Source organism: Tachyglossus aculeatus, chromosome X2, assembly GCF_015852505.1.
Source record: "Tachyglossus aculeatus isolate mTacAcu1 chromosome X2, mTacAcu1.pri, whole genome shotgun sequence".
In the NCBI taxonomy this organism is placed as follows: domain Eukaryota; kingdom Metazoa; phylum Chordata; class Mammalia; order Monotremata; family Tachyglossidae; genus Tachyglossus; species Tachyglossus aculeatus.
Window position 1 is genome coordinate 30,841,855 of NC_052100.1, and position 286,516 is coordinate 31,128,370.

Genomic DNA, 286,516 nt, shown 5'->3' on the forward strand with positions numbered 1-286,516 from the left:
GACACAGAATGGGGAGATGGGGACCCTCCAGAAGCAAAGCTGAGGTGCTGCCTCATAGCCGAAATGGATCCCTGCAGAACAGCCACATCCAGGGGTCCTTCCATGCCCCTGAGCCAGGCCTGAGCCACCCCCTTTCTCCCTCCCTATTTTTCTCCATGCCCTACGGCCCAGACAGGCTTCACACCGGCCTGGTGGTCTGTGCTTGAGGACGCGGCTCCTCAGCGGAGCGAGGGGGTTTATTATTCGGAGCAGCTCTCAATCAAACGTGCCCCAGAGCCCGGGAGCGATGTTGGCGACGCTTCCCGGGGGCTTGTTTCTGTGTGTGTGAGTGGTGTCCGTCTGTCAGCTGTCACCGCCGCGCAGAGATGAACAGAGCTGTCACCGCATGCCCGCCAGACAGGGGAGGAGGCACAGCTGCTGCACACCGCACCACGCCACATCACACCGCACCACATCACACCACACCACACTGCACCGCACCACATGGTACTACACCACAACCCACCACACTGCACAGTACCAAACCGCATTACACCACCCACTACTGTAACATACCCCCTCCGCAATGCACCACACCACTACACAATGCAATAATAATAATAATAATGACAATAATAATAATGATCGTATTTGTTAAGTGCTTACCATGTGCCAAGGACTGTTCTAAGCAGTGGGTAGATGCAAGCTAATGAAGTTGGAGACAGTCTCTATCCCATATGGGGCTCACAGTCTTAATCCCCATTTTGCAGATGAGGTAACTGAGGAGCAGAGAAGATAAGTGCCTTGCCCAGGGTCACATAGCAAACTAGTGGAGGAGCCAGGACTGGAACCCCTGACTTCCTGAAACCGCATTTGCCCCTCCCTTACCCCTGCCATGAGGGCTGTGTTTGATCGCTTCATTCCCCAGAGGAGGGCAGGAGTCGTGGCAAAGCTACCTCCATGGAAAAGCGGACGGGACTGAAGACAGACCAGGGACTCTGCACGCTGCGGCAAATGCAACCTCCTGGCAGTGGGCAGAGTCTGCGGGTCTGCATGTGCAGCAGGGACAGAGAGAGAGAGAGTGTGTGTGTATGTGTGTATGTGTGTGTGTGTGTGTGTGCCCGGACTCTGGGTCTGCCATCGACCTGCCTGGCATCCCCATACCCCTGTCACCCCAAATGGCACTCAGACACCTGGTCTCATCCTCGGGAGTTGGCGAGGTCTGATGGCCCGTCCCTTCCGAGGGCAGGCTCAGGAAGTCGGGGTGCCGGTCACCCAGCAGACAAGTGGTAGAGCCAGGATTAGGACCAAGGTCCTCTGACTCTCAGGCTTGTGCTCTTTCCACTAGGCTCTACTGCTTCTCTTGGCTTGGAAATACACTAAAGGAAAAAAACCCCGATTGTGGCCTTTCCCTAAGGATTGCTGTGAAGATCCCAAGTCGGGCTGGGAGAGCGGCTGGTGATGGGGCCATCTCCACCTCGGAAGCCTGACAAGAAAATGGCATCCACAAACTGGCACATCTGTCAGGGCGGAGGATACTGGCACCTGCCAAGCAATCGTTGTCATCCCCTGGAACAAAGCTGTTCTCCCCTAGGTGGGATGGGCACTCGGCAGAAACGTCAGCTGCCAGATCGCCTAGCTTCCCTGCCCGACTATCTGCTGTATTTGAAGATTCCAGTGAACCCCCTAACCTGGAATAATGGGGTCGGTACCTCCTCTCCCACCCTCCCTCTCTAACTTGCAGGACAAGAGATGTTGCGTGGAGGGATTTTTCCCTTTGGAAAATGTCTCCCCTCCTAGGCAGATGCCAGATTTTTCTGCTTCTCCTTTTACCTCACTCCTTCTTTCCCCGGCCCCCTCCCCCAGCCCACCGTCCTCCACTCCCCTCTCTTTTCAGCTGGGTTGTTGTTTGAGCGATTTTAGCCTGGGGACGTGTGTGTATCATAAAAACCGGGTTGGGGTTTGTTGGCTGTCAGTCAATAAATCAGTCAGAGTTTAATTACCAGGCATGTGATGGGCCGTGGTGACAGTCTCCAGGTCTGTGGGATAGCGTGTGCATGCGTGCGTGTTGGGGGGTTGGGGGGAGGCGGGTAAGCGTGCTCACGGGGAGGGGGGCAGAAGCAGAACAGCCAAATTGGCAACATCCGTGGCTGGAAGCCCTAAGATGAGGTGGCATGTTCCTGTGCCCCAGTCCAGGAGCGAAGGCCCATCGGTGGCATAAAGGATTTTCTTCCTTTCTCTGCCAGGCCACCCACCGGCTCTGAGTGCTTTGGGGCCCGGGCTGCCCTCCCCAGCCCAACGGGTCAGTGAATATCAAGGAGAAAGAAGCATTTTCTGTCCCAGCAGCTCCAGTGGAGACGGGGGCGGTGGTGGAGGTGGGGGGGAGATCGGGAAGGTGGAGCCAGAAGGACACAGGGGACTCTCGTATTGCAACTCAGTGACATCATGCCTTCACGGACTTCCCCAAAGTGGAAGCAAAGTTTTTAAATAAAATATGATGGTTATATAACGTTCCCAATGAGGAAATCAATAATCTCTTCCCCTGTCTTTGTGGCAGGACTCCAAGAGGGGTGAGAGAGAGAGAGTGTGTGTGTATGTGTGTGTACTTCCAAAGGTGGTTACTGTTTCTGCTTGCTGATGATAATAATGATGCTAAATGCCACCTCCCTTGCCCTGTGCCAGGAAGCATCCTGAGGAGACAGCGCGCGATGCCAACGACACAAGGTGCTCTGTTTTCTTATGACTCTCCTTGGGCAGTGTCACTGAGACTGCTTCCAGGAAGGGATCACGGGAAAAAAGAGGGAAGTCTAGCCTGAGGTAAGTGCTCAGTACAGTACCGGCAGACAGAGGGCACTCAGTAAATATGAGGAACAGTGTGGCCTAATGGAAAGAGCAAGGGCCTCGGAGTCAGAGGACCTGGGTTCTAATCCTGCCTCTACCGCTTGTCTGCTGTGTGACCTTGGGCAAATCACTTAACTTTTCTGTGCCGCAGTTTCCTCATCTGTAAAATGAGGATTAAGACTGTAAGCCCCATGTGGGACAGGGATTGTGTCCAACCCAATTAGCCTATATCTTCCCCAACACTTAGTACAGTGCCTGGTACATAATAAGCACTTAACAAATATCATTGTTATTATTATTATTGTTAATATTAACATCTCCTCACCTCAGTTTACTCATCTTTAAAATGGGGATTCAATGAGTTTTTTCTCTTTCCTACTTAGATTTTGGGCTCTTCGCGGGACAGGGACCGTGTCCAACGTGATTAACTTGAATCTACCCCAGTTCTTAGTACAGTACTTGACACATAATAAGCATTTAAAAAATAATAATAGCACAGATGACAAGTGGAGGAGCCTAGATTAGAACCCATGACCTCTGACTCCCAAGCGCGAGTGCTCTTTCCACTGAGCCAGGCTGCTTCTCTGTGCTGCTTCTCCCTAAGCAGCACAATCAATTGATTGATGAACTAATGCTATTTATTGAGTGCTTACTGTGCACCAAGCACCACATTAGAACTTGGAAAATTACAATACAAGAGAGTTGGTAGACAAGATCCCTGCTCACAGGGGGCTTACACTTCCTAATAATGTAAGATTAGGCAGAGTAGAAATGCAAATCAGATGGCCAGAGTCACCTCTGGGAGACAGACAGAGCATGGCTTCAAGACGCAGTCCAAGCGGACAGGCTTCGAACCTGTCATGATACTGAGCAGCTTTGCAGAGGCCTGTGGCAGCAATCACTTGTGCACACAGCACTCTCCTTCAGATGCTGGTCCAGGAAGTTACTTGCCAGTAATGAAAAGTGGTGAGATCCATGCTCTTTCTCTCTTCTTTCTTCTCTCTCTCTCTCTCTCCTTCCTAAAAGGGGTGATTCTAGCGGCACCTTTAAGATCCTGTGGCCTTTCCGCAGAGCTGCATTTCCTGAGGAGGAGCCTGGGCAGGAAGTCCAGTCCATCTGTGCTGGAAGACCTTGGCTGGAAGACCACTACATCAAGGGGCTTTGCGATTTTTATGCCTCTAGCTGTGGAGGTGAATGGGTGAATTGTCTAGGGAAAATTAATTCTTCTCCTGGTGGTCTCATCATCACCACCACCACTACCACCATCCACCACTACCATCATCATCACCACCGTCATCACTATCACCATCACTGTCATCACAGCATCACCCCTATCACCCCCAATGGCATCATTATCACCATCGTTATCACCATCACCACTACCACCATCATTACATCGCCATCATTATCTGCTGAAATGCTAATTGTTCCTCAGGCAGAGTAGGGGATCATCTTGCCCTTGCCCATCTCCTCCCCCTGTAAATGGGACCCCTACACACCCTAAAGGATAGGGGAGAGACAGAAGCATCATCTGGCCCGGCCTCCAGCCAATCCCGTTTGCCAAAGCAGCAAGAGTCCCAGGCAACAGGGATCATGCCTGGGAAGTCCCTTTCTCTCTTCCCATCCCACCGCAGTTTCCAGGTGACAATGAGCCATGTGAAGGTTGGATCTTGCCACCCCGGGCCCACGTGTGCCAATTCCCCAAGACACGGTGGCGATTTAGGAAGTTCAAACAAAGAGATGCCTGTCTCTTTAAATCCGTCCCCTACCAAGTGGAATCTGTGGCCCTGATGAATGGCAGAGAGGAGTCATCCATAAAAGGGCAGGGAAAATCACACTCATTTGCATACAGTAATTATTCTCTGAATCAGGCCACCTTTATTGCTGGCAGAAAACCTACAGTCAGCATCCCTCTCTAGATCACGGAGGAAAACCTACCAGCTGAGGAGCCAAATTGCTTGGAATCCATGTGCCCCTCTCACCGCCCCTCTGCCCCAGCTGCCGGTAAGTCCTCCACCCTATTCAGGACTTTCTTGCAGTCCCTCTTCCTCAGGAAGGGAAGGAAAAAGTCCAGGATAGACTGTGGGGGTTGAGGACAGTGAGGGTTTCACCTCTGAGCCTAGTGATGAACTTTGCTTCCTTCTCCATGTTCCCATGCAACCCAGTACAGTAGCAAAACATCACCAAGCACTAGTGCCCAGTTCAGTGCTTTGCTCACAGTGGGTGCCCAGTACAGCTCTCTAACTGCGATAACGGCCCAGCACAGCACTCTGCCCATGGTAGGCAACCAGTACGGTGTTCTGCATGCAATAAGTGACCAGTACAGCACTGTGTTTAGTAGGCACTGTGATCATCTGGGAGATAGGTCAGCCTGAGTCAACTGACCTGGAACAAGAGGTTTGGGGAAGATGGGGCTCCAAAAGGGAGAAGTGAAAACAGCGTCAGGTATCAGAGGTAACAAATACAGCACAGTAAAAGGGACTGTCAGGCACACATCCATCTGATCAGCCACACACACAGATAGAATCTCACTGTCTAGAGGCAGTGCTCTGCTCGTGCAACATAGTGGAGGCACGTAGTCTGAGTTGTGCCCAACTGCAATACTCCTGACTCCTCCTGGAGAAACAGACTCAGGGATTGGCTCTTCTTTCAGGAGGAATCCAAGCCATTGCACTTGCTCCTTATCTTCCTTCTGTAACATCACAAGGAGGTTCACGCCTCCAGCTGGGATGAAATGCTAGCCAAAGTCCCGTGCCTGCTGTTCTCTGTGTCAGCCACCCCTGAGGTGGAGTCAGTCGGGAAAGGGCTCCTGGAGGAGGCGGCTGAGGGGGTGACATGACCATGGAGGTGGGGGTCAGTCAGGGAAGGCTTCCTGGAGGAGGTGGCCAATGGTTTGACAAGCCCAGGGAGGTCATATTGCTCGAGTCTGTTAACCATTTTCTCAGCCCTTAGTTTATGATGATGGCATTTATTAAGCGCTTACTATGTGCAAAGCGCTGTTCTAAGCACAGGGGAGGTTACAAGGTGATCAGATTGTCCCCTGGGGGGCTCACAGTCTTAATCCCCATTTTACAGATGAGGGAACTGAGGCACAGAGAAATCAAGTGACTTGCCCAAAGTCACACAGCTGACAATAATAATAATAATAATAATGATGGCATTTATTAAGCGCTTACTAAGTGCAGAGCACTGTTCTAAGCTCTGAGAGGGGATACAAGGTGATCAAGTTGTCCCACATGGGGCTCACAGTCTTCATCCTCATTTTACAGATGAGGTCACTGAGGCTCAGAGAAGTGAAGTGACTTGCCCAAGGCCACACAGCAGACATGTGGCAGAGCCGGGATTTGAACCCATGACCTCTGACTCCAAAGCCCGGGCTCTTTCCACAGAGCCACGCTGCTTCTCTTAGTTCTGCCTCCCGTTTGTTGGGTCCCTTCTCATAGCTCTGGGGGAGACTGGGAGCCGGAGCAAAGGTGCAAGGAGCAGCGGCGGGTGGCCTGGGAGGGGATGATTTAAAGGAGAGCAGCCACTGAAGACCGCTCAGAGCAGCAAGCTGTCCCGCCCCCGCCTCCACATCCAGCACTTTCATCCATGGCCCTGGATCCTACTGTTTCTCATCCGTGGCACACACTTCCAGTGCTCCCTGCCACAGCCCCCTCACAGAGCAAGCATGGACAATGGCCAGTTGGGCTAGTTCTGGAACTTGGAGCCTGGCTCTCGTCCTCGCCGGCCCAGTGAAGTCAGGGCAGGGAAGGTGGGCAGGAGTCATCGGGCCACAGACTATCGTGAGGCAGAGGGCCCAGCAGGGCACATGAATAGAGAAGCAATTCAGCCCTATAGGGAGCTGCTGCTCAACCCCGGGCACCATCTGTTCAGAGAAGCAACTTTTAGACTGTGAGCCCACTGTTGGGTAGGGACTGTCTCTATGTGTTGCCAATTTGTACTTCCCAAGCGCTTAGTACAGTGCTCTGCACATAGTAAGCGCTCAATAAATACGATTGATTGATTGATTGATTGATAGAACGTGGGCTTGGGAGTCAGAAGGACCTGGGTTCTAATCCTACTCTGCCACTTGTCTACTGGGTGAACTTGGGTAAGTCACTTAACTTCGTTGTGCCTCACTTTCCTCAACTGTAAAATGAGGAGTCATATTGTAAGCCCCATGTAGGACAGGGACTATATCCAACCTGAATTGCTTATATCCACCCCAGAGCTTAGTACAGGGCCCTGGCACATAGTAAGCACTTAACAAATAACACTATTATTATTAGATGAGGATGAGGAGAGTTCGGTTTAAAATGTGCTATTCTACTAACACAGAATCAATCAATCAACCGTATTTATTGAGCGCTTACTGTGTGCAGAGCACTGTACTAAGCACAGAAGGTAATACTGATGCATTGTCCGCTTCTCCCTTTTCTGTAGAGAAAAAAAGTCCTTGTCTTTGACGAACTATTTCAGGGACAAAAGTAATCTCTTTAAGAACATTTCGTTATTATTAATAAATTGTTACATTGTGGTAATAAATTATATTTTAAATATTTTACTTAAATGCAGTTCCCATGTACTTAAAATAAATTGCAACGCTGGCTGTTTTCGTGCTCTTTAATATATATGGTATGACACCGTGTGCTTTTAATATATTTAATGTTATATATTTTAGAACGTAAGTGGGCTGAACGTTTATGAAACTTGCTTTAGAGTCCTTTCTGTCTGGAAAATGTATCACTCCTGATGGGCTGGTGGTCTCAGCCATTAGGGAGGTGAGGTGGCCCTGAGAGGGGACTCTCAGACGGAAGCCCATTAAGCCGGGGGGGTCGGGGGGGTCCGGGAGGCCGGGTTGGGGAGGGAAAGCGGAAGGGGGAGCGGGGTCTGGGGCCTGCGTTCTCCCTCCATCAATTGCCTGATTGGAGAGGACAGAAGCCATGGGAGCTCTCCTGAAGGCCCAGGGGCTCCGGCATTTGGTGGGGAGGGTCTGTCTGCTCCCCAGCTCCCCCACTTCAAGCCCCCCCATCTTCTCTAGGCTCTTCTGGATGAGTTGTTACCAACAAAGGAGGGGATGGGCCTCAATCAATCAATCAATCAGTCATATTGACTGAGCGCTTACTGCTTACGGTGCTTGCTGGGCACCGTACTAAGCACCTAGGAAAGTACAATATAACAGAGTTGGTAGACACATTCCCTGCCCACAGTGAGCTTACAGTCTAAAGGGGGAGACGGGCATTAATATAAAGAAAAATATTATGGTTATGTATGTAAGTGCTGCGAGACTGAGGGAGGGGAGAATAAGAGGCACACATCCAAGTGCAAGGTTAACACGGAAGGCTTAGTGAATGAAGGCTGTCAGGGAAGGCCTCTCGAAGGAGATGTGCTTCTAATAAGACTTTGAAAATGCGGAGAGTGGTCTTCTGAAGGATATGAAGCGGGGAGACTTACAGACCAGAGGCAGAATGTAGGTGAGGGGTCCCAGTGAGCCTCCTCTTTAACCTCTGCTCATTGATGTTTCTCCCAGTCAACCAGTTGATCAGTGAAACCATGGTACACACTGAGTGCCACCTAGGATCAAAGCACTGGACTGAGTGTCCATTAGAAGCGATGCACTCTATTGGGCATCAACTCTCCCCCTTTTAGACTGTGAGCCCACTGTTGGGTAGGGACTGTCTCTATATGTTGCCAATTTGTACTTCCCAAGCGCTTAGTACAGTGCTCTGCACATAGTAAGCGCTCAATAAATATGATTGATGATGATGATGATCAACTAGGATCAAAGCACTGTGCTGGAGAACAACCCAGAAGTAAAACAGGTGGCCTAAAGTCAGAGACAGGTAGACACAAATTACTTAGAAGAATTACTGAGAAGCAGCGTGGCTCAGTGGCCAGAGCCCGGGCTTGGGAGTCAGAGGTGGTGGGTTCTAATCCCAGCTCCGCCACTTGTCAGCTGTGTGACTTTGGGCAAGTCACTTCACTTCTCTGGGCCTCAGTTACCTCATCTGTAAAATGGGGATTAAGACTGTGAACCCCATGTGGGACAACCTGATTACCTTGTATACCCCCCAGTACTTGGAACAGTGCTTGGCGCGTAGTAAGCACTTAAATACCATCATAATTATTATTATTAGCTAGGTTTTTATACCCATCTGTGGGTATAAAACCCAGGGCGATACAGGATATGGGGACCAAATGGAGCAAAGGAGCCTGGGATATGACTTGCCATCCCAATAAGCAGTTCCATCTCTGAATGGACAGGGATTTGGGGATATGGTGGAGAGCTGCCAACAGTAGCTTTCTCTCATCAGCGGATTCCCGTATCTAGAATAAAATTGCTTTTCTGCTTTTTTATTTTTACAAAGTTTAAAAGATAATTACAGTGATTTTCATTAATAAGTTCAAACACATCTTATTGCGGTGAACTTATCGTACTTTGATCCCTCATCGAAGGAACAGGAAAGTATCACAATTTACTGCAATAAGGTAATTATTGCAATAAGATAAATGTTAACTTTTTAATGAAAAGCACTGTTATGTGAGTAATTACTCTTCCGAGGAGAGCTCCCCATATGATTTCTTTGCAATTATTAAGATTAATTCACTTTTTTAGCTGGAACAGACCAAAACTCCAAGCCAAATGATCATGCTTTTAAGTCCATTTCTGAGCATCCTAGAACTAAGCACAAGGGCCGGCGGACCTGGGCCATATTTCAGATTCCGGGCTGGATGCCCCACTATGACAAGCGCCTCCGTTCAGCCCAGCACAAACAAAAGTAAACAACCCAGGAGAAAGGCCGGGTCCTACAGGAACACCACCACCCATGGAACATCAACTCCAGAAATCAGGAGGAAAGATTTCATTACAGCTCCCTTTGTTCTCTCATCCACACAACTGCTCTAGAACAGCTGTCCACTCTGTGGCAAAAATGCGTAAATGAACTGTGTGGCGGTCTACCTACAGCTGCGGGCTGTGTGCTGGACGCCTGCCTGCCTCGGTGTCTGGCTACTGAAGAAATAGCTAAGGAGCATTTCCGGCAGCAGGCAGGAAACCTTCAGCAAAAAGAGGAGAGCTTGGAAAGTATCTCCTGCAGGAGAAACTGGGGCAGTATTTTCCCCCAGGAGAGAGCCTGGGATGACACACTAGTGCTGAACTTTTTTTTTGAATGGTATTTGTTCAGCGCTTACTAAGGCTTCAGGCACCGTTCTAAGCACTGGGGTAGAAACAAAGTAATCAGTCTGGACAAAGTTGATGTCCAAGGTGGGGCTCACAGTCTTAATCCACATTTTACAGATGAGGTAACCGAGGCACAGAGAAGTTAAGACTGTGAGCCCCCTGTGGGACAACCTGATCACCTTGTATCCTCCCCAGCGCTTAGAACAGTGCTTTACACATAGTAAGCACTTTATAAATGCCATCATCATTCTTATTATTATTATTATTATTAAGTGACGTGCCCAAGGTGTGACTTCCCCAAGGTCACCCAGCAGACAAGTGGTAGAGCCGGGATTAGATCCCAAGTCTTTCCGACTCCCAGGGCCATGCTCTAATCACTAGGCCGCACTGCTTTTTTTCTCGTGGTAGATTTCCGAAGGAGGTTCTTGCTGCATTGGCTGCCAAGCTGTTCACCATCCAGCACCAAGGTGTGATGAGATGTGAGTGTTGTGTAGACTGTGAAAACCTGATCATAGACAGCCAAGATGTGAGCTGAAAGAGAGGAAGTGAAGGCAGCAGGTGTGTACAATTTTATTATCGTTATTATTATATGGCCTATGAGAGCATCACCTAGAAGCATTTCACTGGGTGTCAAGCAGTGGGCACCAAGTGGGACTCTGGTGTGGGGTCTGGAGTACTGCCACTTCCCCTGGGGAGGCCTCCGAGGTAGGGAGCCTGAGACTGGCCCAGCAGCTCATTGACCCGGGGGTCATGAGAAACAGCCATGACCTAGTGGATAGAGCATGGGCCTGAGAGACAGAAGGACCTTGGTTCTAGTCCCAGCTCCACCACTTGTCTGCTGTATGACTTTGGACAAGTCACTTCATTTAACTGGGCCTCATTTCTCACATCTGTAAAATGGGGATTAAGACTGTGAGCCCTGTGTGGGACAGTGACTGTGTCGAACCCCAGCGCTTAGAACAGTGCCTGGCAACAAATACCATAATTATCATTATCTCCCCAGCCCTGATCCTGGCCAGGCAGCTGGAGGTGGTGTCTTTGGGCATGTGGGACCCACCAAGGGTTTTGTCGTGGTGATGGATCTGGCCAGAGGCTCTGGGATCCCGAAGACGCTGGGAGGAGCAGGCGAGGGTTCTGGGAGGAGCAGGCCTGGCTGCACGGGTCTGGACTTTCTAGATCTGCCTGAAGAATAACCTCTTGGTTCGGGGCCCCCAGGACACTACAGGCTCCCTGACCCTCACCGTTTCACTATCGATTCTGGGAAAGAGAAATCAAGCACTAATGTTTCCATTATCTTGGCCAAAAGTTCACTTTCATTTATTATGGTGGGAAAGGGGAAGCCCTCCTCAAGGTGGGCGTTGATTTATGTGTCCTCTGGGGAACACAGCAAGCACCGTAGGCAAGGGGATGACTGGAAAAGAACTCTCTCCTTTCCTCTAGGATCCTCTTACAGACAGCGTGGCCTAGTGGAGAGAGCATGGGGTAGGGAGTAGGAAGACTTGGGTTTCAGTCCCATTACGGCCCCTGGCACGGGATATCACCTTGGGCCAGTCACTTAACCTCTTTGAACCTCAGTTTCTTCATATGAGATATGGGGATAAAATTCCTGCTCTCCCCTGCTCTTAGACTGTGATCTCTGGATAGAACAGGGACTCTGTCCTTGCTGATCATCCTGTATTTATTCCAGTGCTTAGCCCAGGGCTTGGCACACAGTAAGTGTTTAGTAAACATCATCATCCTTATTAGAAGGCCTGGGCATTCTTCTGGACTGTGCCACAGACAGAACTGCAGCGGAGCGATTATCTCCAGCCCCTGGATCAGGGTCCGGAGTGGGAAAAGCAGCAACCTTGGGATGAGTCTGAAAATGGAACCCCAGTTTCCACACCCCCAGGCTACAAACCCTCTTCAATCCTCCCTTACCCCCCAACCCAGACTTCTAACATCTCCAGTCCCCTGTCCCAGCCCGCTCTCCCTTCCCCCACTACCCTCTCTCCTGGCCCCAGTCTTCCCATTTCAGTCCCAATCAATCAATCAATCAATCAGTCAATCAGTGGTATTTATTGAGCACTTACTGTATGCAGAAAACTGTACTAAGTGCTTGTAGAATACAGTATAGTAGAATTGGTAGACACATTCCCTGCCCACAGTGATCCTCCAGCCCCACCTCACCTCCTCAGTCCCCAGCCCATTTTAGTTTGCAGGAATCCTGGGTGGAATCTGAGACGAAAGTTAAGAAAAGATTCTCAGGCCTTTTGTGCTCTGGGCGACTCCATCCATGGTGAGGTGCACGGAGGGCTCCTGGTCCATGAAAGCTCCTTCTTAGAGCAAGAACCAGCCAGTAGCCCAAGGCAGGAAGCCCAAAGTCCGACCGTCACTGACCTCAAGGCCCCAGCTTCCTCTCCTAATCCAGTCCACTCTTGTGTCTTGTACTCCGCCTCTGACCTTCCGGCAACCTTCCCAATATCTATTTCGGGAATTGTGGCTGGGGGAGGGTAATGAAGGGTCTCCGAGGCCCCGGGGGTCAGTGGGAGGGGGTGACTGGCTATTAGCTTAATGCCGTACAATTAATTTCTTCTCGGTAGCCCTCCGCTGGGCCACCCGCAGTCTTGGCAAGGCCAAGCTTCCTGCAAGGTAACCTCTCCCGTTCTCCTGCTCCCCCGGGAAAGAAATCGCTGGGAATCTATGATTTCTCGGAACAGGACATTTCCATTTGCATAAAATATTCTGCTTCTCCCTGGGCGCCGAGTGTCTGCCCCTCCCCCGCCCCCATCCATTCTTCTTCCAGCTTAGGCGTCAGAGGAGGCCGGGGTGCCCAGGGGCAGAGGAGGGGATCTGCCCTCGGCCGACTCTGATTTACCGCCTGAAGCAGCTGTGAGCTCGGAGCCCCACAACCAAGGGTGGCCCAGGTAAGGGCGATGGTGGGTTGTGGTCAAGAGATGCCAGGCTTCTCGCCCTCAGGCAGTGCTCGCTCCCAGATGGATCCCCAAGGCTCAGAGGGGGGTGGGGAGCAGCAGTGGACTGAGGAGGCACCTGAGGGGTACAGGGGAGGCCTAGCAGGAGCTCAGTGAGGGCCTGATGGAGGGCTAGCATAGGTTGTCCTGCAGGTCCACTGCCCGACTGACTGAACGATGGCCATAGACTTGGGACCTCCTGAGACAAGCCAGGCTGCAAAATGGCCAAGTCCATTTTCTGACCTCCTTTCACCCCAGTTTCGGGCATGGTGGTGCCTGAAGGACCCAGAACCAGAAGCCCAGAAACGACATTCTCTTCAGGACAGATCCAGCTGGAGGGGTGTAAGGCCCACCTCTCTCTGCCTCCCTTTGCCAACTTTTCCTCAGCCTCTAGGCCCACTGGTAGCCTGGCCCTGGTGAAGTCCCACAGTGGCAGCCGAACATCCTACCATCCTCACACCAACCCGGCCAGATGGACCAAGGAGCAATGCTATTATCATTTGACAGGTAAGGAAACTGAGGCCCAGAGAAGTTATGTGACTTGCCCTGGGGCATCCACCGGGCCAGAAGCTTGACGTGGGATTCCATGGTCTCAGCCCCACACTCATCACTGCACCACACTTCCACTTTCTAGGGTGCAGCTTGTTTGGGGTGGGAGAAGGGGTGTCCTGAGATGGTGGAATGGTCAGTACGCCAAGTCCTTCTCACCTCTACTTTGACCTCTTTCTTCCCCTTCTTCACCCTCAGCTCCTGCCCCCGTCCACCGCCCCACTCTCCACACTCCAACAGCAGCAGCAGCAGCAGCCACTGGAAGGCTGACTTGTTGTGGACAGAGGGGACTCACACCCAGCTGCCTTCCAGGAACAGCTCAGCAAGGAAGAGGAAAGCCTTAGGCAACTCAGACCCCACCTCAGGTCAGCCTGCATCCACTTTATTGCATTTTGAATTCTCCAAGCACACATCCTCTTCCATCCTACCCCTCTCCACCTTGAACCTCCGTTCCACCCCATTTATCACACCCAGCCCCGAGAGACTTCTTCAACCTCTGTATAACACCCCCACCCACGGGAGTCAAAGGGCCACCCCTTTCAGTATATGAGACAGACACCCAGGTACATTGAGCTCACCCAGCGCTAATCTCACAACTCTGGGACCCACATAAAACCTCCTAACTTACCCAGTGAACCTCAAGGAGTCCCTCATGGTGGGGACCAGTAGGATTCCAACAGGTTGGCAAGGCCATCCAAGATCTGGGGGCTGGGGGTCCTTACTGATGCTCAGGCTTTTCCTGAGCCTGGTGGGTCTCTCCAATGCCCAGTGATGGGAACGGCATTTGGCCAAAGTCAGCTGAGCTTTCCTTTCTCACTTGGGTGGGCATTGCTAAGTGTTTCCACACCCGGGATGTAGTTTACCACTCCTTTTTTCCTTTCCAATAAGATGAAAATCAATAAATGCTGCCTGAGTTTTATGAACTTTCATAAAGGCAAGGCTGAACATGTGCACGCTCTTAGAAATTCAGTGTGGATGGATTCTGCGTTGTGAAAGCCTCTGTGTTTGCAGTTGAAATATTGGGTAGTTCCGGAGTTTCTCTGTCTGTGAGGACGGCTGCTTTGCCTGGCACTGCCTCACCCTAACTGGTCCCGTCTCCAGGTCGGAGTTTTCCACTGGGGTTTCCTCATCCCATCTTCCAGTCGGAGAAGTAGAGGTGGAGAAAACTGGGCAAGGCCAAAGGACAGCACATGGCCAAGCTGAGATGCAGCCCTATGACACTAATGACAGGGGAGGTCTGGAAGAGAGGAGATGCTGCCTGAAGGCCCAAAGAGAAGCAACATGGCCTAGCAGATAGAACCTGGGCCTGGGAATCAGAAGGACCTGGGTTCTAATCCCAGCTCTGCCCCTTGTCTGCTGTGTGACCTTGGGCAAGTCACTTCACTTCTCTGTGCCTCAGTTACCTCATCTATAAAATGGGGATTAAGACTGTGAGCCCCATGTGGGACATGGATTGTGTCCCAATCCAACCTGATTAGCTTGTATCTACCCCAGAATTTAGTACAGTGCCTAGCACATAGTGAGCACTTAACAAATACCATTAAAAAACAAAACAACAGTGAACATGACAGGCGATGAGCCTCTTCCAGGTATGAGTGTGGGGCCCAATGGGTTCCCAGCTGAGATGTGGATGCATTTTATGCCCTCAGGATGCCCCACCCCCTCCCCCCCTTGGCCTGTCTACTGCCTGGACCCCAGGGAAGTGGAGGCCAAGGATTTTCCCCCTCTGGCTCGGGTCTCGCCAATGGGGAGACAGGGAAGGCCGTGACCTTCGAGCCTTTCCAGCATAGGAGCCTTACACAAATTTAATTGATTGTATGTCCCTTCAGGGTAGGGATAGTGACTTCTAACTCTGTTGCGCCCTCCCAAGTGCTCAGAGCATTACTGTGCCCGCAGGAGACGGTCAGCTCATTGAGGGTAGAGATCATGTCTACTTTATTGTGCTCTCCCAAATACTGAGGACAATGCACTCTGTACACAGTAGACTGGAAGCTTCTTTAGGGGCGAGATTGTGTCTACTAACTCCACTGTACTCCCCCAAATGGGCTCAGTACATACTTTGATTTAAATTATATATTATAAATCATTTATTTATATTAATGTCTGTCTCCCCCTTTAGGCTATAAGCTCAAGCACTTAATACAATGCTTTGCATATAGTAAGCACTCAATAAGTACCATTGGTTCACTGATTGATTGAGTGATTTGATAGATAAAAGGATGAGCTAGGGCTGATGAATGACGCAGAGTTTGACCATCAGACAGACAGACAGACAGTGAGGCAGACAGACACAGCAAATCCTGCTGATCTCTACACTCAACCTGTGGCCAGAGAGCTAACCTTCATGCCAGACCTCACCGATCTTCCCAGTTTCGTTTTAACCTGAGATGTGCAGCTGACCCCAGGACAGTGGGTGTCAATAGTTGGTAGTCCACCAAGGGCACATCAGGTCCTAGAAGATCATGGCATGGAGGCGGACTTCCTGGGTGCTAGGCTAAACCTCTGCAAACTTGCTTTTCCTAAGGGTTAGCCCTGGGGCTTAGTGTTATTTCATTTTTAATCCTTGTTGAAGCCCTGAGGAACACGGGGCTTTTGCCGGAAAAGTAATCAACCGGATATCTTCAAAATCTTAATAGGCAAAGTGAATTGACCTCAGTTCATCTTCACAGAGCTTAGAACAAATTGATCAATTTGCTTTCTAAGTAATTACCAATGGAATGTTGATTTCCCCTCCTAAAGATTAGCCAGAAAAGCTTGAATTCAGGTACATGAATGCAAAGTCTTTTAACATGCATGCACACTCCTAGGAACACACATACAGACTCACATACGTGCCCACACACACACACAGTCTGGAATAAATCAATGGTACTTATTGAGTACTTACTGTGTGCATAATTCTGTTCAACATTTGGGATAGTACAGTACAATAGAATTTCCCTCAAGGAGCTTACGTTGTACAGGGGGAGACAGACTAAATAAATTACGGTTAAGGGAAATAATAGAGTATAAGGACTGATGCATAAATGTTGTGGGATTGGGGTGAGTATCAAAGTGATTAAGGGGTAAACAGCCAAATGCATAGGTGACAAAGAGGGGAGGGTGGAGAGGGGAAATGAGGGCTTAGATGGGGAAGGACTCTTAGAGGAGATGTTATTTTAGGATGGCTTTGAAGGTGAAAAGAGTGGTGATCTGGCGGATATGGAGGGGAAGGGTGGTCTAGGCCAGAGGGAGGACAAAGGCAAGGGGCTGGCAGTGGGATAGACGAAATCAAGATAGAGAGTAGGTTGGCTTTAGAGGAGTGAGATATGCTGGCTGGGCTGTAGTAGACAATTAGCAAGGGAGGGTACCAGGGAGGGAGCTGATCGAGGGCCTTAAAGCCGATAGTGAGGAGTTGCTGTTTGATGAGGAGGTGGATGGGCAACCACTGGAGGTTTTTGAGGAATGGGGAGATGTGAACTGAACCTTTTTTAGAAAAATGATCTGGGGAGCAGGGTGAAGTATGGACTGTAAAGGGGAGAGACAGAAGCAGGGAGGTCAGAAAGGAGGTTGATGCAGTAGTGGAGGTGGGATTTAGTGAGTGCTTCATGCTGCAGAGAAAGAAACTCGTGCTCAGAAGACAGCTTCTTCATGCTGCAGCCAGACCTGGTACACAAGCTCAGGCGTACACAGCCTGAACTGTGTACCTGCTCCCAAGATGCAGCCGGGCCTCCACAGTTAGAGGGAGGGAGGAAGGTGAGGAGCCGGTGAAAGAGACTGAGAAGGAGCTATCAGAGTAATAATCATAGTAGTAATCATATTTATTAGGCGCTTACTGTGTGCAGATCACTGCTCTAAGAGCTGGGAAAGTATACAGAGGTGGGAAATTATAATAATGGTACTTGTTAAGCACTCACATTGTGTCAAACACTGTTCTAAGCCCTGGCGTAGATACAAGTTAATTAGGTTGGACACAGTCCCTATCCCACGTGGGGCTCACAGTCTAAGTAGTAGGGAGAACAGGAGAACTGAGGCACAGAGAAGTTAAGTGACTTGCCCAAGATCATACCGCAAGCAACTGGCAGAGCTGGGATTAAAACCCAGGTCCTCTGACTCCCAAGACCATGCCCTTTTCACTAGACCATGCTGCTTCCTTCCTTCCTACATTCCAGCGGGATGTGGCCCCAAATCCTCTTTTCCACCCTAGTCCCCTGTGGATGCATCTGGGGATGCTTCCAGACTTGGGTGGTAGGGCTGGTGGGGAGGGGACAGGGAGGGCTTCTTTGGTGGGTGGATGGGGATCCACAAAGTGTGGGGACCCTTAAAATATTTGCTTATTCTCGGCAGAGTGCTGTACTGGATGTCTACTTTACTTCTACACTGTATTGGACACCTACTATGTACAGAGTGCTGTACTGGGTGCCTACTGTGTGCACAGCACTGAGTTGGACACTGAGCATCAGGGAGAAAACAGTAAAAGGAAGATGTATGTTCCCGGCCCTCGAGGAGTTTAGGAGAAACACAGACATAAATCATTGACAAAGAGTGAGAGCTCAGGAGGAAGACATACTTAGAGCAGTCCGGAGGGACTACTGAATAAGCCACCAGGCTTCAATTGATGATCCTTACAACCATGAGCGCTGAGGGGGAGTGGGAACCCAGATGTGCCAAGGGAGGCTGTTGAGCTGGGAAACATTGGGGAGTTGGGAATTAAAGTCGGGAGGAAAAGCCTCCTGGAGGAGGTGAAATTCCAGGAGGCTTCCAAGTGGGGAAGGTCTGGCTGACCCAGGGAGGGGAGCTGAGGAGGAGCAGGAGCAAAGGGTCAGAGGAGGGAGAGTTGAGGGTGAGCGACATTCAGAGAGTGAGCAGGGGAGCAGTGTGATGGGGAGATGGAGAACAACGGAAGAAATCAAACCCTCATTTCCAGTGTCCCTTAAATGGAGATGGCCTTGGTCCCATACTTAACCTCTGGGCCTCCAGGAGAGTGGTAGGGGCAGCCCCCTCCCCCAGGGACTCTCTGGAGAGGCTCATTAATAATGAGCGAGCATTTTGCCAGGGCAGAGGGCTAGGCAAACACTAAGCATTATTATTATTATTATTATTCTCATCATTAATGCTTCACTTGGGATTAGAGTGGCAGGGGCAATCAGTCCCTGGTGCAAGGATTCCGTGAGTGTGCGGGAAGAGATTGCTCATGTGGGAACCAGCCCCTTCAGTCTCTGGGCTGACCATTCTGGGCCCTGTCCTGGACACTGGGAGGATTGGGGAGCCTCGTGTCCTGGGGGGCACTCCTCTGGGCATCTCTTGGCCTGAAGTCAACCCCCATGGTAGGTTTCAGTGTGGGAGCTGAGAGTTATCACTCATAGGCTTCTTGTGTCCACACTCTTTCTGGCCCACTCCAGAACACTGGCTCAGAATAATAAATAATAAATAATAAATAATAATAATGGCATTTGTTAAGCGCTTACTAAGTGCAGAGCACTGTTCTAAGCGCTGGGGTGGATACAAGGTGCCCCACGTGGGGCTCACAATCTCAATCCCCATTTTACAGATGAGGTAACTGGAGCTCAGAGAAGTTAAGTGACTTCCAAGGTCACACAGCAGTCATGTGGCGGAGCCGGGATTCAAACCCACGACCTCTGATTCCAAAGCCCGGGCTCTTTCTACTGAGCCACGCTGCTTCTCAGAAGACCAGATCAGAATAACAGGGAGAAATCAAAGACTAAACAGGATTCCAGATCTTATTTCCATTGGCCAATCTGATACTTTTTTAAGATAGGTTGGTCACAGTCCCTGTCCCACATGGGGCTCACAGTCTTACTCCCCATCTTACATATGAGGTAATTGAGATACAGAGAAGTGAAATGATTTGCCCAAGGTCACACAGCAGACAAGTGGAGGAGCTGAGATTAGAACTCAGGTCTTTGTGACTTCCAAACCCGTGCTGTATCCACTAGGCCATGCTGCTTTACACAAAGAGGGTCCGAAACGAGGTCCAAAATGAGACAGTGGCATTTACTGCAGTGATTTGTGAGCCTCAGGCAGGGCTAGGTGTTGCACATAGCAAATATAACAGCACAAAGTGTGTGTGTGTGTGTGTGTGTGTGCTTGCTTACAGTGTGGACAGCTTGCATGTGTACATGCAGTGTGGAAAATCTGTGTAGGCTTGCAGTGGGCACAGCCTGAGTGTGTGCATGCCGAGTGGACAGTCCGTGTGGGCATGCGGTGTATACAATCTGGATATGTGCCTGGTGTGGACAGTATGTATGTGTACATGCTCTGTGTTCAGCCCCCTCAAGAGCAATTGTGTGAGCGTATGTGAGAGTCAGAGGATCCAGGTCTGCCTGAACAGCAAACAATAGAGAAATCACCATTGTTTCCATTCAAGCATGGTTTAATGAGAAAAGCTTGACAATAGCAGCAGTTGCAAGACAATCTAAAACTTTTCCGTTAGAGGAAGAGCACCAGTGCTCCCACAAATGGGTAATTATATCCTGATTCCAAGTCTTTCCAGCAGAATGAAACAATGTCGTTTTTCCCCTGGATCCTAGAGGACTAGGTATGAAAAAAGTAACCGATTGTGATGGTAATAGCGGGTGACATCATGCATTACCATGGCAACCAAACTTATAAAATAACAATTATGTTAGCAGAAGTTATTTGAAATTGGTTCCTTGATCGCCAAGCCCAGTGAAAAGATGAGGCCGATAAAGAGAAAGATTTGTTCCTGCTAGTGAGGTTTGATTCACTGTTTGTTTTTGATTACCCCGCATTATTCCCGGAACTCCTTCAGCAGAGAGAATTCTCCCTTTGTCTCTGTGTCAGGGTTAAAGTCAGGCAAGATCCTTTTTCTCTGCCTTTTTTCTGCTGGAGGAAGACCCCCACTGTTTACTCCTCTCAAAGGGAAGTCTACACCCCGGTCAGGGGGCACAACACACACTCACAAAAAAATGGTGTTATTTGTTAAGTATTTACTGTGTGTTGAGCATTGTACTAAGTGCTGGGGTTGATACAGGGTAATCACATTGGACTAACTTCCTGTCCCTCATGGGGATCCCATTCTAAGGGGTAGGGGGAACGTACAATGGGAATCAGAGGTCATGGGTTCAAATCCCGGCTTCGCCGCTTGTCAGCTGTGTGACTTTGGGCAAGTCACTTCACCTCTCTGTGCCTCGGTTATCCCATCTGGAAAATGGGGATGAAGACTGTGAGCCCCACATGGGACCACCTGATCACCTTGTATCCTCCCCCATGGACTGTCCACTCTGCATGCACACACTCAGGCTGTGCCCACTGCAAGCCCGCACAGATTGTCCACACTGCATGTACACATGCAAGCTGTCCACACTGTAATCAAGCGCGCACGCACACACACACACACACACACACACACACACACACACTTTGTGCTGTTATATTTGCTATGCGTAACACCTAGCCCTGCCTGAGGCTCACAATCCCTACAGTAAATGCCACTGTCTCGTGGCATTGAAGCAGCGTGTCTCAATGGAAAGAGCATGGGCATTGGAGTCATAGGTCATGGGTTCAAATCCCAACTCCACCAATTGCCAGCTGTGTGACTTTGGGCAAGTCACTTCACTTCTCTGGGCCTCAGTTACCTCATCTGTAAAATGGGGATTAAGACTGTGAGCCCCCCATGGGACAACCTGATCACCTTGTAACCTCCCCAGCATTTAGAACAGTGCTTTGCACATAGTAAGCACTTAATAAATGCTATTATTATTATTATAATGAATTCTCACTTTACAGATGAGAAAACTGAGGTATAGGGAAGTCAAGCAACTGCCCTTGGTCACACAGCAGACAAATGGCAGGGCCGGGATTAGAACCCAGGCCTCCTGACCCCCAGTCCTGTGCTCTATGCACTGGGCCCTGCTACCTCTCCAAACTCCAACTCCAACTCCCGCCAAATCCCCCAACAGGAAAGGGAACCCTGGAAGAACCAAACAACAAGGGTGCAGGCCAGTGTTTCCTCACTGACCCTCCTGCTGCCGGGGTCGAAAGACAGCTGAGTGTTCTACAGGCCCATTTTCCAGGAATCCCAAAGGCCGATGCAGGCCCCTGCCTGTCAGCCTCTCATCCCTCCCAAACCCATCAAGAAGCCCCTCGAAACAGAGCCCCTTTAAAGTTTCCAAACAACACGGAGTGAACTGCAGAACTGAAAGCTTTCCAGCCGTGCTCTGCTCCACTGGAACTTTACAGCCCACATTTTTTTTTTTGTAACAAGAAATGGGGAAAACATTAGCTAAAATTGTGTTGGTCTGTACAGTCTTATTCTGCTAAAGACAGGTTTTATGATACATTTAGCCTTTTAAATGACACTAATAGTCCCGGGAGACCCTAGGTCTTTCCTCTAGTCCAACAATTAAGTCCTTCTCCATGCTATTTGGATATGTTGAAACAATTCAGTAACTGTGTGTCTGTTCAGCGCCAGGGACCGGTGAGCCCAATGGAAAAAAAAAAAAACCCCAAAAATCTTTTGAATGCTACAGCCAATTTTAGACTGGCTCAAAACTAGTTTTTCAATATTTTCACCCTTAATTTTTCTTTCATTTTCAACTGGGCGAACCCCCTGAGATCTGTGTAGATCACGGGTCTGATTTGGTAATGAGCAAATTAGTCACAGTTGGGGCTCTGTGCCCTTCCACTACCCCTCTGAGTCGTCAGAGCAAGCTCCCCAGGTAGAGTCGAGCCAGATTTATTTCTTCTCTGAAATAAAGTGGGTGCGAACTTGTGGGTGTGTGGGTGTGTGTGTGTGTGCATGTGCACGCGCATGTCCGGATCCACAGCTATCTGGTGTTTAGTCACAGGGTTGGGCCAGGATACTGAGGGGGCCGTCTGTGTTTATGTTATGTTTATGTTTATCCAACCTCCTCCGCCTCCACCCTTCCCCCTTCCTCCCCATCCCCCCGCCTTACCTCCTTCCCCTCCCCACAGCAACTGTATATATGTATATATGTTTGTACGTATTTATTACTCTATTTTATTTGTACGTATTTCTTCTATTTATTTTATTTTGTTAATATGTTTGGTTTTGTTCTCTGTCTCCCCCTTCTAGACTGTGAGCCCACTGTTGGGTAGGGACCGTCTCTATATGCTGCCAACTTGTACTTCCCAAGTGCTTAGTACAGTGCTCTGCACACAGTAAGCGCTCAATAAATACGATTGAATGAATGAATGAATATGTGCTGGCCAGGTCACGGGGGCCCCATTGTAGCCACACTGTCCCTGCCTGAGCTGGGAGATGACTGTAGTGACCTCCAGTTCTCCAGTTTGTCTGGGTTCCTGCTTCCCAGCCAAAGTGCAGCTCTAAGGGGGAAGGGAAGGAGCACTGGAACCCCCACAGCATGACCCTCAGGGGAACTGCAGAGAGAAGGAGGACAGGAACCTTCCCTGCAGAACCCCCAGGGGAATTGTAGAAGGGAAGGAGCACCTCCTTTTGTGGTTTGCCCCATAGAAACAGCACCATGTCCACTCTCTCCCCCTCCTTTTCTGCCTATTCCCCGGGAATCTGGGCTGGACACTCCCAGGAACTGGTGGTCAATCAATGGTATTGAGCACTTACTCTGTGCAGAACACTATACTAAGTGCTTGAGAGAATATAATTAACAGAGTTGGTAAACACCTTCCCTGCCCACAATGAGCTTACAGTCTAGAATGGTCAGCAAGAAGCCTCTCACTGGCATGGAGGGCAAAAAGATAGATCCCTGACCCCTAGGTTCTTCCATGCACTTCATCTCCAGGGCTCAGTTTTTCTGCCTGGAAAATGGAGATGTTGGGAGCCACTACCCCTAGGGAGGCAAGTGCTCCAGCTGAACAGCCGGCATTCAGGGTCATTCCAGCCCACTCTGGCAACTATCCACAAGGACTGGAGAGGAGAAAGCCTTCAGTTTTAACTGTAAGCTTGCCTTCCTCTAGACTGTTGAGTTCCTTGTGGACAGGGAATGTGTCCACCAACTCTGTTATAGTGTACTCTCCCAAGCACTTAATACAGTGCTCTGCACGCAGCACTCAAAAAGTTCCATTGATTGGCTGATTGATTGAAAGTAGAGTCAGACCAAGGTGTATTTCAGGAGAGGATGATGAAAGTGAAAACACTCTTGCTCTGGTGCTAATAACAGGCAGAGTAGTTGGAGTCAGCTGGGACAGTGAGCCTGCTGTTGGGTAGGGACCCTCTCTATATGTTGTCAACTTGTCCTTCCCAAGCACTTAGTACAGTGCTCTGCACACAGTAAGTACTCAATAAATACGATTGAATGAATGAATGAATTTAGGTTGTCTTTTAGATTCTGTTTTGGGTTTGGGGAGTAATTGAGTCTTTCTTGGTGTTTTACAGGAAGAAACCAGAAGCTGGCTATGAAACATGGGGATTTGGGGAAAATTAGAAAGATAGACATTCAGCCCTGAACCAACAGTGTGATTAAAGAAGAAGAAAGCATTTTCAGGGTTTTCCCATTTTGTAAATTAACCTGTTTCATAATTCAATGATATAAAAAAACATGAGGATAAACACAAGGAATCGTGGTTAACACATTCATGTTTATAAATCACTTTCCAGTTCTCAGCAAAAGAGATGTGCTGACTGTTAAGTAGAAGGTCTGAACCTCTCAGCCTGGAGGTGAGAGCCCAGCACATGTTCTCTCTGCCCCATCCCTTCTTTCTCCCCCACCTTCTCTCTCCATCCCTTGCCCTCCTTTTGCCCTTCGTCTCTGTCTCTCCTGACCCTCTAACTAGACAGAGAGAAGCTCAAGACCCCAGTGTGTCTCCCCTTCTAGACTGTAAGCTCATTGTGTGCAGGGGATGTGTCTGCTATATTGTTATAGTGTACTCTCCCAAGTGCTTAGAACAGTAAGCACTCAATAAATACAATTGACTGACTGACTGACAAGTGTTTAATTCTTCACTGTGTATTCTTAGTACAGTGCTCTGGAAACAGTAAGCACTTAATAAATTCAGTTACCACTGTGACTACTAATACCACTAACTACTACAATCTGAGAGGTCTTTCCCTCATCTTGACTGTAAGCTCATCTCTATACTGTAAGCTTGTCATGGGCAGGGAACTTGTCTGCTGACTCTGTTGTACTGTACTCTCCCAAGTGCTTAGTACAATGCTCTTGGCATAGTAAGCTCTCAATAAATACCCCTGATTGATCATCACTGGACTCACATGGTTTTGGAGGTTCTTGACTGCACTTTGTCTAAATGGAAGCCGGGCTGCTCCCCTTCCCAAAAGGCATTAGGGTGGTCATTACTAAAGCCTCCCCACTCCAGAACCCCAGGTTCTGTCCTCTATTTTGTCCCAGACTGTCAATCAATCAATCAATGATATTTACTGGGTGCAGAGCACTGTACTAAGTAGTTGGGGAAGTACAATATAACATACTGTCCTATGTCTAGCCCACTCTGCTCACCCTTCCCCATGTTTGGAACCTTCTTCATCCTAATTCACAGTGGGCAGACCTCAGCTCTCTTCACCTTCCAGGACTCCTGACCTCTCCTCCTGAAGAATCCCTTCTTCTGTAAATTTCTGCTACCCTGATCAAGTCATCCAGCAGCCCCCTGAGTGCTCATGGGTAGGTGGATTTGTATACTATCTTATCTGATCATTTATTCACTTATTTCATTTGGCAATATTTGTGTTGTTATGAGTTGAATCTGCATTTTTCCTTTTCTCTGTCTCCCCAACTAGATATTAAGCTCCTCAAAGACAGGGACAACTTCTAACTTTGTTATATGTTCCCAAGTGCTTTGCACAGTGCTCAGTACACAAATGGAGCCCAGTACAATGCTCTGCACACAGCAGGGGCCCAGTATAATGCTCAACACACAGTAGGCACACAGGTTAGAGCTCTGCATACAATAGATGCCAAATACAATGTTCTCTAAGCAGGAGACACCCATTACCACACTGTACATAATCCTCATTCATCATAATAACTGGTATTTATTGAGTGCTCACTATGTGCACACAACAGGCACCTAGTACAGTGCCCTGCACACAGCTGATGCCCAGTTAATACTACTGAATGATTGAGTGTCTGTAGCAAAACCCAGACACATTAGGATGTGAACAATGACTGGGTTAGAGGGGTAAGATAGACTCCTACCTTTTTGCTCCCCAAAGAAAAAAACTTATCCCAGTTGGAAGGATGTGGAAATCGCAGTCTGAAGGTGGAATGAAAAAGGTTTCTATTCAGATTTCCCTTTTCTCCTCTGCTTCCTACCCCAGCCCTTCGGTTCTTGGAGCTCCAGGACAGTGGAGGGGGCTGTGTGGAAGCTGTCTGTGATTATATATCAACCTCCCCTACAGGGTCCAAGTGCACACAGAGGGCCTGATGGATGGGCATGTGGAGGAGGAGAAACCCTGCAATTCCAGAATCTTTGTAATTCAAACTCCCCACAAGCCCAGGGTATGGTGGGGGCGCAGGGGGAATGGGAGTACTGGGGGGAATAGACAGGAATGACAGGAGTGGGACAGGACATGGGGGGGGGGGAATAGGGATGGAAGGAAGAGTAGGAATAAGTAGAAAACGAGAAAGGAAAAGGCACCATTTTGCATAGAATCGAGAGAGTCCCATTCCATTGTTAGCAGGACCCATAGAAGGAGGAGGAGGGGGAAGACTAGGAGAAGGATTAGGAGAAGGAGGAGGAGGAGGAAAAGGAGAGACCAGACAGACCTGCACTCCAGGCAGAAAAGCAGCATGACCTAGTGGATAGAGCATAGAGTCAGAAGGACCTGGGTTCTAATCCTGCCTCCACCTGTGACCTTAGGCAAGTCACTTAACTACTCTGTGCCTCAGTTACCTCATCTGTAAAATGGGGATTAAGACTGTGAGACCTAGCTAACCTGATTAACTTATATCTACGTCAGTGTTTAGTACAATACCTGGCACATTGTAAGTGCTTAACAAACAATTTTTTTAAAAAAGTAGGAGGAGGGGTTGAGGGCTGGGTGTGCAGCCCCCAAACTGTTTCTCTATTCGATTCCATGCTGTTTGGAAAACATTTTACAGGGTGAACTTTAGTGAGAGAGTCCTGAGATTTGGGTGGCTGGCAATGGGGAGAATTTAGGAGGAAAGAACACCCTGAAAACATCTGGATCCTCCAGCTTGAGGGGAGAGGAGTAGAGGCAAATGGGAGCCGTGAATTTTTCCTCACTCCAGTTAACAGACTAGAAGAATTAAAATTCCACTAACATAGGAAAGACCAGACCCAGCTGTCCCTTCCAGCACAGAGGAGCTCAGGGGTGGGGGCTCAAGGGTGGGGGATGGCTGGGGTTGGAGGGAGGTCTTGGGGAAGTAATTGTGGGGGTCGGCAGGTCTGAGCCAGGAACAAACCCTGATATTCCTGAAGGGAGAGTCATGATGATCAAAGAGCTTCCCAAAAGCCCAGCGCAGCTTCCTCAATAGTTTTGCTGCTGTCATGGACAATGTTCTTTTTATACCGACAGGAGGGAGCCCGCTAAGTACTTACATGCTTTCTGCTGAAAAAAAAAAAAAAAGTGAGATTTCTAAATCTCACCACAGTCAAGGGAGGGAAAGAGGGGCCTCCATAACTCAGAGACAACCACAGGGCTAAAATCCAGCAGCAGTAGCATTGACTGGCCTCCTACTGTGTGCAGAGTACTGTATTGAATGCCTACTGTTTTTTGAGAGCCTGCTGAGTGCCTACTGTGTGCAGAGCACTGTATTGAGGGCTTGTGGCATGCAGAGCACTGTACTGAGGGCCTGCTGTGAGCAGAGTACCATACTGGGTTCTTACTGTGGGCAGAGCATTGTCCTAGGTGCTTGGGAAGTAACAACCAAAATAAAAGATAGAGTTCCCAATCTTTCAGGAGATCACAACCTAACAGGGGGATAGATGGACAGACAGACAGGCATACATTTCTGTCCCACAACAGATAATGATTCGTTCTTTCATTTTCATCAGTGAAAATCAATTTTCTTCCCTAAATCCGCTATATATTAATTTATTGTTATTAGTGTTTCCTGAAAGGCTCAGCTGGTAGAGAAGCAGCATGGCTCAGTGGAAAGAGCATGGGCTTGGGAGTCAGAGGTCGTGGGTTCTAATCCCGACTCCGCCACTTGTCAGCTGTGTGATTCTGGGCAAGTCACTTAACTTCTCTGGGCCTCAGTTACCTCATCTATAAAATGGGGATTAAGACTATGAGCCCCATGTGGGACAGCCCGATTACCTTTTGTCCCCCCCCCCGCCCCCCCCACCAGTGCTTAGAACAGTGCTCGGCACATAGTAAGCGCTTAACAAAAACCATTATTATTATTATTGTTACACCACAGTTGGGACAATCTGTTGCTTGGTATTTGCCCCACCTTCAGTGCCATATCAGTTATTTATTTTAATATCTGTCTCCTCTTCTAGACTGTAAATTCTTGGCAGGCAGTGAATGTGTCTGCCAGCTCTGTTGAACTGTACTCACCCACGCGTTTGGTACACACAGTAAGCACTCAGTAAAAACCACAGATTGATCGTGGCTCAGTGGAAAGACCATGGGCTTGGGAGTCAGAGGATGTGGGTTCTAATCCTGCCTCTGCCACTTGACTGCTGTGTGATTTTGGACAGGTCACGACTTCTCTGTGCCTCAGTTACCTCATCTGTAAAATGGGGAATAAAAGTTTGAGCCTCACATGGGACAACCTGATAATCCTGTATCTACCCAGGTGCTTAGAACAGCGCATGGCACATAGTGAGCGCTTAACAAATGCCATAATTATTATTAGTATTATTATTGATTGACTAGGTGGTCTTGCTGTTGCTGGACCATGCTGCCCATTTCTAGGTGTTGGGCGGTCCATGCTGGGTCACTGGGGGAGAGTCAGGGATAGAGAGGGGAGTGTCAGCGATGCAGAGTCACTGGGGAAGAGTTAGGGACAGAGGGGGTTACATAAGCTGAATATTGATAAGTAACGGGAACAACATTCCGTCTCACTGAAATGGAATTAGATCAGTTCGATCAATATAATTAGTGGTGCTCCATTCCACTCCTTCAACTCAGGCTTGCAGAAAACACCACTTGGAAATGGTTTACAGGCCAGAACATTAGAATGCTCCGACCCCCCTCGAAGCTCTCAGAGCACACGGCTGTCCCCGTCGTGGCGGCACCATTCAGAGTGAGGACTCAGAGAATGCTCAAGAGACCAATCTAGCCCACTCCTGCGTAGACGTTTGCGATCACGCAGATGGCAAAATTATTGTGACTGTCGAAAAGACCTTCCTGAAATTCATTCCAAACTCAAGTGTGGTTGAAATCACTGGCTGAATTGAAGAAACAGGTTCTGGAGCTCTATAATGACCAAAGCAGAGACACTGGGGCAACTTGCTGGACACCGGGCCAGGTTGCACCCAGTAAATCTGGAGAGGCAGTCAGCTGTTTGGCAGTTCCCACTTACCCACACCAGACTGAAGCCCCCAAGAGATTATTGGCAAATTAAGCTTTCCCTGGGTCACTGGAAGGGGATCTGACATTCTTGCAACTTCTCAGCCAGGTCCAGGCCCAGGACTCTGGTCCCTTCAACAGGGATGGCTCTTTCTCTGACTTTTTCCAGATGACGCCTCCCTGCTGAACCATGGCTTTGGGAAAACTTGGTTGTGGCCACCATCACCTCCAGTGCCACTGCCATTATACATCCTGAGTACTGCACTGAACATCTACTGTGTGCAGAGCACTGTACTGGGTAGTATTGTTCTTTTTTTTTTTTTAATGGTATGTGTTAAGTGCTTACGATGTGCCAGGCACTTTACTAAGCACTGGGGTAGATAAAAGCTAATCAGGTTGGACACAGTCCCCATCCCACATAGAGAAGCAGCATGGCTCAGTGGAAAGATCACGGGCTTGGGAGCCAGAGGTCATGGGTTCTAATCCCGACTTCACCACTTGTCAGCTGTGTGACTTTGGGCTAGTCACTTAACTTTTCTGGGCCTCAGTTACCTCATCTGTAAAATGGGGATTAAGACTGTGAGCCCCATGTGGGCCAACCTGATCACCCTGTATCCCCCCAGAGCTTAGAACAGTGATTTGCACATAGTAAGCGCTTAACAAATGCCATCATTATTATTATTATTATTATTAATCCCCATTTCACAGATGAGGTAACCGAGGCAAAGAGAAGTTAACTGACTTGCCCAGGGTCACATAGCAGACAAGTGGCGGAGCTGCCCATGGAAAGTCAGTCAGCCCTTTCTGGCCCACGATCACCCAGGTGAGCGATACTCTGACATCGGGGGTAGAGGGGTGATGCTGTGTCCTCTGCAATGGAAGTAGAAGACACCGTGACCCTATCCTCAAGGAGCTCACAATCTAATGGGGCAGAAATCAATGCAGGAAGAATGACAGAATGCAAACAAAGTGAATAAACCCAAACAAGTAAATAAGTGGAAGAGAGTAAAACCAAATCCTCACTAAGGATACAGTATAGTGAGTGCTCAATAAATATGAAAGCAGTGTGGCTCAGTGGCAAGAGCCCAGGCTTGGGAGTCAGAGGTCGTGTGTTCTAATCCTGGCTCCGCCACTTGTCTGCTGTGTGACCTCGGGCAAGTCACTTCACTTCTCTGTGTCTCAGTTCCCCCATCTATAAAATGGGGATTAAAAGTGTGAGCCCCACGTGGGAAAATCTGATGATCCTGTATCCACTCCAGCACTTAAAACAGTGCTTGACACCTAATAAGAGCTTAACAAATACCACAATTATTATTATTATTATGAAAATGACAAGACAAAACATCATTATCAGACAATCCATCTCCCAGAAGACCCCCTTATGGATTCTTCCAAATCTTCACCTGAAGAGCAGTGGAAGATGAGGTGTCCAGAGGGAACTGAGAGCCCATGGTTTGGTGGGGGGAGGGTTTCTTGGAATCTCTCTTCATTACAATAACAAAGATATTCTTTGACGCATTAACTTCTGTAGTTTTAATTATACTGAATATCCTGAAGCTGATCACGTTTATGTACTATAGCTACTTAACGTCTTATATGTTCAGGAACGATGGCTTAATTCTGATGGCAGGGCTTGCAGTTGTAGCACTCCAAAATAGATTTGAATAATTTTCTAGGGTTGCCACAGTCATGGACGATTTTTATAATTGGAATTAAGATATTTATTTCATTGTACCGTTAGCTAACCTAGACAGATTTGAGTCTTCTCACCTGCAGGCAGGCATTACCAGATGAATGGTTAAGGTGCCTTGGAGGAAATTTGGCTTTGTATTTCGTGCCTGGAACCTACTAGCAATAGCTCACAGACTAAGGTTCCCAGGGGCAGGACCTGTGTCTTATACTTTTATTGTTCTCTCTCAAGGGCTCTGCACAATGCATTGCACAAAGAAGGCATCCAGCACAGTTCTCTGCACCCAGTAGGTACCCAGCAAAGCACTCTGCACACAGTAGGCACCCAGCATGGTGCTCTGCAGATAGAAGACACCCAGCACTGAGTTCTACACCCAGTAGGCACCCAGCACAGCACTCTGCACACAGTAGACACAAAGAATCATGCTCTACACCCGACACTCCACCCCACCCTCACTTGCAGAGGACTTGGAAAACCTCCCAGAACAACTCCACTGGCTAAAGCAGAAACGTGCTTCTCACACAGCTCCATTTTCCAGAAAACATTAAACTCCATCAAAGCCAGATTCTGGCCTTTGTGTGCCTTTTGACAATCTCTCGAAGGATATAGATCAAAGGTTTTACTCCTGGCACTGTGCAAGGGCAGCTTTTAGCTGGTCCTTTCAGACAAGATGAGAAAAAATGTTTAAAAATCAGCACTCCCGAGTGGAAGAAATGGCAGCCCACACTATTGGAGAGGAGGCAGGCTTGGGCTAGGAGGTTCAAAACCACTAACTCAATCGGTTTTGGAAATATACATTCTTCATTCCCATTCCTAGCACAAATCTGAGGTGTTTTCTGTTTTTTCTATTTTGCAGTTAGTCACTTCAGGTTGCTCGGCCAGACCCAAACTGGATGGCTTTTGGGAAATATTCTTCTGAAGAAATTCTGGAGGTTGCAATGTTCTATAATATTCCACATTTAGAATTCTTCCTCACTGAAAAATGGAAACAGAGATGAAGCAGAGTCTCGTGGAGTCCAAGCTTGGATGAGGCTAAGTGACATCCGGTAGGCGAGCTCGATTCTGTTTGAACCACACCCTCCCATTAAATCCTGGGAACGCAGAGTCTCTGTCTTCTGTCAGCTCGAAATCTCCAGGTTGAGGCAGCGTCTCTCCTCTCAGTCCTCCAGGTTTCGGGCCAGAGCTGTTGGGGGCGGCTCTGGGAGGGCTCCAAGGCAGAGACCAGGACCTAACCGCTTCTGACAGACAAGGAGGCCGGGCAGGTCCCGGAGTCAAGAACTGTCCATCACCTAGACCCCATCCAATATGGGACCTGCCAGTCCTGGTGTCCAGATGCAATTCAGGGCCCCAAGACAATCCAGGCTGTCCTGGCTGATGTTCTCAGGGAGCTCAGCCCGCTGACTGCCCTGAGACAGCAGCCTCTGCACCCTCCATGTCCCCTGGCACCCTCTGAGCCCCTGGAGGCTGCAGCACCCGGCCCTGAACTTGCAGGCTCTGCCGCCTTAACCCCATAGTGAACTGGGTTAATGCCAGGTCTGACACGGAGCCCACACCTCTCACCCCAACACTGCAGGCCAAGCCAGGCTACAGTCCACTCCGGGACCCTGACAGCTGGAGCCACCCACTCTGGGCTGGTGTCCAGTCCAGCCCGGCTCCAGTCCAGCTTCAGGCTGGTGCTCAGATCCTGTTCAGCTCTGGTCTAGTTCCAGTTCATTTCCCAACCAGCTTTGGCAAATGTAATCAAAAACAGCCACCCTGGTAACCATCATCATCATCAGTGGTATTTATTGAGTACTTACTATGTGCAGAACATTGTACTAAGCATTTGGGAAAGTACAATATAACAATAAGCAGACACATTCCCCGCCCATAATGAGCTTATGGTCTAGAGGACTCTCCCAAGTGTTTAGTACAGTGCTCTGCACATAGTAAGCACTCAATAAATAACATTGATGATGATGGTGATGGCTACCGGATGCCTGCTTTTGATTACATTTGCCCCGTGATTTCTTTCCCTGCATGGGCCCTCCCCAACACCTCTTAGACCAGAGTCCCTGGGAGTCAGAAATTGTGTCTGATCAGTGCCTGGGTGCCTTTTCCCAGAGGTGGGCAAATGCAACAGTGGCTAGAAGACGGGGTATTCTGTACTGTGACTAGCCCATGCCCACCAAGAGAAGCCAGACCAGGTCGGAGTTCAGCTCCACACGGGGGGGAGAGATTGACCCCCATTCTGCATCAACCACTCAGTCACCAGACATCCATTTGCACAGGCAAACACTGCAGCCTTTTTCCCCCCTCTCCCGTCTTCCCTCTTCCAGCTTCTCGGCGCTTTTAATTAAAAGGAAACCTTAAGATGTAACTCAATGCGTCAGGAAAAAAAAAACAAAGGATTTGAGAGGAGGCAAGGAAAGTCACATATTTGCAGATCTTTAATGGAGAGATTTAAAAAATATTTTCTTACCAGCCTGGAGTTAAGGCTCCTGTAGGTGAGCTGTGAAAGCTCCTTCCCGTTCCATAATTAGAAGTGAATGTTCTTTAATGTGCAATAATAATGCTCAAGCTGGGCTATTTTGCAGCTAATAATTATACACAACAGCGTGGGGCTTGAGGGCTAACAAAGTTTCCTGCTTAATGTGTTTCCCATTTTCCTGCTCTCTCTCCTCCCTGCCTGTCTGTCTGTCTGTGTGACCACCTGTGGGCCTACTTGTCTACCTGCCTCCCTGTATCCCTGATGTTCTGCCTGTCTGTCTGCCTGTCTGTCTGTTTGCCTGTCGGCTTGTCTAACTGTCTGTTTGCCGGCCTGCTGGCCTGTCTCCCTGCCTGGCTCCCTGTGTCTCTGTTTAAATGCCCGCCTGCCTATCTGAGAGAAGCAGCATGGCATAGTGAGAAGCAACAAGGGGTGGCTAGAAGCAGCATCACATAGTGGGTAGAACAAGGGCCTGGGAGCCAGGAGGTCATGGGTTCTAGTCCTGACTCTGCCACTCCGTGCAACCTTGGGCAAGCCACTTCATTTCTCTGTGTTTCAGTTTCCTCATCTGTAAAATGAGGATTGAGACCAGGAGCCCTATGTGGGGCAGGGACTGTGTCCAACCCGATTTGCTTGTATCCACCCCAGGGCATAGTACAGTGCCTGGCACATAGTAAGTGCTTAGCAAATACCATAATTATTATTATTATCTATCTTTCTACCTGTCTCCCTGCCTACCTTCCTGCCTGTCTGCTTGTCAGCCAGTCAATTGTATTTACTGAGTGCTTACTGTGTGCAGAGCATTGTATCAAGTGCTTGAGAGAGTACAATACAACCATAAACAGTTACAATCCCTGCCCACAATGAGCTTGTCTGCCTATCTACCTGCCTGTCTGCTTGTCAGACAGTCAATCCTACTTACTGAGTGCTTACTGTGTGCAGAGTATTGTATCAAGTGCTAGAGAGAGTACAATACAACCATAAACAGATACAATCCCTGCCCACAATGAGCTTGTCTACCTGCCTGTCTGTCTGTCTGCTTGTTTGCCTGCCTATCTGCTTGCTCCCAGCTCTGAGCTGCCTCTCAATTCTTCCCTTCAGGCTGGAAAGGGAAGGAGCCCAGCCCAATTACAGTTGCCTGTGAAACTGTGTAGACAGTACCACCGACTTGCCCAGATCAGCCCAGACAGAGACAGCCAAAGCAGACACCTTTCCAAAGGAAACTGAGCAGACAGTACCACAAGCTTGCCCAAGAAATGCAGCAGGCAGACTGCACCATAGGAGGTCAAAGACGATAGGACTCTTCAGCTCCAGAGCCATGGCGTAGTGAGTAGAGAACGACCCTGGGAGTCAAATATTTATGGGTTCCAATCCTGGCTCTGTCACTTCTCTGCTGTGTAACCTTGGGCAAGTCTCTTCACTTCTCTGTGCCTCAGTTACCTCATCTGTAAAATGGGGATTGAGACTCTGAGCCCCACCTGGGACAGGGGCTGTGTCCAACCTGATTTTCTTGTATCCACCCCAGTGCTTATTACAGTGACAGGCACATAGTAAGCACTAACAAATTATATTATTATTAGTAGTAGTATTATTGTATGATTTGTGTCAGTCTGCCACTCCTTTCGGGCTTTAAATTCCCTTTGAGCAGGTACTCATTTTCATTTTCATTATCCTCTCCCAAGCACTGGAAGCAAGGGGAACAGTAGGAGCAAAGGAAGCTGGGGGCACACTGAGAGCAGCAGGAGCACAGGGATCAAAAGGAATAGGGGGAGTAAGCAGAGTCTTGGGGGGCAGCAGGAGTTCCAGAAGCCACAGGAGCAGTGGAGTCACTTGGAAGGGAAACATCCCACTAGGCCCCCCCCAGCCCCCGGAGTAGGTGGAGTGGGTTTAGAGTAGCAGTGTGGCTTAGTGGAAACAGCATGAGCTTGGGAGTCAGAGGATGTTGGCTCTAATCCCGGCACCGCCACATGTCTGTTGTGTGACCTTGGGCAAGTCACTTCAATTCTCTGGGCCTTGGTTACCTCATCTGTAAAATGGGGATTAAAAGTGTGAGTCCCACATGGGCCAACCTGATTACCTTGTATCTACCCCAGCGCTTAGAACAGTGCTTGGCACATAGTAAGTGCTTTGCAAATTATTATTATTATTATGGATGGGAGCCAGGGGAGAGTGTGTTGGCCAGGGTCATCCGCCTTCCATTCTGGTCACTCCCAAAGCAGAAGTCTCTCCTGGCAATCCTGTCGTCTCCATTCCCTAAAGTCTCTATTCTCCTGGGAATATGGCTACTCTCTGCTGACAGTCACTGCTGCGTCAAAAGGGAACCACCAGCGCAACCCAGCACAGGAAGGACAAATGCTTTTTAATATAAAAATTAGGGCTCCTCCTGGGGCTAGACAAGGAGGGGCATCTAAAAATGAGATTAGGAAATGATAACTAAAGCAGTTTGCTTTATTACTCCAGGTGAAGCCAGTGTATGAATTGCCTCGTCAGGGGTGCTAGCGGCAAGGATGGTGGAGATTGGAATGTGCGCTGGGCAGTTCACTCCATGACTGCGCACTCACAGACCACGTCTGGATCCACTCTGAGGTGAGTTCAGAGCCCAAGGTGCCTCTGGATGATGTGGGGGGGGTGGGGGTGATGCTCTTCCAGCCACAGCCCCCAGGTTGAGGGAAATGATTGAATTTATCTCTGGGACCACAAGGGCCTTCTTGCTCAGCAGAGCTCTTTATCTGTCAGCCCATCTAGCTGGGCAGACTCAGAGCTGGGGGCCAGGCCAAGGGGAGAGTCCCATACCAGGGTGGTGCATGCAGACTTCTGGGGCAGCTGGATAGGGGGCAGGGAGGGCACATCCCTGCCCACAACAGGCTCACAGTCTACAGTCTAGAAGGATGGGTTCGCTTGCCCCAGGAATTTCCACCTCCTGGTCTTACTTTCTCCTGCAACCAGGATCAGGTCCAGCTGCTGCCTCTGGCCTCTTAGTGGGGTCCAGAAACCAGATAAATAACCCCCGGGCTGTTCCTTACCATACCAGTATGTCCCACCTCAGATTTTAAATGACAGTTGCATTGCCCCCCCTTCCCTTCACAAGCAACTCCTGAGGAAGCTCCAGCTTGCTTCCTCTTCCTCCTTCTTCCACTCCCCTTCCTCCTCTTATTCCTCCTGTTCCTTCTCCTCCTTCTGCTTCCCCTCTTCTTCATCCTCCTCCTCTTATTTATCTTCCCCCTCCCCACCAACCTCTCGCTTCCCTCCCCCTAAATGAAGAAACCCCAAAGTTTATAAAGCCACGGGAACATTGTCAGAGCAGAAGCGCAGGCTCCCCAAGTTTCCCGATGCCGACATGTAACCTCATTGGCCGCCCTATAAGACTCAGTGCTGCTGGCTCACTGACACTTAGGCGAGATGGGGACTTTCGACTTTAAAATTCCCCACCTACCCTCCACATAGTTAGTCTTAATTAAAAAATGACTTGAACCATACATTATATGTCATCCAAATCCACCCAGACACAAATTATGTAGACTACATTGCCTGCGTAATTTATTTATTAAGCAAAAGTTGAATTTTCCCTGGATGGGCTTGGAAGCCAGTTTGTCACCACAGCTAAGTGATGGGTTCCTATTGGTCCCCTCAATTTTGGAGGTTTCCCTCTGCACCCTACCTATTTGTTCTACAATCCTGCACTTGGATTTACATCCTTTATTCACCCTTCCCTCAGCTCTACAGTATCTAGGTCCATATTCATAATTTATTTATGTCTACACGTGTCTTTCTCCCCTTCTAGAATGTAAGCTCCTTGAGGGTAGGAAACATGTCTGCCAGCTCCGTTATAATATATTCTCGTACGTGCTTAATGCAGTGCTTGGGAGTGAGTGCTCACTCAGTAAATATAATTGATTGATTGATGGATAGTTAGGGATGATGCCATCCTCTGTCACAGCCCCAATACACATAATCCTGGTGATTCATAACCACTCGCCAAGATGATGAGCATTTATGAATTGAGCACCGTGGAGTGAATGCCACCATCACTATGACCTGTGGTCACTATGACCTGTGAGCTCCTGACACAGGAAGAAACTAAAGGAACAGTGTTGCTCCGATAATTTAAATATGTAGGAAAACCCAGTCCCCCCTAGATCAATCCATCAGTTATGGTGCTTTCTCTTCCCAGCTTCCCTGTGTGGCTGATAATTATTATTATTGTTGTTGTTGTTGCTATTATTATTGTATTTGTTATTCTGTGCCAAGCACTGCACCAGCACTGGGGTAGATACAAAGTAATCAAGTTAGGCATAGTCCCTGTCCCACATGGGACTCCAAGTCTAAGTGGGAGCCTTATACATTTAGTCTCCTTTTTACTGATGAGGAAACTGAGGCCCAGAAAAGTTAAGTGGATGGGAAAATTGGGGCCCAAAGAGCCTCGATGACTGGCTCCCAACTCCAAGCCCCATGCCTCTCTCTTCTAGGCCACCCAACCTCCCCTCAGAGACATATTAAGGTGAGGAGAGGATTAAATGAGTTCAGACCAAGGGTCAGGGAAGAGACTCAGCCCTTCAGGACAGAAATGAGAAATGGGTGGGGGGAATCTGGGAAAGCAACAGTACAGAAATGCAGGAGGCCCCTGGTCCAAGCAGCATTTCCTTCCCTGCTGTCCGCAGCCAATTGGATGAATGCACAGATACCGGGATGAGCTCGGTACTCTCCTGCCAAACCTGGAGCAGACACAATGAGAGAGGATTTTGGTGGGGCAGGAGTTTAAGGAGGGGGCCAGTGATGCTGCAGGAGCTGAGGGGCTAGAGATGCAAGGAGGATGGAGCTAACATTTAGGCATCCAGGGAACACATCTTCCTCCACCTCCACTTCAGACAAAGAGCCTCCACGTTGGTGCTGGAAAATGGGAGAAGCAAAGAAAATCTCATTTCAAACGAAGATTAATTATCCATATGCCGTCAGCTCATTTTTCACCCCCTGTGATTAATTCTATACCATGGCTTTGTTGCCAATCCAGAGAGCAACATGGCATGACAGCGTGGCTCAGGGGAAAGAGCACGGGTTTTGGAGTCAGAGGTCATGGGTTCAAATCCCAGCTCTGCCAATGGTCAGCTGTGTGACTTTGGGCAAGTCACTTAACTTCTCTGTGCCTCAGTTGCCTCATCTGTAAAATGGGGATTAAGACTGTGAGCCCCCCGTGGGACAATATGATCACCTTGTAACCTCCCCAGCTCTTAGAACAGTGCTTTGCACATAGTAAGTGCTTAATAAATGCCATTATTATTATTATTATTATGGGACCAAGCTCAGAGACGCTTGTGCCAACCTATGGGCTTCTGAGTTAGCTCGTTGGTGCTGAGATTTACTACATGCTTACTAGGTGCCAAGTGTTGTGCTACACGCTGGGGGCCAGCACAGGAAAATCAGATCAGAGACAGTCTGTCCCACCAAGGGCCCCTTGTCTTAGTGGGGAAATACAGATATAGAAAGACAATCCTGATAGAATATGTTTTTTCATCACTTGATGTTGATACAACCTTGAAGAGTTTGGGAATATTTTTCCCAAAATGAGCCCATTCTGATAGGACACAACAGTGTGGGAAGCACTGTTGCCTAGTGGATAGAGCACCGGCTTGGGAGTCAGAAGGACCTGGGCTCTAATCCTGCCTCTTCCACTTGTCTGCTGTGCAACCTTGGGCAAATCACTTCACCTCTCTGTGCCACAGTTACCTCATCTGTCAAATGGGGATTAAGACTGTAAGCCCCATGTGGGGCATGGACTGTGTCTAATCCAACCTGATAAGCTTGTATCTACCCCCAGAGCTTAGTACAGGTACTGACACAAAAGAAGTGCATAACAAGTACTATAAAACACACACACACAATCCAAACGACAACACCTGTGGATGTGGGGAGAGAGGAAAAGATTGTGTGCCTAAGAGGGGTGTTGATCAGGGAGTGATGCTGCTCTGTTTCCGGGCCCCAGCTTCAGCCAGACTGTGCTGAGCTGTTCAGGGCTGTGTGTTTGTGTTTTGTGTGTGTGTGTGTTGGGCCGGGGGGTGGGGGGTGTTTGTGCGTAGGCATGTGCACGTGCAACTCGACCACATTTAGCACAGTAAAACTTCACTGAATGGCCAGAAGTGCAGCATTCCCCCAGCGGTGGGCAGGACAGTTGTACAGAAATGCGTATTGGAAAATGTCAGTCCCAGTGGTATCTTCAGACCACGTCCCCTTTGACCCATTCATTTCCATCATATCGCAGTTACTAGAACGTGGGTTTTCACACCCTGAGGTTCTTCTGCAACCCATGTCCTCTCAGAAATGACTGCTCACGGAATAAGAAGAGGGAATCATGAAGGACAGTAAATTAGGAATTCAACAATCCAGAATAGTAGTGTGACAATTGGCAGCTAAAATCGTGCTTCACTCTTGGGGAGAAGAGGAGACTCTCCCCACCCCCAGCCCAGTCTGGACTAATAAAACACCTCTATGGCACCCAGACCTCAATGCTGGGCAGTGTGCTGATTTTGGGGGGCTCTAGAATCTGATGGCACAGGGACTGGAGCCACGAAGCACAAGCAACTGGCCCCCTGAACACCCCCCCACCACTCCGGACAAGAGGGGAATCTCCATGTGATGGCTAGCTGAAGCTGAAAGAACACAAAGGAAAGAAAGCCAGGATCCGAGAGTATTTCCAAGCCCCTCCTGGAAGGCTGGGTTTGCAGCAATGACTGTCTAGATGGGTGTTTACTGCTCTGCCTCTACTGGAAACCCATGTCCTCAAAAGATCCAGTATGCCCAAGCCTGCTGGAGGCGTATAGGATCCGGGCCAGGGCTGGGGATGTGGCTGGTATGAGGGCCAGCCCCAGGGCCAGGACCAGAATTGGGAAGGTGGGGAAGCATGGGCAGGGATTTCATCTATCAACGTTGTATTTCATTTTCCCAAGCACTTAGTACAGTGCTCTGCATGCAGTAAGCACTCAAAAAGTACCACTGACAGTAGTAGTAGTAGCAGCAATCATCATCATCATCATCAATCGTATTGAGAGCTTACTGTGTGCAGAGCACTGTACTAAGTGCTTGGGAAGTACAAGTTGGCAACATATAGAGACAGTCCCTACCCAACAGTGGGCTCACAGTCTAAAAGGGGGAGACGGAGAACAAAACCAAACATACTAACAAAATGAAATAAATAGAATAGATATGGATGAGTAAGATAAGTAAATAATTAGAGTAATAAGTATGTACAAACATATATACATATGTACAGGTGCTGTGGGGAAGGGAAGGAGGTAAGATGGGGGGATCATCATCATCAATCGTATTTATTGAGCGCTTACTGTGTGCAGAGCACTGTACTAAGCGCTTGGGAAGTACAAGTTGGCAACATATAGAGACAGTCCCTACCCAACAGTGGGCTCACAGTCTAAAAGGGGGAGACGGAGAACAAAACCAAACATACTAACAAAATGAAATAAATAGAATAGATATGTACAAGTAAAATAGAGTAATAAATATGTACAAACATCATCATCATCATCAACATCAATCGTATTTATTGAGCGCTTACTGTGTGCAGAGCACTGTACTAAACGCTTGGGAAGTACAAGTTGGCAACATATGGAGACAGTCCCTACCCAACAGTGGGCTCACAGTCTAGAAGGGCACCTTCTGGTGCAACGCCCTGTACCGAGTACTTGGGGAATGAAAAACAAAATCTTTTACATCGACTGTACTATCCCAGGACTTAGTACAGTTCTCTGCACACTGTGGGTGCTCAATAATGACCATTGACTAATTGACTGATTAGGTGAACTGAGCCCCGGAGAGGTTAGGTGGTCACAGAGCAGCCCAGTTACTGGGGTCCCAGACTTGTCTCAGGGGACCCTCAACATCTCTGTCTCTCTCACACAGTCAAGGCCTCTGAGACCAGATCCTCGCCAGGTCGATATAGCCCTGGATCTGAGTCACCGAAGGCGGCAGCCAGTCTGCATCACTCCCGGCCCCAGGGAGGACCTCACGGCCCACTGTCCGAGTGGCTCTTACTGTCAGGGTAGGAGAGGGGGGAGTCAAGGTTGTGGGGTGGTCTGTACTGGGTCCCTGAGGACAGTCAGGGGTGTGGGACGGTCCAGGCTGGTCGGGGTGTTGGATGAGCTGTCCTCGGTCACTGGAGGGAGAGTCAGGGATGGAGAAGGGGAGAATCAGAGGTGTTGAATGATGGGGTCTCCAGGTCCTCCCACTATCCCGGCGCCACTGTCAGAATTAGAGTCCCAGGCTGGGCAGGCCAAGGGGCAGGATTGGGGCAATGCCGCTCCGGCTCTGAAGTCTGAGCATCCAGTGTCTCTTGGCATCCCTGATAGTAAACAGTCACAGCTTCCGCTCCCCTCCTCCCACCATTTCTTCCTTTGCCTGCTCCGAGGAGGCTGAAGAAAAAAAAAAAAAAGGAGAGAAGCGCAGGGCGATTTCTCCAGGAGGCTCGGGCCACGGCGCGGGCTGGCCCCTGTCCTCCCATCGTCCTTCCCGGGCCCCAAGTCACACATCACTCATCTTGTCACATTGAACTCCAGATGCTCCTACCCTGGAGAACACTCCGACTCCGGCAATTTTTCTTCATTCTCACTAACAATTTGGTAATGAAATATTGATTTTTAGTTAGATTCATATTGATGCTATTAGGTTTGCATTGATAAATCATGCCGGGCCCGTCTCAGAGGCTAGAAAGTGCTACACCGGGCTCTGGAGATTACAATCAACTCATTGATGTGTTAATTTGATGGATTTTTTCGCTCTCTTGGAGGAGTGGGAGGGCAGAGGAAGATTTTTCAGTGCGTCTGTCCGCTGTAAAGTTTCCTCAGTGAAATCAGGGACAGTAATTGTCGGCTTCCCCAGCCCCTTCACTTAGAGAGAAATCTGTTTATTTGGCCAGGAGGTTGTGGAGGGGAGGCGGGGGTTGGGGTTGGGGTTGGGGGGAGAGGAGTTGGGAGGAGAGTAGCTGGGGGCGGGGGCACTAAGAAAGGATATGACACATGTTGTAAACAGAGCCCCAGACTCCTACATGAGGTGAATTCAGCATCACGGTTAAACCCCAGTCAAGCTGCTTGGAGTCCCAGATGTTGGAGTCGCTTCTCTTGGTATGGCCAAGCTGGGATGCTCCAAAAAGTGGGGTTCCCAGGGAGGGGTGGCAGAAGAGGCATCCCACAGCTGTGCTCACAGCGGGGGGAGGAGGGGGCAGGGGGAGATGGATGTCCTCCAGCTTCAGCCTCCAGCGGGGACCACTGGGAGGCTTGGCTGACCGAATGCATGTGGCTGAGAGACAATGCGGAGTGGAAGTGCAGGATTCTATTGTGGTTTCTGTCGGAGATGCAGAGCTCTATGGGAAGGCCAGAGAAGAAAGAAAAGACTTAAAGGCTACACCAGTTGGAATCCATTTTGGCTTTGTAAAAGCAAAAAAATCTCATGACATCTGAGCATCCATAAGAGCCCTGAGAGCAGGCCCACGCCACCCTGTTCCCAGCTCCAGCCCCCGGTTCCTAGCCCGCCTAATCTCATCAGCACAGCACAGCACTAGGTCTTGAGGGGCTGGAGAGGCAGACACCTTTCTCCGCAGCCCAGACAACTAGAAGAAGTCTGACCCTGCTCCCAGTTTAGTGGGGACAGTCCCAATTGTTCTGGGCAGTTTTAGAAAACTAGCCGGGTGTCCTGGAATTGGGACATCCTGCTAAACTGGTCAGCCAGCTTGCTCTGACTGCCCCAGCTGCTCTTGCAACCTGTTCTTGCTTGGTCATCCAGACCCGGACTGGAGCATGCTCGGTCTGTGCTCGGTATAGGTCCCATGCCATTCTGGAGCTTGTAGTCTCTATGTGCCTGGATGCTGGAAGTCTTGAATCAGTGCCCTCGGCTGTAGCCCCTATATCTCCTGAGTTAATTTGGGACACTCTATAAGCCCCAGGTCTCGGAAGATACAGGCCTCTTTGGCAAATCCAGCCTCTTGAAAGAGTCAGGTATCTTCAAAACTGTCCTGATCTCTGTTTTCCCTACACGTCAAAGGTAAGGAGTGAGGTTACGATCTCCTTCAGATGGCTCAGGGAGCAAGTTCATCCCCCTCCTGCCCTTCTCCTGTCCCCTTCTGCCACCTTCCATATCTCTACCCTCCCTCCTGCCCTCTTCCTGCCCCCTTCAGACAGACCTACTCTCTCTCCTGACCCCCTTCTGCCTGGCTAAAGGTGCATGATGAGAACCTGCCACCTCGGGGGCAGCCGAGACAGGATCTGTGCCCAAATGGGTTTAGGGTCAGAGTCAGAACTCTGCTCTTTCCCCTCCTGAGGTTCCCTCACACCCACCCTCCCTGATGTTCAGCCCTTCTGAGCATGGGTCTAGCACCAGGACTTGCAGAGACACCAGGGTGCCACCAAACAGCCTCTGGCCCCCATCTCTCTGCCCTCCTCTCTACCCCTGCTCTCCCTCTCTGGTTTGCCCACATTCTTGCATGCAAGGCAGACCCGGCTAGCCTTGGGTGGGTTCCACTCATCTAGACATTTCCCAGAAACAAATGATCAATCAGTAAACCCATCTCTGATATCCACTGAGGGCTTCTAGGGTGTAGAGTTCTGTAATGAGCACTGGAGAAAGCGCAAGTCAATAGAGTTTGTAAACACGATCCCTGCCCTGGAGGAGTGGAGAGTCCAGCGGGTTCACTCGGAGTCACTCAGGGTGCTCGGGCCTCAGTTTGGGCTTATCGCCTTCCCGGAATTGAGGCAGCTTCCCAATCCACTCCTGCCACCCCCCAAGGTGGCCTCCGGGCTGAAGCTCCACCATTGCTCACCTCCAGCCCAAGGCACTCAGGCCCCAGCAGAGAACCGGGCCTGGCTCTCTGGTCTGGATGAGCAGAAGGCAGATAGCGTTCTTCTCCACCAAGGAACATCAAGGTGAATGATGGCATTGTTTGGAGGACAGGCTCCTCTAAAGCCTCTTAAATGGCTCCAGATCTGCTCCCTGTCTTGACCAACAACTATACTGATATGGAAAACAATACTACCCAAATGTCAAGGCAACTTACAAATATATATTTTTAGCTAATAAATCACCTTCTGATTAATTTGAGCTGAATGGAGAATCAGATCAGGCTCAGCTTAAATGTTACAAGGTGGCACAGATGATTTAAATTCAATCCAGGGGGGGCAGAGATTTCCCCTTCCCTCAAAGCCTGCTCGAGCTTGTGTGCTAAATGAAACAGAATGGAATTCCTCTCATTGGTGCAATAGTTGATGGTCTCGAGTCCATCTGAGGGTCAGATCCATGCCTCTAGTTTTCAGGTCTGGAAAAGCAAATCCCCGATATTTCTCTTCTTCACCCAATGAAAAAAATTCTGGTAGAAAACCCCCTTTGTACACCCCAAATACTCACGTTTCTGATGGCACCTGTTTCCATGCTGCATCTGACCTGACACGCGGTCAGAGAGGCTTTGTCTCTTGTGGTCAGCTTTGGCCTTTGGACTACATCTCAGGTCTTCCATTGAAACTTTTCCAGTTATTCCTCAAACTGGAGAACAGGACAGACAGACAGATGGGCAGATAGGCAGGCAGGTAGGTGGGCAGACAGACAGGCAAGCAGAGAGGCAAGTAGCAAGGAGGAAAGAAATGGAACAATGGCAGATGGAGAGAGACAGTGTTGCCTAGTGAAAAGAGCATGGGACTGGGAGTTGGGAGTTCTGGATCTAATCCCCATTTTGTCCCGGCCTGTTTTGGGCCTCGGTCTCCTCATCGGTAAAATGGGGGTGATATTCCTGTTCTCCTTCCCACTTATGCTGTGAGCCTCATATGGAGGGCAGTAACTGGGTCTGGTCTAATTACCTTGAGCCAACCCCAGAGCTTAGCATAGAGTAAGCAGTTAATTAAGACCATCACTATTATTTCCTGATAGCCCTCTTGGCCTGGTCTTTTGTGGCAGATTCTGGGAGTAACAATTTTCCAGAGGGAAAAAAACCCTAAAAACGCTTCTATGAACAACCCGAGGTTTGGGGGTGTGGGTGTGTTCATGTGCGTGTATGTGCATGTGTGTGTGTATCCATTGCAGGGTACACCCTCCACATGCACTGCAAGCACTTGCACTACTGCCAACTCTGCAGAAGGTGGTCCCTATGGTCCCTGGGCAAGATGGAGCCCCGAAGCTTTTCTGAAGCAACGGGGCAGCCAGAAGCTTAGTGCTGGTGGATGCCCCAGCCCCCCACCATTACAGGGCCTTGAACCCCTTCCTCATCTAGGGGAGTACCTCCAAATTCCATTCTGGTTGCCCCGTGGGAATAAGAATCTCTAGACAGCCATTCCACCCTATGAGAGGCTTGGAGAGAAGGGGGAGCCTGGGCAATGGGACCCCAGATAATCAGGAAAGATTAGGGTTACTCTGCTGGACCTCAATGGGAAGCTGGGTGAACCCAGGCTTAGGGCTGAGAGAGAGAGAGAGAGAGAGAGAGAGAGAGAGAATAAAATAGCCTTGCAGTAGAAAAGGCATTTATTGGGCACCACATTGTTGTACTGCACTACTTGCTCTATAATGTACCTACACTGCCTACATTATACTGTGCTCTACTGCCCCTTCGGAAATAGCAAATCCTTATAATGGACTGTCTGAGTGCATGGTGACCACAATCCTCTCCCTTTGACTATAGAGAAGCCCATCCCTGTTCCTCCTGCCCCTACCCCAGCTAAATCAGGTGCCCAGCAAGGATGAGATCTTGGGGCCCCTGGATCTGGGGCCAAGCCACCCACCTGCAGCAGCTGATCTAGCCACCCCCTGCCCTCAGCTCAGAGCCCACCCCATGGCCCTCCTGCCACAGGAACCCGGGCATCACGGTTGGGATTAATGTTGAGCAGTTACATAAAACCCAATCCTAACAGACTTAAGATCAATGATACTGGTATTTGTTAAGCACTTACTATGTGCAGAGCACTGTAGGTGCAAGTTTATCAGGTCGCATGTAGGACTCAGTCAAAGTAGGAGGGAGAAGAGGTATTTTAGCCCCATTTTACAGATGAGGAAACTGAGGCACAGAAAAGTGAGGTGACTTGCCCAAGAACTCAGGGCAGGCAAGTGGCAAAGCTGGGATTAGAACCCAAATCCCCTGATGCCTAGGCCCTTCCCACTAGACCACGCCACTTCTCCTGGTCCCATAGGCCAGGGCTGGCCCTTGGTTCCCTTCAATCTCCCTTTTCGGGAAGAAAAGAGCTCTGGCCACCCCCTCTCAGGAATTAAGTTACTGGCTCATAAAACTGAGCAGAACTCTTATTATCAACTGACTCCCTCACTGAAGTTTAATTACAAAGCGGTGCCATGAAAACAAGTTTATTAAAAACTCGTTTAAAGAAACAAAACTGATAATAGTCAGACTTTACATTTTTCAGTCGACATCAAACTCTGCCTGGCCTCTGACTCCCCACTGTTGAGTGAGATTTCTGGACCCCAACTCCCCCCGAACAGCCATCAGGAGGGACTATCGAGAGACAGCCGGTCGAGTTAATCTTCCACGCGACGTCGGAGAGGCTGTAGCCGAGATTCCAAAATCAGGAGATGAGGCCCAGCAGAGGCAGGAGGTCCCAGTGGGTGGAGCCTACCCCACTTGCCCTCTCGCCCACCTCCAACCTGCCCCCAACCCTTCCCCATAGCCTCCCCCCATTCCCACCCCCATACTGTGACCAGGTTGTGCAGTGTAAATCCCTGCTCCTACAATTGTCCCCCTCCAGGTGTTCCGAGATGACCCCGTGTCTTTCCACTCTGGATGGGGGCCTCTGATGGACATGTGGACACTATTTGGGCTTCCAGTCACATTCAAAAAGTACTGACCCCAAGCCCTCGGTGTGGGGCAGAATGGAGGGGCTAGGAGGCAGCAGGGGAAGGATGGTTCTGGTCTTGGGAAGTAGCTAGGGGCCTTTCTGCGGGGATTTCTCTCCTTGCTGTTCGCTTTCAGTTAGCCAGAGGTAGGGACACAGACAAGCACACGCACATACATGCACACACATGCACATGCCCACATGCACACGCGCACACACATACACTCCTTCTCCTTAATTGTCCGGCCTTTTACAAACCGACGCTGGCAAGAGAAATACTGGTCTATTGCTCTGTCAAACGTGCCTCACTGGGAAAGCTGTTGAGTTTATAGAGGAGACAAACATTTCAGGCATGCCATTCTGGGGTAATGAAGCATGGCCACAAAATATACCTGTGCAACATTTGATAAAGATGAGCTGACACGCCAGTCCAAATAGGTTCTTTTGTGAGTCTGCACGTGTCTGCCATCCCCGCTTTCATCTTCCACCCGGCCTGGAGCGGGAGCGGCTGCTGCCGTTGGCAGGGACTTGCACAGGAAGAGCGGCTCACAATTAAACGGCGCTTTCCTCTGGCCTTTACTCCACTTCCCTCCCCCTAATTTATTGGGTGTTTCCTCTTTCTCTATGCAAAAAAATTGCACGGCTGCCATGTTCCTTGCTTTCTCCGGCTATCAAATTCTTCCTCCAGGACCCTGAGCAGACAATAGGCAGAGTCCCAGGACCTTGGCATTGGATCTTAAGTTAAAGTGCTTCTTGGGGGGTTTATGGCCCGAATTGTTGTTTGATTGATGCAGAGCGGAACCAAAGGCTGCGGTTAGACTTCGGAACAACCGCCAGTGAGGAAGCAGACTGCGCTTCCTGCATGAGTTACAGAAAGCCTCTCTGGGGCCCCATCCTCCCAGATCCCAAAGAAGCCCGGAGAGAGGAGAGCAGGCGTCGGGACAGGGTTGAGGCAGCTGCAGCTCTGCCCCCCAGAGATCCCAATCCCCAGGATCTTGTGCCGAGCAGTCGGATCACACTCTCCGGCCTCCGGGGACTGGGCGGCCTTCCCACCATGCCCGTGGGAAGCTGTGCCCTAGCTGTCCTGAGGCCAGCCCCGGTCGAGGCTCTGGAACTCCACCAAGAGGGATCGGGGGTGAAATCAAGGTATATGGGAGCTCAGGGGGAGGAGAAATTTAAAAGAGTGACAGACAAGAGGGACAGGGAAGTAGAATGGAAGAGTGCGACAGAGGAATGGGACAGAGGAGTTGGGACAGAGGAGCAGGGCAGAGAAGAGGAGCACAGGAACAGGAGAGAGGAGCAGGAAAATGGAGCAGGACAGGGGAGTGAGACAGAGGAGGGGGACAGAGAAGCAGGACCGAAGGAAGCTTCAGATGCACACGTTCTCCATGAAAGGACAACAGGGGCAAGGTCAAGGCAAAATATTCTCAGAATAGCCCTTAAGCAGGCAGAAGAATTAGGCCTGATTTATGAATGTATTTCCACAATTTACTCGAAAATTTGTAATGTCTGTGCAGCCTGGCAAGAAGAAAGGTAAGGCTAATGTGAAGGAATGCCTCCATTCCACTTTATTGTAAAATTATCCCATGTTACCTGCTCTAATCCCCTGAAAACAAATTAAATCCTCACTAAGCTGACTTTAAATCAATAGTTTCATTTAAGAATAGTGTGACTTAATAAAAATAAAAAACTAACTGGTCCAGGCAATTTAAGAGGGAAATAAATCATTGCCCGGGGAAAAAGCAGATTTGACTTGTATATGGGCCATGGTTTTGTGGAGGGGAAGAGGCTGCTGTCTGAATGACTTGAGGAGAGGGCAGAATTCATCGACCACGACTCAAGCCAGCTTGGCCATGTGGCGGCGAGAAGCGAAATGACCCATATCGGAGGCGAGGGTGGAAATCCTCTCCTGGGACTCTCGCTGCCGCTCCCACCTCCCTGGGCAGACCACCCCAACACTCACTGCTGCTACATCCCCCACTAGTCGCACAGGAGAGCATAGAGAGACGGAGGTGGGCAAAAGGAGAAAGGAGAGTTTGGGAAGGCCCTGAAACAGAGCCTGGCTGAGCCGCCAGCTTCCACTGTTGTATATATCCTTGCCTTGGTCTTTTATGTCATTTTCTGGACCGCTATTGTTTTTTCCTTCTTATATATCTTTGGTCCATCCAGCCTTTGTAGATCGTGGACCCTTGGAGGGCCAGGGACTGTGTCTAACTCTCACCTGAGTATTTGTAGTCTCTCTCCCAGCACTCAGTACACTGCTCTGTACAAAGTAAGTGCTTAATAAATACCATTCCTATTATCAAATAGAATTACCACTATTAAGATTTCCAGGGAGGGCCTCAAACCAAGATTGGGATATACACTTGGTGCACCTATATTGGTTTTGGAGCTAATTTGTGGGGCCATGTTCAGTCCAAGGGGTAGAGTCACTCACAGAGTGCGGTGGCTGAACATACAAACACAATTCAGAAGGAAAAACTGTTTCAGGAAACACACTAAGAAATGCAACCAGAGAGAGCAGAAGGAGGAGAAAGAATAGGAAAATAAGGAGGGAGAAGAAATAAAAAGAAGAGGAGGAGGAGGAGGGGGAAGAGGTCACTTGGAAGCCATCCTGCTATCCCATAAAGACCTAACTGCCCCGACCTGATTCAGTGCCTGTGAACCTGCTAAGTCTGTTGGGGGAGAATCTTGAGACACGAGATTTTTCCTCCACTGTTCATTTTCACTGCCACAAGCACCCTGGGAAACTAAGATGTGACCTAACTTCTTCAGCCCCACACCTAACTAAAAGTCCTCCTTCCACCCTTCCCTCTGCCTCGTGCCCTTCACTAGAGCCAAAATGGTCTGATTCGGGGATGGAGAGGGATGATTAGGGGTGTTGGATGGCCCTTCCTTAGCCAGGTGGGTGGGCATCCAGGAGGGAAATCAACCCAAGGGTCACCGCTATTGGAGTCAGAGTCCTGGGTAGATAAGCCATGGGGCTGACCCAGGGTGACCCTGTTCAGGCCCGATGCTCTTCTGAACATGAACCCCAACTCACGTGCACAGAGAGCATGATCTGGATATGTCTTCCCCGTGCCAACTGCCAATCAGATCCCTTGCTTTCTCTCTTCTACTCCTTAGTCTTCTCTGAAACCCTCACAGCTAAAGCTTTAGGTTTTGTTCCCCTGTAAAAGCACATATCAAATGTTTCCTCATTCCTTTTGATAACGCTACAGGAGAGGGTGTTTTACTTTTCTTTTTGTAGTTTAACCTAAGTAGGAATTGTCAGTCTGCAATTGACAGGTATTTGTTACAGTCAACAATGAATTGTTCAAACTTTGGCTCATCCACCAACCCAGGAGTGCTTGGCAGATGTCATAACAATGGGAAAACTGATTAAATGGGAATGAGAAATACAACAATCTGACGCATTGTGCGTAAGACTTGAGAGACACCTGCCAGAACTAACCAAGTTAGTTCTCAGCCGGCAGCTGCACGAAGGAGCTTCCGGCAGGGCCTTAGAAGGAGAGAAGCTGGGTTGGTGATCACCAACCTTGTTCGAAAGGGAGTGGGCATCTTTGGGTCACCTAGTACCCCAGCTGGGGTGGGCAGGGAACAATAATAATAGTAATAATTGTGATATTTGTTAAGTGCTTACTATGTGCCAGGCACTGTACTAAACTCTGGGGCAGATACAAGCAAATCAGGTTGGACACAGTCTCTGTTCCACATGAGACTCACAGTCTTAATCCCTATTTTAAAGATGAGGTAATGAAGGAAAACAGAAGTGAAATAATTTGCCCAAGGTCCCACAGCAGACAAGTGGTGGAGCTGGTCCATACTCTATTCACTAGGCTGAGGGAACTTCCCAGTTAGGCCTACGAGAGGCAGGAGCTTTGCTGGGCACCGGGTCATAGTCCCGAGCCTGTGTGCCTTCCCGTTTCCACTTAATGGTGCTTGGAGAGTGTGAGGAAGGGGAAAAAATGTGGGGATTAAGTCCCCCAGCTTTCAGAGACATCCAAACTACAAATCCCAGAATGCCAAGGGACTTCACTGACTGTAGACTGGGCATACTCCAATCCTGATGTGGCTTCCCCAGTGTTTAATGTGAGCAGCAGCAACTGGATTGTATGCCGGGAAAGATGACCATTTAACCAGGATAGTCCCGCTCACAGGATAGTTGCCCATTTTTCACTCAGTGCCCAGGGTGGCCTACCAAATCCTGGAACAGTCCCAACTGAACCAAGGCAAAGGGTCACTCTAGCTGGGATGGCTGGATTTGTGGAGGTGAGCAGCAACTCGGTAGACCAGGGTTACCAGGTCCACCCCGGACAGGGAGGGTCCTGAGGGTGAGGTGGTTATTCACCTGGTTTAGAACTTGTCCTCCATGATCCCAGTCCCCAGAAGATCATGTGATCTCCCTATGGTGGGCTAGCAGGAAGGAAGTGTGGTGTGCCCCATTGCGTGTGTATATAATAATAATGATGGTATTTGTTAAGCGCTTACTAAGTGCAAAGCACTGTTCTAAGCGCCAGGGGAGATACAAAGTGATCAGGTTGTCCCACGTGGGGCTCACAGTCTTAATCCCCATTTTACCGATGAGGGAACTGAGGCACAGCGAATTGAAGTGACTTGCCCAAGTCATACAGCTGACAAGTGGTGGAGTCGGTGTGTATGGACTCTAGCAGTGACCAGCTCCATTCAGCGTGCCTACTGTCTGCAGAGCACTGTACTTTGTGCTGACTGCATACAGCGCACAGTATGGATCCCTACTGAGTGCAGAGCGCTGTACTTGACACCCACTCTGTGCAGAAAGCGGTACTGGGTTCCATTTCTATGAAACACAGTGAACAAAGGAACAACCAGCAGATGTAAAAACCACAGTTATGGGCCTGTCTAAAAGGAGACACCAGCAGATACAGACTCCCCAATACCCAACGGGTAAGAGAGGAAGACTGGGGATACAATGACAAAAACGAAAGTAGGTGATGAAACAAACAAAGAAACCAGCTCTGTCCATTTATCACCCCCCAGCCCCTGCCCCTCCACTACCAGCCTGGTGCTGAGAGATGATTGTGGTGTCCTGGAGGCAGGTCTGGGGACCTTCCCAGCCCCCCTCGCGACTCACGAGGGCCATATGAGCCAATCTCCCCGGGGCTGCCCATCCCAAACACATCTGTCTTGTAGTCCCACATTCACTGGTCTCCCAGTCCCTCATACATCTGTCTCATGGTTCCACACACATCTGTGTCATGGTCCCACACTCATTTGTCTCGTGGTGCCACACACATCTAACTCATAATTTCCAACACGTGTCTGTTTCCTTCAGATAAAATGGAGAAACTGGACCTCATTAGCAGGATCAAAGAGAGGCACGAAGTGGTTCTGGTTCAGAAAAGTTGGCCTTTAAAATAGAAAGAGAATGACTAGGGCAGCTCGAAAATTTTAACCATTTCCTCGAACATGTAGAAAGTGGATCTGGTGAATCTCATAGGAAATCCTTCAGTTCTTTTCCTAATGGCACATTTCCTTAATGGCTTTACTGTTCCCGAGTTTGCTTCAATTTGCTATTTACTGTTTTTGGTAGGTTTTTTTCATGGAAGACATGGGTTTATATTCTAGTTAAGCAGCTTAGCCTAATGGAAAGAGACCAAGCTTGGGAGTCAAGAGGACCTGGTTTTTAATCCCAGCTCTGCCACTTTGCCTGTGGGGTTACCTTGGGTAAGTCACTTAAATTATCTCTGCCTCAGTTACCTCCTCTGTAAAATGGGTATTAAGACTGTTATCCCCATGTGGGACATGGACTGTGTCCAACCTGATTAATTTGTGCCTACTCCAACTCTTAGTACAGTGTCTGGCACATAGTAAGTGCAAATTCCATAAAAAAGTCACTTAACTGCTCTGTGTCTCAGTTTCCTCATCTGCAAAATGAGGATTAAATTCTACTCCCCCCTACTTAGACTGTGAGTTCCACATGGGATGGGAACTGTGCCCAACCTGATTATTTTGTATCTACCCCAGTACAGTGCTTGGCACATAGTAAGCACTTAGCAAATACCATTAAATAAAATTAAGTAAAAAAAATCTGGAAAAGTATGTTGCAGGAAAAATGTTGTCTGCAGACATGTCCACCTCCTTTTTCATGGTTTCCTTTGAAATCTGCCATTGTCTGATTCCAATAAATGTTTTATTAAAAGCCTGGAAGTTATCACTTGAGTGTTAGAAGTAAAAACAACATTCGCAAAATGCCTTCTATTTTTACTAACAGAGGACAAAGTGTCAGGGAGAGAAGGTGTAAAGGAGATTCTGTGGTTGGTTTTGTCCTGTCCTACACTGTCGATCTCATGAAGTGAAAATTCGGAAGAACAGAGCAAGGAGGTTAAGATTCAATTCATGCCAGTTGCCTGGAGAATTCCACTTAAAGGCAAGTGGGGAGAAAGCAGTACCGTTCACAGTTCAAGAAAATTGGAACTATAGAAGAGTCAGGAATGGAGAGAGGAGAGTCAGGGGTATTGGATGGTCTGTGCTGGGTCTCTGGGGGAAAGTCAGGGTTGGAGAGAGGAGAGTCAGGGGTGTTGACTAGTCCATCCCTAACCATGAGGGCAGATGTCCAAGAGGGCAACTGGCACACGGTTCCTCCAATCATCCTGGAGCCAACCAACCATGATTGGCATCAACCGACTTTTCACATAGCAGCGAGTTGTGATGGCATTTATTAAACACTTACTATGTGCAAAGCACTGTTCTAAACGCTGAGGAGGCTACAAGTGATCAGGTTGTCCCAAGGGGGGCTCAGTCTTAATCCCCATTTTACAGATGAGGTACCTGAGGCCCAGAGAAGTGAGGTGACTTGCCCAAAGTCACACAGCTGACAACTGGTGGAGCTGGGATTTGAACCCATGACCTCTGACTCCAAAGCCCGCGCTCTTTCCGCGCTCCGAGCCACGCTGGTTTCTCTGATGAAGCAGATGGTGGTGGCTCTTTCATTTCAAAGTCCAACACCAACCAGTGCTTGTCCTAGAACAGCCCTCCTGAAAACCAGCACTGCCCTGGCTCACTGGGAGAGGTAGAGGCAGAGGGACCCAGCATAGAGAAGCAGCATGGCCAAGTGGAAAGAGACTGGGCGTGAGAGTCAGAGGACCTGGGTTCTAATCCCTGATTCACCACTTACCTTCTGTGTGACCTTTAGTCTGTGAGTCTCCTGTGGGACAAGGACTGCATCCAACCTGATGATCTAGTATCTGCCCCAGCATCTGGTGCTGTGCTTAACCCAGGAGTAAGCACTTAACAAATACCACAATTATGATTATTAGACCCAAAGAATAACAGCGACAGACACACACACCCGCACAACCACACCCAGAGACACATGTGTACGCACATCAGGGAAGCCCTCCCGGGCCCCACGTGTGGACGGGTTTGCTGACAGATACCTGGGAAGTGCACAAGGTACCACGGGCTTCGTCACCTGCGCTGAGAAGATAAGTGCTCCGAGTTCTGTAAGCTAAATGTGCCCTGCAGAAATATGATTGAAAACTTTGTGATGTGAGGCCTGGAAATCCCCCAGCCGAGGCAGGCGGTGTTTAATCTTCTGCGGGATGACAAATCCAGATAACCCAGCCGATAGAAACCGCACCGCCTGAGAGCTGGTCAGCTTGGAGATGGGGTGCGGGTCAGGACCAGAGCAGGTGTGGGTGGAGGGTGTCGGCACCTCTAGGTTCTCACCTTCCTCACTGGCCCCACCGAGGGGTTGGCACACCCGGGAATGCCAGCAGAGGCACCAGGGCCACCCTGGACTCCGGAAGCCCAGACCCTCCAAGTGTCCAGAGCTGTCCCTACAACCTGTTTGCCAAAAAATGTATGGTGGTACAGAGGGAGGAAATGGAAAAGGAAGAGCTAAACTTTGCCAGGAACCAGCCTGGCTGCCAGGAGGACCATGGGCAGGATCTAAGTGCCAGGGAACCTCCCACCAGCCAGAGCCCCAGGGAGCTAGCCATGGCTCCAAGGTTGCTACCCAACAGCTGGATACATGTTCATCCATGTACATAGAGAGGCAGCATGGCATAGTGGATAGAGCATGGGCCTAGACATAGGTTCTCATCCCGGCTCCACCACATGTCTGCAAGTCGCCTACTCTGGGCCTCATTTAACTCATCTGTAAAATGGGGATTAAGAGTGTGAGCCCCATTTGGGACAGGGACTGTGTCCAACCTGATTAACTTGTATCTACCTGAGTGCTTAGAACAGTGTTCGGCACATAGTAAGCACTTAACAACTACCAACATCATCATCATCATTATTAGGTACAGGAACACATGCACATTCATGCAGATGGATGTCCACATATACAAGTGTGCAAAGTTACACATATGCACACCCACACTTACAGATACACGAGGAGGGATCTGGGAAGATGCCTGGAAATCACATCCTACTCGTTATGGGCAGGGAGAGTATCTGCTAATTCTGTTGTAGTGTACTCTCCCAAGCACTTAGTACAATGCCCGGTACGTAATGAGTGCTCAATAAATACCACTGATTGATTTACCCCCTTCGAATTTGGTTCCAAAATCGAATTCTGCAGGATCCTTACCTTCATACGTGCTCCAGGCCAAGAGAAGATGAGGTGTGTGTGTGTTTGGGGGCTGGAGGGAGAGGAAGGAGAGGAAAGAGAGGGTGGAGAGGGGGGGAACCTCATGTTTTTCTGACCAGCTCTGAGCATTGCAACCCAATCTTTCTGTCGGCGGCGCCTTCCTTGGACACAGAGAGATGCTGACTGGATTTGGTGGCCCTCTGCTGTTAGGATGGCGGCGTTTCCCACTCGGCCCCAAGGCCCCTCGGAGGGTGAGCTGCACGTGGTGCTTGGTGTTGTATGTTGCCCCCTGCTGCAACGCGCACACGCAAGAGTGTATGTGCACACATGTGTGATTGCACTGTGGGCTTGGGTGTACGTGTGTGCGATGAACAATAATAATTGTGGCATCTAGAGAAGCAGCGTGTCTCAGTGGGAAGGGCCCAGGCTTGGGAGTCAGAGGTCGTGGGTTCTCATCCCAGCTCCGCCACTTGTCAGCTGTGTGATTTGGGGCAAGTCACTTCACTTCTCTGGGCCTCAGTTCTCTCATCTGTAAAATGGGGATTGAGACTGTGAGCCCCACGTGGGACAACCTTGATTACCTTGTATCCCCCCCCCCCCAGCGCTTAGAACAGTGCTTGGCACACAGCGTTTAACAAATACCAACATTATTATTATTTGTTAAGCGCTTACTATGTGCCAGGCACTGTGTTAAGAGCTGTGGTAGATCCAAGGTAATTGGATTGGACACAGTCTCTTTAGCATCTGTTTGATGGGCCAGGGCTCAGTGAGGACAGGTTGAAGTAGCCGGTCCCCACCCCAACAGGTCCCAGGGTTTGCTGGCCGATACTGGCCTTTGTGGCCTGCCGTGTGAATGTGAGTTTGGGACCTTTGAGAAGCAGCATGGTCTAGTGGGTAGAGCGCGGGCCTGTGAGTCAGAAGGTCATGGGTTCTAATCCTGACTCCACCACTTTTCTGCTGTGTGACCTTGGGCAAGCCACTTCAGTTCTCTGGGCCTCAGTTAACCTCATCTGTAAAATGGGGACTGAGACTGTGAGCTTCATGTGAACAGGGACTGTATCCAAATAGATTTGTTTGTGTCCAACCTAGTGCTTAGTACAGTGCCTGACACCTAAAATGTGTTTAACAAATACCACCATTATTATTATTATTATGAGTTTTTATTATTATTATTAAGAATAGGTCATGGTTGACCCAATGGACCATAACAATTTCCCAGGGGCCATTTCCACCAATTGGACAAAACCAACAGGGCACCGGAGTCCTGATCTTCTGGGACCCCCTCTGTTTGAGCAGCTCCACACAGCACAGATTTCACTGGAGTCTAGAGGTTGTTCAGGGGCATCCTTAGGGCAGGGAAAAGGTGGGCAGAAGCCATTGCCTGCCCCAGCCCCCAGCAGCACCAGCAGACCCTCTTTTCCAGCTCTGCTAGGGGAAAGGCTACCTGTGGGGCGAGAGCCCCTCTGACTCTTGGGACCACCAGTGTGAGAAGCAAAAGCCTGGTGGCCTCATGGAGGCCATTGATTGGGACAACAGTCTGTGGCCACTGTTCCATATCCCTCAGACACGCTAGTCACCACGACCTCAGGTCTTCCAAGATCTCACTCCACACCCCAGAATTCCACTCAGAGCTTCCCGTTGTCCACCCTAGGGACGGGGATGTCCCAGACTCCGAAGTCAAGCCCAGGGTGGCCACCTGCCACCACTGCAGATGGTGTGTCCGGTGTCCCTACGGCCTCGGGTGGCCCTGGTCGAGCGGGCATCTAGCTGAAGTTGGGGAGCGGGGACCTCTCTCTGCCACCCCAGAGGCTAGGGTCCCTCTCTCTTACCTACGCCAGCCCCCTGCCACTCTCACCCTCAGCCTGGGCACATCCCTATCATCCCAGCCTCGATCGAAAGGCCTCCACCAGAATCCAAGGGGGGAAATTTACTGGAAGTTGTAAGAACATTATTGCATTATTGCCTCAGCACATTCTAGGAAGGTAACCACCGATCTTGCCCTTTCTGATCCCCCATCGCCCGGGATCATCATTCATTTGTGTTGCACAATCGATTCATGTTTTGTTTTGTTTTTAATTTGAAAATGAAGCCAAATGACGTTGTTCAGCTGGCTGAAAGTGATGATTCCAGTCCAGGCTGCTCTCACGGTTCAGTCCCTCTCACAGAGGGTTTAGGGAGAGACCAGCCACTCAGGAGAACTGGAAAATCTAAATCACAGCAGTGTGGCCCCCAGGCCAGGCAGCGGGCAGCAGGAAGTGCCCAGTGAGGGCTAGGACCCATCTTCCTCTAATGGAGGGTCTCGGTGGGCTAGGACCCCTGGCTTCTTCTAAGGGAGGGTCAAGCCTCATTTCTCCAGGGAAGTTGGCGGCTGCCCCCTGACCCCAGTCAGTGCCATTCGACCCAGTCACCAGCGGGAAGTGTGGGTGCCCTCCTGGCTGCAGCCTGGAAACCCCAAAATAGGCTCACCGCAGCAGCCGAGATCCCTGCCGTGCTATCCCTGCCCTAAGCCCCTTGCTCTGAGGTCTTCCACCCCGATGCCCAACCCCAAGGGTCCCCACCCTGAGGTCCACCATCACAGGGTTTCCTTCCTGCTGGCCAGGCTGCTGGTAAGGTGTTTGGGGTTGGGGGGGTGGGGGGAGTGGAGTGCCACTCTTCTGCCTTGTCCCCCACTCCCCATGGCAAGACACATTCCCTGTCCCAGCACCCCAACAACCAGCTACCTTCGACAGCTGCCACTTCCCTTTGAAAGAAAAAGGAAAGCTGGAATCCATTCAGATATTTTCCTAAGGCCTATAGGGATCATTCTTTAACATTGTCCTGTACATCGTGTGAACTTGCCGAAGGTGGGGTTGGAAGGGAGAGCAAGACAGAAGCAGAGGCATATACACACCCACACTCACACTCATTTCTTTCAAGCCACGCTAATCCGAATTCCAGGTAAGGATGACACTGAAAAACAAATTTCATTCAGTGAAATAGCGAGCATCACATCGAGTGACAACTAGAAGCCCTATAGCAGGTGGAGAATCAGCACTCTGAGGCTGGTGGTTTAGGAAACATTTGCTTGCTTAGTTGCCGGGAGTTTCTGAAACACAAGCAACTGGGCCCACTGCACCTGGCGGAGCCACCAGTGACCTGCCAAAGCTCAGACCACACTGTTCACTCTCCACTCCCTAGCTGCCACCCTGCTCAGCCTCTGATATCCAAGCGATTCGTTTTCTTACTTCACTGGGAACTTTCCCACCACTCCCTGCAGAGCCTGCAACGTGAGCCTGCTGCTTTAATCTCAATTTGTTTTACTAAAAACGCAGAATTAAAGAACAATGAGTGAAGTTTAATATTCCCACAGACGGTGATGGATAACAGTGTGTCGTTGCTTGAGTTTTAACATTATAAAACGAGTTTAATGTTACCCCCTCTAATAGTGACATATTTAGCATTTTAAGACTGGGGATACGAAATGGGCATTATTAGGAGATTATACTGTCGCACTTTGTCAAATCCTTGTATATTAAATACAAGAAACCCATAGTCAGAGAAGAGCAAGATCCTGACTTGGACCGAGAGAAGCAATAAACCCAATGCTGTCTCTCTGCTGCAGGTACTGGTGCCCGGACCTGGGGCAGCACAAGGTGGCAGGGGCCAGAAGGGCACCAGAAAGGCAATCCTCCATCCTTCCAGCCCCCAGCCGGTGGATGAAAGCCTCTCTTTCCTGCTCCCTGGAGGAGGTGGGATGTGTGTCTGATGGTCCCTGGAGGAGGTTGGAGGAGGCTGATTGTCTCACTATTCCCCAGTCCATCCTCCGCACTCCACCAGAAGCAGTGTGGCCGAGTAGAAAGAGCACCAGACCGGGAGTTAGGTGACGGGGGTTCCACTCCCAGCTCTATCACTTGCTTGCTTGGGTGATCTTGGGCAAGTCGCTTCACTTCTTTGGGCCTCGGTTTCCTCATCTGTAAAATGAAAATCCAATAATAATAACAATAATGATGGTATTTGTCAAGCACTTACTATGTGTCCAGCACTGTTCTAAGCGCTGGGGTAGATACAAGGTAATCAGGTTGTCCTGCATGAGGCTCACAGTCTTAATCCCCATTTTACAGATGAGGTAGCTGAGGCACAGAGAAGTTAAGTGACTTGCCCAAAGTCACACGGCTGATAAAGTGGCAGAACCAAGATTAGAACCCATGACCTCTGGGAAATCTGAGAATCTGGGTAGCTGAGAAATACCTGTTCTCCCTCCCGCTTAGACTGTGTCTCCTGTGTGGGGCAGGGTGTGTACCCAATCTGTACTGTACTACGTGTAATGTATCTACCCAAGGGCTCGGTCCATGGTAAGCATGCAACAAATACAATTATTGTGATTATTGTCGTCTCCCAGGGGAGCCTCCTCACCCTCCCTCACTGTCACTTCTTCCTGTCCCCATCACAGTTACTGCCAGGGGAGTGGGAACTGCTTCAACCACAGGCACCCGAACTGCCCTGCCCTCTCTTCTGCCCAACCTTTCTGCTCCTCCCTCCCCTTCACCTGGGCACAGTTCCCCAGTCTTGTACCTTAGCTGTTGTGTAATTCAATAACAATAAGGTCACTGTTTTGGTCTCTCACAGTATGAGTGGATTCACATATAAAAATCAGTCAATCTCACCGGTCATGAACCCTTGACTGTGGAACCCTTCAACTCTCTCTTCTCTTCTCCCTATACACCCGATCCCATCCTCAAGGATCAGTAAGTCCATTAGTTGTATTTACTGGGTGCTTGCTGTGTGCAGAGCACTGTACTAAGCACTTGGGAGAAGGGGGTGGGAATGCCAGATCCCATCCTCATGGGAGCTAGGAATACTGGATCCCAGCCTCATGGGAGCTAGGAATGCCAGATCCCATCCGAGCGAGGGCTAGGAATGCTAAATCCTGTCTGTACGGGGGTGGGAATGCCGATCCTGTCTGGGAGGGAGCTGGGAATGCCAATCCTTTCTGTGAGAGAGCTGGGAATTCCAATCCTGTCCACAAGAGGGCTGGGAATGCCAATCCTATCAGCGAGGGGGCTGGGAATGTTGGACTTGCAGGATCAGAAAAGAGCCGGGCTTGGGTATCCCAGACAATGCAGGCAGCAGAGGCAGTTGGGGTCACCTGCCCCTTTGGCTCCAGGAAACACAGTCTTCTGATTGGGGCTGAAGCCAGGATGGGTGTGTGTTTTTGTGCGTTGTAGTGGGCAGTTGACAGATACCATGGGGAAGGGTGGGCACAGACCAACCAACAGGAGGACGGAGGGGAGATGGAGAGAGGAGAGGACAGAAAGAGAATCTGTCGGGTAGATAATCCAATCCTTTATTGTCTATTTTGCATTAGACGGAAACACTGTCAAATTCCTGTTGGGAGCAGGGAACAGTAGTTCGGTAGAGGTAGGTAGCAAGTCTGTAACAGAAGAGAGTTTACAGGGCTTAGCATGCTCAAACACCTTCTTTTCCTTTTAAACATAAGCTAACCGAAACACATGGGCTAAATAAATAGGGAACACAATCATATTAAATACTATGGCCCAAAAGATGAGAAGGAATAAATGGATGGACTGGTCCCGTACTGACCGAAACCGGAAAAGAAAGATGGAATCCAAGATTTGTGCCTGGAAGCTGACAGGGATGGGCGGCAGCCACAGAGAGACGTCCACGCTCCATGGACACTAAGGGAAGGGGAGACTTTTCCCTGGCTTCTCTGCTCCCGCAAGCATTTTGGAAACTGATCCCCCTGCCCCTCCCTGAGGGCATTTTCCAAGCAGTGAGAGTGACCAGAAACTCTAGACTGGGAGCTGGGAATGAGCTGAATATTGCCAAGAGCTGCTGGGAAAGTTTCTGGATCATGCTGGAAGCCAGGAGTGCTCTGGATAGGTCTGGGAGCTTCAGGAGTGGTCCAGAAAATGCTGAGAGCCAGGGGTGTCCAGATAACTTGGAACTGCAGGGAATGGTCCACATAACTCTGGGAGTCACTGGGAATGGTCTGGGTCCTGCTGAGGATGGTCCTGAAAATTCTGGGGTCTGGAAGTGATACGGAAAACTTGAAGCTGCAGGAAATGGTCCAGATAATGCTGGGAGGCAGGAGAGGTCCCAAAATCACTGGGAGCTGAGGAAATGGGCGGGTAACTCTGGGAGCTGCAGGGAATGGTCCGGGTAACTCTGGGATCTTCCAGGAGTGCTTCTCCTCCCTCCCACCCAAAGAACCTCAGGATGGGAGCCCCAGGACTGTGGGTATCCAGATGGAGGGGGAGGAGAGAAGGAAAATGCCAAGTAAAGAGCCACGCCCGGAGGCAACGTTGCAATATGCACCTGTCTACTTGTTTTGTTGTCTGTCTTCCCCTTCTAGATTGTGGGCCCGTTGTTGGGTAGGGACAGTCTCTATATGTTGCCGATTTGTACTTCCCAAGCACTTAGTACAGTGCTCTGCACACAGTAAGCGCTCAATAAATACGAATGAATAAATGAATGAATGAAGGAATGAATGTATCACTGCAAGGGCTTCAAAGGAATCAGGACCACCAAGTTGTTCCAAACCGGTCACACGTACAATCCAGAACCAAAAGTGGACAAATAAGAACAAAAATCACAGTAATAATTATAATAACAATAACAATAAAACACCACCAAATCATGAGAATAGGAAAACCACACCTCAGGGGTTTTTGCTGTTTTGTGGGTGTTGTTTTTTTTTTTAAAACAAATATCTGTGCCTGAACACGGCTTCCTACAAAAACTGCCCCTAGTCTCTATTTATCATGTTAAGTCATGGCTGTCCATGCCGCTATTAAAGGTTAGGATCATTTCTGTACATGTAAAATTATTGCTTTGTGGAAAAATATATTTTGCATGCTAGTTTTTCATCCATTGCCTTTACAAAAACGTCACAATTAAAAAAAAGAAACAAAACCTAGTAAAGCTTTTGCAAAAAATTTCCCAGAACATTTTCTTTCAAGGCAGAAGTGACTTTTGATAATGCATAAAACCATATGTGCAAAGATCTGAAACGCTCAGAAATATTACCGTCACACACAGTGTCACGGCCACGAGAAGATAACGTACGTTTAGGCCTGTGGAATACATTTCAACTGCTTACACTGTGCACGGTTTAAGACCCTTTTCGTTGTTACGTGGCTTCGGCCCCACCAGGACATTTGCATTGAAAAAGTTACCGCAGAAGAGGTATTTAAAGCCCTGCCCCCCCACCAATCCTGCCCCCAACCCTTGGAATCCCACCCCCAAAAGCGGCTGGGCAGTGGCAGAGCTGTGGCCTCCTGCTCTGGCGGTGAGGGGAGAAAGCAGAGCTGAACACATGGTGCGGAGGGTCACCTGCAGCTCCTGTTCTCATTGTTCGATGCGTGGGCACAGCACTCCAGGGCTGGGGGGTCTGGGGGGAAGGAGGTGCCCTGATCCCCCCCCCGACCAGCCATTCACAGTGCCCAGCGGGGTCCTGGGTGCCTTGGGCTGTGGCTCAGCTCCAGATGGTGTGCACGGGGAGGGCGGGCGACCCTCCAGCTGTGGCCGAGCCCAGCCAGCCTCTACTCGTGCACAGCGGCTTGGGACCCCAGAGGGCAGGCAGGGAAACCTTCCAGCTGCTCGTCCCTGGGGTGGGGCGGGTCACGGTCCTGAGAGGGCTGGAGCCAGGGGTCGGGGTCTGAGCTGTGGTCGTGCTGGGAGCTCGGCACGGGGGTCTTCAGAGCCCCTCTCGGGGAGGCACTTGGCGGGCCAAGCTGACACGGCTGCGGCCTGGGCCCTGGGGACAGAAAGAAGGCAGAAAAGTCAGAAGAGCTCCCTGCAGCTTGCAAGAGGCACCCACTTGGGATTCATTCATTCATTCAATCGTATTTATTGAGCGCTTACTGTGTGCAGAGCACTGTACTAAGTGCTTGGGAATTCCAAGTTGGCAACATATAGAGACGGTCCCTACCCCACAGCGGGCTCACAGTCTAGAAGATAGCATGGCCCCACCACCTGCCCACTTGCCCACGAAGCTCAGGGGAAAGAGGACCCTAGCCCCCACTCGCCCGGCTCTACTGAGCACCCGCTGTGTGCAGAGCACCTTACCAGGCCCTTGGGGAGCATAGCATCAAAATGAAGAGTCCCTGCCCTCAAAAAGTTAACCGATGGAAAAGGAGGGCAGACGTACATTGTCATATAGTCAGTAAGGAAAAGGAAAGCCTGGTCCCGAGCTGGGAGTCAGAGACCTGAGTCCTAATCCCTACTGGGTGACCTTGGGTAAGTCACTTCACTTCTCTGTCTCCTCATTTGCACAGGGGGAATGCAATACCAGCCTGAGAGCCCCACGTGGGACCGCACCTCCATCAGACCTGGCTGTATTGGATCTGCCCCGGGACTTAGTATGGTGGCTGGTACGCATTAAGCGCTTAATAAATTACCATAATCAATTAAGCAATCTTGAGTTTGTTAATGATCGCCTTATTCCCAATGCTTATTATTTATCTCTATGTAAACTCTCACTCTCTTTCATCACCGCATAGTGACCAGTGCGTGTTTCGGGTCCGCGCTGCACGGAGCTGGGAGTGCCATCGCCTAGCAACCGGTCCCGGGAGGAGGAGGGCCAGCTGATCGGATCTCTCCGGCCAATCAGGGCCACAGCCCTGGAGAGGGCGAGGATGCCGGGAAGTGGACGGAGCCCAGCCGGCACCTCTGTTCAGGAGCAAGACCATGCACTCTGCACCATCTGCACCCATGCGCTGCCCCAGCTGTTCGCCCAGCCCCATGTTGCTCGTGTGCACATTCCTCTCCTGGAGTGGAAAGTGCGGGGAAGGAGCTGAATGTGTCGGCAGCTATGGACGCGCCCCTTCTTACCCCAGGGAGGTGCGGGGAGGAGGGCGTGGATATCCCTGGGAGCACAAGTCGGTCATCAAACCACAAGGGCTGCCCCCTCGCTCAGCCCCACATCACAATCCCTTCCCACCCAGGCCTCTGTATCCGGCAGGACCCCAGACATTTGCAGGGGCCGGGTGGGTGTGAACCTCCCGAATACCACCGGGCTCCAAAGTCACAACCTCTCTGGGCTTGGGTTTTCTTAACTGTGAAATGGGGATAAGAATCCCTGCCTCCCACTCAGAGTGAGAACATAATTTTTCTTATGGTATTTGTTAAGTGCTTAATATGTGTCAGGCACTGTACAAAGGGCTGGGGTAGATGCAAGCTAATCATGTTGGACACAGACCCTGTCCCAAATGCGGTTTACCACCTTAATCCCCATTTTACAGATGAGGGAACGAGGCACAGAGAAGCTAATTGATTTCCTCAGGGTCAAACAACAGACAAGTGGCTGAGTCAGGATTAGAACGCAGGTCCTGACCCTAAGGTCCATGCTCTATCCATTAGACCACACTGCCTCGCCTCATGAGATCAGTGATGTGAAAACTTTATGGGAAGATGAAAGCACTTTACAGATTCACGATGTTATTGCTAAAGCCAAACCAGGGAATTTCATTTGTTGGGCACAAGATAAACTGGGCGCCGTGTCTTGTCTTTAAAGAAATGCCTTGGGCTGGGGAGGGAGGCAGCACAATGAGGGAGTTTCAAAGAGGATTTGCAGCCGTCATTGGAAATGGCTCAGGGTGGCCCAGCTTCAGAACAAAACAGTCCAGAATGGGCTGTATGACCCAAGATGGCCTGGGATGACCCCAAATTGTGCAGAATGACCCAAGATGGCCCAGAACCATCCAGAATGATTCAGGATAATCCCAAGTGGCCCAGAGCTGTCTGGAATGATTCAGAACAATCCAAGACAGTGCAGAATGATGAGCCCGAAATGGCCCAGAATGGTCTAGAGCCACACAGTATGGTATAGGGTGGCCTACAACAGCCCAGGTACAAAAACCAAGATCACGATCAGAGGGGTAGGATCTCCAAGGGTAAAATGGTTTGTCAGGTGCCCCTCTATGCTTTCAAGGGAACAGGATGGAGATGGTCCGGGAACTCGTGTTTGGTGAGTTTCTAAAAGGATAGAGGCAGCCAAGAGTAGCCAGGGCTGTCGGACTGTTCTGGAGCAGTGCCATCCAGGGAAGGTCCCTGAGGAGAATAAGTAATGGGGCTCACATCCTGCCCCCACCTCCTCATTTCCCCTCCGGAGGAATATCACCAAGTGCTCGGGCACAGGCTATCAGTATCAGTGGCCTCGAGGAGGGTGGGAGTGGGGGGACAAAGGGACACGGACTGAGGGGAGGGATGGGGAAGGAGGTCAGAGGAGGGGCTCACCTGTGGGGTCTGAATGCGGGCGGCCTCCCCCCCACGGGCCGAGGTCCTGGGCCAGGTACGTCTTGAACAGGTTCAGGATGCCGCCGTGCCGGTCACAGCCGTCCGCCGCGGTCAGCTCCTGCTGGGGGCCGTGGTTGGGCGGAGTAGGCGGACTGTGTGCTAGGGAGCTGCGCCCGGCTCCTGCACCACGAGGGTCTGGCGTCCTGGGATCGTGGACGGCAGCCAGAGGCGGGGGCACTTCGGGCTTCGCGGATGGCACAGCTGGGCCCGGGGACGGAGGGCGGAACCCAAAGGCCCCGCGCCGGCCCGAGGGAGCAGGTTTTCCCAGCGACTTGGGAGATGGTAGGGGACCGGCGCGGCCGAAGCCCGTTGGGGGCAGCCTGGGGGTGCGGTCGTATCTAGGTGGGGCCGGGCTGCCCGATGCATGGGGCCAGTTGAGTTTGGGGGGCCGGGACCCGCCGTCAAGGTCTGCCGACCACGGCCCCCGCTGGGCCCCTGTGGCAGAACCCCTCCGCCTTACCGCGGCCCCCGCCTTGCCCAGAGGCTCTGAGCCCGAGATGCCTTCGGTTCCAAGCGGCCTGCCGGGCCCCTTGGTGCGGGCAAAGCGGGCGACGGGTAACGGCTGACACTCTCGGCCCCCAAGGGCCGGCGGGGGGGCCGGTGCGCCCGTTTCGTGCGAGGAACACCACGTGGTTCCTGACGCTCCTGGCGCCGAGGGGCTGAGTCCAAGGCGGGGCCACGGCGGGGCCGCTGACCCTGTGCCAGGTGCGCTTGTGCATCCACAGCACCTCCGGGTACAGGGTCTTGTGGCTGCAGTATGGGCACGGGTGGACGGGCAGGGCTGTTAGGGGGGAGACTGCCCGCTCCTTCCCACCGGGGCCGCCCCCACCCCTACCCCTGCCGCTGAGATCCAGGGGACCCTGCTCCGGCCTCGGGGCCTCTCCCTCCCCAGCCGGGCGGCCCTGAGCTCTCGGCCGGCCACCCGGGGCATCCAGAGGAGCGGGCGAGCCAGTCCGAGGTGCCGGGGAGGTGGCTATGGCGGGATGGGGGGCCGGGAGGCCAGGCCAGGGACAGAGAGTTGGCGGCTGGATGGCTGGAGGGCATCGCTGCTCCTTGGGGGGGTGGCCCGGCTCCTCTTCGGGGCCAGGGTGGAGCTCAGGCGCCCTGGTGGCCCGGGTGCCGCCCGTCCCGGGAGGGAGGACTCGGTCCCCACGGGGCAGCTGTACCACAGTGCTTCCGGCCTCAAGGTCACAGCAGAATGACTCTTCTCCTGGGGGCAAGCGGGACACAGCGTTACCGGTCGGGACGGCCATCTCCGCACGGATCCGTGGCCTGAACGGACCTGAGTCTGACCTGTGGGACCCAGGCCCCCTCCACCAAGAAACCCTGGATGGTCAAAGCATTTGGACTGAGGCAGTGGGACAGGAGCAGGGGAGAGCGTGAAGACTCCTCCCTCCATCCCCCCCATCCCTGCGGGGCTGCGTGCATAGCTACATGTGTAACATTGTTGTTATCTCTGAGCCCCTTCCTTCCTCTCCCCCTCGTCCCCCTCTCCATCTCCCCCATCTTACCTCCTTCCCTTCCCCACAGCACCTGTATATATGTATATATGTTTGTACATATTTATTTCTCTATTTATTTATTTACTTTACTTGTACATACCTATTCTATTTATTTTATTTTGTTAGTATGTTTGGTTTTGTTCCCTGTCTCCCCCTTTTAGACTGTGAGCCCACTGGTGGGTAGGGACTGTCTCTATATGTTGCCAATTTGTACTTCCCAAGCGCTTAGTACAGTGCTCTGCATACAGTAAGCACTCAATAAATACAATTGATGATGATGATGATGATGATGATCTCTGATGGTTGGTCATCGCCTTATGAGGCTGCTTTCCCCATTCAGACCGTGAGCCCGTGTGAGACAGGACCGCGTCTGATCCGCTTACTTGGGAATTACCCTAGTGTTGAGCACAATGCTGGGCACACAGTGTGGGCTGGGGAAACACCATCACTCAGTCGGGCTATCCTAGTTACCATCTTAGCCCCCAGCTGAACGTATGTTTATTTCGCTGTTACTTAATTACTCCTTTTAATCATTCGTAACAATGGTCTCATACCTATTATGCTTTCAGTAATTGGGGATCAATCTTCTCCCCACCTTCAAATGCAAGCTCCTCGGAGCAGGAACTGCCTCTTTTCCAACTATAGTATGTCCCCAAGCAACTGGTACAGTGCCCTGCCCCAACAGAAAACACCCAGAAGAGCAACCTGGACCCAGTATGATGCTCTGCACACCCAATATACAGCCAGTAGAGTACTCTGCACACACAGTAAGTGCCCAGTATAGTACCCTGCACCCAGTAAACACCCAGTACAGCTCTCAACATGCCCCACAGGAGCCCAGGACAGCGCTTTGTCCTCGGGATGGAGACCTGGGGTAAAGTGTCAGTCCAGCTCTGAGAATGCTGTCAGAACTGGTGCGGTGGCACCGAATTTTGGCCTTGTCACCTAGTAGGCGTTTAACGAATACCATCATCATCATTTTGGCCTAGCGAACAGACGAGTTTACGGGGTCTGAGTTTTGCTGCTAACAAGTGTATATACCCTCAACTTGGACTCTCTACTTCCTTGACTCACGAACCTTACAAAAGCCTACGCAGCTGCTTCTTTCCCGGCTTCCGAGCACCAAGCTGGACTGTCTGTGGCAGTGGATTGGGGCTGCAGGCTGTCCTGAGACTTTGTTTGACCTGGTCTTTAAAAACGCTACCTCTGCCCTCATTCATTCGTTCATTCAACTGTATTTATTGAGCACCTATTATGTGCAGAGCACTGTACTAAGCACTTGGCAAGTACAATACAGCAATAAAGAGAGGAAAAACCCTGCCCACAAGGGGCTCACAGTCTTAGGCGGGTGGGAGGCAGACATCAAGTATAGTAACAGGCATCAGTATAAATAAATAGAATTACAGAAGTATACATATATATATATATATAAGTGTGTGGGGCGGTGAGGGGGGACAGCCAAGGGACCGAGTCATGGAGCAAGTCCTTACTCCCCCACCTCTCTTCTCAGGTCGCCCCTTGGCCACCCCCTCCAAGAGGCCTTCCCTAATTGATCCCCCCCCGACCTCTCTGGTCGTGTCACCCCTCAACCGCCTCCTCCAGGAAGCATTTGTTTGGCAGCACCTCTGGGGCAGGCGGGCACACTTATGCGCCCAGCAGGGTCCAGGGTGAAGACTGGCATAGGGAGAAGGAGCATGGCATAATGGATAGAGCCCAGGCCTGGGTGTCAGAAGGTCATGGGTTCTAATCCCGGCTCCATCACTCATCTGCTGTGTGATCTTGGGCAAGTCACTTCACTTCCCTGGACCTCAGTTACCTCATCTGTAAAATGGGGGTGGAGACTGTGAGCCCCACATGGGACAGGGACTGTGTCCAACCTGATTTGCTTGTACCCATCCCAGGGCTTAGTACAGTGCTTGACACGTAGAAGCGTTTAGCAAATACCATAATTATTATTATGAGCCCCTTCCTTCCTCTCCCCCTCGTCCCCCTCTCCATCCCCCCCATCTTACCTCCTTCCCTTCCCCACAGCACCTGTATATATGTATATAGGTTTATACATATTTATTACTCTATTTATTTATTTATTTTACCTGTACATATCTATTCTATTTATTTTATTTTGTTAGTATGTTTGGTTTTGTTCTCTGTCTCCCCCTTTTAGACTGTGAGCCCACTGCTGGGTAGGAACTGTCTCTATATGTTACCAACTTGTACTTCCCAAGCGCTTAGTACAGTGCTCTGCACACAGTAAGCGCTCAATAAATACGATTGATGATGATGATGATGATTATTATTATTATTAAGACTGACCGTCACCACGAGGTGGCGGAGACTGCACTACAGGACTGCCACCACCAGGTGGCGGAGGCTGCACTTCAGGACAGCCACCACCAGGTGGCGGTGCCTGCACTACAGGACTGCCACCACCTGGTGGCGGAGACTGCACTACAGGACTGCCACCACCAGGTGGCGGCGACTCCCAATTTATGAACCAATCTCGTGGGCAAGTGGGTGGTGGGGTCAATCAATCAATCAATCAATCGTATTTATTGAGCGCTTACTGTGTGCAGAGCACTGTACTAAGCACTTGGGAAGTACAAATAGTGCTCTGCACTCAGTAAGCGCTCGATAAATACGATTGAATGAATGAATAACAGGGAGGATGGGGTGAGGGGCTATTTACAGATTTTTAAGTATCACATGGAAAGAACTGAGTCCTTGTTTGTTACGATGGTAGTTAAAATATTGAGACCAAAATGTTCTTCACCGAAAGATACTAACCGTCTTAGAAAGACCTTTCTATCTTAGAGTACGTGCGCCTACTGGAGACGCAGTGTGACTCAGTGGAAAGAGCGTGGGGTCGGGGGTCAGAGGTCATGGGTTCTAATTCCGCTCGGCCACTGGTCAGCTGTGTGACTTTGGGCAAGTCACTTGACTTCTCTGGGCCTCAGTTACCTCATCTGGAAAATGGGGATGAAGACTGTGAGCCCCCCGTGGGACAACCTGATCACCTTGTAACCTCCCCAGTGCTTAGAACGGTGCTTTGCATATAGTAAGCGCTTAATAAATGCCATAATTATTATTATTATGTGGGACAACCTGATTACCTTGTATCTCCCCCAGTGCTTAGCACATAGTAAGCGCTTGACAAATACCAAAATTTTTATTATTATTATTATTACTGGGCACCCAGCTTTACACACAGGGGGCAGCCAAGGCAAAGAAGGAGGAGAGGGAGGAAGATGAAGAGGATGAGGAGCAGGAGGCGGAGGATAGAAAAAGTTCGAATTTGGCTGAACCTACTGACAACAGATCCAGCAGCAGCAGCGGCGGATTAATACAGGCATAGTGGATAGAGCACAGATTTGGAAGTCAGAATCAATCAATCAATCAATCAATCGTATTTATTGAGCGCTTACTGTGTGCAGAGCACTGTACTAAGCGCTTGGGAAGTACAAGTTGGCAACATATAGAGACAGTCCCTACCCAACAGTGGGCTCACAGTCTAGAAGGGGGAGACAGAGAACAAAACCAAACATATTAACAAAATAAAATAAATAGGGCCTGAGTTCTAATCCGCTCTGCCACTTGTTTGCTGTGTGACCTTGGGCAAGTCACTTAACTTCTCTGTGCCTCAGTTAACTCATCGGTTAAATGGGGATTGAAACTGTGAGCCCCAAGTGGGACAAGGGACTGTGTCCAACCCGATTTGCTCGTGTCCAGCCCAATTTACTTGCATCCACCCCAGCTCTTAATACAGTGCCTGGCTCATAGTAAGCGCTTAACAAAATAGCATTATTATCATTGTTATTTTAATTATTCCATTTTATTTAGGAACATGGAATACTTTCTTAACTTGAAAGGTTTCCTTTACCATGACCCAAGTCACCTGAATTTCCCTGTTCAAAGAATCAAATTTGGATTTTAAAAACTTAAAGCCATTTTCCTCCTTGACTAAACATCTACTTTCCATTCCCATCAGTGATCTCTCAGACTGTCCCTTTTCCATTTCCTGAGTTTGTGTTCTCCATTTCTCTGCCTCTCCAAGTCTGACACTGACCCCCATGATTGGCAGTGGGCTTCCAGCCACCAAGTGAAGAAGCATAAACCGAATTTTGAAATAAATTGTTTTCCTTAGGTTATTTATCCAGTTGCAGCATCACATGGTTACCAGATTGAATGGCACCACACCATATCCACCCTTGTTCAGCGCTCATGCGTGCATGCGTGGGAGTGTGCGCACACACACACACACACACACACAGCTGGCCATGCCCACAAACACCATTTGGAATCAATGGAAAACGTGTTCCACTTAAGAGTCAAACTCATTGTAAAACCACAACAGTGAAAGCAGAACACCCTGAATATCTGCTGGACATAACACACACACACCACACCTGTCAAAAGGACAGTCCGTCAGTCCGTCAATAGTATTTATTGAGCACTTGGTGTGTACAGAGCACTATACTAAGCACTTGGGAGAGTACAATATAACAGACGCATTCCCTGCCCACAGCGAGTTTACAGTCTGGAGGGGGAGAAAGACATTAATACAAATAAATAAAATTACCAGTATGACATGAGTGTTGTGGAGGGTGTCAGGGTGAATAAAAGGATCAAGTCAGGGTGATGCAGAAGGGGGTGGAAGAAAAGGAAAAAAAGGCTAAGGGAAGGCCTCTTGGAGGAGATGTGCCTTCAATAAGGCTTTGAATGGGGGGTGGAGGGTGGCGGAGAAAGTAGTTGTCTATAGGCTGTGAAAAGGGAGGGCGTTTCAGGCCAGAGCCAGTACGTAGGCGAGAGGCTGGCAGCGAGACAGATGAGATGGAGGTTAGCCTTAAAAGACGAAAGCGTGTGGGCTGAGTTGTAGTAGGAGAGTAGTGAAGTGAAGTAGGAGGAGGCAGGGTGATCGAATGCTTTAAAGTTGGTGGTAAGGAAACTTGACTCAACCCTCTGGTTTTATCGGCAGACCCATTTTACCGACTTTGTTCTAAATCACGTTGAACAGGCAAGGGAAGTCCAAAGGCAAAGATTTCAGTTAATAGGTTTATGCTCTAAGAACTGAACGGAAGTCACCAACCGAATCTAATCCAGCCCCAGCTCCAGCCCCAGCCCAGCCACAACCTCGGCCCCATCCAACCCAGCCCCAGGTGGGTTCAGAGCTGCCAGGGGACACTCATGCCCAACCTGTGAGGTCACAGCTGATACCCCCCCAACCCCAGTCCCATCCCAGGAGTGGCCACTCCCGAATTCATTATGACCGCCCCCCTCTCTCCCATTCTGGCAGAGAGGACCCAATTCCCAGGGCTAGGGACCACGGTATCTGGACTCCTGGCCCTCACCAGTCTGCTCCAACAATAACAACCTACTTTCAGTGGGAAGCTTTGGGACATCACGGGGGCTTTGGGTTCGTGACCTCAAGATCGTTCGTGTTCCAGTTCCAGGAAGCATCAGTGTGCCCAACCGCCCCCCCGGACGTTTGAGCAAGAGCAGTCAGAAGTGAGAGCCCTCCGCAAGTGTCCAGTGAAATCATTTGACCTGGCCGAGTTCCACCTGGGCCTGAGGCCTCGGGGCAGTCACTACAGAGTCCCAGAAGGAATGGTGGCTCCCAATGATGCATGACTCCACCTGGCAGTAATGGTGAGTGATGAGGGCCCAGGAGGGACAGTGCACAATACTGACCAGCCCTTGGGGGCAGTTTGCTGGACCAAGTACCCATTGGGGGCAATGCAGTCTATTGAGCACCTGAGGGGGAAGTGCACTCTACTGAGCACTTGGGAAAGTACAGCAGAAGCCCTTAGCCCTGCTTAGATCTAGAATCCCATCCCAAACCAAACTTTCAGAAAACATAAATGCCTGTGAAATTGTATCTGTTGATAGGGCTCTCACAGGGAATGGGTCTCTTATACTCTCCCAAGCACTTAGTACAGTGTTCTTCACACAGTAAGAGCTCAATAAATACGGAACTGCTAAAACACAGACCTTTCTGTGGGTTAATTATAAACAGAACTGAATGCATACAAAGACCTTTCTCCCAATTATTCATAAACAGAACTGGATACAGACCACAACAAAAGACTTTATCTCTTGTTCCCACTGTTGATCAGCATGAAAACACAAAGGAAAGAGAAAAAGTGTTTACAAGAGAACTCATCAGTCCTGGGGTTTGGCAGACACGGCTGACACACTTCCACAGGTAATCTAAAAGTCTCCAAGGATCAGGAGGAGCTGGACTGGGGGAAATAGCATATTTCCTCAGTGCTTCTCCGTCCGCCACCAAAAGCACTTCAGACTACTCTCCCTCCTGGTCTCCAAGGCATAGACTGACCGGTCATTCATTCATTCATTCAGTCGTATTTATTGAACACTGAATGTGTGCAGAGCACTGTGCTAAGCGCTTGGGAAAGTACAGTACAGCAAGGCAGAGGTCTGGGGCTGCAAATTCACACTTGGAACCCGGGATCACTCCACCCAGAGCTCCCGACCCAGAGGCGCTTCGAGGTTCACTTTTGCACTACCTCTCGACAGCCCTGTATGGATGCAAGAGGGCCTCTGTACTGAGTGCCTGTTGGGTGCAAAGCACTGTAGTGAGGAGAGCACTGTACCGGGTGTGCAGATCTTGATCCTGGGCATTTGGGAGATACCACAGAAGAAGACACGGTCTCTGTCCCGGAGGGAGCTCAAGTGCTCAAATGTCTCCTGGAGCCCCCAGCTTCTCCCCAACCCCCCCAACCCCAGCCAGATGTGCCGACTTGGGGAGGGGAGGGGGATGGAGGGCTTGCCTGGGGGTGGGGCCTCACATATGGGTCCAGTGAGCCTGGCCATCTTGAGGCTGCAGGGGGTAGATCCTATCATACAATGGCCCACACTATCATACAATCATACCTCTCACCCCTATCATACAATGGGGTGGAAGAAGGGGGCCAGGAGGGGAGTAGGGGAGGGAACGGGCAGGAGGAAACAGCAGCATAGAGCAGGGGCTTCGGAATCAGAAGGTCATGAACCCTAATCCCGGCTCCACCCTTTATCTGTTATGTGACCGTGGTCAAGTCACTCCTCTTTGCCTCAGTTACCTCATGTATAAAATGAGGCTGGAGATTCTGAGCCCTATGTGGGACAGGGACTGGGTCCGACCTGATTAGCTTGTATCTACCCCAGCACTTAGAACAGTGCTTGGCCCCTAGTAAGTGCTTAACGAGTACCATTATTATTATTAAGAAGGGAGGGAGGGGACGCCCGGGCCCTTACCTGGGGAGGGCGGCTCGGCTCCTCCCTCCTCGGAGCTGTCGCACTCATCCTGATCACCGTCCCGGTCGTCGTCCACCTCGTCCTCATCGTTGTCTCGGGACGAGCCCCCGGGGCTGGCCGGGGGACTGCCTGGAGCGGAGTCGGCATCATCGCTGGAGGAGCCGGAGTGGTCCTGGGGGGCGGGGGTCTCGCTGCCCCCGACGCCCCCACGCTGCGGCCGGCGATGGACCCGCGAGTGGAGCACCATCTGGTGATAGGTGCGAAACACCTTCCCGCACTCAAAGCACTCACTGGACTTGTTCTGCGCTGCCCGTCGCGCCTGGCGGGCCGCCCGCCGGGAGTCGGAGTCGGGGTCCCCGGGGCCATGGAGGCCGCCGTTGGCTCCCCCAGCCCGCTCACCCCGTGCCCCACCCACACAGCTCTTCTTCCGCGCCCCGGGGACCGGGGGCGCCGCCGGCTCCATCTCCCGGTCGCGCTTGCGGCGGTCCTGGCCGGCCAAGACAAACTCCTGCCGGTCCTGGTCATAAGAAACGTCGGCGCCCGTCAGGGCCTCATCCCAGACTGGGACCTTCCCGCTGTCGGCGGGCTCCACCACCCTACCCCGGGTGGCCAGCTGCCAGGCCTGGTAGCTGTTAACGGGATCCAGCTCGGACACCCTCTTCCCCGACGGCCCCCGGGGGACCCCCACTGCCCCCAGCTCCCCGGGGCACGGCCTCAGGTCCAGCCGGCGCAGGAAGAGCCGCTGGGGGTCAAGGCCCTCCGGGGTCCCCCCGCCGCCCCGCGCAGCCTGGGCTCCGTCCCCGCGGCGGTGCACGACCCTGTGTGCCCTCAGGCTGTCCACGTCGGCGAACAGGTTCCCGCACTTGGGGCAGACTTCGAACAGGGCCAGGCCGACCACCACGGCCTCCTCCTGCACCACGTCATTGATAGTAGCCACGGGGGTGGCACCGGTGGCAGAGGCGGTGCGGGGCCGGCTCTTGCCCCCTGCCCTGGGGCCATGGGCCTTCATGTGGTTCTTGAGGAACCAGGACTCCTTGAACCTCCGCCCGCAGATGTGGCAGCCGTGGTCCAGGGAGCCGCGGTGCTTCTTCATGTGCGCCTTGAGGAACCAGGTCTGACTGAAGGCCTGGCCACACACCTGGCATGGGAACTCGCCTGGGCCCGGCTCGCCCCGCCCACCGGCCAGACCTGCACCAGGCTCTCCCGGCACCCTGTCCTCCAGGGGAGCACTGAGGTCACCCGGCCCGGCCCCGGGCACTTGTGGTTCCCGACCCTCAGGCTGTGTCCCCGGGGCTGGAGGAGGGGAGCCCTGAGACTCGGCGGGGATGCAGTTCCCCTGGATCACCAGGGCCTCCCCACCTTCCACCGGGCCATTCCCCTCGGCCAGGCCGGCGCCGTCCAGGATGCGGTTACAGGCCGACGTGCTCTTGGTGGGGCTGGCACAGCCGCCCAGCCCCTCGGCGGTACCCGTGTCCCCAAGCTGCACCTCCCCAACCCCCGCCTCGGGACCCTGGTTCTTGTGGCCCTGGTTTTCGTGGCCCTGGCTCCCAGGGCCCTGGTTCTGGTGGCCCTGGCTCTCTGGGCCCTGGCTCACGGCGCCGGCGCGGTGGCTCCGGATGTGGAGCTTGAGGTCCCCTTTCTGAGCCGCGCGGTGCGCGCAGTAAGGACACTTGTATGGCTTCTCGCCCGTGTGCTTCCGCATGTGCTGCGAAAGAGAGCTCTGGAAAGGGAAGCTCTTGCCGCAGATGCAGCAGCCGTAGCCCCCGGAGCGGTCATCGCCGGGGGTCCGCGGGGGCGCCCGGCCCGGGCTGGTGGACCGGCGCAGCTCCCGCTCAGCCTCCTGGGAGTGCTCCATGGCAGCTCCGGCCGCATGGGCTGCCGGCGAGGGCAGGGGGGTGGCGGCGGGGCCAGGGGGCCAGGCGGTCTCAATCATGCGGGCCTTCTCCTCCAATGGAGGCCCCCTCCCGTCCTCAGCCACGGGAGTGGCTCCTGGCGCGGTTCTCTCCTGGGCAGCCTGAGCGTGGGCAGAGGGCAGGCACACCTGCAGTGGGACACAAAGAGAGGCATAACTGGGGTGACCGGGTGGGATGGGGGCAGTGGCAGTGGGGTGCACCCCCTGGGCCTCAAGGGCGAACACAGGCTCGGTTTCCCCAGAGCCTTGGCCACATTCAAGGACTCAATCAGGCAATTGTTCAGCAGCATTTATTGAGCACCTACCATATAGGGCACCATACTGACTGACTGGGGTTCCTCTTTGTTAAGGGGGCAGTGCCACCCTTCACTCCCTGCCCCTGGGGTTGGTCTGGGAGGACCTGAGAATCCCAAAGGGCCTAGGGAAACTCCAGCCTAACTGTGCTCCAGGAGGGTCTGGGGTGCCCAGTTCGATGCCAGGGGCCAGGTTGGGTAAATGTGGTTACCCAGTGGCCATCCTGGAGAATTGAGAAAATCATACACCTACAGGTTGCCTGATGAAACATAACCCACTGGGGCTCTTTTGGTGATTATGAATTCTACTTTATTGGAAATGGCAATGCCACCTTGGTCCAGACTGTGTTTAGCTTGAAAATGGTGGGCAATTCCTGACTTAATAGCTGAGCCAGGAGACAGGGTGTGTTTCCCTAGGGAACAAATGAGCAGCTGGAAGCAAATTCAACACTGTGAGGGAAGGAAGGAAGAGGGGAAGGGGGAGGGAAAAAGCAGAGGAGGAAAGAGTGCCTGTACTGAGTGCCTGCTGTATGAAGAGCACTGTTCTGAGTTCCTGCTGGGTGCAGAGCACTGCATTAGCACCTACTGTATGCAGAAAGCTGTTCAGGGTGATTCTAAGCAATGGGAATTTTTTCTTTGATTCTGACATCAATCCCTGCCACAACACTCCCTCCCCCAGGTCATATTTCTTTTCCTTGTTCTAAAATTTGAGATGCTATGCTTTAAGGGAAGAAAAGGCTCCTGAGAGACTTTAAATAGCAAATCCAACATAGAATGTCCAGGATATCCTGGCATTCTGAGCCTGACCAAGCCCACTACATCAAGGCAAGGTGAAGCAGAATGCCTTCAGAAAAAAAAACTATTCCAGAAAAAAGTTTGTTCCAGGAAAATCCACCCATCTAGGAAAAGGCTAAGTCAAAAAAAGACCAGTCCAAGAAATGACCATTCCAAAAACAGAGACAGAGACAGAGAGAGAGCATCCCAGGGAAAGTCTGGTAAGGAAAAACTCCATCAAATTGAAGACGAGTCTGGGAAATGGCCACTTCAAGAAAGAGGGGAAATGGGCCGAGTTAGGAGGAGGCTGATTTTCAAAACCTGCTCAGCCTTTAAAGCATTGCTCTGGGCCAGGCTCCTTTTTGATTGTTCAGCCCTGCCAGCCAGGCACTAGAAGGACTAAGAAGAGGTGTGAGGGTGGAGAGGAGATCCCAGCCCCTCGGGTGGGAGTTTGCTGCCAACGCTGCATTTTGGAATGCATAAAGAGCGGCCAGCAGCATCCCAGCCCGAGAAAGACTTTTCCACAATAGACTGGTCCCATTTCCGTTCATTGATTACATGATCCCGGTCATCAAGGGCAGAAATTTGTCCCGTTTTCCTGAACTCCCGGCCTGTCATCACCCCCGGATCTGCCTCCCTTCTCTCCCCCCCCTCCCCCACCACCGTGAAATCTGGTGGTCTGGACCAGGAGCTAGGGACTCCTGGTGAGCCCACTGTTGGGTAGGGACTGTCTCTATATGTTGCCAATTTGTACTTCCCAAGCGCTTAGTACAGTGCTCTGCACATAGTAAGCGCTCAATAAATATGATTGATGATGATGATGACTCAGTTTCCCCCCACCCCTCTCCCATGTACTGACCGCAAAGCTGGGAGGGGGAGATGGGAAAGAGGAGGAACAGGTGGAATGGGGAGAGGGAGAGAAGTGGGGAGGAGAATGCCCTCAAGAAAAAGGAATGTGCCCAAACCCTGAGAAATGTGGATGCTGGGCGGGGAGGCCGCCAGGGTCCATGGGCAGGTAAGAAAAACTCCCCTAAACGTTGTGCGTGGCAGCTGGTCCTGCCAGAGTTGGCGATGCTCCAGGACCCGGGGTACACACGCCCCACTCAAGAGACACGCTTTATTAGTGCTTCTGTCCTGTCATCCGCCGGAATTAAAATTCATCATTAACCACTCATTAACCTGAGAAGCACTGTGGCTTAGTGGGAAGAGCACACACTTGGGAGTCAGAGGACGTGGGTTCTAGTCCTGGCTCTGCCACTTGTCTGCTGCGTGACATTGGACAAGCTACTTAACATCTCTGGGCCTCAGTGACCTCATCTGGAAAATGGGGATTAAGACTGTGAGCCCCACGTGGGACAACTTGATGACCTTCTATCTACCCCAGCACTTAGAATAGTGATTGGCACATAGTAAGCACTCAATACATACCATAATTATTAATTATTATTTGCCACCCACATCCTTTTAGTGGGCATGGCCTGGCCCAGGCAGGCATTCCCATCCAGAACTGGGTCTCTTCCACTCTCTGTAATTGCCTCTCCGGGGGTGGGGGGAAAGGGGATGGGGAGGGTGGGGAGAAAAGAGTGGGGAGGGCGAGGAGAAATTAATCTCCAACTCCAGATAAATGATCCACCCAGAGAGACACTTGTTAACTGTTACTGGAGTGCACTGGCGGGCCATTTCTCCGCCCCAAGGAAACACTGGAGCCAATATTACCCGTGCATAAAGCGGCCTATGTCCTGTCCCTGAAACGTAAAAACCAGTAGTTATGACCGACCCCGCAGGAGGAGACAGAAAGGCCGATGAATGCACAATGTGATTATTGATCAGCTCCCGAAAGGCCAAGAATTCGACTGGGGCAGATGTGTCCGTGCGCATGTGCGCGTCTCCCCTCCCCCAGGGGGAGCGAGAAGTCATGGGGCCTTTTTCTCCGGGGCCGGTTAAAACAAAAGAAAAAGACCAAGGACGGTGTGGCGAGCTCCCGGCCTCGACATGGGGAAGATTCTCCCTGACTTCTCCTTTGCTTCTCGAAGGGAGTGGAAAACTGGAACTTCGTCTGATTCCCACGTCCTCCGTGGGTCCCCTCCCCCTGCTTAAATGGCCACGATCCCCTGGGGAGGAGGCGTGATCCAGGACCGGCCTCAACCATGATCCAGGCCGAGAGGGCCAGGCTGAATTCCTGGCAATCTCCACTCTCCCGTGGCCTCGGCACCATTGCTACCTTGGTGCGGGCCCATTATCCTGGCCTAGTGCGGTTCCATGCGTGTTTCCTCTCCGGGCCGCCCCCGGTCCCAGGAATGCTCGGCAGCAGTCTCGAAGGCAGCTGGATGAATGGATTCTTTCGCCCCCTTGACCAAAGCGCCCGTTCGGGGCGAATGCAAGTCACCCGGGCACAGAGCGGGCCATTGTACACGGGACACCCAAAGGCGGTCCTGGAGGCGAAACTTCCCACACGAAAATCTATTCCAAAAGCCAAGAGAAAATTGGGCTTCTCCGGGCTTCCTCCCCGCGGTCCACGGTGTTTCAGGTCAGCCGCGACCCCCGAATAGCCCCACCCTGGGGACGGCGACGCAACTAACAATAATAATAATGAATAATTATGGTATTTGTTAAGCGCTTTACTATGTACTAAGCACTGTTCTAAGCGCTGCGGTAGATACAAGGTCATCAGGTTGTCCCACGTGGGGCTCACAGTCTTAATCCCCATTTTACAGACATGGTCACTGAGGCACGGAGAAGTTAAGTGGCTTGCCCAAGGTCAGACAGCAGACAAGTGGCGGACTTGGGATTTGAACACACGTCCTCTGGCTCCCAAGCCTGTGATTTTTCCACTAGGCCACACTACAATCAGAATTCAATAAATCTGCTAGATCGTAAACTCCTGGAGGGCAGGGATTTGGGCTACTTTACTGTGTTGGACTCTCCCAAAATGCTTAGTACAGTGCTCCACACAGAGTAAGTGCTCAGTAAATACCATTCGTTGATCGACTGATTGAAATCCCACTTATTGATTGGAGTGAGGGGTTTCTCTGTGGGGTATGCACTAGTTGCCTGACTGGAGTTTAAGCGTGTAAGAATTCCTTTGTGTCTGTAGATCACCCTTCCTATTTTGCATTTTTTTGAGGTCCTCTAAACTTGTCGTGTAACTCCAAGAAAGTCTGGGAAACCAACATGGACTAGTAGAGAGGGCTCTAAGCGACGAGGAAAACTCTGAGCCTCAAGGCAGGAGACAAACAAGCCCTCAGCTGGCCTCCGCCCACCTCTTCCAGAGACAATGCGCCCCTCGGGAGGGGAGATGCGAGGAGGGATGTGAAGCCCACAGGGCCGCATTGCACCTGTAAACACAGGTAAAGATCTCCCAGGACCTGCCTGCTGCCAGCCCCAGGGGAAATCGGTTCATAACAAGGATTTTCCCTCCAGGACTGCTCAAGTCTTCCATCCCATCCTTCTCCTCCCCCGATCTCCCCCCCACCCCCTCCAGCTGTTCCAAAGGAAGGGGTCTTTCAGGACAGAGACCCCAGGAAGTCTTTCTCCTCCACCTCCTCGGGAACCCACCAGGAGCAATTGTATTTTTTTGTTGGAGGGCCCCTCTCCCGCACTCCTCGCCTCCAGCCTGCGGTGCCCAACGCCCCCAGCTCCAATTCCTCTCCCTTTCAAAGGTCCACCTCCTGGGGACCTCAACTCAAAAGGCGCTAGAGCCCTAAGAGAGAGAATTTGGTGGAGAAATCCATAAAACTGCCGGTTATAAGCACCACCTTTCCAGCTATTGCGGGCGGTCCAGAGAAACCTCCACCAGAGACCTACCCCCAACTCTGAAAACACCCCGGCTCAGAAACAGCTTTCTCTGCCCTAGAAAAAGCTCCTCCCCCAGGCTGGGACCCCGGGGAACTCGACGACTTCAGCGGGGTTTACTCATCACATCTTCATTTAACCTTAAAGAAGTGGATGAATCCACTCAAATGGCTCTGTGTGTGTGTGTGTGTGTGTGTGTGTGTGTGTGTGTCTCGCCCCTGACCCCTGACCCACGTCCTACCTCCTCAAATCCGCCAGACAATTACTCCCCATCCCCTTCAAAACCTTTCAAAACCTTATTGAAGGCACATCTCCTCCAAGAGGCCTTCCCAGACTAAGCCCTACTTTTCCTCATCTCCCATTCCCTCTGCATCGCCCTGACTTGCTCTTTTTGCTCTGTCCCCCTCTCAGCCCCACGGCACTTATGTACATATCTGTAATTTTATTTATTTGTATTGATGTCTGTCTCCCCACCTCTAGACTTTGAGCTCGTCCTGGGCAGGGAAAGTCACCGTTTATTGTTGTATTGGACTTCCCCAAGCACTTAGTACAGTGCTCTGCATACAGTAAGCACTTAATCAGTACTACTGACTGAATGTGCTTACATGTCTGTGTGACTGAACAAGCACATGCACACATGTGCATGCCTGAGTCCATGACATGCAGCAGCACTAGTCTGGGAATCAGAAGGACCTGGGTTCTAATCCCGGATCCTCCACTTGTCTGCTGTGTGACCTTGGGCAAGCCACTTCACTTCCCTGTGCCTCAGTTACCTCATCTGTAAAATGGGGGTTGAGAATGCGAGCCCCACATGGGACAGGGACTGTGTCCAACCTGATTACTTGGCATCTATCCCAGTGTTTAGAACAGTGCTTGGCACATAGTAAGCACTTAACAAATACCGTAATTATTATTTTTATTATGTATGGATATCTAAGGGGGCGGGTCTAATGTGCTTGTGTGTGGGTCTCTGTTTGTGTGCACATGTATAAATAACGTGTGGTGCAGCGCCTGTAACTTGTCCTAGTTTATAGCGGCTCACAGCAGAAAGAGCTCCATTCGTGGGTGTTTACCAAAACCAGTTTATGACGAGTACATTGTGTAACACCTTCCTAGGATTACTCTGTCTTCCTTGATCAAACAAAAGCAGGAGAGGTAACTGGGCCTTTTTTCCAGGCGCAGGGATATTCTCTTTTTCTGATCATCCCCGCAGGAGCCCAAGAGTGCTGCTGCCCAGGCCAGCTGTACCCTTGGCCCAGGGTGGGGAGGCCCTGATAAACCCGCTAGCCACCTCGGCCCTTTAAACGCCCAGCCCCAAAATGACAACATTTCCCAATTCCTCTCTGGGCTGGTCCAGAGGGGGCGAGAGCTGGGAACAGGTGCACGCTCTACAAGCATTGTGGCTTACTGGAAAGAGCACAGGCTTGGGAGTCAGAGGACGTGGGTTACAATCCCAGATCCACCCCTTGTCTGCTGTGTGACCACGGGCGAGTCACTTCACTTCTCTGTGCCTCAGTTACCTCATCTGTAAAATGGAGATGAGGACAGAGGGACAACCTGATTATCTTGTATATCTACCCCGGCGCTAAGAACAGTGCTTAGCACATAGTAAGAGTTTAACAGAAAGCACAATTATTATTATTATCATTTTTTTTTTGGTCGGGGCTCACGGGATGGCTGGATTCCTCTTTTGCTGGCCCGCCCACCACCTGCTAATCCTCCTAGTCCAGAGACATTCGATCCTCCCAGCAGTGAAGAGTTAAACTTCAAACCGGTTACACAACCACTAAACACTAGCGACTGTCCTGGGTGGGTTCATGTTTCTCACCCTTTACTCGGATTGAGACTGGAGCCTCATGTGGGACAGAGACTGTGTCCAACCCGAATTGCCTGTATCCACCCCAGCGCTTAGAACAGTGCCTGGTACATAGTAAGCACTTAACAGATATCACTATTATTATTATTATTCTCCATCTTGACTCCTACCAATGCTGTTCCACCAGCCTGGAATGCCCTCCTTCGATTCCCACATCAGCTCCGCTAAAATTCAAATCCCACCTAAAATCCCACCTCTCCAACAAGCTACCAACTCTGTTGTACTCTCCCAGGCACTTATTACAGTGCTCTGCACAAAGCGTTTAATAAATATGGTGGATTGAAACAATCAATTTGAGTTGAAGTTTTTCCAGATTAATTTCCCTGCATCCCGAGCTTTATCATCCCTTCAGCCACCTGTAGAATTTAGGGATTTATTTACACCCTGCCTTAGCACTCATGTATATATGTCTACCTATTTGTTTCGACTACTTGAATTGTAAATATTTTTATGTCTGCCTCCCCCCTTTACAGTATTGAGTGTCAACTCCTTCTGCCTTATTAAAAGCTCATCTCCTCCAAGAGGCCTTCCCTAAGTAACCTGGAATGGATTACTTTAATCTGTACTTCCCAAAATCATAGTTCAGTACACTGCACCAAGTAGGTGCTCAATAATAATAGTAATTATATAATAATAATAATGGAATTTATTAAGTGCTATGTGCAAAGCACTGTTCTAAGCGCTGGGGAGGTTACAAGGTGATCAGGTTGTCCCACAGGGGGCTCACAGTCTTAATCCCCATTTTACATATGAGGTAACTGAGGCACAGAGAAGTTAAGTGACTTGCCCAAAGTCACACAGCTGACAATTGGCAGAGCCGGGATTTGAACCCATGACCTCTGATTCCAAGGCCCGTGCTCTTTCCACTGAGCCACGCTGCTTCTCAAAGCTGATGCTAATGCCACTGTTAATATTTAAACTCACATCTAAACCTGCACACCTTTGGGAAGTGCCTTCCGCTACCATCTATTTCTTCTGCCCTTTCCCAGTTACTTTTGATATATACACACCTCCAGCCCACCGATCGGTAAATTACCTTTGGTTGGCTTTACCCAAGAGCATTTTGAGTCTCTTAAATCATGCCTGGATTCCGACTGCATTATGTTGTGTAATACTCCAAACCACAAATAGAAAAAAAGCAGATGTGGACACTTCAGACCTGCCAAACAGCCACACTGGAAGCATGTGAATGGTTAAATCTAGCCAGACAGTCAGAGTGTACAGTACACAAAAAAGACTTTTGTTTTTAAGCCTCTGCAGATAAGGGAATAATTAGACCCCGAAAGAGGGCAAATGAAAATGTTTGCATAATGAGAACCTCATTCTACTGCTCTGATTTCTTGCAGCCTTCAGGAAGCACCTAGAGGATCTGCAAAGCCTTTTTCACCTCTTTAAACTCAAGCCACTCCATCTTAGATAAGCACTTACAGAAAGTGTTCTGATGCAATGGTAGTTTTGTTGAAGCCGCTGTTGAAATCTGGGAAGGGTTGCTCTTACTGGTGTGACCTAATGGAAACAGCAGGGGCCAGAGAATCAGGGGACCTGTGTTCTAATGCCGATTCAGCCTGCTGTGCCTGCTGGGTGTCTTTGGACAAGTTTTTTGTTTTTGTTTTTGTTTTTAAATGGTATTTGTTAAGCGCTTACTATGTGCCAGGCACTGTACAAAGCGCTGGGGTTGATACAAGCTAATCAGGTCGGGCATAATCCATGTCCTTCATGGGGCTCACAGTCTTAATTCCCATTTAACAGATGAGGTAACAGACACAGATAACTGATTTGTCCAAAGTCACACAGCAGACAAGTGGCAAATCCAGGATTAGAACCCAGTTCTTCCAGCTCCCAGACCCATGCTCTTTCCACTAGGCCATCTTGCTTCAAGTCACTTGACTTCTCTGTGCCTCCGTTTTGTCAACTGTAAAACGGGGGTTTTAATATCTATTCTCCCTCCGTCTGACTGTGAGTCCCGGGTGGGGCCGAGACTGTGTCTGACCTAGTTATCCTAAGCTTAGCACTTAGTAAGCACTTAAACAGCACAATTATTAAGGAGTGGGCACTGTACACATCATAGGAACACCCCTCCCCAAGACGTGGAAGGCAGGCGATAATGTGATAACAATAGAGGTGTTGATGGTAATAATAATAATAATAATTACTAATTGTAGTACTTGTAAAGCGTTTTAAAGCTGATAGATGGTAGGAAGTTCCTTTCTGATGCAGAGGTGGATGGGCAGCAACTGGAAAAGTTGCTTTAAATAATGTCTAGTCATTCACACTTAACCCAGCCTTATAAATAAGTGCTAGCCTCCTCTAGAAGGCTCCCTGGTGACCCTGTAACCAAGGTTCTGGACTCTTCCCCACAACCTGGGATGGCCTATTTCAGAGACAAAGTGCCTCATATTTTGGAGACCCTCCCCGTTTCCACTCCGAGCTCTTGTTGCTGGGGGTAAGAAGGATCCAGAGAGGAGAAGAAGCCTCTAGGCAAGGAACTCTGGTCCTGGTGAGGGTTAAAGGTACCTGGCAATATGGAAACTCAGAGAGAAAAAGGTGAGAAATTCTGACAGCTGGCTCTTCCCCGCTCCCCCAGGGACTTCAAATGTACCAAGACATTCATTAATTCAGTCGTATTTGTTGAGCACTTACTGTGTGCAGAGCACAGAGACAGAACACTCCGGGAAGAAAAACACACTGAAAACCTGGAGATTGACCCTGGGCTCCCAGACCCATCTAGAATGGGCACCTTTGGCGGGTCCTCTAGCTGTGGTGATGATGAAATGACTCAAGCCCCACACGAAACACCAACAGTGCCACCACTGAGGCGGGCGGGGGTGTGAAGTGCCTGGTGTCGCAAACCTGGTGACACCAAAAGGCCAAAGCTGCCAATAATAGTAATAATAATGGTATTTGTTGACACATTCATTCAATCGTATTTATTGAGCGCTTACCGTGTGCAGAGCACTGTATTAAGCACTTGGGGGAGTACAATACAACAGTAAACAGACACATTCCCTGACCACAAGAAGTTTACAGTCTAGAGGGGGTGAGACAGACATGACTATAAATATATTACAGATATGTACATAAGTATGGTTAAGCGCTTACCATGTGCCAGGCACTGTACTAAGCACTGGGGTGGTTGCAAGCAAATCGGGTTGGACACAGTCCCTATCCCAGGTGGGGCTCACAGTCTCAATCCTCATTTTAATAATAATGGCATTTTCCAGATGCGGTTTCTGAGGTCCAGAGAAGTGAAGTGACTTGCCTACACTGCAGACAAGTGATGGAGCTGGAATTAGAACCCATGACCTTCTGACCCCAGGCCCGGGCTCTATCCACTAAGTCATTCTGTTTTTTGGCCAAAGGCCAGGCCAGTCTCTCTGGGTGCCATGCCTGGTGCCATGCCTGGCTTCCCCACTCCCCTGGCTTTAGGGTATGCATCTCTGTCACCTGCAGGTTCTTTTTTTGTTTGTTTTTCAAATGGCATTTGTTATGTTCTTACTATCTGCCAGGCACTGTACTAAGCACTGGTATAGATATAGGCTAGTCAGGTTGGACATGTTCCACGTGGCACTCCCGATCTTAATCCACATTTTACAAATGAGGAACAGAGAAGTTAAGTGATTTGCCCAAAGTCACACAGCGGACAAGTGGCAGAGACGGGATTAGAACCCAGGTCCTTCTAACTTCCCAGACCCATGCTCTATCCACTAAGCAATGCTGCACCCATCTTCCCCACTAGATTGTAAGCCCCTGTTTTGTTTTGTTGTCTGTGTCCCCTTTCTAGACTGTGAGCCCATTGTTGGGTAGGGATTGTCTCTGTTGCCGGATTGCACTTTCCAAGCGCTTAGAACAGTGCTCTGCACACAGTAAGCGCTCAATAAATGTGATTGAATGAATGAATGAATCAATCAATGAATCAATCAATCAACTCTATTATACCGTCCTTCCCTGAATGCTCTGTCCAGGGCTCTGCACACAGTAGACTGCAAGCTCCTTGAAGGAGAGGAGCTTCCAACTCTAGTGTCAACTCCCAAGCGCTCAGTCCAGAGCTCAGCACACAGCTATCAATAAATACTACTGATTGATTGATTAAGGTGGGCAGGAGCCAAACAGGCAAGCAGAGCACCGCAAGTCTCTGATGAAAACCATGTGCCTATAAAATCCAAACCTTTGCAGGCAGAGACCCCGCCCCTCTCCTAATGAACTGGTGAAACCTCCAATATGAGCAATAGCAGCCCTCCTCTCTCAAGTGTAAATTCAAAGCAGCCTATAATCCTTCATCAACCTAGAAAATAACCGATAAACCAATCTCCCTGTAAAACCATTAACAGATTCTGGCTTCCGTATCAACAGGGCAATTTGCTCAGACCACTTTTAATCCCTGCTCTAAACCACTAATCCCGGGATTTTCATAAACAATGGTGCTTTCCCACCTTTACATAATGCCACCGCCCAAAAGTTTTGCAGCTCATTAAAAATGGACTTATTTACCAATAGAGGTAAAAATACATATGGTAGCAGTTAGGGTGCCGTGACCTATTGCCTTTCCAGCTCTTATTTTCTAAAGAGAAGTCACCATTTTGAAGGAAAGCAGTGCAAGGAAATAGGAAGCCATTTAACCCCTACCAGGCACTGATCCCAGCACTGCCTCCCTGTGGCTTGTGTTATGCAAAAAGGGCGAATTGTTTCATCATAACGATTTGGGCCAGACGAGGCAGGGCAATGGCTGGGCCAAGTGAGGAATCGATGCGAATTTTCAGGGAACATAGTGGGTGTGTTATCTCAAACCAGCACCCCGACTTCTCGTCTCCAAGTGAAGTCTGGCCTAGCCGGTGTCATTGAGGCCTTTCCATGGGGGCTCCCGTCCAACCCGGAAAACCAGACCGTGGGGAAGGTCTTCCCAACGGCCCATCTGGACAGGCCTCGCCAGGCACCAAAATAAGCCCCTTCCCATTCTTTGCTTTTTTTCTTAGAACAGGTCTTTTCTGAACAGTCCACAGTACAGTGATTAAGTTTAATGGCAACAAGCTACTGCTGTGAACAAACAAGTCACCCAAGAAAAGAGCAGGGTTACCACAGAAAGGAGGAAAATATTACGCTTCAGGTTTGATAAACCTACGTTTCTCCAGAGGCATGTGGACCGGTATTCCTTGTTCTGCCTGGGCCGAGAGCATGGATTAAATTAAATCAAGGCCCATTCCTCTCCCCTCCTCCCTTCTCCCGCCCCTGTTGGCCCCGGCTCCAGTAACGCATCAGTCCCAAAGTGTAGGAGGCTAAGGAAATGTAGGCCAGTTACCGGTTCCTCCGAACAGATGTGCCCTGGGAGGGAGGGCAAATACCCATCCAAAACGGGGGCTGATGCTCTTTGCTTGCTGTGGGGGGGAGTGTGGGCAGTGTCCCTGAAACTCTAGGCTGACTTATTTCTCTCCACCACCCTATCAAGTTCCCCTATTTGCAAGCAGAAGCCTAACTGTAACTCCTCATACCAGTCTGCAGTGAATAAGCCTCTCGCAGCACCACTCAGAAAATAGTCTGTTCTAGACCTACAGGGAAAGTGGAAATGCTCGCTCGGTACCGCAACACCCCAAATGGATGGCAGACTGCCCCGACCCGAACCCAGCCCCGGCCTCGGCCCCTCCTCCGGTTCCAGCTCCAATCGATGGAATCTATTAAGTGTTTCCTCTGTGCAGAGCACTGTATTAAGCACTTGGGAGAATAGTTAGTAGTCATGATGGCTGCCCAGCCCCAGCTCCAAGCTTCTGCCCCAGCCACAGTCCCTGCATCATTTACTGTACTGGATTTCAAAGCCCACTCCAAATGCTGATATAAATCAATCACTAAATGAAACTCCAAGGCAGCACTCAGGCAAGATAGGTTAAACACTAACACATGGACAAGACAGGCCCCGCCGCCTGTTTTTGAAACAAAGGAGGTGGACTTCTGAGCAGATTTCTATTCCTTTAGTGAAGCAGGAAAGCTCTCCCTCTTTCCTCTCCCCACACCCAGAACCCGAAAAATACTGATGACATTCTAGAGATTTCCGATGAAAGGCCGTTGTAGAATAACATGTGAAATTTTGGACGTGGGAGAAAAATCGAGCTAGGGTTAAGAAAGATCCCCCACTTCCACACACCCAATTCGGAACGCTGCCCGCCTTGAAAGGGACCTGCCCCTTCCCAGCTTCCTTCTCCCTATCTTTCAGGTAAGGAGGGGAAGAGACAACAGGCTCAGGACAGCAGTCCAAGAGAGCAGCCACAACAGCAGCTGACTGGCCGCTGGACAGTCGGTGGAGAGAAACTGTGTCAGATCAATTGTTGCCACTTTCTTAACCTTTCCTGCCCCTTTTGGGGTGGGCTGGGGGGAGACTGAAGATGTGCAGGGTGTGGGGAGGGTGGCAGGGTGCAGGGACAGCTGTGTGGGGTGTGGGGAGGATCACAGGGGATGGCTGCGTGTGATGGGGGAAGAGTGGTGGGTCATGAGGGGGCTGTAGAGCTCCGGGTTGCCACCTTGACCACTTTCACCATCAGTCAGACCTGGAACAGTCTGAAATTCAAGGACGTCACATCCCCCTTCTACCCTGGAAGTAATTTCCGGAAATGTATGATTTCATCAGATTCTTGACTTAAACAGAGGCAGGATCCATCTGGTGAAGGGGCTTGAAGGAAAAAGGTGTGGAAAAAGCACTGTGTGTGTGGAGAGAAGAGGGCAGGCTGGATCTGACTTAAACTGAGCTTCCAAGAGGGGGCGGGAGGCTGCTTTTCTCATTACAGAATATCCCAAACATGCCTGATTTCTAAAAATAGTGTCCAATTGGAATTGCATATGCTTTGTAGTTTCCATTTCACTTTGAAATGAGGATGAAAAGACAGCTTTTTGCTGTCATCTTCTTTCTGAGAAAACTAGTCTTCAAAACTCTGGGAGCCACAAAGTGACATTTCCGTGCAAGTGACACTTGTGGAGAGGCACGGCCAGAAAACATTCCATTTGAGACCCAAATGTGGCAGCCTCAAACGTCGAACGTGAAGTGAATCTGTTCAGGTCCCTGTGGAGCCAGATGTGCTCAGGGAGACCTAGGAAGCAGGTGGGATGGCTGACTGACTCATTTCAAACACGTCGGTTTGCCGGTGAACCTTGGCAGAGATTAGAAAGCAGCGAGATTCGACTGTCGAGGTGGGGCCAGAGGCGAGACCAACCCAGTTTCAAGTGCCCTCTCCCCCGCCAGATGGAGAGCAATTTCAACCTCTCCGGTAAGTGGCCATTTTATTGAAAAGCAAATCTCTTGAATGTACCAGTAATTCTGAGCCCTGGGGAAGAACTCCCTTTCACTCATCCCATGGAGTTTCGTACATTTGACTTTCTGAGGTCTGTGATGGTGTCGTGTGGAGTGTGCCGGGGAGGCCCCAAGCAAACAGAAGGGCTCCCTCGGGTCTGGGTCTTCACATGGCGGCTCCAGGGATCACTGGTCCTAAAGACCCTCCCTTCCTTCATCCCCTGCTCTTGTCTGCCCTTCAGTGAGAGGACACAGAGTTGACCAGTTCAGCAATGCCAGCCTTCTCCAACTCGGTGCTGCAGAAGGCCGCCTCTCCCCACCCAGCAGCATCTTTCTGCTCTTTCCCCCCTTCCCAGCCTTTTGTCCTGCTCCCACCCCACCAAAGGAATACAGAGCTGAGCTGGGGGGAGGGAAACTGTCCCCCTCTGGGAAAACCCACAGCACTGAGGTTTCTGTGACCCAGGCAAGTGCCAGCAGATAGACAGTCCAGCATGCCTTCCAGCGCCTGGCTGGGGTCAATCCTAGTGAGCATCAGGCCTAGCCTGCAAAGGTGACAAAATACCTCTTCTCCCTTTCCTGAAGGGCTTGAGTCCCATGTTGGGGAGGAACTGTGTCCAATCTAATTGTATTGTATCGACTCCAGTGCTTAGGACAGTGCACACTGAACCCAGTGAGCCCTTAACAATAAGAGGCAATGTGGCCTACTGAAAAGAGCCCAGGTCTGGGGGCCAGAGAATCTGAGTTCTAATCCCAGCTCCACGGCTTGTCTGCTGTGTCACCCTGGGCGGCAGCTCCGTTTCCTCATCTGTAAGATGGGGAGTCAAAACCTGTTCACCCTCCTACTTAGATTGTGAGATCCATGTGTAATAGGGACTGTGTCTGACCTTATTATTGTGTACCTACCCTAGCATTAGTACTGTGCCTGGCACCTAGTAAGCACTTAACAAATGAGACAATCATTAACAAATATCACAAATATTATTTTAGGAGAACTGTTGGGAGTCAGCATGGGCGAAGCTTGGCCCAGTGAAGGATGAAAATTAGGGGCTATGTTGAGATTCTTCAGGGGAAGGCAGGGGCACAGGGATTTTTTTTAACAGAACAAATGCCCTGAACCCCATATCTCCCCCAGCCCGGAGATGACAAATACTTCCAGCGACTGAGATGTCCACTTTAAAGTGGGTATCTTCACTGTAAATATTGGAGCTGAGAGGCAGCATCCAATATTTACGGTGAAGATATTGAATCAGATGCATTCAACTCTCTTGGAACAATACAAAGAAGATTAGCGTGGCTCCTGCCCAAGGATGACACACAAATTACTGAAGTGTTCCATATTTTTTTCCACCTCCTCTAGACTGGAGGATCATTTTGGTCAGGGAATGTTTTTCCACCTCCTCTAGACTGTAGGCTCATTTTGGTCAGGGAATGTCACAGTTTATTGTTGTGTTGTACTTCCCTAAGGGCTTAGTACAGTGCTTTGCACACAATAAGTGCTCAATAAATACAACTGAATGAATGAAAGAACTCTCTGCTTTGGAGCTTCCAAGTCATTCATCACAACCCTAAAGTCCCAACTCAGAGAAAAATTTTCTCCCAGGGTCAAAAAGTTTGAGTAATTCAAATAAACCAATGGAAACTGGGGGATTTACAATGTACACATATACTCATACCCACGGAGCGTGTGCACACAACCTATACAGTGTATAGGGCACACATTCACACAAGGGAAGCAGTGTAGCATAGTGCATAGAGCACAGGCCTGGGAGCCAGAAGGTCCTGGGTTCTAATCCCAGCTCCGCCACTTGTCTGTTGTATGGCCTTGGGCGACTCCCAAGCCCGGGCTCTTTCCACTGAGCCACACTGCTTCTCTTGTACTTCCCAAGCGCTTAGTACAGTGCTTTGCACATGCTCAGTAAATATGATTGAATGAATGAGTGAGTCTTGTACAGATTTATTACTCTATTTATTTTACTTGTACATATTTACTATTCTATTTATTTTATTTTGTTAATATGTTTTGTCTTGTTGTCTGTCTCCCCCCTACTAGACTGTGAGCCCGTTGTTGGTTAGGGACCATCTCTACATGTTGCCGACTTGTACTTCCCAAGCGCTTAGTACAGTGTTGTGCACACAGTAAGCGCTCAATAAATACGATTGAATGAATGAATGAATGAATGAATGAAAGTCACTTCACTTCTCTGTGCCTGGGTTCCCTCATCTGTAAAATGGGGATAAAGACTGGGAGCCCCAGGAGGGACAGGGACTGTGTTCAACACGATTTGCCTGAAACCTCCCCAGCACTTTGTACAGTGCCTGGAACATAGTAAGCGCTTAACAAATACCATAATTATTATTACATGGCTGCATCCACCCTGAGGTCCTATTACCGTTTGAGCCCAGCACCGTCTCTCCTGTAGAAAAAGAAGGACACGGTTCGGTCCAGCCTAGAGATTACAGGAAGTATATTATGCAAGGGGCACAATGTACAGGCTCAGGCAAACACCTTCCGGAAAAATATTAATTAATTCATTCATTCATATCTATTAAGCGCTTTCTGTGTGCAGAGCACTATACTAAGCGCTTGGGAAAATACAATGCAACAATAAAGAGTGACAATACCTCCCGAAAATGAGCTCACAGTCTCGGGGGATGGGGGGGAGACAGACATCAGTACAAACAAATAGACAGCGATACAAATAAATAAAAACACAGATATATACGTAAGTGCTGTGGGGCTGGGAGAGGGAGGAAAAGCAAAGGGAGCAAATTAGGGTGACGCTGAAGGGCGTGGGAGACGAGGAAAAGTGGGGCTTACAATAATCGGGAATCGCAGCTTCCTATTTCGGTACTTGGGAACTCTTGGGGAGATTTCCAGTCACTTTGCAACAATGACTGTTCTTCAGAAAACAATCCCATTGAGCCTCCGCTACCAGCAGGAGGTTATATGTTGCCAACTTGTATTTCCCAAGCGCTTAGTACAGTGCTTTGCACACAGTAAGCGCTCAATAAATACGATTGATTGATTGAGGGGTGTCAATATATTGGGGGTGAAGGGGGGGGGAGAAGACTCCCCAGAGTAAATTCTACCCCCACCCGCATTGTGGTTTAGTGGAAAGAGCCCGGGCTTGGGAGTCAGAGGACGTGGGTTCTAATCCCGGCTCCGCCACTTGTCTGCCGGGTGACCTTGGTCAAGTCACTTCCCTTTTCTGTGCTTCAGTGACCTCATCTGTATAATGGGGTGAAGACTATGAGCCCCACGCGGGACAACCTGATGACCTTTTAGACTGTGAGCCCACTGTTGGGTAAGGACTGGCTCTATATGTTGCCAACTTGTACTTCCCAAGCGCTTAGTACAGTGCTCTGCGCACAGTAAGCGCTCAATAAATACGATTGACTGACCTTGTATCTACTCCAGCGCTGGGAACAGTGCTTGGCATATAGTAAGTGCTTAACACATACCATTATTATTATTGAGCCCACTGTTGGGTAGGGACTGTCTCTATATGTTGCCAACTTGTACTTCCCAAGCGCTTAGTCCAGTGCTCTGCACACAGTAGGCGCTCAATAAATACGATTGATTGATTGATTATTGTTGTTATTATTAGAGAAGCAGCGTGGCTCACTGGAAAGAGCCCGGTCTTTGGAGTCCGAGGTCATGGGTTCAAATCCCGTCTCTGTCAGCTGTGCGGCTTTGGGCAAGCCACTTCACTTCTCTGAGCCTCAGTTCTCTCATCTGGAAAATGGGGATTAAAACTGTGAGCGACAACCTGATCACCTTGTCACCTCCCCAGCGCTTAGAACGGTGCTTTGCACATAGTAAGCGCTTAATTATTATTGTTATTATTATGATTAGATTATTATAGATATAATATTAGATATTATTATTATAGGTTATTATAGATGTAATATTAGATAATAATATTATTATTATTATTAGTTTTAGACTGTGAGCCCACTGCTGGGTAGGGACTGTCTCTATATGTTGCCAATTTGTACTTCCCAAGCGCTTAGTACAGTGCTCTGCACATGGTAAGCGCTCAATAAATACGATTGATGATGATGATTATTATTATTATGGATAAACTGGGCGAGGGTCCAACGGTGAAAGTTGGCAAGACAGAAAACCCGGCCCCACTGCCTCCGGATCGCAGCGGCTCGGGAATGGATTCACCGGTAAAAGTTGGCAAAAAGCAAAACCCGGCGGCAGAGTTTCGGGGGCCGGAACGGATCCGCCGGTAAAAGTTGGAGAAAGGGAAAACCTGGAAGCGCGGCCTCGGGCCCTGCCAACTCGGGAATGGACTCGCCGGTAAAAGTTGGCAAGGAGAAAAACCCGGAGGCACGGCACCGTGCCGGCGCCGGACGGGACCGGGGATTCGGCCTGTACAAAGCGGCCCCGTGTGAAATCCCAGGCGGGAGCAGGCACATTCCTGGGGGAAGGGTCTTCCCGGGTGGGGCGATTCCAGACTCATTCAAGATGGCCAATCCAGGCTCCTCTGACGAAACTGGAGATCTCAATCCCTGTGTCCTGAAGTGCGCCCCCCCCTCCAAAACAACAACAGCAACAACAAGAAACAAAACAAAACAAAACCAAAAAAAAAACCCACAAGTGCTTCGACCCAACTTCACACCCCAGTTGGGCGCGGGCTTGACCGACCTCCCAGGAAAGCCGGTCACTTTGGCTACTGGACGTGTAAACAGCCCGAGGAGCGGCACTGCGCTAAAAAGGGCAGGTCCCCGTTGGGAGTGTGGCCTCCCGACACCCGCACAAACACACCACACACACACACACACTCACACTCACACGCACACAAAGTCCCAGCCCCAACAGGGACCGGTCCAGGGGGAGCCCGGGGCGGGGGAGGGTTCCGGGGCCTGGGATTTTAAAGCGAGCCCCAAGTCGGTCCATCTCGTTTCTCACCGGGGCAGGGTGGGGAGGGATAATGATAACGATAATAATAATAATTCTGGTATGTGTTGAGCGCTTACTATGTGCCAGGCACTGTTCTGAGCGCTGAAAAATGCTTGAGGGAGAAGAGGGAGGGGGAAGGGGGGAGAAGGGAGGGGGGAACGGGCTCTAGCCCCCAGGGGCTCTCTGGATGGGGAGGGGGAACTGGGGGGGGGAAGGGGCACCGGGACCCCTCACCCTACTCTTTTGTTGTGTGCAAGCCCCCAGTCCAGTCCCAGGCCCATCCCAGCCCGAGGGAGGGGTGGGAGACTCCTTTAGACTCCCTTTCCCCCGCGCCCCCTTCTCCTGCTCCTCCTCGCCCCCTCCCCTTCCCGTGGCCCGGGAAGTTAAAGGAAAAAGCAATTACCTGGCCGAGATTCCCGGGCCGCTCTGCTCCAGACTCCGCCACCCCCGGGCCCTGCAGGTCCCGGCTCCCGGCAGGTCCCGGCTCCCGGTTCTCGGGTCCCAGCTCCCGGCCAGGACCGGCCGCGACGCATCGCACGGAAACAACTGGGGGCCGAGCCCAACCGCCCCGCCCCGATCTGCTCCTCCTCCTCCTCCTCCTCCTCCTCCCGACTCCTCCTCCCGGATCCTCCCTCCACGACACCTCCTCTTTCCCCAAACGGAACCCCCGATTTGGGCCACCTCCCAAATCGTCCCCATACAGACAGATGATACACCCAAGTCCCGCTACTCCTCTCATTTACCTTCAAAAAAATTCTAGGAGTCAGAGTATGGAAAGAAAACATCACCGCCGGTCTGTCCCAGCGCTTAGTATAGTGCTGTGCACACAGTAAGCGCTTTTATTATTAAGTGCCGTCGAGTCGTTTCCGATTCAAAGCGACTCCGTGGATAGACTTTCTCCAGAACGTCCCGTCCTCTGCCATAATCCGCAACCTTTCGTTTCTTCCGTTATCGTTATTATGGTCTCTATCCATCTAGCTGCCGATCTGCCTCTTCCACGTTTTCCCTGGACTTTTCCAAGCATTAGTGTCTTCTCCAGAGAATTAGTCCTCCGGATTATGTGTCCAAAATATGCTCATCTAAGTCGAGTCATGTTGGGCTTTCACAGACCACTTGGGTTTAATTTGCTCTAAAATCCATTTATTTGTCGTTCAGGCAGTCCATGGTATTCGCAAAAGAGTAAGCGCTTAATAAATGCTTATTACTACACAAACATTCCCATCCACCCATCCAGTCATGTGTCCGCGCTCACGCAAACACCACACACCCACGTACACACATATTCACACGCGCACCACTCAGTCACTCTGGGGCGGGGTTGGGGCGGGGGCTGGGGCAGGGCCGGACACAACAAGAGTCAGAGATGGATTGCCCCGAAGGATCTTCGAACTATGGACCGTAAATTTAGAGGGATTCCTAGTCTGTGCACATTCGGAGAGTAGAACCGTTAGCTACTGGCTACTGCCAGTCTGTTAGCTACTGACCACTGTTGTTTTCCCAGTGGTTGTGCTCTGCTGGCCACTGGCCGGTGCTGTTGTCCGAGCGGCTGTGCGCTGTAAGCCACTGGCTAGTCCGGGTGTCCGAGTGCCTGTACTCTGTTAGCCACTGATCCCTGCTGCGGTCTGAGCAGTTGTGCTAAGTTCGCCACTGTCCACTGCTGCTGCCCTAATAGTTCTTGTTGTTCCCACTAGACTGTAAACTCTTTGAGGGCAGGGATCGTGTCTCTCTCCCAAGCACTCAGTACAATGCTCCGCACCCAGCAAGTGTTCAGTAAATACCCTTGACTGATTGATGGTTTGATTGGCTGTGATTGGACCTACCCTATGGGAGGTTTGCTCTGCTGATGAGCCACGGGCACAGTCCACACGACTGCCACCACCCTTTAGTCACCCACATCAATCATCAAGCTTCTCAGCCAAGTGCAGTAACCAGCTCAGTGACCCACAAGATACCCAATATCGTGCCCATGCAGACCCTGGGTTTAACTGCCTTGTAGTGGAGAGAAGACAATTTCTGCTCCCAGTTCGTATTTTGAAAATTTTCAAAGGACTCATCCAGAGTCCCAGGGGTGTCCTTTCTCCTCTTTGGAGGGTAGGAACTCCCTGAAGTATTTTTAAAATTTTTCTTTTTTTTAGAAATTTTTCGATATGCTGAGGTTAAAAAAAACCCCATCCAGCTAAAAAAAAAAAAAAAAAAAATAGCCTGACACTAACTCATTCCACATGCAGAAAACAGATAAGTTTGGACAGTGAACATGCTGTGGTCTCCATGGCATACTGTCCTGCCACAAGCTTTTGTATATAGCTGTAATTTATTTATGTATTTATAATAATGTCTGTCTCTCCCTGTAGACTGTGAGCTTGTTGTGGGAAGGGAATGTACCTGTTGTTGTACTTTCCCAAGCATTTAGTACAGCACTTCGCACACAGTAAGCACTCAATAAATGTGATTGAATGAAAGTATGAATGAACAAGCTGGCCTCTGACCCTCCCTCCCTCCCAATCAATCAGTGGTATTTGTTCAGTGCTTACTGTGTGTGCAGAGCACTGTACTGAGCACTTGGGAAAGTACAATACAATATAATTGGTAGATGCCATCCTTGCCCACAAACAGTTTACAGTCTAGAGGCATGCTCACTCCCAGTCACAGCATTGTGGTGTCTCTCTTGGTCTGCTCTGTCACCTAACACCCTTTAAACTTTTCTGCATTCCTGGCCCCAGTGGCTGAGCCCCTGGCAACAAATGGAATGGGATGAGGAACTTAGACTGTTAGCCCCATGTGGGTCAGGGACTGATTCACTTATATCTACCCCTGGCTTAGAACAGTACTTGACACACTGGCAGTGCTTAACAAATACCATAAAATGAAATGAAAAAAGGAACAGAGTCAGAGTCTATCTGGAATCAATGGAAGAGACCCTGGAAAGTCTCTACCCAACGATTTTATTTCCATGAGAATCTTTTCTTGATTTCCACTCACAGGTTTCCTGTGTCCACAGTCTTTCTGGCCCATTCCAGAATGCTGGATCAGAAGAACAGATCGGAACAACAGTGAGAAATCAAAGACTAAACAGGATTTCAGATCTCATTTCCATTGGCCAATTTGATCTTTAAAAAAAAAAAGATAATCAGATTAGACACAGTCCATGTCTCACATAGGGCTCTCACTCTTAAGCCCCATTTTACAGAGGAGGTAACTGAGGCACAGAGAAGTTAAATGGCTTGCCCAAGGACATACAGCAGACAAGTGGCGGAACTGGGATTAGAAACTGGGTCCTTTTGACTCCCAGACACATACTGTACCAACTAGGTCATGCTGCTTCCCCTGTGGGGAGTTTAGGCTATACAGGGTTCCAACTAAAAACATCGACATCTCGCTATCTTCCCAATGGATCGAGCCACAAAACCCCAGAAATCTATCTGGCTCTGAAATCCTCCAGTTAAATTTCAGCGTTTGTTGGGAGAACGTCAACGATATTAATGGTTCAGTGCATGTTCAGCTATTTATAGTGTTGTACACATAATAATTCTGGCTAATGAAATATACGCAGCAGGAAACATTTCTTTTCCTTTGCTTGAATCTAATAAATTACTTGTTTAGCAGTTAGGACTCTGCTCTCTCAGGCTAGGGGAATGACAGTTCGATGAAAATCTGTGTGGTGGCCTGTCCCTGCAAAACCTAACTTTAGGAACAATTCAGGGAGGCTTAGATAAGGGGGTTCCAGGGAAGTATTCTACTAGAACAGCCTGTAACAGAAAGCCTTGTCTAGCTGCAAGCTGAGGGTGGTAGAACATATAATAAACTTTGAGGCAGCAAAACTAAACAAGTTCTGATTAAGTACTATGCACATATCCACATGTGCATGCATACCCACACGCAGACACACAGACACACAGAGAGAGAGAGAGAGAGGGGGGGGGAAACAAAAGTAGAAAACCCCTTTAAATTTAAATTTTTGGAATTTGATTTTATAGATCTGGGATATCTCTGAAATTCCTTATAAAGAGCAGAAAAACAGGCTAATCACAGAGTCAAGAGGACCCTGAATCTTGCGAAAATCTCCCGGCAGACCCCAGAATTCCCTTCCTCTGGCAGATTCCAAGGGGTTGTGTTAATTTTCAAGCCAACTAACACGTTACGCTGACTCATCATGATGTCTGCCCCCATCAGATCTCTAAACACAGGCCCTAAGTCCCTGCCATCTCGAGCTGATCTTTTGCACTCCCAAGGCAGATGGGGCTATTGAGAGTCCCTAATAAATGACAAGAGGATATCCCTCCACTCCTGGCCTTCTCCCTGCCTTTCCCAAACCCACCTTTTCCACTAGTCTGAGTCCCTGACTGATTCTGGGACTGGCAGGGATGTCGCAGATCATCATGGCCCTAGACTAATGGAGAAACCCCATAGGTGTGACTTCAACCCACAGGGGAGTACCCAAAAGCCTGGCTCCTTTTTGGGGGATTTTGCATGAAATAGTTCCTGACCACTTCAAGAGAAAGTGGCACATGGGGCCTCTCCAAGTGCAGAACCAATTAGAATAATAATATAATAATAATGTTGGTATTTGTTAAGTGCTTACTATGTGCAAAGCACTGTTCTAAGCGCTGGGGAGGTTACAAGGTGATCAGGTTGTCCCACGGGGGGCCTCACAATTCTAATCCCCATTTTACAGATGAGGTAACTGAGGCACAGAGAAAATTAGAACATCTTTACATAAGCAAAGTTTCTTGCCTGCATGTTCACTTTGCGTAAAATGCCCAAATGACCCCCAGCTGAATGATGTTTTTAACAATAATGTTGGTATTTAAGTGCTTACTATGTGCAAAGCACTGTTCTAAGTGCTGGGGGAGGTACAGAGTAATCAGGTTGTCCCACGTGGGGCTCACAGTCTTACTCCCCATTTTACAGATGAGGTAACTGAGGCACCGAGAAGTTAAGTGACTCGCCCACAGCCACACAGCTGACAAGTGGCAGAGGCAGGATTAGAACCCACGACCTCTGACTCCTAAGCATGTGCTCTTTCCACTAAGCCACACTGCTTCTTGGAACCAGTTGTTGCCCAAACTGTTTCTGGTTGGGTTTGGTGGCTCCCAATCCAGACCAAATTCACTACTATGCGTCATGGAGGATGCTTCACTTCTCTGTGAACACCCCCACCAAACAGGGTAACCCCACCCACTCTGCAAGCCCTCCCCAAATCACCTGGGTGTGCCCAGTGGAGGCGGATTCTTCACTTCTCTCTGAACACCCCCCAAAACAGGGTATCCCCACCCACTCTGCAAGCCCTCCCCAAATCACCTGGGTGTGCCCACGGGTGGCGATTGGAGTTTGGGCAGAGCGGCCACTAGACGGTCTGGACTTCTGACTCCACAGTGGGGGAAAAAAGCCTCTAAACAGCCTTTTGAAGCCCAATTGCGATTTTTCTGGGAAGGTTAGATGTGAGCCATCAATCAATTAATCATATTTGTTTATTTATTTATTTATTTAGATAACACAATAACAAACATTCTAAGTGCTGGGGTAGATACAAGGTAATCAGGATGGACACAGTCCCTGTCCCGTATACGGCTCACAGTCTTAATCCCCATTTTACAGATGAGGTAACTGAAGCTCAGAAGTCACACAGCAGACAAGTGGCAGAGGTGGAATTAGAACCCAGGTCCTTCTGATTCCCGGGCCCATGCTCTATCCACTAGGGTATGCTGCTTCTCCAGCACTTGTGGAGTGCTTACTGTATGCAGAGCACTATACTAAGCACTTGGGAAAGCACAATAGAACAGAGTTGGTAGACACAGTTCCTGCCCACAATGAACTTACAGTCTAGAGGGGGAGACAGACATTAATATAAATAAATTATGATATGCATGAAAGAGCTGTGGGGCTGAGTGGAGAATTTGTAAATGATCTGCTGTTTCTCCTGTGGCTTTTTATCAAAATCCAGAGTAGAAGGAAGTGACCCAATCTGGCTGGTTTCGTGTTCAGACCCCTAATGGAGATGGAACTGAGGTTAAAGGGAAATTCATTGGAAATCGGAAACTTCTCGCATTTCCAGCTGCCTGCGAACTACATTTCCCAGAAACCTCTGGGAATAAGAGCTAATCGGCAACTTGGGCAGAGTCTTTAAATTCAAAAGAGAGAACCATGGAGAGAGACTCACTCTCCCCCTTTCCTTTCCACCTCTCCTCCTTCCTTTTGCTGCCTCTCTCCTCTCCCTTCTCCATGCTCTTTCCCTGTGCTTACTAGAGGGCTACTCAGAGTGAATCCCTGTAAATTCCCAAGCTCAGACCTCGGTCTGTGTATCAAGATTTGTGTATTGCCAGTCTGAGAGGAGATGTGGGTATGGATTGAACCCTGGGGATCTCGTGATAGAGTTAAGTATTTAGACCTGCTCTACCTTCCCTCCTTTTATCTCCCTGTAAATTCAGCTACACATATGTTTGTAAGTTATAAGTAATTGAAAGATCATAAAAATGATAAGAAATTTGGTATTTGTTAAGCATTTAGTATGTCATGCACTGTATGCTGTATGTTGTGTACTGGGGTAGATGCAATACAATCAGATTGGACACAGTCCCTGTCCCACATGGAGCTCATAGGCTATGAGGGGAAGGGAGAACAATCAAACAATTGTATTTATTGAGTGCTTACTGTGTACAAAGCACTGTAGAGAAGCAGAGTGGCTCAGTGGAAAGAGCATGGGATTGGGAGTCAGAGGTCATGGGTTCTAATCCCAGCTCTGCCGCTTGTCAGCTGTGTGACTTTGGGCAGGTCATTTAATTTCTCTGTGCCTCAGTTACCTCATCTGTCAAATGGGGGTTAAGACAGTGAGCCTCATCTGGGACAACTTGATCACGTTGTATCACCCCCAGTTCTTATAACAGTGCTTTGCACATAATAAGTGCTTAACAGATGTCACTATTATTATTTTTTTTATTACTAAGCGTTTGGGAGAGTAACATCAATATAACAGACACATTCCCTGCCCATAACAAGCTTGCAGTCTAACCAATCAGTCAATGGTATTTATTGAGCATTTACTTTGTGCGGAGCACTGTACCAAGCAAGAGTACAGTACAACAGGGTTGATAGAGACATTCCCTGCCCAGGTATTTGATTCCCATTTTACAGATGAGGAAACTGAAGCACAGAGAAGATAAGTGACTTGCCCAAGGTGGCACAACAGCAAGTGGCAGCACCCAAGTCTCCTGACTTCCAAACCCCTGCTTTGATGAGTCCATGAATTTCTCTATGACTCCACCAACCCTGATCCTGGTAGGTCAGCGGTCCTTCATTGCCATGTGGCTAGCAATGGAGAACTTGGAACTTGGACTCCAGGCCCTAAATGCCTTGCTTGGAGTCTAAAATCTGGCACTTCGTGGCAGGTAAGACTGAGACAAAGCCCTTGGAAAGAGCTGGAAGAAAGTTGTGGCTGTTCAGATGGGGGATGGTCCTGCCAGCAGCAGGGAAGGGCTGGAGGACTGTTCCCTCCTGCAGGGATGGCCATGGCCCCTCTTGTTGTTGCTGTTTTTTGAATCGTCGAATTCAGCCTGTTTATCTTTCCCCGGGTATTCTGTCCTCTCCTCCCTCTGAGGACTGGGAGTCCCCTGGAGGCTTGAAACCCCAGTCAGCGTCCTTTCACCCGTCACCAGCGTTAAGTTCCATGCTTGGCATGCACACTGTACTTAGTAAACTTAGTAAATGGTATCGGTTAACAGAGTGGTTATCCACACCTGTTTCAGGCCTCACAATCACATTAAACAGGATCAGAGGTGGGGAAAGCAAGTGAAAGTTGGCTTACTCTATAACTAATACTCACACGTAAGACCCACAGCAAGGCCAGTGCTGGCTTAATCAATCAATTAATCAATCAGTGGTGTCGATTGAGCGCTTACTATGTGCACAGCACTGTACTAAGTGCTTAGGAGTGTACAACAGAATTAGCAGTCACGTTCCCTGCCCAAAATAAGCCTACAATCTAGAGAGGGAGACAGACATTAATATAAATTATGGATATGTACATAGGTGCTGGAAGCTGAAGGTAAGGTGAGTATCAGGAGCTTAAAGGGTAGAGGTCCAAGTGCCTAGGCGACAACAGAAGGGAGAAAGATTAGGGGAAATTACCCCAATTTAACTGGGCCACAGAGAGGATAAGTGACCTGCCTAAAGTCATACATTCTGACTCAGTTTCCTCATCTTTAAAATGGGGATTGGGAGTCCCACATGGGAACACATCTCTCAACTTAATAACACTTCCGTACCATCAATCAATCAGTGGTATTTATTGAACACTTAGTCTGTGCAGAGTATTGTACCAAGTGCTTTGGGAGAGTACAGTAGAGTGAGTAGATATACTCCCTTCCCTCAAGGATCATTTGAGAATTGTATTTATGCCATCTGACAGCCCCTTGTGGGAAACAAAGTGACTAGCTTGAAAAAAATAGCATTTCCTCTGACAGCAAATGCTTCTTGAGCACTTTGATACACTACAGATGGAAATTGCCCAAAATATTCCAGGCCATTCACATCCACAATGGAATAATGTTTCCAGGACCGAGGCAGTCACCACAACCAATGGTGTGAGGGAGTAGTAGTGAACACTCTCCCTCCTCATATCTGACAAACAATCACTCTTCCTCCCCTTCAAAGTCTTATTGAAGGCACATCTCCTCCAAGAGGCCTTCCCAGACTAAGCCCCACTTTTCCTCATCTCCCACTCCCTTCTGCGTCACCCCAACTTGCTCCCTCTGCTCTTCCCTCCCCTCCCAGCCCCACAGCCATTATGTGTATATCTGTAATTTTATTTATTTGTATTGGTGTCTGTCCCATCCTCCCCACCTCCCACACCCTGCCCCAGGGTTAGGGAATGAAAGAATCTATCCCAGCACCCAGTACAGGCTTGGCACATAGTAGGTGCTTAACAAATACTATAATAATAATAATAAAACCCTTGGGCAGTAATCAACTTTTAAATGCCCATCTTAGAGTGGCAGGGAGGCACAAGGTCCAGACTGGTTCTGTTCTTGCCCTCTGGTTGGTGGGGCCTCAGCAGAAGGAGCAGAAGAGCTAGGATTTATTGCCAAACCACTTCATGGGGCTCCGTGGGGCTGGCTGCAAGAAAACCGTTTTCATTTCCGCTTTCTCTTTCCCAGACCTTTCCGAGGTTTGAACAATCACCCGTGGTCGTAGTGAGCAGTGATACTCAATAAGGTGGCATCTGAGAAAAGCAGAAATGACAAGGACGATGATGGCGGCAAGCTGAACCTCTTCACCACTCAATCAGTTTCCCTCTTTCCTACCTAGCCACTCTCTTCTCCCACCCACCACGCCCCAGCTAACCTGTTTCGTTCCTCTCAAAATCGCCTCTTGCTCAGCCTCATTCTCATCTAGTCCAAGCTCTGTAGCCCTGGTCTGCTGTGTGATCCCGCAAGTTATAACAGTAATAACGATAATAATGAAAACAACAACAAAAATAATGATTACGGTAATTGTTAAGTGCCTTCTACGTGCCAATCGCTGCACTAAGTGGGACCCAGTCCCTTAACCTCTCTAGACTATAAGCTGGTTTCTAGACTGTAAACTTATGGTCAGGGGAGCGAATCTATCCATTCTAGTGTATTGTACTCTCCCAAGTGCTTACTACAGTGCTCTGCACATGGTAAAAACTAAATACCACTGATAATGATGATGTTGATGGATTGGACTTTGTTTCCCCATCTTTTAAGTGTGTATAATAAACCCTGCCTCCCTTTTCTCACAGAGATGTTGTGAGGATGAAATGAGGTCGGCGATGTGGATGTGCTGTGGGGAAATCAATCAATCAATCAATCAATCGGATTTATTGAGCGCTTACTGTGTGCAGAGCACTGTACTAAGCGCTTGGGAAGTCCAAGTTGGCAACATATAGAGACAGTCCCTACCCAACAGTGGGCTCACAGTCTAGAAGGGGGAGACAGAGAACAAAACCAAACATATTAACAAAATAAAATAAATACAATAGATATGTACAAGTAAAATAAATAAATAAATAAATAAATAAATAGAGTAATAAATATGTACAAACATATATACATATATACAGGTGCTGTGGGGAAGGGAAATGCAAAGCTCTCCATGGACTCTTCTTGCTAAAGTCGATCTGGTTTGGTTTTCCCAAGAAAAATTGAGCCACCCTGCCCGGGCAGTGCCCCAGGGTGGCAAGGCATGGCCAAACCTATTAATGATGGTATTTATTAAGTGCTTACTAGGTGCGAAGCACTGTTCTAGGCACTGAGGTAGATACAAGGTTGTTGATCATGGGGCTCACAGTCAATCCCCATTTTACAGATGAGTTAACTGAGGCACAGAGAAGTTAAGTGTCTTGCCCAAGGTCACACAGCAGACAACTGGAGGAGCTGGGATTGGAACCTATGTCTTCTAACTCCTAAACCCATGCTCTTTCCACTAAGCCAAGCTGTTTCTCTGCTTCTGCTTCGCTGCTTCTCACAGTGGATGACCAGGAAAGGAACGATCAGTTAGCCTGATGTAGTTTCGCTGAACTGAAGGTTGGGGACCAGAAACACTGGTCAGGGCTTTCTACTGAACAACATCCACCCTGCTGTTCTATGCAAAGGACAGTGGTGGGGCTTGAACAGAGAGTGGCAGGATGGGTCAGGGAGGTGGCAAGGTCTTTTCCTCCATGCCCTGTCTCAGTCAGTTTCTTCTTCTTCTTTTTATTGTTATTGTTCTTGTTGTTCTTGTTGCAGTTGTTAATTAAACCCTTTCCTGGACTTGCCACAGCACTATTCAAGGCTTGGAAGGCTCCGAGGTGAACTCAGAAACTCCTAACCATGGACTTTCAGATACTTAGCTCTCTCCCACTTCTACTCATCTACTCTATTTCCTACTATATCCCAGCTCCCACTCTTAGCTCTTTCCAAGTTAACTTTCTCACTGTGTCTCATTCTCATCTCTCCTGCCTTCGTCCTCTTGCTCACAACCCTTCCCCCTGCTGGGAACTCCCACCCTTCCTCAAATCCAGCAGACCACATTCCCCATCTTAAAGGCCCTCCTGAAATCACAACTCCTCCAAGAGACTTTCCCTGACAAATTTGTACTCTCTTCCTTGGGCCTCTTGATCCTTCTGCGTGGGAAGCAGCATGACCTAGTGGAAAGAGCGGGGGCCTGGGGGTCAGACAACCTGAGATCTAATCCTGGCTCCACCACTGGTCCGTTATGTGACATTGGGCAAGTCACTTAGCTTCTCTGTGCCTCAGGTACCTCATCTGTAAAATGGGGATTCAATACCTATTCTCCTTCCTACTTAGACTGTGTGTCCCATGTGGGACCTAATAATCTTGAATCTATCCCAGTGCTTAGTACAGTGTTTGGCACATAGTAAGTGCTTAACAAATACCACAATTATTATTATTATTGTTCTGCACAACTTGAGCACTGTGGATTCACCACCTCCCACAGTACATTTGAACACACATTACAGACTCCATTACATAAGCATTAACTCCAATACAGATCCCATTTGCCGCTTCCTCCTATCCATAAATTATTTTACAGACTCTCTATCCCCCTAGGTTGTAAACTCCTTGTTGGCAGGGATCATGTTCACTAATTGCATTGTACTCTCCCCAATGCTTAGTAGAGTGCTCCATACAGAGGATGTGTTCAGTAAATATGATTGATTGACTGACTGAGAGAAGAAGTAAAGGAGACTTATGATCCATGGGTTTATAACAAACGTAGTTTATCAAGGAGAAAGATAGTGATTCCTTCTCTAACAAAATGCCAGCTGAGGTTTCATTCTGGACTCAGGGAAAGGGTCACCATGGGCAAGTCCCAGAAGTGTGGTCATGCCAGCCTGTGGGGCTGGGTGCCTGCTGTGCCCATGCTCCTGGTTTGCCAAGAATAGATGAAATCATACTGGACTCCTGGCCTGAATATATGCCTTCACCACATGGAACATCGGACTGTGAGGGGTGGAGAGTACCCATGCTGAGGACTTGTCCTTCACTCAGATTTATGCCGAATTTTCCCATCCCTCACATCCTTTACAGCCCTCCAGGAAGCCTCCCTCGATTAGCCCTCCCACACATTTTCCCTGTTATGTCTCTGCCTCATCCACTCCAGCATTCTTTCACCTTCTCCACTTAGCTAGGAATAATAGTAGTTGTAGTGGCAGTAGCAGTAGTAGCATTTGTATTTATTGAGAACTCACTTCGAGCCGTGCACTGTCCTAAGTGCTTGGAAAATACAAAACAATGAAGCGACAATTCCCTGCCCACAGAGAGTTTACTCTTTGTGCAGATAGTTCATTATTTAGATCTCAGCTCTGCGTATTACGGGTTCCACAGTCAGCAGGTGTTTAGTCAAAGGGCGAGAAAAGCAGTGGGGGTGATCCGGGCAGGGAGCTCCCTCCATTTTGGGATCGTCTGAAGGGGTCAGGCTCCTAATTTTAGAACGTCCCAGACCGAGAAAAGTCAGAATTGGGATTTATAAAAACAGGAAGCGTCTGGGCAGGAGTGACACAAAATTGTTGTTCTCCAAATCCCGCCCCACCAGGACGAGGGATCATCAGTGGGGTAGCAGGTTCAAAGTAAAAGAGGAATTACTTCTCCGCCCAGGGAAGGAGAGCACAAACGGTGTGTTCCTACAGGAAGTTTTGCAGCCCAATTTTGCCCTTTCGTCTGAACCAATCCAGTGGTGAACAGAAAGGGGATTTTACTGCCTTTCCCTCCTAGTCCACCAATCTCTACCCCAATCCCATTCCACCCAGCCTATTCTGACCAGGCCCGGACTGTTTATTAGTATCTACCCCAGCGCTGAACACGGTGCTCAGCATAGAGACAGCTCTTTATTGAGCACCACAGTCAACCAACCAAATCACCAACTCTGGAAGAAAGTTGGTGGGAAACGGTGAATTATTTTATTTTGTTAGTATGTTTGGTTTCGTTCTCTGTCTCCCCCTTCTAGACTGTGAGCCCACTGTTGGGTGGGGACTGTCTCTACATGTTGCCAGCTTGTACTTCCCAAGCGCTTAGTACAGTGCTCTGCACACAGTAAGCGCTCAATAAATACGATTGATTGACTGATTGATTGACTGATTGAATTTAGTGGCCAGCCGGTTTTCCCACTAACAGGAGCGCCACCTCTTGGGCGTTTTCAGGACTTCATTCTCCGCGCCTTCGCTCCTCTTTAATGACCTCTTTAATCTTATTATTCACATTTTTTTTAAATCATTCATTTGCTTTGGTTGTCGCGATTGGTAATTTTTCGCAATTCATTGCTATTGTTGTATGCGCCCTCCCGCCCTCTGTCTTAGATTGGGACAGTGCTGGCAGGGTCTGACCTGGTGATTATCTCACATTTCCCCCAGCACCTATCACGTAATCGACCAATTAATCAGGACTATTATTGTGTGCCACTGTACTCAGCGCTTGGGAAAGTACAGTGAAACAGTACTGGGAGACATGGTCCCTACCCAGAACAGAATTCCTCATTTTACCAATCAAGCTATTATATCGTACTTTCCCAAGAGCTTATTAACTGTGCCCTGCACACAGTAAATGCTCAGTAAATACATTTGAATGAATGAACGAATCAAATGCTTTCTTCCCCCTGCCTTTTCCATTTCTGTAGACAACACCACTATCCTTCCTGTCTCACAAGCCTGTAACCTTGGCATGATCCCCCACTCACCTCTGTTATTCAACCTACATATTTAAGTCTGTCACTAAATTCTGTCAGTTCAACCTTTACAACAACACTAAAACCCACCCTTTCCTATCTATCCAAACTGCTACTACGCTATTCCAAGCACTTACCATTTCCTATCTTGACTACTGCATCAGCCTTCTCGCTGACCTCCCTGCCTCCTGTCTCTCCCCCCTCTAGTCTATACCTCACTGCTGCGCGGATCATTCTTCAGAAAAAAAGTTCAGACCGTGTCTCCACACTCCCCAAGAAAGTCCAGTGGTTTGCCCATCTACCTCTGCATCAAACAGAAAATTCTCACCATCGCCTTTAAAGCACTCAATCAGCTCACCCCATCTTACCTAACCTTGTTGATTTCCTACTACAAGCCAGCCCATGCACTTTGCTCCTCTAATGCCTATTTATTCAGCATATCTTTTGTTTATGTCACCACCAACCCCTTGCGTAGATCTTCCTTTTGTTCTGGAACTTCCTCCCCCTTCATATATGACAGACAACCACACTTACCACTTTCAAAGCCTTAATGAAATAACATCTCTACAAAGAAGCCTTCCCCAGTTAAGCCCCCATTTCCCCTATTCCCTCTTCCTTCTGCACCATTTTACACTTGGATCTGTATCCAAGAAGCAGCATGGCTTAGTGGAAAGAGCCCGAGTTTGGGAGTCAGAGGATGTGAGTTCTAATCCTGGCTCTGCCACTTGTCAGCTGTGTGACTTTGGGCAAGTCACTTCACTTCTCTATGCATCAGTTACCTCAACTGTAAAATGGGTATCGAGACTGTGATCCCCATGTGGGACAGCCTGATTACCTTGTATCTATCCCAGTGCTTACAACAGTAAGTAGTAAGCACTTAACAGTGCTTGGCACATAGTAAGCAATCAATCAATCAATCAATCAATCAATCAATCATATTTATTGAATGCTTACTGTGTGCAGAGCACTGTACTAAGCACTTGGGAAGTACAAGTTGTCAACATATAGAGACAGTCCCTACCCAACAGTGGGCTCACAGTCTAGAAGGGGGAGACAGAGAACAAAACCAAACATATTAACAAAATAAAATAAATAGTATAGATATGTACAAGTAAAACAAATAAATAGAGTAATAAATTTGTTAAGTAAGCACTTAACAAATACCATCATTATTATTATTATTACCCTATAAGCACCTGATAGTCACCTCATCCTCAGCCCCACAGCACTTAGGTTCATAACCTTAATTTATTTATATTAATGTCTGTCTCCCGCTCCAGACTATAAGCTCCTTGGGGGCAGGGAACATGTCAACAAACCCTGTTGTATTGTAGTCCCCCAGTGCCCTGTACACAGGAAGCATTCAATATATACCACTGATTATAAGCTTACATTAATTAAGAAGCTTACAGGGGGAGATAGATACTAAATTAAATTACAGATATACATGTACATTAGTGCTGAGTGGGTGGGATGAGTTTCAAATGCTTAAGGGGTACAGATCGAAGTGCAAAGGTGATGCAGGAGGGAGGGCAAATGGGGGAAGTAAGGGCTAAATGAAGGAAGTGCTTAATGAAAACCTCGCTGATGATGATGGTGGTGACAATGAAAATGATGGTAACAGTGGTGTTTGGCACTTACTACGTGTCAAGCAATGTTCTAAGAGCTGAGGGAGATACAAGATAATCAGGTTGGACACAGTCCCAGTCCCACATGGGGCTCAATGCTCCAGAAAGAACCGTCCCAAGTGTTCTCCAGCCTCCTGAATAGATATGCTCTCAGCCTCTGTCTATCTCTCTCACACACATACACATCGCACATGCACACACACACATACATGCACACACACACAATCCTGGAGACCAGAGGGTGCTGCTCTCTGAGACCCTGTAAGACCCCCTCCAGCCCCTTTAATCCCTACTTAACCCACTTTGGTCCTACTGCAGTCTCATAGTCAAGGGGAGTGGATGGAGGGCTGAGGCGGAGACAGAGGAAAGGGCACGGAAGGAGGCAGGGGAAAGAACAGGACAATCGGCAGAGGAAACTTAAGAGGAGCAGGAGAGGGACAGGATGGGGCCAGACGGTTGGTGAGGGCAGGGGAAATGACTCTAACCCTGCCTGGAGAAGCTGCTGGACATTTTCTCACAAATCAGGGAAACAGGAAGCAGTTTTAACAATAATAATAATAATAATAATAATAATGATGGTATTTGTTGTGCTCACTATATGCAAAGCACTGTTTTAAGCGCTGGGGAGGATACAAGGTTGTCCCACGTGGGGCTCAGTCTTAATCCCCATTTTACCGATGAGGGATCTGAGGCACAGAGAAGTGAAGTGACATTCAGTGAAGTGACACAATGAAGGTTTTCCCCTCTCACCCTTGGTGCTGTGGCTCTTGGCAAAGTGAAGGATGTGTCGTTTGGTGAGGTCATAGTCGCTCCCGTATCTGCTGTGGATCCACTGGACAAAGTACTACTCTGCGAGCCAGGAGTTATAATCCCAGCTCTGCTTGGAGCCCGAAAAAGGGTCATAATACCTCAGGGGCACTTGGCCAGGCACTGCACCCCTGCCCAACTGCTTGCTCATTGCACTCGGTGCTCAGCAGGGGTGGGAGAGTGTAAGTGGTGCCACCCAAACCACCAGGACTATAATCAATTCTTGGGTGCAATGTCTTGGTCTCAGGGTTGAGGCTCCTCCACAGTTCCTGGTGGGAGACTCCATTCTTGTCTCCTCACCCCCTGACCAAGTCATTTCTCAGAACGGCTGGAAAAGGGAGGGCTCTTTCTCTCAGGACCCTCAAGAGCAGCCCTTCCTCATGTGTCCTTTTGGCCAGGGCCACCCCCGAAATCCAGACATCAGAATTCTGGAGAAAGCCCCACCTTCCACCATCCCTGCCTCTCTTCAAGGAAGCAGTCTGCTCTCCTGGCTTGTCTTCCAGAGAAGTAAAAGGGGCGCAAAGCTGCCTCTCGCTGTGCAGCTTAATACTGTGAGACCCGTGTAATAATAATCATAACTATGGCATTTGTTATGCACTTACTATGTGCCAGGCACTGTACTAAGCACTGTACTAAGAACTGGGGTAGATACAAGATAATCCAGTGGGGGACAGTCCCTGTCCCACATAGGGCAAACAGTCTTATACCCCATTTTAACAGATGAGGTAACAGGCACAGAGAATTGAATGGATCTGCCCAAGTTCACACAGCACACAAATGGTGGAGCCGGGATTAGAAACCAGGTCCTTATCATCATCATCATCATCATCATCAATCGTATTTATTGAGCGCTTACTGAGTGCAGAGCACTGTACTAAGCACTTGGGAAGTACAAATTGGCAACATATAGAGACAGTCCCTACCCAACAGTGGGCTCACAGTCTAAAAGGGGGAGACAGAGAACAAAACCAAACATACTAACAAAATAAAATAAATAGAATAGATATGTACAAGTAAAATAAATAGAGTAATAAATATGTACAAACATAAATATGTACATAAATATGTACAAACATATATACTCCCAGGCCATGCTCTATCACTAGGTCACGTGGGACATGGACTGGGTCCACCCTGATTAGCTTTATCTACTCCAGCACTTAGTACAGTGCCCTCACTAGGTGCTCAGCATAGGGCTCTGCACACAGGAGGTGCTCAGTATAGAGTTTTGCACAAGGCAGGTGCCCACTTCAGTGCTCTGCACTCAATAGGTGTTCAATACAGCTCTCTGAACAAGGTAGCACAGTGCTCTGCACAGAGTAGGCACTCAGTACAACACTCTTGACACAGTCGGTGCTTAGTAAATGCTGCTGCTGCTAATAACAATATTGACACTTCTCCTTTTCACAATTAATTTCAGGCAGAAGCAGGGTAGGGCGGAGTCTGAACATTTTAAAACATGCGGAACGATCAGCAGCATGTTTCAAATGTCACTGTTTTTGTCCTGCACGAGAGGCGCAAATGGGAATAGGGCTCCAGAGAGCAGGGGTTGGTACAGCTGCAGTCCTGCTGGATAGGGAAGCAGTGTAGCTCGGTGGAAAGAGCACGGGCTTTGGAGTCAGAGGTCATGGGTTCAAATCCCGGCTCCGCCACTTGTCAGCTGTGTGACTTTGGGCAAGCCACTTAACTTCTCTGTGCCTCAGTTACCTCATCTGTAAAATGGGGATTAAGACTTTGAGCCCCACGTGGGACAACCTGATCAACTTGTAACCTCCCCAGCGCTTAGAACAGTGCTTTGCACATAGTCAGTGCTTAATAAATGCCATTATTATTATTATCATTATAGGAAAGAAAGGCGGCAGTGATGGCTGCCAAATGAGGTTAACTCCTGTGCTCCCGACAAGTCCTTCGAAGTCACTTTCCAGGCTCCGATCCGACTGCCCCTTCTCCCACCGGAGATAGTCGGTGACCTGGAATTCAGCGCCTTCAGGCTGGGAGTCAGAAGGACCTGGGTTTTTATACTGGCTCTGCCATTTGTCTGCTGTGTGACTTGGGCAAGTCACTTCACATCTCTGTCCCTCAGCTATGTCATCTGTAAAATGGGGATTGAGACCGTGAGCCCCACGTGGGACACGGACAGTGTCCAATCCGAATTGTTTGTATCCACCCCAGTGCTTATAGTACAGTGCCTAGCACTTAACAAATACCACAATTATTATTATTGTTTTCTTTTATTCACTGACAATGTCGGGGACAGCTTGACCTGGTGGAGAGAGTTAGGGACAGGGGGTCAGAAGAGCCAGGTTCCAGTCCCAGCTGTGGTCTGCCTTTGTGAATTTGGGCAAATCACTTAACTTCCCAGGGCCTCAGTTTCCTCATCTATACAGGGGGGAAGAGCTTACTCCTTGCTCTTTCTCACTCTTAGTCTGAGTCCTGTGTGGAATGGAGATGGTATCTGATCTGATTATCCTGCTTTCATCCCAGTACTTTGTGCAGTGCTTAAACAACACTATAATTAATTATGAAGTCACAATTCAGTAATGCACGATGGCGGGAGGCTAAGGATTGCTGCCTGGGCGAAGCTCTGGGGAATTGGTTCTGTTTGTGATGGAGGAGGAGAAACCCAATGGGGCTTAGTACACGGGAGGCCTTAGGGGGAGAGAGTGACAGGAGGTGAAATAAGTTTGGAAAGTTCTGTTCCATCAGGTGTTCCCCTTGCAATTACTTCTACCCCTGCGGGCCTCCGCAGCTTGCACTTATTCCACAGTGCCCAGGCAACAGGGAGTGTGAGGTGCCCGGGAATAACTGATTATCAGATCATGTGTGTGTGAAACAGAGAGAGAAATGCACACACCCTGCCTCTAAGGCCAGGGAGCACAACTCCTCGTTTTTGTCTGCAGAAATCTGAGTGTGAAACCCAAACCCCTGAAACTATTGTGACAAAAATCTTTCCAAAATTTTAAAACGACCCTGCGTAGACTGACAGGTAAATAGGGAGAAATCAGTGGCGGTGTTTGCTTGGAGATTTCTATCAGGTTTTTGTTTTATTGAGGTGGAATAGACCCACAGTGATAAAAATGAAACATTTGCATTGGGAACAAATAGGCCTTTATTTCTATTTATCCCTTGCATCGTGTGGTTAGGGCCTGGAGAGCCCTCTCATTTGGGTCCTGGCTTCGTGGACTGCCTCCAACACAAAAAACAGGGCAGGAGCCAGTAAAAATACCAGGTCTTTTGTTTCCTCAAGGGCTTTCATATCCATGACCAAATTTTACCCTTCTAACATTCATGGGGCAGGGATTATTATCTGCATTGTACAGAAGTTAAGTGACTTGCCCAAGGCCCTCCTGCAGATCAGCAGGGGAACTGGGACTAGAATCTCGGTACTCCCAAACTGAGGTATCTAAGCCTCTTGTTACCTCAAGTAAAACTTGGTCTCTTTCAGGGCCAAGTCACTCAGATTCTCATTCTCCCCCTTGTTCGTGAGACCCACTTGTCCCTTTGATTGCAGGATGGAAAGGGTCTGGGGCTGGACGGGGGCATGGGGAAGAACAAGCAGGACAGGCAGGTTTTGAAGAACTAAACTCTAAGCTCCTTGTGGGTAGGGATCGTGTCATACAATTCTATTAAATTGTACTTCACTCAGTCGTATTTATTGGGCGCTTATTGTGTGCAAAGCACTGTCCTACGCTCCCAAGCACTTAATACCGTGCTCTGCACCCAATAAGTGCTCAATAAATACCACTGATTGATTGATTGACTGAAGAGCAAGCTTGTTGGAAAGCCCCAGTTGGGGGAGACTCACACACAGCACTGAGGGATCGGAGGGAGAGACTGAAACAGGGAGCCAGAATTAGGACATGAAGATTCATTCTTGGATACATTCCAGGAGACCCACTGGAGCCATCTTGACACAGTTGGGAGTCTACACTGTGATGAGTCACGGGTGGATTTGTTTATTCATCACTGTTTACATTGGATGAGTGCCTGCTTTGTGCTTAGAACGTCATTAGATGGGTGACAATACATCTAAAAAACTGGGAATGAAAACAGTGTCTGCCCACCAAGGGCTTTTACTTTGAGGGCGGACACAACCAAAACAAACCAAAAGAAACAAAATGAAACCAATTATTTATTTATTTATTTGCTTGTTTATTTATTTGTTTATTTACATATGTTAATGTCTGTCTCCCCCTACAATAATAATGAGAGCTCACCTCCTCCAGGAGGCCTTCCCAGACTGAGTCCCCTTTTTCCTTTCCCCCCACCCCCATCCTACCTCCTTCCCCTCCCCACAGCACCTGTATATATGTTTGTACGGATTTATTACTCTATTTGTTTTACTTGTACATATTTACTATTCCATTTATTTTGTCAATGATGTACATCTAGCTTTACTTCTATTTATTCTGATGACTTGACACCTGACCACATGTTTTGTTTTGTTGTCTGTCTCCCCCTTCTAGACTGTGAGCCCGTTGTTGGGTAGGGACCGTCTCTATATGTTGCCAACTTGTACTTCCCAAGTGCTTAGTACGGTGCTCTGCACACAGTAAGTGCTCAATAAATACGATTGAGTGAATGAATGAATGATAACGGTATTTGTTAGCGCTTACTATGTGCCAAGCACTGTTCTAACCGCTGGGGAAGATACCAGGTATTCAGGTTGTCCCATGTGGGGCTCACAGTCTTAATCCCCATTTTGCAGATGAGATAACTGAGGCACAGAGAAGTTAAGTGACTTGCCCAAAGTCACACAGCTGACAAGTGGCAGAGCAGGGATTAGAACCCACGACTTCTGGCTCCCAAACCCGGGCTCTTTCCACCAAACCACGCTGCTTCTCTAAAGATTGTGATCCTCTTTCGATTGTGAGCTTATTGTGGGGAGGGAATGTGTCTGTTTGTTGTTGTATTGTACTCTCCCAAACAGTCCAGTGCTTTGCACACAGCAAGCGCTCAGTAAATATGACTGAACGAATGAACTCAAGAAACAACAAGTGCAAAGGTCGGCAAAGACCAACCCAAACAGGAACAGCTGGATCTTAACTGCTGCCTGCAAAACAACTCCAGTGGTGTGTGCAAGTGTGTTTGTATGTGTGTGTGTGTACATGTGAACACTAGCATGCACACGTGGGAGGTTCTCCTGAGCCATTAATCTGAGGACCTGGTGTCTGCCACTCAAACCCTGATTCTAAAGGTCAGCTAGAGTTGGGCGGGGGGACTCAACCCCCGGCCCTGACCGCTTTAGAAAACCAGCCTTGGTTCTCACCAATCAGTCAGTGGCATTTATTGAGCTTTTACCATGTGTAAAACACTGTATTAAGCACTTGGGCAAGTACAGTGCAACCAGTCTTGCTTCTCACCAATGAATCAGTGGTATTTATTGAGCGCTTACCATCTGCAGAGCAATTGGGAGAGTACAAAAGATTTATGTCACGTTACCTTCTCATAAAGACCTTTTTTTCCCGATTCTGTTCCCCGACTTCGTTTAAAGCATCCCACGTTTCGAAAGAAGAAACTGTGGTTCCCGCTCCCGGGGCCAGTGCTGCCTGCCGGTTCCGGACAGGGCAAGGTTTAGCGGGGGACAGGAAAATGGGAAGGAACTTGGGAGCAGATGAAGAGGATGGGAAAGAAAGACCCGAAGAATGGAGAAGAAGGGGCTTTTCCAAACTGTTTCCTACGATGGAGAGTGATGGCCACCTCTTTGCTCCAAAGGTCTTTTAAGGATGCTTTTTGCGGGGATTCTCTTTCGGTTTGGTTTTCACTTCTGTTTCGAAGTATAATTATCTCCTGCTAAACGAACATCTGCTAGGGTTGGCAGGAGCCCACAAACCAAGCTACTCTGCTACATCTTCCACCCTGCTCAAATTGCCTTTCGTCCTGTGACTGCAAGGAGCTCGCAGTAGTTTGGAGATCTTATATTTGTCTCTCCATTTCAGCACAGTTAGGAATAAAGCAAGGCCGGGACTTCCTCTTGTGATAGTGTGCTATACAGCTAATGCTGCCTGACCTTTATTTTCTGAGGGGTTATTCTGTTGGTGTCTAGCGGTAATATTAAGTTATTAAAATCGCATATACTCCAAGAGCGCACATTTCCCCTACCTGCTCTCCTTTATACAAGTGCATTTGGATCTGTGCCTTTTAAACACTTGATGTTCATCCCACCCTAAGCCCCACAGCACATATGTTTGTACATATCTGTAATTTATTTTAAAAAATCTGTCTCCTCCTCTAGACTGGAAGCTCCCGGGGACAGGGAATGTGTCTACCAACTCTGCTGTACTGTACTCTCCCAAGCACCTGGACACAGTAAGTGCTCAATACGATTATGGTGTTTATTAAGCACTTGAGTTTACCAAGTCCTGGGTATACAGTATAATCAGATCAAACTAGCCTGGATTAGAAGGACCTGGGTTCTAATCCCACCCCACCACTTGTCTGTTATGTGACTTTGGGCAAGTCACTGAACTTCTCTCTGCTGTTTACCTCATCTGTAAACTTGGGACTTTGAGCCCCACATGGGACTTGAACTGTATCCAACCTGATTAGCTTGTATGTACTCCAGCGCTTAATACAGTGCCTGGCACATCGTAAAGGCTTTACAAATACCATAAAAAAATCAGTCCCTGTGCCCCGTAAGGTTCACAAACTAGTCACTTAGCTGATTAATTTTATCAAATATTGTTACAGTGTACTCTCCCAAGCACTTACTACAGTGCTCTGCACATAGTAAGTGCTCAGTGAATACAATTGCCTGACTGACCAACTCATTCAAAAATCAGAATACCCATCTTCCTTCCTTTTTAGACTGTGAACCCCATGTGAGACAGGAACCATGTCCAACCTGATTATCATGTATCTGGCCCAGTGGTTGGTACTCAGTAAGTGCTTAACAAATACTATTATCATTATTATTCTTACATCCAGTATCCATTCACCCCTCTGACTGCCAAGACAGACGGTTGGGAAAGGTCAATGTACCGTTTGGGGGTCTCAGAACCAAGGCTCATCCATCATTCCTGAAGGGAGATTCCATCATTATCATCATCCTCATCGTTTATCTTTATCTTCTTCATCCCCATTTTACAGATGAGGTAATTGAGGCTCGGAGAGTCAGAGGATGTGGGTTTTAATCCCTGCTTCACCACTTTTCTACCATGTGACTTTTAGACTGTGAGCCCACTTTTAGACTGTGAGCCCACTGTTGGGTAGGGACTGTCTCTATATGTTGCCAACTTGTACTTCCCAAGCGCTTAGTACAGTGCTCTGCACACAGTAAGCGCTCAATAAATACGATTGATGATGATGTGACCTTGGGCAAGTCACTTAACTTGAGAAGCAGGGTGGCTTAGTGGAAAGAGCACGGGTTTGGAAATCGGAGGTCGTGGGTTCTAATCCTGGCTCTGCCATTTGTCAGCTGTGTGACTTTGGGCAAGTCATTTAACTTCCCCGTGCCACTGTAAAATGGGGATTAAGACTGTGAGTCCCACGTGGGACAACCCGATTACTTTGTACCTACCTCAGCGCTTTGAACAATGCTTGGCACAAAGTAAGCGCTTAATAAATACTATAATTATTTTGATTATTATTCTCATGGCTGTGCCCCTTCCTCCTCCTGCCTAATGGACCCACTGTAGGGCCTGAGGTTCCCATGCCCCTTGTGGGCACCCTTTGCCCCACCCCCCCCATGCCCCATAGCACTTATGTATATATCTATAATTACATTTGTTTATATTGATGTTTGTTTTGATGTGCATATATTTTATTTATCGATATTGATGCATGTTTATTTGTTTTGAAGCCTGTCCCCCTCGACTATGTATATGTTTGTACATATTTATTATTCTATTTATTTATTTATTTTACTTGTACATATTTATTCTATTTATTTTGTTAATATGTTTTGTTTTGTTCTCTGTCTCCCCCTTCTAGACTGTAAGCCCGCTGTTGGGTAGGGACTGTCTCTATATGTTGCCAACTTGTACTTCCCAAGCGCTTAGTACAGTGCTCTGCATACAGTAAGCGCTCAATAAATATGATTGAATGAATGAATGTAAGCCCGGTGTGAGCAGGGAATGTCTCTCTTTATTGCCGAATTGTGGCTTGCAAGCGCCTAGTACAGTGCGCTGCACCCAGTAAGTGCTTAATAAGTGCGTGTCCCCCTCTCCATCCCCCCGTCTTACCTCCTTCCCTTCCCCACAGCACCTGTATATATGTATGTACATATTTATTACTCTATTTGTTTATTTTACTTGTACATATCTATTCTATTTATTTTATTTTGTTAATATGTTTGGTTTTGTTCTCTGTCTCCCCCTTCTAGACCATGAGCGCACTGTTGGGTAGGGACCGTCTCTCTATGTTGCCACCTTGTACTTCCCAAGTGCTTAGTCCAGTGCTCTGCACGCAGTAAGTGCTCAATAAATACAATTGATTGATTGATTGATTGATATTCTATTTATTTTATTTTGTTAATATGTTTGGTTTTGTTCTCTGTCTCCCCCATCTAGACTGTGAGCGCACCGTTGGGTAGGGACCGTCTCTCTATGTTGCCAACTTGGACTTCCCAAGCGCTTAGTCCAGTGCTCTGCACGCAGTAAGTGCTCAATAAATACAATTGATTGATTGATTGATATTCTATTTATTTTATTTTGTTAATATGTTTGGTTTTGTTCTCCGTCTCCCCCTTCTAGACTGTGAGCCCACTGTTGGGTAGGGACCGTCTCTATATGTTGCCAACTTGTACTTCCCAAGCGCTTAGTCCAGTGCTCTGCATAAAGTAAGCGCTCAATACGATTGAATGAATGAATGTAAACCCGGTGTGGGCAGGGAATGTCTCTCTTTAGTGCCGAATTGTAGCTTCCAAGGCTTAGTACAGTGCTCTGCACCCAATAAGCACTTAATAAGTACGTGTCCCCCTCTCCATCCCCCCGTCTTACCTCCTTCCCTTCCCCACAGCACCTGTATATATGTATATATGTTTGTACCTATTTATTACTCTATTTATTTTACTTGTACATATCTATTCTATTTATTTTATTTTGTTAATATGTTTGGTTTTGTTCTCTGTCTCCCCCTTCTAGACTGTGAGCCCACTGTTGGGTAGGGACTGTCTCTATATGTTGCCAACTTGTACTCCCAAGGGCTTAGTATAGTGCTCTGCACACAGTAAGCGCTCAATCATCAATCGTATTTCTTGAGTGCTTACTGTGTGCAGAGCACTGTACTAAGCGCTTGCACTGTACTAAGCGCTTACTCAATAAATACGATTGATTGATTGATATTCTATTTATTTTATTTTGTTAGTATGTTTGGTTTTGTTCTCTGTCTCCCCCTTCTAGACTGTGAGCCCACTGTTGGGTAGGGACTGTCTCTCTATGCTGCCAACTTGTACTTCCCAAGCGCGTAGTCCAGTGCTCTGCACACAGTAAGCGCTCAATAAATACGATTGATTGATTGATATTCTATTTATTTTATGATGTTAATATGTTTGGTTTTGTTCTCTGTCTCCCCCTTCTAGACCGTGAGCGCACTGTTGGGTAGGGACCGTCTATGTTGCCAACTTGGACTTCCCAAGCGCTTAGTCCAGTGCTCTGCACGCAGTAAGTGCTCAATAAATACAATTGATTGATTGATTGATTGACTGATATTCTATTTATTTTATTTTGTTAATATGTTTGGTTTTGTTCTCCGTCTCCCCCTTCTAGACTGTGAGCCCGCTGTTGGGTAGGGACTATGTTGCCACCTTGTACTTCCCAAGCGCTTAGTCCAGTGCTCTGCACGCAGTAAGCGCTCAATAAATACAATTGATTGATTGATTGATTGATATTCTATTTATTTTGTTAATATGTTTGGTTTTGTTCTCTGTCTCTCCCTTCTAGACCGCGAGTGTACTGTTGGGTAGGGACGGTCTCTATATGTTGCCAACTTGGACTTCCCAAGCGCTTAGTCCAGTGCTCTGTACACAGTAATTGATCAATAAATACAATTGATTGATTGATTGATTGCTATTCTATTTATTTTATTTTGTTAATATGTGTGGTTTTGTTCTCTGTCCACCTTCAAGACCGCGAGCGCACTGTTGGGTAGGGACCGTCTCTCTATGTTGCCAACTTGGACTTCCCAAGCGCTCAATACGATTGAATGAATGAACGTAAACCCGGTGTGGGCAGGGAAAGTCCCTTTATTGCCGAACTGTAGCTTCGAAGCGCTCAGTACAGTGCGCTGCGCTCAATAAGTACGATCGCCTCACGCCTGAGGAGCGCTCTGCGCCTGCGCGAAGCCGCCGCTGCATCCCCGAGCATGCGCAGAGCGCCCGGGCTCCCCTCGTCCGCCCAACCGCTCTCCCCCGGAGCATGCGCCCCGCGCTTAAACCGCCCTCCCCCCAAAGTTCGTTCATGGCCCCCTCCCTCTAGTTGTTGTTGCTCCTTCTTCTCCCCCCCGCCCCACCCGACCCCAGCCCAGATTCCGGGGTCGTTCAGGGCGGCCCCGTCTCCCCTCAGCCCGTCCGGGGACCCGGATGGACGGGGCCCGGCGGGGAGGGGGGCTGCTCCTCCCTGCGCGCGCGCGCGCCTGTGTGAGTGTGGTGTCTATGTCCGTGTGTGTGTGCGTGTGTGTGTGGAGGGCCGGCACGGCCCCTTGCCCGCCGCGCCCGAGCCTCCCCCCGCCTGGAAGCCATGCCGCGGGGCCGGCCCCCGAAGCCGAGGGACGGCGGCAGCGACGGCGGTAAGGCCGGCTGAGGCGGGAAGTAGGCCGCGGAGGGAGCGAGCGAGCGCGCGCGAGGCCGACGGGCTGGGCTGAGGGGCGGAAGGATACCGCGTCGGGCCTTCTCTCCCCCGCCGCCGCCGTCACGGGCCCCTCCGCCGCGCGCCGGCCCGCGCGGGCTGGCCCTACTTTTGCCTCAGTCCTGAGGCGCCGGCGGCCGAGGCGGGGCCGCGCGCCTCGTCCTCCTTCCTCCCCTTCCGATCAATCGATCAATCAATCAATCAATCGTATTTATTGAGCGCTTACTATGTGCAGAGCACTGGACTAAGCGCTTGGGAAGTACAAACTGGCAACCTATAGAGACAGTCCCTACCCAACAGCGGGCTCGCGGTCTAGAAGGGGGAGACGGAGAACAAAACCAGACTAACAAAATAAAATAAATAGAATAGATAGGCACAAGTAAAATAAATAAATAAATAGAGTAATAAATATGTACAAACGTATATACAGGTGTATATGTATACATACAATCGTCTTTATTGAGCGCTCACTGTGTGCAGAGCGCTGGGCTAAGCGCTTGGGAAGGACAAGCTGGCAGCGGATAGAGGCGGTCCAGCGGGCTCGCGGTCTAGAAGGGGGAGACGGAGAACAAAACCAAACAGACTAACAAAATAAAATGAATAGAATAGATAGGTACAAGTAAAATAAATAAATAAATAGAGTAATAAATATGTACAAACATATATACAGGTGCATGTGTATACATACAATCGTATTTATTGAGCGCTTACCGTGTGCAGGGCACTGTAATAATAATAATAACTTTTCTTCCTCCTCCCTCCCTTTTCTTCCTCCTCCCTCCCTTTTCTTCCTCCTTCCTCCCTTTCCTTCCTCCTCCCTCCCTTTTCCTTCCTCCTCCCTCCCTTTTCCTTCCTCCTCCCTCCCTTTTCCTTCCTCCTCCCTCCCTTTTCCTTCCTCCTCCCTCCCTTTTCCTTCTCCTCCCTCCCTTTTCCTTCCTCCTCCCTCCCTTTTCCTTCCTCCTCCCTCCCTTTTCTTCCTCCTCCCTCCCTTTTCTTCCTCCTCCCTCCCTTTTCCTTCCTCCTCCCTCCCTTTTCCTTCCTCCTCCCTCCCTTTTCCTTCCTCCTCCCTCCCTTTTCCTTCCTCCTCCCTCCCTTTTCTTCCTTCTCCTCCCTTCCTCACGCCCAGCGCTGGGAGCCGCCCCTTCGTTCTCCTTTGCGGAATGATCGATAGATTGATTCATTCAGTCGTATTTATTGAGCGCTTACTGTGTGCAGAGCACTGTACTAAGCGCTTGGGAAGAAGCAGCGCTCCATAGATACGATTGAATGAATCAACGAGCCCACTGTTGGGTGCCCACCCGCCAAGCTCGCTCTCTTCCTCCCCTCAAGGCCCTACTGAGAGCTCACCTCCTCCAGGAGGCCTTCCCACACGCAGCCCCTTCTTTCCTCTCCCCCTCTTCCCCCTCTCCACCCCCCCATCTTATCTCCTTCCCTTCCCCACAGCACCTGTATATATGTTTGTACATATTTACTACTCTATTTATTTTACTTGTACATATCTATTCTATTTATTTTATTTTGTTAGCGTGTGTGGTTTTGTTCTCTGTCTCCCCCTTTTAGACTGTGAGCCCACTGTTGGGTAGGGACTGTCTCTATATGTTGCCAACCTGTACTTCCCAAGCGCCTGCACACAGTAAGCGCTCAATAAATATGATTGATGATGATGATGATGATGAGACCGTCTCTATTTGGTGCCAACTTGTAATAATAATAATAATAATAAATACCAGCATTATTATTATTATTACAAGTTGGCACCAAATAGAGACGGTCCCCACCCAACAGTGGGCTCGTTGATTCATTCAGTCGTATTTAGGGAGCGCTTACTGTGTGCAGAACACTGGACCAAGCGCTTGGGAAGTATGAGCATGAGAAGCAGTGGAAATCAGTCAATCAATCAATCGTATTTATTGAGCGCTTACTGTGTGCAGAGCACTGTACTAAGCGCTTGGGAAGTACAAGTTGGCACCATATAGAGACGGTCCCCACCCAACAGTGGGCTCGTTGATTCATTCAGTCGTATTTAGGGAGCGCTTACTGTGTGCCGGGCACTGGACCAAGCGCTTGGGAAGTACAAGCATGAGGAGCAGTGGAAATCAATCAATCATTCAATCAATCGTATTTATTGAGCGCTTACTGTGTGCAGAGCACTGGACCAAGCGCTTGGGAAGTACAAGCGTGAGAAGCAGTGGAAATCAATCAATCAATCAATCGTATTTATTGAGCGTTTACTGTGTGCAGAGCACTGGACCAAGCGCTTGGGAAGTACAAGCGTGAGAAGCAGTGGAAATCAATCAATCATATTGAGCACTTACTGTGTGCACAGCACTGTACTAAGCGCTTGGGAAGTACAAGTTGGCAACATATAGAGACAGTCCCTACCCAACAGTGGGCTCACAGTCTAAAAGGGGGAGACAGAGAACAAAACCAAACATACTAACAAAATAAAATAAATAGAATAGATATGTACAAGCAAATAAATCAATCAATAAATAGAGTAATAAATATGTACAAACATATACATATATACAGGTGCTGTGGGGAAGGGAAGGAGGTAAGATGGGGGAAATCATTCAATCGTATTTATTGAGCGCTTACTGTGTGCAGAGCACTGTACTAAGCACTTGGGAAGTACAAGTTGGCAACATATAGGGACAGCCCCTACCCAGCAGTGGGCTCACAGTCTAAAAAAGAGCACGGGCTTTGGACTCAGGGGTCATGGGTTCAAATTCCGGCCCCACCGCCACTTGTCAGCTGGGTGACTTTGAGCAAGTCACTTCACTTCTCTGGGCTTCAGTTACCTCATCTGGAAAATGGATTAAGACTGTGAGCACCCCCCCCCCCCCCCCACCCACCCACTGTGGGACAACCTGATCACCTTGTAACCTCCCCAGCACTTAGAACAGTGCTTTGCACATAGTAAGTGCTTAACAAATACCAACATCATTATTATTATTCTCTGGGCCTCAGTTACCTCATCTGGAAAATGGATTAAGACTGTGAGGCCCCCCCGCCCCCCCGGGACAACCTGATCACCTTGTAACCTCCCTAGCGCTTAGAACAGTGCTTTGCACATAGTAAGTGCTTAACAAATACCAACATTATTTTTATTCTCTGGGCCTCAGTTACCTCATCTGGAAAATGGATTAAGCCTGTGAGCCCCCCCTGTGGGACAACCTGATCACCTTGTAACCTCCCCAGCACTTAGAACAGTGCTTTGCACATAGTAAGTGCTTAATAAATGCCATTATTATTATTATTGTTATTATTATTATTATTTTACTAGTGGCAACATATAGAGATGGTCCCTACCCAACAACGGGCTCACAGTCTAGAAATTGATTGATACCAGGGAGTGGGTGAAGTGTTGTAGACAGGGCAGGTTCAAGAAATACATTTGAAATCCATCGTCACGTCCGTGACCTCCAGTGGACAGGCAGGCAGGATTTGGGCCGTGAAATGTAACCGAGAGGTTTGACCAAACTTAAAAGGGCAGAGGTTTGCCAGGGTCCCACCCCAAAATGTTCCTGATTCTGAAATGTACATTTCTTGATTGCTGTGGTAGCAAAACAGCGGGGCCTGGAACCGGAAAAAGACATACTCAGAAATGATAATAGTGTTATTAAGCACTTAGAATGGGCCAAATCAATCAATCATATTTATTTAGCGCTTATTGCGTGCAGAGCACTGTACTAAGCACTTGGGAAGTACAAGTTGGCAACATATAGAGACAGTCCCTACCCAACAGTGGGCTCACACTCTAGAAGGGGGAGACAGAGAACAAAACCAAACATAATAACAAAATAAAACAAATAGAATAGATATGTACAAGTAAAATAAATAGTGTCAAAGCACTATGCCACTCCTGAGAGGTGACCTTAGGTATGTTTGGAGATTTGGATGGGCCCAGTTTTTTAGAAATATCTGGTCGTGACATTAGGATCCATCTTTGCTGTATGGACCAGGCTGAGTTCAGTTTTTGGGTGCAAATATGTAACCGGGACCCGGAGTGCCTATCTGTGGGGCACCGCAGATTCACTTATCCGCTTGGCAGGGCCAGGATCACTCCTTTATGCCTCCTTGTAATTAGACCTCACTCAGAGAAGTGGTAGACAGAGAAAGAGCAAGAAAAACCATCAAATAAACTACAACAGGCAGAGACTCTCAGAGATTCACTTATTTTATTGTAACACCAAGCATTGAGCCCTAGAGCTCTTCCTCCCAAGGGCCCAAGGGGAGGACCAGGCTCTCAAGGGGTTCTCAAGGTGTCAGGCTGGACCTTCTGGAGGGGACCTAGAGGGGTCTTCCCAGATTGGGTATCCACCTCCTGGGTTCATTCATTCATTCAATTGTATTTATTGAGCGCTTACTGTGTGCAGAGCACTGTACTAAGCGCTTGGGAGGTACAAGTTGGCAACACACAAGCCAGTTCCAGTGAACGGGACTGGCTTGAAGCCAGGGACCAGCTGCAGGAGGAGCAGCCCTTTGCTTTTAACTTCCTGTTCAGCGTTGGATGTCATCAGCATCATCAGCGGCATCATTTTTGAGCATCTACTGAGTTCAGGCACAGTACTAAGCTCTTGGGAAATAATAATAATAATAATGATGGCATTTGTTAAGCGCTTACTATGTGCAAAGCACTGTTCTAAGCGCTGGGGGGGATGCAAGGTGATCAGGTTGTCCCACGTGGGGCTCACAGTCTTAATCCCCATTTTACAGAAGAGGTAACTGAGGTTCAGAGAAGTTAAGTGACTTGCCCAAGGTCAATAGAGACAGAAAATGTGGGCTCGTCCCTTCAGTTTACACTCTGAGGGGAAGACAAGCAGATATAAAAGACTAAATATAAAAAGGTAAAAGAATGAAAGTGTGTACAAGTGGGGAAAAAAAAGCAAATACAGACAAGCGTCAAAACCACAACCAACCCTAACATAAACAATAATAAAAATAAACAAACACCAGTGTGCCAGTGTGAGCTGTAAGAGGAGATTAGGACTGTCAACCCCTTATTTCCAGGAAGCTCCGTAAACTCCACACGAGGCAGAGCAGCATGGCATCGTAAATAGATCGTGGGCCCGGGAGTCAGAGGTTGTGGGTTTTAATCCCGGCTCCACCACCTGTCTGCTGTGTTACCTTGGGCAAGTCACTTTACTTCTTGGGGCCTCACCTCATCTGTAAAATGGGGATTAAGACTGTCAGCTCCATGCGGGACAGGGACTGTGTCCAACCTGATTTGCTTGTATCCAGCCTAGCGCTTAGTCCAGTGCCTGGCACATAGTAAGCACTCAACAAATACCATAATTATTATTGCCAGTGAGCTTGTCCTTTCATAGTTATAGGGGGGAAAAAAGTCAGTTCTTCACCTTCTCATTCATTGGGTGGCTGGGATCCATAGTACCTGGCAGGAGTCTTTGGATCAGACTGGGCTGCCTTTATCCTGGAATACCATGGTCCCCCCGACAATTAGCCCCAGTGCTGCTTTGGAAATCTATAACCCCGCCAGGTGAGCCAAAAATCCACTACAGCCTCAGAGGGCAGGGATTCGGTGTACTAACCTCTCCTGGATTTAGTACAGTGCTCTGCATGCCGTAGATGCTCAGCACCATTCAGTGACTGACTGTTGACTGAAATTCTTTTGTTGTCCCCATTGTGTGAGGTAGAAGAGGACAGCGAGAATAGCCTCATTTCTGGCTAGCCCAGAAAGGCAAAAATGGAATGAGGGGTGAATGGTCATAATGATTGGCAGGGGGGGGATCAGCAGCTGGCCCCACTGGGGGCTCAGTTAGCTTTGGGGGCTGCCTGGGGATCAGAACCAGCACCTGGGCTGGGAAAAGAGGATGTGAGAGGAAGAGATTGTGCAGTCTTGCCGCTGCTACCACAAACCGTCCTTCTGAGGTTGTCAGAGCCCGCCCACCCCGGTGTCCGTGGCTCCCCTGAAGCCCCCCCACACCATCACCCCCGTTTGAAAACTCTGAGGCTGATGGCTACTAAAGTGACCCTTCTTTTTCTCTGTCATGGTAGAAGGGAGCAGAATGCTCCCCGTTTTAGGGGATGATAAAAGTTTAATTTTAGGTGGTTCTATGTAGTCACTGCAGCCAACTCTGGAACTGAGTTTGTGAGGTGCCTGCTTGGCCCGAGCATGACTGTCCAGCAAACACCAGAGGAGCCTTGAGGACATAGCACTCTCTCCCGGGACATGGCCGGCAAAGCGGCCCCCTTAGCCCAAACCATTCTCCTCTGGGGAAGCTGCTCCTGGCTTACTGCTTCAGCTGTTGCCTTCTCTCTCGGCAGCCAAGTGTGTCAGCATCAGTGGTGAGGGGAGCGGACGGGTGGGCAGGCAGTGGTCAGCTAGGCCTCCTTCCCTTGCCCTGCTCACCATTCCAATGATCTCATTCCCTCTCTTTCCCTTTCTCCCTCCCTCTCTGCACCCACTGCCCAGGCCTGGGATGGGAAGGTGAACAGGAGGCTCTGTGTGGGCCAGTTTTGCCTCTCATGGTCAATATGGCCAGAACCCCACTGGCTCTCTTGGTACCTTGTGTGGCCTGGGATGGGCCTAGGATGGGCTCCAGGTCCTCTCTGAGGGATCTTCCAATCTGGTTATGACCCAGCACTGTCAGGGATGGAGTGAGACAAGCCCCACGCCTCCTGACTTTTTTCTGTGTTCTCCTAAACTTCAATGGGGCTTAGCCCCGCTTGGTAGGGCTGGGGCAGGCCTCTACCACCTCCCTCCCCACTCATTCAAACCCGTTCCCTTGTTAGCTCCACCAGAGAGGCTGCAGGACTTTTTCTTTGTCAGGAGTTCATAGATTCTAAGTCTGGCTCCGCCAGTTGTCTGCTGTGTGACCTTGGGCGAGTCACTTAACTTTTCTGGGCCTCAGTTATCTCATCTGTAAAATGGGGATTGAGACTGTGAGCCCCATCTGGGACAGGGACTGTGTCCAACCTGATTTTTTTGTATCCACCCCAGCACTTAGTACAGTGCCTGGCACATAGTAAGCGCTTAACAGAATTATTATTAATTACTATTATTTTCCAGCAGTGTCCTCTGGTAGGAGAGTCAGGCTTAGTTTTGCAAGAATTCACCTTGGACTGCTAATCTTGCCTCATCCCCCAGCCCTGTGTGGGTGCTGGGATTCCCTGGGCTGGCCCTGTTCTGGGAACCGACTCCCTGCATCGAGCTGGGGGCAGGAGTCTCCTGGTATCTCCCAAGGTCTGGACTGGGCCGAGGGAAAAAGAGGAGGAAGAGAAGTCAGCCCGGATCCTTTGGGCAGTACTAGGGATAGATCCAGGTCCTCACTCTGACAGCCTCCTTTCCAACTCACTCCTACGTTAGGAGCCCAGGAGCTACAGTCCAAGGGCAGGTAGAAGAGTAAAACTTTCGCCAAGGTTTTGATCTTAAGGAAAAAAAAAAAAGACTCAAATTCAATCGAGCAAGTTAATTTTTCCAGTGCCGTACTGGTACATATACTGTCCCTCGCCTCCCTGCCCATCAGCTTCAGTGATGTAAGCTTTGCCCAGTTTTCGATGCAAAATTTTTATGAACAACTTCCTACTCAGTGAGAGGCTGTGATGTGCCTTTTACCCCAAGAGGAAATTTAGTCAGACTCTTCTACATTTCGTAAGAGGATTTGAAATGTAGTTCCTTTAATTTTCTCCTCTTGAACCTAGAGGATATTAAACAGTCGGAAACTCAACAATGCCACCCGCCGTCGGCTAGGAGCCCAGTCTTTAATGAATTCTGAAATGAAACGTCCATTTAATCCAATAGGCCCAGTATTTACTGCATGGAAAGGCACTTCCCAAAGGAAAGTTCTTAGTTGTTTAGACCAGAGCAGCCACTTTTGGCGGGGAGTTAGGAAAGCCAAGCATTATCGGAGATGGTTTTGCTCTGCGCTTGAAGAGAGTGTCCTTAGGGAGAGGTGTTTTCAGGCATCTGCACAAATAGTCTGAGGCTTGAGCTGGGGCGTTTGTTGTAAAATGCCTTGTTTGGCCCCAGAGTGGTCCCAAATCCACCTGGGCTCCTCCATCCTCCCCAGTGCATTCAGGCTTTCAGTCTCTGGGTCATGAAGCTGGCTGTCCCTGCCCTTTTGGGAGAACCTGGAGCAAATGGGGAAGGGAAGCAGTGCTGCCTAGTGGATAGAACACGGTTCTGGGAGTTAGAAGGACCTGGATTCTAATCCCAGCTCCACCACTTGTCTGCTGTGTGACCCTGTGCAAGTCACTTCACTCCTCTGGGCCTCAGTTCCGTCATCCGTAAAATGGGGATTAAGACTGTGAGGCAGGGACTGTGTCCAACCTGATTAGCTTGTATCTACCCCACTGCTTAGTACAGTGCCTGGTACATAGTGCTAAACAAATGCCATAAAAAAAGGGTTGTGGGGGCCTTGAATCCGCCCCCCCCCAGGGGATGAGGATTTGATAAAACTGGCTGTGCAAGCTTCAGGAGTATTCTGTCTGGACACACGGGGTGTCCAAAAAAGGGGACCCGAGCCCGAATTAGCTGGGACCAAAAAAAAGGTTTTTGCTTTTCGGCTCGGCTCCCGCTGCAGTGAAACTAATCGCGATTGGCCCCGATGGCCCGGGCCTGGTGGGATGCCGGGGCCTGAAAGAGCGAGTGGAGCAGGAGAGACCCCTGCAGTGTCCGACAGCCCGGTGACTGCAGCCCTGAAGCCCCGGACCCTCTGTTATCTAGAGGTTCGAGCAGTTTCGGCCCACTGGTTGGGTCATTCACGAGCTAGTACGTTCCACCAAAGTCAACTTCAGGATGTCCCCCACTTGAGACATTTCGAGTTAAGATGAACAGCATTTATGAAGTTCCTAAATTTACACCTTGTTTTAGTTTTAGGATGCCAGCCTCCTGTATGGCATTGGCCCCCCAGGTGGGGGATGAGGGAGGGGGGAGAGAGAGAGTGTGTGTGTGTCTCTTCTGACTCATAGGCCCATGCTTTTTCCACTAAGCCATGCTTCTTCAGTATAGTAATAATAATGAAGTATACAGTTCTGGGGGATTTTGCCAGAAAGAGGTATCGGACCTTGGCTTAGAGAATCAATTCTTTCCTGTGGCTCCTGAGTGAAAATGGGTTCTGTCCAGTTAAGGCACGGTTTCCAGGAGCTAATTGTGACGTCAGGCCCGGGTTGGTCTGAGTTCCTCAGAGCACCACTGCCCTCCCTGTCAGGGCCCAGCTTGATCCTCAGTCCCGGATAGCAGTGTAACGAGAATCTAGCTTTCCGAAGCTCCCGGACACAGCTTCATTCGGAACCACGAGCACAGCCGGTGGATGTGCCCATGTCACTGGTTTTTCAACAGCCTCCAAATTATTATTTATTCGCCTGTGCTATGGGAACGCCAGCCGTTTTTCATGTTCCACACCTGTGCGATTTTGCAGACGGCGTTTTAACGCTGAACGTGGAGAATGCTAATTATGCCTACCCAGCTCCCAACTTCCACAAGTGCGATATCTGTCTGCTGTCTTTTCCAAAAGAGACCCAGTTTCAGCGCCACTTGCGGGACCATGAGCAAAATGACAAGGTAAGCCCCTCCAAGAAGGGAAGCAGGGCTCAGGGGCTGGGGGGAGGAAGGGAAAAACAAGGATTTTAGGGGGGGAAGGGCAAAAATACCAGCTTTCGGAGGAGACGGAGCCAAAATATGTGTGGAGAATCCTATCTGCAGTCATACTGGGCAGCATCCCCTTGAGGGAGGGGATCATGTCTTCTAACTCTAACGTCCTCTCCCAGAAGCTTAGTATAGTGCTTTGCACCCAGGCGCTCAGTCAGTACTCTTGATTAATTAGTCAACTGATGGGTCTTCTTTGGTTTTGCCCACAATTCCTCCTGTTGATTCAGCTGTCCGTGCCTTCCTTTCCGGGCTGTAGGATGTGGAAGCTGCTTGGAAGAGCTGTTTGATTCCCAAGAGCTATAGTTCCTCCCAGTGAATGATGCCCAGTCCCTGTTCAAGTAAAATATTCCACCTCCCTACATTAGGCAGAGCCCCAGTTTGTCCTTCATGTCAGAACAGGGACCTGAAGGTGGAGGCTTCCCAGAGTTCAGGGGGCAGTGGATAAGGCCCCTGCAGGAGCTGGGAGTGGAGAAATCAGACTGTTTTAGAGGGTAAAGGCACAGGAAACCACCTCTTCCAGCAGGCCCTGGGACTGTGGGGTTGCAACTCCCCAAGCCGAGAGCTGGTGGGGGTTCCCATAAAGGGTAGGAGGTCCTGATTTCCCGCCCAGAGCTGAGGAAAAGGAGCCCCAGTAGCAGACTGGAATAGTGGGAGGGAAATTGCTAATCTGGTACTTCTTCAGGCGCAGCACCCCCTCCCCCCGCCCACCAACTTGCTTGAGGGCTCTTCTTTCCTTTTCCTGTTGCCCCCTCACCCACCTCTGAGTTTCCTGCTTTTCTGTATCTGTCTGTCTCTCTTTCATACACACACACACACACCCACATACACCCATCGTCTCACTTTTTGTCTCTGTCACTCACCCACTCACCTACACGCACACACACATTCGTACATCATTTATCTCTTAGTTTAGGAGAGTGCGGGTGTTTCAGGGCCAATAAAAACTTAAGGTGTGTCTGGAATTTGACTAAAAACTTCCATCACACAAGAAGTCTCTTCCCTTCCCTCTTCTGCCTTTCCTACTGGCTGGCACTAATAGGGACTCGGACCCCCCGCCCCTCCCGTGACCCTCTCACCATCAGAATGTGAACTTGGTCCGAAGCCGCGCTTCCCCTGATAAATGAGGTTCCAGCGTCTGAGGAAAGGCTAGTGGGACTGGCCCTCGTGGAGAAGGACCTTCTTAAGTGAGACCCAGAGAGCGGATGCCGCCCCTGTGGACGCCTTCCTCACTTCTGGTCCCTTGCACAGCTGCCCCTCAGAGTCTGCAAAAGTCATCTCCTCATTTGGGGCCCCACCCTCCCACCTGCCACAATTTACACTTGTATTGTTCCTTGCATGTCGGGTGCTGGCGTAAAGCCTTCGGTGCAGCCAGGGGCCTTGGACAGGATTGGTATCGGTGGGAGCTACCAGGAAAATTGGACATAGGTAAACCAGGGGATTGAAACCATTTGTAAACAGTCGTTCCATCATCAATCAACCTATAGTATATACTGAGTGCTTGGGAGGGGAGCTTGCAGTCAAGTGGCAAACACAGACACTATAGCAATTTACAGTCAGGAGGGAGGAGGAAAAGGGGATCTGTACATGAGTTAGTGCTTAAGTAATAAGGTGTGGAAAAGCAGTACAGAAGTGCTGCAGGTAATTGTAGTTCGCAAGTGCGCAGGTAGCAGGGAAGTGCCGATGTGGGGGGAGGTGAGAGATTATTCAAGGAAGGCCTCCTGGCGGAGATGTGATTTCAGGAGGGCTTTGAAAATGGGGGGAGGTTTTTGGGGCTTGTTAATTGTTGAGTAAGGACTTTGAACTTTAACCCCAGCCCCCGTGGAAAGCCTGCTGTCTCCATGACTTTTTTGCTTTGCCTTCCAAATAGCCTCACCGATGTGACCAGTGCCCCCTGTCATTCAACGTTGAGTTCAACCTGACACTGCATAAATGCACCCACAGCGGGGAAGACCCTACCTGCCCTGTGTGCAACAAGAAATTCTCCCGAGTGGCTAGCCTCAAGGCACATATTATGCTGCATGAGAAGGAAGAGGTAATATGCTTTTGGAATGTATTTTCCCGAGGGGCTTTTCTCTTCAACCTCCTCATCCTTCTGCTGGTTCAGGCCAGGAAATGGGGGTGCTCCCATGGAGGGGGTCTCTCTCCCATGCTTCTGGCACACCCAGACAAGAGGGCAAGGTGGTTTTGGGGAGACTATGGCTTTTTTAGTGGGCTCTCGCCGGGGAGGGGATTGAGCTGGGGCAGCGGGTGAAGTTCTGACTGCAAAGGAGAAGAGGAGCCCTGTTTAGGTCTAGACCGAAGACCAGGCAACCAGAGGCCAGCAAGCAGGGTACAAATCGTCTCTTTCTCTTTTCGTCTCTGTCTCTCTGTTGGCTTTAGTTTTCTGCCCTTCTTATGCTTCCTCTTTCTGGAATACTCCTCTAATTTACCAGTGCCCTTTTATAGCGAATGGCTGCAGTATCTGTAATCTAGAGTTGCTTCAGACTGGGAAAGTAGTCCTACAGTCGATGCTTACTTTGTGCTTGGACTTGTTGGGGCTCAGCCCTGGAATCTGTTGCAGAGCCCCAGGGCCTGTCGGGGAAGAGCCACGGTGTCTGCAAGGGGAAAACTCCAGCTTCTTTTAGGCTTGGGAAGCTGCTGCTGGTCTCTGGGGTGAACCTGGAGCCCTGAACCTGCAAGGAAATGGAGGAGTCTTGAAGTAATAGGGTTTCGGCTCCTCAAATTCCTTTCTTTCCTCTCCCCTTAAAATTCCAAGGGGGAAATTGATGTAGCCTGGGAGAGGGGCTGGTTTTCCATTTACTTATCAGCTCTTTTCTCCCCCTCCTCCCCAGCCCCCACTCTTCCTCCTCCTCCGTGGCTCACCTGTTCAATGTGCCTTCTCTTCATTCTCCCACTTCCCAGCTCACACCCTCCTTCTTGCCTGACCCTCCCTCTCCCCTCAAACCTGACAGACCATCACTCTCCCCATTTTCACAGCCCTTCTAAACCCCCACCTTCTCCGGGAAGCCCTACCAGATGAATTTCCTCATGAAGACTCCTGTTTTAATTTTTTGTGCTTTTCTAGTTAATGGAGAGTGTAGATTACAAACTCCCCACCAGATTGTAAGATCCTTGAGATCAGGGATTTTGTCTACTTATGAAGTGCTTTGTATATTTCTTGGCACATGGTAAGAGCATAGTAAATACCATTGATTGATTAATAGAAACTTGTATAAAAATCAGGTGTGTGTCCTCTAGACTGTAAGATCCTTGTGGGAAGGGAATGTCTACCAGCTGTGTTTATTGTATGCTCCCGAGTACTTAGTATAGTGCTCTGCATACAGTAAGCACTCTATAAATACCATTGATGATGATGATGTGTATGTGTGTGCATGCATGTGCATGTTTTAGGAATGCAGATAACCTAAATCAAAGAATCAAAGACCACTGCATTCCTGAGATCAACAGTCACACGTTTTTCTTAATTTGATGCAGTTCTCTATCAAAATACTAAAATGGATCAAAATGATCTAAGCATTTGAAGTCATTGATGATCACTTCTAGAGCCCCAACTTTTTCCCAGTCAGTTTTATGGAAGCATATTTTAGCCATAACCTGGCCTAGTATGAGAAAGCAGTGAGAGTAGATGGGAAATATGTTCAGAGTTTCCCACTGTACTCTGATTAGCCCCCAGTGGGTTCATTTTGGGGCGAGAGAACAAGCGTTCTGGCCCTTTTAGGTTGACGATGATTAAATTTATAGAAAACAATTATGCTGCAAGCTTTGGGATGAACTGAACAGCGATATGGACTAGATGAACTCTGCTTTCCCTAGTGTGAAATGTGCAAATCTATTTAATCCCACACCCATGTTTTTCTCCTTAAATCAAGGCATTCTGGGAATGGTTTCTCATGGCATGATTGGTGAGTGAAACCAGGGAAGGACCCAGTCCAGAGCGGGAAAAAATGACCTTCGAACATCGCGGCCAGGTGCTTGTAAAGGGCTTTCCCAGCCTGCCCTGAATAATTCATTCTCTTGGGAAATCCTGGTGCTTGCTCAGCAGTAAAGATACGGTTCCCGTTCTGTCTTGTAGAACCTCATCTGCTCCGAGTGCGGGGATGAGTTCACCCTGCAGAGCCAGCTGTCCCTGCACATGGAGGAGCACCGCCAGGAGCTGGTCGGGAGCCACAGCCACACCTGCAAAGCCTGCAAGAAGGCGTTTGAGGCTTCATCGCAGCTCAAGGAGCACATGAAAACTCATTATAAAATCAGGTGGGAGCCACTGGCGGGGCTTCTTCGGGCCGTGCCACCTCCTCCGACTCCAACCCGACCCAAACCTCCCTGGTAAAATCGGGGAACAGCAGGGAGGGGAGGCCGCAAGTCACCTCCATCCTCCCTGCCCCCTCACCTCCTTCTCCCCAGGGATCGCCTCGTGACTCAGAGGCTGAGATTCGACCCTTTCCAGGGTCACAGAATGAGTATTAGTTGCAGTAGCAGCAGCATCTATTGAGTGCCACCGTACTAGGTGCCTGCCAAGTGCAGAATGGTAGAGGGATGTGTTCCCCGATGACAGGTAACTTCTGCTGTAATGGGGGAGACGAACCTAAAATATTTCCCCAACTAAAATCAATAAATGGAGCTGACCCAGACACATGAGGGCAAAGGAGGTGCAGCACAAGTCTCCAGACCACGTTGCCAGCGGTGGAATAATGGGCGACTGCAGCCGACAGACCCCTGCTTGTTGTGGCGGCGGACCAGCTGGACCGTGGGATCTCCTTTCCAAGCCAAGTTATGGGAAGATCACGATTCTCAGAGACAGAACCGAACACAGCCCCAGGCTCTCATCCGAGGACCATCTCAGGGTGCTGCCTGTGAGCATGACCATTGGTGCCACATCAGCTCCTAAGGCCAGACTGGAACACCCGGGGAAAGTTCAGTCAGTGCCCGCGCTGTCAAAAACGAAGAGCACATATACACCTGCCTCCGGGTAACAGGGTCTCTTCCAGACCTGGGACCTTCTCCTCTGTATCCTCCTCGTGCAATCAGCATTAATTATGTTCATCATTAGCCCCGGCAGCATCCGGCTATTTTCTCTGCACACAGGAAGCACTCATTAAATACCACTGATTGATTAATTAACCCGTGTGAGTTAGGATACTCCTTGATGGTTTAGTCTAGTTTTGGTTTGGTCTCCTTCTTTCTTGGAATGTTACTTCAAACTGTCTCCCTCTTACCCCTGAAGTGTCGTGATATAGCCTCAAAAATTTTTGGTTTGTGTTGCAGCTTACCAATTTGATCTATTAGTACGGTATTGATCTTATGCAGTGTCTAATAAAAGGAGCTGTAGTATGTTCAGGCTATACTCCTGGGTTTCTGTTTCAGTTGCCGCATGCCTGGATGAGAAACAGATCAGTTTTCCAATGAAATTACCCCTGTGCCGTCTATTCCAAATGCAGGGTAAGGCTTAAAGTACTCATACTTATTTATGCATCTTCTCAGGGTATCAAAGACGAGGTCTTATAATCGAAACGTCGATAGAAGCGGGTTCACGTATTCATGTCCACATTGCGGAAAGACCTTCCAAAAGCCAAGTCAGCTAACAAGGCACATTAGGATACACACAGGTGAGTGAAATGGGTTTTGGAAGACTTAAGAAAAGTCTTCTTATATATACAATATATAAAGTATTTTATAAATGAGATGTCAGTTTTTCCTTGTAATCTTTACTAGGGCAGAAAATCAAGATGTATCTAGACAAGCCTTCTAGACTGTGAGCCTATTGTTGGGTAGGGGCCGTCTCTATATGTTGCCAACTTGTACTTCCCAAGCGCTTGGTACAGTGCTTTGCACACAGTAAGCGCTCAATAAATACGATTGAATAAATGAATGAGTATTAATGTTCTACCCACCCAAAAACGCATTCCAGCATAGATTCAGCATTAGCCTCTTGTTGGGCGGATGCTAGAGAGGGACATTAAGGCTGGGTTTTTTGGGTTGAAGTTAAAAGAAAAAAAGCCTCAGTTGACTATTTTTTTTAAAAAAATTGTATTTAAGTGCTTGCTGTGTGCCATGCACTGTACTAAGTGCTGGGATAGGTGCAAGTTAATCAGATTGGATACAGTCCCTGTCCCACATAGGGTTTACACTCTTGATCCCCATTTTACAGATGAGGTAACGGGCCCAGAGAAGTGAAGTGACTTGATCAAGGTCACACAGCAGACAAGTCGGGGAGCTGGGGTTAGAACCCAGTTCCTCTGATTCCTAGATCCATGCTCCAGGCACCAGGCCACGGTGCTTCAATAAATACAATTGAAGGAATGAATAACAATAATAATAATAATAATATTTATGGCATTTGTTAAGTGCTTACTATGTGTGAAGCACTGTTCTAAGCGCTGGGGGGGATACAAGGTGATCAGGTTGTCCCACGTGGGGCTCACAGTCTTAATCCCCATTTTATAGATGAGGTAACTGAAGCACAAAGTTAAGTGGCTTGCCCAAGGTCACACAGCAGATATGTGGCGGAGCCGGAATTAGAGCCCATGACCTCTGACTCCCAAGCCTGTGCTCTTTCCACTGAGTCTTGTTATGGACCTTATTGTATTTTTCTCACAGTAATTGGGGAAGAGGGATTTTTTGGATGGGGTGATGTTCTCCAGTTCGAGCATGTGGTCGGCACTTAGCCGCAATCAGACCTAGCACCCTTGTAACGTGGGAGCTCCCTGGGATGAGCATTTTGGTGGTCCACTTCGGGGCCTAGAGCAGAGGATTGGCAGAGTTGGAGAGGAAGTGTAGGCGTGGCTCAGTGGAAAGAGCATGGGCTTTGCAGTCAGAGGTCATGGGTTCAAATCCTGGCTCTGCCAATTGTCAGCTGTGTGACTTTGGGCAAGTCACTTAACTTCTCTGTGCCTCAGTTAACTCATCTGCAAAGTGGGGATTAAGACTGTGAGCCCCCTGAGGGACAACCTGATCACCTTGTAACCTCCCCAGCGCTTCGAACAGTGCTTTGCACATAGTGCTTAATAAATGCCATTATTATTATTATTATAATGTGGGTGTGCCAGGTTGGGGGTGGTCCCGTACTCATCAGTGGGTACTAGGGTCAGGTAATGCCTTTCTCTCTGGAAGTCTGTTTACTCGGCCACTTCAGTGCTGCCAGCGAGGAGCAAAGATGTCAGGCCGAGATGCCCTGTCTGGGACTCTCTCTTCAGCTTTCTTTGGTGGCTGCAGGGAGGCCTTTGGGCTGGGTCAGACCTCATCCCAAGGGTAGAAGAATCTCTGTTTGGTTCCACTTCGCCTTGCAGTTAGAGTGCTCTCCCCCCATCACTCTTCTCAGGCAACAGGTTTTGGGCAAAAACATCATCACTGGTTTTCCAGGCAAAATCTGCAGTTGTACATATCGATCACAGTTGGTTGCGTTGTATTGGGTTGAGTTCAAAACAGACAAAGGAGCAGGCCAGAAACATCCAGTTTCAGCAACCAGATGGCTTTCTGTAGTCACACAGGAGGATCCAAGGAGGATCACAGGCCGATTGGGCCTAACTGGGTACCTAATGGGGGCATCTTTCACTCTAATGCCAGAATTTCTGAGGTGCCTACAGGTTGTCCTCAGTACAGAGAAGGGTTACTGGTTCTTAGCATCATTGTGGCCTCTTTGTTTTCAGGGGAAAGACCATTTAAATGTAGTGAATGTGGAAAGGCTTTCAACCAGAAAGGAGCGCTGCAGACACACATGATCAAACACACGGGAGAAAAGCCTCACGCCTGTGCCCTCTGTCCAGCCGCCTTTTCCCAGAAGGGCAATCTTCAGTCACACATCCAGAGGGTCCACTCCGAGGTAACTGCCACGTGGACCCGGGATTCTCCTTTCCTGTTGCCTCGCGTGAGGGGAGTATTTGGAGAGGACCGCACCCTCGCTTACGAGATCCCCTGGCCCCACCAGAGTCAGCTTGTGAAAAAGCAGGAGGAATTCTTTTCGGCGTCCCAGCAGCCCAGAAGTCGCCTGGTTCATTTGGCGGAATCCTCACCACCCGTAACTGGGTTGAGTGAGAAATAACAGCATCCAGCCGCTTGTGGTCTGTTCCCTCCCTATACATCTCAGACTGAGTCGCGGAAAATTGAAAACACATTTTCCCTCCTGTGGCAAAATCAAGAAGTTTAAGATAGGTATTTGGTGGGTGGGGGTGTGTGGTAAAACTATACTCCATTTTAACAAATAATCACCTTTTGGGCTCCAATTTATTTTGGGTCCGCACAGTGGTGGACATGGAAGCATGGAGGGGAAAACTGTCTACATGCTGCCACCATGGCCATTGTGACCCTTGACCCCAGGTCTCCTCCCTGCTTGGCCAGGGTAGCCATGGCAGCTGCAGCTTCTGTTCTTATCTGTCATTGCCACGAGCTCTCTCCACTTGAAAGCATCAGCTCTGGCAGTGGGTCTGCCCCTGAGTTAGGTTGCCTCTGCCAATGTCTCCTTCACCTTGGGAAAGCCAGGCAATTCTAAATTTGGCCCCACAGCACTCTGCTGCTTTTCGTTTTTATTTTGTGTATTTGTTGATGACTTTATGTTGTCTGAATGTTTAGCTTCATTTCTCTTGATGAGTCCGTCACCAATTCTCTCTTCTCCGTCTTGTTTTTAGATTGTGAGCCCCTGCTGACCAAATTCCCACCTGTGTATTCCTTCCCCGCACTTAGTACAGTGCTCTGCGCCCTGGAAGCACTTTATAAACAAACACTGTTACTAATAATGTAATTATACCAATGTTGGCTGTCGTTTAGTGGTGCAGCTTTTATTGGAAGAGGAACTAATTCTCCCTTTTCAAAAACTCTCCAAGGTGAAGAATGGTCCCACGTATAATTGCACGGAATGTAGTTGTGTGTTCAAAAGCCTAGGGAGTCTGAACACCCACCTCAGCAAGATGCACATGGCCGGCCCTCTGAACCAGCCCAGCGCTCCCCCGGACCCTGCGCACGGCCCAGTGGTAAGCTCCCGGTCAAGTCCCTGGTATTGCCCAGGGAAGAGTCTTCAGTTGATCATTTGACAACTGTGGGTCTCTCCTGCCAGTATTCCTTTTGGTGGTTGGGCTGACCATGGGACAGCTTAAAAAACTTGGCTCAGGTTTCAGGGTGGTCCCGCTGGGCCAGCTGAAGTCTGAAGCCGGGGTTCGGCCTTGCAGACTCCGGCCACCAAGCCCAATTTTTCCCTGGAGGGGTGGCATGACTCTCCATGGTTGTTGCTGGGATTAGGAGAGCCATTTCTTTGTGTGAGGACAGTGATAATGGATTACGGCCCACGCCCCAAACTTGGGTGTGGCCGCCTCGCTGGCAGCCTCTTTACTGACACGTCTTTGGCCAATTCCACTGATCAAAGCTCACCTTTCCAGGGTGACAAAGTCTGAGTAGAGCAGGTGGGCGGCCCGAGCTGCCACCCTCAGCCAGCAGCCCCCATTGTGGCAGCGGTGGAAGGGAATCAGGGGGGCAAGCGGGGTCGGGTGGAGGGGTTGGGGGTCTTGGTCTGTTGGGGCACCTGTGGGCCCATCGATTGCCACACTCTGAAGCCGAGCGCGTGCGAGCTGGAGGAACTGCGATGTTTCGGGGCCAGGTCCGTGTGGTTGCATCCCACCGTGGCACGAGTCATCCTTCCCGGGCCATGCCGGTCCCAGCTTCAATGGTTTGGCCTGCTGAGGAGCTTGTTTGGCTTTCAGGGGCCCCCATGATGACCCGTTCATGTGGTCGTGTGCTCTTGTTTCTAGGGTTCTGGGTCCCAAACTCCAGCTGCTTCCTCAACTCCCCTCCTACAGTCTGCTGAGAACAAATGGAAGAATGTAAGTGTCCATCTAAAATAGGGACCTTGAGCAGAGCCTCAATTCCCCCCCGACTCCTGCTCAGAATGAGCTCTGGAGGTGGAAAACCTGGGACCTGCCTGCTGTCAGCCCGAACGTTGCCGCTTTTGAGTGTTTGTCCACCCAGGCCCCTTTGCCCTAGAACACAAAGCCTTTTGTCCATACGGGTGATGATACCGAGAGGGTTGTTTCAGGAGTTCGTTCCGCTTTGGGAAGTTGAGGTGGGGGTACCTCTGAATGGTACCTCTCTCCCCCATTTAGACTGTGAGCCCACTGTTGGGTAGGGACTGTCTCTATATGTTGCCAATTTGTACTTCCCAAGTGCTTAGTACAGTGCTCTGCACACAGTAAGCGCTCAATAAATACGATTGATGATGATGATGATGGGGGGGGTGGGGGTGGAACCTGCCTGGGTACAGGTGCCAGAAGTGAATTAACGAGCCCCAAACTACAGAGAAGCAGCATGGCTCAGTGGAAGGACCCCGGGCTTGGGACTCAGAGGTCATGGGTTCTAATCCCGGCTCTGCCACTTGTCAGCTGTGTGACTTTGGGCAAGTCACTTCACTTCTCTGAGCCTCCGTTACCTCATCTGTAAAATGGGGATGAAGACTGTGAGCCCCACGTGGGACAACCTGATCATCTTGGATCTACCCCAGCGCTTAGACCAGTGCTTGGCACATAGTAAGTGCTTAACAAATGCCATCATTATTATTATTACAGACAAAGCCTCAGGGGGCTTGCTCTTATTTCTATTCATATTTCTTTGAATTCCTGGAATCCACCTCAAGGAGGAAAAGCTGGAACCCCAGATAGTCCCCAGTCCTCAAACACAGCCTCATTGGACTGGTTTAAGGTTCAGTAGGAATGAACATAGATGCTTAGGCCAAACAGAACTAATAGGAAACCTGTTAATGTTTCTTCCTTGTTAGTTCCTGGTCCAAGCATTTTTTGGCCTCATATTTTCCTGTCCTAACCAGAGAAGGGGAGTCCTTGTGTGTGTCTGTGTCCGGCTCTCTTCCCTGGAGGCAGTGGCAAGATTATCTTTCTCGACAGCTCTGTCTCCTCTCTGTGCACACCTCATTACTGCCCACTCGTCCAGCGCTTACGAGGGCATTCTTTTTGAATGCAAAAAGTATCACGTGTGTTGGCAAGGAAGGAAGAAGGCATTTGATGGGCTGCTGTCACCTGATTAGCTTGTATGCGCCCTAGTTCTTAGTACAGTGCCTGGCACATAGTAAGCACTTAAGAAATACAACAAATGGTTATAACTTTTTTATGGTATTTGTTATAGTATTACTTTGTGTTTAATAGGTAATTTTGGGTGGAAGGAACCTCAGTATCTTGCAGTGTTTTTAATGGGGGCAAAAGTGAGATACTAAGTTCCTCCTTTCTGGATGGGTTTGGTTCTGTGGTGGGGGCGGGTAACTTGGGAAAATAGACAGTTTTAGGAAGACTAGCGGGTTACGTGTACAATCTTTTCCTAGAAAGAGATTTGGCTCGTCTTTTGGAAGCAGCGTCTCGAATAGTTGTCTGCCGGCCACGTGCTTGTGGGAAAGAGACATAATGCTGCGCCGTTCCAAGGAAGAGAGGTTGCCCAGGACCAGGTAAGCCCTGCAGTGGTTCAGGACCCCCAACTTTTTCCGTCTTGGCCTCTGCAGCAAACCGATCCCCCCGCTCCTCCCGCCGCCACGCCGCCGGCTCCCCAGGCTGTGACAGACGTCATCCAGCAGCTGCTGGAGCTCGCGGAGCCCAGCCCAGTGGAAGCCAATGCACCGCAGACCCCCGCCAGTCAGCAGCTCAGCATCGCCGTGGGCCTCAACCAGGATATCCTACAGGTGGGGGCACGCTTGGCCAAGCATTGCCCAGTGGCAGACCTGCCTCTGTGCCCTGCAGGCATCCCCGGGGCCTTGGCCAGGCTGGGACAGCTGCCCTCAGGCCAACTGAACCTTCACCCCTCCCAGTTTGTTTGTCATGTGGTGGTTGCCATTCTCCACAGTTCAGCTGAGTCACTTTTGTTCTCTGGAGGGTTGGGCTTTGGTGGGGCCTGACAGGTGACTTTTTCCTCATTAGCTAATTTGGCTTCATAACAACATTGACTAAAGCCTCTTTCGAGACCGTCGTCCATTTCCAGTACTGTTACTTCACGGGTGTACCCAGCAGTGTCCGTTCACAGTTTTCTTCTGTAGTTTTGTCCTGGGGTGACAGGTGTGCCCACTCTGAAGAAGTGGCCATGGCAGATGGTGGAGGGATCTGACGCTACTCTGTGAAGGCCACCTACTTATTTGCCTGTTAGGGGCTTGGGGGTTCTCGATGGTTCTTGTTTTTAAAGCAGTACGGTTCTTGGAACGGAGGTTAGAACTGGGCATCTCTGTGGTTGAAAATGTGGAGCGAGCTGGGGCCACTTGGCGTTCTTATCTCCTGTTTGTTCTGTCTCAGCAAGCCCTGGAAAACAGCGGCCTGTCTTCTCTCCCTGTGGCCGCTCCCCCAGGCGATCCCGCCCAAGCCAAGCCTGCAGCAGCGGGGGCAGTGCCCACCCCAGTGTCCAGCCAGCACACTGTCCCTTCCGAGGCCGAGCAAGAGAAAGAGCGAGACAGCCCGGACAAATTGGATAAGAAGGAGAAGAAGGTTATCAAAAAGAAGTCACCCTTTCTACCTGGTAATTTGGTATCCGTTTCTGTGTTTAGCAGAGGCCCATTCGGTGGCAGTCTTGGTGGTTCCAGCAGGACACTGTCATTTAAAAATCCCTCTCTCTTGGCGAGCTGGGTTTCTGGGCAAGACCAGATGATGCGACTAAGTTTAGCAGGTCGTGAGATTCATTCTGAGCAAAGGCAGAGTTCCGTGGTCAGAAACCACATGCGGTGTCATGTGGATAGCATGGACCAGCATAGTTTACTTGCTGGGATAACTATGTGCTTTGAGGTCCAGATGGTTCTGTTTTTGCCTGGGCACCACCCAGGACCCTTGCAAAGCGGGATATGCTCTGAATCCCGAGAAACCATCTGCTCCCTCAGTAAACCCTGTAGCATCCCAGCACCCGTTCGGGACTGGCCACTGTTCCCTAGGGAATCAGAAGAGTCTGTTACCGAGGGCCTGGTGCTCTGACTAGATATGGAATTGGGCTTCGGGGGCGGCCTGGGTTATGAATGCAGTTGAGGCAGGCTGTCCCGGGGACTGCAAACGGGGCAGCAGCAAAGGTAGTCTACCCTGGGAAGCTCCGGGAAGCATGGGTGTGAACCATCTCCATTTGCCTCACAGGCTCAGTTCGCGAAGAGAACGGCGTCCGGTGGCACGTGTGTCCGTATTGCACCAAGGAGTTCAAGAAGCCCAGTGACCTGGTGCGGCACATCCGCATTCACACCCATGAGAAGCCTTTCAAATGCCCCCAGTGTTTCCGAGCTTTTGCTGTGAAGAGCACTCTGACAGCTCACATCAAAACGCACACTGGCATCAAGGCATTCAAGTGCCACTACTGCATGAAATGCTTCTCCACCTCAGGAAGTTTGAAAGTTCACATTCGCCTGCACACAGGTAAGAGCTGCCGCTGCTCCCCAGGACCCCCTCCACTGCACTAACTTGCTAGGAAGCAGGAAATGTTCATCAGCGGGGTTTTGGAACAGTTGGTTTCCCACGGTCATAATTATGGCTTGTGTTGCTAGGTGCCAAGTGCTGGGGTAGATGCAAGAAAATCAGATCAAATGTAATTGAGGAAGACCCCCTGGAGGAGATAGGATTTCGTAAGGGCTTTGAAAATGGGGAGAGGAGTGGTCTGTTTGGATATGAAGCGGGAGGGAGCAAGGGGTTAGTGACAGGAGAGTAGAAATAAGGCACAGTGAGGCGATGAAGAGGTAGGAAGAAGCCAATGTCTTATCTCCATTTCACACACCAGGACCCGAGAGGTTCGCTGGCCAGGCCAAAGTCATCCAGCAGTTTTGACCAGATTTTCAGTCCTGGGCTCCCTTCACTAGGCCCCGGTACCCTCACATCCAATCTGGACAATGTCTGTGGTGTATACTGACATATATATGGACCACGTTGCTTTTTGTCATCCAGAAAGCCTATTTGATTGGGTCTTTCAAACATCCCAACAGTTCAGACCAGCAAGGCCATGACAGTAACCGCCCCAGTGTTGAATGCGGAGGCAATCCTAAACAGTGTCGAGTCTGGCTTGCTGGCTGAATTTAGGTCCGTCTGGTGGCTCCGGCCTGGGTGGCAGTGCCCGTTATTTGCCCAGGAACGTTGAACCCTGTTCCAGCCCCCTGCAGAGAGAGGACAAGGGAGCTGCCGTGCAGAGGGCATTGCAGAGGACTGTGTCACAGCTACTCCAGTGATGGGCCTGGGGGTGCTGCGGGCCTGTGCTCTGCCCAGCGACCCATTCATCTGCTTGGAGGCAGGTTGACTGCTCTCCTGCCACCCATTCCCTCATTCTGGAGAACCTGGGGCTGGAACTGTGCCAGGGGGCCACAATGGTCCCGGTCACCACCCCGCCTTTAGCACCTGGGGGGTTCTGGTACTGCCCCATCTTCACTGCCACCCTTCACGTACTCTGGGCCCGGTGGGCCAGGCTGTGCTGTCCAGGAGCACCTGGGGGTCTCAGACCCCGGGGACATCAGCGGGCTGCTGGCCCATGGCTCTCTGTGGGCCTCTGACCCTAGGGCTGCTAGGCCCTGGATCACCGTATTGGGTTGAAAACCCACGGGTTAGAACTGGCCGTATTTCAAGGGACCCGCTTTATGTCTCTGACTAGTTTTACAGAAATTCTTGGGAGATCTCCCATCATCGTCATCATCATCAATCGTATTTATTGAGCGCTTACTATGTGCAGAGCACCGTACTAAGCGCTTGGGAAGTACAAATTGGCAACATATAGAGACAGTCCCTACCCAACAGTGGGCTCACAGTCTAAAAGGGGGATTTTCCCAGGAAAATCATGAGTAAGAAAAGGGCAGTAAATTGAGCTTTCTTTTCACGGAAGCATGAGTTAAGTGGCCGCGCTCATATTTTGTAGTATATCGGTACTGTTCCAGCATAAGTGTTTTCAGGGAATTTTTAAACTTTCTGATTCCAGGCCACATCCTTTCCTGTTCTGCCTCCTGCCTTGGTCCTTCTTGGACAAGGATTTGTTACCTGGGTTTTGGTTTCTGATCCATGAGTTATCATTTCTCAATGTTTTACATCTGAAAGGTTATTTAAAATTAATTTCCATATAAATGCTTCAGAGAACTGTTGATTTCAGTCCACTCGTTCATTTTTATAGCTAGAGGGAGCCATTCATAAAGGAATTAGATGCGCTTCAATTGATTTTTGTACAGACACTGCTAATCATAATTCTTTTGTTCTGTTTGGATTAGCACGTTGGACTAGAATTGGTTGATTATCATGGTCAAAAATGTATTAAATGATGCTTTGTTCTAAAAATAATAGGGGAAAACATAGGTTAACGACGAATTCGGTCTGAAGCGCCTCCCCACACCCTGAGCAATCAAGCCTCTAAAAACATTCCACTGCACCATTTTGTTGCTCTTCTCTTATATCATTAAGCTTTACAACTGCCGATTAAATGTTGAGATGCATTTTCTTGAACAGTAAATATCGCCATCTACTTCAGGGGGATTATTTTCCTTTGGCATTAGAGAAGATAACCCCTAATCATTTGTCAAGAAAATACGTTTTGTTTTGTGCTTTTACTAATTCCTCCAGTTTTCATTTTAATTGGGGTTTGGTTTATTCCCCAAAGACGTGACTAAAATATTTATGTGGGTCAGCTTGGCACATGAGCAAGACTAAATTTCAGATCCAAAAAATGAGGGGCTAACACAGTATGTGAGTGTGTGAGAGAAAGAGAGAGAGTGTGCCGGGGTTGGGATGGAGGCGGTGGCCGGAGGGGCAGGGGGCAAGTCGAGGCTTGTCCCCCATCTTTGATGGGAGCCTCCTATCATGCAGCTAAACCATTTGTTCACTTAACCTGGCTATTGGGACGCTCTTCCCCAATTCTCTGGTGAAATGGGAAAAGTAGACCTTCTTTTGAATTGTGCTTCCAAGAGTGCTCTGCACGGAGTAAGAGCTCAATAAATGGCATTGACTGATTGGGTGGTGAGGGAAAATTAAATCCCTGGACAAACTATTTGCCCTTTGCTTGTATCAGGGAGCTTCCAGGTCCTTTGTCCCTGGGCTGCTTACTCTCCACTTTCGTGCGTGGCTCACTAGAAACTCAACTTTACGTTTTGCTCTCTGTCTCTGATAACCTCCCTCTGCAGTCTCTGAGGGAGGCCAGCAGGGAAAGGGAAGAAGAAACAAGGATCATGGACCATACTTCACTGGCTTGGGAATCAGAGGTCATGGGTTCTAATCCTGGCTCCGCCACTTATCAGCTGTGTGACTTCGGGCAAGTCACTTAACTTCTCTGGGCCTCAGTTACCGCATCTGGAAAATGGGGATTAAGACTGTGAGCCCCATGTGGGACAACCTGATTACCTTGTATGTCCTCCAGTGCTTAGAACAGTGCTTGGCACATAGTAAGCGCTTAACAAATACCAAAATTATTATTATTATTATTATTATTATAACTGATTAGTAAGCTGTCCATTTCAGTTTAAAAGCTAATTTTGCCACTCCAGAAATCCTTGTCCCTTGGTTCTCAGGGTTCTGGGGGATTTTTCAATTGCAGGCTAGTCCTGCTAGTCCTGTCCGATTAAAAATCGACAGTGTATTTTAGCAACATGGGCGCCTCCTGCTCTTTCTCCCTTGAAGTTCTCCAGTAAATCCTTACTAATGCTCTGGGCAGGTAAAGGAAAAAGATTTGGTTGGTGGGGGAGAGGCAGCCCTCATTTCGGAGCCACACGGTGTTGAAAAAACAGGTTACTGAGCCCAGACTGGAAACAGTGACTTAAAATGTGGCTGACATGCCACATTGTTTTTCAGTGAATGAATGAATGAATGAGGGAATGATGAATTTGTACAAAACATATTTTGTTTCAATCAGGGGTGAGACCTTTCGCATGTCCTCACTGTGACAAAAAATTCCGAACGTCTGGCCACAGGAAGACACACATCGCTTCGCACTTCAAACACACTGAGCTGAGGAAACTGAGGCACCAGCGGAAGCCTGCCAGGGTGCGGCTGGGCAAGGCCAATGTTCCCATGCCGGATATCCCTCTGCAAGAGCCCATCCTCATCACGGACTTAGGTAACGGCAGCAGTTTCTGGGGTAGGCGATGGCTCTTCCCTCCCTGACTCAAGTCTGTCACTGTCAGGGTGGGGGTGGGGACGAGGCCGGCCAGAATGCCAGCAGGAGAGTTTTTGTGGGGTTAGAGGAGATAGGATGAGTGTCCCTTGGACAACAGAAACAAGAGAGCCTTGAGCCTGCAAAAGGTAATCTGTTGCGACATTCTTTCAGTCATATAGAGCAGTGGGAAGAGTTTGCCTTGAAAAACTTGACCCATGAGGTTTTACTTCTGGGCCCCTGTAGGGAAGTCATAGTATACATGCAGAGACCATGGTAAGCACTGGGCGAGAATACAGAGGTGGGAATTAGACACAATCCAGGAGCGTTCCCAATCGGAGCCTGTACAGGCTGGCTTACAGAAGCTGAAGTGTTCTCTTGGGAACAGGAGCTCAGCTGCCAAGTGGGGGCCTTCCCCTGGGGAATTGCAGGGACTGGCTAGGCCTCTGGGCTCGAGTGCGCAGTTGGGACAAAGGCCTAAAATACTCTTGGTGAGTAATGTGTTTTTTTGACTGGTTTACACAGCAATCACGTATTCACTCAGGCAAAACATGGGAGATAAGAAGTCAGTCAATCCGTTGTATGTACTGGGCACCTCTTCTCTGGAGAACACAGTACAAATTACTTAGGAGAAGGTGACAGAGTTAGACTTGATCCCTGCCCTTGAGGAGCTTCCAGTGTACAGGATGCAGACCACTGGACTGTGTACTTAGAGTATGGTAGAGTTAGGGATCCTTATCCATGGCCTTAATCTGCTCGTGGTCCAGTAACTGCTCAATTTACCCAAGTCTCCTTAAAGAGTAGGGATGACATTCTTACAAACCCATAGTGAAGGATAATGGCACGCTGTCATCCTCACCCATGTCTGATGCCGCATGTGCATGCGAGAGCCGTTCTTTCGGACTCCGCAGCCTGCCGTAACCAACGGGTGACAGACAAATGATCTCTGCTGCCCTAATGACATCTGGCTGATATGCGCAGTCAGACCACATTTCTTGCAGACCTGGATGTCATTTGATCCTAAAACGGCCTAGCCTGAAAAGTCAGGAATTGTTTTCCTCAAGGCCAGTTATATTAGGGGTGAAAATTCCAGGAGAACCCAGAAGTTCTGACTCCTCGCCTCAGGCAGCTTATCCTCATGGTACAAACGAAGATGCCTTGGCCGGACTGGACACTTCTTATTGTCCCTGCTGTGATATGGGAACCAGTCCACCAGGACACTCCCAGCCATTCCTGCTGAGTTGTAAGAGTAGATCCTGAAGGACGCTCCCAGCTTTTCGTGCTATGTCTTGAGACTAGATCCCCTCCCAGGACCCTTCCATCTGTTTCCGCTGTGTCACGGGAATAGATCTCATCCGTTTCCTGAAATGGCTCCCGTCATCCTGGGGTTGCTCTCATCAGGTTCCTGAGCCTCCTTGATAGTAATCTTACCTGTGCTTTATTCTCAGGTCTCATCCAGCCAATCCCGAGGAACAGCCAGTTCTTCCAAAGTTACTTCAACAATAATTTTGTGAGCGAAGCAGACAGACCTTACAAGTGTATTTACTGCCACCGAGCTTATAAAAAATCTTGCCACCTTAAGCAACACATCAGGTAAATCGGGCCAGAAGTGGCCCCGACCCCTTACCCTGGGCCAGGCTTCGACCTCTCCCCAGGGCAGCTGTGCCACACACATGACATAGGGGTGACGTGGAGAACCCAGTAGCATAGAGGCTAGGCGTGGAGATAGTGATGGGCTGAAGTTGTGCTGGGTGAGGAGGTGGTGGTGGACTGAGCGCAGAGGGTGACTCTGAGATGGCAGATGGTCTTGGCAGAGCCTGAAACTTCAATCAAACCTTCGTTTTGGTGGGGATCAGGTCTTCGCTGGTCAGGAGAGACCTTTTTCCCCAAGGTCAGCTTTGATGGGAAATGAAAGAGGGAGTTCATTCCTCCTTTGCCTCCTTTTGGGTTTGTTCCCCATAAAATGGCCCTTTTCCTTGGCCTCACTCATTCCTCTAGGAGGAGTCTCGTGTGTTCTGTTCTGGGGAACAGGAATACTTTTTAAGAGCTTACTATGTGCCAAGCACTGTTGTAGATAGAAGTTATTTCAGGTTTGATGCAGTCCCTGTCCCACATGGGGCTCACACTCTTAATCCCCATTTTACAGGTGAGGTAACTGAGGCCCAGAGAAGTTAAGTGGCTTGTCCAAGGTCACACAGCAGACAAATGGCAGAGTTGGGATTAGAACCCAGGTCCTTCTAACTCCCAGTCCCATGCTGTCTCCCTTAAGCCACGTTGCTTAGTGGGAGAGAGAAAGACCAGTCTCACCTGGGCTTGTTTCTCATTCTCTACAGATCACACACAGGAGAAAAACCATTTAAATGTTCTCAGTGTGGAAGAGGCTTTGTGTCTGCAGGAGTTCTAAAAGCACATATTCGAACACACACTGGACTGAAAGCTTTTAAATGTCTTATATGTAACGGTGCTTTTACGACTGGTGGTAGTTTACGGAGGCATATGGGAATCCATAATGATCTTCGGCCCTATATGTGTCCTTACTGTCAAAAAACATTCAAGACCTCCTTGAATTGCAAAAAGCACATGAAAACCCATAGGTAAGTGTAACCTCCATCCATTTCCAATCCATCTTTTAAATACTCCGGCATATTACAAGTGAATGTATTTGATTCATGGGTGACGATCCCCTGCTTTGGATTTAGAGGAATAACATTTTTGGTAGCTCCAGTTATTAATGTAATTTTGAGGGATCTGTTGAGAGCTGCAACCTAAAATCACTGTTTTTTTCTCCTGGTACAACAATGTAGCAGCTTCCCAGTACTGAAATGAAATGCTCTGTAGGACGGAGGACTTTGGGTATTGTCTTCCCCTTGAAATCTGGAAACGACTAGAACTGATCGGTTCCTCGGTTTACCTTTTGTGGCGAGGAAGTGCTGAAGCCGTGTCAGCATTGTCATCCTGAAATGTTCCCGGTCACCTATGAAGACCTGGGGAGCTTTATAGCGACGATAGAGTCTCCTGTTGGATGAGCCCTAGTCCAGTTTTGGAAACTTCCGGACCAAGACCCCAGGCAGAGGAATTGACTCTAGTGTTCATGGCTAGGGTAGTGCTGCTCACTCTCTCATTCCTGTCCGTTGTGTTCTCACGGAGGCACAGAGAACAGCACTTAACCAAGTGCACGAATTCATTTTGTATAGCTCAAATGACCACAGCATGGGGCCGATGCTGTGCCATAGCCCTTGGACGGTTGCCCTGGTAGTAGTGGCCTTTGCAGCAAATGCCCCAGAAATTTGAAGTTCTGACATCCCGGGTGCATTCCAGAATCCTCTTGCATGGGTTCCAGAATTCTCTGGAGGCAGGGATCTTGCCTCTCAGCCTATGTGTTTGAGATCCTGGAAGTTCTGAAGTGACTGGAGAGGAACTTCTGGGGCCAGTTGAAATGGTTTGCGTCCAAGGGTAAATCAGCCGAGATACTTGGTCTGCTAACACTCTTGCCCTGAGGATTGCAGTGACCACATGAGTCGTGGGGAGCAAGCATTTCCACCTAAGGGCCTTTAGCAGATTTCTTGGATAGATTGCTGTGGAATTCTGGAACTAGGTTTAGAATTCCGTCACCGCTCTTGTCTTCCCCAAAGGTTCCTGCACACAGGAAAACCCAGTTTTCCTTCAAAGGGGCAACCAGGTAGTGTACCCGAGTTCTCTCCCCTTGCCTCATTTCCATCCTATGGAAATAGGCTTTTTGGAAGACACAAGTGGCCTTAGAGAAAGCCAAGACCAAGGAACCTAAGTCCCTCACAGTGCAACAGACAGTGTGCTTCTCTGAGATGGAAACGGTTCGCCCTTTTAGACTGTGAGCCCACTGTTGGGTAGGGACTGTCTCTGTATGTTGCCAACTTGTACTTCCCAAGCGCTTAGTACAGTGCTCTACACACAGTAAGTGCTCAATAAATACGATTGATTGATTCTTAACTGTCGCCATTGTGGTTGGTTTTGTTCCAAGGTACGAACTTGTGCAGCAGCTGCAACAGCACCAGCAAGCTGCCTCAATCCACGACACCACTGTCGATCAGCAGAGCATCCCTGTTTCCACCCAGATGCAAGTGGAGATTGAAAGCGACGAGCTGCAGCAGGCTGGAGCGGTGGCAGCTGACCCTGACACCATCTTGGAGCTGGAGCAGCCGCACGTGGTGGGCCCGGAAGAAGCTGCCCTGGGTCAGCCGCTGACTGACCAGCCCCTGGAGACTGTGGAAGGTCAGAGTTCCCGACAACGTAGCGCGTGGGGTGGGGGTGGGTCATGTCCACGTTGGATTTTTTTCCGGAATGAAAGACGCTTCCAAAGGCCAATCCCATGCAGTGCTTTGGTCGGATCTCTTTCTCCATCCTCCGCAACTTTTTAAGGCATTTTTCCGTTGGCAGACAGCCGGCAGATTGCACCTGCCTTCTGTCTTTTTCTTGTCATCGTTTCACGGGAGTGACCATTGGCATCGCATAGGCCAACCTGAATACTTTCTTTTGTATTTGCATTCCTGGTTTTAGATAGGTTTGTAACTTCCCAGCATGCTCTGCAGGATAACATCGCTCAGTTTGAACAGCAGACCCTCCCCCAGCAGCCGTTTGAGCAGACTGGATTGTCGCAAGGTCAGTGCCCGAATGCCAGCTGCAGCTTTGGAAGGGTCATCTTTTGGGCTGGATTTTAGTAAGGTGTTTTTTGTTTTGTTTTGTCTTTTTGGGGTTTTTTTGGCATAAACTGAGGAAGAGGGTGATGTGTCCCTGCTTTTCTGTGGAAGCAGTGTTTCTTTAGAGCCATCCACAGTCTTAGCATTTCAGGTAGACCAGCCTCTGTCAGATCTGGGGCACTGGAGGGATGGAAGCGGGTCAGCCGCCCTACAGTTTGGTGTAGGCCCTTGGCCCAGGGATGCCAGGTTTCTGAGATGACCTTTGTCCCTGCAACCAAGCAAGCTCTGGTAGGTGCTCAGGACCCCTTGTGAGGTCCAGGCCCAGGGATAGATGGCAGCTAAATAAAAGCACCTCTCTTGTAAGATGGTCCTCCCTGGGTGAAGACCTCGTCTTGCCCCAGTCCTGGGCACCCTGATTTCTGTGCCTTGGTCTCACCAGCCTGAATCAAGGGCTGTAGGTGTTCCAGGGGGTCTTCTAGACCGGGAGCGAGCCTAGATGGGTTCGGCTTTTTGCCAACCCCGTGCAACCAACAGGCTCAGGTGCCCCAATCCCAGTGCCCCCCGTTGGTTCTTTGGAACCCCCAGGTTCCTGAGATTGGGATCCCCAGATCTCCCTGCACCCCTCAGTGATGGGATTGGGGTCCTCAGGACCCTGCGCCCCTGGTTGGTGGGCCTAGAGTCGAGAATCACTCTGATGTGGTCCAGGTGGCTTGTGGCCGTGGCTAGGTGCCATTCCCCGGGCAGGACAGGCATCATATCCCCCCTTAACTGGTCTGCTTCAGGCCTCGACTGTTCTCTTTGGAAGCAGGTTTTGCAGGGTCGGACTCCTACAGCCAGCAGAACCCATTCCCTCCCGTCCAGCAACTGCAGGATTCCAGCACCCTGGAGTCTCAGGCCCTTTCATCTAGCTTCCATCCCCAGAACCTGCTGCAGGTTCCTGGCACAGAGCCCCTGAATGAGGTGAGTACTTGGCCACGGAGGAGTCTTTGGGCACGTGCAGGCTTGGGGAGCTGCCAGGGGTGACAGCCCTACTGTTGATGCAGGGTGACAGGCAGTGTCCATCGCTGGCGCCTGGAGCTTGCTTACTGCTTCCATGTGCCTGGCATGGCATTCAGGGTGCCCCTGTCTGGCCCCCTGCTCTCCTGTCTTCCCTTGGGTGGAACTTTCTCCATACACGTACAGCCTTCCTGCCTTGGGGATGAACCAGGGTTGGTCTGAGTCTTTTACCTTTGCCTAAGAACATTACATTAGCATTTCTCTATTGCTGTGTCCTCGGATGGATTGTGTCAGAAACATAAAACAGGTAACAGGAAAGATAGACTGGTGGCCCAGCCGACTGGACAAAAACTGGCCTTAGCCTACAGCAAGAACTGGCTTCGTTGTTTGGGTTGGTGTATGTCAGGAATGGAGAGGGGGGAGTCAGGGATGTTGGGTGGTCTATTCTGGGTCACTAGGGGAGAAGCAGGGATGGAGAGGGGAGAATCGGGTGTTGGGTGGTCCATCCCTCACCATGAGGATGGATTTCCAGGAGGGCAGGCAACACACACTTCCTCCCAGAATTCCGATGCCTTGTTGGAGTCAGGGTCCTGGGAGGCATGGGCCGTGGGGATGATCCAGTGGTAGATGTTCAGGATTTCTATTCTCGCCCAGGCCTCTACTGCTGCAGATGTAGACGCACTGCAGCGGCCCCTAATAATAATTATCGTAATAACGGTAATTGTGGAATCTGTAAAATGCTTACTATGTGCCAGGTGCTGGGCTGGCTACAGTATATGCAGAACAGACACAGTCCCTGTCCCACGTGGGCCTGAAGGTCCAAGTAGGAGGGAGAAGAGGAAACGGACTAAGAAAAATAAAGTGATTTGCCCAAGGTCACACAGCAGACAAGTGGCCGAGCTGAGGTTAGAACCTGGGTCCTCCAACTCCCGGGCTGGTGCTGCTTCCACTAGGCCACGTTGCACCCTCCCCCCTACAACTTCCCAACCCCCTCTGCCCCAACCTCTGGCCAAATGTACACACACTTTTGGACTTATTTTCTCTCTGTAGTCTTCTGGTGACTTGTATACGCTTCTGGGTTCAAGGTTCACCGAAAACGTGAAGAAGGAGCAGTGTGGCTTAATGGAAAGAGCGTGAGCTTTAGAGTCAGAGGACCTGAGTTCTTATCTTAGCCCTGCCACTTACCACCTGTGTGACCTTATGCAAGTCACTTCTCTCTGCCTCAGTTTCCTCAGCTGTAAAATGGGGATTCAATACCTGTTTTCCCTCCTATGTAGACTGAACCCACTGTGGGACCTGATTATTTTGTGTTTACCCCAGTGCTTAATAAAGTGCTTGGCACATAGTAAGGACTTTACAAATACTACAATTATTGTAACAATTATTATTGACTTTCAGCCTACCCGTTTGATTCAAGAACCCTCACAGGACGAACTAGAACTGCAACCCCAGCGTCCCTCTCAGCTTCTCGAGGAGAGCGAGGAGCAAACCAGGCGAGCTTACAGGTGACTCTCTGTCACTCTCTCTCCCCTCCCTCTCTCCCTCTCACTTTAGCTGTTTTTCTCCCCAAAACCATTGGGATTATCATCAAAAATCCAACAACCCCCCCCCCCCCCCCCCCCCCGATTGCGGCTGATCCCATGACTCTGTGGGGTCATTTCTCCTCCTGCCCACCATCTTCTGCTTGGGGTGGTGTGGTTAGTGAGGCAGGTGCCCACCTCCCTCCCATCAGCCCAAGGTTGGGGCCAGCCAGGCAAGAATAAATTCTTTTAAATGATTTTCCTTCCCCTGGTCTTGAAATTTAGTAGGGAGTTATTGGCTGCTTTGTGTTTACCTTCCTGTCACCTCTCTGACTGGATAGGACTTTCCCTTCCCCTCTGTTTGCAAGCCTCTTGGGGGGAGGGTCTTTTGCACATTTCATCTCTTGCCACCTTTGTCTGGGCCCATTCTCCTTTCCTATTTCCTTGGGGCATTAGGGCATAGAGTCTGCAGAGGAATGGTAGCCATCGTTGCCCTGTTTCCACCACCCTGTGACCAGTGGGGCAGGCCCCCGACAGTCTCTTGAGACCGTTTTCAGCGGGCTTTGTGTCAGGCTTTCCCCCTTCTAGACTGTGAGCCCGTTGTTGGGTAGGGACCGTCTCTATATGTTGCCGATTTGTACAGTGCTCTGCACACAGTAAGCGCTCAATAAATACGATTGAATGAATGAGTGAAAGGTGTACAGCAAGCTACGCTGGACCTCCTGTTTTCTTCTTCAGGCAAATCCAGAGGTTGTTGTGGGGCTTAGACCTAACCCTAGGTGCCTTGCCTGTCCTCCCTGCCTGTTTTAGCCACAAGCACCTGCCTTTTTTATTTTGCTTCCTCCTTCCCTTCCTCCCTCCCTGCTCCCTCCTCTCTCCCACTTTCCCACCTTCTTTCCATCCAGTAAAACACAGGCCTCAGTCTGCCTGCCTTGCCCGGCTGTAGCCTGAGCTGGCCAGATCAGAAGTAGTGTCCGTGTCCAACACTGGGGATCATGGCCTGTTACGGGAACAGTATTGGCAACCAGAAACTCAGCCCTGGCTGCTGGTCCCTGTCGCCACTGTTTCCTTCTCCAGAGACAGCTGGTCCAGGCTCTGCTAGAGCATAACCAGAAGCCACACTTAGCTCTTTGCATCTCTAGCCGGTGTCGCTTGGTCTGCCCAGCTCCAACAGGGAGAGAAGCTGGGAGTTTTCACCTCCTGAGCCTCCATCTCGGGGCCAGGTGCTGGGAAGAGTGCTGCCAGCCTCAGCCTTTCCTGCCTTAAGCTCCCTCTAGACTGTAAGCTCTTTATGGGCCGGGACCTTGTCTAACCAACTCTGTTAAACTGTATTCTCCCTAGTGCTTAGTACAGTAAGAGAAGCAGCGTGGCTCAGTAGGAAAGAGCCCGGGCTTTGGAGTCAGAGGTCATGGGTTCATATCCCGGCTCCACCAATTGTCAGCTGTGTGACTTTGGGCAAGTCACTTAACTTCTCCGGGCCTCAGTTCCCTCATCTGTAAAATGGGGATTAAATCTCTGAGCCCCACGAGGGACAACCTGATCACCTTGTAACCTCCCCAGCGCTTAGAACAGTGCTTTGCACATAGTAAGCGCTTAATAAATGCCATCATTATTATTATTATTATTACAGTGCTCTGCGCGCAGAAAGCGCTCAACAGATATGCTTGATTGCCTTCCTTCCCTCCTCTTTAGGTGTGACTACTGCTCCAAGGGTTTTAAGAAGTCCAGCCACCTGAAGCAGCACGTGCGCTCCCACACCGGCGAGAAGCCCTACAAATGCAAGCTCTGCGGGCGTGGCTTCGTGTCCTCGGGCGTCCTCAAGTCTCACGAAAAGACACACACGGGTAAGAGTCCAAGGGGCTCTCGGAGAACCTTTCTGAGACAGGCCGCACCGTCGTTCCCCGAAGCGAACGTGGTCTGGCCCGCCTGCCCCTGTGGCCTGACTTGCAGATAAACACTGGTTAGTCATCCCGTTTCCCCGCTCAGCGCCAGGGTTCCTGGAGCCTTGATATGCTGCTGCTCCTTTGGAGAAGCAGTATGGCCTAGTTGAAAGAGCACGGTGCTGGGAGGCAGAGGCCCTGAATTCTAATCCCGGCTCCGCCACCTGCCTGCTGTGTGATCTCAAGCAAGTCGCTTCACTTCTCTGGGCCGCCGTTTCCTCATCTGTTCTCCCTCCTACTTACACCGTGAGCCCCATGTGAGGCAGGGTGCCTTTTTCCCACCCCCCAGCACCCAAGCTCTCGTGTGTGTGTGTGGGAGCCATAAAAGATTCAAGACAGCAGTAGCACTGGAGGACAAATGAGATTCCAAATGGCCCAGTCCGAGCTGTTCTTGGGATTACAAGACTGTGAGCCCACTGTTGGGTAGGGACTGTCTCTATATGTTGCCAATTTGTACTTCCCAAGCGGTTAGTACAGTGCTCTGCACATAGTAAGCGCTCAATAAATATGATTGATGATGATTACGGAACCCATCAGGCAAAGGAATCCCTCTTCATCCAGGCGTGTATTGAATGGCTGAAGCAACCGCCCTCCAAATTCCGGCTTTTCCTTTGAGCCGCTTAGCTGGGCTCCGGGGTTGTTTGCCCCTTCTGACGGCTTCCAGGGGGAGGCAGCTGCATTTCCCCCTGCTACTTTACGCATCAAGACTCTGTTGTTCTAGGAGTCAAACCGTTCAGCTGTAGCCTCTGCACCGCGGCCTTCACTACCAACGGCAGCCTCACCAGGCACATGGCCACTCACATGAGCATGAGGCCTTACAAGTGTCCATTCTGTGAGGAGAGCTTCCGGACCACGGTGCACTGCAAAAAGCACATGAAGAAACACCAAACGGTCTCGTCTGCGGTAGCCACCTCTGGGGAGGCTGGAGGAGGAGGAGAAGCAGGAGAAGGAGGAGGAGGCAGAGGAGATGGAGAAGGAGGAGGAGGAGGTGAGCTTTTTTTTTTTCTCTTTTATTCTGTAGCTGATGTCAGGGAATGGTCTATAGCGGTCTGTTCCATGCTCTTCTGGCCCTCTCTGCCTCTTTCTGTCTGTCTCTGTTTCCTCATTTCTCCCTGCCTCTCTTCTGTTTTTTGTATCTCATCTTCACCCCCTGCAAGATGCTGTGGAAGTGCTACACCTAGGAACAAATAGAAAAGCTGAGGGCTCTCCACTCCCTCCCCTACTCCCCATATCTTTGTTGGGCTGTGCCAGGGGTTCATCTGTGTCCCCTCTCCCCCAACCACTTATTCACTTATAAACCCCGGAGGGCAGAAGAGAGATGGCATTATCCTTTGTAGTCCTCCCTGAGCATCATTTAATCAAGTAGTATTTACTGCGAGCCTACTGTGTGCAAACCACACAACTGAGCACTTGGGAGAGTGCAGCTGAGTTTAGTAGACGTAATCGCTGCCCTCAACACTCTGAAGAGGGAAATGGACATTAAAGTCATTTACAGGAGGAAAGAGACAAGGGGCTCTGGACAGGATTTGGTGCTGAAGGAATAGGGCTGGGGGAGATCTGAACAGAAGTGCTTATTGTGTGAGCTCCTATTGCTGAGGCTCAGGTGGCTGTTCAGAGCTGAGGGGGCAAGCGGGTGGGGAGATTTACCCTTTAAATATCTCACTCTGATTCTTTTCCTCCTCGCTACTGCTTTCTATGGTATGTGTCCAGTGGAAGTCTATTTATTTATGTATAGTAATGCCTGTCTCCCCCTCTAGACTGTGAGCTCTGCGTGGACATGGAGTGTGTCGATTTATTGTTATATCGTACTCTCCCAAGCGCTTCGTACAGTGCTTTGCACCCAGTAAGTGCTCAGTAAATACAGTTGAATGGAAGTCTGCGTGGAAGAACTGGTTGATTAGGAGCTTTGCTTCCCAAGCTAAAAATTGAGCACTAATTTGTTGTAATGTTAGTGGCCCTTGGGCATGTGCTTGTGCTGACACATCATTTAAGAGTGTGTGTGTGTTTGTGTGTGCACGCGCGTGTCTTGCAGTTGGCTGCCTGGAGGAAGAAGATGAGAACCCTGAAAGGGCTGCCTCGAGAAGGCCTCGCCCTGGGGTCATCACATTCACGGAGGAAGAAACGGCCGAGCTGGCCAAGATCCGACCCCAGGAGAGTGCTACGGTTTCCGAAAAAGTCCTCGTCCAGTCTGCGGCCGAGAAGGATCGGATCAGCGAGATGAAGGACAAGCAGGCCCAACTGGAAGCCGAGCCCAAGTATGCCAACTGCTGCACCTACTGCCCCAAGAGCTTCAAGAAGCCCAGTGACTTGGTGAGGTGAGAGGCCCCCAACTGCAAGGTTAGGGATTTATTTCCCATTTTACAGATGAGGAAACTGAGGCACAGAGCAGTTAAGTGACTTGCCCTAGGACACACAGCAAGCAAGCTACCAGAATTAGAACTCAGGTCCCCTGACTCTTAGTCCTGTGCTCTTTCCACTCAGTCGCACTACCTTTTAAAAAAAATGATATTTGTTAAATGTTTGCTATGTGTCAAACGCTGGTCTAAGCACTGGGGTAGGTTCAAGTTAATTAGATCAGACACAGTCTCTGTCCTGCATGGGGCTTACAGTCTAAGTAGGAGGGAGAACCAGTATTTAATCCCCATTTTACAGTTGAGGAAACTGAGGCACAGAGAAATGAAGCGACTTGACCAAGGTCACTTGCAGGCAGTTGGCAGAACAGTTGGCAGAGTTGAGATTCAAATCCAGGTCCTCCGACTCCCAAGTCTGTGCCATTTCCACTCTGCCACACTGCTTCTTATTTTCTTCTTCGTATCATGATGTTGATTGCAGCCTATAATTTAGAAGTGCCTACTCCGGGTTTGTCAGTTTTGAGAGGACATTCTTCTGTCGCTTAAAAATACCAGTTTTTACCAAACTGTGACTCCGCCAATCAGGGTCATGAAGTGGTTTCCAAGAGGATGGTCCAGCAGGACGGAGTGATTAGCAGTTGTCCGTTTTGCCTAGGCATGTCCGAATCCACACCGGAGAGAAGCCGTACAAATGTGAAGAATGTGGAAAGAGTTTCACTGTCAAGTCTACCCTGGACTGTCACGTGAAGACACACACAGGTGAGGATCAAGGAGTTGTCCTTCTGAGGGTGGAGGGCCTGGGAGCTGGCGGGGGAGGAAAAGAAGAGGGCTTTAAAGCAGGATTTTCTCCTTTTTTTTTTTTTTTTAACCTTGCACCTGCCCCCTCCCTGCATTCCCCACTACCGTCTCCTCCTTTTCTTCCACCTTTGGAGTATGGTGCTCTGCACATAGTAAGTGCTCAATAAATACCATTGATTGATTGTCAGTCAGTCAGTTGTATTAATTGAGCTAACATACTGTGTGCAGACCACTGAACTAAGCGCTTGGGAAAGTATGGTATAACAATAAAGAGACACATTCCCTGCCCACAACAAGCTTACGATCTTGAAAAGGTGAAGAAAAGTTCCATTTGAGACTCACGTAAAGGGGAGTCGCCCAGCCGCAGCGCGGGTCAGCCGCCCCTTTCTACCCAGGGCTTTTGGGCAGCTCCATCCCCGCCCAGCCACCTGCCCTGAGGAGTCTGGCTCTGGACTGCCCTGTATTACCCTCACTTCCTGAGTGCCTCTGGTGTGTCAGCGTGGCCCCACATCCGTGGGAATGCCCAGGGAAGTCAAGAGCACAGACTGCCCCTGCCTCCCAGCAGCTCCTGCCCGAGGAGTTGGGGTAGCGAGCCCAGAAATGACCGGGTGAAAACCTCAAGGTGACGAATCCGAGCAAGACCTTGAATGCTCTCCCCGACCCGGAGTCCCGTCACCTCTGATCAGACCCTTTAGCATTGGCCAAGTTGTCGCTGTTTAGCCGATGTATTGCATTCCATCGTCTGGGGGCCGCGTCACCCTGGTGGTAGCCGATCGTGGCCGGCTGACCATCCTCTTGGTTTCCAGGGCAGAAGCTCTTCAGCTGCCATGTGTGCAGCAATTCTTTCTCCACCAAGGGAAGCCTGAAAGTTCATATGCGCTTGCACACGGGGGCCAAGCCCTTCAAGTGTCCACACTGTGACCTGCGCTTTCGGACCTCGGGCCGGAGGAAGACCCACATCCAGTGCCACTACAAACCAGAGAGCAAGAAGGCCAGGAAGCCACCTATCCACGCCCCGGCCGAGAGCCTGCAGCCTGTCAGCCTCCTCGGGCCCCCTTCCGCCGATCCCAGTGTCTTCATCATGAACAACTCGGTCTTGACTGCACAGCTGGACCAGAACCTACTTCAGCAGGGGCTGGTGGGCCAGGCCATCCTCCCAGCATCCATGTCAGGTCAGCCCTGGCTCCTGGTTTCCCAGTGGGATGTGGTTTGGGAACATTTTGTTGCCCGGGGTTTTCATCTGGGCAGGATGTGGGGTGGGACCTGTGTAAATGCCTCTCCCACAGAACCCACCACCAGGCCTCGCCCTCGATTGGCCACACTTACCCGTATCCTGCTAGTTCCCCCACATCTGGGGCTGCTCATCCCAAGCCCAGTCATACCCCCCACCCCCTTGGGGCTTTGGCCGTGGGGCTGGCGGAGCCTGCGTTTCCCACAGCTTCGACATTCTATGCCAGTCACGAGGGTGCCCCCGTTGGCTGGATCTCTCCCCATGTGAGGCCTTCAGAAATAGTTCATTTGTGTGGCAAGGTGTCCGTCCGAGCCGTTCATTCGATTGTATTTATTGAGTGCTTACTGTGTTCAGAACACTGTACCAAGCGCTTCGCACAGTACAATAATCAATAAACAGAGACATTCCCTGCCCACGATGAGCTTACGTAAGCCCTTATGGTTTCCGGGTACACCCAGCCTGCCCCCGCCCACTTCTCAGGAAAAGGATTTGCCTCAGTCAGAGTCCAACGGATTTGTTGATGGCCATTCAACTGACCGTTGTCCTCCTAGCTGGCGGGGACCTGACGGTGTCCCTGACGGATGGCAGCCTGGCCACCTTGGAGGGCATCCAGCTGCAGCTGGCTGCCAATCTGGTGGGGCCAAACGTTCAGATTTCCGGCATCGATGCCTCCAGCATCAACAACATCACCCTACAGGTGGGCAGCCGTCGTATGCCGGCGGGGGGGAGGGAGGGAGCGGTCCGCTGTGGGCGCAGCTTGGCATCTGTCGGCCGGCCGCCCTCCCCCAACGCCTGTCGTGTTTTTCAGATTGACCCTAGCATACTGCAGCAGACATTGCAGCAGAGCAACCTGCTTGCCCAGCAGCTGACGGGGGAGCCCCACTTGACGCCTCCAAGCGCTGCCTTGCAGACTCAGGATGGTCCGGTGCCTGCCAATGTGGTGATCCAGCCCATCTCAGGCCTGGCCTTGCCTGCTGCCGTGGCGCCGTCGGCAAACGTGACTATCGGCCCGTTGTCTGAGCAGGATGCTGTGCTGGCCCCCGGGAGCAGCGGTAAGACAGGTTGACGTCTGACTCTTTTCACAGGAGCCACCCATATGCCTTGAGATTTCCTATTGATCCCCCTTCTGTCTCTGGCCTCCTCCAACCCACCGAGGGGTCGGGAGCCGGGGGATGTATCCCCTCTAATGGTTCCATGGTGGAGCCGCAGCTGATTGTCCGTTGGCTGGGAGCAATTTCCCAACATAGTGAGAGCCTTGGAGATTTAGGTTTGTCGACATTAGGGAGTTGGGATGCCACCCTTCGCCTGGATTTACCCATTGTAAATCCAGTGGGTGTGGGTGGGAAAAGAAGGAAGCGGCGTCGGAGAGCTCAAGGATTTTTGTCCTGTCTTCTATTTCCACCTGACCCCTAGGTCCCCAGGATCTTTCTCAGGTCATGACCTCTCAGGGTCTGGTGTCCACCTCAAACGGTCAGCACGAAATCACTCTGACCATCAATAACACGAGCCTGAGCCAGGTCCTCGCTCATGCCACTGGCTCCACCACGCCGACCTCAGCAGGATCACCGCAGGAGATCACTCTGACCATATCTGGTGAGAACGGGCGGGCTCCGGGGTGGTGTCCGTCAAAACTGGTGAAGTTCAAGAGGGTTGCAGGAGTTGAAAAAAGCTACAACTTGATGAACAAGTGCACTACGTCACTAGTTTCTCTGGTATTTCTCCAGCCTTTATCAGGAGTGACTGGTGCCTCCTGGCCTAACCAGGTTGCACTGCTTAAAATGAATGTCTAGTGAATGGTGGATTTTAAATCCTCACAAGTGGCTCTCTCTGCAGTGCAAATGAAGGGCAGATAATAAGGTTTCAACCCCATCTTGGATGTGCTTTAAAGCAGCATTCCTGGCAGAGCCCTATCTGTTAGCAGTTCACAGTCACACTATGGTAGCTGTGTTCCTCTCTTCTCCTATTGGGTTCCATCCAAATAGCTAAATGGAAACCCATGTTAGAACAGAAATAACCGTGCCATCTCTTGGATTACTACATCCCTGAATACAATGTCCCTTATTCTTGAGTTTTAAAATACTTGACACATCTAGTTTCCTCACAGGAGCTCTTCTGAGCTGTCTCAAGCCCTTTTCCGATTTGGACTTCACAGGGAAGTGTTCCTTCCAAAATAACCGTGGTATTTGTTAAACACTTACTGGGTCAAGCAGCGCTCCAAGTGCTGGGGTAGGTACAAATGATTAAGGTCGGACATGGTCCCTGTCCCATTAGGGGCTCACAGTCTTAAGTAGGAGGGAGAACAGGTATTGGATCCCCATTTTATAGTTGAAAAAATAGGCACAGAAAGGTTAAGTGTTTTGCCCAAGGTCACACAAGCAGGCGAGTCACAGAGCTGGGAGTAGAACCCGGGTTCACTGAGTCCCAGGCCCGTGTTCTTTCCACTAGGTCATGCCGCTCTATCTTACTTCGGTTACCCCAAATTCTGTGTCTGCATTTGCCCTGCAAGGCAGTTGGCTTCCCTAGAGCAGTGTGTGATCCATTTATAGCATTTCACAGTGAGGAAGATGAGTTTCTGGCTATCAGTGTTTCTTTAGCAAGCTACAGTTGCCCTCATTCCCAAAAGTGTGTGCAGGGAACGCATCATGGGACACAGACCAGTCCTTCTCATGGTCACGGAAAGCAAAATGAACGTAATACTTAGATACTGTGAGTGTGTGGAAGTGAAACCTTTAAATTTTTCCACCTTTCCTCCTCTTAAATGCAAGGGATTTTCAGAAAGTCTGGGGCTTGAAGCTGGCTCTGAATGGTAACCTGGTGACCTGAAATTGCTGCCAAGCAGCAAGAATGAGCGGGCCTAGGCCTAGGAAATGGTCAACTTGGAACAGTTGACAGCTTCCTGGGGTGCTTTGATTCCTGTTGTAGGTAGTGTGGTAATTGGAGTATCAGCTCTATGTTTCTACTCGGATTCAGTAGTGCTTTTCTCCCTGAGGCTTGGGGTGTCGTCCTCTGAATACTCTTGGAGGAAGTCAAAGCTCCTAATGGCCATTAGTGAAACTCCAGGTTCTCTGGTGCAGAGTCGTGCAGTTCCCGCCAATCTCTCCCAGCTTAGGTGGAAATGGGGGTGGCCTGTGGTTTCCTTTCCGCTCCTGCAGCAGCTCAGCGGCCCTGACTGGCTTATGCCACCCCCAAGGCGGTGCTCCGTTACCTGGTAAGAGGACTCCCTTTGCACCCCCTCATTCCCTGGGGGAAACCGGCCTTCTTCATTCAGGCCAAGCTGGCTCTCGTGGGGATTATCAGCAGATTACTTTCTCTGAAGACTCTGATGTTGAAAGGGTGATTTGAGTGCTGTCACCCTGCCCGGTTTCTCCTTACCATACATGCAGGCCGGTTGTTTCTGACGTCTTAATGTCGGCTTCTGTTCAGGTCAGGACCTTATCCAGCACAACCCCAGCGGAAGCATCAGGCTCTCGTCCCCGGCTGTGAGCACCCAGCCCAACGCCGCCACCTTGACGATAAGCCATGACCAGCTGCTGTCTCAGAGCTCAGCCTTAAACTCCTCTCCAGGTACGCCGGGGCTTGGAGGGTTCATGGGGTGGATTGGGATCTCTGAATTCAGAGTGGATAGATGGACATACTCACTCTCTGGGGCAAAGCTCACCAGCCAGTCTCCTGACCAGCCCAGGCATGGTTTTGCGGTAATGAAAGACCCTGAACAGTCAGTTTGGTGAGGGGCGTGATAGCCCAGAAGCCGGCCATTTGGAAGCAAAGGACCAGTATGCTCACTCCTAGAACCATCCCTTCAGCCTCTCTCATTTTCTCCCACCTTTGAACACGTTTATATTATTGAAATTATACATTATAAAGTATTTATATTAGTGTCTGTCTCCCCTCTAGACTGTAAGCTTATTCTGGGTAGGGAACGAGTCCACGCATTCTGCGGTATCGTACTCTCCCAAGCGCTAAGTAGAGTGCTCTGTACGTAGTAAGCGCTGAATAAATACCATTGATTGATCACTGAGCAGAAGCCATGCATTTCCTTTTCTAGTTGTGCGTTCCGAATTGCAGTTAGCGCTCTGAGCCCAGGAGCAACCACACCCTGCATCTTCCCTCCTGCCCTCTCTGTTAACCGCCCTGGGAGGTCCGAGCTCTAGTACAGGGGCTTGAGTTCGTAGCCGCCGGCACCGTCTGCGCTTCACTGGGAAGCTTGGGTTGTCGGCTCCATGTTCATTGACCAGCCTGCTCGACCTACTGGCCTCTATTACCTCACCAGGGTTGCTCTGAGCCAGATTCCTGAATTCCCAAAGAAGGGCAGCCCCTGCCTGGAATCCGGGCCTCACCCCCAACGTATCCAGTAAAGAGCTGTAGGAGTGATGTCTCCTGGATTCTTCTGCTCTCTTCTCTCTCTCTCCCCCCAGAACTGAACGCAGCAACTGGAAGCCTTCCGGCACCTGCCCCCATGTCACCCCCACCCGTGTCTGCCTCAAACCTAGTGATGTCATCATCGGGAGTTGGGCCTGACGCCAGCGTCACCCTGACTCTGGCCGACACGCAGAGCATGCTGTCGGGAGGCCTCGATGCCGTCACCCTGAACATCACGTCGCAGGTAAGCCGAGCTGCTCCTTGCGTCAGTCCTGCTCTGGACTGCTTTAGGACCCGGTGAGAGGTCTTGAAAGTGGGTGAGAGAATGAGGGCTTTCAGTTCAACTAAGAGCATCTATTGAACGTGTTCAGGATCATCACTTTGGTGAGGTGACCCCCAGACCTTTCCTTATAATAATAATAATAATGATAATAATGATGGCATTTGTTAAGCGCTTACTATGTGCAAAGCACTGTTCTAAGCACTGAGGGGGATACAAGGTGATCAGGTTGTCCCACGTGGGGCTCACAGTCTTTATCCCCATTTTACAGATGAGGTAACTGAGGCTCAGAGAAGTTAAATGACTTGCCCAAGGTCAAACAGCAGACGTGGTGGAGCCATGATTCGAACTCATGACCTCTGACTCCAAAGCCCGTGCTCTTTCTGCTGAGCCACGCTGCTTCTCTGTGCTTATCTGTAGAATGGGGATGAAATTCCTGTTCTCCCTCCCTGTTACGCTGGGAACCCCACTTGGACAGGCTCTGTGTTTGTTCTGATTGTACTGTATGTAGCTGGCACATAGTAAGCACATAATAAATACCAGGACTCTGGTATTATGATGTGCCAAGCTCTGGGGTGTGTTTAACCCTGTCATCCCCAAAACCCCCCCGCAGCCTCTGTGTGTGTGTGTGTGTCCACCTACATACTCGATATACTCATTTACCTAGTCAGTTTTGTCCTTCTAACTGGTTGTTCTCTCTGACTTTTTTGAACCCGACCCGTGCTGGAAGGTACAGGGAAGCCTAGAGCTTCCAGCTGCCTTGGGATCATCATCATCATCATCAGCAGCAGCAATCGTATTAATTGAGCGCGTACTATGTGCAGAGCACTGTACTACGCGCTTGGGAAGTACAAATTGGCAACATATAGAGACAGTCCCTACCCAACAGTGGGCTCACAGTCTAAAAGGGGAAGACAGAGAACAAAACCAAACATACTAACAAAATAAAATAAATAGAATAGATATGTACAAGCAAAATAAATAAATAGAGTAATAAATATGTACAAACATATATACATATATACAGGTGCTGTGGGGAAGGGAAGGAGGTAAGAAGGGGGGGATGGAGAGGGGGAAGAGGGGGAGAGGAAGGAAGGGGCTCAGTCTGGGAAGGCCTCCTGGAGGAGGTGAGCTCTCAATAGGGCCTTGAAAGGAGGAAGAGAGCTAGCTTGGCGGATGGGCAGAGGGAGGGCATTCCAGGCCAGAGGGATGACGTGTGCCGGGGGTCGATGGCGGGACAGACGAGAATGAGGCACGGTGAGGAGATTAGCGGCGGAGGAGCGGAGAGTGCGGGCTGAGCTGTAGAAGGAGAGAAGGGAGGTGAGGTAGGAGGAGAGATAATACGATAAATCACTGCCGATGAAATGTAGCTATGTTGGCCCCCGTTTGCCCCTACCCACCCGAGTAACATGTCCTTGCTGCTTATGGACTAGGGGTGATGTGACGACGGAGTCTCCTGTCCTAAGTAATAGACGAGCTTCAGTCCGGTCAGGAAGCCTCTGGGACCGTGGCTCAGCTTGGAGGAGTCGGTTCCAGTGTTGGTGACTCTCGTAGGGCCCCATGCGTTCTCCTGGCCCCGCATCTTCCCTCTGGGGCACGGAGGGCAGCGAGACCTTTGGTGGGCAGGGATGTGGCACGAGGCCGTGTGCCCCTACAGGTTGAGTTTTTCGCCCTGGTGACCAGTGGAACCACCGGGCATCCTCTGACTGACCCTGTCTCCTCAGAGCCAGCAGTTCCCCGCTCTCCTGACTGAGTCGTCCCTTTCGAGCCCAAGTGGCGCCGGCCCGCAGCAAGTGATCCTCGTGAGCCACACCCCACATTCCGCGGCTCCCCACTCGGAGGACATCACCTTCCAGGTATGCCCCTGCTGCCCTCTACGGAACCTCGGGACCAGGACACAGAAGGGAGTGGGAGAAGAGGAAAGGAGGGCTTAGTCAGGGAAGGCCTCTTGGAGGAGATGTGCCTTCAATCGGGCTTTGAAGGAGAAGGGAGAGTAATTGTCTGTCAGATTTGAGGAGGGAGGGCGTTCCAGGATGCGTTCTGGGGTGCAGGTGCCAGTTGGGATCTCCTCGGGGGACTGAAGGTGGGGTGTGCGGAGCCTCTGTGGGCTGGGCGAAAGCGTCGTCCCATCGGTTCCTTCAGGTGACGGAAGGCTCTCCCCCGCTGAGCCAGGGCAGCCCCTCCGAGAAGGGGGGCTGTGGCCACCAGTGCCTGGAGTGCAGTCGCACCTTCCCCTCGGCCAGCACGTTGATGCACCACAGCAAGGAAGTGCACGGCAAAGAGCGGATCCATGTGTGCCACGCTTGCAGCAAAGCCTTCAAAAGAGCAACCCATCTCAAGGTACTTGCCCCAGGAGGCCTGGACTCTGGCACCAGAGGGGCAGGATGGGGCTCAGCCTCCTTGCCTCTGGGCTAGGAGGCTTTGGGACAGCTTGTGTAAAGGGTGTCTGCGGCCTCCTCCTCACTGGGCTGTGTCATGGTGGGTTCCTCCGGGACCGGGCATCAGCCAGGAGGGATTGATTTCTCGGCGGCGAAGACAACACCCGATCTCCCTCATCTACACATTTCAGATTCTGTGCTCTGGTTTTCTAGGATCAGTAATTAGTAATCAGTTGTATTTGTTGAGCACTTACTATATGCTGAGCACTGTACTAAGCACTTGGGAGAGCACAGTGTGACAGAGATGGTAGACGTTCCCTGCCCACAGCGAACTTAGAGTCCAGAGAATGCCTGAAGAAGGCGTCTAAAGCCGCAGAACTGTATCACCACCTCGTCCTGTGCTGGGTAGGCCTTGAGCCCATGAGAGCTGATATTGAGGCTGGCGCATGCTGTGGTCTCTGGCTCTCTGGTCACGGAGGCAGGGGTGGAGTGGGGCTCCGGGTGGCCAGGAATTGGGGATTGTGACTATGGGAATCTAGTGATCCCTCAAGGGTCGGCCCCTCGAGTGTGGCCCGATCCCCACACGCCCTACTCTCCCAGCTGGGCCGGCCCCAGAGATCAGAGAATCTGATTGTCCCACTCCGGCTCTCTCGGGGCTTAGCCCGCGTCTGGGTCCTCACCTCCCTGCCTCCCGGCTTGCACCAGGAGCACCTGCAGACCCACCAGGCGGGACCGTCGCTGAGCTCCCAGAAGCCGCGGGTTTTTAAGTGTGACACCTGCGAAAAGGCATTTGCCAAGCCGAGCCAGCTGGAGAGACACAGCCGTATCCACACAGGTAATGGCAGCCGGGCGATTCCGTAGTGGAGGTCGGGTCTGACCAACGTGCGGTGTTCCGAGCTGTAGGAAGTGAGAGAGATTCCAGGCAGTTTTCTTTGCGGACCAGGGGAGCGTCCATTCCACTGCACGCTCTGTGAGAAGGCGTTTAACCAGAAGAGCGCCCTGCAGGTGCACATGAAAAAGCACACGGGAGAGAGGCCGTACCGCTGCGAGTTCTGTGCGATGGGCTTCACGCAGAAGAGCAACATGAAGCTGCATGTGAAGCGGACGCACAGCTTCACGGGTAGGTAGTTCTGGGAAGGCCCCAGGGGACAGAGCCGTGCCACCACCGCCCAGGCCCGTAGGCCCAGAGTCCCTTAGGGAAAAGGTGGTCAATGCTACCTCACATCAAAGAGGGGGGCTTCATTTCTGTAACCCACTCACCAGCACCCAAAGGTCCTGGGACATTTCCCCGCTAGGCCTAGGCCGGACAGGAGCGTGGCATCTCAGCGACTGTTGCCCAGATCCGACGGCTTGGCCGAGCCAGTGGCCAGGGCCACGTCCGGCCTTCTGACACTTTTGAGGCGGGGATTGAGCTGCAAAACCGCCGCCGTAGGGTGGCAGAGTCGGAACTTCTGCAGGGCACTTACCCTGCTAGCATCAAGTCCTGTGAATTGCATTGTAGCTGTGCCCCTGGGAGGGTGGAGGGCATCTGGCTGGCCGATGGCAGACTGGCAAGGGGATTGGCAGTTGTAAATGAAGTGACTCGTGAGAACCGAGGCTTCAGGGAGACGGTAATGCGAAGCGGTGGTGCATTTCAATACACGGTGATCTGTCCCGGGACTCACTGCACAGAAGGGCTGTGGCCCCACAGCGGGCCTTCCCTGCCACCCTTGCATGGGTATTCAGACCTCACCATCGGTAGTGCCTCCCTGAGCCAGAACCGCCTGACTCCAGAGTTGGTTTGGAGGTCCTGTGAGGACTAGAACAGGCACTGTATTCACGTGAGTAGGTGGCTGAGGTGGCAACTCTAAAGAACAGGAGACTTCAAATCAGCTATCTCAGGCGGTGCTGCTTAGCCCACTCAGCTCCCTCTTTCCATGCCCCCTCTTACCAACTTCGCACTGGCAGAGAAGCCTAGAGCATCAGGGAGAGTTGACTCAAGTTGAGCCCTGGATTGATCCCCGGTGCCCTGATCCTCCCTGGGCTGGTCCCTTGGTCCACCCCAAGAAGGGCAGCCTGCCCAGCCGTCTGCTATTTAATGAGTTGATTTCCTTTAATCTTGTAAAGAAGCCACATGCTGGCTTGCTCTCAGCTCACTGCTCCCTCCTCTCCTGCCCACTGCAGGTCCCTTGCAAGAGTCGGGAGGCCACCAGGAGCCAGAAGGAGGAGACCTCAACCGAGCCCTTCGCCTGGAAGAGGTCGTTCAAGCGCCTGCCAGTGAATGGCAGAGCCTGACCAGCATCTTCCGGTGACGGTGGCCGGATCACCCGCAGGCATCTGGAACTTGAAATCCTGAGGTCAGCTCGGAGCAAGCCAACGCTTGGACCGTCCAGTCAGAGCAGCTTCCCACCAGGAAATGTTCCCAGTAGAGGGTTTAGTCACTTACTAAAAAAGCTGTCTAAAGAATCTTTGTCTTTCGCAGGCTTGTAGGAGAGAGTCGGTGCAAGGTGCACTGCTCTGGACCAAAGGGTCGATAAATCAGAGAACTCAGGTAGATGCTTCAGGCTGTCTCACCTTCTCACCACCGCCGGCCTGTCCGCTCAGATCCCGAGCCTCCAGGCCCCCAACAGTCAGCCTTCGGACCGAGCCATTCCATCAGCGCGAGGCGGCCGGGTTCCCTGGGCTCGCAGAGACAGCAAAAGCAAGCTTCCCGGAGGCAGAGAGCCAACTCATTTTCAGGTTTTACATCTGAAGAAGCGTAGCGTGAAAGGAGAGGCGTCTTGCCAGATGGAGTCCCGAGGATGGGGTTACAGTGCCCGGAAAGGTTCTTTTCCTATTTATTTCCCTTGGGAGCATTTGAGGAGCGTTGGGAAGGGTAGACTCTCCAGGCAGCGCAGCGAACTGAGCGGCTGCCTGAGAGACACGGCCGGACGGTCTCTTACGCTGCCCAGGCGGCCCTCCACGTGCTGGCTGGAAACCCGAGCCCCGTGGGTCCTCCCAACCCGGCCCCCAACGGCTAAAGCTGAGCCAGTTTGGGAAGTCAGGGAGATGAGTCTGTGTCCGACAGGGAGGCAGTTCGGGCCAGGGCGTAGGGGTCTGCTGATAACCAGTGTGAGGCAGGCTGCTTGCTGTGGGTAGCACAAGCCATACGTTAGAGGCAGGAGGTCGAGTCTAACCAACCCTGGAGCGGCAGTCTGAGGGGAGCCGGCCCAGACTCCCCGACAGACGGACCCAAAGCCCCCGTTTCCTCCTGCATCCCCATCCGGGGCATGGTGCTCAAAGTGGGGGCTACCTTGGCTTGAGCGAAGCGACCCGGAAAACGTTCTGGGTCGGGGTGGGGTGTGGCCCCCCTGGGGGGGAGTCCGAGACCCAGTGAAGTCGAACACCCCCCCCACCCCGCCCCTCCACCATCTCACCCTTTCTACATTCCAAAGATAGTGGGAGACTCTTGGCTTCGTTTTAGTTTGCCGTTGGAAATTATTTATATGTCCTCTCTATAGATATCTGTGTGTGTGCGTATGCGCGTATGTGTGCGTGCGTGAATGTATGTGTGTGTGTGTGTATATATATATATAAATATTTATATAAATATATAAAACATAAATGGGCCTCTGTGTGGCCAGCCAGTATATTTTGTAAATACAACCGCAGAGAACGTTCAGATCCAATTTTAAACATCACACGAGCACTTCCAGATCAGTATTGGACTCATTTTATTAATAAATGAATATTCATCTTACTGTCAGATAAAGTTGGGTTTTATTTTCCTGCTGGGCCCTGGTTGTCCCCTCCACCTGTGAAAAGAGGCGGGAGCTGTGTTGTGGGCTCGGCTTTGCCTGCTGGGAGAGAAGGTTGCTTCCCTTCCCCAGAGGAAGAGACGCATGGACCTGAGGTTCCATTGGGATGATTTTTGGTTTCTTCGGGGCCTCTAGGTATGTGTACCCAACTCTTCTATAGCTACTGGAGCAGAAACATCAACACTTCTCATAGGTGGAAATATTTAAATTAAAAAATAAGTATTAATTTTTTTCAGACTCTGTCTAGTGTATATGTTTTTTTTTTTTAATGTAAAAAAGAAACTGCCTTATCTGGATTAATTTTCTTATGATTTTAGATTGGGATCAATCCAGAGAAGCTCCTTCATGCACTGTGCATGTCACTTCAGACCTGCTGCTTATTTGGGACCTGGAGCTGATATTTGTTCAGACACTTTTCCTGGGAAAACCACGGAAAAGAACCATTGAATAGATACTGAATGCATTCTCACCCATTCCCCACGTTTGTTTTTTGAGCCTAGGTAAGAAGACATCACACTCTTAACCGGACCGTCAGAGCATGTGCAGGCTTGTTGAGTGTTCAAACTATCAAGCCTCCAAAGTAGGCTTTTGTTCTCAGACGTGCATCAGAGGCAGGAAATATCGATTGGAATTCATGTCATGAGGAAAATGCTGGAAAATGGGAGTTAAATCATTCATTTGGGCAACTTGATGAGTGCCCCTGCGTGACCTTTCATTTTTGGACACCTAGGTTTACACAGAAAAGTTACATGAGAGCAGTTACCCTCTTGACTAACCTTGTGGGTGACGGGTTTGGAAGAACAGGATGCCTCCCCGCATCTGTCCTGGGGACCTTCCCCCGGCTTGACCTGGCTCTCTCTGTCCAGGGCCCTGTTTCCCCAAGCCTTTCACTCATCATCAATGGTATTTATTGAACACTTACTAAGTATAGAGCACTGTACTAGGTGCTTTGGAGGGTACAATACAACAGTTAGGAGACACATTCCCTGCCCACAGTGAGTTTACAGCCTAGATTGGGGGAAGATAGGACTTAGGATTCAACACTTTAAGAAGGGGCTGCATTTCAGATGATCAGCGGGAAACCTTTGACCCATCTGTCAGAGGAATGAAGAGTGCAGTTGGGGTGTCGGGGTGTGGTGGGAGAATAGAATAAGAGGGAGCTGAACAAGAAAAAAATGAAGGCGAGAAGAGAGAGCCGACTGTCTTAAAACCCGGGGCATAATTTCTCTTGGGGACTTCTCACAACTTTCCCCTCCCAACTGTACTCCAGCAGACCACAGCTCCCCCGATCCTCAAACCCTCTTGAACATCCTCCTGTCAGGGAAGCCTTCCTTGATTGATTCCCCGCTTCCCTGAACACTTACCCACGGTCAGGCAATTCATTCTTTGGTTTTGCTGTTGCTAGTTGGGTCTCTGTCTTCCCTCTTGTTCCCACAGTAAGGTTACATCCTGTGTCTGCTTGCCTCCTCTACTGGAACTGTAACGCTTTTGAGGATAAGGACCGTGTCGTGAACTTTCGTGGTATGTTGCCAAGAATGTACTAGAGCGTTCTTTACATTAAGAGCCCATTCAGGGCTGTGCATATTGTAGATGCCCAGTACAGTGTCTGCTCACCCAGTGGGCACTCAGGTGCTAGGGACTGGTACCCAAGGACTGGTACAAGGAGAGATCCGTATCGCTCAATCATACATCCCCAGCTGTTGAGGGAGGCAGTTAGGGGGAAATGGACTTTGTGGTTTGGTTGAACAGTCCAATCCTTCCTTTAAAGTAGGACCACCTCCATCCCCTCCTCTTCAAACTATTACACTGGAATCGGTGACCGTCTCCCAGAGGTGGGCAGCAGGGTCGTGTCCTGTCCACACCTAAACTGGGAGGTGTGTCTGGTGGTCAAGGGTTTGCAGGAGCAAGCCCCTCCCGCCCTAGAACCCGGGCGTTAGCACGGGCCCATTGAATCTCACAAAATGAAAGACGTCCCCTGCAAACATCATTAAACGTTTATTATTTTATTTCAATAACATTTGTGATGGGAGAACATCAGTGTATATTTTAAACGAAACTCGCAACGCGGCAGAGTTTACTTTAAGGGGTGAGGCCACAGAGAGAAAAACGCCAGGAGCCAGCAGGCAAAGCACAAAATACGGAATGGGGGTGTGCCGAATGCTTTGGGTAGCTATTATCCGCCCCCTCCTTGAGCTTTGCTCTGAGTTAAGGATGTGCCAGTGTGGTTACACGGTTAGAGGGGGAAATGGTTAGAAGGGAAGGAGAATGCCACGTTTCTGATCCGGTGGCCTGGGCTGCCCCCTTGACTTCAGGGAGGCCGTAGACCGGCTCGGGAGCACAGGGGGGCCTGGAGGGGGATGGCGCCGGCTGGTCTTAGTTAAAAAGGTCGAGCAGGCTCTGAGCCTGCACCAGTGCAATTGAGAAGGGCTTGGCTGGGTCTTCCCCAATGGCCATTGGCAGACCCCCCAGGGGGCCAGGGACCGCCTTGTTAGAGAGACTCTGTGGCTGGGGGGGGGCTTGCCAGGAGGATGGGGTTGGGGGTGGCTACGGTTCACAGGTAACTTTCTCAGATCTCAAGGCGGGCCGGAGGGCCCCTGCCCCTCTGCCTGGGCCAGACACTGGACCCCACGGTGCACCAAGAAATGCCTCCAACAGCCCCCTGCACACGCACCCCATGGGTGGCGGGGGCGGGCTCGCTCTGGGAGTGGCTCGCAGCCGGGCCGGCTCGGTTGGGGGTCCAGGTTCGCTCACTACCTAGGACACGGCAGCGGCCTTCAGCCTGGTGGTCCAGGGGCCGCGCCATGCGCCCGGCCATGCACCCGGACTCAGGGGGCGGCTCTGGGCGGCGGCCTGGCCCCTCTCGAGTGGACAGCCCGACCCAAGTCAGACACCCTCTTCGTCTCACTGCGCCCTTTCAGATGGGTTTGGGGGTGATGAGCCGACACTGGTTGGGAAAGGACGGTCCGGCGGGGGCGGCCCCCGCCGGCTCCCCCGTCCCCAGACTGCCTTCTGCATCACTGGATTCCCACAATTAATTGCTCAGCTCGCGTCTCACATGCCTGAACCGCCCTATGCTGGCTGACCGCTCCGCCAAAGGAAAAGATGAGGGGTGTTGGGGCAGGGGAGAGAGGAAAGCGGGCTCAGGGGAGAGAATGGGGAGCAAAAAAGTGGGGTGCAGGCTCAGGGGCCAAGAGAGGGGAGGGGAAAAGAGGGGGGAGAGAGAGGGGAAAGGGAGAAAAAGAGGGAGGGGGAGAAAGGGAGAGAGGGAGAAAGGGAGAGAGGGAGGGAAGGATTTTAAAAGCAAAACCCAGCCCGTTTGGACCCACCACCCACCTCCGCCCCTGCCCCTCGGTATCAGCTCCGGGGGACAGGGTGAGGTCTTGGCCCTAGCAGGGCCTGCCCGGTGGCAAGGGCGAGGGCCAGGAAGGGCAGAAGGTGGCACCGGGCCGGGGGGCTGGCCCTCATTAGCTGGGGGGGAGCGGACCCCGGCCCCCGGCCCCAGAGAAGCCTCCTGAGTCTTCATCCACGGACCCAGGCGGGCTCGCCCCCCGACATGCTCGGCTGGCTGAGGGTCGGCTGGGTCTCGGGTGAGGGGCAGGCGTGGGAGGTTAGCGGTTTTAGGCGTGGGGTTAGGAAGCCGGATATACTGTGGAGACCTCTGGGAGCATCAGCGTCTGGCCATGGGGGATCCGGACCGACTGTCTCTTCCACCCTGTGGGCCGAAAGAGAACCGCGAGCGTCAGCGTGACCCCGGCCCGGGCTAACGGACTTAATAATAACGATGATTGGTACGCGCTTACTACGTGCCAAGCACTTTTCTAAACACTGGGGTAGATACAGGGTAATCAGGTTGTCCCACGTGGGGTTCACACTTTTAATCCCCATTTTACAGAGGACGTAACTGAGGCACAGAGAAGTGTAATGATTTGTCCAAGGTCCCACAGCAGACAAGAGGCAGAGCTGGGATTAGAAATTGGTCTAATGGAAAGAGCACGGGCTTGGGAGTCAGAGGACGTGGGTTCTAATAATCCCAGCTCCGCCACCTGTCTGCTGTGTGACCTTGGGAAGCCACTTAACATCTCTGTGCCTGTTACTGCATCTCTACAATGAGGATTAAGACTGTGAGCCCCATGTGGCACAACCTCATTACCTTCTATCTACCCCAGCGCTTAGAGCAGTGATTGGCATATAGTAAGCGCTTAACAAATACCATACTTGTTATTATTGTGTCCTCTGACTTCCAAGCCCGGACAGAGGTGGATGGGGAAGGGGGGGAGGGGTCGCTGGGAGTGTGGGACACCGGTCCACACCCCGAAGGACCATCCCCTTCAGCCCCACCATGGGACCCCCGCCTGCCACGCCTGGAGCAAACCTACCAGCTTGAAGATTCTGGAAAGTGTGCCCTGGCCGGTCTGGTAGCCTCCCTTGTAGCCCTTGTGGGCGGCTTTGTAGTCCGAGGTCCTGCCGCCGTAGCCGTAGCCATAGCCAGACTTTGGCCCTTCGGCACCCTGAGGATGGAGAGGGATGGGGCAGGGGCTCAGGGTCGGGCTGGGGGGCCCGGGGGCTGGGGGTGGGGTTTGAAATGAAAAAAGGGGAAACAGTGCGAAAGGAGAAAGCACAGCGGCCCCATCCACCAGGGCCTGTCCCCGCTGCCCTGCAGAGAGAAGACATGTGGGAATGTGGGAACCACTCCACAGAGCGAGCCTGCCGGAACCTGCCCCCGGGGGGCTGCTGCCACAGGAGAAAGCCCCTTTCCACTCTTTCGTGGGTCCCAAATCCCAGGATATTGACAGAAAACTCCCACTTTCCTCCTTTCCGTGTGTGGGAAGAGGTTCGCCGGAATGCGTTCCCAGGCACGGAATAGAGGTGCGAGGGAGCGGCCCTCGTCCTCCAGCCGGACTCCTGGAAGAAGAAATGGGCAGGAACGACTCAGGAGAGGGGATCGGGGGTCCAAATCCAACCTCCAGGCCGGCTCGGACGTCCACGGGGGCCGGAGATGGGTCTCAGGATTAGGCGGGCAGCTGCTTCCCACCGGACCCCCAGAGCTCCTTCTCCGGCCTGCAGGGTCCTGCGCTTTGGAGGGAGAATTCCCCTCCCCACCTTCCCATGCCCTCCTCCCCAAGACCCTGGACACGGCCGGGGAAAGCTGCATGTCTTCCAAAAGCCTTAAGGAAGAGAGGATGGGAGCCAAGCAGGGTTGTTTAATATCCTGGAGGAGCAAGCTGAGGCTTCAGGCCAGAAGCGCAGGTGCCCACGTCGCCGCTGCCAAGAGCAGGAGAGTGAAGAGCGGGGTGGCAATTAGGCAACTGAAATAAGATGGAAAAGGAAAGTTCACAGGGGGCTGCGACTGCCAGAAGCCCCGTGTTGGACGGCTGGAGTGAGGGGACCCGATGCCACCTACCCAGCTAAATCTGGTGAGGGACAATCCTCTCCCCTGCAAGAGGAAGAGACACAAGGACACACAAATCAGCAGAGAGTAGAGGACTTCCCCACCCTCGTCCCTTCCGAGAAGGCTAGCAGACCCTGACTCAGTAGGTCTTCCCAGGTGCAAATCCCAGCTCCACCACTTGCCTGCTGTGTGACCTCGAGCAAGTCATTTAACTTCTCTGGGCCTCATTTACTTCATCTGTAAAATGCAGATTAAGACTGTGAGCCCCATGTGGGAGAGGGACTGTGTCCAAGCTGATTAGCGTGGATCTAACCCAGAGCTTAGTACAATGCCTAATATAGAGTAAGCGCTTAACAAAAAAAAACAAAAAACAAAAAGGCATTCACCTTTCTTATGGCAGGGATCTTCCTCGGAGAACCAAAAAGGGTTAAGTCTCAGCAGAGACCTCGAAGGAGCCGAACACTTGGTGTCCAATACTCAGTCCAGGCTCTGCTAATTGCCTCCCTCTCATCTTCCCACCCTCCTCTCTCACTCCAACCCAGCTCAAACTTTGCTCCTCCAAGCACACCTCCTAGCCGTGCTTTGCTTCCGACTCTCCCCTCTCCAACTACTTGCCCACCCGGCCTGGAACTTCCTCCGCCCTTCTTCAAATTAACCAGACCACCATTCTCTCCTTCAGGACGCCTTTCAAGATTTCTCCCTGCGTTCCTGATCAGGTCATTGCATCGGGCCACTTTGATGGCTAAGGAGACTCCTGGCTTACCCGTTCCTTTATTTGTTCTTTTGTTATCAGATGCATCTATGTTTCATGATAATTCCCACCGTATGTACACAATTTGCCTGACTCCCATGCAATTGGATTGCAAGTTTCCTGAGCACAGGAGTCATGTCTTCTATTTCTAAGTGCCCAGTTCAGCGCTCTACAGAAAGGAGGAGCAGAGAACAGCTCTCTGCACAGAACTAGTAATAATAACATTTTTGGTATTAAGTGCGTACTATGCGCCAAGCACTGTTCTAAGTGCTGGGGCAGATGCAAGGTAATCAGGTTGTCCCACAGGGGGTTCACAGTCTTAATCCCCATTTTCCAGATGAGGGAACTGAGACACAGAGAAGTTATGACTTGCCCAAAGTCACACAGCTCATAAGTGGTGGAGGAGGGATTAGAACCCATGACCTCTGACTCCCAAGCCTGCGCTCTTTCCACTGACTCACGCTGCTTCTCTAGTACAGCTCTCTGCACATAGAGGACACCCAGTACAGTGAGCTGCACACAGTACACTCCAAGTAAATACTGGTGGAGAATCTCATGTCCTGTTTCCTGGGAGGTGGGAGGCTCTTACCTTGGCTTGGGCTGGGGGTGGTGTCCGGGGTGACACCTGGAAGGGAAATTGGAAGTTAGACAGCAGTGGGGGGCTGGTTCACACACCGTCCCTGGATGGCTCCTCTTTCGGAAGACTTCGGAGGGCCAGGGGTTGGGAGGAGGAATGTCGCCACATCCCCACGGCCACCAGACGTGGCTTTAGAGGACGACGCTGGAGTGGCTCTGCAGCAATCTTCGCCGGACTTGCCTCTGATTCCCCCCACCCTCTCAGCCCTCAGAGCTCTTCCCCACACCAATCCACCAGCTCCGACTCCAGCCACCCACTAATCCCTTTCTCTCTAACAGGGCCCCTCCCGGCAGGTGGGTGTTCTGCCAGGGCTCAGACCTGGGGTGCAAAGGGATTGGGGGCACTTACGATGTTCTTGAAGAAGTGGACCACAGGGTTGTCGTCACAGGGCCGGCCATGCTGAGACTTGTGGGGCAAGGAGCCGTAGTGCCCTGCTCGGGCTGCGTGCATCTCCTGAAAGGCAAGACGGGAAACCTGACGCCATGGGCCCAAGACCTAGACGGCAGCCGGGTGCCAGAGGGAGATCAGACAGAAGCAAAAGGCCACAGACTGGACTGGGAACTCCTTGACAGCAGGGGTCAGCTCGTCTTTTGTTTTTTATTGTTTGTGCCCACCACAGTGCCCCGCAAGCAGCAGGCACCCATTACAGTGCTCTGCACAGAATAAAATTTAGTGCAGGCTGTTGCACATGGATTCCACCACAGTGCTCTATATGCAGTCAGAGTCCACTACGGTACTCTGTATGCAGTAAGTGCCCAATAAATACTGATGAACGAAGAGATGAATTCATTAATGATGGGATCATCTGTCGGTGATCAATTCAATGGACCTTAGTACTCCAAGAAGATGCCACACTCGTCTAAATTCTTCAATGGGGGTGTGGGTGGCTGAGAAGGCCAATGTGGGGCCCACATTCCTGTTAAGCGCTTAGTACAGTGCTCTGCACATAGTAAGCGCTCAATAAATACGATTGATGATGCAGAAACACAAGCCATCCTTTGTTATGCAGCCATATTTGTGGTCTGCAATGCCCACGGCTCTTTTCACTTTGGTCTCTGTCTCACCAACTTCACGAGACTTTTGCTCAGAAAGTGCCTCTCCTTTGTCGACAGCCGTGTGCCAGGTTGGTGTTGCCAACTTGTACTTCCCAAGTGCTTAGCACAGCGCTCTGCACCCAGTAAGCACTCAATAAATACGACTGAATGAATGAATGAATGAATGGTGTCTCCACCACAGCTGACATCCAGTTTTCAAGCTGAAATCAGAGCCTTTGTTTTACCGCATCCTTAAACAGCTTCCTTCCTTCTCTCCTGTTCCCTAAAGCGCAACCTCGCTGTGGTGCACTTAACGTCAGTGCAGAGGCCGATTTTATTCCAGGACTTTGTTTTCTGTGATCCTCTTCTGCCATTTGATGTTGACCTTGGAAATCAGAAGTGACACCGGTGGAACTGTACTGTAATGAAGCTGGAGCCATCTTCACTCTTTGGAGGTGAGGTGAGGGCATGGACAGGGTGTGTAATGTCTTCACGGGATAGAAGTTCCAGGTTTCCTGGGATTCTGCTAGAGCCCTGGAGCTCCTCCCTCCAGTCGCTCACATCCCTTAACTTTGGTTTGATTGTGGCCGATTAGGTTTCAGTGAGTCTTAGTCCTCACACTCTTTTGTCAAGTGGGTTCTGGGGGCCGCAAGGTGCTACTGGAGCCATAATTTTTTTTTTCTTTAAGGGTACTTGTTAGGCACTATACTAAACACTGGGGTAGATTCAAGCTACCACATGGGGCTCACAGTCAATCTCCATTTTACAGATGAGGTAACTGAGGCACAGAGAAGTAAAGCGATTTATCCGAGGTCACCCAGCAGACAAGTGGCAGAGCCGGGATTAGAACCCAGGTCCTTCTGATTCCCAGGCCCATGCTGCTTGGCGGGGCTGGGCAGGGCTGACAGGTCTCAGAGAGGCAGATCATCATCATCAATCGCATTTATTGAGCGCTCACTGTGTGCAGAGCACTGTACTAAGCGCTTGGGAAGTACAAGTTGGCAACATATAGAGACAGTCCCTACCCAACAGTGGGCTCACAGTCTAAAAGGGGGAGATAATGTGCTAGGCTCTGTACTAAGCATTGGGGTAGATACAAGCAGAGAGCAGCGTGGTCTAGTGGAAAAAGCACAGGCCTGAGAGTCAGAGGATCCAGGTTTTTATTCCTGCTCTGCCACTTGTTTGCTGTGTGACTTTGGACATGTCACTTAACATCTCTGTGCCTGAGTTACCTCATCTATAAAATGGGGATTAAGACTGTGAGTCCTATATGGGGAAAGGACTGTGTCCAACCTGATTACTTTGTATCTACTCCAGTGCTTAGTACAGTTCCTAGTGCATAGTAAGCAATTAACAAATACCTTTTGAAAAATACAATATAATCATATTGGACACAGTCCCTAACCCACATCGGGCTCATGGTCTTAATCTCCATTTTACAGATGTGGTAACAGGCACAGAGAAGGTAAATGATTCACCTGAGGTCACACAGCAGACAAGTGGCAGAGCAGGAATAAAAACCTAGGTCCTCTGACTTCCAGGATGGGACACTTTCCATTAGACCACACTGCTCTCTGCTTGTATCTACCCCAGCACTTAGTACAGTGCCTGGCACATAGTAAATCTCTCTTTGCAGTAGGCCACACTGCTTCAATCGGGCTTTGGAGTCAGAGGTCATGGGTTCAAATTCCAGCTCCGCCAATTGCCAGCTGAGTGACTTTGGGCAAGTCACTTAACTTCTAGGTACCTCAGTTACCTCATCTGTAAAATGGGGATTAAGACTGTGAGCCCCCCGTGGGACAACCTGATCACCTTGTAACCTCCCCAGCGCTTAGAACAGTGCTTTGCACATAGTAAGTGCTTAATAAATTCTATTAATAAAATTATTATGATTATTCAATCAGTGTATTCATCAAGTGCTTACCACGTGCACAGCACACAGTTCCTCACTGCTGCCTTCCTTCTGCAGAGACTTAACTGCAGTTGCCCACAGGACTCATTTTGACGAACAGACTGAGCGGTCAGTGAGCTCCCCATAAGTTCCTGGTTGGCAGGGCACCTGATGACTGCCCAGTCAGTGTGACCATACTACTTTAGAGGAGATTGAGGCAGTGATCACAGAGGGCTAGTGTAGAGGGGGTGGGGATGGGTGGGGAGGTCATTGTTTGTTTTTACATCTCCAAGACAAGCAGCAAGATGCCCGCTGTGGGCTGCTGCCACCCAGCAGTGACCAGGCGGGTCTGGACCAAGGCCAGCTCTCCAGGATCCAGCGCCCACCCTTCCAGCCCCTGCATGGACAGAGATCCGCAGACCATATTTCCCATCTGCAACTGGAAGGTACCTGAGCAAGAACTGGCTCCGGCCAGCCAGGCCACGGACAGGATGCCTCACGGTCCCTCACTCCCCCTGAGTGGGCTTTGTGGGGGATAGAGGAGACTCCTGCATCTTGGGGCCTGGGAACATTCAGGCGACACCCCATCCCCAGGCTCAGAGCAGAGCCACCTGCATCGGATCAGACCCCCGGCCCAGTGGGGAATAAGAAACGCAAACCAAGAGAGCCCCTGGAGCAGTTACAAGAGGCCAGAAGTGGGATTCCTCCCTGCACATGCTCCCGCACTGCCTCTGCCATGCACCCATACCAAGTGTTGGCCGCTTGGTCGATACCCACCCAACCCAGACCACTTCAAGCACCCCAAGTCCAGGACCTGCGGCCTACCCAGGTCCCATGGGGTGAAAGGGGCCTTTATGCTGGGGTCGATGTGGTGAGGGGCCTGGGTTGGCATGGTGTCGGAGACCTGTTCCACTCGGGCTGCTCATTAGGCCGTCCTCTGGACTGAAAGCTTGTCTTGGGCAGGGAACGTATCTGCTAAATATGTTGTTTTGTCCTTTCCCAAGCGTTTAGTACAGTGCTCTGCACACAGTAAGAACTCAAAAAATACCACTGATTGATAGGATGGCAAGCAGCTGATGGCACCAAGATTGGCGGCTTCACAGGGGGAAGGCCGCTTTCAGAGAGAAAGGGGTTGCTAGTCCCGGATCCAACCCTCTGAGCCCCTCCGAGCTCCCTCCGGCCAGCAATGGAGTAGTGGATAGAGCGCAGTCCTGGGAGTCACAAAGTCATGTGTTCTAATCCCACCTCTGCCACCTGTCTGCTGTGTGACCTTGGGCAAGTCACTTTACTTCTCTGGGTCCCAGTTACCTCATCTGTAAATTGGGGATTGAGACTGTGAGCCCACATGGGACTGGGACTGTCCAACCTCATTTGCTCACCCCGGCGCTTAGTACAGTGCCTGGCACATAGTACCAAAATCATCATCATTATTCACTGACCCCCAGGTGCAGCTCTGGCTCCAGCTCCTGTCAGCGGGCAGTCTCCAGGAGCAGCAGGGCAGCTGCTTTTCCTCTTGCCCCCCTCTTGCCTTGTCCACCCACCTCTTTCAGGAGTAGAGAGACGGGATCCGCCGCCAGCTGGGGCGGCTGGGTGCTCGGGACCGGCCAGATCCACTGGGCCAGAACTCGGGGAAAAGCATCCCGTCCTAGGCTGTGCCGGACCACGCTAGCACCCGTCTGGGCCGAGCCGGGCACAGCAGAAGTGGACCTTCTAGACTGTGAGCCCGCTGTTGGGTAGGGACTGTCACTCTGTGTTGCCGACTTGTACTTCCCAAGCGCTTAGTACAGTGCTCTGCACACAGTAAGCGCTCAATAAATACGATTGATTGATTGATTGACGGGACCAGCTGCTGGGCTGCCCGCCACGGGTCAAGGCCCTCGGGGAGGGGCAGTGGCTTACTCGTCCACCAGGGGGCAGCACGGCGCAGCCCTGTACCACACTGCCCCCTGGTGACCGGAGAGAGTCGCTGCCCCTCCCTTGAGGCCTTACAATGCAGGCATTATCGGTGGGCTCAAGCGTGAGAGGAGAATGGGGCTCATTGCTCTATTTCCTCAATAATAATAATAATAATAATAATAATAATAATAATAATAATAATAATAATAATAAATAATCGTATTTGTTAAGCGCTTACTATGTGCCAAGTACTGTTCTAAGCACTGGGGTAGATACAAGGTAATCTGGTTGGCACAGTCCCTGCCCCACATGTGGCTCACTGTCATAATGATAATAATAATAATAATAATGATAATGATTTTTGTTAAATAAATAAAAATAATGATGGGATTTGTTAAGCGCTTACTATGTGCAAAGCACTGTTCTACGCGCTGGGGTGGATACAAGGTGATGTGTTGTCCCATGTGGGTTCACGGTCTTACTCCCCCTTTTACAGATGAGGCAACTGAGGCGCAGAGAAGTGAAGTGATTTTGCCCAAAGTCACACCGCTGACAGTTGGCAGAGCCGGGATTTGAACCCATGACCTCTGTCTCCCAAGCCCGGGCTCTTTCCTCTGAGCCACGCTGCTTCTCTAAGCACTTACTACGTGCCAGGCACATAGTGGAGTAGATACAAGCAAATCAGGTTGGACCCAGTCCTTTTCCCAAGTAGGGCTCAGTCTCAATCCCCGTTTTACAGAGGACGTAACTGAGGCACAGAGATGTAAAGTGACTTGCCCAAGGTCACACAGCAGACAAGTGGCAGAGCTGGGATTACAACTCAGGTCCTCCTGACTCCCAGGCCGGTGCTTTATCCACCAAGCCAGGCTCTTTGGCGTCTCCTGGGCTCTTCCAAGCAGGAAAGATCCAGGAAGAAAGACTAACTGGGCCCAGTTGTAACCCTGGTACCAGGGCTGTGATAGTACCGATCTTGGGGAGGAGAGCCATGAAGGCACCACTGTGACTAAAAAATGGGATCAGCAAAAGGGAAATGGAGTAAATATGTAGGGCTGCAAAGCTGGGGACTGGCTGACCGTGTGTGTGTGTGTGTGTGCGCGCGACAGCCGGGACTCTAAGTCCTGTATCAACCTATCCAGCCACATACATGCTCGGGGTACCTCGCCCATTGTAGGCATTCCCTGAGAGGTCACAAAGCCCTCTATTCCCTGGGCCCCAGATTCAAGGGGCAGCAGACCTAGACCTGGGGTAGGGAGGAGGGGTGAGCTGACATGGGGCAAGGAGGATAAGACTGAGCTCCGCCCCAGGGGTTGGGACTGGGCCTGGAGCCGGGGTCGGGCTGCCCATCCCACTCAGCTGGAGCTGAGAGAGAAGGTTGTTAGAGTGAGGGAACTGGGGAACCAAGGAGAAAAGCTTTGACAGGAAGAGGGGAAAAGAGCGAGCTGAGAGCCATGGAGACGGTCAGTCTAGAGGGTGCTGGTCACAAACCCAGCAAGGCCAAAATCCTGCTCTGGTATGGGCTTAGCCATGAGGGAAGTGGCAGTGGCAGGGAACCAGAGAGGGCATTGGCTTAGGAAGTCACTTAGCAAACCTAGTCCGTTTCTGCTTTCTGAGGGACAGCATGGCTGAGTAATAATAATAATGGCATTTATTAAGTGCTTACTATGTGCAAAGCTCTGTTCTAAGCGCTGAAACAGGGCAACGGGGAGTCAGAAAAGCCGGGTCAAGTCGCAGGTCCACCATGGGCCTGCTTCTTGACCCTGAGCTAGTCGCTTACCCTCTCTGAGCTTCAGTTTCCTCCTCTGTAAAGTGGGGATCAGATCTCTTTTCTCCCTCCCTCTTAGGCTGGGAACCCTGGGTACACCAGGGACTGTGTCCGATCAGGTCTTCTTTATCTACCCCAGCGTTGGATAAGTATCATGATTATTAGAGTTATTATTGTTAATTAATAAAAGCCACATGGTTAGAGCATTGCTGAAACTTTTCCCTGTAAACAATGGCCAGTTCATTGCCACTGCCCACTCGTGGACCAGGAACTGTGCCCACACTGCTCCCTGGATGGGGTAGCCCCATCGAGTACAATGGAGGAAGAGGAGAAGAAAGAGAAGGAGGAAGAAGAGGAGGAGGAAAAAAAGCAGGAGAAAGAGGAGGAGAAAGGAGGAGGCTCCAGTTTAAATCTGAAGGAACCAGAGAACATTTTCACAATTGGCCAAGTGCCATGCACCGAGATGCCTGCCCTTAGCCTCGGGACCCCAGCTGCCAGGGCAGGAGCAGATGAGCCCCACCTCAAGGATGTCCCAACAACACACACTCCACCAGCCAACTGGCACCTCGCCTTGCTCCTTTCCTTGGATATGGAGGTCGGGAAATGAGGTTGGTTTCAGGCCCACCTGTCAGGGGCCCGCCGGGTGACTTCAGGGGGCCGGGGGGCTGGGTATGACCATGTTATATTCCCACCGAGGGCTTGGTTGGGAAGGTTTTCCACATACCTGGCTACGCTGCCATGGTGTGTCCAGGTGAGAATGGCTCCTGCAGGGATGGAATGCTCCTGGGGAAGGCCAGCTCCCACCCGCCAGTCCCACAATTGTATGGTGCCATAACTCAGTGATATGGACTGATGTCCAATCATATGACCCTATCACCCAGTGAAATGGTATTATCTTCCCGTTCATACAACACCATCACCCAATCATTCAAAAGCAGTAGTAATAACAACAACAACAATAATACTAATAGTGGTATTTGTTAAGTGCTAGGTGCCAAGCACTATTCTAAGTGCTGGGGAAGATACAAGGCATTCAGGTAGGGCACAGTCCCTGTTCCACATGGGGCTGAGTCTTAATCCCCATTTAATATATGAGGTAACTGAGGCACAAAGAAGTGAAGTGATTTGCTGAAGGTTATACAGCAGACGTGGCAGAACTGTAATTAGAACCCACATCCTCTGACTCCCATGCCCTTGCTCTTTTCACTAGGTCATGTTGCTTCCTCAAAGCGGTGTAAAAGGGAGATTAGAATGGGACTTCTCTGGAAAATGAGTCCCCATGTGGGATGGGGACTGTGCCTGGTCTGATTGTCTTCTATCTATCCCAGCCCTTAGTACAATGACGGGCACATATTAAGCACTTAAATACAATTATTATTACCTGGAACGATAGTCCAATCATACAATTCAATCATACGATACCATCATCACCCAATTATCTGATGCCATCCATCAGTCATACAATAACAACATCCAATCGTACGCTACCACTGCCCAGTCACATGGTGCAGTCACCCAATCTAACAGTATTGTCAGTGTGTCAGTCTCATGGTGCCACTGATCAGCTCATAGCCAGCCCTGGCTCTCCAGGAGAATCCTTGGGGAATCAGGGCATCGGGCAGGGCTGGGTGGTTCTGGATCAAAGGGAGAGGCCAATGAAAGACCACAGCCCACCCACCCAGGGCCTCAAATGGTCTTCTGTGTGTATGGGCTGGGGCCGGCTCTGTCCGTCTCAGAGAACATCACTAGCTGTCACCAGTCTGGCTTGAGCAGCCCTGAAGCTCGTGAAGTAACCAACCACTCGGCTACATTTTCACCGGATTCCTTGCCATGAATACCCACTGCCCCCCCTTCATTAGCAATCCTGAAAATCAACCTGGGAGGATGTGATTTTTGGAGGCCGAGATGGAGAGTGGGGGGCCATGGAGGTCAAAGGACAGAGCATCGGCCTTCCGGTGTGAGAGCCGTGGGGAGAGACGGTCGGACAGGAGGTCAGTAATTAGTACACCACGGGGGTCTGTTAAACTGTTTAATGGGGAGAGAAATGCAGAAGCTTCAAGGAGGAAAAACCACATGAGAACAGAGTCCCAGGTGCTCCACCCACCACAAGGCCAGAACCATTTCCCAACACAAACCAGAAGCAGGGCTCTCACAACATGGTCAACACAGTGACCTAGGAGTCCACTCCAACCACCGCCTCTTCTGGCACCCAGTGGTCAAGGGGCTTGGGTCCTGAGAGGCCTCTGCTTTCGGTCGTGGCTGGCCCAGTGTGGCCTTGGGACAAATCTGATCCCAGGAAATCCCCAAAATGATCCTGGAGGGGGGCACCCCCATCCCCGGGGCAGTGGAATTTGTGCTTTGAAGTGTCTCCACCAGATCCATTCACCCAGAGACTACCAAGGACCAGTGCAAGTATCGCTCAATCCAGGCAGGACCCACGCACAGGGCCGACAGGGTACTGAGGCCAACGGAGGGAAGGACCACCTCCTGGCCTGGGGCTGCCCACCCTTGCTGCCCAAAGAACTGGCAGCCACTAGCCAAGACCCCCCCATTGGGCACGGACCTCTGCTGCGGCACTGCAGAGTTCATGATGCCGGGAGGAAAGGAGCCGCTTGGGCCGAAGCTCGTGAGGGAGATGTTGGCCACAGTGAGTTCCAGGGGTCAATTTCCAAGTTCAGGGACAGCTCGGCTGCTCAGACCAGACCCACGGCCCGATGAGTGATAGAGAAATTCTGCAGCTGTGGCCACGGCGCCGGGAGAGGGCAGGCCCTAAAATGCTACTCGACACCTGGGGTTCAACGGGACCTGTATTTACCGCGTGCTCTCTACAGAGCTCAGGACCAAGCAAAGGCTTCAGTGTCCTCCTCCCAGTCCCCTGCACTCAGAATAGTTGATTGATTAAGGTGACGTTTCTCTCTGCTGGGGGAGCTGTTTATTGTTACACTACTCTCCCAAGCACTTAGTACAGTGCTTGGCACACAGGAAGCACTCAATAAATATGATTAAATGAATAGGAGGGGAGAACATTCCAGGAGACGCTCTCCTCATGGCGAAGCCCAGCCCGGATCCCCTTCCCCCACAACGGACACCAATCCAGGTTTGTCCCGCTACTGAGAGATGGAAGTGTCCACTGCCTGGGGCCCAGGGCCCAGGGCCTCGTCTTGCTTGGGTCTACTGCATCAGATGCCAAGTGGGCTTTGGCTCGGGTGATGGGAATGGGAGGGACCATCCCCCAACCTCCACACCACTGGGATGACGACTCTCTCTTTCCAGCAACCTGGTCCAGCTTTATTTCCACCCCTCAGCCCTGCCCCTCCCCACCCTGCCTGAGCAGCTCCCGCAGCCTCATTCTCTGGAGAAGTCATTCCCTCCAGCCAGTCAGTTCAGGGTGCCTCCTTCTGCCCTGTGTTCCGGCTGGAGGTCAGGGGCCAGATCCCAGCTACACCAGGGCAGCGAGGGGCCACAGTCCCCCTGAGGCAGCATGGGGCTGGGGGGTGGGGACAGGTGGGGAGAGGATGGAAGAGGCAGGGTGGGCAAGGATGGAGGCGGCTTGGCTGGAACGAGGTGGACCAGGATGCAGCCACTCCAGAGAGGGAGTATAGGGGTCTGACCCAAATCCTCACCACCACTCCACTCAGACTATAGAGGACCCTGGTACTGTCCAGCCTGGCACCACCCCATCTTTGCCAGAATCAGCTCCCCAGAGATGGGGTTTGCCTCATTCTTTCCAGTACCAGGCTGCCAGACTACTGACTACTTGCTGCCCACTTGGCCCACCTTGACCCCTGAACACTGCAGACCTCCAGGTAGCCAGTGGCCTGTGGCCAGAGCAGGAGCAACGCCAAACTCCATTGACCCTTAACTTGCTGCTAGTGCCCCCCACCCCCTATCTCACCCTCAACAGGTGGAGACCCAGAAATGGGGTGGAACTTGTTTCGGGGACACCGAGCTCCCTGGGTGCTGCCCGCTCCCAGCACCCAGCCACCTCCAGTCCCTGGGATGCTCAGAGATCACAGGCAAGGGTGGGCACAGATGCCTGAGCTGACAGTTGTGCAGTGCATTGCATTGTGGCTGTGCTAAACCAAACCTTCATAGACACACAGAGTCACATAGGGAACATTCACTCTTCTAAATGCTTGTGGGACCTCAGAAGATCCAACAGCCAGAGAACCGGAGAGTAAAATCTCACTTTCTATGTACAGCTGCCACCTGACCACCGACCCCACTGCCCCCTGCCGAAGACCCCGAGCCCAGTGAGGACCGGCAAGTGGGAGGTGAGCTTCAGTCAGGGTGACCCTCCACTCTATGATCTCCGCTTGCCATTTCTGTACAGCCCCATGGCAGCCTGCAGTGTAGACCGCAAAGGATCACAAGGAGGAGATCATCATAAATTAGGAGGGGGGGGGGGGAGAGTTCAGTGAGAGCCCCCAGGGTCAGTTAGTCCGGGCCAGGTCAGACTTCGCCAGTGGCCCCACCCGCCGACCGGGAGAGTAGGCGTGTCCGGGGTGGACCACGGGCAGAGCCTCTGGGGCCGGTCCCGCAGCAGCCGCTCTCGTGCAGGGCGGGGGCGGGCTCGCCGCGGTCCTGGCTGCGGTCCTCGCCTCTGCCCTCTCGGCCGAGGCCGGCTAATCGTCCGCACTCACCTTGCCCGAGCCTCTCCGGGGCACGGACCTGTCCCCGCCAAAGAAGCGGCCCAGTGAGTCGAGGAAGCCCGTGTCCCGGTGCCGGGGGCGGTAGCCGTGGCGACCGTGGTCCAGGCCGCTGGCCGTGGCCAGGTACTTGGAGCCGTGCCGCTGCGAGGATCGCTTCTGGGATGCCATCATCTCTGCGTCGGCGGCTGGGGCTGTCGCTCCGCCGTCTTCCCGGATGGGCTGCAGCTCGTCTGACTCCGAGGGCCGCTCTTTGAAGGTGTTGTCCTCCCGGCCCGGGGCGTCTCGGGAAAAGAGGCGGACCAAGTGGGGGCGGCCCCCCGGGTCAGCTGGGCTGGCCTTGGGCCAGCCGCCCTGGGGCTCGGCGGCCCCCGTGGAGGCAGTCACCGCTGGGCCCTTGCGGGGGGGTCGGCCCAGCTCATTGTTCTGGTTCACATCTGCCTCTCCTGCAAACAACAGCGATGTGAGAGAGAGAGGAATTCAGGCCGGGACAAACAGGGCCGGACAAAGGGGCCCTTCTTTGCCTGCCTAGGCCCCGAGTGGCCCGGCCCCGGTCCACCCAGAGGCCGGGCCACTGGAACAGGGCAGGCTGGCTCCCTCCCGCATTGGGCCCCTGGCTCTGGCCGAGACCAGAGAGACCCCCCGGAATGGTTGTTGGGCTGCTGGAATCAGCCCTCCCATCTGGGAACACCTGGACCAACCTTGGGGAACCCGCCCAGGCCTTCCTTCCTGCCTCAGCCATCCTGGACCCCAGGCTCTTCCCCACCTGCCCCCCGGACCCTTCCCCCCTCGCCCCCTGGGTCACCTCTTCCCATGCCTAGGTCCCCCAACACCCCCAGGGTGGTTCCCATCCACCCCCAGAGATCAAACTGGGATAATGAGATGTTGGACATGCCTCACATGTGTGCAGGTAAGGCAACTTGGTAAATAAATCACCATCATCCAAAGCATTTAGTGAACACTTACACCGTGCAGAGCACTGTACTGGGCACTTGCTGCATGCAGAGCATTGTTATGAGCACTTACTGCATGCAGGGCATTATCCTGAGTATCTTCTATGTGTAGGACAATGAGCTGAGAACCTGGTGCGTGCAGAATTTGTACCTGGTGCTTTTTGAGCACTTGGCGAACTTACAGAAGAAAGAGTGGACACCGACCTCTCTCCGGAGAGACTCACAGACTGAGCTGGCCTGCAGAAGAGGCCAGCCAATGGACTGTCTTTTCCTTCCCCTTGGGACAAATGATGAGAATGTAAATTTGACAAAACCAAGTATCATTTGGGTTGCAAGGTGACTATTAGACTATGTCCCTGACGGGAGGCGGTGGCGAGGCCGGACACTGGGTCATGTCGGTGCGGCGTGGCTCATGGCCGGATCCTCTGGCACAAGTCGTCTCACCGTGGCCTCACCAGGAATGTTTCCCAGCATTTAAGGAGAGTCGGAGGAAGATTTTAAGGTTGGGATTCGATTCACCAAATTGGGAGCTGAACCCGCAGGGTCCTTTAGAGGGCCTGGTGCTCCGCAGGCAGCAAGTGCTCAATAAATAAACACCACTGACTGATTGGTTTCAAGGGGGCACAGCCCTGCCTGAACCTTTTTCTTACATTTAAACTCTGAGGTCAGCACACCATATCATGGGCAGCATGTCAGGGAATGTTTATTGTTATAGTGTACTCTCCCAAGTGCTTAGTACAGTGCTCTGCACACAGTAAGCATTCAATAAATATGATCGACTGACTGATTGGCCACCCTACCCAGCCCAACAGTGGCACTAGGACATCTGTCCAAGGGCTGGTCCTCCCCTCAGGTGGCCGCCCTCTTGGTTAGAGATGGACCATAACTTTTAACCCTTCTAACTCTCCTCTCTCCAGCCCTGACTTTCCCTCCAGGAAACCAGCGAAGGCCACGCAACACCCCCACGTCTTCCATCTCCCTCCTAGACTCTCCTGATGACTCCCCAAGCATGAAGCACTCGCTCATCCAAGGAGTTTCCCAACTCACACGGGGTGTGCCACTGTGTCTGGCAACGTGGCTTCCCACGGTACCCGATTCCGCATGCTCCCCCCTCCCTCTGGGTGGAGAGGTGGTGTGCCAAAGGAACAGAATGGGAAGAGAGGTTCAACTTCTCAAGACACCGTCATGCTCCCTCCCGGCATTAGGCCTGGGCCCAGCGACTCTGATGGCCATCCGCGAGCCGGCCACGAGCAGGTGAGTGAAGAAGCATGGCGGTGGCTTGAAGCTCTAGGGATTAATTCAAGCCCGTGGTTAGTCCCCGGCACAGAAAAGCAGGGAGACCAAACCAGTTCCAGCCTAGAACAGGAGGGGAAGCAGTAGGTCTCACGGGTCACCCGCTCCTCTACAAAGGCCACCTGGGGTTGTTGATGTTACAGCCCTCTCCCCTTCCAGGGCTAAATCCTGCTGAGGTGTCAGTCGAGGACGGGATCATCGTCAACTAAATACGGTTTGGGGAAGGTGAGTTTATGCTTTCGGGCTCTCACCGGGGTGGACAGCAGGGGAAACATAATACACTGCAAAAAGATCTCAGGAGCAGCAGCAGTGGCAACAATCACGGATTCAGATTGCTCGCAGCGTGGTGGATTCTCTGCACTAATATACATGAACGGGGACAATGGCCCTACTGTAGCTAAAGTCAATGCGTTAACCAAACCTCAGAGCATGTGCATACTAATATTTTCGCAACAGTTGTGCTTTGTTCTAATGAATAAAGTTATTTGTAAGCCACAAAGAAGGGCATTTGTTCCAAAAGGAGCTTCTCCCAACCCCTAAGAAGTTTTCTACGAAGTTGCAATCTATTTCTGACTTTTGCAGGGAAAAAAAAAAATGCAGCTTGAAGTCCCGCATGGGTTTGGGTGGAACGTGTGGAAAGCATTGATTTTTAGCAAGACCCTGGTGAGGGGAGACTTTGGAAGAAGGTCTTGGAAAGGAGACCCTGGGTGAATCTGGAGGCCCCATGGGAGAGACTGAAGGTTTGGAAGACAGCAAGGTTGCAAGTCACGTGGAGCATTGCAGAGTAGTCACGGAGCAGGGTGGAAAGGTGAATGGCCATCAGCTGCAGCCACAGACCTGCTCTGGCCAGTTTTTCTCTGGGGAAGATGGACACTGGCTTATTCCCTCATCCCCAGATGTGCTCTGGCACCTGGGAGTCCCTTGCCTCCAGGCCACTGGACTCTACAGACAGCCACCTCCGGGCCGCCAGGGAGTAGCATATTACCAATCCATCAATCAAGGGTATTTACTGAGTATAGAGCACAGTACTAATTGCTTGGGAGCGTACAATACAATGGAGTGGGTAGACGTGACCCTGCTTTCAAAGAGCTTACAATCTTAGAGGGGAAGACAGCATCAAAATAAATTATAGATAGGAAAAGGGGCAGAGTAAAAGGACATGGACACAAGTGCTGTAGGGCTTCAGGGTGGGGTGAGTATCAGAGTGCTTAAGGGACAATCAATCAATCAATCAATCAATCGTATTTATTGAGCGCTTACTATGTGCAGAGCACTGTACTCAGCGCTTGGAAAGTACAAATTGGCAACATATAGAGACAGTCCCTACCCAACAGTGGGCTCACAGTCTAAAAGGGGGAGACAGAGAGCAAAACCAAACATACTAACAAAATAAAATAAATAGGATAGATATGTACAAGTAAAATAAATAAATAAATAAGTAGAGTAATAAATATGTACAACCATAATAAATATGTACACACCCAAGTGCATCGATGATGCAGAAGGGAGGGTGAATGGGGGGGATGAGGGCTTAGTTGGGGAAGGCCTCTTGGAGATGTGACTTTAGGACAGCTTTGAAGGTGGGAAGAGTGGTGGTCTGTCATATACGAAGGGCGTGGGAATCCAGGACAGAGGGAAGTCATGGGCAAGGGGTTTGTGTTAGGGATACGAAATAGAGGCACAAGGAGAAGGTTGGTGCTAGAGGAGTGGAGTGTGTGGGCTGGATTGTAGAGGGAGATGAGTGAGGTGTGGCAGAGAAGGGTCAAGCTGATTGAATGTGAGTGCAATAGAGAGGGGCCCAACTGCCAAGGCGCCACACCAGGTTGGTGGGCATCTCAGCCATGTTTGAAGAGGCTTCTGCTTCTCTACTGGGCCAGAAACACTATGCACAGGTGTTTTCCCACACAAGTCTAGCACCCCCTTCCCCCGAAGACAGCGAGCACGCCATTTACCTCTAAGCAGCACCCGGTACAGTGCTCAGCATCATTGTAGGCACCAAGTTCAGTGCTCAGCACACTGCAGGCATCGAGAACTGTGCTCTGCCCTTCAGTTTCTCTCCCTTTCCTGGATGGCCATGGGAGCAATCCTAGCTAAGGTTGCCCTCCTGATCGGGAGGAACCTGGTGCCGGGCCTGATGCAGAGTAGGCTTCTGGAGCCCGGGTTGGCATCTTAGGAACCAGAACCACTGGCTGCTCCAAGGCCCACTCGAGGGACCTGGTAGCTTCTCTTGGAGCCGAGAAAACAGCGCCAGTAGAAGGCCTCATCTGGAAACATGCCGCGGTCTGGGATAGCCACATGGTAGTGGGCCGCTACTGGCTTGGGGTTCCAGGAGCACACACAGAGTGACAAAATGCTGATGTTCAGTCCATAATAATAATAATTAGGGCATATCTTAAGCATTTACCATGTGCCAGCTCTGGGGAGGATACAAGCAAATCGCATTGGACACAGTCCCTGTCCCACATGGGGCTCACAGTCTCAATCTCCATTTTACAGATGAGGGAACTGAGGTACAGAGAAGTGAAGTGACTTGCCCAACGTCACACAGCAGACAGCAGAGCTAGGATTAGAACCCATGATCTTCTGACTCCCATGCCTGTGCTTTATCCACTATGCCACGCTGAGTCTGTGACTCCTCACTCCTCAAGACCCTCCAATGGCTGCCCATCAAACAGAAACTCCTTACCATTGGCTTTAAAGCACTCAATCAGGTCACCCTATCCTACCTGACCTCACTAATCTCCTACTCCAGCCCAGCCCACACCGCTCCTCTGGCACCAGCTTACTCGCTGTGCCCCGATCTTGTCTATCTCACCACCAACCCCTTTTCCACACCCTCCCCCTAGCCTGGAACTCCCTCCCTCTCCGTATACACCAGACCACTACTCTCTCCAACTTCAAAGCACCATTAAGGTCACATCTTCTCCACTAGGCCTTCCCTGATTAAGGCCTCTTTTCCCTTGTTCACTTTCCCTTCTGCATCATCCACACACTTGGATCCATGCCTTTGGACAGTTGATATTCACCCCACCCCCAAAGCACTTTTGCACATATCTTTAAATTATTTATTATAAATGACTTATTAGTTCATATTAATGCCTGTCTCTCCCTCTAGACTGTAAGCTCATTACGAGTGGTGAACGTGTCTGCTAATTCTTCTGTATTGTACTCTTAGAACAGTGCTCGGCACATAGTAAGCACTGAAATAACACTGACTGATTTGACTCTTCATAGAGGGTAGCTTGTACTTCCCAAGCGCTTAGTACAGTGCTCTGCACACAGTAAGCACTCAATAAATACGACTGAATGAATGAATGAATGAATGAATGAGAGAGGGGCATATTTTTGGTGGTGGTGGGGTTGGGTGAAAGAGACGGGGACCCTCCTGAGGAGGACCAGGCAACTCCAGGCCCCCCTCCCGGGGATCCTCAGGAAGGTAGAGGTGGCCGGCCTGCCCTTCCCCCAGCCCTGATCCTAGGGACCACACAGCCTCACACCCCCACTGCTGCAGTCCCCCGGAGGCGGAGGGCTGGCTGGGTGGGACTTGCCATGGCTGAAATTCTCCCTCTCTGAGCGGCATGTGGACCCTTCCAGGCCCCCGCAGAAAGTCTTCAAACACTTGGACACAAATGCATTTCAGCTGCCCACCCGCTCACACAGAACCAAGCCTTGTCTCTCTGGAACATATTGTTTCAATTGCCCGAATACCCCAATCTCCCAGACTCTCCCCTGGCCGGGGGAGGACTGCTCTCCCTTCACCCCCCACCCTACTGTCTCCCTCCCCTCCTTTGTTGGTCCCCCAAGCCCTCTTCCCTGCCGGCCCTCGGTCCTCCCTTTTCCCCCATCCCCAACGCTGGTCCCCCATCCCTCCAGGGGCCCACCACTTCCCCCTCCCCATGGTCCTGGGGACTTTTAGCACTTGCTCAGACCAACTGGGGTAGCTACTGAAGCATGGCTCGCCCCCAGAAACACAGTATAGGCCACAAAGCAAACATCGCTGACTGTGAGGGTCGACCACGACTAACTGGATCGAGAAGGATCACCTTCCAGTTTGCTCCAGGCCCCTGGGAGGGAGGCACTGGTAAACTCAGCTTCATCCCTTTCAACTAACCCGAAGGAGCAGCCGCCTACCAACCCAAGGCTGTGGACCCCGGCCCGCCTCCCCCTCCCCTCTCCCAGAGGCTCAGCTAACGAAGTCCTGTTGTTAGGCCGGTGGCCCCCACCCCCGACCGATTCACAGAGGCTGATTGTCACGGCCTCCTCATCTTGGGTGACTCGGGTACAGTGCTGGGGGCGTGGGGAGAGGGGCTGGGAGTGGGGGAAGGGGCCAGCTGCCCTCCAAGTCCAATTCCTGGGGCTTCACCTGCCCCTCCCCACCCTGAGAGAGGAGGTCCGGTCCGGGCCTCAACTGTGGGGGTGGCATTGTCAAGGGAGACGTGTCTACAGTCCGGGAGGAGGGGTGCTTCATGCCTGATCACTGCCGGGGCAGCGTGGGCACTCCTGGGGCTGGGCTGGCAGAGCTGGCGTCGGTCTCCCGGGACCTGCTGGCCATGCCAGAGCTTGGGAGCTGAATGGGGCTCAGGATACACTCTGGAGTCCCTGCAGTGTGGCCCCAGCAACTGCTAAGGAGAGACCACCTTGGCCCCCCAAACCCCACACATCAGGGCGGGAGTCAATGGGGCTTTTTCCTCTGCCCAAGTTCCCAGCATGGCAGGACCTGTGGAGAGGGGAACACAGACCAGGCTGGGGAGTGAGGGAGGGCAGATGGCAAACAGCTGCAGCCCCGAACATGTTAGGAGACCGAAATGTAGGCCTAAAGCGGTTTTATGTATTCAGTTTTAAATTAGGAAAAGCACATGTCTAAAGGGCCCCACAAAATCTAATAGTTCCCGGCTCCCAGGAGAATTAATCAGGCCTTGGTCTGGGGTGCTTAGTTCTGGGTTGGCAGGGGTGGCCATCTCTCCTGTCTCGGGGTCTGGGAGCCACAGTCTTGACTAATTCCCTTTGTTCTTTGCATTTTTCCAGTGCTTGTACCTCCACATCAGTGACCTTAGTGACCTCACAACATCCCTGGCAAAGCGGCAAGAAGGGGCGGGGTCCCTTTTCCCTTTAGACTGTTATCTCCCTGTGAGCAGGTACTGTGTCTACCAACTTTATTGTATTGTACTTTCCCAAATGCTCAGTCCCGTGCTCTGCATGCTGTAAGAGCTCACTAAATACCACTAATTGATTTTACATAGGGGAATACTGGAGCACAAGAACAGTTAAAGTCCCCAGTAGGCCAGGGACAGAATAATAAAATCCCTGTTTGTTTGTTTTTCCCTCTTAGACTGTGAGCTCATGTTGGGCCTCTGTGTCTGATCTCATTGTTCTGTGTCTATCATAGCATTTAGCAGAGTGCTTGGCACATAGTAAGCTATCATTATTACTGTTCACAGTTCCTTGAAATGCCTTTAAGTTTCAGGCCACAGAAACAACCCCAAGAGGCCAAACTCGAAAGTGGAGGGTACACAGCCCCCGCAGTATCTGCCATGATCGGTCAGTGGATGGAGAGCAGCCTGGGGCTCCTCTGCTGCTGCTCCATCTATGTGGCCTTTCCCTTCCAGGGTCATGATCCCTGTTCGCGCCTCCCATGGGCACTCATGCCTATCCAGAGGTCCCTGAAATGTCACCCACATCTGGGGAGACCACCTGTCTTGCATGATGTGACGTCCCCACTGTGGTTGCCAAACCTGATGGGTGGACTCTCCTTCTCTCACAAACTGCTGACCCTGGTCCCATCATAGGGGATGAGGATTTTCCCTCTTAATAATAATAACTGTGGTATTTGTTAAGTGCTTACTATGTGCCAGGCGCTGTTCTAAGCACTGAAGTGGATACAAGATAATCAGGTTGGACACAAGTCCCTGTTCCAGACAGGGCTCACAATCTTAATCCCCATTTTACAGATGAGGGCACTGAGGTACAGAGAAGTTAAATAAATAATAATAATAATAATTTTGGTATGTGTCAAGCACTATTCTAAGTGCTGGGGGAGACACAAGGTACTCAGCTTGTCCCACGTGGGGCTCACAGTCTTAATCCCCATTTTCCAGATGAGGTAACTGAGGCACAGAGAAGTCAAGGGACTTGCCCAACATCACACAGCTGATAAGTGGCGGATTAGAACCCGTGACCCGACTCCCAAGCTTGTGCTCTTTCCACTGAGCCACACTGCTTCTCTAAATGACTGGTCCAAGGTCACACAGTAGACGAGTGGCAGAGTTGGGATTAGAATTTAGACCCTTCCGACTCCCAGACACGTGCTCTATCCACTAGGCCATGCTGCTTCCTTACACCAGGGCAACAGGCTATTTTCAGCAAAGGCCAGCCCTGGCAGAAGCTGGTCCTCGCCGAGGTTCCTCCCCACTGCCAGAGTTTCTCTCTGTGGCCCCTGAGGGGGCTGGCCGTGCTCTCTCCTCTGGCTCTGGCCCCAGCCTGGCTCCGTACAGGACAATGATCGCTGAGGGAGGGGCTGAGTGACGGGATTGACCCCTTGTGGGGATACAATATCAGCTTTTCAGAAAAGGATAAGGGTCAGGGCAGCTTATTCCCCACTCCTGTACCAGCTGGTGGGAGTGAGAGCCACCTCTCTTCCCTTGTCACACATCTAGGAGTGACCGCCAGTGAGCTCAATGTTGGATAGGAACTGTCTCTATATGTTGCCAATTTGTACTTCCCAAGCGCTTAGTACAGTACTCTGCACATAGTAAGCGCTCAATAAATATGATTGATGATGATGATGAGCTGGAGACCAACTGCTCAACCAGGCTCGGTGTAAACAGGTGGCCAACAGAGTAACAACTAGGCGGGAAGAGAAGAGAGGCTTCTCCGTGCCTTCCTCACCCGCTGGGGCTCCGAGGTAGAACTCTGAATTCCGGCATTCCTCCCACCTCAGCGGCTGGGAAGCGGGCCGGGAAGAAGCTTTAGGGAATCAGAAAGAGCTTGAGTGTGGAGTCTGGCAAACTTCTTCGTTTCACCTCAGATGGGAGCGGCTTGACATGGGAACTGGCCTGGCTTTTGAGCTCAGGCCGCAGGCCTCGGGGAGATGCTCTGCTTGTGCTGGGAATGCATTTCCCTGGGAAACACCTCTGATCCTTCTCCAGTGGGACAGGAGGTCGCCTCGGGAACCGAGCTGTGTAGACAGGGCAAGCCCACCTGTTTCTTGCTGGTTCAGCGGCTACTCCGGTACTTAGCGCAGTGCTTAGCACAAATATCATATTGATTAGGGCAGGTCTGCAACAGTTAAAATCAGGACTGTGTCACAGTGTTCCTTTCGCTACATATTCTCAAACCTCCCTAGATTGATTTATTAAGCACTTATTTAAATGCCAAGTACTGAAGTAGATTCAGAACAACCGATTGCACCAAGCCTCTGTCCTACACAGGGTTCAGGCTGAGAGGGAGGCAAAACAGCTTTCTTACCCCTATTTAACAGATGTGCAAGCTGAGGCCTGAGGTCACCCAGCAGGCTGGGCTGGGGGTGAAGGGAGGCCTAGCTGGGAGGCTCTAGCCTGTGTTCCTTGACTCTTGGCCCTGTGCTCGTTTCTCCAGGCCACACTGCCTCTCAAGGAGAGGGCAGAGAGAGGAGACGAGAAAGGGGAGACCCTCTCCACCTGTTCTCACACTACCTGCCTCCCTGCCAGGCAGGGCAGTAGGAAGAGTCTCTGACCCAGCCAGGGGTGGTTACTGGTCGAGATGACCGACGGCCACTATAGGTTACTTTCTATCATATGAAGAGCTAGGGTGGCACAGAGTGACCAGGCTTGGGCCTGAAGCCAAGGGGCTTGGCAACAAGTGGATAGAGGTAATGAGAGTGGGCAGCCCTGCAGAGCTGGTCTCCGCCCGTAGTGGGTGAGCAGGGTGAGGCAGAGCGGGCAGAGGCACCTCCCGACTCCTGGCTGCAGCCCACAACAGCTGCTGCTTTTTGTGCCAAGCTCAGGGCTGACGTTCTCACCCTCTGCTCCCCTGGCTGCTCAGACGGCCGTTTGTGGCCTTCCCTGACCTCAAGTGACTTGAGGATCCTGGGGCTTCTTCTGCTGGGACACCCAGAAGGGGACCGAGGACCCTTATCGCCGTTTACACTCACCAAGGAGCCCAGGAAGGGGGATAGAGGAGGAGTCCCACGGAGAGAAGGAGCCCAGAAAGTGGGCCCTGTCACGCTCCTTCTTCTCCCTCCACCCTGGAAGGAAGTATCATCCCTCTGGGGTCTGAAACAAAGGGAAAGACACCAAACCTCTCCCCAGGCGCCGGACGAATCGAACAAAGCCGAAAGTCCCAGAGAAGGGAAGCCTCTCGTTCTCTGAGAGGAAAGGACTGTCACTGGATTTCACTGCGGCTCACCCGGCACAAACTTGGTCTTGTGGACAGGGTCGACCACAGGCCATGGCGGCGGAGGGCATCAGCACAGCCCACGCTGGGGTGGGGTTCAGAGGCGAGAAGGCCTCGTGATCCCTGTGGGTCTGGGACAGGAACCCCCCACCCTCCATGTAAAGAGCCTTTCTCAATGGCAGCGGCGGGGAACTTCCACCAGAGTGTTGTGGGCCCAAGGCAACGCCCTGCCAAGGCCACTAGACTGTGCCCGGATCCCAGGCTATCTACTGTGGAAACAGTGATTTTTGCCATTGCCTTTGTGAGGGCCCAGCCCCCAGAGGGGTCTTTCAGAGACCTCAGGGTGCCAGCCACAGGGGGACTGACAAAATAACATTTCTGGAAATCTGTATCACGTAGAGACTTCTGCTCTGAGCTCCCGGCGAATTGACAGTTCCACTGTTGCATTGAAAAGTTACCACCAAATCACAAGTTGGTTCTGGGGCCCATGTTGGGCTCCCAGAGAACGGGGACATAGGTGAGACATCCACCCTGCTGCAGCAGTCACCAATATAAAAGGCAGGTGGGCGGCGAACAGGGCAGGGCGTTGGCTCAGAAAGGAAAGCCCTGACCCTGACTGTTCCCTAATAATAAGGAACTAAGCAACCCCACAGCCCCTCAGGGCGTGATGAAGGACAGGCCAAGACCAAATCCCTTTAGGCCAGGAGAGTCAAACCAAGAAAAAAAGATAGCTCCTTGCAAGCTGCCACCAGACCCAACTTGGGTGTCCTCTGTCAATTCTGACAACGTAAATGTTCAGGAGATAACACAGAATGAGCGGCCCTGTAGGGACCTGCCAACCTTTCTCATCCCTCCGAGGACGAGAGGATCCAACAAAAATAGCCACCACTTCTTGACGGCCCCCTAGACACCCTCTGTTCTATGGAAGATAGGGGCCTACAGAGCAAAGAAAACTTCCAACCCAGCATTCACAGCAAAGCCCCTGTTCCAACCAGCAGTTTGGCCAAATAGCTAGAGCACAGGCCTGGTAGTCAGAAGGACCTGGGTTCTAATCCTGACTCCGCCATTCATCTGCTGTGTGACCTTGGGGAAGGCATTTCACTTTTCTGTGCCTCAGTTACCTCATTTGTAAAACGGGGATTAAGACTCTGAGCCCCTTGGGGAGCAGGGACGGTGTCCAATCTGATTAGCTTGTATTTACCCCAGTGCTTAGAACAGTGCCTGGCACATAGTATATAAAAGAAAAAAAAACGCCCTTGGGGAAGTCACCGCAACAGTCGGAGCCATGAACATGGACAAAGGGTCCCAGAACCAGTGGTATTCCCATCAGGATGGGCAAACACGGAGGGAACAACCTGCTTAAATTCCCCCGGGCCTCTGAGAAGATGGCCCAGGAACCCCCCAGGCCACAGGTTTCAAGAAGCCAAAGAGCAGACTCCAGCAGCCTTTGTCACCCTCCACTGATGGCCAGCTCCGAGCCAGAGTCCTCCCGTACCGACTTGTGAGGAACGCCGCTGCCCAGCCACTGTGGGAGGGGCACAGTGAGGCTTCAGAGCCTAGTGGGCACCACCGGACACCATCTCCACAGCATACCTGGCACAGGAAAAGTGCAGGGGACAGCACCAAGACCCTGACCTGGGTTTTCTAGCTCTTACGAAAGGATTTGACCCTGCCGGTATATCTTGAGTTTTGTAAACCAGCAGCTTTTGCTGCCCTGAATAGTTCATTAAGATTCAGACGCTTGTTTATGATGGGCTGGCTGTCCGGGACAGAGATGGGGAGACCAGTACAATCTTTCCCCCAGCGCCAAAGGAGTACAGCAAGGATTTGGAGGGGGTATGGTCCCCACTCAGCTTCTTTCTTGCAGTCAGATTTGGGTCTACAATGAGAGACCTGGATGTCCTGTTCAAATATGCTTCCGCTCCTCTGGAAAACCCTTCCACCCCAGACTCTGAGCGTCACCTTGTGTCCTGGAGACGGTCCTTCAAGAGTTGCCAGGCATGGGTACCTGCCATCCCTTGGAAAATAGCGACAGTCTTTTTCTCCTGGCCCTAAATCCAACATCAGGCTGGGTGAAATTAGCTGCAGTGCTGACTACCGTGGAAGGAACCCATCACGGCTGGTGTTCTTAAAGACTGCCTCGCGGAGGGACGGCGGGGAGCCGGTGAGGGCCCAGACGGTAGCTTTTTGGTTCAGATCCAGGTGGCTGCTGCTGTGCATGTGAACGTGTGTGCAAGTGTGTGTGTACAAGCTTGATGTCAACTATTGTTCGTTCCTGGTGCTGGTCAGGGAGCTAGGGCTAGGGTGCCCCCCTGTGGGAGCTGTTGGGAGGCTATTTTCAGCCTCAGCCATGAGCAGGACTGAACCGTGGATGGAAAACGTTGCTGACTGATTAGTCTCCGGGCTTACATAGAATCAAACAGAACACGCCGCTCATGGGGAATGTGCTAGCTGGCTGAGATTGCCATGAGGGAGAGAAGGGGTGGCAGGGGCTGCAGGGCAGAACTGGCCTTGTGGATCTTGGGGGAAGAGAAGCCAAAGAGCCCTGAGGTACAGGCAGGTGAGGGGGTCCCACTCCCTTCCTGCCCAACCGGGCCTTGGGGCCCCACGCTGTCTGCCTCGGAATCCTCTTCCCCATCTCTAAGCACAAGGCCAGGCCAGCGGGGTTCAGTTCTTGGCCTTGGCGTGGGGGATTCCGGGATTCCTGGGCCTCACACAGTCCCAAAGTGTCAAACTCCCGCCTCAGGGCTGCCCTATCCCCACCACAGAAGCTGATGGGCCTCTGAGGGAGAAAGGGCGGTCCTACCCTCTGCTGGTCTGGCCTGGCAGATCCTTCATGGGCAGAAGTGGGTGGGGAGGTAGCGCCAACCCTGAGAGCAACTTTGGGCTGATGACTGGTGACCCAGAGCGAGCTCAGGAGACACTTTTCCTTTGGAGGCCAGGGCTTCTGCCTACCTGAGAAAGTGATCAAGAGGATGGATAACCAGCCCTCCAGCCTGGAGAAGGAGGAAGGACGAGGGCAGGGGCTGGAAGGCTGGGCCTGAAGGAGGCATGAGAAATCATGGCCAAAGAAGTAGCATCACAGCATCACCCCCGAGACAAGAGGGCATGGGTAATGTGGCAGGGAGAGACAGTAATAACCCACCAATGTTCTCTGGACATGGGGGAGGGGAGGAAGACGCACCAGGGACCCAACAGCACTGCACTGAGGGTGTGTTGTGGGCACAGCCACTTCTCTGCTTTCCTGTGGCACCAGCTGTGCCCACGGTTGCACCCCTGGCTGTTGTCCCTGGCTCCTATTGCGATTGTGCCCCAGGCTCTGCCCCTCTTGTGTCCCTGGTTGTACCTCGGGTCTCCCAGACCTACCAAACACGTCATTGTCCTCTGGAGAATCGGGACTCAGGCTCATTGTGGCAGGGCTGCTGTGGCTGGCTGCCTCTCCCTCGTGGGTCTCGGCTTCCTGAAACAGAAAGGGCAGTGCCATCAGCTCACCCGCATGGCACCTGGGGTCAATGGCAGCCATCCAGGGAGGCTGGCTCTGAGAAGTAAACTCTAGATCCGCACCAGACACAGGGGACAGACTGGCTGGACACCCAGTGGTCATCGTGGCCCCACCTGGACGACAGCTGAGCCGAGACTTGTCAGAGGCCCCGAGGCCGGGACTCCTAGACTCCAGGTGAAAACGAGCCCGGCCAGGGACAGACTGAACCAAGACAATCTTTGGAGAGGGCCTCAGTTGTTCAGTGGTTTCCCCTGGCTGGGCCTTGCCAGTCTCTGGAGGCTTCTCAATGAGGTATGAGAGGACAGATCCATTCTGTGTGGTTCCTGGCCCGCACCCAAGCTGGTGGCTTTCAGTCAGTTGTCCAGGAGTCAGAAGGACCTGGGTTCTAATCCCAGCTCCGTCACTTGTCTGCTGTGTGACTTTGGGCAAATCTACTCACTTCTCTAGGCCTCAGTTACTTCATCTATAAAATGGAGATTGACAGTGAGCCCCACGTGGGACATGGACTGTGTCCAACCTGATTTGCTTGTACCTACCCCAACACTTTGTACAGTGCCTGGCATGTTGTAAGCGCTTAATACTATAAAAAACTTGATCAATGGTATTTATTGAATGCTTATTGAGTGCAGAATATTGTACTAAGTGCTTGAAAGAGTACTATTCAATGCTCCCTGCCCACAGCGAGCTTACAGTCCAGAGGGTTTATGGCCTGAGACACTGTAGCACTGGCCTGGAAAGGCTATTTTTAGACGCTCCTTTGGAATGGTGCAAGAACCACTCTGGTCTAGGGCAGGAGCAGAGAGGGAGACCAGACCATCCGCTCCCCACCTCAGCCACTCAGAAAGCTGCCTCCTCCAGGAGGCCTTCCCCTCTAATCCCCCTCAATCTGGCCAGGCCACCCTGATGGTCACCAATTGATTGAGTTTTGTCTTTTCATCCAACCTGCTCACTGGGCCCTGACTTGGTACGGTGTAGTGTACCAGGGGCTTGGGAAGTACAGAATAGTGAAGGGACACCATCCCTACCCTCAAGGAGTTTCATCCTAACGGGGGAGACAAACGCAAAAATACTTCCGTGGCTCAGGCCCTGTTGGAATCTGCCCATGCAGAGAGGCAACAGAAACTCATCATCTAATATTGCCATGGGAAGGCAGCTGGTGGTTTAGTGTTTGAAACCCCGAAGGCAGAATTTACTGGTCCCAGTTTCACTCTGAATTTGACACACCTGCTGAAACCACACATTTTGACTGGGGGATACATTTAGCTTTCTCTGATGGACAATACAAATGAAAGCTTAAAAAAAGTCACTTCATTCTGTCATTCAGTACCGATATTATTGTGCCTCATCTTGCCCGCGACTTCCTGCTCATGCCCTCCCCCCTGCCTGGTTCTCCCTCCCACTTCATTTCCGGCACATCACAGCTCTGCCCATCTTCAAAGCTCTCTGAGATTACGTCTCCTCCAGGAGGTCTTCCCTGATGAATGTCTCATCTCTTCTGCTTTTATCCCAACTCCCTCATCAACCATTCTGGCTACCTCTCCGCCTTATCGAAAAGCCCTTACATACATAGCTTTACACCTGAATACTTCCTCCTATCTGATTATACTCTTAGGTCTGTCCCCTTTGTGATACTGTGAGTAACTGTCAAATATGAAAAGGGAGAGTATTCCAGGCCAGAGGCAGGATGGCATCACCATCTTTCCTGACTCACAAGCCCATAACCTTGGCATTATCCTTGACTCCTCTCTCTCTCATTCAACCCACATATTCAATCCATCACTAAAATCCGCCCTTTCCTCTCCATCCAAACTGCTACCACATTAATGCTAACACATTAATCCAATCACTTATCCTATCCTGCCTCGATTACTATATCAGCCTCCTTGCTGACCTCTCAGCCTCCTGTCTCTCCCCACTCCAGTCCATACTTCACTCTGATGCCTGGGTCATTCTGCTACCAAAATATTAAGAGCACGTTTCCCCACTCCTCAAGAACCTCCAGTGGTTGCCCATCCATCTCCTCATCAAACAAACTCCTCACCATTGGCTTTAAAGCATTTAATCACCTTGCCTCGCTACTCTCCCACTACAACCCACCCCACCCACTTTGCTCCTCTAATGTTAACTTTCTTATTGTACCTCAATCTCGTCTATTTTGCCACTGACCCCTTATCCCCATCCCACCTCTGGCTTGGAATGCCCTCCCTCCTCATATCTATTATTCTCCCCTGGCTCAAAACCTTATTAAGGACACATCTCCTCCAAGAGGCCTTCCCTGACTAAGCCCTCTTTTCCTTTTCTTCCACTCTCTTCTGTGTCACTCTGACTCGCTTCCTTAATTTTTCCACTCTCTCAGCTCCACAGACACTTATGTACATATATATAATTTATCTATTTGTACTAATGTTTGTCTCCTCTCTAGACTATAAGCTCACTGTGGTCAGGGATCGTGTCTGTTATATTGTTATATTTTATTCCCCCAAGAGCTCAGTATAGCGCTCTGCACACAGTAAGCACTCAATAAATATGATCAACTGACCGTGACACGGGGGAGATGTCGGCAGGAAGATGTATGAGATGGAAGTACAGTGAGAAGGTTAGCATTAGAGGAGCAAAGTGTGCGAGCTGGGTTCTAGTAGGAGAGTAGCGAGGTGAGGTAGGAGTGGGCAGGGTGGTTGAGTGCTTTAAAGCCGATAGTAATGGGTTCCAACAGTACTTTTTGGTTCACTGCAGCCTCATTTTCCAGTGTGAAGTTCAAGTTTTGCTCTGCGGTGGGAGACCCCGATTCACAGAGATAGGGGGGCGGTGAGCTGGTGGGCAAAGGGGCTGTTGGTAATGAAGGAAGGTGACCCTGTTCCTTTCAAAGGGAGGGGCTGGTGACATTCATCACACTGTCCTGGGAGGGGCAGAGGCTTCTGATTGTGCCTCCCTCAGCCAATAATTAGGGCCACTATTAGCTCCTCTCCTCCCTTCTCCTTCCTTCCCCACATCTCCTCTCCCTCTCCTCTTCCCTTCCCTTACTTGGGCTCTCTGAGGTAATCATTTTCTCAGCTCATCTACAGGTAACACTTCTTCCCTTTAGGATCTAATTTAAAAGTGTGGTGGGGTGTGTGTTTTCTAATCGCCTCCAGTTCAAATAGAAATTTCAAATGAGAAGCGGCATGGTTTAGCGGAAAGAGCACGGGCTTGGGAGTCAGAGGTTGTGGGTTTTAATCCCGGCTCCGTCACTTGTCTGTTGTGTGACTTTGGGCAAGTCACTTAACTTCTTAGTCCCTCAGTTACCTCATCTGTAAAATGGAGATTAAGACTGTGAGCCCCACGTGGGACAACCTCATTTACCTGTATCTACCCCAGCGCTTAGAACAGTGCTTGGCAGTAGGAGAGAGAGGTGTCACTTGAGTCCACTGCCCTGGCATCCTTACGGCTGACAGCGATACCCCAATGACAGTGATACCCCAGCGAGGGTTGGGGCCTGGAATGAAGTAAGCCGTCAGCCAGCCGTCTATGTACTGAGCACCTTTGGAGTGCAAGACACTGTACTGGGTGCTTCGGAAGGGAAGGCAATACAAAGCCCAAGAGAGAACTTCAGTGAGGCTCAAAGAGGCAGGTCTAGCTGGGTCTCTGGCCCCGGGGATAAAGCCCTGCAGGCACCAGGACAGCAGCAGGTGGGCAGAGGGTCTTTCTGGCCATGGTTTCGGACAGAAATCAAGGGGCTGGCTGCCGGAACAAAAATGAGATTCGGGGTCTTATTGCCAAGTCTCCTGGAGTCAAGGGCTCGGGTCAGCCTGCAGCTGGGTGGGATGTCTCTGAGTTGCACAGGTTAAACTGAGGTCAAACCCCCACCCTTGTCCCCCTTGCCCTGGACTTATCTCTGGCTGGCGGAGAGATAGAGGCATTGGAATCTGCATGGCTGAGCCAGGCCTGGGCTGAGGGCCACATCCTCTCCTCCATGTGCACACCCTCTCCTCCCTGTCTGTGGTCTTCCATCCCACGTGGAAAAGGTGGCTAGTTGTGCATACACACACACAACCTCACCCCACATGACCAATACCATCACCAACACCACTCCGCAATACCAACTTTGCCTCGGCTTCTTGAACCACTGAAGAGTCAACTCCCTTTGCATTACTTGTTATGCACCTACTACGTGCCAAGCACTGTGACCGAGTACTGGGGTAGAAGCAAGATGAGCAGATCGGACAATGCCCCGTCCCACATGGCATAGACTAAGAGAGAGGGAAAATGGGTACTTTACTCCCCTTTTACAGATGAGGAAAGTGAGGCCCAGAGAAGTTGTGACTTGCCCAAGATCACAAAGCAGCTATTAAATATAACCCAGGCCTGCTAATCCCAGACTGAGCCCCCTCCTTCCTCTCCCCCTCCTCCCCCTCCCCATCCCCCTCGCCTTACCTCATTCCCCTCCCCACAGCCCCTGTGTACATGTATATATGTTTGTACGTATTAATTACTCTATTTATTTAGTTTACTTGTACATGTTTATTCTATTTATTTTATTTCGTTAATATGTTTTGTTTTGTTGTCTGTCTCCCCCTTCTAGACTGTGAGCCCGCTGTTGGGTAGGGACCGTCTCTATATGTTGCCAACTTGTACTTCCCAAGCGCTTAGTACAGTGCTCTGCACACAGTAAGCGCTCAATAAATATGATAGAATGAATGAATGAATGAACTCCCGGGCTCATTCTCTTTCCACTAGACCCCACTGCGTGCCGTTGGATTTGTTCTGAAGGGTGCCTCTTTGTCGCACTTGTGTGGCACCCAGAACGATTCTGGACCTGCCATTTGATAGTGTTGGTTTCAGTTGGGGGAAACCAGAGGCCCCTTCTGCTCTAAATTTCTCCCTGAGGGTCATGGCCATAAGCAGGCTTGGAGTGCCATGTGGCGAAGGCAGATGGCCACACTTGAGCCACTTCCTGCCACCCCCTTCCATTGGGGGCCAGGGCAAGGGCTCCCGGGTTAGGGCCAACCTGGCCCTGCCAGGCCTGTGGCTACTCTTTTCTGATGCTGGCTTCCTCTCAGACCAGTCGGGTGAGAGGCTTTCTGCTCCTCACCACCCCCCGGCCCTCCTCCCCGCTCTTCCTGCTCCGTATTCATGGGGAGCCGGGCTATAAGTGGCCACTTGTGATGTTCTCCCAGACGGACCTGTGCTGTCAGCCCCATGCCTCTGATCCCATCTTTCTGATGGGGTGGGTCGGGAGACAGACAGCTATGCATTAAAAGAGGAGTTGGACGTGGGCCCTGCCCAGAGAGGAAACTGACCAGAAGTGAAAGTGAAAAAAGCACTTTCGTTCACGGAGAGCTGGGGTGTTTTGAGACGTCAGATCTGTCGTCTGCAGCTCCCAACCTGTCAGCTCCCCCTCTGTGGTTTGCAGTGTCTTTCCTGTTGTCGAACATGGGCCGTGGCAAGGCGTGTTCCGCTCAGTGAATGCTAAAGCCAAGCAAGCCCCCAGCAGGGCACGTAGAAAATCCCCAGAAGAGATTGGATTCTGAATCGCCCCAGTCCAAGGCCCCTGGAAAAGCCACAGCCCAGTATGCCCATACACCCTCCGAGGTGTGGGTAGGGATGGGGGAGAGGGCAGGGGCCTGGCCTGGTTCTCACCTCAGCAGGTTCCCCAGGGAGCAGCTCCCGCTTCCCTGTGTGGTTTCCCATGGCGAGCCCCTCCTGGGTCCAAGTCTGCCAGAAAATAAGAGAGATGGCATTAGGAATTGGTGAAGAGTTAAGGTGGGGAAGACGTGCTAGCTGTCCAAACCTAGTGGGGGAGGTGGACGCTGACCCTGCACTCTCTCCCTTGGTGTCTCCAGGCAGGGTCACCCACAGAAGCTGCCTCCCCTCACTACGAGAACCGAGTACAGGAAAAGATGTCCGGCCCCAGCCCTGCCCCTACTCTTGGGGCCAGGACCCCAGCCCCTTTCCCCAGCACTCAGCTCACTGCTTTGTCCAAAGTGCAGGAGCAACATCCCGGATAACAGTAACAACAATTTGGGAGAAAAGGCAACCACAGGAGGTGGCAAGAGCAGTGGATGAGGCACAGACTTTGTCTTAAGTGGGATGCAGTTCTCCAGGGGGAGGGAGGGGATCTAGACATCTCCACAGGGCCTCTCTGGGGATGCACACAGACCTCGGGAGAGACCTAAGGAAGCAAGTGACAGGTTAGCAATTAACCGGGCCACTTCAATGGCTAATGGGGGAAGGGGAGACGTGAGTACAGTTTCCCACCCCAGTCACCCAGGAAATGTTTTATTGTGAAGCAGCTTGCTTCAGAGCAGATACAGGTATCCAAGACAAACACCAAACAGCCGTTCCCAGTTTAACCACAGCCCCCCGTTCTCAGACACATACGTCCAGTCCAAACCACTCCCACCCTCTACCCATCCTGTTCACAGAGTCAGTCCCATACAGGCCCTATTTACTGCTGCCACAACCCCAGGCCCCACTTGAAATGGTGCGGCAGCACTCGCAGGGACAAGGGTAACTCAATGCCAATGTCCCACAGATTGGAACGCCAGATGACCCTCAGGTGCACTCTGCCAGTGACCTGGACCTCCGCTCTTTGGCCAAAATGCCAAGTGGAAAAACCGCCAGGACGGCTGGGAGTCTTGGCCAAGGTGAGCAGCCTTACAGGTCACACCTCTCTCTGACAGGCACCCATGCCCGCAAAGCTCCGGCCTTGGGAATGTCTGACCCTGCTGAAGCAGCAGTGGTGGGGAACAAGGGAAGGTCTTGGGCTCGGCTGTGGTCGCTGCTCTCTCTCTCTCTGTGGTCTCTCTGTAGAAAATGCAGCTGGGAGGGTAGTTCAGCAGCAAGACTCCGTCCTGCCCTCACAGAGAGGATTGGAATGACAGGCAAACAGTGGGAGTGGGACAAAAAACGAGGACCCAGCAGGAAGCCCCGGGTTGGCCCTACTCTGACTCGGCCCCACACGACAGCAGACCTCATCTGTAAAATGCAGATTAAATCCTACTCTCTTCTATTTAGATTATGAGCCCCACGTGGGACGGGGTCTGTGTCCAACCTGATTAACTGGTATGTACCCCAGTGCTCATAACAGTGATTGGCACATAATAAGGGCTTAACAAGTACCATCATCATTATTAGAGCCCCTGCTGAATCTCACTTTAGAAAGCTCTGCAGACTTTCCCTGCAAGCCCACTGTCCAGGTGGGCTGGGTCAGTCAGAGCAGAGCGGGATTGGGGGAGTGCACGACTCCTTTGCTAACACACCCTCACATTACACTCCTGCCGGAGGGAATGGAGAGTGGGTTAAAGGGGAGCTCTGCCAGATTTAGAAAGGAAGAGAATCAATCAATTAATCAATCGTATTTATTGAGCGCTTACTGTGTGCAGAGCACTGTACTAAGCGCTTGGGAAGAGAAGGGAGTACACTGAGGCCCGTGCTGCCTCCTTACCCAAGTGGAAGTTGTGGTTGGGGTGGGGAGGCGGGGAGCTGAAACCAGCACACACCACGGCACCCAATAGATCTTGGCTGTTTCCGAGCTGGGGATGGGTGAGAGAGAGACAGTGGCCCAGAGTCGTTGCCTTCTTGTCATCCTCACCACCGAATCTATCGATGGGCTGGGACTCACGTCACAGACAGGGTCAGTTCCCAATTATTCTCTTCTGTGTCTGTGCCCCAGGGACTCAGTCAACAGCTCTGCCATGGCAGTGCCCGCAAGCTCCCTGCCCCTTGCTGGCCTGGAGCACCTGGGCAACCAAGTCCCTGCAGCAGCTCCAGTTCCAGCTCTAGCCTCTGCTTTTAAAGAGGCCGAAGGAAACGGTAAAGTGGCCAGCCACCACCCTCACCAAACCTTGGGGACTCTGTGTGTCCATGGCCACTCCCAAGGCAGGGCTGTTTTTGAAGGAAAACCCCAGCACCGCTGAGCCCTGAACTGAAAGCGGCTGGTTAACTATTATCCTGAAGTGGTAATCTCCTCAAACATCTTAATGGGGCCAAACCCTGACAGACCTCTGCTTTTCAGTAATAAAAATTCTTCAGTAAACCTGTGGCTTGGGCTGGCAGGTTCTACCCGAAAAGGCCTCTGATGTAATGCTTAACGTACACATTCCCTGGAGCGGTCTGCAACCTGTTGCGTAGGGAGCACCATACTAAGTCACTCTCCTTCTCTCATACAAGCATATCAGCAGCCTGTCTGTCTCACCTCTTGCCCAGGCACTGTATTCTGCCAATATTGTGCCATCCACGGGGCTTCAGAGAGGACTGAATGGAGCAGTCAGGGCCAATTCAACCTTGGTTTTGAATAAGGGCCCAGGGCACAGAGCGGGACCAAAGCTCACAGTGCTCTGCACACAGTAATACAATCGAATGAATAAATTAATGAATGGAAGGTGCCACTTGAAGCTGAAATACCTGCGCAAGGGCAGAATGGATCTCTGGTCATGATCTTCTGGGCAAAAGAACAGGATGTAAAGTTGTTTGACAGGCAAATTATGAAAGGGTTACATTTGTTTCAAAATTTGGAGACTTATGAGAAGCCTGCAGGTCAGGCATTCAAATCTGTGGTCCTTTGTTGACTGATGACTTATTTTCAAACCACAAAACTCAATTAGCAAGAAATGAAATAAAAGCCTGTGGTCCTCCAACACTTTAATTGGAGGAAAATGTCCCTTCCGGGGGGTCACAGGGAATCTTTCCTCCACATGGAACTAGGAGGCCGGGAGCCCGAGAGTGCAACAAACACTTGGTTCCTCCGCCTCCAGAAACACAGTCCTGGGCTGCACTGGCTGACCTCACTTGGTTTCTGTGTTCACGTGGATGTGTCACTAGCACTGGAAACAAGACTGGAGATGGAATTCTTGTCATCCTCTCTGAGAAATTACGTTGAAAAATCTACTGCGATTTATACTGCCAGCTTTAAACCTAACTTCCCATTTTCCTCAAATAACAATGCCAGGGATGGTGAAATCGTTACAGGAAATGGTGAAGGCCGGGTACTGTTCTAACAATCATCCTGTCAATCAATCAGTGGTATTGATCGAATGTCTCCTGTGGGCAGAACGCTAAACTGGATGCCTCCTGGGGGGACTGTGCTATACTGGGGTCTTGGGAGAACAGGAAGAAATAAAAAGCTCATTCCCAAGCCTCAAGGACCTTATAATCTAACGAGGGACACAGATTGTGCTCAATAAATACGAATGAATGAATTCAGTGAGAATAGGAGGAAAAACAGTCACAACGGGTAACAGCAAGAGTAAAATCAAACCAAAATATATTTAAAACTAAGAGTAGCCAGGGGAATGGGGATTAATCAAGGAAAGCCTCCTGGGGGAGGTAGCTTTCTAGGAGGATTTGAGGGTGGTGAGGGATGTGATTTGGTGAATTTGTGGGAAGCGGTACAGGTAACAGGGCAGAAGTGGGAAAGGCAGGAAAGCAGAGAGCAAGGGGTAAACCGGAGGTTAGGCTGACAGGAGGAGATGAGGGCAGGCACGGAAGAAGAAGAGTGAGTCATAATAAGATTAGGTTCTTCTGGTGTCAAGGGGTCTGGCTTGCCATATCCAGGAGGGAGGCCCCTGGCTCTCTGTCCCCATCCCCCAATCAGACCTCACTGCTCTTCTCCCCCTGCCAACTTCTCCAGGCTGCTCTTCCAGTTCCAAAATATCTCATCTGTGCCAGGGAGGGGAGGGTTGAGTGCCTGCTCAGGGTGGAGATGGGGTGTGAGGAGGGTTTCCATGATCTCCAGGGTCCGGGGCTCCCAGCACCTAACCTGGCCAAAGAAGGACCACCAGGTCAGTGACAAGCTGTCACTATGGAAACAGGAGGAATGTATGAGGCAGGCTTACTCAGTCTCGAGGCATGCTAAAGAATGTTTCTGCAGGGTAATTGCCAACAGCTAATACCTGCCTGGTGAATGACCTGTTTCTTCACTATGTGGTTTCTAAATCTCTGCAGGGTAAGGAGTGATGGGACACTTCTGATCCCTACGTCATCCCAGACATTGCAGTGCGATCTGAGCAGGCCCTGTCCATACGAGCCCAGTGTGCCCAGTCCTGCTAAGTGCACTTTGGCCAGTCTGAGGAGCCCGGTGTGTGCCGAGCCCAGCGTGCCCAATCAGGGGGTCCCCAGGCCAAGGGGAGTCCAGCATCCCTCCATCGGCTAAGTTGTCCACTACGCTGTGACTCCAACTGGGCCCTGGCACTCTGGGGGTGAGGGAAGGAGCGGCTTGGGTCTGCACTGCCAGCCAGGTAGGCTGCCAGTCCACAGTATTTATTGAGAGTCGACTGAGGGAAGCATTGAGCTAATTGCTGTGCTCTTAAAGATGCTCAGGAAATGAGTTTGCCAGAAGCTGGTGAACCGGAGCACTGCCCTCTGGGCAGGGGGCAGAGATCTTCAGCCACAAAATGAGCTGTCGACACACCCGTGATCCCAGGCTGGATAATTTTGTCTTTGGGCAACTCTGTTTGACCACGTCTGGCCACTCCACCCGCCAGAGGACTTGCTTGCCGGCTGCCGCCGCCTTCCCCACCAGGCAGCCCCGGGAGCACAGTAGGGGCCGTGTCTGGAGCAGGTGTCTACCAGCAACTGACTCACATTCCTCGAGAGGTGCCGTGCCGGGACCAGCTGCCTCCAGCCCTTTGCATATATGCAAACATCAGGGATGGGGTGGACAGTATAGTAAGCGCTCAATAAATACGATTGATTGATTGATCTCGCCCTGAAGGAGGGCTCGCTTAGCTCTGCCCTTGGACGGTGGCTGGGGAGTCCTGGAGGCCACCTGAGGTCCTGCTCTTTGCCCTATCTTGGGCAAACAAAGCCTGAGATGAAGCACTGGACCCCAAAGGATGGACCGGAAGGCCAAACGGTGGTGTCTCGGGGGTCTATTGGAGTTATTGTTATATTGTACTCTCCCAGGCGGTTAGTACACAGTAAGTACTGTACAATGCTCTGCACACAGTAAGTGCTCAATACGATTGAATTAATGAATGAGGAGTGCAGTAGGAGGAAAGCCCCGTGTCCACCGCTCTGGCTACTCCAACCCTGTCCCTAAGCATCGGAAGAGGGCCTGCCAGGTAGGCAGTGGCGGCCACCCTGTCCCTCCTCACAACTCTTACCAACCCACCCAGCCACCTCCAGTCCCCTCCTCAGTCCTGGGGGAGTATAAATGTTCACTCAATTGCCCACTTGATCATTCGTTCTGACTGACCCAGAAACATCTGCCTCCCCCTTGGCAGTTGAAGCCCCTTGCAGACAGGAAATGTGTCATTTGGCTGTTTTGTACTTCTCGAGCACTACATACTACTACTAATGATGGTGGTATTTGTTATGTGTCAAGCATTGTACTACGCACTGGGGTAGAGTCAGTGCAATTAGATCAGACCCAGTCCCTATCCCACAGGGGAAGTTCAATACAGGGCACTCCGGTGGAGTGGCTCTCAGTATATATTGTCACCCCAACAACAACTACTACTATTTCCACGACTTCTTCTCCTCCTCCTCCTTCTCCATTCACCCAGATAGGTCAGATCTCTGCCAGTGACCCCTCCCTCTGGGCTGGCAGTCACTATATTGGTGGGGGGTGTTGGGGATACTCCCCTGCACTCCAGTCCATAGCCCCCTCCCCCACCCTTCTTAGGCCAGAAGCCAGAACAAAAACAAGTTGGTTTCACTTCTTGCCCAAGGCGGGCAGATGTTGCTCACACTTCCTTTCTACCCCCACCACTTGGGCGCAGTCATGTGATGTTGAAACACAGGACTTATTTGGGGAGCCGGTGTCACACCGGCTGCCAGCTTTGCCGCCTGACTTCAGGCCGGCCGCCTGTAAAAAAACCCATGGCCGATTCCCCCACCTCACTTTGGGGACCAGTCCCTGCCGGGGGCGACTGCCAACCGGCTGTTCCCAGTGGTCCCGCTGACCCTTTTGCCCCACCGCCACTGGGGCTGCCGCTTGCCTTCTCTGGCACTGTCCTCGCTGCTCTCACAGCAGAGACTGTGAATTCTCCCAAAGACCCAGCACAGGCAGGGCTCCTTGCCCACTGGGCCCCCAGGCTGTCTGTCAGCAGCTTCTTTTTTTGTTGCTGTAGTTGTTAGGGGCTTACTATGTATAAAACACTGTTCTAAATGCTGGGATCGGTACAAGTTAATTAGGTCAAACACAGTTCCTGTCCCACATGGGGCTCACAGTTTAAGTGGGAGCGAGAACACACGTCCCCAGTTTACCGTTGAGAAAACTGGCACACAGACGTTAAGTGACCTGTCCAAGGTCACACAGCACGCATTTGGCAGAGCCAGAATTAGAACGCAGGTTCTTCTGTCTCCGAGGCCTATGCTCTCTCCACTAGGCCATGATGCTTCTTATTAAGAGTGTGAGCTCCTTCTGGGCCTCGTGTTTCTGTTGTACTTTTCCAAGCACTTAGTCATAAGCACTGCACCCAATGGGAGCTCAGTAAATACTATCACTACTGCTACTGTTAGTCCAGTGTAGCACTACTTGCTCGCCACCCTCTGTGCCCTAGTGAAACCCAGTGGGAAGGAACCAGAGCAGTGAGTGGTGGCTCCTCTGCTCGGATGCCCAGGAGGGAAGTCTCAGGACTGAGGCTCACCCGAGGTTCTGGACAGAAGGCTCAATCATCTCTTGGGGCCAGGCGCTTCAAAACAAGACCATCGGATCTGACTCTTGGTCTAAAAGGGAGATGACAGCACCTGACCCCCATTTTATAAAAGAGAACTTTGAGGCCCAGAGAGGTTATATCAAGATCACTCAGTAGGCCAACGGCAGAGAAGAGACTAGAACCCGGGTCCCCTGACTCCCAGCCCCTCCCTTCCCACTGGAGGAGAAGATGGGATCACTGCTCTTGAGGAGCTGCAATCTCTTACCTGGACCTTGCCCACAGAGATCCAGAAAGTGGGTTTTTTTTTCTCTCTCCTCCTTGCCTGCCGGTGAGACAGGGCACCAGCCTTCTCTATGACTGCTGGCCCAGAGCGCTCGCCTGCTCCCTAGCTGAGCCAACTTAGGTCTGACGGCTACTTTCTAGTGGTACAGGAAATGTCAGCCGGCCTGTGGAGTACAGAGGGACGCAGGCGGGCAGAATCCAGTCACGGGTGCAGCTAGCACCGTACAGAGTAGCTACAGAGGTGCAGAGTAAACTGAGGGAGAGACAAATCCTTTGCTGACAGGCCAGAACCAGGCTGTCTGCTTGGAGGAAGGCTGAAGGAAGGCAGAAGGTGGGAAAGAGGTCAAGTCAGCCTTAGGCAGAGGGGGCCCTGGGGCAGGATCGTGGTCAGCTGCAACTGGCTCATTCAAACTGCAGGTTTCTCTCTCTGGGAAGGATCACTGGCCCTGAGTTATGCACATATACGTACACACACCACACCCACATAGACACATGGGCACACACACATGCCATGAGCATGCGTACACACGCACACGCGCACGCAAACGCACACACACACCCCATTTCATGCCCCCTGGGGATGCCCTGCTGACTCAGAAGTGCTCACATGGCCAACCACCTTGCAGGCTGATCCCTCCCTGCACGGAATGAGTTGGGCACAGTGATTCTGGAGAAAGGAATCAGGGGAGGGAGGGGGAGAGAGGGAGGCCCACCTGCAAGGGGAACTTTAGACAGAGAACAGCTAAACTCTCCCCAACCTGCAAGACTTGGGCAGGTAGGGAGGGAGGGGAAACAGTTTACCAATCCTAACTCTGTTCCAGCAGGAGGGAGGGAGAGAGGGAAAGAGGGGGAGCAGTTTAGCAACCGCGGCCCTGATTCAAAGGGAGAGAGGGAAGGAGGAGAGAATGGACTGGGCAGATCTTTCCCTCTCTAGTGGAAGCCATGAGGAGCTGGCCGTCCCAGGAGAAAGGAGAGGAACCAGTCTTGGTCCACTGGAGATTTCTGGCCTGAGTCCTGCAGGTGGAGAGACATTGAGCATACACTGCCTCTCAGTTGGAAAAGGGCCCTTTCACTTCACGCTACACCCCCCACACCGGTCCCCCCTACCCCCTGACACACAGAGGGATGGACAGACAGACCGGGGGGCAGCTCTTCTTCCCCAGAGAGGCCAGAGGCTGCTGTAGGCCAAGCCAGGCAGTGTCAGGCCATGATGGCCGGCCCTGGAAATGACCAGATCATTCTTGCCAACTCCGAGACCCTGGTGCCCCAGAGAAACCCAAGTGGTGCTGCTTACCCAGCCAGGCACTGGCCTCTCTCTCTGCTCAGGAAGCTTGGAGAATCTCAGCCAAAGAGAACGCCGCGGCTCACTGGACGGGCACTAGGGAATGCTTGGGTAGGTAGCCCTCCTCTGTCCCAGGGCTCCGAGGGGCAGATGTGGGAGCCCAGTCTAATGGAGCCTTGCGGGGAGGAGTCCTGGCCCGTCCCAAGCCTTGGGCCTCACCGGGCACAAACCGGCTGCCCCAGGAGAGCTGGCCGCTCGCAGCCGGAGGCAGGTGCTAAATGAATCTGGAGCAGCTTCAATGGGGCCGGGCTCGGGTCACATTGGTGTCTCAGCAGAAAGAGGTTGCAGGAGGGAGGGAGGGGGCCAGACAGCCCACAGCCAACATCCTGTGTTATTCACTAGAGAAAACACGTACTAGCAGAAACATTCTGGCTGGTGATTCAGGTAAATTACTGCCCTGCTTCCCCGTTGCTCCTGGGGGAGTCAGCTGAGACTGCCAGGGCCAGGATGGGGCTGGAAGAACAGAACTCACGGAGACATCTCAAACAGAGCCTCAGTACCCCCTTCCTTCTCCTCTCCTGCCCCCTTGGGTCACGGGGTGAGGGGGGGAAGGGGGCTCCAGGCTCTCTTCCCAAGCACTGCTCCTCTATGGGTGGAGCTATGGGGGAGGGATCCAGACAGACAGGTCCTGGGGGAGGCTCAGAACATGTGCTCTTGCCCCTGGTGTGCAGCCCTAACCCCGAGGACACCCAGAGCTGTTCACAACGGGCCGGCTGCACCCTTCCCTCTGGCGTGGCATGAACCTGGGGTAAAGGGGCCCTGCCCCAAGCCCCAGTTCTGACCCAGCCTCCCAAGAAGAGGCAGGAGATGAAGTGAGTGCCAGGGGCCAGTGGGTACCTGGAAATGGAACTGCTGTGGTCCAATGGAGTGAGATCACGTCCCCCTGCCAAGCTCCATGCGGAGCTGCCCGCCTTCCTCATTTCTCTTCTCCTACTCCCTTCTGCCTTGTCCTGGTACTAGGATTTGTACCCTTTATTCACTGACCCCTCTCCCCCACCCAGCCTCATAGCACTTATGTACATATCCATAATTTATTTATATGAATGTCTGTCTCCCCTGTTAGATCTCTAGACTCTGTGCTCGTTGTGGGCAGAGAACATGCCTACCAATTCTGTTATACCGTACTCTCCTAAACTGTTAGTAAAGTGCTCTGAACACAGTAGGCGCTCAGTAAGTATGATTGCTTTCTGTGCTGCGGAACTGTTGACATTTCCTCCTCTTCCCTCGACCCTCCAGTGGGGGTCTTCCTCGTGAAGTGTTTAGAGGCAGCGGACCACCCTGGGACCCCCAACCTGAAGTGAATGGCCTCAGCAGGTGTCAGAGGCATTCATGGGGCCTAGCCGGGCCAGACCCCCGCAATTAGGAAAGCCATCCAGGGTGTCACTCCAGGAGCCCTCTCGTAACAATGGGATTTCACTAGAAAAGGCAAGTCCAAACCAAGACACCCTCTGAGTTACCGGCTGGGAGCAGACCTGAGGGACGATGGGGCAGAAATGAGGGACAGTAGGCCCGAGGAAGAGGTAAGTCTGACCTCCCCGGCCCCAAGAAAAACGAGCCTGCCATGGCAGATATACGGGCCAGTGTCCTGATGGCCTCAGCTGGAAGGAGCTGTCCCAGCAAGACCGCAGCTCGTGCCACTCATTTCAGAGTTGGAGAGAGCAGTTGAGTTTGACCACGCTCCACTTTTGGCCCTGCTGAGCAGACTGGACATGGCAGGGCTAACTGCCTGCCACAGATCAGCACCCTTCCCCCTCTGAGTTTTGGGGAGCTGGTGGGACAAGAGACCTCGAATCCAGGCTCAGTGAGAAGACACAATAGCCTTTATTCCCCAGCAGAGGTGAGCAGTGGGAAGCCTGGGTTCCTGGATCACCAGGAACTTCTCCATACCAGTGAGAGCCCCCCATCCCCACTCCCCAGATAACCCAGTACTTGCTGGTCCTCATGACATCCTAGGCCCCAGCCTGCATATCCTACTCTGATTTGGGGGAGAGGGTTTCCCAAAGGATGGGTCTTGCCCACCCAGAGCCATCCCCTAAGGAGCTGAAGACCAGCGTGGCCTAGTGGAAAGAGTCCAAGCATGGGAGCCGGAGGATCTGGGTTGTAATCCCAGGTCTGCCACTTCTCTGCTGTGTGACCTTCACTTAGCTTCTCTGGGCCTCACTTTCCTCGCCTTTAAAATGGTGATTTAGTATCTGCTCTCTCTCCTACTTAATATGTGAACCCTATGTGGGACAGGGACTGTAAATGACCTGATTAGCTAGCATCTACCCCAGTGCTTAAAGTAGTGCTTGGCACATAGTAAATGTTTTACAAATACACTAAATGATAACAACAATAATCATAATGATGATGATAATGATAATCTGGGGAGAAAGCAAGCAGACAGGGGCAGATCAGGCCATAATTATTCCCAAACATGGTGGGTCAGAGCAACAATGCATCCATCCTCATCTTCTGCAGCATTTATTGAGGCCAGTGTGCAGGCCACAGGGTCAAGCATCTGCTGCATGCAGCAGTGCAGTATTTCTGTTACCACTACCACTACTGTTGCAGGGCTCTTGCTGCAGGGCACAGTGCTCTTACTACTACCTACCTCAGTGTTCAGCACAGAGTAAGTGCTTAACATCCTGCAATTATTACTATGTCATTACTACCACTTTCTGGCACTTATTGTTTGCAGACCGAGAATTTGGTGCTACTATTAATACCAAGACTGCAGTGCCGCTACTAGTACGGAGTGCCTGCTGTATATAGACCACAGGATCAGGTGCCAGCTGCGGGCACTGCAGGATGCTGTCCCTACTACTACTAGTGAGTGCCGGCTGCATGCGAGATGCTGATGAAAACTCCTAGACTCCTAGTCGGCCACCCTTGAATGCCCTGGAAGTGGTAGTCCCTTGGTAGTCTGTTGGTAGCGGCGGCAACAGCTGCCGCGGAGGCAGCCTGATCTGGCAGGTCCCTGATCCGGCTCCACGGGGCCCGGTGAATGCAGTGCTCAGCTGGCAGTTGGGCTTGGCAATGGGTTCTGGGTCTCCTAGGAGAGTTTTATTACTCCGATAAGTGCCCAGCTTGGCCACAGGCACTCCCACGTGCAGCCAGCTAGTGGGGGCAGCCTCGAATTGGCAACCCATGGTGCCTTAGGCCTAATGGATCCTGGTTAAAAGGCCTTCAAGTGGTATTTGAAATCACTTCCTCTACCTGGGCCACCAGAAAGACCTGGACAGGATCAACAGGACCCGGATTTGCAAAACCGCTGGAAGGAAAGACTGGAGGAAAAGACCAATGATGCACTGTCTCCAGCCCCTGAGAGCCCATGTTCCCTCCTGCCCAATGTGATGACCCCACAGGGAAACTGTATTCTCTGGTGGAGATGGAGGAGTGAGTAAAAGGGGTTGATGGGCCCATCTCTCCATTCCAGGGCAGTTAAAACCTCTCTTGCGGAAACATTTTATTCTTGATTTTCTTTGAAGCACAAGGGCTGCTTTTACTTCTGCTCTCCACGTTCTAAATCAACCGTGGTTACTGAGTGCCAACTGTGTGCAGCACACTCTACTGAGGACTTGGGAGAGTGAAACAGAGTTAGCAGACACAATCATTGTCCTCAGGGAGCTAGCTATCTATTGTCTGCAGAGTACTTGGAAGAGAACAGTAGTTAACAGACCCAATTCCTGCCCTGGAGGAGCTTCAGCCTGCGTGCAGAGCACTGCACTGAGCACTTGACAGGGTACAACTTTTAGCGGACACAATCCCTGCCCCGATGGAATTAACAGTCTAGCAGGGGAAAGGGTCTCTCAGGGCCTTCCTGCCTTTGGAGAGCCCGATGATCCCTGCTTGCCTGAGATTTCCTGAGAATCTGTACTGCCCCACAATTAATGGGCCAGACCATTTCTAGACTGTGAGCCTGTTGTTGGGTAGGGACATATGTTGCCGACTTGTACTTCCCAAGAGCTTAGTACAGTGCTCTGCACATAGTAAGTGCTCAATAAACACGCCTGAATGAATGAATCAGGGAGTCCCTTGAGGGCCAGAGCCCATTCCTACTTGGCTATTCTTTCCCAGAGCTGGGTAAAGCACTGTGCACACAGCATGGCCTAGTGGAAAGAGCATGGGACTAGTAGTCAGAGGACGTGGGTTCTAATCCTGGCTCTGCCACATGTCTGCTGTATTACCCAGGGCAAGTCACTTTTCTTCTCTATGCCTCAGTTTCCTCATCGTGGATTAAAACTGTGAGCCACATGTGGGACAGGACCTATGTTCAACCCGATTACCTTGGATCTATTCCAGCGCTTAGGACAAAGGTTAGTGCAGGAGGAGGAAGGCGCTCCCGGAGAAGCTCCCTTGGCCATACGGGGGGTGTAGACCTCTAGCTTCTCCGGCGAGGCGAAACAGAAACCGGGAGGTGGGGAGGGAGGGAAGGAAGGAGGGATCCCGGGGGTCTCCTTCCCTGCCGGATCGGATGGAGCAGAGGGGTCCGGTGGGGAAGAGACCACGGGGTCACCTGGGGCCAAAGCCGGAATCCGGCCGAGGGCAGAAGGGGGGGGCGGCCAAGGCCACCCACCTGCTGGGCCTCAACCTGGGGGAGGGGAAGGATCGGGGTCGCAGCCCCCCGAGGGGCCCCCAACGCGCCGAAGAGGAGCTAAACAAGCAGACCCCGGCGTACGTTCTCCGACATACCCACCCGGGCACACCCAAACCCACTCACGCGCAGCACAAGAACCCCGAAGGGTTACGCAAAAAAACAAAAAAAACAAAAAAAACAAGCGCATGATCATGAGCGCACACGGTTAACACAAAGACACACAGACCAGCACACAGGCAGACCCAACGGGGAACACAGGTCCCGAGCCGCCTCCGCAGAGGCACGGCCGGCCAGGGAAACGCAAAAACACACGATGGGCCGCACCGATCCACGGGCGGCCCCCCAGGCACAAACGCAAGCAGATGCGCACACACCACGCACCCAAACGCACCCGTTTCCTCCCCCTTCCCATCCCCCATACGCTTCCTGGGGAAGAGGGGGAACTGGGAAGACGATGCTCCTTCTCCCACCCCCTTCCTTCGCCCCGGGGAGGGGTCACACCCCATGCCCACCCTGCCCACCTGCCAGCCCCCCGCGCGGTTGGGCCGAGACAAAGGAATGTCAGCCCCACGCACCGGTCCTTCGGCTGCGGAGCCCTCTGAGCTGGGTGGCGACTTGTCCCCTCCCCGGCCTAGCCCAGCCGAGCCCGGGGCTCCCAGGTGGGGAGGGGGCGGCTGCGATCTGCGAGGGCCTCGGGCCCCTGCCAAACACCTCCTCCCCCGCTCCGGCCGCTCCCTCACCCCCATATAGCTCCGCCCCCCGCCTACCTCCCCGCCTCTTCTCCGCCCCCTGCCCAGGCCCGACCGTCCCCTCTCTAGTCGTCTCTCTGCCCCCCGCCCCCCATGAAGCCTCGCCCCTTCCCGATCTTCCCCTTCCTCCCCCACCTCTCTCTGCCCCCTCCCCATTCAGAAGAGTCCACCCCAGGCCCCCCCTCTGGCTCAGGAAGCCCCCCACCTTCAGACAGGGGGGAGATAAGGGCCTGAAATACCAGATAATTCCCACCTCCACCCCTGGACGCTCTTCCCCCTCCTCGGGGATGGACCTCTCCCTGCCCCCTCTTCCCTCCCCATCCTGCCCTCCCTGTCCTGGAGTTGTCCTGCCCGAGAACTGCCAGTATCCCCGCCCCGGCCTAGCCAGGGGACGGCAAGTCACTTAACTTCTCTGAGCCTGTTACCCCATCTGTAAAAATGGGGATTAAGACTGTGAGCCCCGCGAGGGACAACCTGATCACCTTGTAAACTCCCCAGCGCTTAGAACAGTACTTTGCACATAGTAAGCGCTTAATAAATGCTATTATTATTATTATTATTATCCTGGCTGTCGCCATGGTGACGCTGGGCCAAGGTGGAGGGATCATAAAGGCCAACGGCTTGTCGTGCCCTTGCTCCAGCGATCAGGTGATCACATGGGCCCCGCAGACCTGCCCACCAGCCGAAGTCGCTTCCTTCTTGGCCTCATTCCTGTCCCGTCCCTAGGAGACTGCCCTTGGCCTTTTTAATTGAGTGGAAAGCAGACAAACCGCTGGTCGCAGCTACCGCTCCATCACCCTGCTCCCACCCCAGGCCAAACTCCTCCAATGGAATGTACCCCTCCACTGGACTACATCTACGCTGGATGAGGCTTCCACTATAGTATGCATTAACTGGACTCTGCCTCTTCTGGACTATACTAGGGGCTTCCCCTGTTTGATCTATTTTCCCAGTTTAATTCCCTTCCTTACTGCCACTTCAGCACTCATAATAATAATGATGGTATTTATGTCAATCACTATTCTAAGCACTGGGGTAGCTAGAAGCAGATCACAGTGGACACAGTCCCTGTCCCACATGGGGCTCACTGTCTTCAACCCCATTTCACAGATATGAGGTGACCGAGGCACAGAGAAGTGAAGTGACTTGCCCCAGGTCTCACGGCAGATATGTGGCAGAGCTGGGTCCTTCTGATTCCCAGGCCCATACTCTAACCATTAAGCATGCTGCTTCCCTCATCTTGACTTTTCGCACCGTGTAAGTGCTCAGTAAATACTATTGCCTGCCTGACTGGCCTCAGCAAAGCACTAAAGAGATGGGGCAGTTAAGGAGAAAGATTTTGTGTGTGGGGTGTGTGTGTGTGAGTGTGGGGGTGTGGGTGTGTGGCATATGTATACTTTCTTTACGCTGAAGCCTGAGAAACCTGTGACCTTTGCCTAAGGCTGGACATATTGAAAGGACTCTTTGAGAAATCAGATTAACACTATCTAAGTAGCACATGATAGGCTCACCAAGTACCCTCAGAAAAATCAGCATTCTTTGGTTCTAAATGCTGGAAAAGGTTAACCCTTCTGACTTCAGGAACATGATACCAAGAACAGAAAAAAATAGCTGACTGGATGGTCTCCTGCTGTTCAGGTTCTCCCTCCCTGCTCAGCCTCAGCAAGCTGTTCTCACCTTCTTCCAACCCTGCTAATAGGCCTCAGTCTCTTCCGGAAGATTTCCTTGTCTCATTCTTCCTTCCGCTTGCTCACCCTCTTCTCAGTCAGACAGTTTCATTATCACTTCAGCACACACACATTCATTTGTTTATTCATTTTTTAGTCATCTATTTATTCCCTTGATTCATAACTATTTTCTCATTCCTAACCTTGGTGCATTTGTCAATTTGTGTTTCCTGTCTTTCCCAGTGGATTGTAAGCTACTTGACCGCAGGGACTTTGCCTTTTACTGACAAAAATGATTATAATGATGGCATTGATTAAGTTCTTACTATGTGTTAAGTGCTGTGGTAGATACAAAGAGAGGTGATCAGGCCCAATCCCTGTCCCACATGCTGCTCACAATCTATTTTAGCCCCATTGTACAGTTGAGGAAACTAAGGCCCAAAGAGGTTAAAGGAGTTGCCCAAGGTTACAATGTAGGCCAATGAGAAGTAGCGTGGCTCAGTGGAAAGAGCACGGGCTTTGGAGTCCGAGGTCAGGGATTCATATCCCGGCTCTGCCAATTGCCAGCCGTGTGACTTTGGACAAGTCACTTCACTTCTCTGGGCCTCAGTTCCCTCATCTGTAAAATGGGGACAACCTGACCACCTTGTAATCTCTCCAGTGCTTAGAACAGTGCTTTGCGCACAGTAAGCGCTTAATAAATGCTATCATTATTATTATTATTAATGTTGGGGCTGGGACTTCAATGCAGGTGACTCCCAGTTTGGAGTCCACTAGGTCACCCTGCCTCTTCCTTTCTGTGGAACTCCTTGGCATTTTCTCCAAACACCCAGTGCAGTCCTCTGCACCCAACAAGTGCCCAGGCGGTGATGGTGATAATGGTGCGGAGAGTCCCAAACCAGCTAACCAGCATAGATAGAAGCCGTGTTCCTCAGATCACACCTCCACCAAGTAGGGCCCGTGAGGACCCTGGGCAAAAGCAGGATTTCCAAACAGCTACTCCATTGCTTTGGGCAAGACAGTGCTGTTAGTTTTGGGTTTTTTTTTTCTTTTTTGTATTTGTTACGTGCTTGCTATATGCCAGGTACTGTACTAAGCACTGGGATAGAAACAAGCTAATCACGTTGGGCCCAGTCCATGTCCAACATGGGGCTCACAGTCTTGATCCTATGTAGGACCTGATTACCTTTTATTCTACCCCGGTGCTTAGTACAGTGTTTGACACATAATATGCACTAAACAAATACTATTATCAGGGAGGTGGAATGTCAGGAGATGGACGATGTGCTGTTGCTCTCTTCTGGGACATGCCGGGACTGCAGCCCAGTCACATCCCGGTTGGGTTTAGAGAAAGACGCGTACTTCCTCTGGAATGGACTTTGACTTAATCCATTGTGCCAAGGATCCTTTGCTGCCGCCTCCATGTACGGCTGCGTGCCCTAAAAAAGGATGCCCCGGTCCTCTGGGTCAACAGGAAGAGAAACCCAAGTCAACGCTTTATTGCAGTCTACAGAACTGCAATGTCCTGTAGAGAGAAAGCAGACTCCATGTTGTAATAATAACAATAATAATAATAATTGTGGTACTTATTAAGCACTACCTATGTACAGTACTAAGAGGCTAGGGTAGATTCTAGATACCATAAAAAAATCTACTCACTGTACCTCGATTTTATCTATCTCACTGCTGACCCTTAGCCCACATCCTACCTCTGGCCTGGAACTCCCTTCCCCCTTCATGTACTATAGGCCACCACTCGCCTCACCTTCAAAGCCCTCCTAAAATCACATTGCCTCCAAGAGGCCTTCCCTGATTAAGTTCTCTTTTCCTATACTCCCTCTCCTCTCTGAGTTGTCTATGCACTTGTATCTGTACCTTTTAAGCACTTGATATCCACCCCACCCTCAGCTCCACAGCACTTATCTACATACCTGTAATTTATTTTAATGTTCTTTCTCCCTTTCTAGGCTGTAACAGTAAGTGCTCAATAAATACCATTAATTGATTGATTGACTGAGAGAACTTGCAGAGCCCAGTGGAGTTAACAGACTCCAGATCTGGTTTCAGCTCCGCTTTCAACGTGCCATTTATCCTCAGGCAAGTTGCTCTTTTTTTTTTTTTGGTATTTGTTAACTGCTTACTATGTGCCAGACACTGTTCTAAGCACTGGGATGGATACAAGTTAATTAGGTTGGACACACTGACCCACACGGGGCTCACAGTCTTAAGCCCCATTTTACAGCTGAGGTAACTGGGGCACAGAGAAGTGAAGTGACTTGCCCAAGGTCACACAGCAGACAAGTAGTGGAGTAGGGATTAGAACCCAGGTCCTTTTGATGTCCAGGTCCACACTCGATCCACTCAGCCATGCTGTTGCTTGCTTAACTTCTCTGGGCCTCAGTTTCTTGTAAAATGGGGGCAATAATAATCTGAATCTCCTGACCTAGCAGGGATGCTGTGATGCCAAAAATGAGATAATGCACAAGAAGACACTCTGGGAAGAAGAAATATGCTAGACAAAGTCGAGCATTGCTATTATAAACGGTTACTCTGTTTCTCTTTCACAAAACGGCCACGAGGGGAACACATAGTTTTCTTCCTTGTGAAACCTTTGGCATATCTCGGACTGGTTCTCTTTCTGAATCAGCCCAATCGTCCTCCCTGATGGCCTCTGCCCAAAAAAGAGGGATTTCAGGAATTTCTAAGCCAGAGCTCCAGAAATGGACTTTCTGGAAGCGGACTCCAAGGGGTGCTATAGAGCCATGGTACTCAAAGGATTATTCTATTTTCCTGTTCTGAATTGAGCTTGTCCAATAGAGAGGAGGGTGTGTGTGTGTGTGTGTGTGTGTGTGTGTGTGTGTGTGTGTGTGTGTGTGTGTGTGTGTGTGTGTGTGTGTGTGTAACTGATACAGCAGGGAGCCTGGGGGCGGGGGGGCTCTGTGAGCCCCACATGGGAAAACCTGATAACTTTGTATTTACCCCTGTGCTTAGAACGGTGCTTGGGACATAGTAAGTGCTCAACAAATACCATCATTATTATTTGAGGTTTTCTGGAGAGCAGCAGGATCAGGATCCTTCCCCCCTCCCTCCCTTTTCCCTCTCCCTTCCTTCCCTCCTCCGATCCCCAGCCTCTGGCTTCGCCTTTCCACCCGCCCCAAGCCTGCCCACCGAGCGGCCCCCAATCCCCGCCCATACCTGCCCTCTTTAAACAAACAGAATGAATCACGACCATGTGGACTTTCGGGACTTGCACTTCTCGGGGCGTTTATCTCTGAATCACTTCCCAGGGCTAAGCCCTTCCGAAAAACCAATAAAAACAAGCTGAGGACAGTCGCCGACAAAGGAGGCTGAGGCACAGTTAGGGGGAGGCCAGCCCACCCACCCATCCACTGCAGGGCCAGGCAGGGTCTGAGTGCAAGGCCAAGCTTCCGTGGTCAGGGCACTGACTCCATCCGCCCCTGCCTTCTCTCTCTCTCTCTCTTTCTCTCTCTCTCTCTCTCTCTCTCTCTCTTTCTCTCTCTCTCTCTCTCTCCCTCTCTCCCCACTCTCTGAATCTCTGTCTCTCTGTAATGTCTCTCAGTCTCTCAGTTTGTTTTCTCTCTGACTGTCCATCTCCCTCTTTTTTTAATGGTACTTATTATTCCTTTTATCATTATCTCTTCCTTAGTGGTACTTATTACTTTTATCATTATTATTATTATAATATTTGTGAAGCACTTTGTGCCGGGCACTGTACTAAACGCTGGGTGGCTACAAGTAAATTGAGTTGGACACAGTCCCTGTCCCACGTGGGCTCAATCCCTATTTTACAGAGGAGGTAACTGAGGCACAGAGAAGTGAAGTGATTTGCCCAGTGATACACAGCAGACAAGTGGTGGAGCACTTAAGGACCTTATCTTTAAACTCTGTCATGTTCCCACCGGGCATTTATTTTAACATCTGTCTCCCCAGCTAGACTGTGAACTCTTTGAGGACAAGGATCAAATGCTTAGTACAGTGCTCTGCAAAGAGTACGTGCTCAGTCAATTAATCAATCATACTTATTGAGTGCTTACTACATGCAGAGCACTGTACTAAACCCTCGAAAGAATACAGTGCAAGAGTTGATGATGATGGCATTTGTTAAGCCCTTACTATGTGCAAAGCACTGTTCTAAGCGTTGGGGAGGATACAAGGTGATCAGGTTGTCCCCCATGGGGCTCACAGTCTTCATCCCCATTTTACAGATGAGGTAACTGAGGCCCAGAGAAGTTAAGTGACTTGCCCAAAGTCACATAGCTGATAAGTGGCAGAGCTGGGATTTGAACCCATGACCTCTGACTCCCAAGCCCGGGCTCTTTTCACTGAGCCATGCTGCTTCTCTAAATTGATTGATGCATTCGCTGTCTACAAGGAGCTGAAAGTCTAGAGGGAATAATATTGATTGATTGTCTCTTTCTATCAATATTATTGTAAGAGAAGAAATGTGGTTTAGTGGGAAGAGCCCGGGCTTGGAAGTCAGACGTTGTGGGTTCTAATCCCGGCTGGGCCACTTACCAGCTGTGTGACTTTGGGCAAGTCACTTAACTTCTCTGTGCCTCAGTGACCTCATCTGTAAAATGGGGATTAAGACTGTGAGCCCCACGTGGGATAACCTGATTACCTTGTATCTACCCTAGCGCCTAGAACAGTGTTTGGCACGTAGTAAGCCCTTCACAAACACCATCATCGTTATTATTATTATTGTTTTTATTATTATTATTGTTAAATCCCACTTTGTCCCTAAGATGCGTGGCTGCCCATCCCACTATGGAGAGGGGGGCACTGACCCTAGAAGAGTTTGTGGGGTGAATCCTCTGTCCCTCGGGGAGACCCCTGTGACCTTTGCAGCATGGCATAGTGGATAGAGCATGGGCCTGGGATTCAGAAGGACCTGGGTTCTAATCCCGAATCCTCCACTTTTCTGCTGGGTGACCTCGGGCAGGTCATTTCATTCTCTGTGCCTCATTTCCCTCATCTGGAAAATGGGGATTGAGATTGGGGGCCCCGCATGGGACAGGGACTGTGTCCAACCCGATTAGCTTGTATCATCATCATCATCATCATCAATCGTATTTATTGAGCGCTTACTGTGTGCAGAGCACTGTACTAAGCGCTTGGGAAGCATCCACCCCAGTGCTTAGTACAGTGCCTGGCACATAGTAGCGCTTAACGTATACCCTTATTATTATTATTGTTATTTTGCGGCCTGGGACACTTCCCCACGCCGGCTTCTCACGGTGGGGGACTCAGTTTATCAGCCGTGTGACCTTGGGCAAGTCACTTAACCGCTCTGTGCCTCAGTCCCCTCATCTGTAAAATGGGGATTAAGACTGTGAGCCCCACGTGGGACAACCTGGTTCACCTCGTAACCCCCCACCCCCAGCGCTCAGAACGGTGCTTGGCGCCTAGTAGGCGCTTAACAAATTCCAAAATCATAACATTATAAGTGCGGGACGGGGGGGTGGGGGGGGGGTGGGCTGGGCTTGCGGGCAACGAGGGAGGTCTCCGGGGAGGGGGAGGGGCTTTCGGGGGGGGGGGGGGGGGCGGCCGGACAGACAGGGCGAGCAGGGACCCCGGAGCGGCTCCGGCAGAGCGCGCATCGCAGCATCCTGCGCCCGCCCCGGGGCGGGGCCTGGCACAGCCGGTGCCCAGGCGGCCTTGCCAGGGCTCGGAAGGGCTAGGCAGCCCCGCGCTGCCCCGGGACGGGGGACTCGGGCACCGGCTCTTCCCGCCTCTTCTTCTACTTCGGAGAACTAGCGGGCGAGCGGGGCATCAGTCGCTGCCTCCGGAGGCTGACGGAGGAGCCCGGCAGGGGGGTTTAGTGGCCCCCAGTTTATTCCGGAGCCTCCGGCCGCAGCCAACCCCCTGCTCGTCTCCCGGCTCCCTGCGGCCCCCTTCTTCCCCCTCCCTGGCCCTCGGGCTACCCACTTTCCCGGTGCCCGATGGAGCCGGCCACCCCGAGCGGGCTGCCGGCTGGGCCGGAGCCGGAGTGGCCCCCCGGGCCTCCGCTGGGGGTGGAGAACGTGGCCACCCTGGTGGTCTTCGCCATCATCTTCGCCCTGGGCGCGCTGGGCAACGGGCTGGTCATCGCCGTGCTGGCCCGTCGCCGGCCGGGGGCGGCGCGAAGCCCCACCAACGTGTTCATCCTGAACCTGAGCGTGGCCGACCTGGCTTACCTGCTGTTCTGCGTGCCCTTCCAGGCCACGGTCTACGCCCTGCCCAGCTGGGTGCTGGGCTCCTTCCTTTGCAAGTTCACGCACTACCTCTTCACCGTGTCCATGCTGGTCAGCATCTTCACCCTGTCGGCCATGGCCGTGGACCGCTACGTGGCCATCGTCCACGCCCGCCGCTCGCCGGTCCTGCGCGTGGCGCGCAACGCCCTGCGCGGCGTGGGCCTCATCTGGGCCCTGGCGCTGGTCCTGGCGGCCCCCGTGGCGCAAAACCAGCGCCTGGTCTACAGCGCCCTGGGGAACCTCACCTTCTGCTGGGAGCTGTGGGCCGAACCGGGCCACAAGCGCCTCTACGTCGTGGCCACCTTCGTCCTGGGCTACCTGCTGCCGCTGCTGATCATCTGCTGCTGCTACGCCAAGGTGATGCCCCGGGAGGCCTGGGGTGGCCCGGGATGTGGCCGAGGGCCGGACGGGATGGAGCGTGTTCGAGTGTATGAGTGTGTGAGACCCAAATAATCAATCAATCAATCGTATTGATCGAGCGCTTACTCTGTGCAAAGCACTGTACCAAGCGCTTGGAAAGTACAAGTTGGCAACCTATAGAGACAGTCCCTACCCAACAGTGGGCTCACAGTCTAGAAGGCTGTGATAATAATAATCGTTAATGTAATAATAATGTGATAATGTAATAATGATCATCAACATAATGATAGTATTCGTTTAGCGCTTACTACACGCCAAACACCGTCCTGTACGCTGGGTTAGATACGAGGTGATCAGGTTGTCCCACATGGGGCTCACAGTCTGCCTCCCCATGTTATAGATGAGGTAATTGAGGCGCAGAGAATAATAATAATATGTTGGTATTTGTTAAGCGCTTACTATGTGCCGAGCACTGTTCTAAGCGCTGGGGTAGATACAGGGCAATCAGGTTGCCAACTTGTACTGTGTACTGTGCCTATGTTGCCAACTTGTACTTCCCAAGCGCTTAGTACAGTGCTCTGCACACAGTAAGCGCTCAATAAGTACGATTGATGATGAGGTTGTCCCACGTGGGGCTCACAGCCTTCATCCTCATTTTACAGATGAGGTAACTGAGGCACCGAGAAGCGAAGGGACTTGCCCAAAGTCATACAGCTGACAAGTGGCGGAGTCGGGATTAGAACCCACGACATCCGACTCCCAAGCCCGTGCCACTAAGCCAGGCTGCTTGATTCTGCTTGTTTCCGTGCCTGCCCACGCGTGTGTTAGAGATGTGTGGGAGTGAATCTAGGAGAGTCTTTGCTTGGGAGAGCTGGTCTTTGTGTGAATGCCCACTGTGTGTCTCTGGGGGGGAGTGTACCTGAGTTTGAGGTCTAGTGTGTATAGGGGTACACACTAGTTTGAGGTCTAGTGTGTATAGGGGTACAGATCCGTACGTGTGAGTCTTTGGGCGTACGCCGCTTTATATGTGTTTAGGAGCCGGTCTATGGGTTCAGAGGGAGAGGGGTGTGTGTCCGTGTGTGTCTCTAGACCTGTTGGTATGCTTTTGTGCGTCTGCGCATGTGTTTGCGTGTGTGTGTGTGTGTGTGTGTGTGTGTCTGTCTGTCTGTCTGTCTGTCTGTCTGTGAACGTACTAAACGTTTCATCAAGCCCTTCGCTCCCAAACCCTTCATCTCCCACTCCCTTCTGTGTCACCTTGACTAGCCCCCTTTGCTCTTCCCCCCCTCCCCGCCCCACAGCACTTATGCATATATCTGTCATTATATTTATTTAGTAGTAATAATAATGATAATGGCATTTGTTAAGCGCTTACTCTGTGCCAAGCACTGTTTTAAGGGCTGGGGTAGGTACAAGAAGCAGCGTGGCTCAGTGGAAAAGAGCCCGGGCTTTGGAGTCCGCGGTCATGGGTTCAAATCCCGGCTCCGCCAATTGTCAGCTGTGTGACTTTGGGCAAGTCACTTCACTTCTCTGTGCCTCAGTTACCTCATCTGTAAAATGGGGATTAAGACTGTGAGCCCCCGGTGGGACAATCTGATCACCTTGTAACCTCCCCAGCGCTTAGAACAGTGCTTTGCACATAGTAAGCGCTTAATAAATGCCATTATTATTATTACAAGGTAACCAGGTTGTCCCACGTGGGCTTTATCGTCTTAATCCCCATTTCACAGATGTGCTAACTGAGGCACAGAGAAGTTAAGTGGCTTGCCCAAAGTCACACAGCAGACAGATTTATTTATACTGATGCCTGTTTACTTGTATTGATGTCTGTCTCCCCCCTCCAGACTGCGAACTCGTTGTAGGCAGGGATTGTCTCTCTTTATTTCTGTGTTGTACTTCCCAAGTGCCCAGTACAGTGCTCTGAACACAGTAAGCTCTCAGCGGTGTAGTGGATAAAGCATCGGCTTGGGAGTCAGAAGGTCATGGGTTCTAATCCCAGCTCCCCAACTTGCCTGCTAGGTGATCTTGGGCAAGTCTCTTCTCTGTGCTTCAGTTACCTCATCTGTAAAATGGGGGTTGAGACTGTAAGCCCCACATGGGACAACTTGATTTGCTCGTATCCTCCCCAGCGCTTAGTACAGTGCTTGGAATAAATATCATTATGATGATGATGATGATGATAAATGAATGAATGGCCGGGTGCTGACCCAGCCTGGACCTGAGTCCGCTTTCCCTCAGCGTTCTCCTTTTCCCCACGAAGGGGTCAGAGCCTGGACAGAGGGGCTACTGGACCTACCCAGACCCACCTCGATTCGGGCTGGCTCGGAGGGTGGAAAAATAATAATGATGGTATTTGTTAAGCGCTTACTATGTGCAGAGCACCGTTCTCAGCGCTGGGGGGTACAAGGTAATCCGGTTGTCCTTCTTAGGGCTCACAGTCTTAATCCCCATTTTACAGATGAGGTAACTGAGGCACAGAGAAGTTAAGGCACTTGTCCAAAGTCACGCAGCTGACAAGTGGAAAGAGCCCGGGCTTTGGAGTCAGAGGTCATGGGTTCACATCCCGGCTCCACCACTTGTCAGCTGGGTGACTTTGGGCGAGTCACTTCACTTCTCTGGGCCTCAGTGACCTCATCTGTAAAATGGGGATTAAGACTGTGAGCCCCACGGGGGACAACCTAATCACCTTGCAACCTCCCCAGCGCTTAGAACAGTGCTTTGCACATAGTAAGCGCTTAATAAATGCCATCATTATTATTATTAAGTGGCGGAGGAGGGATTAGAACCCGCAACTTCTGACTCCCAAGCCTTCTGGCTCGCTGGAAACGGGAGTGTCCAATCCGTCAGCTCGGAGGCGGGGGGAGAGGAGGTGGGGAAAGGGTTTGAGGAGGGACTGCCTCTCTTCCTCCCTCCTTCCGAGGCATCCCAGCAATTCCCACGCCCTGCAGAAGGGTCAGGATCTCCAGCCTGGACGGGAACGAAGGACCTTGGACAGCACAGGCCCCGAGCCGGACGGACGCCAGAACCACGGCCAGCGCCATCCTCCGCCTCAGCCGGTCAGCGGCCGGACAACGGACGCTGGCTCTCTTGTGGGAAGAGATGTTTGGCCGCGGGAATCCTTAGCAAAACAACCTTTCCACGCCGGGCCCCCTATTCAATATCCCACTTGGTATCCTTAGATTGGAAGGTCCTTGAAGGCAGGGATCAAATCGACTCACAAGTGCTCAGGACAGTGCATTGTAACCGGTTCGATAAATCCTATGAACTGATTGACAGCAGAAGGGTCAGTCACCCACAATTGCTACGCGGAAGACCTGACCCGATTCCTGTTCACGAAACAGTGTTCAGCCCTAGTGAACTGTCAGTTGCAAAGTCACAGTAGCAGTGCTATCAGTCGATATTATTTATTGAGTGCTTACTGTATGCAGAGCACTGTACTAAGCTCTTTGGAGAGGACAACAGAGTTGGTGGACGCGTGCCCTGTCCACAATGAGCTAACAGTCTAGAGGGGGAGACAGACATTAATAGAAATAAATAAATGATGGATGTGTGCCTAAGTGCTATGGGACTGAGGGAGGGGTGAATAAAGGGGTGAAAATCCAAGTGGTAGTAATGGCAATTGTGGCATTTATTGAATGCCACCAAGTGAGATTTGTTGGGAGACCATAGCAATTATTTACTGTGCTTACTCTATTCCTAACTACTTGTGTGACTGTCTCCCCCGTTAGACTGTAAGCTTCTTGTGGGCAGGGAATTCGTCCTTTCTGTTGTACCTCTTCAAGGTTTTGGTGCAGTGCATGGCACCCAATCTGTGATCAATGTATCCCCTCACTGCTACTGCTGCAACAGAAGCAAGACACTCGTTTCCTGCCCATAAGGGATTGTGTCTTCCACCTCTATTTTACTGTACTCTCTCAAGTGCTTACTTAGTACAGTGCTCTGCACAGAGTAAGAAAATGAATACCATTGATGACGATGAGGATGATGATGAAGATGATGATAAGGGGACGTAGGAAATGTCAGTGGAGAAAATCATCACTAGACTTTCCACCAGAGAGAAGTTTGTGGCTTTAACGATAAAGAGGCAAATTGATTTAGAATGCCGGAATAAACTGGGGGTTGTTTTTAACTGGGAAATATTGGCTTTGAACGATAAACAGTGAAAAGAAAAAAAAAAAGAAAAAAATGAGATTGTTAAATGTTCCTTTCCGCTTTCCAGGTCCTTAACCATTTGCACAAAAAGTTGAAAAACATGTCAAAGAAGTCCGAAGCATCCAAGAAAAAGGTAACATATTTGTCTCACCGCTTGCTGTTGTGTCCAGATTTTGGTGAAGTCTGTTTGCCACACTACCGTACGCAAAGTATGTGTCTATTTCACAGTCTGTTTCTCCAGTTCGCCAAGGTGCTTATCTAACACCCACACTTCCTCTTCTACAGCACCAAGAACCTGGGGCTATTGGAATTATAGGAGAACCTCATATAGGTGATAAGCTCCTAGAATGCACGAATCATGTCTTTTACTTCCATTTTGTGTATCCATAAAGTGTTCTGTATGCAATAGGCACTCAGTACCTTGCCCTGTATACAGTAAGGCTCCGGTACAGTGCCCTGCCCATAGTAGGTAGTCAGTACAATGCCCTATATATAGTAGTTGCTCAGTACTGTGGCCTGCACACAGTAGACATTCAGTACTCTTCCCTGCAAACAGTAGATGCTCAGTTCTGTGCCCCACATATAGTAAGAGCTCAGAATCGTGCCTTGCAAACAGTAAATGCTCAGTACTGTGACCTCTACACAGTAGGCACTCAGAACTGTGACCTGCATATAGCAGTACCCAGGAAATGCTTTGAGTTATAACAAAATCAGGGCCTGATGCTGCTCTGGATATTATCTGGAGAATTAAATTTAGTAGCCCCCATCTCCCTCTCCTCTCGTCTTCCACTCTGACATCTCTTGCCTCTCAGCCGCTACGGCCTTACTCTCTTCCCATCCCAAATACCCATGGAACGACCAGAGACAAACTGTCCATGAAACTGAATCATCCTGGGCACACCAGGGACACCTGTGTCTCATTCCCATTGTCAGGATTTACGTGCACATGTTTATTCATTTGTATGCTCAACTATTTACTCAGCCATTTCAGTCTGTCATATTCGTGCTGCTATATCCCTGTCCTCCTGCCTACTTCCAAAATCTGAGCATAATTTGTGTCTGTCTGCCTGTCTCCACCATTGGAGTGTAAGATATTTGAGGGCAGGGAATGTCTGGTCTGTTTCTTTCATGTTCTCCAGAGCACCTTGAACAAGTGCTCTGCACTCGAGTCGGCACTCAGTGAATACTTTTGAGTGATTGGTTGGTTGGTTGGACAGAGGAGAAGGGCCAACCTTGCACCATTCTGATGCCCCATGTCTGAGGTGAACCTGGTTTCTTCTGAAAATCATTTCTTTTTCCACTTCTTGGGGTTCATTTTCCATCTGGCCCCCATGTCCCAAGTGCTACACAAAAACTTCCCCATTCTTTACACTCTAAAGCCCAGATATGAACACTGATCAATGGCCACTGACCTGTTATTTAGTCAACCAATTCATTAGTAGTAATGGTTGAGCTCTTACTGGGTGCCGAGCACTGTATTAAGTTTTTGGGAGAGTTGCAATAGAATTAGTGAACTAGATCCCTGCTCTCAAGGAGATTACAGCCTATGGTGTGCAAAGCACTACTTTAAGTGCTTGGAAGAGTACAATACAGTTAGTAGACACTATCCCTGCTTTCATGGAGCTTACAGTGTACATTGTGTAGAGCACTGTACTAAGCATCTGGGAGAGTACAATAGAGGAAGAAAACACAGTCTCTGCCCTCAAGGAGTTTACAGTGTACTTTGTTCAGAGCACTGTACTAAGGGGTTGAGAGAATAGAGTAGAAGAAGAAGGTACAGTCTCTGTCCTCAAGGAGCTTATAGTGTACTTGGTGCAGAGCATTGTACAAAGCAGTTGGAAAAGTACGATAGAGGAAGAAGACATGATTCCTGCCTCTGAAAAGCTTGCAGTCTAGAGGAGGCGTTTCCAGCAGGGTGGGAAATGGTGGGAGAGTCCGGACATAGGGAGTGGGATGTGGGAGTTGGGAATGGGTCATGGGGAGTAGGTAGCAGGGAACAGGCCACGGGGTGATCTACCTCTACTGAGTCTCTGCAGAGAGAGAGCACTGCCCTTTGGGACTTGCCTTTTGATGAGCAGGGTGGCCCAGGCGTTTTATCCAATTTCCAAACCCTCCTCCACTCAACAATTACTGAAACTGACTGAATGAGGATGAAGGTCTCCCTCACTCTGACAGGGTGGGGCCGGTCCGCCGAGTTACCAGGAGGCCCTTCCTCTAGGAGGTGGCTGTGGCTTTTTTTAGCCATCAAACTTTCCTGACACTTCCTCCAGAATTTGCCTTTTTTCTCATTTTTAATCCAAGTGCCTTGTGTAAAGAAGGCAGGTCACAGGGCTGGGGAATTTTATTGCTGCACTTAATTAATTTTTCAGAACTAATGAAAATAAGCAGGCAGATAATGGAAGATATTTTCCAAGTATTACTTTACTGACCCTCGTTACAAGTTCTCCATTGAAGATGTCATTCCAGGATCTGGAAGATCCACTGTTTACAGAATTTCTTTTGAAAAAAGCAGCCTTCCCTCCATGTCCTTGAAATGCCTTCCTTTTATAAATGGTGTTTGTTAAAAGTGCTTAATATGTGCCGGGCACTGTACTAAGCACTGGGGTAGATACAAGATAATATGGTTGGACACAGTCCCTGCCCCTCAGAGGGCCCACAGTTTTAATCCCCACTTTATAGATGAGAAAATTGAGGCACAGAGAAGTGAAGTGTCTTGCCTGAGGCCACACAGCAGACAAGTGGTGAAGCCGGGATCAAAATCCACGTCCTTTGACTCCCAAGCTCATACTCTTCCCACCAGGCCACACTGCTTCTCCATGGTCCACTTGGTCTCCAGGTAGTAATAGTCTTGGATGGAGAATTCCAGTCTTCTGATGCTTCAAAAATAGTCTCGTTTCCCAGGAAGGAAGATCATATCTAAAGTGACTCAGACATTTGCGGGGCTGAAAGAAAGTCTAGCTCATAAAGAAAAACAACAACCGTCCCCCACCATAGCCAAAAGGTACCAAATAGAATAAAGAGCCTCAGAGAATGAAGACGCATTTTTGAATCAGAATTTCCTTTGTCACTGAAAACAAGACAAGCTCACTCTGACCAGGGATCAAAAGTAAAAGAATCTCAGAAAATGTTAAAGCAAAAATTGCCCAAGAAAACAGGCTCTTCCTCAGCTGGAAGACTGTGTTTTGTCATTGACATTTCAAAGAAATTTTGGAGAATGGGTGCACAGTGTCCTCGATACTCAGTGTGGAGTTGGGAGGTGGGAGATGGCGGCGTCTTTTGTCTCGAGTTTAGGTGGTTCCGGTTGTCTGAGCTCTAGGAAGATTCAGCCCCTGCCTTGCCGTTGTGTTTCCCTCTTCCCGTCTGAGGGCAAGATCGTGTCTCTCTCCTCACTTGTACCCGTCTCAGCTCCCAGTCCAGCTCTCTGCACACAGTAGGTGACCAGTACACTGCTCTGCTCTGAGAAGAAGTACCCAGAACAATACACTTCACAGGGTAGGCATTCAGCACGCTGAAACACTGTAGGCTTCCAGTACAGTGCTCTGCAAACAGATTGTGCTCAGCATAATGCTCTGCAAACAGTCGGCACTCATGCCACACTCTGCAAGCAGAAGGCACTCAGATCAGTGCTCTGCATACAGTAGGTACCCAATTCAGTTACCCAATTCTGTACATCGTAGGGGATCAGCACACTGCTACGCACACTGTAAGCATCCAGACCAGTGCTCTTCACAAAGTAGGAGCCCAGCACATTGCTCTGAACACAGTAGACTTCCAATACAGTGCTCTGCACCCAGTAGACAACCAGCACAGAGTTCTGCCCAGAGGAGGCACCCAGCACAGCACCCTGCTCACAGGGAGCAGTCAGTCCCTCCTGTTGAAAGAATGCACAAATGGCCAGACACTCTAAGTGACCCGCATTCTTCCTCCCCTGCTGCAGACGGCTCAGACGGTCCTGGTGGTGGTCGTGGTCTTTGGCATCTCCTGGTTGCCGCATCACGTGATTCACCTGTGGGCAGAGTTTGGGGTCTTCCCGCTGACCCCGGCCTCGTTCCTCTTCAGGATCACGGCGCACTGCCTGGCCTACAGCAACTCCTCCGTCAACCCCATCATCTACGCCTTCCTCTCGGAGAACTTCCGCCAGGCCTACAGGCAGGTGTTTCGGTGCCAGCTGGGCAGCCCCTTGTCCCTGCGTGAGGCCAAGGACAACCGGAGCCGACAGGACACACCACCCTCCACCAACTGCACCCACGTGTGAACCCCCCCGACCCCGGCTTGGGTCTTCCCTCCAGCAGCCCCCTCCCCTGGAGCCCAAGACCTACCCCACTCCACCCCCCTAGCCCCGGCTGCCTTCCTTAGTGCCCGGCCTGGTCCGAGATTGCCACACCTGCTTGGATCCAATTGCACTGGTGACCTGACCCTTCCCCGCACTGCAACAGGAACTTGTCCTTCTCACTCCCAACTGCACTAGCTACTTGGACTGCCCTCCTCCCCACCCCTGCCCTCCCACTGCCCTGGCAACTGGTCCCCAGGTTTTCAATCCCCTCCGCCCCCAGGCTCCATGGCAGCAAAATGGCCTTATCCAGGGGCCTCACTGAGCCTTCCTAGCCCTCAGCGCCCAGAACAGTGTCGGTCTGAGAAACTGCCACCCGAGCCCAAACCACCCTAGATCCAGGTTGGGCTGAGCTCCAGATGGTTTCCTGGGACTCTTCTCCCTGGGGTCACTGGCTCACACCTTGTCCTGACCCGAGCACTTTCTTGGTTTTCCAACGGATGTAACCTCCAGAGGGAGTGGAAGTTGGGCTCAGAGGAGACTCTGGCTCAGAGACACTGACCCAGATTCACTCTCCCTGTCCCCCCACATGGTTGGGTTGGAGAAGGTCTCTAGTCCACATCCTCTGTGGGATCAGTTCCCAGCCGGTAGTGGGGCAAACTGGAGAGCTGGTCAGTGAGAGGCTGGAGACAGGGGGCTGAGGAGTGGTCCCTAGGCTGGACTGTTCATCCTCTCTCTCCACTACTGCCGGAGGTAGCAGTTCCAGCCCAGGCCCGGGGGACCAGGGGGCACCAGGCAGGGTTGTTGCAGGGGGTCTGTGATGTGCTTCTACCTGGTTTGGGGATGACCGTCCAGCCCAAGCGCCCGGTGGCTGTCTGACCCAAGGATAATCAGGAACCACGCTCTGCCTGGCTCAGAATGGGCGGTCTCTCAGCCCAAATTCCTCCTGGGGGGCTTTTTCAGAAAGCCGCTGCCCTGGATTTTTGGACAACACCCGGAGCCAGTCCAGAGAAAGGGTGTAGTTGGGCCCAAATTGGGGTGGGCACTGGCAGCACCACCTGAAATGTTTTCTGAGGCGACTCTAGTCTGGGCCAACTCAGAACTACATGAATACACCAATATTTAAATAAATATAAATAAATGAATCCACAGAACAGCCACTTCCAAACCCAAATGATCAGAGCCAAAGCAAGATTTCAGTTCCAGGCAAGGTTATGAAATCAACCATACAGGGGCATGGGCTGAAAGCAGCTTGTCTTTATAGTCTGCAGCATGAAGCCCTGGTGTGGCTTATAGGGGGCTTCTGCTCAAATGGTGTCGTGGCCAGGGTCCAGCCCAGCCTCCTTGACTTTCACCCTCCTCGCCGGCCAGAGAGCTCCTGATCTTTGACCTGAATGTCCTGGTTCCTGCCTCAGTGGTGGGGAGATGGAATCCCTGGCCTGTATATGGACCCTGCTTACCTGTTAGCTGGGCCCACATGCCCTGGACCCTGGAGTTCCCGCTCTGACAGAGGATGAATGCCACCATAATGGAGCTAGAATCCTGTCCACAATGGAACTAGGAACTTAGAGCCCTGTCTGAGTTGGAACTGGAGTCCTGTCTGCAATACAGCTGGGATCCTGGAGTTCTCTCTGGTGGAGCTGGGGCTCTGGGCTCCTGTCTGCAAAGGAGCTGGAACCCTGGAGTCCTGTCAGGTCGGAGCCGGCTCCTCCCATCAGTGGTGAGGATAATGGCAGCCTCCGGGTGGCTTTGCTAGAGGCTGAGGAGCCAGAAGTCGTTCTTTGGCCCTCAGCTTGCCCTGCAGGCCAGATAGTCTTCCCCCAGCCAGGCTCTGGACTCTCTCTGAAACTCACACGCCAAGCCTGATCTCTGGACTAGGAGTCAGTCAGTCAGTTTTTATTTAGCACTTACTGTGTGCAGAGCACTGTTCTAAGTGCTTGGGAGAGTACAATGACAATAAACAGACACATTCCCTTCCCACTGCGAACTTACAGTATAGAGGGAGTCAGTGGACTTCCCCATTTCCAGCCCGTGGCTGGTGATGGGATGACCACAGGCCATGGAACACATCTTGCTCTGTTTGGCTGGCTCCGCACTCGCCTGCCCCCATCTCCACTGGGAGCCCCTCACTCTGGTTTTGGGGAAGAGGAATTCTGGATTCGCCTTGTCCAAACCTTTACCTAGCTCTAGCCTCCCCTATCTTGGCCTTTTTCTTTCTAGGCTGAAAAGTCCTGCTCTTTCAGTCTATTCTCTTTCCGGAGCAGCTTCATCCCCCTGCTCTTTCTGGTTTCCCTTCTCTAGTTCTACCATATTCGGGCCCTACCCTGAGGGTTCAGGGATCAGGGCTCCTCGGATGTGCAGTGTCGGGGCAGGAAGTGTTCTCTCTGCCTTGAGGTGGGACCGGAGTCCAATTTGTGAGTTTGGGGGATATTTAGAGGTCTGACTGAAATGCTGGTATTATTTAATGTTGGACTCTGAAAATTTACTCTATGGCGGCAGCACGGCCCAGTGGAAAGCCCACGAGACTGGAATCAACTGAGAAGCAGCATGGCCTAATGTATAGAACATGGGCCTGGGGGTCAGAAAGACCTGGATTCTAATCCCGGCTCCACCACTTGGCTGCTGTGTGACCTTGGGCTAGTCATTTCACTTCTCTGGGCCTCACTTACCTTATCTGAAAATAGTGATTGAGTCTGTGAGCCCCACATGGGACACCGATTGGGTCCAACCTGATTAGCTTGTATGTACCCCAGTGCTTAGTGTAGTGCCTGACACATAGTAAGTGCTTAACAAATACCATAAAAAACCCCCAGGAGACCTGGCTTCGAATCCCAGCTCTGCTTCTGTCCTGCTGAGTGACTTTGGGCAAGTTATTTAGCTTCTCTGGGCCTCATTTTCTTCATCTGCAAAATGGAGATAAAGATCCCTTCTCTCCCATCCTCTCAGACTGTGAACCCCTTGTTGGACTAGGACTGTGTCCAAAGTGATTAGCTTGTATTTTCCCCAACAATTAGCAAAATACCTGGCACACAAGTGAGTGCTTTAAAAATGCCATAATAAAAATATCATAATATAGAAGTTCTGTTGTCTTCTCTTTGGGCCTGCTTTCTTGTCTGGGACGAGGGTGGAGTCAGCAGACCACATCTCTCCCCATCTCCCAACCCTTCTGAAAGCCCACCTCTTGAGAAGGCTGACCCTGATTTATCTTCCCCTTCTCAGCTTGTGCCAGTCCAACAGCCGAACCACGTATAGACCACGTGTTTATGCCCTGCATGCTTAGATAGTTCTCATTTTTATTTTCTCATCCGGCCATACTCCTGCCCTAATAGTGGTAGCATTGCTCTTCTCTTCCTCCTATAATGCTTCCATGATGTGTAAAAAATTTGTGTCTGCTTGTCTTCCCACTTAATTGTAAGCTCCTTGAGGGCAGGGGCCAGGCCCTCTCCCTTCTTTGCGTGCTGTTTGCCCCAGGTCTGGTGCTGCTGTGCCCAGCATGTCCCCTGGGTGGATCAAGAGGATCCACAGTGGCACCAGCGGTGGTGCCAGGGCAGGGTGGGGTGAGCAGGTGGTAAACTTTCCAGGGATGGCAGAAGACCTGGAGTTTGAGTCATTTTCAGTCTGAGGATCCCCAGAACTTTCCAGTAGATGTCTCACTGCTGACCCCATGTTTGCCTGTTTAATCTGGGTTACCAGGTGGAGAGGTTGTGAGGTATTAATGATTCAGTTAAATTCAATTCAAACGTATTTATTGAGCACTTACTCTGTACAGAGCACTGTACTAAGTGCTTGGAAAGTAAAATACAGCAATAAAGAGAGACAATCCCTATCTATACTAGGCTTGCAGTCTAGAACGGGGAAGGCAGACATCAAAACAAGTAAATAGGCATCAATATAAATATAAATATATGCATATAGCTATATATAAATATGTACACATCAGAACAAGTAGAGAGGCATCAATATAAATATATAGAATTATAGATATATACTATATATCTACCCCAGCACTTAAAACAGTGCTTGGCACCTAGTAAGCGCCTACCAAATCCCATGATTATTATTATTCTGTGTGCTGTAATAATACTAATAATAATGGTATTTGGTAAGCACTTACTAGGTGCCAAGCACTGTTTTAAGCACTGGGGCAAGGTAATCAGGTTGTCTCACATGGCGCTCACAGTCTTAATCCCCATTTTACAGCAGAGGTAACTGAGGCACAGAGAAGTTAAGTGACTTGCCCAAGGTCACACAGCAGACAAGTGGCAGAGACAGGATTAAAACCCATGACCCTCTAACTTCCAGGCCTGTGCTCTATCCACTAAGCCAAGCTGCTTCTCTGCCTGGCACATAGTAAGTGCTTAACAAATACCATTAAAAAAACCTAGCAACGACAAAAACCCTGCTCCTTTGTTTCATAGGGCTGCTTATTTGAGGGAAAAGCATGTACCCCCAAGGGGAAGCCAGTCTGCTCCAAATACCAGGGTCCTTGTTTTTTTCTACTTGGAGTCCTTGCCTGACTAGAAGTCGCCCCTGATCTCCACCACAGCTTCCCCGCTGGGGCCAAAAACCTCCAGAGACTTGTACTCTTTTCAAATCCCTGGCCCACTGGTAGCCATGTCTCATGTAGCAGTCAACATAAGCGATCTGGGGGGCTAGGGGAGCTGGGCTGCTGTGGCTCTTCCCTATTGCACTTTGATGACAGCTCTATGGCCTCTTGATGGGTTTCACATGTGACCCATAGGGATTGGAGTTTAGTCAGCCTTGTGCTGCCCCAGAGACAACAGAAAATGGCCAAGTATTCACAGATGCAGCTGCGCTATCTACCAGCATCCCTGCCTTAAGACCAGGAGGCCGTTGGACTCTGCTGCCAGCCACGTCCCACCCTGTTTCCTTTCCCTTGAAAGAAAAGTCCCTTCCCAGACCCTGGATCTGAGTGTTCCGGGCTTCCTGGAGAATGTATCTGCCCGAGGACAGAGTGATACCAAGGACTGATCGCCCCACATAGACCCCAGCAGATGAGGACAAGTCCAGAATTGCCAAGTGCAAGGCTGAACTGGGGTGCCCCATGCTGAGCAGATTGCTCAGGCCTGGTTGTGTTTCATTGTGAAATTACTGAAAACAACAAGTTTTTCAAGCGACTGTGAGCGATAAAGCAGAAAGCTTTGCCTTTAAAGAGTCTTTTGAGGAATTGCACTTTAAACATTGAAGGATAAGGGCTCTGGCCCCACTACAGACAAACAAGTGCTGAATTAACAATGAGTGAGAGGGACAGGGAGAAAGAAATTCCCTAAAAGGTAAGATTTATTTTACTTTTTCCCCATGTCTGTTTCTGCTTCTCTTCAGTATAAGACGGCATAAAAGACAAGGGCAACGATAAATACAAGAAGGCTAGGGCACGGTGGCTAGAGGAGCAGGGTTTGAAGCTCCTCCCAGTGCAAAGTCCAACAGACACAAAAGCTGCAATCACAGCTGCAGTCCTAGCAACAGCCCCAGCCAGAGCCCCAACCCCAGCCTCTGCCCCAGCCACTACTTTCTGTAATTTGTGGCCGTCTACCACTGCCAGTGTTTGAGTCCCTTCCAGCCCCACCGGTGCAGGGAAGTGAGTAACTAGGTGTTTCAAGGACAACCACACAAGCACGGGCCAGTTATCCACGCCTACTTTCTGGACCCCCTGGGGTGTCAAGCTCCATCTTAGGCCCTGCGGAGAATCTGCTCAAGCATGCCTAGCACAAAGAAGCCTCATGGGACTCACCCCATTGATTCTGTGGCCATGATGGCATGGCAAGGCTCTTCCCTGTCCACAGGTGCATCCCCAGACTCCCGGAGCTGGGGAGGGCAAGCTGGGGATTTGGAGAGAGTCACTCTCACCCCTTCCGTGTTCTGAGCCGAGCTGGCCACGGAGCAGTAGCAATAAGGGCAGCTGGACTGAGCTAAGCCTCATTCTTCTCCAGCCCCTCCCACCCTCTTCCCCCCACCCTCAACCTTCCTCTTGGGGCCAAAGTCCAAACCCCGTGGTGACTGGAGCCACCCGATGGCTCCTGCCATTCAGTATAATCCCATTTTAATGAGACCAGTAAACCCAAGCAAGGGAGGGCATGGAAAGGGCATCGGATGGGACTGACAAGTTGAGTGCTCCCGGGTGCAGGACTGAGGATGGGGCCCAACAGATTTAGATTAAGGAAGCCAAGTTGTCCCAGCAGGATTTCCCACATAAAGCTTTGGAGATTTTTACAGCTGGGTTGGTTCCCATATCTCACTCTCGGGACAAAGGCCAAGGAACCCGAACGGCCACCTGTGAACTGGAAAACCCATTCATTGAAGGAAGAGATAAAGTCTGAGGCTGCTGTCTGATGGATCAAGAAACTACCTGTCTGGCTCTATCCCATCAGTTTTGAAGTCTCTGAATGGGGTTGGCTCAGCACGGGTCAGTGGCCTGTCAACAGTTCCAGTGGAGAGGCTCCCCACCAAGCTGGATTCATTCATTCATTCAGTCGTATTTATTGAGCACTTACTGTGTGCAGAGCACTGTACTAAGCGCTTGGGGAGCACAAGTTGGCAACATATAGAGGCCCTTGAAGCATCAGTCCTCCTGCCCCCTCCCTGCCCCTTCCCTCTTGCCTCACAACAGAGAAGCAGCATTCCCTAGTGGATAGAGAGTCAGAAGGAGCTGGGTTCTAAACCTGCCTCTGCCACTTGTCTGCTGTGTGACCTTCGGCAAGTCGCTTAACTTGCCTAAATAATCCACATTCTGGAAAGCAGATCCCCAGCCCCACCCACCCCTCACCCCCATGCTGCCACCCTGCCACCCCTTTGCCCATGCTCTTTCTGATGGGATTGATAAGGAGTGCCTAGGATCTGGGTGGATGTGGTCTGCCCTTGGGCTGGGGGAGGTGATGAGGACTCCTCTATCAGCATCTCTGCTCTCCAGATCCATGGAGGAAGCGGATTCCATCACGGGGGAGATGGCAGAACACCTTGGTTTTTGTGAGAAGAGTTTCTTTGAGGGCTGGGCACAGTGCCAGGGAAAGGCAGTCCCAGAGAGGGCCTAGAAGGAGCTGCCTGCTCCTGCTTACCTCGCATTCAAGCATGCACAGATGAGACTTTTTAAATCATTTCCTATTTTGCCTAAAGGGGAACAGAATTCAGTTAGCAAAAAGCATAGTTAAAAGCCTGCTACAGTCACATCTAATGTTTAACACCAGCCCCCTCCTCCTTCTCTCGCTCTCCTCTTCCTCCTCTTTTTTATGGCATTTTTAAAGTACTTACTATGTGCGAGAAATTATACTAAGTGCTGGGTTAAATACAAGGTAATTAGGTTGGACTCAGTCCACGTCCCACATGAAGTTCAGTTTTTTAATCCCCATGTTATAGATAACTGAGGCACAGAGAAGCTAAGTGACTTGTTCCAGGTCATACAGCAGACAGCTGATGGAACAGGATTTGAACTCAGGTCCTTCTACCAGGCCCATGTTCTATCCACTAAGCCATGCTGCTTCTCCTGTTCCTATTCTTCTTTCTCCTCCTTCTGCTCTTCTTCCTGCTCTTCCTCCTCCTGTCTCCCCAGAGGTAGCCTGAAGTTGAGATTGAACTCATCAGCAGAAAGGCAAGTCACAAACAGTAAAGAAAAAAATAATGAAACAAAATCAGACTCAACATTTATGCTTATTCAAGTGTAAGAAAAATTTTTGTTTTGCTTATCAACAACCACAGCCCTTTTTCTATTCAATTTTGTCTTGCCCTTTAGAATGCTTCTCCACAGAAGCTATTTTAATATCATAGTAGATTGCATTATTAGTAATTCCTTGACTGGAACACCAAGGAAATTAGCTAAATTCTCTAGGTAAACCACAGAGTGCTTTCCTGGTGATATTTTCTATTCCTTAGTGGATCTGAGGGTTTAAAGAGAAAAAGCACTTAGTAGGCTTCTCCTTCGAGGTTCTGAAAGTGGTATTCAACCAACAGAGATAGGAGGGAGTTTGAATTTATAGCTGCAGGATGTCGGTGACGGAGAGGAAGTTAGGGTGGGTTTACAGACCAGGAAGGGGTGGGTAGTACAGTGCTCTACATTCATAGGTGTCCAGTACAGTGCTCTGCAATCAGCAGCACCAAAGTACCAGTGCCTTGCACAAAGTAGGTGCCCAGTAAGGTGCTCTGCAGAGAGAAGGTGCCCTAAATAGTGCTCTGCACATTGTGGTTCCCTGTACAGTGCTCTTTTTTTTTTAGTGCTCTGCACTCAGAAGCATCCAGTACAGTGCTGTACACACAATAGGTATGCAGTGCTGCTGCTGCTGGAATGTCTTTGTAAGCATTATGGGGAGGGGGAGTGTGTGTGTGCGTGTGTGTATGTGTGCGTGCGTGCACCAGGGTAGATGGTAGCAGAGTGATCTGTTTCTGAGCAGACCCAGCAGCCTCTGGATAGATTTGGGAGGCTTGTGACCACAGACACTATGATGGGAAATTCAATGATGCCCAGTAAGTAATGGTCCTTGTTGAGCGTCCCCTGGTGCATTCATTCACTCACTCACTCACTAAATCAATGAATCAACGATATTTACTGAGTGGTAGTTGTAGTGCCCAGCATTGTACTAAGTGCTTGGGAATGTGCACTAGAATTAGGAGACAGGTCCCCCGCCCACAGGGAGCTCACATCCTGGCAGGTAAGATGGTCCTGAGAGTCACTGTGAGTCCCATGTGGGACCTGATTATCTTGTAGTCACCCAAGCATTTAGTACAGTGCTTGGCACCTAGTAAGCATTTAACCAAAACCACAGTGATTTTTAAATTATTATTATTATCATGATATGTGTCCTTTTCTGTCTTTGAAGGCCTGTCCAGAGCCTGGTTTCGCCCAGTGCTGCAATGTGGACTGAGGATCTGATTCTCTCCAGGGCAGTTTGGGCTGGCAGTTGGGGTAGTACCTGCTGGGTTGATGCCACTTTCACCCCAGATTTCCATCTTCTGGTCTTGCATTTTCTGCCCCTTACCCACCACCCACTCACCCACCCAAGGAGATCAGCAGCTACATCTCCAATGTGCCCTTGCAGTCACTTGGGAGAAGGGAGAGCAGGTACTCAACCCCATTTTATAGATGAAGAAACCAAGGAACTTGGTTCTTCCACTTTCCCATGCTCTCTATCCAAACTCTTCCCATTTGGCCAAGCCACAGCCAGCACACGGTTCCTCCTGTGGTCCCAATGCCCAGGGGCTGACCTGGGGGCATGGTTCAGGACCTAATGTCCCTAATCGGAGCATCTGGGTCTGTGGGGGAGGGCAGGCAGCCCTCAGCCCCCATCAAGCTGAGTCCCCAATGAGCCAGGCCACGGCAGCAGTAGCAGCAGCAGCAGCAACAGTAGTGGACCAGGACGGTTGCCACGGAGATTCAGGCAGAAGTGGGGATGCTTTTTGTTTTTGTCTGAATTACATGAAGAATTTTAAAAATCTTGTTTCCACAGGAAATCAGCCTGAAAGTCTGTTCTGGAAGGAATGACTGTTTTCCTTTCTGGGAGAGTAATTTAGAAATAAGCCTGTCTTGGTCTGAATCATCCACTTAGTCTGCCTTAGCCCTTTATTTGCCTTGGGCCGAGGGGGAACGAGAGGAAAGGGGGACTGGGTTACGCTTGTCATAAAGAGGAAGACTTTTCTCCATATTATTCCCCTTTATCATTTTCTCTACATGGACTGCAAGCTCATTATGGGCAGGGAACGTATCTGCTAATCCTGTTACATTGTACTCTCCCAAATGCTTAGTGCAGTGCTCTGCACATAGTAAGCACTCAATCAATACCACTGATTGATTGATTGATCCCAGAGTCATGACTTCAGAGGGCAAACCTCTGGCAGATACATCCAGTCAGAGTTTTGAGGGCACTGAATTCTCTCTGGGAATATGGAGCAAAAATGGGAATCATTTGAGAAAGGGTCACATAGCAAGATCAATCAAACAATCAATCAATCAGTGGTATTTATTGAGTGATTATTGTGTGCTGAGCACTGTACTGAGTACTTGGGAGAGTACAAAACAATAGATTCCTCGGAAACCTAGAAGGAACAGGGGATGGACACACAGACAGGTGGGAGATGGACAGACAGGCAAACAAGGAGGAGAGGGAGGAATTTTCTGAACGTTTCCCAGTTTCTGCCATCTCAGAAGCTGAAAGAGACATGTTGCAGCCCTGCACTTAGAAGTGCAAATGGCCCTGGATAGACTGATGGGCTTGAACTAAACATGTCAATTCAGAGGGCCGTGGGGAGTGGAAGGAAGACCAAAGACGGCCTAAGAAGCATTAAAGTTTTGTCTGGAGCCTCGGGCAGGGTTTGGCCAGCTAGCGGAGTTCTCACTGGAGTAAAAGGAAAAAGAGGAGCCCATTAAGATCTGGGTCTCAGGCCAGATTCCCCCTGGATTTTGTGTGATTGTTTTCTCCAGAGGAAAACTGGACCAGGGAAGTCCACTGCCAGCACAGACCCTGCCCGGATAGCTTTCTGCCACGTTTTTGTCCTCAGGGCCAGCTTCCCTCCACCCCCAAATTCCACGGCTCAGAAGCAGTGCCTGTGTTCATGGTGGTCTGGGAAGGGGATTTAGAAGGTCAGGACCGAAGGGGATGTGGAGTTAGGGAGACAGGAGGTTTGGATAAGAGATACTTCTCCGGTTCCTGGGAATCAGGGCTCCCAGGTTGGCAGTGATTTTTCCAAGGGTATAATAAGCCTGAGGATTCATCTCTCCAGGGAAGAAATGCCTCGGCATCAAACCCTGGTGTACCCAGACTGGGCTCAAACACAGGTACGTGTCCTGGCACAGAGCCGATTGTGGAATCTAATGAGTTTGAGAATTTAATTACTGAATAAGTAGAGTCTGAAATTTTAATGAACCTGAGTTCGTCGGTTTACAAGACTTGTGCCACCAAAATTTTCCCAATCACCGCAAAGAAAATGAGTCATGATTAAGCATCTCGTGAACCGATCCAGAGGAAGCTCTGAGCACCAAACCCGACCAGCAACTTGAAACAGACCTGTTCATTGAAATGATCTTAAAGTTAATTACCTTTCTCTCAGCTCTACACTGCTCAACAAACACTTCCTGGTTCTAATTAAGTGGGAAGCTTAGGAACAGAGTCCTACAACAGAGAAATATTCGCCAAGTTGGAAGGGACTCAAATTCCGGCATCATTTGTTCTTTGGAGACCATCAGCCTAGGAGATTCTGGAGTAGGCAGCCAGCAGGAGGATCAGGAACAATGTTCCCAGGCTGGGACAGTGTTAGGTAGTTTCGGCATTACTCAGGGCCAACCACTATGCTAAGCACTGGGGTGGATACAGGATCATCATATCAGATAAATTCCTGATCCCACATGGGACACACAGTCTAAAGGGGATGGAGAGCAGGGATCTTACCCCCATTTTACAGGTGAGGAAACCCATGCCCAGAAAGGTTAAGTGACTCACCCACAGTCATCCAGCAGGGCCCCGGAAGGAGCTGAGTCAATCCTGTGATCTACTTCAGTATGCGAAGAGGCAACAGGTTTGCTGTCACCCCACTAATTGAGCCCAAGCATGCCCCCTTATTTCCAGAGACCATTCTGGCCAGTTGTGCTCTGGGAACTTCTGCCCTCTGGGACTGTGAAGAAAGAACTGGGAGAGGCCTTCTTGAAAAGCAGTGTCACCCAGTGGATAGAGCACTGGCCTGGGAATCAGAAGGACCTGGGTTTTAAACCCAGCTCTGCCACTTGTCTGCCATGTGACCTTGGGCGAATCATTTCTCTGGGCCTCAGTTACCTCATAAGTAAAATGGGGATTAAGACTGTGAGCCCGCTTCTTTTTTCAGGGAGCGGGTGTATGTCCTATGTCATGGCTCTGAGGCACTGAGAGCTTTGGTCAGATTTGGCTGTTCGAAAACTTTGATCTTCCAGGAGAGAAGGAATTCTTCCTGGCTCGGTCCAGTCAATGTGCCCAGAAGTCTAAAGTCCATTGGCTTCCCCTGGTTCTGGCTCCTCTCCCCCTATCACGGTGTCTTCTACTCCACCCCTGCCTCTCGAGTTGGAGAGACATTTTAATTTGATGCTTATTTCTGGACAATTTTTATTTCATTTGCAAGCCTTCAGAAGCTCCCTCATTAGGCAGAGAATTCAGAGGAAATAAATAGAGATGGAAAATGTTAATTAGGAGGAAGATGTATGGCATTTCTCCTAATTAAAAAGTTTTGCACTGATCATTAATGAGGTGGCAATGCAAAGATGTAATTTTGAAAATATTTGAAAAATAAGGTCTCTAAAATGCTCTATGTAGATCTCCCTTTCTCTCTCTGACCACCTAGATGCTCTTGGTTTTCCAAGATGACGAGGCTACGAAGACTTAGATCCTATCCGGTGTGTGGGTGTGGCCAGGCAGACAGGCCCATGGGCTCCACTGGCTCTCACACTACAAACCCAGGAGGATGGATACCGACAGGGAGGCAGGTGTGCCCCATTCAGGGCCTGTCTCTGTTTCCAAGCCAACCTCTTCACAACCCAACCCCCGTGAAGCCTCTTTTGGAGGAGAGCACTCCCTCTCCCAATAGCCACCTTCCAAGCCAGTGTGGCCACGGTGGGGTTTCTTTTTTTTTATGGTATTTGTTAAGTGCTTACTATGTGCCAGGCACTGCACTGAGTGCTGGGGTAGATAAAAGCTAATCAGGTTGGAAACAGTTCCCATTCCACATAGGGCTCGCAGTCTTGATCCCCATTTTACAGATGAGGTAACTGAGGCCCAGAGAAGTTAATGGACTTGCCTGAGGTCATACAGCAGACATGTGGTAATAATAATAATAATAATAATAATAATAATGGCATTTATTAAGCACTTACTATGTGCAAAGCACTGTTCTAAGCACTGGGGAGGTTACAAGGTGATCAGGTTGTCCCATGGGGGGCTCACAGTCTTAATCCCCATTTTACAGATGAGGTAACTGAGGCACACAGAGAAGTTAAGTGACTTGCCCAAAGTCACACAGCTGACAGTTGGCAGAGCCGGGATTTGAACCCATGATCTCTGACTCCAAAGCCCGTGCTCTTTCCATTGAGCCACGCTGCTTCTCTGGTAGAGGCAGGATTAGAACCCAGGTCCTTCTAACTCCCAGATCCATGCTCTTTCCAGGGGCCACACTGCATTAGGGCCATGGTGGGGCAGATGGAGGCCATTTGACCGGTGTGTTGCTGTCCCCTAAGATGTTGGGACCATCAAGCTCTAAGTCAGAAATGTTAGAAGGATGAGATGCTATGGCCCCTCACATTAACCAAGCAGTGGAAAAATAGTTTTCCACCTGGGTTTTGTTTCATGTACCCTGTCTTACCCGCCAAAATTCTTAAAAGGAGAAATGTTATGCTATTGTTTTAACCCCATTAAACAAGGACCTCGATAGAACACAGATTTAACATTCCCTTCCAGTACTTCATGTAATAGCAGGTGAACGTGCTATTAGGATTCATTCAATCGTATTTATTGAACGCTTACTGTGTGCAGAGCACTGTATTCAGCACTTGGGAAGTACTAATCGGCAACATATAAAGATGGTCCTTACCCAACAACGGGCTCACAGTCTAGAAGGGGGAGACAGACAACAAAACAAAACGAGTAGACAGGTGTCAATACCATCAGAGTAGATAAATAGAATTATAGCTATATACACATCATTAATATATAGAGTAATAAATATGTACAAATATGCACAAGTGCTGTGGGGAGGGGAAGGGGGTAAGGCAGAGGGAGGGAGTGGGGGTGATAGGGAGGGGAGGAGTAGCAGAAGAAAAGGGGGGCTTCATCTGGGAGCCAGAAGAGATGGTGGTGTTTCAGATTCCAGAGATATTTTCAAAGGGATCTTGAGAGAGGAACACTTAACTCCAGAGCAAGACAGTGAGAAGTCCTCACATGGGAGTTACTTTTCTGCTGGTTTTCTTGACATCTTTCTCATGTTAGATCAATTTTGTGGTCAGAAACCTCCGTGACTCCCTGAGCCAATCTCTGCGTGCTTTATCACACTGTGCTCCATCCGACGTGCTCCTGATTTGGTTTCCATAGAAACGGCAGCACTTTCAGGGGAAGGAGGGGGTCCAGAGCAAAAGAGAAAGACCCCTTAAACTCTGCTCCACATTCCACGGTGGGGATGGGGCTGGAGAGGAAAGGTGAAAGGGAGGCCCAGGTCTCCCCAGAACAGCTGTGTGGTGGTGAGTACAGTGATGGGAAAGACAAGGAGAGGACATGGTTTGGGTGGGAATATGAGGAGTTCTGTTTTGGACATGTTAAGTTGGAGGTATCAGCGGGATATCCTAGTGAAGATGTCCTGAGGGCAGAGAGGAAATGTGAGACAGCGGAGAGAGGTCACCACTTCCAATCAAGGAGGCTCAGGTGGTTTCATCGGGAACACTGGTTTCAGCAAAGTGAATCACTGTTCGTCAGCGAAGGTTCGCTTTACTCTCACTATTCTTCAGCAGTAATTAGCAGCAGTCACATTAGAATCAGTCAGTAGCGGTAAACTTGCGCCTTGTTGTGTCATTTAATTTTGTTAAAAAAAAGTCAAAAAGAAATGCCTGGCACTTCAGATCTCTCTGATTATACCCTCTTCCATCCTGTCCCATTTGAAACTTCTGGCTATAGGTCAGCGAGTAGTCAATCTTATTTACTGAGTGCTTACTGTGTGCAGAACACTGTACTAAGCACCTGGGGGAGTACAATGTAATAATAGAACAGACACATTCCTGGCCCACAACGAGCTTAAAGTCAAGAGGGGGAGACAGACACCAAAATAAATAAATACAGACCCTATGCTACTGTGTGCCTACTATGTGCGGAGTGCTGTTCTGGGCACTTACTGTCTGCAGAGCACAGTATCAAGTGCCTGTTATGTGCAGAGCATTGCATCAGGCACCACCTATGTGCAGACCACTGTACTGGGCACCTACCATGTGCAGAGCATTGGATTGGGTGAGCTCTGTGTCCAGAAAACCATCTGGGCACTTGGAAACATTCTGAAAAAGGGAAAATGCTTCCCTTCTTCAGAGGAGCTTACATCTCTAGGGAGACCCCAGCTGGGGGAGAGCCCAGCCGGGGGACAGCGGGAGTCCCTCTCCTCTAGGACACTCCAGACAGAAGAAAGGTAGCTTTGGGGGTGGGGGTGGTCCACAGCCAGTTCTTGCCTTACTAAGCTACAACTCCCGCAGCCACTCTCTCCTTGCACTATGAGCTCCATGTGGGACAGGTACTGTGTCCAACCCCAGCACTTAGATGAGTTCTTGACACATAATAATAATGATGGCATTTGTTAAGCTCTGACTATGTGTGAAGCACTTTTCTATGTGTTCTAGGACACATAGAAAACACTTAAAAATAATCATAATAATTACTATAATAACCAATGGCAGGCATTTGAAGCAGTCAATCTGTTTGGCATTTGCTTTGTAGGAGAGTTGCTATCTGTCCACTAAGTGGCTTTGGCTTCATGGGCCTGGTGATGTCTGCTCCCCTCTTGCACCCTGTACTGGGTAGATGGGTACATCTCTTCCAGAGGGGGAGGGCAGGGTGGGATGCATCTGGAGGACAGACCTGGGGAAGACTTCAGGAAATTCTCCTGAACCGAAGCCATTCTCTGCCCAGAAACAGTCTGTTGTCCAGCAGATGGTTTCACCCATCTCCGCGTGTCATCAGTGTCATCGATGACACTGCCTCCAGGAATCACAGAGTGGTGGGCGACTTGCCGGTGGCCCAGGAGGCTCCCTGCAGGCCCCTGGTGGCCGTCGTGGCCGCCACTTCCAGCCTCTCCCTGGCATATTGGTTTCACTCTTGAAATGTAATTACAACTCTACAGTCAGCAAGACTTAATTGGCTCTCCATCTCTCAAATTTAATAATCCTCCAAGGGTCTCCGGAAGCATTTGCAGTCGTGTCAAAACCTCCACATTTCTGTTATAAAAAAACCCCAAGTACTGCCTGAGAGTTCATCCAGAGAACCGGAAATGAATGTCTTTCCCTAGTTGAGGGGTGAACCCAGGGAATCTACTCCCATGGGGAGTTGTGCAGCTGGGAAAACTAGCCTATCCTGGAGGGTCTTGGATGGATCCTAGACTCTCCCAATCCACTTCGAGGCATTTGGGAAAAGGAGCCAAGGCAGAAAGTGAAGCTGAGTCACCCTTTACCCTTGGCAGGCAGATTCTGTTTTTCTGCCAATGTAGCTTCTGATGTTTCCTGGACAGGCAACACAAATCCATTCACAAATTAGCCAAAGCCCCTGGGAACATGCAAGGTAGATTGTGAGGGAGGCTCCGTTGTTTTCCAATGCATAGGATAACCAGGGGGTGTCCCCGGGCTGGATTGGAGGGTGGCTGTGTGCCCTCCCGGGGAAGGTAGAGGTTCCTGTCTCCTCCCCACTGGCTTTGGCTGCTCTGGTGACTTTCTGGCCAGGCACAGCTGACATTTTCCACATTATCAGCTCCCAAATCCAGGTCCTCAAGCTTAGTTCCTCAAACTCAGGTTCCCAAAGTTAGGTCTCAGATCCCAGAATTTGCTTCTGTGAGCTAAGTTTTTTGTTAGAGCTGATCAGCTCAATCAGTCTTCTAGTCTGTGAGCCCGTTGTTGGGTAAGGATTGTCTCTGTTGCTGAATTGTACTTTCCAAGTGCTTAGTACAGTGCTCTGCACACAGTAAGCGCTTAATAAATACAATTGAATGAATTGAATAAATCATCCTGGGCCTGGTGGACTTTAGGCAAGTCTCACTCTCTTGTCTTCCCCTTGGAACATCCCTGGTTTGGATGCCATGGGTGGATGGTGCGGGCATTTGCCCATAGGGTCTGCCTTTGTCTCTCAGTTGCTACTTCCAGCTGGGCAGTATGGCCAGTAACAATAATGATGACGATGATGGGATTTATTAAGTGCTTGCGATGTGGAAAACACCATGCTAAGGACTGCGATAGATATGAGAGAGTCAGTCGGCATATAGTCCTTGTTCCACTTGGGGCTATTAACTGAAAGGATCTCATTCCTATTCTAGAGAGGAAGAAACTGAGTTCCAGAGAGGTGAAGGGATTCACCCAAGGTCACTGGGCTTTATTTTCCAGTGGTTTGGTTCTCAAAACATCAGTACTAAGCCATCTACTTTCTCCAGTTCCTGGGTTACCACCCTGGTCCAGTCTGGCCTCTGGACAGGTGGCTAGAGGTGATCGTTTTCAAATGACACTGGTGTTTTTCTCTCCGTGAGTCACGAAAAATGTTTCAATTAACTCCCTTGGGCAAAGGATCAGGGCTAACATTCCCAACAGGCCTGTGATCCTGGCTAGATTATCAGTATTTGATTATGAAGAGTTAGCTCAGTGGAGACTGCTTAATGCTAATATTTATTTTATGTCACTTAAGGCTGGATTTCATCTTGTTCTGGCTGAAATGGAAAAACTTGTGACTACATTTCCACTTGAGGAGTTCTGGGATTGTTTGGACAGATGGTATGGTGTTGGAAAGCACTTAGTCCAGTGCTCTGCACACAGTAAGTGCTCAATAAATACCATCGATTATTTGACTGGGAACAGGGACGGATGTTCAGATTGTTTCAGAGGGCCCGGGGAAGGCTGTCTTTGGGAACAGGTCATCTCTTCTCTCTGGTGTTATACATGGTCCTGGCAAAAGGATTATGATGCACTGAACTCTTTTTGACCTTGTTACCACTCCTTGCTTTCCTCTCTCATTCATTCATTCATTCATTCATATTTATTGAGCACTTACTGTGTGCAGAGCACTGAACTAAGTGCTCGGGAAGTTTTAGCCCAGTGACGTAGCGTAGACCATCCAACAGACCTGACTCTGCCCCTCCATCCCCAACTCTTCCCCCAGGGACCCAACATGGGCACTCATCCTCATATCCATCTGTGGATCCAAATAATGTTTACAGCTGCCCAGCTTCTCAGAGGACAGAGCCCATGAACTCATTTTCCTTGGGGGAAAAAGCAAGTCTTGATGTTTGTCTGGAACCCTGGATTAAGCGCTTGGGAGATAAAATGGAAGAACAAGACTGTTCCCTGCCCTGTGAGATTTGGTGAGCAACAATTCCATGTCCACCCAGACATGCCCAGGCTGGTTCTAGAAGCCTCAATCCTGGACCTTTTCACCCTGCGAATCTCCACATTGGAGTCTTGACTGAGTCTGTCAGCCATCCCATCACCCCTTCTCTGCCCCATCTCTGGCTTCGTGCCGATCTTCCTGAGCTCAGCCCCAAGACCGGTTCCTTCTCTGGGTCTCCTCCATATCTGTGGGGGGGATGATGGTGGCCGGGGGTCGGGAAGCTAGCCACGTAGCCTGTGGCACGGTCCATTTTGCTTCTGGGGATCAACAAAGCTGGTTCTGACCCAGGTGGTCCAGAATTAGAGACATTTATGTATGTAAAGAGCCCCGAGAGCAGTCACCTGCTGGGCCCCTGCTGCAATATTGGGGAAGCATCTGGCTGGAGAGAAGAGGAAACTGGGCAGCTGAGGGGTATGGCGTGAATTTTCAACATGATCTCTAGGCCTAGGTGTGTAATGTCTGCAGGGAGGCTGGACCCGGCCAGCTCCAGGCATCTGGGTACATGTTGGACTCTGGGCCAACTCTGGGGAGAAGCTGAGTTAATTAGCAGCAGCTGTGGAAATGATAAAAAAACAAATGGAAAGACCGAGAAGTTCCTCTTCCTACCTCCATTTGACACTTTCTTGGAGATTTTGCCTCCAGACGGGGAAAATTGAAATGTTTCCCCAGATGCATGTCTGAGCCCTGGGTGCCTCACTTTGCTGTCCTTGGCGCTAATGGAGGCGCTGGGCTGCTTGGTCCACCTGCGGGTGTGAGTGTGCCACTGGGCAGCACAGAACTGTTCTCCAGCACCAGCCTTCAATCAATCAGAATTTGCAGCCGATTTAGTTTAATCTGAAAACTTCTACTCCTGACACTGCTTCCGAGTTGGAAATCTGTATTTAATTTTGAAAGAGAATCACTTCAAGTCCTTGGGGAACACTGCTATCTCTTTCTTTGGCTTTGGGCTCCAGATAGAGAGAAGAGACAACTTTAACCCTTTCGGGATATCCCAGGGTCAGGCAGAAAGCGGGGTCTGGACCTCGACCTCAGATGGGTGCTGGTACCTTGGCCCAGATCACTCTGGTGAACCCAGACTGTCAGGGAAGATCGGGGTGACTGGTTTAGGAAGGACACTCTTCTCAGAGGGAGAGGCTTGGGCCCCAGAGGGAGGGGCTTGGCTCTCCCAGGGAACATAAGCGCTCAATAAATACGATTGATTGATTGATCTCATCTACGGGATCCACTCTGTCACTCGCGGCCTTGAACCATGACGACTCCTCCTTGACTCTCCTATCTCTCCTTCCTTCTCCAATGCCTCCAGCCTCCCTTCCGGCATCTTACACAGTACCAGGAATGTCTGGATAATGTCACTGTACCATTTGGGTGCCCAGTGTGATTCCTAGCTTCTGGTCAAATCAAATTCTAACTCCTTATTGAGGGTTCCATGAAGGAATAACAGAAATAGGATTTATTGAGTGCCCTCTGGTTGCCATGCAGTGTACTGAGTGCTTGGAAAGTACAAAACAGAGAAGTGACATGTTCCCAGCCCTCGGGGAGCTTCCCCGTGAATGAAGAGACAGACAAAAATAGTCACAAATGGCATAGTCAAGATAAAAAAATCGAATGTATAATTGAATAGATACAAAAGTGTTGAGAATGACTATCAATAAGTGTATAAATGACAGGGATTGCCAATGGGTTTATTAGATTTGATGGACTGGATGGGTCTTTGAGGAAGTCCCAAGTCTTCAAAGCTTCACCAATCCCCCTTTCCAGACACAGGTGAAGGCCAGAGGTTCTGCTTTTGCTTCCTCCCATCCATCTGCAAGTTGCATTTAATTTTTTTAACGGTATTTGTTAAGCGCTTACTATGTTCCAGGTACTGTACTAAACTCTGGAGTAGATACAAGACAATCATGCTGGACCCAGTCCATGTCCCAGATTTAATCCCCATTTTATAGATGAAATAACTGAGGGACAAAGAAGTTAAGTGACTCACCCAAGGTCACACAGCAGACAAGCGGCAGAACCGGGATTAGAACCAAGGTCCTCCGACTCCCACTCCCGTGCTGTTTCCATTAGGCCGTGCTGCTTCTGTAACTCTATAAGATAATAATGATGGTGTCTGTTAAGCTCTTATTATGTGCCAAGCACTGTTCTATGGGATGCCTGCATCCATCCCCAAGGTGAATCTTTCCATCTCCTGCCACCCTTCCTCCATTCTCTCCCTACACCCGTCAAGATCCCCTTCCCCAAAGCTATGGGATATCAGTGGGGGCAGGGAAGGATCGGGGTGGGACATGGCACTTTGCCCCCTACCCAAATCCAGCCTCTCCTCTCATCCCCCCGACTGACAACTTCCCTTTATCACTCCTTTTCAATTATTCTCCTCCACAGCCAAGCACTTTTGCTCAGTGTCACCTACTCATGATGCACGAGGCCAGCCTCTCCTGTAGCCGAGCCCCCAGTCTGAGGTTCTTGGATCTCCTTGTCAGAGTCCAAGCCAGAGCTTCCATTCCCTCTGCTGACCCCTGAAACTGTCTCCTTTACCTGGGAAATGAACGTTCATTTCCTATCTGGTGCATTTCCTTCTAACTGAGAGCAATTTCCTTGTTCTGAAGCTTGCCTGCCTGGCCCGTCTTTCAATCAGGACAATAGTGGATCGGAGGAAAGGAAAGAGGAGTGGAGAGAAATTAGTGTTCTTCTGTGCCCTCAGCCCAAAGTGACTCTTCAGAGAAAGATTGAAACGATAAGGGTAGACAGTGCTTGCCAGGAAAACACACTGGAATGGGAGAAATAATTTGTCTGCAACATTCATGAATGTTACTCAAGGCTGAAGGAGCAGCACGGTCTAGTGGATAGAGGACAGAAGGACCTGGCTTCTAGTCCTGGCTCTGCCACTTGTCTGTTGTGTGGTTTTGGACAAGTCAATCAACTCATCTGTGCCTCAGCTCCCTCATCTGTAAAATGGGGATACGACTGCTTGCCCCACTGTGGGACATGAACTGTGTCCAATCTAATTAGCTTGTACCTACCCCCAGTGCTTAGAACAGTGTCTGTCACATAGTAAGCACTAACAAATACCACAAAAAAGAAGGCCTGCAGTCTGCATACTTGTTTTCTCAGCCAGAGTCAATCAGTGTATTTATTGCACACTTACTGTGTACAGATCACTGTGGGAAGGGAATGTGTCTGCTTATTGCTATGTTGCACCCTCCCAACCTCTTAGTACAGTGCTCTGCACATATTAAGTGCTCAATAAATACGATTGAATGAATACTAAGTGCTTGGTAGACAATAAAATAGCAGAATTGGTAGACACGTTCCCTGCCCACAAGGAGCTTACAATCTAGAGGGAATCATTTAGGCTAGCTGAGAGGGAGAGGCTGTCATTTGAAATGAACAGATCTTTATCTTCCAACCAAGACTAGTGAGTAACAAGATTAATGATAATAACTGATATTTGTTAAGTGCTTTGTATGTGCCAAACACTGTGCTAAGTGCTGGGTTAGATACAAGATAATCAGATTGGACTCATTCCCTGTTTTGCATGGAGCTTACAGTCTAAGGAGAGGGAGAATGGGTACTGAATGCTCATTTTACAGATGAGAAAATGGAGGCCCAGAGAACTGAAGCGACTTGCCCAAGGCCACCCAGCAACAACTGGTAGAGCTGGGATGAGAATCAGGTCTCCTGACTCCTGGGTCTGGGCTCTTTCCACTGGGACTTGCTAAATAAAAGGACATAAACAGTCATTTATGGAACATTAGGCTAATGCTTCTTAGCCACTTAGCCCCCTTCAGCACAGTCTTTGTCAGGAGGATGATGAAAATTATTTCTACTCTCTCCTGATCAGCCCTCTTGCCTTCCCAGGCATATATAGAGCCTAGTTCGCCAGTCCCGATGGGGCGAACCGACAGCTGATGACCCAGATGTGTCCAGGTACCACCTCAAGGGGCAGGTCCCCAGGGAGCTGAATCCCTAACTCATCCAACCCCAGCGTCCTCGTGGGGAGTGAGAACCTGTCCACTAGAATTCTCTGTCTTCCCCTCAATGCACAGCTGACCTTCATTTCCCCAGAGAAGTGGATTAGCTATGATCATCTTCCTCCTCCTCGTCTTCCTCCTTTTCTATTTCCTTCTTCCTTTTCTCCTTCTCCTCCTCTTCTCCTCCTTTTCCACCTTCTTCTCTTCCCCTTCCTCCTCCTCCCCCTTCTTCCCTTCATCCTCCTGCTCTTCTGTCCCCTGCTCCAGTGCTGCTTGTTTATGCTGTATCAGACACTCTTGGAGCCCACAGTCTTTTAATGGTTTGGGGAAACTGAAAGGGTGAAGGCAGGAATGCTGGAATGAGGGTTTGGTGAGTCTGTTCATTTCCACTATTTATGTTACCCTCTCTCCCAACAGCATGGGTAGCTGATCCTTTGCTAATAATAACAATACTAATATTATTATATTATATTAATAATAATAGCAATAATACTACTGTTTGATAAGTGCTTCCCATGTGCCAAGCACAAGTAGTAAAGGCAGTGGTAGATATAATTTAAAGTAGTTCAGACACAGTCCCTGCCCCGCATGGGGCTCGCAGTCTAAGGGGGCTGGAGAACAGCTATCTTAACCCTTTATTTATAGATGAGGAAACTTTCCTCTAGGGAGAAGTCAAACAATTGCTTCAAAACCAGTGAGTTGGGAAATTTCAAATTAGTTGTATCCTTTCTTATTATTCCCACATACAGACATGCAAATCAGGGTAATAAAAGCTTACTGACATGTTTTCTCATCAAAAAAAGTTCCAATACTCTTGCTAAATTCAGAACATTTGAAAAATGACCAGGGAGATGTTTGAAATGGTTTTAAGATGTTTCTGCATTGGCATTTTTTCTGATCCTTTCGCCCTTTGGCAGTGAAATAAATAAGGCCATGAGGCTCAGAGAGGTTGAATGGAATTCAAAATCAATACTTTTGTAATTCAGGGTAAAGTAAATCTCCCACTCAGATCTCTGGGTCACCCATCTTGGGGGACAGGCTTAGAGCTTTGGCAGTATTCTGAGGCCTCTGCCCCTTCCATTTTCGAGAACGCGGGCCTGGCTTGGCGAAGGTTAGCATGTGTGAGTCCTCCTTGACACACTCTCTGATTCAATCTTGGGCCTGAGGAAAGGCCCACGGACAGACCAGAGCCCAAATCCCTTACCCTAAATCTGCAAGTGCCCATCGGATCCCGCCTCTGCCACTCAGCTGTGTGATCTTGGGCAAGTCACTTCACTTCTCTGTGCCTCAGTAATCTCATCTGTCAAATGGGGCTTAAGACTGTGAGTCCACGTGGGCCAACCTGATCACCTTGTATCTCCCTCAGCACTTAGAACAGTGCTTGGCACATAGTAAGTGCTTTACAAATACCATCATTATTACTATTATTATCAGGGATGACCAGCACCAGGCTGGTACCGGCATCCTTCATCCTCTCCAAATGCATGGTCTGTACACGGAGTCTGTGGCTCCTTAACAGTCACCTACTTGGCGAGTCCTCTCAGAGCACTGGCAGGGGAGCACAGAGGCTCCTGGCGAGCTATCCAAATTTGTTGAACGACCCCCTCAGCCCGCTGAGGCAACGGCCCAGGCCTAGATGATTGAGCTATCTGAAAACACTTGGGGTTCACAGAGCGAATAGTCCTGGAACCCCTAAACAAGATACTTACTCACCCGGCCTGTCCTGGAGTAGCCTCTGGCCCCCGAGAGCCCGGAGCTGCACTCCTGAGAAACCCCGGCTGAGGGCTTGTATTGGGGCCGTGCCAGAGGGACTCAGGAGTGTCCCTGTGTCCCTAAAAGACACGGTCTTTTAGACTGTGAGCCCATTGTTGGGTAGGGACTGTCTCTATATGTTGCCAACTTGTACTTCCCAAGCACTCAGTACAGTGCTCTGCACACAGTAAGCGCTCAATAAATACGATTGATTGATTGATTGAGTGGAAAATGAGGCTGTCTGGTGGGGGTCCACCCAGCTCTGGCCTGAGCTGGTAAATCTGGGAATCTACTGCCATCTGCTGGGATGCCTCCAACATGGAGGACCCCTAGGGTCCACACAGTTTATAAACTCTCAACTGTCAAAGGACTTGGCCCTGGAGAACTCCATCAGTAGCCAAGGCCTCTGTTCCTGCCGCTTGCCTTCTGGGCAAGGCCTTGGGCAGCCATGGGGCTTTTGGGATTCGGCTGGTGACTACCAGCAGTAGAGGGAGGGGCTGAAATTCACTGTGAGAGGCCAGTGAGAGGCTTCTGGGGAAAAGGAAACTACCCAAAGGCAGGGAGACCTGCGGAGGGGCTCTGAGGGGAGTTAGCTGAATCCTTGGGCTTTCCAGGATGGAAGAGAAGGGCTCCTCACCCTCCTGGGGGAAGCAGGTTAGGGCTCAGAGCATCAGCCATGAGCATGAAGGCCCAGGTTAAGGGCCCAGGAGCAGGAAAGCGGAGAAGGAGGAAAGGTTCACTTCCGGGGCGCTCTCTGAAGGGCGATTGTAAGGATATCTGGGTCATGGAACTTGAGTCAGGGAGTCAGGGTGATTTCAAGAGCATAGGAGACCAGGGGCAGATTTTCAAGATTCAGGGTTTGGGGAGTGGAGACGGAATTTATCACCTGCCCAATAGTCATCATCATCATCATCCTCATCATCAGTATGAACTAGAAGCCTACTGGTGGCCACTGCAGGCAGGGAGGTGGCCCTTGGAGATGGTATCTGAGTAGGCGGTTCTCCCAGGTCCTTGGGCTTTGAGGACTGGGGGTGGGGTGGGGTGGGGGGTGGCAGAGGCTGAGGGCAGAACTGAGCCCGTCCCACTCAGCCCAGACCAACCAGCCCTGGTGGATGCCTGCTCAGTGCTGGGGCAACCCACAGAACAGGGCTCAGATGGAACATTCCTCCTCTGGGGAGCAATTTGAACACTTCCATCACATCCCCAGTCCCAGTTAAGCTATGTGACCATCTGAGATTCAAGCCAGGGAAGGGGTAGGGGAAGAGAGGATAGGGAGCCATCAACAAGAAGGGAAAATTAATTAAAATGGGATCGGGGGATTTTTTTCAATTTTTTAAAATGGTATTTGTTATGCATTTACTAAGAGACAGGCACTGTTCTAAGAGCTGGGTTAGGTAAAAGCTAGAGAAGCAGCGTGGCTCAATGGAAAGAGCACGGGCTTTGGAATCAGAGGTTGTGGGTTCAAACCCCTGCTCTGCCAGTTGTCAGCTGTGTGACTTTGGGTGAGTCACTTAACTTCTCTGGGCCTCAGTTACCTCATCTGTAAAATGGGGATGAAGACTGTGAGCCCCATGTGGGACAACCTGATCACCTTGTAACCTCCCCAGTGCTAAGAACAGTGGTTTGCACATAGTAAGTGCTTATTATTATTAGGTTGGGCACAGCCCATGTCCCACATGGGGCTCCCAGCCTGGCACATAGTAAGCACTTAACAGATACCACACCAAACCCAGCCTTTTCCCCCGGACAGCTTGGTCGTGGGGCAGAAGAACTCCCTCTCGCAGAGAGTCCGGAGGTTCTGGGGCCACAGGTCCGGTTCTACCCTGGACAGAGCAGTTTCCCAGTGCACTGTCCCTGTCCGGTACTGTGGGGGTCTTGGTCAGGATCCGGTTGGTGGGGAGGCTAAGAACCAGAGAGTTTCCCTCTTGAGCATCCTTACTGAAGAAAACCCAAAGCACGGAGAGGGAGAGCAATGTCCCTTTGGATTTTTTTTTTTTTCACTAGAGGGAGCTGGAGGTAAGGGAATTCTCCCAGCGCTAGCATTTCCAAAGACCATCCGGCTTTTAACCTTCTTCCTCCCTCCTTCCCTCCCCGCCTTCCTCCCTCCCTTTTATTGAACGGTTAACCACTAAGGTTGAAGAGGGCGACTGTATGTCCCATGGCTAGCAGGACCTTCGCTGGAGTGGCGTCTGAAGCGGAGGGGAAGGTTTGCACTGAGCCATTCCCACTCTCTGGATCTATCCTGTGCTCGGCAGTCAGTATTGCCAGATGCTTGGCAGGGAGAACAAGGTACAGCCTGTAGGTGTGGAACAGAATTTGAGGCCATGGTGTCAGCATTACCCCTCAGTCCATAGCCCTAAGCCATCTGCTGAATGTGATTCTGAGTGGCTGAGTGAAGGTCACGGATTCTAGTGTAGGGAGAGGTGGATGGGGAGGGAGAAGTTTCTTTCCTCACTTCAGTGAAAAGTGATCCAATAAACTGGCATCCTCAGGAGGGCTAAGAAGGGCTGCTGCGGTGGTATGACCAGGGAGGTGGGGATAAATCAGGGAAGGCCTCTTGGAGGAGGTAGATTTTCAAGATAATAATAATGACGGTATTTGTTAATCGCTTACTATGTGCAAAGTGCTGGGGGGATACAAGGGGATCAGGTTGTCCCATGTGGGGCTCACAGTCTTAATCCCCACTTTACAGATGAGGGCACTGAGGCCCAGAGAAGTTAAGTGACTTGCCCAAAGTCACACAGCTGACAATTCGCAGAGCAGGGATTCAAACCCATGACCTCTGACTCCAAAGCCTGTGCTCTTTCCACTGAGCCATGCTGCTTCTCTATTCTCCTCTCTTCAAGAGGCTTTGAAGTGGGGGAGTTCAGGGTTTGGCAGGTTAGAAAGGTGAGGGAGTCCCAGGCCTGGTAAGGAAGGTCAGAGGTGGGAGTTAGAAGCGAGGCACAACCAGAAGGTAAGCTTGGGGGAGGGGAGAGTGTGAGCCGGGGTGATGTGGGAAAGGGGAGCAGAAACGGAAGGGGACAACTGGTGGAGAGACTTGAATCCAATGGTCAAGAATGGCTGTTTGTCATGAGGAGACATGGGGCCCTTGAAGATTCTTGGCTTTAAGGACATAAGCTAGGACACTTGTGCTGGACTCAGGTTCTTAGCCCTGTGAAAAGCATAGGAGTGGAATGTGAGAATTCCAGGTTGGGGATTTAACCCAACCTCTTCCTATGTGTCGTAAGGAGCCTCCAGGTGGCTCCTTTGTGTATTTCTAGCTCTCAGTTTCACTATCACCCCAACTTCTCCTCTACCTTATCCACTATTTAACATCTAGAGAAGTGCACCACTCTTAAGGCCATCTGCTAATTATCCAAGACTGTCTTGACTTAAGATGTAGCAGGTGGAAATGTCTAACAATCACAGAAGCACTTTAGGCTGCACACCTGACTCTCCTCTCTCCATCTCAGACTCCTCCCTCTCCATGCCTGACCTATCCAAGCTTCCCTGGTATCTGCTGCTATTCCCAACTACAGAGTTTTCTGTGGGAATGGGTGCCCTTTGCTCACCCTCTGTTGGGGGAAAGAAGATGAACTTCCTTTTGCTTGCTTTTAAACCTGCTGCCCTCCAGCTCTAGTAAGGACTCCTACCTCTAGTTAGGTAAGAAGTGGGAAGTAGCAATTTGGTGTTTGTTCTGTCCATGTTTTCCACAGCTTAAGGATCCTTCAATCCTGTCTTCCCTTAGCCTCTCTGCTCCATCCCCTTGCGCTTCCCAGTTGCCCTTCTCTGTCTCATCTCCAGCTCTTTCCTGTTCTTCCTGGCAACTGGAAGTCTGACCTTCTATGCAATGTAAGCTCTGTGGCCTAGTGGAAAGATCACGGATGTGGGAATCAGAAGGACCTAGGTTCTAATCTGACTCCTTCACTTGTCTGCTCTGTGACCTTGGGCAACTCAGCATGGCTTAGTGGCAAGAGCACAGGCTTGGGAGTCAAAGGTTGTGGGTTCTAACCCGCCTCCACCACTTGTCTGCTGTGTGATCTTGGGCAAGGCACTTAACTTCTCTGTGCCTCAGTTACCTCATCTGGAAAATGGGGATTAAGACTGTGAGCCCCATGTGGGACAACCTGCTTACCTTGTATCTATCCCAGTGCTTAGAATAATAATAATAATAATAATGATGGCATTTGTTAAGTGCTTACTCTGGGCCAAGCACTATTCTAAGTGTTGGGGGAGATACAGGGTAATCAGGTTGTCCCAGGTGGAGCTCAGTCTTAATCCCCATTTTACAGATGAGGTAACTGAGGCATAGAGAAGTTAAGTGACTTGTCCAAAGTCACTCAGCTGACAAGTGGTGGAGCTGGGACTAAAACCCATGACCTCTGACCCCCAAGCCCGTACTCTTGCCACTAAGCCATGCTGCTTCTGGCTTAGAACAGTGCTTAGCACATAGTAAGCACTGAACAAATACCATAATAATAATTATTATTCTCTATGCCTCAGTTCCTTCATCTGTAAAATGGTGATCAAGACATGGACTATGTCCAATCCGATTATCTTGTATCTACCCCAGTGCTTATCACAGTGCCTGGCACTTAGAAAGTGCTTAACAAATATTGTTAAAAACAAAAGACACCACTCTAAGCCTTCCATTGAAAACAATTGGCCACAGCAAATCTACATTGCCATAACCGCACAAATAACAATCAGTCGTCCATCAAAGCAAGGAACTACTTTCTTCGCTGGACAAAAGTCAGGAAGAAAGGAGAATATTAGAAGCCTTAGGCAAATATTGACCCTATAACCAAATGGCTCAGGACACCTAGCAACAGGGGCATTTCTCATTGCATTCCATTTGTTCCTCAGCACTTATGTTCAGATCTTTGTACTCCAGGCTTCCCTGACCCGTAATTGATTTAGCATCTGTCTCCTCCACTAGACTGTAAGTTCCCTGAAGCAGGGACCAGGTCTATATTGTCCTCTTGCAGGCACTTCATCCAGTGCTCTGGACACAGTTAACCGTGAGCTTCTCGAGGGCAGAGATTGTGTCAATTAATGTTCTCTCCCAAGTGCTTCATCCAGTGCTCTACACACAGTAGGTGCTTGATAAATATCACACCAATGGTCTGACCTGAGTCCCAGATTCTTGGATCCCAGGTGATCAGTAAGGGTAGCAGGCAGGGATACATTGTCCCTTCTTACGTTAGAAAATGCAGTTCCTTTGCCTGTGGTGGAGTGTGTTGTGACACACTCAGTAGTCTCTAAGGCCGCTTGCCTGAAGAGGGTCTTTGCCCCAGTGGGTCCCCCCTGCCCCCAAAGTCTCCCTCTCGCCCACTCTCTTGGTTCACCTACTGACCGATGGTCCAGTGTGGGTTCCAACACCTTCCCTCTCCTTCCCTTTCTCTCTCTCTCTCTCCTTCTCTCTCTCTCTCTCTCTCCTTTTCTCTCCCGCCCCTCCCCCCCACCCCACCGCCACCAACTCCCCCGTCCCGGCGCAGTCGTCCCAGATCTTTCCTCTTTAATGACGTTTGACAATTTGTGACAGACCAGAAAGGAGATTCATTATATTTAGTAATCGAAAACCCGTTCCTCATTTTTCAGGAGCTGCACAGCTGCACTGAAATTGCCTTTACCCTCTGCCGTCCCCAGCCCCACCTTCACGAGCTGATCCTAAGGTGACCCTCGAGGGTCTTCAATTTTCTTATGTTCCTGGCTTGGCACCTGGTAATTTTCAGAATCAGGGAAGGGGAGGCAGCGATATATTTTTATTCTAAGGAGGAATTTTTCTGATTTGAAAAGAAATAAATCTGTCAAGGGGAAAATATGAAAAGAAGACTGTAATAATCACATGGCTGTCAAGGCCAATTTGGCCAATCCGATTTCAGAAAGGAAATCTCTGGCCCAACCCAAAGTTCCCCGTCCCCCTCCCGAGGACATGTCAATGTGAGAGAAATGGAATTTTTATTTCAATAACCACTGAGGTTTAAGGGTAATTTATGGAAACAAAACCCAGCAGGATCAAGAATTACATTTCCTTAAAATGTTATTTTCGCCCTCTCTCCCCGCTCCCAACTGCTACTAAGTTTAGGGGCTTTTATGGACTAAAGTGAACCATGATTATTAGATCAGCCTTTCCATGGTATAATTGAATCATCTTCCTTGAGGTTTGGTGGGAAAATTTGCAAAGCAGCAGCATGAATGGTGGGATTTTGATCGTAAGGGGGAGTTTTAATGATGAAGAGCAGGGGGTGATGGCCCAGAGCAGGGGGATGGTGGCCCAGAGCCAGGGGGATTGTGGCCCAGAGCTACCCTGAGCCCCATCGAGAACGTTGCAGTGTAAGTGGGAGAATCACTCTTTCCACCAGCCCTCTTCTCTGAATGAGATGCTCCACTTCCCATGGAAATCACAGTTCTTTCTTTCGGACTCAAGAGGGAGCGGGACTTTTTGGTTCTCTTGTATCTTCTCCAGCTCTTAGCAGAGTCAGTGCTGAATAGATACTATCGTCATCATCGAACCATCAGGAGAACCACTGATAAAGCCCTGGACTTCCCAACCAGAGGGGCTGAGGTCAGGCAGAGTCAGGAGGCTGATTGCAGCCCTTGTGGCTCCAAACATGAAGGAATGAGAAAAACTTTGGTCCATGCATTCAGACGCCCAAGGCTGCTTGTGCATGGAGAGGAGACACCCTCCCACCGCAGAAGCCTCTCTCTGTTTTGTGTGTATGCATGTTCAGAACTGGATGGGGATCACCAGATGAGGCTGAGCAGCCTTGGACTCCCTGCCACCCCTATATGTCACGCTGTGACCCTCTCTGGTGGGACTGCACCTCTGCCACCATCCCCACCCCTCAGGTCTTGGTGGGCAGCCCGCAGAACTCCGGGAGCCTGGAAGGCTTCTGGTGGAGGTGAGAAATTAGGCCCAGCCATGTACACTGGCTCCTGCCCTTGGTGGGGCTGGCAAGGATTATGTCTCCAGGCACCTGGGCTGACATAATCACCAGGAAGACTGGATTCAGAACAGGAACCAAAGCCGGGACCGTGCCTTCGGAAGGACTGAGCACTTAACTGGGGAGGGAGACTCTTTGAGAGCCTCAACAGGGTATTATGGCAACTGAGAACTAAGCGGGACCCATGAAGGTGCTCCCAGTTCTTGTCTTGAGGTGAAACCCAAGCAGAGGGTACCTAGCATGGAGTAGTAGATAGAGCTTGGACCTGGAAGTTGGAAGGTCTTGAGTTCTAATCCTGGCTCCACCACTTGTCTGTTGTGTGACTTTGAGCAAGTCACTTCAGTTCCCTCATCTGTAAAATGGGGATTGAGAATGTGAACTCTGCATGTGACAGGGACTGTGTCCAACTTGCTTAGCTTACATACACCCCAGAGCTTAATACAGAGCCTGGCACATAGTAAGCACTTGACAAATACCATTATTATTATCATTATTATTATTACTACCCACTGTGGGGGACCTGATGCTGCCTCAGCAGCCCTGACCTGGCTGGGGAGACAGCTATCCAATCACGGACACCCTGGAACTGTGGCCTAATGGGTCCTTCTCCCAGTTGTGCCACTTGCCTGCCGGGTGATCCTAGGCTAGTCAGCCCTTTTTTCATCTTACTGAGCCTCAGTTTTCCCATCTGTAAAATGGGAGAAATAACTTCTGCCTCTCTCTGGCCTCACAGGCCTGAAGAACAGAATGGGAACAGAAGGAGTCCACAGAAAAGATAAAATGACAGGCAGCAGGCAGGTAGAATGGCCTAATGGAAAGACAGAGGACCTGGAGGGATAAGACCCAGATTCTAATCTGGCAAGGCCCTTCGCCTTGATTTCTCATCTGAAAAATGGGGATAGTGATGTACATGCCTTGTGGGCAGGGGGCATGTCTACCAACTTGGATATTATACTCTTCAGGCTGGGGCCTTCCACCCACTTGAACAAACTTTCTTGGTCCTTGTCCTGGTGAGACTGCAGTGATCAGGCCAGAAGTTGGGCAGGACACTGCTTCTTAACCTTTTTCCTCAGAATAAATCAAGGGCCTCATTTTTCACAGTTGATGCCTACTCAGTTTAAAGGTCAGATTTGTAAGGAGGAACCCTAATTATTCACGACTTACAGCTTCTTAATGATTCAGAGAAATAAATCTGAAAAATAGGGGCAGGAAGAGCCCCCGGGACATGAGGGGCTTGAGAGGAGGTGAGCCCCCTCTGCTTGATCCCAGGACTCTGAAAATGTTGCCAAAACAGCCTCAGCCACCATGATATGCAACAAGCACCTACTCAGGTGCCCAGGAACAGCACTCTGTACTAAGTGCTCAGGCAAGAATGATAGAAGCATAAGGCAGATGCCAGGGCAGTGCCCAAAGCCCACACACAAGGTAGAACCGGGGAAGACCGTGGTGATTGCCATAGCTATATTAGCCACCCCTGGGTGCCTCACTGTTGAAGCCCAAACCTCGGCCTTTCCAGACACAATTCTCCTATTGGTCTTGTTTTTATTGTCTGCATTTGTCCTAGTCGCAAGTGTTTTAATTCCTTCATCTTTCCCCTATCTCCCTGTTGCCTCTCCCTTCTCCCCAGGTTATTTTTCAGTTCTGAGCCTTTTAGGGCAAGGGACCTTGTATAATTTTCACCCATGTAGTCTCTCCCAGTGCTTAGTACAGTGCTTTGCACATAGTAAGTACTTAATAAATACTATTACTGCCTCATTACTACTACTACCACTATTACACTCTTCTTTCCATCCAAACCCTGTCCTCCTCCTGCCTTTCTTATTGCTACTGACAGCACCACCACCCTCCCTGTCTCACAAGCGCTCATAACCTTGGCATTATCTGGACTCATTTCTCTCATTTGACACATATATACAATTTGTAACAAAATCCTGTCAGTTCTACCTTCACAACATCTCTAGAATCCACCTTTTCCTCTCCATCCTGATCTGCTTAAAGGATAGAGCTTGGACCTGGGAGCCAGGAGGTCTTGGGTTCTAATCCTGGTTCTGCCGCATGTCTGCTGTGTGACCTTGGAAAGTCACTTCACTTCTCTGGGCCTCAGTTGCCTCATCTGTAAAATGGGGATTGAGACTGGGAGCCACACATGGGACAGGGACTGTGTCCAACTTAATTTGCTTGTATCTAGCCCAGTGCTTAGTACGGTGCCTTGCCCATAGTAAGCAATTAACAAATACCATTATTATTATTATTATTATTCCCCACCCTCAACCCCACAGCACTTATGTACATATTTGTAATTTTTTTCTTTATATTAATGTCAGTCTCCCCTTTAGACTGTTTTGCACACAGGGGACTGGACCACGTAACCTCAGAGTATGTGCTTTGGCCCACAAGATACTTTCCCCCAGCTGCAGGAGAGAGGCAGCGGGGAGTTTGTTCTAGGATGGCAGGAAATGGAGTCAAAGCCATCAATGGTTATTGCAGGCCTGGCCTGGGCTGTTGTGCTCCTGATCATGTTAACCACACTGACAGTTTTCCAGCTGGACACAACTTGAAGGGATGATTCTTGTTGCCCAAAACTACCGTCACAGCCCAGCCTGTCCCGGCCTTGACCTCACACCTGACCTTGGGATGGCGAGTTGCGGTTTGTGGTAGCAGGAACCACAGAAGCAGATCTGGCTGGGCATGTTGCCAGCCCTTTCTTCACCGGATAACGGCAGGGACACAAGGGAGTAGGGGTGGGAGGTGGAGGGGGGGGTGTCGACTGTTCTGAGTGAGGATCCAGGAGGGAGAGCCAGTCTATGCAGTGATGAAGTCCGCGTCTGGTCTGAGGAGTCAAGCTAATGATGAACTCTCGGAATGCAGAATGTGGAATGCAGAACTGGGTTTAGAACCATGAGGAGCAGTGTGGGCTAATGGATAGAGCACAGGACTGGGAGTAAGAAGGAACTGGGTTCTAGTCTTAGCTCCGCCACTTGTCTGTTGTGTGACCTTGAGCAAGTAACTTAACTTCTCCGGTCCTCAGCTACCTCACTGTAAAATGGGGATTGTGACTGTGAACCCCTTGTGGGACATGGACTGTGTCCAACCTGCTTACCTTGTATCTAATCCAGCACTTAGAACAGAGGCTGACACATAGTAAGTGCTTAATATATACCATTAACTGACCCCCACCCCCTGAAAAACAAAAAGACCCATGTCCTGCGTGGCTCAGTGGAAAGAGCACGGGCTTGGGAGCCAGAGGTCGTGGGTTCTAATCCCAGCTCCACCACTTGTCAGCTGTGTGACTTTGGGCAAGTCACTTAAATTCCCTGGGCCTCATTTACCTCATCTGTAAAATGGGGATTAAGACTGTGAGACCCACGTGGGACAACCTGATCACCTTGTATCCCCCCCAGCGCTTAGAACAGTGCTTCGGACATAGTAAGAGCTTAACAAATGCCATTATTATTATTATTACTATGTTCTATCTGGTAGGCCATACTGTTCCGGGGTTGCACTGTGCACACACACGGATGGTCCTTTGTCCTTTAAGGGAAGCGATGAGGCCTAGTGGAAGAGCATGGACCGCCTCTCGTAGCACTGCTCTCCCGGAATCACCCTACAGCCCCTCTTCTCTTCTAGCAGTAACCCTGCAAAATCATATAGGGGAAGTGGATTTGGCGAGATGGAATACGGATAGGGCAGAAAGACCGGCTGAAACTGTAACCTGGAATTTGTCCCTCACAATGGAGGCGTCTGGGATCTTGGGAGGCCAGTCTTGTTTGGGCTTGTAAATTCCACTGATTCCACTGGAGGGCAGCGGGCTCAACCGAAGGGAAGCCGGGGGCCCAGTGTGGAACTTCAGCTCAAAAAGAAACAAAGTGACAATTGTCCATTCCAAATCAGTGGGAGGGGTAGGTCACCAGATGGCCAGAGGTGATGTTGTTTTCCCTGTCCCAGCCTGAGCAAACGTCTTCCCCAAAGAGGAGTCATTAGCTGCCATTAGATGAGAAGCCCAGGAGAAAATCAATCAATCAATCAATCAATCAATCGTATTTATTGAGCGCTTACTGTGTGCAGAGCACCGCTTGGAAGTACAAGTTGGCAACATATAGAGACAGTCCCTACCCAACAGTGGGCTCACAGTCTAGAAGGGGGAGACAGAGAACAAAACCAAACATATTAACAAAATAAAATAAATAGAATAGATACGTAAAAGCAAAATAAATAAATAGAGTAATAAATATGTACAAACATATATACATATATACAGGAGAAAAGCTTCTGCTGAAGTCGCAGAAAAAGTTCTCTGATTGACACCGGCCGCTTGGCTGCAAGATACAGCCACTTCTGTCTGGTTGCTCATGGTTTTTGCCAGAGACCTGAGACGTTGTGGCCTTGCCCACAGACTCCCGCCCCTTCAGCCTAGTGGCAAGAGCACAGGCTTAGGAGGACAAGGGGTTCTAATCCCAACTGCACCACTTGTCTGCTGTATGACCTCAGGCAAGTCACTTCACTTCTATGTGCCTCCAGTTACTTCATCTATAAAATGGGGATTGACTGTGAGCCTCATGTGGAAAGGCCACAGGCTTTGGAGTCAGAGGTCCTGGGTTCAAATCCCGACTCCACCTCTTAGCTGTGTAATAATAATAATAATAATGGCATTTATTAAGCGCTTACTATGTGCAAAGCACTGTTCTAAGCACTGGGGAAGTTACAAGGTGATTGGGTTGTCCCACGGAGGGCTCACAGTCTCCACCCCCTTTTTACAGATGAGGTAACTGAGGCACAGAGAAGTTAAGTGACTTGCCCAAAGTCACACAGCCGACAGTTGGGCAGAGTAGGGATTTGAACCCATGACCTCTGACTCCAAAACCCGGGCTCTTTCCGTTGAGCCACGCTGCTTCTCATGACTTTGGGCAAGTCACTTCACTTCTCTGGGCCTCAGTTCCCTCATCTGGAAAATGGGGATGAAGACTATGAGCCCACCGTGCGACAACCTGATCAGCTTGTAACACCCCCAGCGCTTAGAACAGTGTTTTGCACAGAGTAAGCGCTTTTAATAAATGTCATTAAAAAAATAGAAATGGTGTCCAACATGATTACCTTGTATCTACCCCACTGCTTAGAACAGTGGTTGGCACAGAGTAAGTGCTTAACAAATACTATTATTATTATTATTATTATTATTTTGTTGTTGTTGTTGTTGTTGTTGTTGTTGTTGTTTCCAAGGGGCCAGGCTCACTGTTGTTGGCATGTCATTGGCCCTTCTTGTCCAAACAATTTGGTAATCAGAGGAACCTCTTAAACCCTGACATTTCGTCCAAACAATTTGGTAATCAGAGGAACCTCTTAAACCCTGACATTTCGCCCAGAGTATTTTTTAAGTGATATTTTGCTATAAAAACAAGGGCACTGAACGACAGATGCAAGGCTTTCTACTATCCATTGAGTTTTAACTTTGGTTAGTCCTACTGTGGGTAGATGGGGAGGAGCCTGACCTTGGGCATCACAAGTCCTGGGTTCTAGTCCCGATTTGCCTGCTGAGGTTGTGCCCTCCGTGGTGACCTACCTAGAGCCACGGTGGATACTGGGGCCACCGCCTTTCGGGCCATGGTGCCACGGTCGAGCGTTGGCCTGGTGCTGTGTTCTCTGAGGCTACCCATGGGTTCTACGTGTAAAGCAGTGCACACCGTAAGCCCTTAATAAAGACCAGTGAATGAGTGATTGAGAGCTCCAACATTGTTTGAACTGAGAGGCAACCCTGACCAGGAGTCACCTGTTACGTTCCCCAGTTGTGTGCCTGACTGACTTTCCTCTCAGAAGCCCCTGGGGACTGGGGAATGTGTTCAAATCTAGATTGCCCCCCCGCCGCCCCATCTCCTTCCCCCAGTGCTCAGCCCAGTGCCGGCCTGTGATCAGGTGCTCAATAGATGCCACTGCCCGGCTCCCCGGTCCTTTCCCCGGCCAACCAGGGGAATCTTCTAAATGGGAAGGAAATCAGCGCACCTGGAAACATTGATTTCTAGGGTAGGAAACAAAAATGAATGGAGCCTATTTTCCCAGAAAGAGCAGCGCGTATGTGTGTTGATAGGAGCTTTTAAAGTGCTGTTTCCCCTTTTCAATCGACCAGATATAAATGCACAAACAAAGGAAAGGCAGCCCTAAATAGAGAGCCCGGTGTGCCTTGCAATCAGCACGCAAGCACTCGGTGAGAGGCTGGCCTCGGCCCACTGCCCTGACGTGCTATTCTGCCTCTCTGCGGGCAATCCCGAGGCCTCGGCCCAGCGGGGCGGAGCAGGAAATAAATAACCGGAGACGCTGAACGCGCTCTTCAGGTGCCCAGTGGCTCGGAGCAAAGTTATTATTTAATATTTATCCCCAGTGCTTCTGCACTGGTCGCCCACTGTGGCGGAAGCCCAATGTGCAGTGACCCTCACGCTTCCAGCCGAGAGAGGTCTAGTGTTTCCACCCCTGCTTGATTGGCAGGCCGGCAGTGTGGGCAGAGGGGAGTAAACTGGGGAGACCCTGCCCCGACCAGCCCTTTCTCCGTGGTAAAAAATCCTTTCGACTCTCTGGACGCCGAGCTCCCCTTCTTCACGCTCAAGGAATTTCCCTCTCTGAGGAAGGAGAAATGGGGCTGTGAGGATTTCTACGCTGCCTGAGTTTAATAAAGAATGCACAGTAAAGAACTACTGGGACAGATGGGGAGCTGGGTGAGGCTGTGGGTAGATGTGGAGCGGGGACCTGGTTTTATTCCAAGTCCCTTCCTACAGCCAATGCTCTTTATTAGTAGCTTGAGAGTGACGATGCTGCCTTTTAATTTGAAAGTAGCCTCCTTTCTTCCCAGTATGGGATGCTGGTGTATGCCACGATTAGCAGATAGAAACCGGCCCTGGGAGTCCAAAGGGCCTGTGTTCTAATTCTGGCTCCACCACATGTCTGCTGTATGATGATGAGCAAGTCACTTAATTCTCTGGGCCTTGGTTCCCTCATCTGTAGAATGGGGATTAAGAGTGTGAGCCCCAGGTGGAAAAGGGACTGTGTCCAACCTGATTAACTTGTATCTACTCCAGCTCTTAGAACAGTGCTTGGCACATAGTAAGTGCTTAACGAGTATCATTATTATCAAAACTCAGGCTGTATCCTGGGGCCTTCTGCCATCAAAGGCCCACGGGAGTTTTATTCACCGCCTCTCCCACCAAACTCTGGCTCCACCACCGGTGACCCCGCTGCACAGAGGTGGGGCTTCGTATGCAAATTGGTCCGTGGCCCGCTGGGCGCGCAACCTTTCTCTGATACATTTTTTTTGGCATCAATAATGCGGACGAGCAAGTGGGAGTCTGATTAACTGTATTTGCTCCACTTTAGCAATTATTTTAAATTGGATGTGGAGCCTTTTTTTAATTAGAATCGCTTCCCCTGGGCCATAAGGAGGATGTACAGTAGGCTGCAGGCTTCTCGAGGGAAGACGGGGGAGGCCGGCACAGAGATCAACCGACCGGCAGTTGTCAAATCCTCCCCCACCGTCCCTCCTGCCCCCACCGAGCTCTAGGCCACGAGGGATCCTCCGGGCTTTCTCCCATGGCCTGTCCAAGTCAGGGCTGCCACCTGGGCAGTCTGGTCCCGGCTCATCAGCGGACAGAATCCAGGTCATTGTGGAGCTCGGTGTGCATTAGCCATTATGGGGTCGAGAGATTCATGGCAAACCATTTCCTGCCTCCTGGAGGTATCACTGCACTAAGTGTCGACCTGGCTCCCACCCACGGAAAAATCATACAGTGGCTGGGCCCACCCCGTGACTCTCAGCGGGGATGGAGCCAGGCTGGGTCTCCCTTCCAGCTCCCGGGGAACAGCCAGAATTTGAATCCTGGTTAAACCTCCCATTCTGCTTCTGTGAAATGGCATTTAATGAGTGCCGTTGTATACTGGGCTTTAAACTGGAGCTTTCAGATGCTCAGAATTACACCCGCTAATTAGAGGTAGGCGATCGACGCAATTATCTTACAGCTATAAATTACAATACATATTCATAGTTCCAAGCATTTCATCTCCTCTCAAATGGTCCTTCTGAAAACATCCGCGGTAGCTACGTTCGATGAATCCACAGACGAGAGCAACGGCCTGGATGGCCTTTTCCCTCTATCTCTGCTTTATTTATGTGCTGCCATTAATTATGCCTAATTTTCTGCTGGCACTTCTCTTCTTAATGTAATTCAATTTAAGCATATCTTTCTCGAGACTTATTAATAGGTAGGGTCATTTATATTGTGTAGCACAAATATTTTATAATCCACTAATCTTGACGAAAAGGCAATGCCTTCCTCATAAAAAATGAATGAGGAGTAATGGTCCCCTATTAATAACTTATTAGGTCAGATCACACAGTTTGAAGTGTCTATTACACTTTAATTTTATCAGATTTCTACCTCTGGAGCCTATAGCTCTTTCTTTATCTTTGGCCCGGGATTGTTTTTAGGCACTCCGTCGGGTGGCCGACCAGCTCTGTGAGACTACAGTCCAGAGCTCCTAACTTTTCTCATTTCCTTGTTTGTTTTGGTTTCCTACGGTGCCTTGCCCCGATGCTGTTGTTCAATTTCTGAACAGACCTGGGGCTCGGGGTAGGGGGTGCCCAGGGGTTTTTGCGGAGGATGCAGGTGAGGTGATACCTGTAGATCTGGGGCAGGTGGGCAGGAAGGGAGGGGAGGATGTCCCCACTGCACCTGGCCCCTTCTCCAGACCCCTGTGACTGAAGACTCCAGGTGCATGACTTGTGAAGTGGGGACCCTCCGGAGGCCAGTTCCTCCAACGATCCTGCCTGGAGAATCGACTGATCCATCGTCTTTGTCGAACGCTTACTTGGCGCAGAGCACTACCCTAAGCATTTGGGTAAGAGCAGGACAGAGGAGAACGGGGCTTCCCATTCTGAAGTCTTTCCTTGTTTTGTTGCTGCTGGCTTCGCCAGTCAAACCCATCTGCACAGTACTACTGGGCTAGAGAAAAGTTTAATATTTGTCAAGTGGCTAGGCTCGCTATTTAAATCACCATCTAGAACAAAACCTGGGGACAGCTGTTAGCCCGCTTTAAAAAGCATGACAAACTGAAAAATTCTGATTTGATTCTAAGGAGAAGCTGAAAATTAAACTCTGTCCTCTCTGAGGACTTGGAAGGAGGCAAAGATTAGCCAGTTTTCCTCTGGGGAAGGGTAAAGTCTATCTGTGTGGTCTCCAGTTCTGACACTGCAGAATCTAGAGACTCAGAGCACACGGTGATGATGTGTAAACACAATCGCTGCCCTCAGACTTTCTGACAAACGCCCCCTCAAGCCAATGTCCTTTAAACCCAGCTGTTTTGGAACAACACAGTTGGGCTGTAGCCCTCGTACAAGGGTTCTTTCCAATTGACAAGTTTTTTTAAAAAAATGGAAGTATGCACACAGAGAGTAGGTTAGCAACATGCTAATCCAGCTGGCTTGCAGAAGATTAGTCGAAGCTGGAGAAAGTGGGATCCAAAGTAGAATCAGTTTGGAATGACAGGCAGACGCCGTTGAGTTTGAAACTGGAACAGGCTTATGTGAAAGCAGTTTGTTGGTCAACCTTGTGGCCCGTCTTTGCTTTCCCCTTCCAGAGGACTCAGGCAGCTCGTTTTCACATTTATTCGAGAGGGGAAACTTTGTCTCTGCTGGAATTAGAGGAGATGCACATCTATCCAAAAATGCAACCCCCCTCAACTTGAAACACACTGGAACTCTGGCACGCCTGGAAGAGACTCAACTGCGGACACTTGGATGGAATTTAGGATAAGAAAAGAAAATTCCCACCAACCTCCAACCTGCCTGCTCTCTCTTGGACTCTCTTCAGATCTTAGGGATTTCTGTAGACCGTGGAAGCCATGAAAATGGCTATGTCTGCACACCACTCAGTCAAAATGACCAATTGATAAAATCATCCACAGTAAGTGCTGCCATCCCTCCTGCCACCAATGGTCCTTGCTTCCAGCATGCTCTGTGTGCACTGGGCAGGGGTAAAAGCTGCCCTGCCATAATCTTGAGTCCTTTCACCATGACTGAGAAAAACACTGTGCTAAACGCTGGGGTAGATAGAAGATAATCAGGCCAGACCTAGTCCCTGTCTCACACAGGGCTCACGGTCTAAGGGGGAGAGAGAACAGGTATTTTATCCCCATTTTACAGATGAGGAAATTAAGGCACAAAAGTTAAATGACTTAAGCAGGCAGATGGTGGAGCAGGGATTAGAACTCTGATCTCCTGACTCTCAGCCTTGTGCTCTTTCCATTAGACCACACTTCCTTAATAAAGACCGTGAAGCGTGATTATTATCCAAGCTTGTGGCTTAACCTGGGACTCCTCTGATATCTATGAACATCATTTTCCTTCACGTATTCTCCAGTGGAACAATTACTAACTTGTCCTCTAATTAACAATACTATTGCCCAGGTTATCTTCATTCATTCATTCAGTGGTATCTATTGAGCGCTTACAGTGTGCAGAGCACTGTACTAAGTGCTTGGGAAGTAAGTCGGCAACATATAGAGATGGTCCCTACCCAACAACGGGCTCACAGTCTAGAAGGGGGAGACAGACAACAAAACAAAACATGTAGACAGGTGACGACTCCCAGCTTTTGCTTGTACTTCCCAACTGCTTAGTACAGTGCTCTGCACACAGTAAGAGCTCAATAAATACGATTGAATGAATGAATGGAGACCCTCAAAGATCCTGAATACTCAGCGGCAGGTTTGGATTTGAATCATTATGTGCACATTCAGTACAGTTGGTGTTGCACTTTCTTTTTATCACTTCTGGGTCTGTCGGGAGATTTTGGTAGGCATTCTCAGGCATGCTTTAGGCCCCTGGGACTTCGGCGGGGTAGGGGGAGAGGTCCTCTGCTTACTAAGCAGCCTCAAACCCTGATAAAGTAGGAGAAATGACCCTAAGAGGGCAACTCACTTGTTGAGTCAATTAGCCCCCAAAATGGATGGCCCAAGAATGGCAGGAGGCTTGAGGGGAGAGCCTTCTTCCCTTTCTGGCTGGGGCCTGGCACAAAAACCCAGTTTGCTTGATTTCTTCCAGGCCGGAATCAGGCGTTGTAGATGGAGGGATGCTGTTTGTGCTTCCAGAGCCTTCCACTTCCTCTCCATCTGGTGGCAGCATCGCCTCAGCCTCCACCTTCGCCTCTACCTCCACCTCCACTCGGAGGAGGAGGAGGAAACCTCCTGGGATCACAAAGTCCACGCAGCCCACGCTCGGTTTCCCTCAAAATCCCCGTTGCGAGTTTTTGCAGGAGCCCATGAGCCCTGTACTTTAGGACCACCACGGGGGGCAGGGACACCCCCAGCAGGGCCGAAGAGATGAAAACCAGACCAGATACTGCATTTATGTCAAAGGCTTCCATGGAGATTTACAGTCGAGCTGATATTAAAGTTGGGGAAGAGGGAGTGGAGGCTGTGCTCGGGATAAACTCAGACTCATTGCCAAATTACTCATTCCTTCCCCAGGACCTGTGGGCCGGGGAAAGGGGTCATACTCTCTGTGGGGATAACAGGTGATTAATGACCTTTGGGCTGAAACGTCCACTCCAGTAGCCAGGCCATGGCCTCTCCTGCAGTGTCTGTCACAGCCTTAGTGGCCAGCCCCATCACTGACCACCTCCCAGAGGCCCAGGTTACCTGTGCTTCTGCCCCCTCAAGCTCCCAGGAGGATGATAGGAGTGACCCTGGAAGGGAGAAATACAAGACTGGCCATTTTCACCATGTTTCTCAGAACTAACTGTCTCTAGGATGCCACTCCCCTTAGCTTAGGGGGAAATTATTGACCTAGAGAGCAGAGGCCTAGTCCTGTAGTTTCCCTTAGAGTGTGGGGGAAGGCAGAGGAGTGGGGAGAGGAAGGAAAAGGTAGGTTTACCAACTTGGGAGAAATCAGAAAACATATGGTTAGAGTTGGGGCAGTCCACACACTCCATTCAATTTTATTATAATAACAGTAGTAGTAATAATAATGGTAGTCATAATAATAATAATAGTATTTGTTAAATGCTAACACAGTCTTTGTCCGACATGGGGCTCAGAGTCTATAAGAGAGAGCGAGGGAGAACAGCTACTTAATCCCCATTTTACAGATGAGGAAACTGAGAGCCTGAGAGAATAGACAACTATGTGCAGCCTCCCTTGGCAAGGTTGGTCCATGGCTGAGGGAGAGATTCTGGCTGGGCTTGGTCTTTTCTGTCCAAAATATCAATTGCAGGAGTGCCTGGGTGAAGCTATTCAGGCTACTTACAGATTGCCTGATTCTGTAAATTGAAGGACTCGCTCTCACTTTGTACACCAAATTACAACTTTACCGGGCTCCTTCAAAGCTATTACAAGTAAGCATTCTGTCCCTATTTGGTTTGCTCAGATTACAGCACAAATCCGGTTAAGGGGTACTCTCTGTGGCTTTATCAACCTTTCTTTTAAAAAGGACAGTGATCTATCCGTGGAACTGTTGAAACTCTGGGCAAACCAGCACCCATAGTATATTTTTATTCATTTATTCCTTGCTCAGTCTTCCATGGTCCTTTTCCTCCAGTAGGTAAATTATTGTGGGTCTGTCTCCCAGGCTAGAGAGAGCAGGGATGCTCTCCCAAGTGCTCAGTATGATGCTCTACACAAAGTTGACTTGAAGCTCCTTATAAGCAAGGACCATGTCTCCTACTTTTAGTGAGCTCTCTGAGCACTCAGTACAGTGTTCTGTATTGTAATGTAATGTACTGCCCCATGGGCACTGGAGGCAGGAGGGTTGGTGGGGCCTGGGGAAATTGCGGTTGAGGGAGTTGATGGGATCACAGACGCCTCAGTCCCTGAGCAACCTCCACCCAGGTCAGCCCCATGATTCATCTGCCCATGATTCTATCTCTTCTGGGCACTAGGGGCCTGCAAGAACAAGAGGGTGTCTACAAACTCTATTGTATCGGACTCACCCAAGCACTTAGTACAGTGCTCTGCACACGTTAAATATCTATAAGTACAATTGATTGTCCAGACTGTAAGCGCCTTGTGAGAAGTGATTACTGTGAAATAATTCTGTTACATTGTACTCTCCCAAGTGCTTAGTATAGTGCTCTGCCCTCAGTAAACACTTAATAAATACCATTAATTATTACACGAAGTTGACTGGAAGCTCCTCGTAGACAAGGATTGTGTCTCCTACCTCTTTTGTGCTCTCCCAAGTGCTCAGTACAGTGATCTACACAAAGTAGATTGGAAATGACTTGAGAACAGGGATCTCTTCTACCTGTATTGTGCACTCCCAAAGACTTGATATAGTACTCTGCATGAGTAGAGTAGAAGCACCTTGAGGGCAGGGATCAGGTCTTCTATTTTTATTTTGCTCTTCCAAATGCTCAGTTCAGTGCTCTGCACAGTTGATTCCCCAGGCACATGCCTGATTGATTGCTTGATTGATTGATGGAGTCATCCTTCATCCCACACTGCAGGAACCAGCTGTGAGATTCTCCTCCTCCCCTCTTCTCTGCTGCTCCTTTTCCCCTTCATTGCTGCCCCCCAAAACCCCATGACCCTTGGTTCTGATCTTGCAGCCTCTGTTCCAGTTCTGGAACCGGGCCCTGTGTCATGGAAACACTCCAGTTTGCTGTGTTTTTCTGTAGTGTTTTGCACTTTGGAATGACTGACCAGGGCTATCTGGAAAGAGTTCCAGGCTCCTTTTGTTCCTTGGTGGTTCCAGTGGCTTCCTCCCCATCTTTCTCCTTGAAACTCTCAGGATTCCTGTTCACTGCATTTTGCAGCACTGGAGAAGGCATCTCATTTTCAGCTATCATCCTCATCTCCACAGTGCACTTCTTCACTGGCAAACTGGCGTGGAGAATGGAGGGTACCAACTGGATAATTCAGGATAGAAAATGCTTTCCTGTTGCTACAGGGAGCATTTTTAGGCAGGCATTACAGTGGCACAAATGAATTGATCCATCAGTTGGCTGAGCACTGCATTAAGCCCTTGGAAGAGCACACTAAAAGAAGACATGGCCCCTGCCCTCAAGGAGCTTACAGTCTTACTTCAAATCTGCACTTCATTGGCAAAGTTCTGTCCTCACGTCTGGATCAGCAGAAAATGGAAATCATCCTAATTCTCCATTCTCGTTGGTTTAACAGGTGAGCTTTTCTATATATCTTCCATAACTCCTCTCAACAACCAGCCAGTCTTTGCCAAAAGTCAAGTCAATCAGTCAGTCAATCAATGACATTTATTGAGATCTTACTGTATTAAGTGCTTGGGCGAGTACAATCTG

The 286,516-nt window shown here is 50.4% G+C and overlaps 4 protein-coding genes and 1 pseudogene across 7 annotated transcripts; 3 read left to right on the forward strand and 2 right to left on the reverse strand.

Annotated features, from left to right (window-relative positions):
• Positions 1-62,039: 62,039 nt before the first annotated feature.
• Positions 62,040-95,772, reverse strand: ZNF516 (zinc finger protein 516). The gene is given in 5 exon segments (XM_038771441.1): positions 62,040-63,184; positions 65,665-66,319; positions 66,321-66,934; positions 74,478-76,518; positions 95,707-95,772. Coding segments are annotated over 4 exon segments (3,417 nt in total). The 5' UTR covers positions 76,411-76,518; positions 95,707-95,772; the 3' UTR covers positions 62,040-62,969.
• Positions 91,635-91,733, forward strand: LOC119949772 (annotated as a pseudogene).
• Positions 95,773-122,071: 26,299 nt separating the features above from the next.
• ZNF236 (zinc finger protein 236) lies at positions 122,072-173,845 on the forward strand. Of its 4 annotated transcripts, none has more exons than XM_038771187.1 (33): positions 122,072-122,140; positions 131,583-131,725; positions 133,680-133,844; positions 135,885-136,063; positions 137,291-137,415; positions 139,456-139,628; positions 140,626-140,772; positions 141,544-141,615; positions 143,292-143,468; positions 144,070-144,289; positions 144,889-145,161; positions 148,613-148,816; positions 150,301-150,445; positions 151,186-151,446; positions 152,850-153,100; positions 153,386-153,487; positions 154,334-154,485; positions 155,920-156,026; positions 157,734-157,885; positions 158,703-158,969; positions 160,014-160,296; positions 160,988-161,091; positions 161,937-162,302; positions 162,913-163,058; positions 163,170-163,413; positions 163,775-163,954; positions 165,785-165,925; positions 166,777-166,964; positions 168,725-168,856; positions 169,143-169,340; positions 170,084-170,213; positions 170,322-170,498; positions 171,542-173,096. In XM_038771187.1, exons 1-33 carry the CDS (start codon positions 122,092-122,094, stop codon positions 171,667-171,669), a joined length of 5,781 nt encoding a protein of 1,926 aa, XP_038627115.1. In that variant the 5' UTR covers positions 122,072-122,091; the 3' UTR covers positions 171,670-173,096. The 4 variants fall into 4 exon arrangements, 3 of the variants coding, with proteins under 3 accessions (XP_038627115.1, XP_038627114.1, XP_038627116.1); XR_005457188.1 differs by lacking the exon at positions 122,072-122,140 and adding an exon at positions 173,655-173,845 and having other exon boundaries at positions 131,433-131,725; positions 171,542-172,181; XM_038771186.1 differs by lacking the exon at positions 122,072-122,140 and having other exon boundaries at positions 131,433-131,725.
• A 1,285-nt stretch (positions 173,846-175,130) lies between these two features.
• LOC119949201 (myelin basic protein) lies at positions 175,131-224,750 on the reverse strand. The gene is made up of 9 exons (XM_038770751.1): positions 224,638-224,750; positions 210,898-210,972; positions 205,146-205,239; positions 191,158-191,609; positions 180,280-180,384; positions 179,884-179,919; positions 178,556-178,588; positions 177,531-177,662; positions 175,131-176,866 (listed from the first exon to the last, which is right to left on the reverse strand). The coding sequence occupies exons 2-9, from the start codon at positions 210,946-210,948 to the stop codon at positions 176,822-176,824; spliced, it is 948 nt and encodes a 315-aa protein (XP_038626679.1). The 5' UTR covers positions 210,949-210,972; positions 224,638-224,750; the 3' UTR covers positions 175,131-176,821.
• Positions 224,751-232,441: 7,691 nt separating this feature from the next.
• GALR1 (galanin receptor 1) lies at positions 232,442-241,511 on the forward strand. Its single transcript, XM_038770733.1, has 3 exons — positions 232,442-233,089; positions 237,309-237,374; positions 241,179-241,511. Exons 1-3 carry the CDS (start codon positions 232,442-232,444, stop codon positions 241,494-241,496), a joined length of 1,032 nt encoding a protein of 343 aa, XP_038626661.1. The 3' UTR covers positions 241,497-241,511.
• The last annotated feature ends 45,005 nt before the right edge of the window (positions 241,512-286,516 follow it).

What these genes read in the sequence shown, in the direction of transcription:
- ZNF236 (XM_038771186.1), top strand. Translation starts at nt 131,483, where the DNA reads ATGTCACTGGTTTTTCAACAGCCTCCAAATTATTATTTATTCGCCTGT. An exon ending in CTGAGAACAAATGGAAGAAT is followed by an intron (nt 141,616 to 143,291) that starts GTAAGTGTCCAT and finishes TGGCCTCTGCAG; the next exon opens with CAAACCGATCCCCCCGCTCC. An exon ending in CGGAGGACATCACCTTCCAG is followed by an intron (nt 168,857 to 169,142) that starts GTATGCCCCTGC and finishes CGGTTCCTTCAG; the next exon opens with GTGACGGAAGGCTCTCCCCC.
- LOC119949201 (XM_038770751.1), bottom strand. Translation starts at nt 210,948, where the DNA reads ATGGGAAACCACACAGGGAAGCGGGAGCTGCTCCCTGGGGAACCTGCT. An exon ending in TCCCTGGGGAACCTGCTGAG is followed by an intron (nt 205,240 to 210,897) that starts GTGAGAACCAGG and finishes TTTCTGTTTCAG; the next exon opens with GAAGCCGAGACCCACGAGGG. An exon ending in CCCGGAGAGGCTCGGGCAAG is followed by an intron (nt 180,385 to 191,157) that starts GTGAGTGCGGAC and finishes CTTGCCTTTCAG; the next exon opens with GAGATGCACGCAGCCCGAGC.
- GALR1 (XM_038770733.1), top strand. Translation starts at nt 232,442, where the DNA reads ATGGAGCCGGCCACCCCGAGCGGGCTGCCGGCTGGGCCGGAGCCGGAG. An exon ending in TCTGCTGCTGCTACGCCAAG is followed by an intron (nt 233,090 to 237,308) that starts GTGATGCCCCGG and finishes TCCGCTTTCCAG; the next exon opens with GTCCTTAACCATTTGCACAA. An exon ending in CCGAAGCATCCAAGAAAAAG is followed by an intron (nt 237,375 to 241,178) that starts GTAACATATTTG and finishes CCCCTGCTGCAG; the next exon opens with ACGGCTCAGACGGTCCTGGT.